The sequence below is a fragment of the Nylanderia fulva genome, unplaced genomic scaffold, assembly GCF_048542155.1.
Source record: "Nylanderia fulva isolate GAGA-0341 unplaced genomic scaffold, ASM4854215v1 Scaffold32, whole genome shotgun sequence".
Taxonomy (NCBI): Eukaryota; Metazoa; Arthropoda; class Insecta; order Hymenoptera; family Formicidae; genus Nylanderia; species Nylanderia fulva.
This window is the reverse complement of record NW_028190390.1, coordinates 1,366,216-1,582,500: the sequence shown is the minus strand read 5'-3', so window position 1 is coordinate 1,582,500 and position 216,285 is coordinate 1,366,216. Positions and strand designations below refer to the sequence as shown.

At 30.0% G+C, this 216,285-nt stretch overlaps 15 protein-coding genes, 1 long non-coding RNA gene and 1 pseudogene across 37 annotated transcripts; 6 read left to right on the top strand and 11 right to left on the bottom strand.

Annotated features, from left to right (window-relative positions):
* Positions 1 to 3,117: 3,117 nt before the first annotated feature.
* LOC114929637 (uncharacterized) lies at positions 3,118 to 9,554 on the top strand. Its single transcript, XR_003819299.2, has 3 exons — positions 3,118 to 3,384; positions 3,645 to 3,723; positions 9,302 to 9,554. It is a non-coding gene; the product is annotated as an uncharacterized LOC114929637 (long non-coding RNA).
* A 1,657-nt stretch (positions 9,555 to 11,211) lies between these two features.
* On the bottom strand, positions 11,212 to 14,750 carry LOC114929639 (uncharacterized). 6 transcript variants are annotated; one of them, XR_014925190.1, is made up of 13 exons: positions 14,564 to 14,750; positions 14,316 to 14,361; positions 14,025 to 14,075; positions 13,779 to 13,824; positions 13,430 to 13,480; positions 13,182 to 13,228; positions 12,929 to 12,977; positions 12,684 to 12,730; positions 12,430 to 12,478; positions 12,184 to 12,230; positions 11,932 to 11,980; positions 11,683 to 11,731; positions 11,463 to 11,476 (listed from the first exon to the last, which is right to left on the bottom strand). XR_014925190.1 is itself a non-coding variant. In XM_085484841.1 (12 exons), the coding sequence occupies exons 4-11, from the start codon at positions 13,809 to 13,811 to the stop codon at positions 11,695 to 11,697; spliced, it is 360 nt and encodes a 119-aa protein (XP_085340967.1). In that variant the 5' UTR covers positions 13,812 to 13,824; positions 14,025 to 14,075; positions 14,316 to 14,361; positions 14,564 to 14,750; the 3' UTR covers positions 11,413 to 11,476; positions 11,683 to 11,694. The 6 variants fall into 6 exon arrangements, 5 of the variants coding, with proteins under 5 accessions (XP_085340963.1, XP_085340966.1, XP_085340964.1 ...); XM_085484841.1 differs by lacking the exon at positions 11,932 to 11,980 and having other exon boundaries at positions 11,413 to 11,476; XM_085484837.1 differs by lacking the exons at positions 11,932 to 11,980; positions 12,184 to 12,230 and having other exon boundaries at positions 11,212 to 11,476.
* Positions 14,751 to 15,645: 895 nt separating this feature from the next.
* Samtor (S-adenosylmethionine sensor upstream of TORC1) lies at positions 15,646 to 17,748 on the bottom strand. 2 transcript variants are annotated; one of them, XM_085484807.1, is made up of 3 exons: positions 17,265 to 17,748; positions 16,968 to 17,178; positions 15,646 to 16,612 (listed from the first exon to the last, which is right to left on the bottom strand). In XM_085484807.1, exons 2-3 carry the CDS (start codon positions 17,097 to 17,099, stop codon positions 15,710 to 15,712), a joined length of 1,035 nt encoding a protein of 344 aa, XP_085340933.1. In that variant the 5' UTR covers positions 17,100 to 17,178; positions 17,265 to 17,748; the 3' UTR covers positions 15,646 to 15,709. The 2 variants fall into 2 exon arrangements, with proteins under 2 accessions (XP_085340933.1, XP_029169575.1); XM_029313742.2 differs by having other exon boundaries at positions 15,647 to 16,615; positions 17,265 to 17,745.
* LOC114939422 (uncharacterized) lies at positions 17,129 to 28,410 on the top strand. The gene is given in 10 exon segments (XM_029313735.2): positions 17,129 to 17,978; positions 18,382 to 18,524; positions 18,618 to 18,641; positions 19,098 to 21,893; positions 21,895 to 22,070; positions 22,863 to 23,439; positions 23,747 to 23,968; positions 24,952 to 25,078; positions 25,180 to 25,251; positions 26,029 to 28,410. Coding segments are annotated over 10 exon segments (4,734 nt in total). The 5' UTR covers positions 17,129 to 17,890; the 3' UTR covers positions 26,538 to 28,410.
* LOC114939423 (WD repeat-containing protein 13) lies at positions 27,395 to 32,224 on the bottom strand. 2 transcript variants are annotated; one of them, XM_029313739.2, is made up of 5 exons: positions 32,002 to 32,224; positions 31,675 to 31,917; positions 30,163 to 30,842; positions 29,152 to 29,444; positions 27,395 to 28,827 (listed from the first exon to the last, which is right to left on the bottom strand). In XM_029313739.2, exons 2-5 carry the CDS (start codon positions 31,805 to 31,807, stop codon positions 28,581 to 28,583), a joined length of 1,353 nt encoding a protein of 450 aa, XP_029169572.1. In that variant the 5' UTR covers positions 31,808 to 31,917; positions 32,002 to 32,224; the 3' UTR covers positions 27,395 to 28,580. The 2 variants fall into 2 exon arrangements, with proteins under 2 accessions (XP_029169572.1, XP_029169573.1); XM_029313740.2 differs by having other exon boundaries at positions 31,675 to 31,854.
* Positions 32,225 to 32,922: 698 nt separating this feature from the next.
* lig (ubiquitin-associated protein-like lingerer) lies at positions 32,923 to 50,461 on the bottom strand. 10 transcript variants are annotated; one of them, XM_085484869.1, is made up of 15 exons: positions 50,344 to 50,461; positions 48,782 to 48,966; positions 48,183 to 48,549; positions 47,017 to 47,271; positions 46,107 to 46,300; positions 44,971 to 45,219; positions 44,416 to 44,733; positions 43,906 to 44,334; positions 43,623 to 43,811; positions 42,890 to 43,100; positions 42,585 to 42,790; positions 41,306 to 41,515; positions 41,080 to 41,214; positions 37,811 to 38,086; positions 32,923 to 37,555 (listed from the first exon to the last, which is right to left on the bottom strand). In XM_085484869.1, exons 2-15 carry the CDS (start codon positions 48,905 to 48,907, stop codon positions 37,307 to 37,309), a joined length of 3,414 nt encoding a protein of 1,137 aa, XP_085340995.1. In that variant the 5' UTR covers positions 48,908 to 48,966; positions 50,344 to 50,461; the 3' UTR covers positions 32,923 to 37,306. The 10 variants fall into 10 exon arrangements, with proteins under 10 accessions (XP_085340995.1, XP_085341001.1, XP_085341004.1 ...); XM_085484875.1 differs by having other exon boundaries at positions 41,095 to 41,214; XM_085484878.1 differs by having other exon boundaries at positions 41,306 to 41,476.
* Positions 50,462 to 51,287: 826 nt separating this feature from the next.
* On the top strand, positions 51,288 to 58,448 carry MED23 (mediator complex subunit 23). The gene is given in 13 exon segments (XM_029313690.2): positions 51,288 to 51,430; positions 51,581 to 51,640; positions 51,863 to 52,107; positions 52,199 to 52,331; positions 52,449 to 52,631; positions 53,005 to 53,292; positions 53,418 to 53,867; positions 53,869 to 55,564; positions 55,731 to 55,970; positions 56,569 to 56,728; positions 56,828 to 57,115; positions 57,382 to 57,588; positions 58,103 to 58,448. Coding segments are annotated over 12 exon segments (4,074 nt in total). The 5' UTR covers positions 51,288 to 51,430; positions 51,581 to 51,595; the 3' UTR covers positions 58,242 to 58,448.
* Positions 58,449 to 58,731: 283 nt separating this feature from the next.
* On the top strand, positions 58,732 to 62,417 carry LOC114939392 (pyrimidodiazepine synthase). Its single transcript, XM_029313686.2, has 6 exons — positions 58,732 to 58,862; positions 60,745 to 60,902; positions 60,984 to 61,148; positions 61,223 to 61,355; positions 61,509 to 61,624; positions 62,213 to 62,417. The coding sequence occupies exons 1-6, from the start codon at positions 58,829 to 58,831 to the stop codon at positions 62,333 to 62,335; spliced, it is 729 nt and encodes a 242-aa protein (XP_029169519.1). The 5' UTR covers positions 58,732 to 58,828; the 3' UTR covers positions 62,336 to 62,417.
* Positions 62,418 to 64,068: 1,651 nt separating this feature from the next.
* LOC146722401 (protein GVQW3 pseudogene) lies at positions 64,069 to 65,544 on the bottom strand (annotated as a pseudogene).
* A 1,339-nt stretch (positions 65,545 to 66,883) lies between these two features.
* On the bottom strand, positions 66,884 to 83,907 carry LOC114939397 (neprilysin-1). Its single transcript, XM_029313691.2, has 15 exons — positions 83,583 to 83,907; positions 80,125 to 80,344; positions 76,430 to 76,537; positions 75,734 to 75,948; positions 75,410 to 75,541; positions 75,230 to 75,328; positions 74,457 to 74,629; positions 73,728 to 73,914; positions 72,474 to 72,650; positions 72,237 to 72,337; positions 72,079 to 72,134; positions 71,133 to 71,419; positions 70,501 to 70,659; positions 68,917 to 68,990; positions 66,884 to 68,398 (listed from the first exon to the last, which is right to left on the bottom strand). Exons 1-15 carry the CDS (start codon positions 83,787 to 83,789, stop codon positions 68,299 to 68,301), a joined length of 2,295 nt encoding a protein of 764 aa, XP_029169524.2. The 5' UTR covers positions 83,790 to 83,907; the 3' UTR covers positions 66,884 to 68,298.
* Positions 83,908 to 88,918: 5,011 nt separating this feature from the next.
* On the bottom strand, positions 88,919 to 109,683 carry amon (prohormone processing protease amontillado). Its single transcript, XM_029313660.2, has 12 exons — positions 108,869 to 109,683; positions 100,636 to 100,740; positions 98,698 to 98,965; positions 98,182 to 98,219; positions 97,221 to 97,297; positions 95,941 to 96,205; positions 95,208 to 95,420; positions 94,124 to 94,224; positions 93,727 to 93,960; positions 92,787 to 92,951; positions 92,556 to 92,673; positions 88,919 to 91,895 (listed from the first exon to the last, which is right to left on the bottom strand). The coding sequence occupies exons 1-12, from the start codon at positions 109,022 to 109,024 to the stop codon at positions 91,731 to 91,733; spliced, it is 1,905 nt and encodes a 634-aa protein (XP_029169493.1). The 5' UTR covers positions 109,025 to 109,683; the 3' UTR covers positions 88,919 to 91,730.
* Positions 109,684 to 112,014: 2,331 nt separating this feature from the next.
* On the bottom strand, positions 112,015 to 114,513 carry LOC114939382 (uncharacterized). Of its 5 annotated transcripts, XM_085484820.1 has the most exons (3): positions 114,171 to 114,513; positions 112,623 to 114,031; positions 112,412 to 112,503 (listed from the first exon to the last, which is right to left on the bottom strand). In XM_085484820.1, exons 1-3 carry the CDS (start codon positions 114,223 to 114,225, stop codon positions 112,477 to 112,479), a joined length of 1,491 nt encoding a protein of 496 aa, XP_085340946.1. In that variant the 5' UTR covers positions 114,226 to 114,513; the 3' UTR covers positions 112,412 to 112,476. The 5 variants fall into 5 exon arrangements, with proteins under 5 accessions (XP_085340942.1, XP_029169506.2, XP_085340945.1 ...); XM_085484816.1 differs by having other exon boundaries at positions 112,015 to 114,031; XM_029313673.2 differs by having other exon boundaries at positions 112,015 to 114,022.
* Positions 114,514 to 114,623: 110 nt separating this feature from the next.
* LOC114939383 (poly(A)-specific ribonuclease PARN) lies at positions 114,624 to 120,877 on the top strand. The gene is made up of 12 exons (XM_029313674.2): positions 114,624 to 114,814; positions 114,921 to 115,134; positions 115,260 to 115,538; positions 115,610 to 115,892; positions 116,290 to 116,411; positions 116,556 to 116,782; positions 117,054 to 117,123; positions 117,282 to 117,337; positions 117,518 to 117,604; positions 117,687 to 117,879; positions 120,438 to 120,520; positions 120,603 to 120,877. The coding sequence occupies exons 1-12, from the start codon at positions 114,796 to 114,798 to the stop codon at positions 120,689 to 120,691; spliced, it is 1,722 nt and encodes a 573-aa protein (XP_029169507.1). The 5' UTR covers positions 114,624 to 114,795; the 3' UTR covers positions 120,692 to 120,877.
* Positions 120,878 to 120,946: 69 nt separating this feature from the next.
* LOC114939384 (uncharacterized) lies at positions 120,947 to 176,612 on the top strand. Of its 2 annotated transcripts, none has more exons than XM_029313675.2 (10): positions 120,947 to 121,359; positions 121,850 to 121,964; positions 168,580 to 168,837; positions 168,917 to 168,989; positions 170,004 to 170,192; positions 170,803 to 170,955; positions 171,585 to 171,756; positions 172,466 to 172,676; positions 174,240 to 174,552; positions 175,372 to 176,612. In XM_029313675.2, the coding sequence occupies exons 2-10, from the start codon at positions 121,854 to 121,856 to the stop codon at positions 175,512 to 175,514; spliced, it is 1,623 nt and encodes a 540-aa protein (XP_029169508.1). In that variant the 5' UTR covers positions 120,947 to 121,359; positions 121,850 to 121,853; the 3' UTR covers positions 175,515 to 176,612. The 2 variants fall into 2 exon arrangements, with proteins under 2 accessions (XP_029169508.1, XP_029169509.1); XM_029313676.2 differs by lacking the exon at positions 120,947 to 121,359 and adding an exon at positions 121,640 to 121,756.
* A 1,863-nt stretch (positions 176,613 to 178,475) lies between these two features.
* LOC114939410 (uncharacterized) lies at positions 178,476 to 182,260 on the bottom strand. The gene is made up of 6 exons (XM_029313706.2): positions 181,910 to 182,260; positions 180,939 to 181,451; positions 180,031 to 180,153; positions 179,354 to 179,449; positions 179,150 to 179,263; positions 178,476 to 178,706 (listed from the first exon to the last, which is right to left on the bottom strand). The coding sequence occupies exons 1-6, from the start codon at positions 182,239 to 182,241 to the stop codon at positions 178,580 to 178,582; spliced, it is 1,305 nt and encodes a 434-aa protein (XP_029169539.2). The 5' UTR covers positions 182,242 to 182,260; the 3' UTR covers positions 178,476 to 178,579.
* Positions 182,261 to 184,001: 1,741 nt separating this feature from the next.
* LOC114939411 (uncharacterized) lies at positions 184,002 to 187,419 on the bottom strand. The gene is made up of 6 exons (XM_029313708.2): positions 187,311 to 187,419; positions 186,337 to 186,849; positions 185,385 to 185,507; positions 184,952 to 185,047; positions 184,742 to 184,855; positions 184,002 to 184,296 (listed from the first exon to the last, which is right to left on the bottom strand). The coding sequence occupies exons 1-6, from the start codon at positions 187,367 to 187,369 to the stop codon at positions 184,203 to 184,205; spliced, it is 999 nt and encodes a 332-aa protein (XP_029169541.2). The 5' UTR covers positions 187,370 to 187,419; the 3' UTR covers positions 184,002 to 184,202.
* A 3,180-nt stretch (positions 187,420 to 190,599) lies between these two features.
* Positions 190,600 to 193,690, bottom strand: LOC114939412 (uncharacterized). Its single transcript, XM_029313709.2, has 4 exons — positions 193,305 to 193,690; positions 192,322 to 192,822; positions 191,457 to 191,579; positions 190,600 to 190,772 (listed from the first exon to the last, which is right to left on the bottom strand). Exons 1-4 carry the CDS (start codon positions 193,631 to 193,633, stop codon positions 190,679 to 190,681), a joined length of 1,047 nt encoding a protein of 348 aa, XP_029169542.2. The 5' UTR covers positions 193,634 to 193,690; the 3' UTR covers positions 190,600 to 190,678.
* Between the last annotated feature and the right edge of the window lie 22,595 nt (positions 193,691 to 216,285).

The window sequence follows — 216,285 nt, the reverse complement described above, 5'->3', positions numbered from 1 at the left end:
GTAGCAATTACAATCAACACTTTTTATCAATTTTGATACGATCCTAATACAGGGAACTCAAATATTAAATTGATTGCTCAGAAATCAGACGAATAAATGTCTGAATAAATGAAGAAAATAAAAAAAATAAATATTCTGCAATATTTTATAAATATTATATTCACCTTTGTAGAAATAAATCAGTATCATTGCAGAAATGTTGCACAATATAGTTTGAGGGCGGACATATCTATATATTGGCAAGCTTTCAGGAATATTGCATGCAATATTTCAATCTTGCAAAACAATATTTTTGCAATATTCCGTCAATATTTTGTGCTGTAGGGGAATCCATATAGCACAGATCATTGCAATTACATTGCAGCAATATGTTCCAATCTTGCAAGTTACAACATTATAGTTGTAACATTGTAGAGATATTACAGAAACATCCAAGTGTAATATTTTATGAGAATGTTGCAGCAACATTCCAAAAGGATAAAAAATATTATTTAATAATCGCTAGTTTCTTTATCTACCGCTATGCGGCGCGCGAGCTTCTATCTATCCCGTACTTAAATTTCAGTTAGAATTACATAAAGGTTGGTGAAATTAACTAGCTCTAAGACTAAAAGTATCATGCCTACATTTTTACATCAGTTTAATTATTTGGACTTGATCCCAACACAAGGGAATTCAGATATAATGTACATATAATTGATTCCTCAGAAATCAGACACACAGATAAATATATTATTGCATACTTATTTTAAAAATAAAATTTTTAATTTTTATGAGGTAAATTATTAAGTCTGCAACTTTTTACTATTTATTATTAATTACATTACAATATTACTGTAATGTTTTATTGCAATATTACAAAAAGCGGCCATCTAGTCGTTGCAGCAATCTTGCAATGATGCAATATTTCGCAACCAGTATGCAATATTGCAATGTTTCTGCAATCTTTCGGTGCTGTATGGAAAGGAATCTATTTGGTTATAACATTTTGGGTTCTATTAAAAAAATCGAGTTAATCTTAAAATAATCTTACAAAACATCACCCAAAATTAAATTGTTAAGGCTAATAAATAAATTTTTTAAAACCCTACAATTTTTATTTAAAACATTTTTTATAAAATTTATATTTATCGAAATATTTCGTCGTCCCGACCTTTTTGAGACATCTTGTATATAATATATTAATAATATTATAGGAGATTATTTATATATGTATATTATATATTAATTTTTAAAATATCTATAAAGTCTAGCTATTATATGATCTTATTTTATCACATATAATAATTTATATACATATTATTTATATATAAATATATATATATATATAAATGTGTTGTGCTTAAACAATTTCAAAATTAGCTTAAGATAAATATAAGATAAAAATATTTAAATTTTAGATAAGATAAAGATAATTTTGTTTTAAATATATGTATATCTAGATAAAAGATAAATTTATATGATAATTCATCGCTAGATAATATTTTTAAGACCACTTATATAAAAAAAAATGTAAATTTTATAAAAGAGATAAAAATCATATTCATATATTTTTATTTATAATTTTGTCGCTTAATGCTCAAATTCTACTAATACTTAAGTATTTCTATGTGCTATGACTCTAAATCAAATTATCTGAATATTATTTTAGATAATTTAGTACAGATATAACACTTTTTTCATTTAAGATGCAGATATAGATAATACACATTTTTATTATCTATATAAAGACGAAATGACGCCAAAATTTCATCTAGATTATCATCTATATAATTTTATTTAGATAACAGCAAACATTTATTATTAATGTATTATTAAAATTGTAGCAGTATTGTGTATCAGTAAAAGATTGCATCAGAATTAATATTGCAAAAAAATTATATTTTTTTTTATTCTTTACATTCTTTCAATGAAAATCAAACAATTAAAATTATAAATTGCAATCAAAAATTTGATTGATCGAAATTCTGATAAGAGAAAACTCGAAACTCCAATTTCCTTGAAATTTGCATTATTAATGTATTATAAAAATTGGATCATTAAAATTATATTATTAATATTATAAAATAATTAAGTAATTATTTTTTTATTGCTTTCCATGAAAATCAAACAACTAAGATTGTTAATAAAGATTTAAAAGATTAATGTTCGAAATTCTAACAAAAGGAAGCTTCGAACACATCAATTTCTATTGAACTTACATTTAATATTAATGTATTATATTAAAATTGCAGTCAGTAAGATTATTAATATTATTTTTAAAAATTAATTATTTAATTTATTTATTCTTTTACACTTTTCTTCCATGAAAATCAAAGAATTGAAATTATAAATATCAAAATTAAAAATTTGACTAGTGTTCAAAATTCTGATAAGAGAAAGCTCGAAATTTATCAAATTTCTTAAAATTTGCATTATTAATGTATTATAAAAATTATAAAATCATTAATATTAATATATTATATAATGTAAAATCAGTAAGATTGTTATTTAATAAAAGAATTATAATTATTTATTTCTTTATGATTTTCTTCTTTACACTTTCCATGAAAATCAAACAAAATTAAAATTGTAAATTTAGATTAAAAATTTGATTGGGTACAAAATTTTACCTTGTCAATTATTATTGATGATTAACAATCAACAATTATTATTGATGATGAACAATCAAAATTTCCAAAGCAATAAAATAATCATCCTCGAAACTTTCAGAAATTCTACTAACTACTCTACTGTAGTTTAAATGTTATATGATAATGATTTAAAAAGCATGATTCTATACTTGATTTAAAATTCATAATAAGATATGTGACGCGCGATTTATGTTATTGGCCTTCAATCGTAAGCAAACTCGATCTGTAACGTGATAATCGCGAGATCATTATTTTTTTCACGACAAACAATCAAGCTTCTTCTCCGTAAATGCGCTTAATAATAAAAAAACTAAGAAAAACCCAACCGAGATGATAAACAAAATGTAAATCGACAATGAAACAATCGTGATGTTAGTGCCGCTTCGTTGCTCGTATTAAATATGTGCATATAAAGTAATTGGTAAGAACAAAGTTCCATCTAGCCCAAAGACATTATTTATAATAATAGCTGGTTGTGAGTCATTATGATATTGTCATACCTATTATTTTTTTATAACATTCATGGAATAAATACGTAAAGGTACCGATTATGAGATAGGTTCTAAATATGAGATAGCGTCTTACTGACGACACCGTACATCTGAAATGTGTGACGTTTGCGTCATTTACTTCGTCGGATAAACAGATCCAATTGTGTACCAATGTGTGCCGGTCAGCGACAGCGAACAGACGAGAACACGCTGATTTGTCGCGGAAGCAAAAACACGAATTTTTTCACACTAGATGCAAGGTACGTGAAATTTTATAAAATTTGTTTTGAATGTTGTAAAATATTAATAAATTCGTCGCTAATATAGTCTATTTTATGATACTAGTGCACATTATAGTGTTTTATAAGTGAAAAAAAATGTATTTTGTTAAATTTTGGTCAAATGGTAAATTCTTAATAAGAAATAGCGAAAGTCTCGTAATATGAGATATCTCATATTGGGAACCATTTTTGTTGTAACGTAGATAATTGATTATTTTAAGAATAATTTATGTCTTTAGACTGCCATCAAAAAGTAAAAAGCTGGAATCTTAGCGCCATGATTAAGGCTATTGATGCTGTCAGATCCAAGCAGATGAGGTATTTTAAAGCGTCGAAAAATTTTAAAAATTAAAAAATTAAAAAAATTTTTTTTTAATTTTAAAATTAATTATAATTAATTATTAATTAATTAATTAATTAAAATTTTTAAATTAATTTTAAAAATTATTTAAAATTTTTTAAAAATTTAAAAATTAAAATTTTTTTTGGTTTTGTTTTTTATTTTATTTTTCTATTCTAAAGATAGTTTTTCGTTTAATTTAAAGTATAAGTGCCTACCTTCATATTTTTGACATTTTGATATAAGAGTTTAGGAAATAAGTCTAATAAATAATATAATTAAAGCTATATTTTTAAATTTTATTGTTGATTCTGAAGATATAATACTGTAAAAGGTTTAAAATTAAGACAGGTAATAATAAAACCATTTACTTTTATCTATATGTCTTTTATTTTTAGTGTTAATAAAAATAAAATTAAGTTTATCTAATAAAAGGCGGTATCTCATTAAGATCAGCTAGTATCTCATATTAGGAGATCTTTTGGTTTTGATACAAAAACTGACTTACTTTAATCAAACCTATGTATATTAAAACTCGAACGAGATATAACTTATTGAGGTAGGGTTTCTAAAACTACATGAAATGACGATTAAAAACAGTATATAGATACTTTCCTAATTGCATATATTTTGGAAATAATTAACAAAATGTAAATAGTATCTCATAATCGGTACCTTTACCTATTAAAAAGCTGATATTATTTAATAAAATAATTTAAAATAATATAATTAATTGCATGAAAAGAATTTCATATGTACGTATCTATGTAATTATATACATATAATTCTTTATAATTTCAATCAATTTTATTGTAAATGCATATACAGAAGGTGTGCGAAAAGTCCCGGAATGGTCTAATATTACGGAAAAAAAGCATTTTATAAAAAAATTGTAGTGTTTCAAAAAACCCATTTAATGATCTGAATAGTTTGATTTTAGATGGCATTGTTAAGTTTATCTTGAATTTTTTAAATCGAATTATTATATATTTTTTATATATAAATTGTTTTCTCATATTTTTGTAAGATATTTTATACTTTAATTTACAATAATATAATCTTACATAAATTATGAAATATATATATATCTCGTAAAATATTCATTTTCTGGTGGTCTTATCTTAATACTTTTATATACATAATAATAATGATACTAATAATATGATAATAATAATAATGACAAATTGATTGATATAAGGAAAAGATTGATATTAAAAAAAAAAATGTAATTTGCAATTAGCAGTTATATAAACATACTTTTTTTAAACAACTGTATTTTCTTTGCACCAATTTTAATTCCTCATCTTATTATTTTGCGCATAAAATATTTAAAATAAGATTATCGGAAAATGAGCACGCAAATTATTCACTTCCTTAACCTTATAACTTTTTATAAGAATATTATGAGGAATTAATTTATTTTAAAAAATATAGTAATCCCATTAAAAAAATTCAAGATAATATATATATAGTGCATCTATAAAAAATTTATTAAAATTATAAAAAAAGAATTTATATTAATAAATATACTTAAATAGTAATAAATAATAATAATAAATAATTATTACTTATATAATAAATTTATATATATAATAAAAAATTATGTTTGAAAGGTCACTCTTTTTTCTCCTTAAACTTAAATTCGAGTAGAAAAGTTGAGACACAGAACTACTAATATCGTAGCTTTTGACAAAATAGTATAATAAATTATTGCTTAAGTATAGCTACAGAGTCGCGTGGTCAATTTTGACCCCAATCCAAAAGCTGACCGTCTATATCCCAAACCGGATATCGATATGTTCTGAGAAGAGCGAATTCATCGAAAAATTGCGGATTATATTTCTGAGTCTTTCTTTATAAGATCGAATTGAAAAAAATATATATATATATCCATACAGCACCAAAAGATTGCAAACTTACATTGCAATATTGCATATTGGTTGCAAAATATTTCTGTATCATTGCTGCAAGATTGCTGCAACGACTAGATGGCCGCTTTTTGTAATGTTGCAATAAAATATTACACTAACATTGTAATGTAATTTTTATAATAATATGAATAGTAAAAAAGTGCAGACTATAAATAATTTACTTCAAATAAAAATTTTGTTTTTAAAATAAGTATGTAAAGTACAATGCATAGATTTTTATTCATTCGAATTCATCGAATATTTATCTATCTGATTTCTGAGGAATCAGTTCCCACATAGCACAAAATATTTCAGAGACCTTCGCAAAATTTATTCAAAACAGTTTCATATACGTCTTAAATACGTGAAAGTGTCCGCTACTTTGTCACAAATAAGTTTATAAAAGATTGCATAAACGTTTCAAATGTTACGTTTTTTAAATGTTCTAATGACGTTTTAGTGTTTTAGTTAGAAACTGTTTTGAAACTTTGAAACGTTTCTGCAACATTTCTGTTAATTTTTGTGTTGTGTGGGTTCAGTATATATATGTATTTAAATATCTGAATTCCCTCTGTTAGGATCAAGTCCAAAAAATTAAACTAATGTAAAGATGTAAACATGATACTTTTAATCTAATTCTAAACTAAACTGTAAGTATACGGGATAGATAGAGATTCGCGCGCCGCATAGCGGTAGATAAAGGTAAATAAACTAGCGATTATTAAATAATATTTTTTATAATCTTTCTAAAATGTTGCTGCAACATTGTCATGAAATATTAAATTTGCATGTTTCTGTAATGTCTCTACAATGTTACATTGTAACTTGCAAGATTGGAACATTGTTACAATATGTAATTGCAATAATCTGTACTGTATATATGGGTATATTAAAATAACGCAATCCTTAATTTCGTACGTTTTTCACCTTATTCCGCGATATATGTGTGTATGTATATAATTTCAATTCCTCGGGAGCATATTTTCTCCTGAACGCGACAGCGAGACACCGTGTAAGGACGTTTAATAACCGGGTCAACATTATCCTAGAAATTGCCCGGCAGCTTTGTTCAACGCGCGAGTCAGCCGGCCTCGCAATTTTCTTCGTCGGCAAGAACGAGCCACTAAATCCTGAAGGAAAAGTGTCCTCCTCTGGTATCGCCGTCAGTCAAATCACATAATCGGCGATTTCTTTCTCGGGACGAGCGAACGTAACTTGAGAAAAGGACCGCGTTAAGAAGGGACAGGAAGACGAGTGGCCGTAGATGGGACCGAAATGTACGCGGTGTCTCCTTCTTGCATTTTACGTCGATTAAAAATGTAAAAAAAATTTCAAAATGCGAATATAATAAATTTGACACATATATAATTTAAAGAATAAAAAGTACAAAGAAAAATCGCGAAGAGAGGAATTTGAAAAAAAATTGCTTCAGCTATTAAAAGGAAAATAATTTGTCGAATTAATTTTTAAAGGACGACGTATAAAAAAATTTTACGCAATTCATTTAATTAACACCCCGCTAATTATTCGTACTCGACACTTATAATTATATATAGCAAGCATTAAAAAATTACGAAACAAGAGGGAAAGAAGAAATTCCATGGAAAATCTGCGGCCGGCACCTCGGGGGCACCCGGTATAACGTTTTAATTTCGCGGAAAATCTGACGATGTAATTTCTGGAGTAGAGCGACGCCCGGCAATTGTTTCAGCCGGCTTTCACCTCCCCGCATTATTCATGAGTCGACCTCCCTTTTTTCGCGAGACGAGAGGAACGAGGGAGGAATATCTTCCTTTTCTCTTCTCCTCGTCTCTGGTTCTCCTGCCTCCGCAGATGATCATTTTATAGCGGAATCTTCGGGTCCAGTGTTGCGCTTAAATGATTTTAAAATTAGCTAAAGATGAGATAAAAATATGTAAATTCATCTTAGAAAAAATGATTATTTTGTTTTAAATATATCCAAATAAAAGATAAAAGTATATGGCAATTCATCTAGGTAATAATTTTTAAGACCGCTTATGTAAACGCAGTTATAAAAAAATTTTAATTATAAAAGGGATATAAAAGTATATATGTATTCATATTTTTATTTATAAATTTTTATCGCTTAAATTCTACTATTAAGTTTTTTTATGTGCAGTGTTGTGTTTAGATAATTTTCAAATTAGCTAAAGATGAGAAAATTATATAAATTTATCTTAGATAACTGCTTACGTAAACGCAGTTATAAAAAAATTTTTAATTATAAAAGGGATATAAAAGTATATATGTATTCATATTTTTATTTATAAATTTTTATTGCTTAAATTCTACTTTATTAAGTACTTTTATGTGCAGTGTTGTGCTTAGATGATTTTCAAATTAAACTAAAGATGAGATAAAAATATGTAAATTCATCTTAGATAATATAAAGATGACTTTGTTTTAAATATATTTAGATAAAAGATAAAATTATATCGCAAGTCATCTAGATAATAATTTTTAAGATTGCTTGCGTATAAACTCAGTTATAAAAAATTTAAATTACAAAAGGGATATAAAAGTATATATATATTCATATTTTTATTTATAAATTTTTATCATATTTTTTATGTGCTAAAGATTCTAAATCAAAATTATCTGTGAAAATTATTCTAGAATAATATTTAATAAAGATAATACTTTTTTTCATTTAAGATGTATGCAGATATAGATAATACATATTTTTATTATCTATATAAAGATAAGAGGACGCCAAAACTTCATCTATATAATTTTATTTAGATAACAGCAAACACTGTTCATCTAGTATATATTTGAACGTTGTTAATCTTCATATTTGCCTCGAGGGGAGAGATATCGATTTCCTCCCCTGGAGAAATCCCCTTTATACCGCGTGAAAAATGTTCTGTTCTTTCGCAATTTTTATTTTTATCAAGAACAAACATATCGATTTGGCATCATCAATGCAAAAGGTTTCCGGATGGATGCCGCGTGGTTTAACAGCGTAATGCCAATTTTGCACGTTACTCGCTTGTAAACGACACACCTCATCGTGTACATATATATGCGACATGACGACATAATGACGATGATTTGTAAATTCAAATTAGTCGCGGACGAATTTTAATCGCGCTAATTGTCATAATTTCAATGGGGTCCGCGAATTCCCGGATAGCCATCGCCGGAAATCGCCGTAATTTGAAACACCAGTACGCGAAAATAGCGTTTTCCATCCCCCCGTGAAATTCCATAATGGTATATATCACCTCCCATAATTCCCTAGGTGACTTTATGGCCCCTTTCCCACGAAACACAATATAAAATATAAAAATGTATGGAGCGACTCATAAATGTGTACAATAAAGAGAGAGAGAGAGAGAGAGAGNGAAATATGTATATGATAATACAGTAGAATTTATCACAAAACTTATCAGGAAATATGGCACATCCGGATAATAAATTATTTTTTTTGAAAATTTTACTATAAATGATGTTTATCTTTTTGCAGTGTTTATATATTAATTATTTTCACAATAAATAAAATAGTAACTTAAAATTTATACATCTTCCATTAAGCTCTCTGCGATTTAAATCCGTCATTACTTTTTGATATGTCCAATATAATTTTATCGTATACATTGCTAATATATTTTATTTTTTATAGGTGTCATCGAATTTCTTTAGAGAAATCTCTCCTAAAGAAGCTGCAGAAGATATCGCCTCGATTTTTTTTTTATATATTTCCATGAATTAAGTTGAATAAAAATCTCGAATGTTTCCCCTAAATGATGTTCTAAAATCCTAAACAATTACCGATTTATTGATTATTTAATTGTATTGTGTCATCGCCTCAATTAGAGCTTTTATTTCGAAGCTTTTAATCGTGTTTTTCTTGCATCGAAGAAAAAATTTGTAAAGCGTCTCTTTATAAAGTTATTAGTTAATTATTTATAAAGTAATTTACTATAGTTTATTAAGTATATTTTATTAATTATTTTATAAAGTTATTTAATTTATTGAATTTATTGCATAGAAGAAATACCTCTCGGATTATATAAAGTTTAAATACCGATTTCCTCTCTTATAAACGCAAATGAATAATGAATAATATATATACATATACACATATATATATATATATATATATATATATATATATATATATATGCGTGTTCATGTTAACTTATTTTATTATGTAATTAATTAAATTTATAAAGTGATTTATTAGTTTATTAAGTTTATTACAGTTTATATTTATTAAGTGATTATTTATATATTTTAGTGGATTTATTATTATAGAAGAAATGTCTCGGATTATAAATATGAATCAAACACCGATATTTCCTCTCAACAATAAATGATGAATAATTGAATAATAAATTTTATATACACATATATATATATATATATACACCTATATACAATAAATATCGATGTACCTCTGTTAAACTTTAAACATTCCCAAACTCGGTCAGCAGTTGCTATTCACGAATAGCGTTTACATGCTAATATGCGCTTCCGAGCGATCGATCGACGCATAGCTTCCTCAGCAGTTGCGGCGTCGCCGAGGCACTCGCAACGACAAGTTAAATTAATAAGCCTCGCGACACAGTCGGAGAGAGAAAGCTCGGGCATTATTCAGTCGAACGGCAAGGAGACGTCATAGCACGATCGCTACACCTTCTCCTAGGCACTTCGTCTCTCCTCTCTCTCTTTCTCGTTAGCGGTGCAGTTAACAGCGCGCAAACGAGGCGAGCCACAATTTCGAAGCATTACGATTTCCCTCTTCGAATCGAGCGGGCAAAAGGGCTGACGAGGAAATAGCTTGCACATAGCTTGCGAATGCGAGTCCTTTTAGAAACCCGTCGCCGCAGGATAATCAGTCTAGAGCGCTCGCTCGCCCATTCATTACTCGTGCAAACACATTTATTGGCACACGCATCTTTTCCGCAACAATGGATTTTCTGCGACATCATAAAAACAACGTTTAATTTAATGAGTCAAAAAATATATGCATATGTATAACAGAAAAGAGAGAGGAAATTTTATAATCGAGCTTAATTAATTTTATTTTACATAGAAAGCTATTAAATCTAAAAAAAAAAAAGACAAATGGTATTGACAAGTTTGCAGGATTCTGATTAAGAATCTTTTCATTGCAAAATTAAATTTAGATTCAAGTGACTGTTCATATTGTATTGTCATTTATGTTGAATATTTTATTATTGTATTATACGTATAAATCATCCTCTTCTCTCTGAATATTACAACTGTAAAATTTCATGAATTTTATGAAGGACGCTGGAAAACTTTTTGATAAAAAAACGTATATCGAAAATAATTAAAATTTTATTCTCTAATAGCAAATATTAAATATACATACAAATATATATATATATATATGTATAATAATAGCATTCAGAAATCTTGATATTTGTAACATTATTTCAATATCGCTTATATATAAGATTATATAGAAGAATAAGAATTATAAAGCAATATTTTCATACATTTTTAAAGTACTATATTATTTAAAGGAATCGCAGACAATCTAAATAATAAAATACATATTAGTTAAAATTGCTACTTTTCTATTTAAAATTTCAAATTGATTTAAACCAATAATAATTAATTAGCAAATACTATATTATTCACATAGCACTCATCTTGATGATACTTATAGCATCACCTTATAATTTTGATTTTTTTAATTTTAATTTTAATATATAAAAACCGTCATAAATAAAAAAAATAAAAAAAATTAAAATAATTAAAATACCTTTATACAATTTTAAAACGTTCACTTCACTTGGGAACTGTGTATATGTGTACAGGCAACCTAAATAATTAAAATAAATATATTAGTTAAAATTACTATTTTTTCTACTTATCTTACATTTCAAACTAATGTCAATAATCAGCTAGCAAATACTATTCAAATCATGGCACTCATAGATCTTGGTGGTTAAAATAAATCATCATTTTCAATTTATTACTGAAGTTGAAAAAAAAATTACATTTGAATATGTATTAAATGAAAATTACCTGCATTCTTTGCTAGTGCTTGATCACAAATTCCATTATTTCTAGATATCTGAAACATAAATAAAAAATTCTATTTATTAATCAAGAATATTATTTATAAATGTTATGTTGAATTTTTTATAAAGTCAGAAGTAGCAAATTGAAAAATCATGGCAATCATAGATCTTGGTGATAATTGTAACATCATTTTCTTTTAATTTTGATATGTAAAAGATATACAACATTAAAAAATAAAAATGATTAAATTACCTTTATAGTTTTTAAATACCATTTCACTTAGGAACTGTGTATGGGCAATCTAAATGATAAAATAAATATATTAGTCTCAAGATTAACTTTTCTACTTAAATTTCAAATCAATGTCAAAAATAATCAGCTAGCAAATACTATTCAAATCATGGCACTCATATATCTTGGTGGTTAAAATAAATCATCATTTTCAATCTATTATTACAGTTGATAAAAAATGATATTTTTAAATATATAATAAATAAAAATTACCTGCATTCTTTGCTAACTTGATCACAAATTCCATCATTTCTAAATATCTAAAACATAAATTAAAAAAAAGTTTATTAACAAAGAATATTATTTATAAATGTTGGATTGAATTTTTTATAAAGTCAGAAGTAGCAAATTGAAAAATCATGGCAATCAGAGATCTTGGTGATAGTTATAACATCATTTTCTTTTAATTTTAACATGTAAAAGATACACAGCATTAAAAAATAAAAATGATTAAATTACCTTTATAGTTTTTAAATACCATTTCACTTGGGAACTGCGTATGGACAATCTAAATGATAAAATAAATATATTAGTCTCAAAATTGTAACTTTTCTACTTAAATTTCAGACCAATGTCAAAAATAATCAGCTAGCAAATACTATTCAAATCATGGCACTCATAGATCTTGGTGGTTAAAATAAATCATCATTTTCAATCTATTATTACAGTTGATAAAAAATTATATTTTTAAATATATAATAAATGAAAATTACCTGCATTCTTTGCTAACTTGATCACAAATTCCATCATTTCTAAATATCTAAAACATAAAATCAAAAAAGTTTATTAACAAAGAATATTATTTATAAATGTTATGTTGAATTTTTTATAACGTCAGAAGTAGCAAATTGAAAAATCATGGCAATCAGAGATCTTGGTGATAGTTATGACATCATTTTCTTTTAATTTTAACATGTAAAAGATATACAACATTAAAAAATAAAAATGATTAAATTACCTTTATAGTTTTTAAATACCATTTCACTTGGGAACTGTGTATGGACAATCTAAATGATAAAATAAATATATTAGTCTCAAGATTGTAACTTTTCTACTTAAATTTCAGACTAATATAAAAAATAATCAGCTAGCAAATACTATTCAAATCATGGCACTCATAGATCTTGGTGGTTAAAATAAATCATCATTTTCAATCTATTACTATAGTTGATAAAAAATAATATTTATAATATATAATAAATGAAATTTACCTGCATTCTTTGCTAACTTGATCACAAATTCCATCATTTCTAAATATCTGAAACATAAATTTAAAAAAAATGTTTATTAACAAAGAATATTATTTATAAATGTTAAGTTAAATTTTTTTTTAAGTCAAAAGTAGCAAATTAAAAAATCATGGCAATCATAGATCTTGGTGATAATTATGACATCATTTTATTTTAATTTTAATTTGTAAAAGATATATAACATAGAAAAATAAAAATAATTAAATTACCTTTATACAGTTTTCAAATGCCATTTCACTTGGGAACTGTGTATGGGCAATCTAAATGATAAAATAAATATATTAGTCTCAAGATTGTAACTTTTCTACTTAAATTTCAGACCAATGTCAAAAATAATCAGCTAGCAAATACTATTCAAATCATGGCACTCATAGATCTTGGTGGTTAAAATAAATCATCATTTTCAATTTATTACTGAAGTTGAAAAAAAAATTACATTTAAATATGTTGTTATATATTACATTAAATATGTATAGTTAATAAAAAATAATATTTGATTTAATCTATTATTATAGTTGATAAAAAATTACATTTAAATATGTATTAAATGAAAATTACCTGTATTTTTTGCAACTTGATCACAAATTCCATGATTTCTAGATATCTGAAACATAAATAAAAAATTCTATTTATTAATGAAGAATATTATTTATAAATGTTATGTTGAATTTTTTATAAAGTCAGAAGTAGCAAATTGAAAAATCATGGCAATCATAGATTTTGGTGATAATTGTAACATCATTTTCTTTTAATTTTGATATGTAAAAGATATACAACATTAAAAAATAAAAATGATTAAATTACCTTTATAGTTTTTAAATACCATTTCACTTAGGAACTGTGTGTATGGGCAATCTAAATGATAAAATAAATATATTAGTCTCAAGATTAACTTTTCTACTTAAATTTCAAACCAATGTCAAAAATAATCAGCTAGCAAATACTATTCAAATCATGGCACTCATAGATCTTGGTGGTTAAAATAAATCATCATTTTCAATCTATTACTATAGTTAATAAAAAATAATATTTGATTTAATCTATTATTATAGTTGATAAAAAATTACATTTAAATATGTATTAAATGAAAATTACCTGCATTCTTTGCTATTTGATCACAAATTCCATTATTTCTAGATATCTGAAACATAAATAAAAAATTCTATTTATTAATCAAGAATATTATTTATAAATGTTATGTTAAATTTTTTATAAAGTCAGAAGTAGCAAATTGAAAAATCATGGCAATCATAGATCTTGGTGATAATTATAACATCATTTTTTTTTAATTTTAACATGTAAAAGATATATACAACATTAAAAAATAAAAATGATTAAATTACCTTTATAGTTTTTAAATACCATTTCACTTGGGAGCTGCGTATGGACAATCTAAATGATAAAATAAATATATTAGTCTCAAGATTGTAACTTTTCTACTTAAATTTCAGACTAATATAAAAAATAATCAGCTAGCAAATACTATTCAAATCATGGCACTCATAGATCTTGGTGGTTAAAATAACTCATCATTTTAAATCTATTATTACAGTTGATAAAAAAACGCATTTTTAATAAAATTGTTTAATTTTAATTTATTTATAATTAGATCAGTGTATACCCTTATTTTTTAAATATATATATTGAATTTACTATATTTAAGCTACATACAGTTTGCTGATGGATTACGATTACAGATATGAACTAACCGCAAAAGAATAATTTTCTACAAATAAATAGCTATATTGCAAAAACATCTGATAATTTAGAATACATCAACGATTATAAAATTAGATTCTAATGCAGCGAATTGTTTAAAAAAATTGGATAATAAAAGAGAAATTATACATACCACGTGCATCAACAAGGAGAACCGATCAGAAAGAACTTTCAATATGGCGACAACGGAATTCATCAATTATCTCGTATATAGAAGGACTTGTTCAAAATATCTTCGATTTTAGCGCCACCTAATGCTCGTGATATAAAACTTATTGCTCTAAGAGCGTAAATTTTAAATACATTTTACTTTTGATATCTTACAATTCCTATGGAATTATAAATAATAATTTCGTTTATAAAATATATTTTTTGTAAATTATATTGTCAAGATATAATATATAGAATATTTACACTATATGTTTTCTTTAATTATAATTCTTAAATATTCTTTTCTCTTAAAATACTGCTTACACACGCAATAAAAAAACATTTTCTAAATAAAAATTTTAATATTTTCATATGATACATACATAAAATTTATATTTGTTTTGATTATTATACAATTTTATAAAATATTAAAGCTCTAATTATATATATAATTTGTTATAAAATATAATTATATATTATATATATACATATAATTAATATATTTATATTTATAATATATTGTATATATTATATATCAATTTCTATAATTATATATAAAAATGATAAGTTTTATCAAACATTTTTCAGATGGCTCGTGAATAATCCATCGAAGACTTAAACTACATTTCATTATCAAATGGTAATTCAGAAAAGGTACTCGCTAGATCAGTTTCATTGTATTCAACTGACTTTTCTCCTCTTTCCTCTTCGAAACAAATGGTCTGAAAGTCCTGTGGGATAAAAATCTCTGTCTCGGATATGTATTTCCTATCATCCTGGGAAAAACGCTGCAGCTCGCACCATCGCGTGGCGACGTCTTTGCAGGCGCATTTCCTAAACGCCAGACAGTGAATGTGACGTAGCTTCTCGTATTTGATCCTCATGAATCCCAATCTGCTCAGCGTGTACCTCCAAGACTTCATCAACCTTGCGTTTGCTCCGACGTGCTTCGAATCCGGACTCACAATGAGTAGCAGGCCGCCTATCTTCAGCACGTCGTACGCATTCCTACAGCAATTGTATCTCTGTTCCGGACATGGCAGATACTCTAGTAATAAGGAAAACACCACGGCGTCGAATGACCTTGCGGCTAGCTGATAAATCTCTCGCGCGTCTCGCGAGAGAATTCGCTCCTCTCCGATCGCGACGTTTAAAAAATCGCAGCGAAAAATTCCTCCTGTTGAATCCGGAATTAAATCTATCGCGGTGACGTCGAATGCCTCGTCGACGCTTAAAGGATTGTAACAACTTCCTACATCCAGTACTGATATTTTTGGTTCATTTTTTAAATGATCTTCCATACAGATGTCTTCATCACTGTTGTTTGTACAGCTTTCATCCAACTTTTTTCCAGTCATTTTAGCATATATATCCCGTTCTCTCTTATCGTACTTCTCTTTACCACCATTGAGAAAGTACTCCTTGCACTGGGTTCTTATCCACAACATTCTACAGTATGTTCCATTCTTCGAATCATTCTCCTTCCAGTATTTAGTGGCCAATTTTTGCATAGATGTAGCATACTTCTGAAATTTGTCTCATATCAATCTACAATATATGTATTATTAATATATAATTATTAATGTAGATAAAAATGTATTAAATATAATAAATAAAAATATGTTAAATATAATATATGTAGACATAAATATCAATATATAATATATATTATATTAAACATATAAAATTATAATATTTATGAAATACATTAAATCTGTTATATCATATATGCAATATAATATATTATATTAAACATAAAATTTAATATATATATATTATATTAAACCTATAAAATTATAATATCTATGAAATACATTAAATCTGTTATATTATATATGCAATATAATATATTAAATTTTGTACACAGCAGACGCGAACCTGTAAAACGTCATTTCGCGCCATATGACGCTCCCACGCGACTTCGGCGCCATATTGATGATATTCCGTCCGCAACAGGGCATGAGTTTCCTTCACTACATCAGCTAAGCGTTTATGCTCCTCCGTCGCCATTGCTGCATTCACTCGGCAGACGTAACCTTTTTTTCTAATATCCTCCACGTCCACGTTTTTTAAGCCAGATGGCTACGTACTTTAAACGCAATATTTCACAGTTATTTCGTGCAATTAATTACGTTTATATTAATTATTAGATGCATTGTCTGGCAACAAACTCACGTGTCATCCTTCATTCATTCCAAAACCTGGCTGTGAATATATAAATCATTGAATATCACGTCCCATCAATTCAAGAATCGAGTCCCTGCTTCTATTGGCTAAGAACGTTTCTATTCTCCAGTCCTATTGGTGGACACTTTCTATTTCCCGTTCCTATTGGCGGATATTTTCTATATCGCGTGCTTTCACATTACAATTCTCAATCCGATAGTTTCCAATATATTTTCTAATCCGTGGCACAACAACTAAACTTTCGACGAGATCTCTCGATTATTCGTCCATACGTAATCCCCGAAGAAAAAAAATCAAAAAACATCCCCATTGACGCTTTTTTCCCTCACGAGAGCGAAATGACGTGAGAAAGATCTTCTCGTACGTGCACCTTATTTCGAGAAAGCCTTATTAGAGAGAGAGAGAGAGAGCTCCCGCCGAGTGACAGGCGCATCATGCACGCTCCGGACGAAGCGTGTTCGCGTCGCCACCTTCCGTCAGAACTGCCGTCACCCGGGGAGAAACGCGCGCCCAGGCGAGGATTATGAGCCGGACGACCGTCCCCGATGACCTCGCTCGAGGATGACTTAGGAGGTCAGCTCGTCGAAAGGATAACCGGATTCCCTGGTTGAAATATGCGGAACTTACACTGGGCATGCTGCTTCCTTTGGGTGGGTCTGCCGATGTTCGCGGCCTACCCCGTACCCACGTCACCTGTCGCAGGTACATCGTCCTCGAGGAAGTTTATTGTTGGACGCGTGAAAAAAAATTACTGTCATATTTGAAACTTAAAATGTTAGAGCAATGATGCAAAAATAATTTTCTGACAATTGTCTGTGAGTGACAGCTGTCAAACTTTCAGGCAGGATGAAAGATCCACTTGAAAAATCAGTTTTGAATATATGTTTGTAATATAAATATTTTGCTTCATTTGATAAAATACATATACTGAAATCCCACATTTTTTTGTTACACTCTGTATATGCTGTTTTGTAAACAATAGAAAGCGTATTTTTTCCTAAGAAAAGATGAAAAATGATTCTATTTTTAATATGGAAATGATATAAGCTAACATTCATAAATATTACTGAAAAGACAATTGAATGACATATTTTTATTGTGCTAGGTTCACCACACACACGTGCTTCCTGGCAATGGGAACACTACTGGATGCGTTATGCGATTGCTCTGTCAAGTGTCACCGCCACAGCGTTAACTTTAGCTGGTTGCCTCTGTTGTCAGAGGCACAGAAGACCAAGAGGATTTAAGGTAGTTTAAAGAGAGATCCTAAGTAATCTTAGAAGAAATGACGTTGTTACTTTACAGCTCTAACGTAAGTCTCTGCATTTCTTTTAATTATAGGACAAAGCAGAGAATATCAAACAGGTAACATTGATATATACATATCGCGGGCTCTTTATTTCTTACTGTATAAACTGTTAAAATGGGAATGTAAAGTTAATGTTTAGTTGTCTCCTAATGAAGATTCTGTCTATATAAACTATAATTTATATCAGTATTTATATAATTATATGTATATATTATTACATAATTACATATACACGTATATTTGTCTAATAAGTTTTTATAGATGGAGTCTACGCAATTAGATAGTGCATTACGTACAACATTATAGGACTAATTTTTTACGTAGAAGATAATTCTTAAAATTTTTTGAAGCTGATTTAATTATTACAATTTGTAGTTTGTAATTAAGTAAAATAAATCTTAAGTTTTCTAATATTTTTTTAATATCTTAATTAATAACTAGCATGCGTAGTATACAGATGTTGTATGCAATGAATTTTGGAGCATAAAATAATAATATTATTATTATTATAGGAATTCAAGGATGGAAGCGTTATAGAGGAAAGCGCATTCGGTCGGTCTATTGAAGGATTGGAGTTGGATGCCTCCAGGACACTAGCTGCTTCCGAAAGAGTCCAGTTCGAGCCTTTACCAGTGGACTCCATTGTATCCGGAGCAAGGAGTACACCAAAGGCTAAAGCTAAACCTCTGTCAGCGCCACGTAACGAGGATCAAGACATCCAGGATCATTCCGTTCTGCAGGAGCCGTGCAGCGAATGGTTCAGTTCCAACGAGCTCTACGTCCCGAGAGAGAAGCTCAAGTATCTCCGAGAAATCGGTCACGGCTGGTTCGGTAAGGTCGTTGAAGGTCGCGCGGACCTGGAACAGCCGAAAGGTATATCGAAATCTGGCGGTGTGGTCGTGAGAATCCTCACCGAAGAAGCCACCACGAGGGAGAAAGCCTGGTTCCTCGGCGAGGCTACGCCGTACTTGAAACTACGTCATCAGAACGTTCTGGCTCTGCTTGGCTTCTGCCTGGAGACCGATCCGTACCTCCTGCTGTTCGAGTCCTGCCCGGCTGGTGATTTGAAAGGCTTCCTGTTATCAAATCGCGACGCCAGGTCGAGGGACGCCCTCGCCAAGGAGAATATTCCCATAAGAATCGCGATGGAGATCGCATCCGGTTTGAAGCACATGCACAGTCACGGCTTCGCCCACACGGACCTCTCCGCGAGGAACTGCCTGATCGCCCCGGACCTGTCGGCCAAGCTCGGCGACTACGGCACCGGCGTCGAGAAATATCCCGCGGACTATTACATCGTGGGAGATCGAGCCTTGCCGATCAGATGGTCCGCGCCGGAGAGTCTGAACTGCACGGACACGACGATCGAGACGCAGGAGATCACGTTGAAGGCGAACATGTGGAGTTACGCGGTTCTCCTGTGGGAGATCGTCAGCTGGGGCGAGAGGCCGTACAACGACATGAACGACGAGCAGATCATTCAGATGATCCTCGCCCTGAAGAGGCAAGTCACCCCGAACGGTACCCGGCTGCTGCAGAGCTACCTCGTCAATTGCCCGTCAAATATATGCCAGGTGACACGTCTATGTCTGAACGTCAACGCGAAGAGCAGACCGTCGTTGGACGACGTGAGACAGATTCTTCTGAATGAGCCCTCCGTTCACCAGGACTTCGAGCAACGCTGGGAGAGTCTGCGCGCAAACTCCTGCAGCAAGCAGCACGCGCGAAGCGCCAGCTTGCAGGATCTACGCGGAAGCATCGACTCCGACTACTGGACCCACATCGTGGACGACGTCCAGACCGCGGACAACGCGCTGCAGCAGTCCTCGTTTCGTCTCGGACCTGACGAACAAGTGAGGAACATCCCCGGGATGAAGAACGCCGTCCCTATATTTCAGGAATCCGGCTCGGAGACCGAGGAAGAGAGCTGGAAGGGTCGAGTCGAGAAGGGGGTCTACACTGAAAAGGTGAAGCAGAAGTCCAAGTCCGTGACGGACCTCATGGTGCTCGTGCACATCGATCCGGACTCCGACGCCGAGTGGTCGATGGGCGCGCAGACCTCGTCCTCGGAAAGGAACGCGAAGAAGAAGCTACCCGGCAGCGACAGCGACCTGAGACGCAGCGTTCCCGAGTTCGACGAGGCGTTGAAGAAACTGCGGGACCCGTTGCCGGCTAACAACGGCACCACCAAGCTCGCCAGATCGCTGGAGAACCTGGAGCGACCGAAACTCCTGACTCTGACCATGGATCAGGGTCAGACGCCGATCCTGCGATTGTCCTTGGACGACGCGGCGATGACTCCTGAGGGCAATGGCGACGCACAACGTAGTGAGAAGCACGTATTGAGACTCCTGTCAAAGGGAGACGACCCGGATCTTCCCCTCCTGCGCTATGTACCTGACCAAACCACATTCTCCGTCGAGGAGGAAGCGAGAAGGAGAGAGGAGACCGAGAATAACGTCGAGGACGTTTTGCTCTGGAATCACGCGTTGGACTCCGCTCTGGAGCACAAGGTGCCCGGTTTCTCGGACGAAACCGAGTTCAATGAGTATGTAGAATCCTCGGGATCGACTGGACAAAATGGCAACGCGCCGGAACTGGTCGTCACCTCCACGCCAGACGCAACGCACTTTCGCAACAACGTCTACGCCACCATTTACAGCGCCGACGAGAGCTTCCCCACGGCGGAGAACATGGAGCAAGTGGAAGGGAAGCTGCTGTCGAACGACGACGAGGAAGAGAGGAAGCAGCTGTCCACCCCGGACGACGAGCAGAGCTCCGACTCGGGTTTCCGGGACAAGGAGTCCTGCGAGGAAGAGGAAGGAGGTTGTCTGCCGACGTCCGGCAATCTCTTGGCCTCCGCCAACACTTCCGGATCGTCCTATGCTGAAGAGGAGCCTCTTCAGATCCTGTTCGAGCTGGACACCATCCTCGACGCGGAATATTACGCCACTGCCGGGCCTGAAAGTATAACGGAAGCTGACATTTCCACATCCGGCGTCGAGGAAACCGTCTCGCCCTCGAGACGGAACGTTCAGTCGAATCATGTATCTGCGAACGTGGAAGAGGATAGGAAGGATGGTCCAAAGGGTGAGAGAACAAACTCTGAATACGAGACTCGAGGGTTTCAAGCTGAAGACGACGTTCGATCGCGCGAAGCGGAAGCGGAAGTCGCTATTGTTAGTGCTCAGCGGGACGAGCAGTGCTCGCAAGCGGACTACGAGAACGAGGACGAGGACAGCTCGACGGTGAGCCTGCGCAGCGACAATTCCTACGTGTCGTTCAACATGGAGGAGGAATTCGTCACAGGCGATTCGGAACGAACTCAGGGAAAAGTTGCCCCAGGCGCAGATGCAGATCGTAGAGTCCTTGGAGGTTCACGACGACGACAGCGCGGCCGGCGACGTCTACGGCAAACGGTGGGACGACGAGGACGGCGAAGATTCAGCCGATCAAACTGGCGGAGGTGTAGACATTTCGATCAGGTGCGGGTTTTTTTTTTTTTTTTTTTTTTTTTCTCTCTCTCTCTCTCTCTCTCTCTCTCTATTGAAGACACGAGGTCTGAAGAAAAGTTGTTTGATTTGAAGAAAGACCAAAGATAGCGTAATTGACTTTTTTCTAAAGGTCGCTTTTCAAGGTCATTTGAAAGTTTTTTAAATAAAATCACCATATTTTTTTTTAGTAAACTAATTCCTCGTTATTTTCGATTTAAAAAGTTATAAAGGTAACATTGCCAAAAAAATAAATAGTTTAGGAAATATTTGATTGAAGTTTGACATAATTTTACTTAAACTGTGAAATATCTCGTGAAATATTCATTTTTGGCCATCGTATCCTTATAATTCTTTATGCCGAAAATTGCAAGGAATCTATTTATATTTAAAAAAATATAGTTTAATTTAAAAAACATGAATGACCTTCAAGTGACCTTCAGACCTTCAAGGTCATTTAATGAACCTTTTTGGCCATTATATTCTTATAATTCTTTATGTCGAAAATTGCAAGGAATCTATTTACATTTAAAAAATATGATAATTTAATTTAAAAAACATGAATGACCTTTAAATGACCTTAAGACTTTCAAGGTCATTTAATTAACCTTCAAGTGCCCTTTAGGAAAATGTCAGTAGCGCTATTTTCTATCCTTCTTCAAGCAACTTTTGTTCAAAACATTTTGTTGTACAATAAAAAATGAAAGAGCTTCCCTTCGGAGAAATGATCTGAATTTTAAATAGTTACAGCTTTGTCAATTGTAACAATCAATTTTCTTTTTTCAGGTACAACGTGTACGGAACGCCGCTGAGTCCCATCTTGGAGGAGCGAGAGAGCACGGTGACTTCCGAGTCGTTGATCTCGAACTCGAGGGAGACGTCGCTCATCTCTAGGGATTCGATGCCGTCCGAGGACGTGCTGCTGGTCGACACGCGTACAAACGAGATGATATTGCTGGAAGGGCTGGGGGACCGATTGCAGGACGAGGATCGGGACACCACGAACGGCGATCTGTCGGACGAGGAGAACTTTGATTACACCTCGTCTATGATGCGTCCCTTGGAGGATAAATCGCGCGGGATCATGAAGACGGGCGGAGGCAACGCGCCATTACCGAGTCCCGAGGAAGAGTCCAAGTGGCAGCAGCTGTCTTCGTCCTTTCCCTTACCTCTGCCCTTGCCCTTACAGGACGATCTGATGTCGACGAGTTTCGCCAGCGAGAACGAATGCTATAGTCAGGAAGATGAAGACGAAGAGGAAGAAGAAGAGGGCGATGAGGAAGATGAAGATGAAGAGGGAGAGGGTGAAGGAGAGGAGGAGGATGAGGACAACAGTTCCAGTTCCGGTGAATTTGTATGGAAGGTAAATTTTTGTATCAAAAATTTATACATTAATTTATATATTAATTTATAAATTATATTAATTTATAATTATATTAAATTATATTAATTTATAATTTTATATATTAAATTTATATATTAATTTATAAATTTATATATTAAATTCATATATTAATTTATAATATTAATATATAAATTAAAATATATATTATTAATTTATATATTATATATATATTATTTATATATTAAATTTATTTATATATTATTTATATATTAAGGACCTTTGTGAAGTCTTTTAGGTTCTTCTAAATCAAAATTTGCGTTTACAGAGATACAACGAGCCGCACGTCGAGCAGATACGGATCAAAAGTACCGCGAACGAGGATGACGAAGCGACAAGTACGCCAACGGCGAATACCGAATTGGAAGAGGAAGAGTTGGGTGTCGAGGAGGACGAGGAAGAGGAGGAATTCACGCCTTCGGCCTGGAACGCCACTTTAGCGCCTCATCGTTCAGCGTTGAGGTCTCCGGACAAAACGTTAAAGTCTGGGGTAAGTCCAGGATTAAGGATAAAGCTTCTGGTATAGATCAATAATATACGCAAATATAGGCTGATTCATTTTAATCGCCCCAGGCAAATATTTTCGAAAACTATGAGAGATATGAAAAAATGTTTCAAACAAAAGTTTTTTTTTTTTTTTTTTTTTTTTTTTTTTTTTTTTTTTTTTTTTTTTTTTTTTTTTTTTACTTGGAGGGGTACATAAGATGGTATTATTAGTTTGATCTTGTATAATCGTTTGAAGGTCACGTGAAGATCAATTTCTTAAATAAAATTTACTATTTTTCATTCTTGTAACTTATATCGAGAGCTTTCCAAAACACTAATAAAATATTTTTCTTTTAAGTACTTTTTGAATTATTAAGGTTTGAAATTTTATGTCAAAAAATTGTTGACTTCAAACCTTAATAACTCAAAAAGTACTTAAGAGAAAAATACTTTATTATAGTGTTTTGAAAAGCTCTCGAGATAAGTTACAAGAATGTTGGATAAAAAATATCTTCCATTTAAGAAATTGAAAGTAACCTTCAAATGATTATACAAGGTCGAATCAATGACACCATTTTATGTCTCTCTCAAAGTCGAAAAACTTTTGTTGAAAAATGTTTTCGTATCCCTCATAATTTTCGAAATATTTGCCTGAGGCGATTAAAATAAATCATCCTGTATATGCAAAATTGCTCATGACGCACGAATGGATATTAACAGCGTTCTTCTTTCGTTCCTCTTGCGATTGCTGCTTAGGATGAGTTGGTAGGTGTGTCGATTACTTAAGTACACAGAGCAATGCATGTAATTTTAACATCCTTTCCTCTCGCGTGACTCTTTCCCTTGCAGAGATTTAAATTCGAGGTATTTAGCGCAAGTATCTTTTTTTTTATAAACATTACGCTAGAGGCTGCGAATAGTAGTTGCGAATAGAATGTAGGTTTTGGTGTATTTCCCTATAATCGGACCAAATCGTCATTTGTCCAGGATCAGAAGAAGAGCGTATGGTTCAAGAAGCAACGCTACCACTGCGTATATGAGTACCCGAAGGAAACACCACCTGTGGACAGTCAGGATGACGTCACCACCAATTCGGAACCGACGTCGTACTCTGGTACAAATTTTAAACTTATAAAGCAAAACTTCTTGGATATTTTCTACATCGAATATCTAGATTCTAGAATAAAAGTGACGTTTCCTTCTTCTGGATTTTAGATTGGGAAGAAATGATCAATGAGCCACGATTAGACATGTACCCTTTAAATTACGATGACGCCAATCATACTGGTACGTGTGAGTTTAGTTACGAGATTAAAGGATTCCGCGCCACAAATACATAGGATTTTCAGTGGACTTGGCTGTTTTTCATATGTTGTAGCTTATGTCCTACTGAACAAAAAACAGCCTCAAAGATAAATAAATGGTTACTGATTTACAGCCAGTCAAACTATCTATCTAATATTTAACTTTGGAAGCTATTAGGTACATCTTTTGTTTAGCAAGTCATAAGCTACAACAATGTACGAAAAAACAACCAATTCCATCAAAAACCAAAATCCTACGTATTTAATCCTTTTTACGAGTGTTAAAAAAAGGATCATCTATTTAATACTTACAAGGGAACATTTTCAAATGTAAATAATCGATCTTGATGAAACTTGACAGGTATGTAGAGGGGTCAAAACTAAGTATTTTTTTGTCCAAACTGTTTTTCTTGGCCGCTAGAGGGCGCTGAACTTGTAATGAGTATTAACTCATTACATGAGTATTAACTCATTACAAGTTCAGCGCCCTCTAGCGGTCAAGAAAGATAGTTTGGGCAAAAAAAAATACGTCAAACTTAGTTTTGACCCCTCTGCACACGTGCCAAGTTTTATCAAGATTATTTACACTTGAAAATATTTTCTTGTTAGTCTTTGAAGATATTAATGGTAGGATCCATGATAATTAGACTTTTTTCTTGTTTTGATCAATATTACCTACTCTCAAAATATGTGACCCTTTTTAAACACCCTATCTTTTCGAAATTGTTATACATGTATTTATTATACCGTTTGTTTTTAGGAAACGATCAGGAATTCTTCGTCACCAGTTCGAATCGGCCCTTCCAGTTCCAAACCGGCGAGAGTAGATGCGTCAGCCAATTCTTTCCCGGCGCGAACGCAATCCTGTTGCCCGACGAGCGGGATGAAACGGATGGCTGCCGGCAAGAGGAGCCGCACCAGAATAACATCGACTTCGCCAACGAATACATCGAGGGCCAGCCGGGCCAGCAGCACCAATTGGGGGAGCTGAGACACACCAGGGATCGTTTGAAATTAAATCTAGTATCATCGAATAGTATACCGTCCGTCCCTTTCGTTCCTGCGAAACAGCCGCACTCGGGGGAGCAATTAATAGAGAACCACGAATCGGAAGAACCTGAGAACGTCATCGCGCAAGACCAATGTATCGTATCGAGCGACGATGACGCGTTGCCAAAGGTGCCTCACGAAGATGTCCAGGCTGATTTAGCTTCTACGAGGAACCTCCAGCGCGACAGCCGGGAAACGCTGGAGTCTACCGAGAAGTGAAGTGTTTTAGCAATGAAAAAAACTAAAGTCTGATAATGGTGTACTGAAGGAGAAACACAGTTCAGTCCGTCCGAAACAATCTCGTCGTGGAAAATAGCCGTCGATTTTCCTCGTTCAACGCATTCAATGAAGTTATCACCGATGAGATTTACTATCATGCGTGACACACGAATCTCGAACAAATGTATATAATAGATCTGAGGATGTAGCGAATATCGCGTGCTCGAGGTGACTTACGCCAAGGTCAATCGGTTGTCTAGCGGATTTTGTTAGCGCGGAGTTGTTATGTAGTTGTTCTCTGTAAAATAAGTACGAAAAAATGCGTGTCACTATATAGATAATTGCGGCTTTATTGTCATGGATAAAGCTTCCTATTTCGCATGTGATGGTTCAATAATCGTGATAGAACAAACGAGGGACAGAGGGGAACTCTATATATATATATATAAAATGGACACAAGTATTAATTCTAGACAATCGATTCGTAGAGAAGCTACATCGAAAAAAAAAATTCGTTGCACGTGTAAATAGTTATTTATAGCGTAATCGTTAAAAACAAACAGTAGTGCCTATGTAGAACGACACAATTATTTTTGCGATTGTCTATAAGAGACATATAACTGTCTTTCATTATTTTTTTCCTTTTTGCTCTTTACCGATACTCATTATCGCACGATATTTCTCGATATTAACTAAACATTATTAACAATCCGCTCTCTATTATCAAAGTATTGTATAGCAGAATATATGGGATACTTTCCATCCCGCTTATTAAAGACTCTTGTGGCGAAGGAAAAATCATGGAAAAAATATACTTGCACGTCTAATTTTCTACACGATTATATGTATCGTATATATTGATAGATTTTTACTTTTATTAGATCTGTGATGAGAAAATACGATGCGTAGATCGGTCCAATTTTATATTGAATTTAAGAAAAAAAAAATACATTTGAATTGGAAAATCGCGTATTAATCGTATTTAACACGAGAATCTCTGCCAATCTTCGAGCTTGTTTTTCTTTTCGAATATACGTGATACGCGATTATGTTACATTTGCCTCTCTTTTCTATAGTGGCATATGACAAAACTATTTCGAATATTATTTACTTTTATACTAAAATAGAAACAATTTTGTGACCGATTTTTTTCGCTTAAATATATTAATATACACTATGTGCGAAAGTATACAAACATTGATAAATCCACAATACGTGGTACGTCGTAAAAGATATTTCTATAGATCTCAAAAATATATTTGCGGACGCGCGATAAACATAATTATGAACTTAAATACCATTTTAGAGAGATTTTTACAAGTATTTATTTGCGATATAATGTGTATATATATATATATATATATATATATATATATATATATATATATATCGTACAATTATTCATACTGGACAACACTGGATAGAAATCATTGAAACCAGAACGAATCGATGAAACAGAATAATATTGAAAGTTATACGAACAAATTCACTCTCGTCACGTCTCTCGCTCTATCATCACACTACTATTATTACTATTAATACTGCTTTTGTGCTCACTATAATATAAAATGAAATAGAGAACAATTAATATATTGTTATACAGAAAGAAGAAGCGCTGTGTTTATTAAATCGACCCAAAAATTTTTATTTTCTCCAAATTTTATATTAATTATTCATTTTTATTTACACAAGCATAAGACATAGATCCGCGATATGTACAAACTTCTATATTTTAGACAAATCTATACATTCCTACATGACGCTTTACATAAGGTTTGTTCTTTTCAGCTGAACTAGTCCAGAGTTTATTTCTTTCCTTCCAAAGAAACTCTAAACTAGAAAGTACAAGTGAAAAGAACAGACCTATAATTAAGGTTGTGGTCAAAAACATCATTCTATCTTTGTTTTCTACATTTCATGAGAATAAAAATAGAATAATGTTTCGAAACACTTATTAAAATCTTATATTATAATTTGTGCCTTAGAACTCGATCAAATTGTTCTTCCTTTTTTCTCCTCCAATGAAATCCCGAAGAGAATGCTTTACAAATGACGCTGATGATTGCGCCACAAGATAATCTGTCCGTCGTGATCCGCGGATGCCAATAGGGATTCGTCGTAATTAAAGGCTAAGGCTAACGCGGGTGTCGCGTGACCGAGCAGTCGATTGATCCTGGCGGCCTTTCCCTCCCTCGCTGAATCCAGCAAGTGAACGGCCCCGTCTTCTGATCCAGTGGCTATTAAACACGCACCCATTTGCGGACAGAAAGTGGACCTCAACGAATAATGCCTGTGAAATCACATACTTCATTAAAATGTACTAGATCCTAGAAGAATGCAAGACTATACTTGCTGGAAAGCTGCGATCAAAATAAAGAAATTTAAAAGTAGGCTAATTGATTAATGGAAAACACGGAAAGTATATTTTGTAGGCTAAAATATAGAGATAATAGCATAATGTGTCCAAAAATGTTTAATATAATATTAAGTGTTTAATTTAATATAATATTAAGTGTTTATATATATAACTATTAAAATTAATACTTAAAAACAATTTTTGATACTATTCTATTATGTTCAAAGCATAAAGTGCCTATCCCTAATAAAACATTACCTATGCTTGATAGGATACTTTCTCCAGAGATACAGAGAACCGTGATGGTCCACGACGCGATACAACAGAACAGCGTTGCAGGCGCTGCTGACTAACAAAGCTGCCCAAGGAGCGTCCTTGGACAGCCAGGAGCGCCAGGAAAGGCTGGTTATCATCCCGCCGGTCTCCTGTACCCGCTGCAACTTGGTCAACCGTCCTACACCGGGTTCCAATCGAAAGGACACTATGACACCCCTGTCGTTTCCGGCCCAAATCACCGAACCGCCGCTGCCCTCGCAAGCAAGGGAGAGAATCTGCAAGGTACATTCCACAAAATTGATATACAAACTCCCTCTTCCATAACAATACTGAAGAATAGGAATAGGCACTTCATGCTTTGAGCATAATAGCATAATATGTCAAACATTGTTATTAAATATTGTGTCATAAAATATTAAGCGTTTAATTCAAAATAATATTAAGTATGTACTATGCACTATGCATAACTATTAAAATTAATGCTAAAAACAATTTTTGTCATATTATGCTATTATGCTCAAAGCATAAAGTGTCTATCCCTACTGAAGAATAACCAGAGTTGCGACCGTTACTCTATAAAAGTAACGCGTTACCGTTACTCGTTACTGATTTTAAAAAATAACGTGTTACCGTTACTCAATAAGTAACGATTCGTTACTTTTCGTTACATTTTCGGTTTTTGTAATGCTAGAGCCTATTATTATTAAAATGTATAATTATATATAGGAAGCTTTATATATATATATATATATATATAATATTAAATCAACGTCATCTTTAATATTAAAGCACGCCATCTATTGAATAGATATAAAGATAACAGAGGACTGAGAGAACTAAAAAGTAACGATAAGAGTAACGGTTAATTCGTGACCGTTACTGTAAAAATGTAACGACGTTGCCGTTACCGTTACAGATAGAAAAAAGTAACGGTAACGACGCGTTACAAGTAATGCGTTACTTCTCAATTCTGAGAATAACGAAGAGACCGACCTTTCCACCGATTTTGCAGGATCCACCGCGCATATATATACCGGTGGACACGTTCAAGATCTGGATCAGTCCCTGGGAGTTCCCGGCCACGACGAGATTATTATTGGCGGGTATGAAGCTGCAGCAGAGGACCTCTGCGCGCTGCTGATCGTTCACCACTCGCAGGCAAACGGATTCAGCGTCGGGGCACACTCTCCAGAGACGTATCGTCGCGTCCAAGGAGGAGGAGACTATCAGGTCGTTGCTGATGCTCCAATCGAGGGCGGTCACGCCGCCAGAATGACCTTCCAGCAGCGCAATGACCTTCGGGAGCGTGCCGATGACCTCGCATATAGACAGGCTGCCGTCCAACGAGGCGCAGCACAGCTTGGATCTGTCGTTGTTGGCGAATTTGAGCATCGTCACAGCCGTTTTGTGCTGATCGAAGACGTGATGGACCCCGGCGAACGCAAAATTCTCCGCCGTTGATCTCCGCTGCGCGAGCTGATGCTTCTTCAGCTTGCCCTCCGATGGATCCTCGCTGATCGAGTGATTTCCCAAGCTACTTTGCTCCTGTTGCCTCTCCCCGTAACGTCGTCGCAATAATTCCGACCGCAGTTTCAAGTATCTCGCGCTGATCTCGGGATCTCTGGAAGGTTTCTCCCGAAGCAGCTGATTTCTTCGACGAATATATAACATACCTGTATCGAGAAGATATATAAATATATTGATATATTATTATATCAGACAAATATTATAATAATTACATATAAGTTTATTCATAAGTGGATTTTAGCTTTTGATGGAACTGGCTTTTTTCCATATGTTGTAACTTATGACTTACTGAACAAAAGATGTAATAGCCTCAAAGCTAAATATTCGTAGTTACTGAATTACAGTCAGTCAAGCAAAATCCTAATTTTGCGTGTTTGACTGGCTGGAAAGCAGTAACCATCTATTATTTAGTTTTGAGCCTATTACATTATTTGCTCAGCAACTCATAAATTGCAATATGTGAGAAATCAGCTGATTTTACTGGGATTCAATTTCTTCTAGGATTTTATATGGGTTCAACGAGACTATTATAAAACAGCCAATTCCATCAAAAGCTGAAATCCTATATATTTGGTGCAGGATCCTTAAATCAATTATATAGGGTGTCCCATTTTAATCGATCATCTCTTGCAACTTTGCAGGGAACAGTCGTAGAGAAAAATGTTTCAGGCAAAAGTTGTATAGCTCCAAGGGAGACATAAGATGGTGATCTTGGCCTTGACCTTGCAATCAAACAGGCCTGAGACATTTTTCTCTACAATTGCTCCCTGCAAAGTTACAAGGAGTGATTGATTAAAATGGAACACCCTATATACATTATATATACATATATGTATACATATAATATATTATACATAATTATATATAATATATATAATATAAAATAATTTTTGTAATTATATATATAATATAAAATAATTATTGCAATCATTTTTTAACACAACACATCCTGATAGATATAAATGAGACGTTGCGTACCTAGACTAGGGAGCTTGTTAGCTCGCGACGTATTATACTTTGCATCCAGCGCAAAGACTTGTTGATGCCACATAGTGGTCATTTTTCCTGGCGTGCTAGCTTCGATGATACTGACTCTTCGTGATTCTGTCATCGATGTATGTTACGTTTCATGATTTATACTTGATTGCACATCCCTCTCTTTTTGGAGATACAAATATTTTCATCAATTATTCATTTTATAAAATTTATATGCGCAAGCAGCTGTCAAAAATCAGCAGAACAACGTTAAAAATATATATTTTCGTCCTTATTTTTATCCAATTAATAATAAATATTGATTCGTACCCTTTTTTTCTCCGAAACAGACTTTATTTTTACGTAAAACTTTTATTTCCTTTTCGTTTTAATATTCAGCATCGTTAGAGAAAGTCGTTGTAATTCTTTTAGACGTCATTTTATTCGATTAATCATCGCTTCTAAATTTCTTTTAATTTTTGCATTTCCAGGTTATATTGTCTTCATCGCTTCATACACATACACACATCTATATCACACTCACACATATGCATGAAAATGTATGCGGATGGAGGAAAAAATCTCGCGCATGCGCAATAGCAGAAGCGCTAGCAGACGCTTTTTTCTGTCAAACATCTCTTGTAATAAACAAATATTATTAAAATTCCTCATATAAATAAATTTTTTATATATGTATATAATTTATATTAATATATACATATGTATTAAATTATATATAAAAAATATTTAAAAAATTTAATATTTTTTTAATCATGTTTAATGAGCACAATTTTAATATTATATAAATACTAAATATATTTATATATTTTATTAAATATTAATATTATTTATGCACTTATTAATATATATATAAATTAATATTGCTACTATAAATTATAATAAAAAATATAGATTATATAAACTCCAATACATTATACAAAACATATTTGTCAAAGTCGATGTGTTTACATATGTACGAAAAAAAGATCTGTCTTATTTTGTTTATGATTAGATCAATTATCGCACAAACAATTCAGACAAAATATCAATTTCAAAATAAACAGCTATATTTTGTACGATTGTGACTTTAACAAATTTAAATAAAAAGGATCGTGTACTAAGAATTAAAAGAATAAAAATCTTTGGAAAAATCTTGGGAACAGTCATTTGAACGCAGGTTCGAAAAATACAAATTTACATCTCACGGGTATGTATATATATAATATGTATACATATATATAAATCACCAGACTTCTTTAATACATTTATTCTTATATATCCATATTTATACACAGTAGTAGCTATTATTATTATTAATTATATAATAGCGATAGTGGCGTAATGCATTTTTGCGCATTCGCATTTAATCGGTTAATATTTGACAAAAATACAAAAATTATTAATGTATAATAATTATATATCAGAACAAACGTGCTTACTCTGAATCTCATCTTTCTTTTTTTTCTTAGCTTCTCTCCGCGACTTCTTATCTTCATTATATTTTGCATATCCCGTCTCTTTAATTTTCTTCTTTCACCCTTTTACTTTCCATTATACATTACACTTAGTATACTGTATTTTTTTTTCTTTTTTTTCTATTACCCTAGATTGATTCGAGTATACACGAAAAGTGCGATTGGACTAAAACATACACTAAGACAAAAACGAAAACGTTAGTGATTCTCTCTCTCTCTCGACTTGGTCTCCCATCAAGTCGTTTTTTTCATCATAACGTCCGATTATATGTATATATATTCGAACGTATATTATTAAAATCAGCTGATAGTCCACATATTCGCGAGGACTATACGAAGACATTTAATGTAGTCCGATATTTTGTATTCTTTTTTTCCCGAGAGTCGAGTATATAATTAGATATACTTTTATCCTTCTCCGAAAAAAAACCAAGGAAGCTAAACTACATTTTGGTCTTCAAAGTTTCTTCAAAACGCATTCCTACTCATACCGCATTTATATACCGAGTTTATGTATATGTATGTTGTGTGTTTGTGTGTATTTATATATTTATATATTTATATATATGCAGTCGCTATAACGAGAGTTTATTACTTACAACTATTTACTTCTCTTTCTCTCTCTCTCTCTCTTACATTAGCGCGGTATCTCGTAAAGCTTATGACGACTGTCTCACAGTCTCTCAGCCGATCCATTCGTGCTAGAAGAAACATCTTTTATTATTCCTCACGTTTCTAATATTGTACACGCGCAAACAATCTCTCTAGTTCTCTTTCTCTCAGAGCACCTTCGTGAAAAAACACTTCACATTACACATTTTCTTTCTCTCTTCTTGCATTACAACGTAAACTGCTCTTTTCTCTTCACTTCTGGATTTTTTTCTTTTTCTTTTACCGGAGGAATATCTGCGATTATTCATTATTCACAATGCAAAAATGTAAAGTATGCTTTGAAAATATGTGTGTGAGTGTGTTTATGTGTCTATGCGTGTTCCGTTGGTCAATTTATTATATTTCATTCCGATTATTAGGTGTACAAGGTATCTCCGCAAAAGCTGTATAAGTAATTTACAATAGCGTAATAAAATAGAGTCGAAAATGTCGAGAGTTACAATAGTTTTTGAGTTTATAAGCGATAAACAAAATTAGGCGTACAAACAATTATATTTATCATAATTTATTATCAATCAGTCTGAGCTGATTTTACACTCGAGTTTCGTCGCTTCTCATGTTATGGCAAATAGTTGACATATTGATGAATAGATTACTAACAAAAATTTTAACATTAGAGTTTTAAATCCTGTTTAAATAGAATTTTTAATTAAAAATTAAAAATTACTACTTCAAAAAAGATTGAATTATTTATATATAATGCGTGCAACAAAGTTAAAATTTTAGTAAAATTTATCTATCAAAATCAGCTGATTGTCATAATATATATTATTTACAAAATATGTAAAAATCAATATCGTGTAACAAAGTTAAAACTTAGTGAAATTCATCTGTCAAAATTAGCTGATTGTCAGAATTTATGCATTATTTACGCATAGAATGAAAAAAATGACAAAACGAAATAAAATGTAAAAATCAATATCACACACAATAAATATCGCTAACAAAAGATATAGATTGTGATAACCCAGATCTGTCGAAACGTTAAATTGACAATAGAAAATACACAGATGTGCCAAAAGTAGTGCAAAAGATTATATACGTTTGTTTTGACTAACAAAAATATACATTTCTACGATATTATACGATCCCTCAACTTTAACCAGCTTACAATTCAAAAACTATCGCAATCTGGACGCGTTTTCGTAGAAAAATTCTTCGATTCTATCTTTCAAAATACGCTTATTGAAGTATAATAACATATCAGTGAAATTGTGAGATACCTTGTATAGTTATTAGTTACACAATTTGCGCCTCTAATCAACACGAATGCAATATTAACGAATGTGTACACCAGACGGAATCGATTTCTCTCTCTCTCTCTCTATCTCTCTCGCTCTTTTATTATTATTATTATTACTATAATCTCAATGAAAAAGATACAAATATTCGCTATTATTCATTTTTTACTGCACAAACGTCATTACTTTTTTATGCTTATTCATCTCACAATTAATTCTCGCATCAGTTCGTCTTTGTCTTGATCTTATCATTCTTGTCTTCTCCAGCAAAGATTTGTATAGTTTGTATTTATATATCGTGTATTAGAGTTATACGAGTCTGATGCAATAGAAATCATTACATCATTTCTCTGCACACACCGTATGTTTTGAGCGAATGTCTATTTTTTAATGTAAAAAGCCGCAACTAACGCTTTTGATTTAATAACATTAATTAAGCTTTACCAAAAGCTTTTTGCAATATAAGATTAATTCGTTAATCTAATAAAGCCTTAATGTTTTTTTTAAACAAATTAACCATTTTCTTTTCAATATATTTAAAAATGCACTAATATGCCAAATAATGATCCGTAACGTTTTTTTTAATAGTCTAAAGTATTTTTTAACAAAATTTCGAAATAATAATCCTATAGAAAAAAAACTAAAATTAAAGAAATATAATTTTTATAACTTAAATTATTTAACTAAATTATTTAATCACTAATTATGGCATTTAATCGCCGATATAAATTAGTGAACGAATGAAAAACAAAAAATATAATACACTAATTTGAGAAACATCGTGTATTCTCTTAAATAATTCAAGATATTCTGACAATAAATCTCGATTGTTGTCAATTTTACAAAAAATAAGTGGTCTGTATCACTTTTATGAGAATCTGGTCAAATGTGCGAACACAGAAAGAGAAATAAAAGTACAGGTACAAAAATAATAAAAGAGCAGAAATAAATTTAGCATTACTTGTGGCATATTCGATTTTTTTTGCAACAATAGAAAAATCTGAATTACCATACATGGTGTTCTCTATTGGCTGAAAATTATGTAATTTCAACATAATAAGTAAAATACGTATATATGTTTTTGTTTTCTTTGAAATCAGAGGAATAATAGAAATCAATTCCAGTCATTAAGCTGTGTGTTTAAATTAAATGTATGCAAGTGCAATGATTGCAATTCTTACCCCAAGATCGTTGTGAAATATACCGAAAATAAGAACGCTATAAATTTATTATATATAAAAAGTTTACGTTTTCACACGTATATCTTTATTCTCGCACTTATTTTTTTAAGCGACACGCACAAAGATGCGTTTTACTTCTTCCATATTTATTAAATCAAGATGCTTATACATTATACACGAGAAAAAGAAAAGAGAAATATAAAGATACACTATGTATCACCCCTTTTAGCAGTCGATACAATATATTCGAAATTGCACTGTAATATACAGACGGGAGATCTAAGTGCAAACTCTACGGATGTTACCGCTTTTTTTTCTCTTCCGGTAGCGTCGTACAACAAAATCACGATACCTAGCTTTTTGTCGTATTGCGCGACGTGTCCGAAATTATCATAAATTTTGACACGATTATGTCATAGGATTTATTATCATGATCGATATAAACATAAACGATTAGTCTCCCGCAGATCATCGCGTTATAAACGCTACAATTTCATTTGGCACGAGTGCAATTCGCAATTGAAAAGAATATGCAAATTATTATTATGGAATTTGCACGTATCATTGCGTAAAATTATTTCGACGCAATATCGCGCATTTTCTACTCTGATATTAAACAAGTAGTTTGCGAAAATGTGCTAAAATGAAAATACAATATAATAAAGATCACAATTGAGTTAGTTCATTATTCGCTACAAACCATTGAAGAGGAAGCATCCGGTTTAATAATTGCATATACTTTTCAATTTTCCAAAATATTCACTCTTTATTCCATTCTCATTGACGTCGCCAATTATTGAAAGTAACAAAGAAAAAAAAGAACTATAAGAGTTATATCATCTTGTCAGAGTCAAAATATCTTTCCTTCCGATATATAAACACACGAGTCAATGCGGAATGAAGAGTAAAAGTCTCGTACCACCTCTCGTATTTCTCACACAACTGTGGCAAACAACTTAATTTCTCTACTAGTAAAGTTGTATTGATTCGCCGTGTTGCGTGTTGTTCATCTTGTGTATATGTGTATGTGTTTGTCAAGTCCGAAGCGCTTCGTTTCTTTTCCTTTTTAATTGCTGCCGGTCCAATAACTCGGACTGTATCCAGGCTTTGCTTGAGCTTTATTCTGCGAACTCGTGTTGGACCTCTGGCCCGTGCTGTTGCCGCCGTCCTGGTGAAGTGGCTGATGCAGCTGATGCGGTATAGTCGGGATGAACAAGTGCGGCGTGCCGTAACCACCTGGCAGACCTGCGTTTTGGCTACCCGTAAGACCGAACGGCGGCGGAGTGGCCGAATGGAAAGCCTGCTTTTCATAAGACTAGAAAAAGGAGAGTCATCAATATAACGCGTGATAGGCGTGAGAAGAGACATAAGACTTCCATTGACTCTTAGACCCTCGCCGACTATGTTGGAATTGTGACGTTAAAGGCAAGATTTTAGATAAAAAGATATTTCGATGAAACATTACTTAACACACTTACAGATTCTGACGTCACAATCTACCATGCTCGAGGCGAGTATCCAGGAGCCTTATTGATGGCTCATTGTTATTCTCATAAGGATTACTACTCACATTGACCTTTCCCAGAGCCACGTGACTCTTGGCGTACATCGTGGCGCTGATATCCGTAGCGGAAGAACCAGCGGTATTAGTATTCCCCGTGGAAGTGCCGGTCTTGCCGGTCTGAGTGCCAGTATAACTGCTGCCGGTGCCTTTGTACTCTCCGGATGGGCCGGCGGAGGCTAGCGCATCGTAGCTCGCGCCTGCACCGTAACCGGATCCATAGCTACCCGGCTTGGCACTGTACGCGCCGCTGTTTGTACCAGCGTTTCCGGCCGTCGCTATTTGCTATACGTAGGAAATCGACTTGATATTAATATTAGTTATATTAAATTAATTTTTGGATATTAATACTATTATATTACATTTTCGCACCAGTATAGTGTATTATTGATATTATTAATAATACTATTTTAATATTATTAATAATAGAGAGAATACTATTAATATACCATTGAATATTATTAATATTGACTATTAATGTTTAATGTTACTAGTATTATTTTTATCAACTCTTAATATATTTATTAGTAATACGTAGAAAATCGACCCGATATTAATATTAGTTCATATTGGATTAATTATTGGATATTAATGTTATTATATATTAAATTTTAGCACCAGTATAGTATTATTATTAATAATAGTACTATTAATATACTATTAAATACTATTGATATAGTATTAATATTTGATGTTACTAGTACTATTTTTATCAACTCTTAATATATTTTTAGTAATCAGTGCTATTCAATAATACTAGTACTAATTTAATTATTAGCAGTATTATAATATTATTATATTAGTAATTAAGTGATAAATATAAGGCCAACTTATCGAGCTGAATATTCGAGATGTTCAGTCAACTACCATTTATTACATGTATAAATTATAAAACTACAGTCATTATATTATATTAAAACTAACGCAAATTAACGCAAATTACAATCATTCTATAAACGTTTCGGCCGCACGCGGTCTTCTTCAGTATAATTATTGAAAAATAAATTCTTACAATTCACATGATATCGAAATTTAATTATAGTTATTCAGAATCGAGAGTTTTTGAGCAATTAACGCGTGTTTCAATCCGTCCTGTCCAACAATGTTCGCCTCGATATGATCTCTGATTTTGTTCAGATCTCGGATGATTTCATCGTTAATATGCGAGAAATTAACCCGTACCGTAGGCGCTGCGATTAATAAGAAATTACCGATCAACGTATGTCCAAATTATAATATATATCCCCTACAATTGGTAGTATGCTTACCTATCATCGTTCTTCTTGACAATTTTGCTACTTTAACAGTTATTAAGGATGACACTTAACAAACAACAATACAGAAAGACAGCTCATTTTAAACTCTACTTGATCGGAGAGCGTGCGTGTTTATATATGATCTAATATCTATGTTTTACTCGTTAATGTCCTATTTGTCCTATTATTATTTATTGTTCGCCAATATATCCAAAATATCAAAATACGACTCGCTAAGTAACTCAGTATCTTTGTTTAAATTTAGTCCATTTTTTTGTTCCTTGATATGTAGCATCTCAGAAATGAGTCTTTTATAATAATTATTTTCGTTGTCCATGATCTTAACATTGTCCCAATTAAAAGTATGATGTTCATTTATTATGTGTTCAGAAATTACTGAATGTTTCGTTGAGTCCAACCTAATATTATTTTTATGTTCTTTTATTCGCGTCTGCAATTGCCTCTTTGTTTGGCCTACATAAGATGCATTACAATTATAATTATTACAATTATATATACAATTACAATTAAATTATTAATAATTGTAATGCATCTTATGTAGGCCAAACAAAGAGGCAATTGCAGACGCGAATAAAAGAACATAAAAATAATATTAGGTTGGACTCAACGAAACATTCAGTAATTTCTGAACACATAATAAATGAACATCATACTTTTAATTGGGACAATGTTAAGATCATGGACAACGAAAATAATTATTATAAAAGACTCATTTCTGAGATGCTACATATCAAGGAACAAAAAAATGGACTAAATTTAAACAAAGATACTGAGTTACTTAGCGAGTCGTATTTTGATATTTTGGATATATTGGCGAACAATAAATAATAATAGGACAAATAGGACATTAACGAGTAAAACATAGATATTAGATCATATATAAACACGCACGCTCTCCGATCAAGTAGAGTTTAAAATGAGCTGTCTTTCTGTATTGTTGTTTGTTAAGTGTCATCCTTAATAACTGTTAATAAGTAGCAAAATTGTCAAGAAGAACGATGATAGGTAAGCATACTACCAATTGTAGGGGATATATATTATAATTTGGACATACGTTGATCGGTAATTTCTTATTAATCGCAGCGCCTACGGTACGGGTTAATTTCTCGCATATTAACGATGAAATCATCCGAGATCTGAACAAAATCAGAGATCATATCGAGGCGAACATTGTTGGACAGGACGGATTGAAACACGCGTTAATTGCTCAAAAACTCTCGATTCTTAATAACTATAATTAAATTTCGATATCAGGTGAATTGTAAGAATTTATTTTTCAATAATTATACTGAAGAAGACCGCGTGCGGCCGAAACGTTTATAGAATGATTGTAATTTGCGTTAATTTGCGTTAGTTTTAATATAATATAATGACTGTAGTTTTATAATTTATACATGTAATAAATGGTAGTTGACTGAACATCTCGAATATTCAGCTCGATAAGTTGGCCTTATATTTATCACTTTGTTTTCAATACACGAGCGACAATTTATATTAATTTATATTAGTAATTATTAGATACTAAATACACTCTCCTAACAAAATTGAAGCATCGGTTTGAATCAGTGGTAAAATTAAAATTCAAATGTATGCAACTTCGTGAATAACAATAAAATGTCTTCCTGGAAGCATTTTAGAGCTTGGAATTTCAGTTTTATCGACAATAATTTTTACATAAATTATACTAAAAATCGTAAAAAATTGAAGAAAAATCTCAACTTTAAAATTATGCACACCAAATAATTTTTTTTACAATTTTATAATAATTTGAAAACTTAAAAAAAGTTAAAATATTTCTTTTTTAAATGCGAGAATTTCTTATATAAAGCAATGCTTTAATTTTTTTTGAGAAAAATGTAAAATATTATATTAATAGTATATTAATAGTAAATCAATAGTATATTAATAGTAATAGTAAATAGTATATTAATAGTATATTCATAATATATTAATAGTATTGATACTTAATATTAAATATTTAACTTAAAGAGTATATCTTACTGATATTTTATTTACCGGATAAATGGCGGGAGTTCCATATTGAAAACCTCCCGGCATAATTCCGCTGCTGTACGTAAACGCGTACGCATATCCCGGGGGAAGAGTGGGATTCATCATCGGTTGTTGCGTGGCAGTCTGCAAGTGTTTACAGAATTTCCATAATATATATATAATATATCGCGACGAGAGAGTCCATTCAAAGAGAAAGATAGAGAGAGAGACTCACCTGCTGCGACATAGTGGAAGGTACCGGGGATGCGTTACTGTCGTTTCTGGCGAACCTGGCGTCGCTAATACTGGTATAGGCTCCTTGCACTCCTTGCACACCTTGAACACCCTGCACGCCGGAGAGCGCGTCGCCTCTAGCACCACCGAGACTCGTAGCCGGACCGGTTGTCTGATAGCCCAGGGCCGCGTCATAGTAACCAGTAGTTGGCTGCACGTTAGTCAGGGAAACCAAACACAAAACTACATGCATACACTGTGTACTCCAAATACAAGAAGGCTAACTAACGTCTAGAGTCTCTACGCGTACTCAGGGACAAGTAACATGCGGTTTGGTTGGATCCATATAGATAGACAGAGTGAAGAGATGTCTAGAAGTTGCATTTATTCAATTTATATCAGTTCAGCCAAGATGCTGAAGCTACTGCTTGCGATAAATTGAACTATAAATATATTATACTCTTGCTACCATCGCATCTCATACTTTTCATATTTATATAGTTTTAAAAATATCCAAATAAAATGATAAAGGAAAGGGAAGAGAAAAAGAGGGAGAGAGAGCTACAAAGTGTAATACTTTCATCGACCACTTTTACACATCACCACGCGTACTTTTCTATAAATAATGTCCAGACACATGACATTACTTGTATACATCAGCCTACGGTAAACTCAAGACAAGAAAGGAAGAGAAATAAGCCAAGATAGATCGGAGGTCGAAACAATCATCTCAATAGATCTAAATGTCAGATGCACAAGCTCCCTCAAGTTCCAAGAATACTTGCTCCACTCCCTTTTACCATCGATAAAATCTATGGCATCAAAAACCCGATCTGTCTTTACTCTATATAATCGTTCATTTCATAAGACGTCTACAAATAACTTGCTACAAATAAGAAACAGATTTACGTTGTCGTCGTGAAGGCATTCGTACGAGATTGAAAAAAATACTGAAATTACGAGCAGCTACCAAGCAATAAAGAACCAATTACCTTGAAAGAATTTTTATACTAGATAATAACATTTAAAAAAAAACCAAGATCGAGTTGGCGCGTTTCTCGGAACAGTACGTACTCGTATAAATGTTTTCTCTCTAAATGTAATGTTTACACAAGCAATCAAAGTCAATCAACGACCAATTGGCCAATAAATCTCATTTCTGTTTCAGTATGCACGTTACTCCGGAGAAGTGCCAACTCGACGAACGAGGCATTCATTTGCACTAGAATGAATCATAGAAGGTAATAAGTGGACCAATAGTTCCAGAGAAGTCAACTGACCATGTGTGGTATCCGTTGCTGCACCAACTGCAGGTCCTCATAGCTGTACACCGGTTGCTGGAAAGCCGCGTACGCAGGTACACCCGCCGCCTGACCCATGATGTACTGATGACTCAGCATCGGGGTCATACTTCCGGCCGCGCCGCCGCCCGTCATGTTACCGCTGTTACCCGTCACTACTCCGCTCGACGTGCTTTTCGGTACAGCTGATGGAGAAATATTTTCAGAATTGCTGAAGAGCTCTCTCTCTCTCTCTTGCGCTTGCGATTTTATTTATTTATTTATTTATTTATTTCTATACTAACCGTTGGAGTTCGTGACTTTGGTCTGCGAACTGTTGACGGAGGCCGAGGTGAGACCCAACGTCGGCGCGCTGGTCGTCGCAAGAGAACTGTTCGACGTCGTCGCGCTGCTATCGTATTGCGAGTCCTTCGTCGCGGTGCTGTTCAGTTTGTGATTCGCGTGAGACGTCGCTTGCGGTTGACTAGCGTAGCTGCCGTAGGGACTCGCGTAGACCTATCGAGAATGAAAGTTCAACATTTGTGTACATCAAGAATTTTCACACCAAATATTAGGTTGTTTGGTAATGACTTGCCGCTTTTCCACTAGATGGAGTTTGAAGGACAAGAGATTCTATGAAAGGGAATAATGAAATTACCTTCAAAATGGCAACAAATTATTGAACAAAACGACGCATATTTGTTTAACCCTACAATATTAAAAAAACGTTGAAAATCATGTAAAAAGCGGCTAGTCATTACCAAACAACCTAACCTACATAAGATTTTGGTGAAATTGGCTGTTTCTTCCAAATGTTGTAGCTTAGGACTCGCTGAACAAAAGATGTAACAGCCTCGAAGCTAAATATTGGATAGTTACCGATTTACAGCCAGTCAAATATTAAAAACATTTGCTATTACATCTTTTGTTCAACAGTACATATTAAAAAAAAAATAAATAAATAAATAAATTCCACCGAAAGCCAAAATCCTATGATTGTAACTTGAAAAAAAGTGAAGACTCAAGTTGCAGACTTACAGACTGCGCGGCGCTCTGGTAAGCACCGGAACTCTGAGTTATCGGCGACGTGAACGTCGTGACGGAAGATTGATAAGCAGGCTGATAAGCCTGATATCCGGCATTGCTGTTCGACACCGTATTGGTGGCTACGGATTGCGCGTACTGCGATGTCGTTGCCGCTACGTATCCACTCGTGGGTTGATAGACCTGGAATCGAGAAAAGAGAAAATGCTTTTAAAAAATGATCTTCGCAGATCTTCCCCAAAATTGTCCTATCTAGCGTCTTCGAGGTGATCGCTACCTGGCTACTGGTGGTGGGTTGATTGTAACCGGAAGTCACGGACGCCGAGGCGGAGGGCGACGCTTGATTGAAGGTCGACGCGTTAGACTGCGGGAACGATGTCGAGTTGTAGCTCGCCTGCGAGACCGTTGCCGTCGCGGAATAACTATTTGTACTGGCGGCCGACGCGTTCTGGAAGCTGGACTGCGAGGACTGGTTATTCGAGTACGCGTTGTAAGTGCTCGGCGTGCCGCTCGACGGCTGGAACGACTTCTGCGACGACTGGTAGGTCGTCGCGCTGCCGTACGTCGGTGCGTTCCCGGGCGAGACTTGCGACGTGAAATCTTGCTTAGTTATGTCCAAGCTCTGGCCGGTGCTACTGCCGCGAGTGAAGTTCTGGGAGCTGATCGAATGCTCGCTCGAGACTGGCAGATTGTCGGCACTCGATAACTGAAAGGAATTCCATAATAATTGCAAATCGTGCGGATATCGTTAGAAGATAGACGAGAAGAATGAAATGACGATTCGTACCATCTGAGAGCTGGCGTTGAACGGTGCGGTGGAAGTCTGCGTCGTTTCAATGTCGAGCGAATTACTCGTATTGGCAGTGTTTACGGTGCTCGCACCGGAAGTCATGTCCACGCCAGGAATTGTACTATTTGTGGAGTTATACTTCTCGTTCGCTGAGCCGTCTAGGGAGCTCGAATCGCTACCGAATTCAAGCGCGCCGAACTGCACGTCGAGAAATCCGATTCCACTATTTACAGCGTCGCCCGGCATCTCTACAGCGCTCGATGGGATCTTTGACGGTGGAGGAACTCTTGGACGTTGCTTCGTTTGTCTTTGGGGCTACACATATAAATACATATAAGCTATCTGAGCTTCTAAATGTTGGCGCGATAAAATTATATTATAATAAGTCTCGATAACTCCCCAAATAGCAAACTGACGTCATTCGAAGTAAGCTTGTGCTACCTGGGTTTATTTATTGATTATACGTGACGAAAGAAATGAAAGTTAGCTACTCTTTTCATTTTCAGAAATGTAGAAATTATCGAGGTTTTATTGTCATCAATATTACAATACCTGACTAGACATGGATGACGAAAACGACGTTTGTCCAGCCGCTTTTAAGTTCTCACTCGTCTGTTGAGTGAGTTGCGTCAAATATTGTGTTTGCGCTGCTGTTAGTACACCACTGCTAATAGCGCTGGGTTGCTGCGACAATTGCATTGTCGGTAAGCCTAATACAGCTTGCTGCTGCTGCTGCGGTTGTTGAGGCTGTATTAAGCTCTGCTGCTGCAACGCGGATATTTCGGACAATTTTGGTAATTCCTATAAATTATGTTAAAAAGTATTATTACAATTGTTATTAAGTAAACAGACATATGTAGTGTTTCGCACATTCTCTGTATAATATTCTCTAATATCTCCTTTTAAAAGTGAAATACGATTTAAACGAAATAACCGAAAAACTTGATATTACAATCAATTTTGTTTTGTTGTGTAGATACTATGTAAACTATGTCAAATAATAAAAATGTAATATATTACATATATATATTATATATTATACAATATATATTAAACATAATATGTATATCATAAAATATATATATTATATTTATTATAATTATATTATTTATAATATGTATAATATATGTATTATAATAATACATATTAATAATATATATGTACTAATATATACATTTAAAAAATTAATACATTGATAAATTGACTACTATAATTTTAACATTAGATTTAATAATCCTGCTTAAATAAAATTTCTTAATTTAAAAAAAAAAATTTATTTTAAAAAAGAATAATTTGTACAATAATGTGTAATAGCTAAAATTTAGTCAAATTTTAATCAATTGTCAATATCAACCATCATATATATATTATATCTATGCATGCACTACACATAAAAAAACCGACAAAACAAAATAAAAATTAATATCAGATGATTATAGTACTTATTAAAATTAATAATAGATCGTAATAAAATACATGTATATTATGAATCTAAGCACGCGAGTTTTATGCAAACTTTGATGATTTCTTCAAAATTTTCTATCTTTATATTTTCGATACTTTCAGTTTTATTTTATCTTTACAGTATGCTATTAAACACTTGTATGATTGTGAGAAATAAAATATTGTACGATTTATATTGTTACAAAACACTATGCTGTATTTGTAAATATTTTGTAAAATCTTACCTCTTGCTGGAGTAACGACAGATTGACCCCTTGGCCCGATTGCGTCTGCGATATTTCCTGAGGCTTTGGTTCTTCTAAAGCAGGTGGAGCTTCCAGGATGTTCGCACTCGGTGTAAAGACCTTGGTGTCCGCCAAGGATCCTGTATATTCCTCGTTGTCCCAGTCTTCTGTAGAATCCAAGTTATTCCAAGCATCTATATACAGATCATTCATGTTAATATATATATATGTATCCAATTATGCATTTTATACATATATATATATACACATAATAAACTATATATAATTTATATATCGCCATGATCTCTTAAAGATCCATTTGGATATTGTATATTTACAATATGCTTAACAATTTTGTAATGATCTTGCTAATGATGTTTCTGTTAACAAATTATTATATTTCTGATTTTTTATTTTTTTTTTTTTATACATTAACTTTTTTTAACTTGAAACCTGTAGGAAGATCGCTAGCAAGATCAATTCCAAAATTTTTCACATTGATGCATAATGTACAAATACTGTATTGTTTATATATCATACAAGTATATATTAGTTATTTTTTTACTAAAGAGAAAAATTCTAAATCCAGAACTTGTATGATAATTTTGTTATATAATAATTATGTATGCTAAAACTGTTTGCTGTTTTAATTCCAATACTACCAATTATAAAAATAATAAGTAAATAAATGTTTTTGATTTTACATATATATATAATGCTATATATAATAAATTATATATTATATATTCATAAATAATATGCAATTTACATATAATTTAAAATATATCATATATATATATATATTATATATAATTATATTGTATATATTTTTTTATCTTATAAGCTCAACTTTAATATTGTAGTTAATTTGAAAGAGAGATCATTTTGATCAACATAGATTAACACTTACCCATTTTTGGTTCCTGAATACTCTGCTGCTGCTCTTCACCTGTCCAGGTGTCAATCGGCCGATTGAAGCTATGAGCGGTAGAGCCAGACACTGAATCGTTGCGGTTTGCGAATGTCCTTGGACCAAGACTTCTGCCGCCGCCGCGACCTCCACGACCTGATCTTCCGGGTCCACCTCTGCCTCTTCTGCTGTAGCTGCCGTCGCGAACGCCGTCCTCCATGTTCCTCTCATTCTCCTTGTTTTCTCGTCCACGCCCTGTTCGCAAATACAATTTTTTTCAAATTAAAAATGATTGTTTACAAAATAAACGTAAAACAATATTCTTCTATACCTTACTTAATTTCAAATCGCATTGTAAACATATTAAAAAAAAAAAAAAAAAAAAAAAAAAGAGATAGCTACAATATGTCTTCCTAAATAATTAAAATGCATGTGTGTCTATTTTTAAATAATTAAAATAATGCATGTGCATCTATTTCTACACAATTAAAATAATAATGTATGCGCATCTATTACTAAATAATGAAAAACCAATAATGCATGTGTATCTATTCTGAAATAAAAATAATTTTTAACAAAATAACAGTCTAAAATAACTATTCTGTACTTTACAGAATTTCAAATTTCACTATAAACATATTAATAAAAAATAATAAAATGAACTACTACATATGCATGTGTGCCTATTTCTAAATAATATAATTAAAACAATAAATGCTTGTGTATCTATTCTTAAGGCTCCTCGCCGACCATGTTGGAATTATGACGTCAGAGGCGAGAAAATACGCTGAGATGCCATTTCGAAATAAAAAGATATTTCGATGAACCAGCACTTGAGATGGCTTTACTACACTTTTAAAATATCTCGAAAACTATCCCTTTCCTTTTATAATCAATCAACGATTGTAATGAGGCCCAGACCTGGTCTTTGCACATGCGCGATCATTCCGTGCGACAAAGTCATCGTATCGCAATTATTTTACAGTTGTTGATTAACTGACAAGGGAAAAGAATAGATTTCGAGGTACTTTAAGAGTGCGCTAAATATCTTTTCATTGAAAAAAATGGCATCTAAGAATTTTCTCTGACGTCACAATCTAATATGGTGAGGATCCAGGAGCCTTAAATAATTAAAACAATAGTGAGATAAAAAAAATTCAACCAACATCCACGATTGTCGTGATTGACGCGGCCTCGCATACGTGGGGCACCGCCACCACTCCGCTGATTGCGTCGTTCCTCCCAATCGCCGCTGTCATCCTGGCCGCCCGACTGATCCGCATTCTGTTTTGAGCCGCTAGGTTGGCGCGGCTTCTTCTTTTTCACTTCCCATTCTGTTTTCACGCCCTCCAGAAGATCGTTGACAGCGCGATCGAGATCCCCGTCGCTATCGTGCAGAGCCATGATCACCTCGTCTTCCGAGCGTCGAGTCATGTCCATGACCTGCTTGATGCGCTCCTTCAGAATGGGATCCTCACCTCCCGCCATTCTGGTGTCGATGATTTGTGCGTGCCGGATCTGATTAGTATTTTGCTATATAACAATCAATTTTTATTTAGCCCAACAATTTTGTCAACAACATAATACATATTAACTTTTCTTAACTTAGTATTGTGCAAGTAAACTTTGTGTTACAAAAGAGGAAGTAATCTTTCCTATCATATACTATCTCAGTTTATCTGCAGCGGGAAAGATATTTCTTATCAAGAACTATTATTATAGAAATTCCAAAATTCCATCTCTTAGATGGGAAAAAATGACCAACCTGAGCCTTGTCATGTTTTGTCGAATCTGATTTAGCTTGATGATGATCTGATTTGCCATGTTGTGATTTGTTTTTATTGGTGCCTCTTCCACCAGAGGACACCAAGGATTTGTTGCTTGAACTCATTGCCAACTAAAACCTCACGCACTCACGGTATCACACTATGTACACTCTCTATTTACAGTCTGAAACAGAATAAGTTCGATATTACATTTATATACAATTTGTGTCGTTGGGAAAATTAACTATTTGATTTGATCCGATAAGTATCATAACATAGAACGTAAATTTATAACAAGCGATTTGTACAAAAACAAACTATAATGTTCAGAATACAAGAGATGTCGCACAGCAAAGTTACAAATATTCCAAAAATATCCTAAAATTCCTAACAATATTATTTACTCTTAGCGCAGTTCTAAAATTTGAGACAAAGAATTTTGTTGCAAGACATGTGCTCTCATTGATATTAGAAGCGAAGCAAAGTAACAATTGAAAAATGCAAATCTGAACATCTGTAAATTGAATAAAAAAAAAAAATTAATACAACATTACGTTATAATAAAATCCAACACTAAAATATCGCTAAGAAAATTCCAGATTAATAATAACGTGCGTGGGAAGGAAACCCAGATCCTAATCCAAGGTTAGGATCAATTATCACGCTAAACGGAAGATAAAGAAAAATCCGTTTTACAGGAAGAACGATGACGAACGTTGAACGGAATTTACCGCAATAGACCGAGATAGAAAGAAAGAGAGAACGAATCTCTCCCGAAAAGATATTTTATACGAAAGAGGATAAATTTTTCGAGACAATTTTCCCAGAAGACGAGACTCTCCACATCGGGATCCTTCCGAAAAGAGAGGCGGGAAACTCCGCGTCGACTTTTCCGCGTGGGAGGACGATTTCCAGGACGAAGGAAATTTTTTCACCCCTCCCCCACGCAACGAAGGAAAAAAAAGGGAACACACACACACTTTGTGTCGGGCACGCCGTTGTTGTTGCAATGCTAAGATGAGGAGAGACAGAGAGAGAAGGAGGCCGAATGGGAGAGACGGATAGCTTCGCTGACGCGCTCGCTCGCGCGCGCGCGATTTCCTCGAGCGAGGATAGCTTTTTTTCACAGAGCCATGTGCACGAGAGGCGACGCCATTTCTGCCTCGTCGCGGGGGAAGGAGGGGGGAGGAAAAAAGGCTTGTCAAAACCTCGTCGGCGGAGTCCTCCGTTCACGAGAGAGTATATATAAAATATATATATATAATATATATATGTGTATGCGTTTCGCTTTTTCTCTCTCTCTCGTTCGCTCTCGCGAACGGAGCCAGGAGAGACGACCTCGGCTTCCCGGGGTGGCGTTTTTGTTTGCTATACTCTCTCGTGTGCGCGGAGACGGTGTCGGCGAGGTTTCCCAGGTAGGCGCGAAGCGCGGGAGGAGCCTTGTCCCCGGGGACGACGACTTACTCTACTACTTCCACGACGGCACACCTCGGCGCGCCTCGGGGCCGCTGGCGCGCGCGTAAAACTACGGGAAAAAACAATGAATCTCGCCTCTCCGTACCTGCGTTAATGCGCTCAAACGCAGCTCGGTCACGTGACCCAGGGGCTCCCCCTTCCCTGACGCACCGGAGGCACCTAAACTCTGGCTCTTCCTTCTCGGCTCTTTTATCTTTCGCGATGGTGGGAGAAGAAGAGGGGGTTCCTCAACATGTATATGCGCAGCTTGATCTCGCCAGGTCTGGCAACCTCCGAATTGCCACGTTTTTCTCGACGCCGGAAGTGCCCGCTTATCCGGAAGTTGGACTGGTGGAAATGTGACGTGCGTGTTTCGGAAAATGACGTGAAAAAAAAACAAGTGCCACGCGATTGGCTGGCGACTAGGGAATTTCTGACGTTTCTGACAGTTTTCCATTTGACAACCAATCACCTGACATTTGACGTTTCGGTTTCTTGTTGAAAGTTCCTGCTGTATTCACATTCGCGTTGTTAAAAAAATATATATGTATATATTTATATTTGTAAAGTAATACTTATAATAATATTTGTTATAATAATAAGTTATATATTATTTTTAAATATTTATATAGTTTTTAAAAAATATATATATATATATATTTATATTAAATAAACAATTATTATAATAATTTATATATAATTATAATTAAAATTTATATAATATTATAATAAATATAATTTATCACATATCATAAATATCATGGACATCAATTTCACTACTCCATCACCAAATTATAAATTTTATATATTCTTTTAAACACATATATCTATTTTTTTTAAATCCCTCATCATTATAATAATTTATATATTGTTATGTAAATTATTACATTTATTTATTTAATTTAAGACCATATTATACGTGAATATTTTAATTATAAAAGGTCGCAAACAAATCGACCAATCACAGTCGAATATTCTCAGTTCCTTGTGAGAATGCTCGATTGTGATTGGTCGATTAATATTACACAATTTTGTAGTGTAATGCAGCCTTAACGATTACGACTAACCTTTTCGATGCAATGGTGTATGTTTTGTAGGAAACTATGGTGAAAATATGAAAAGTTTAGTTTAAAAAACGATTAAAATAGTTTGCATAGTTGGAGTAGTTTTGGGTCTAGCTTATGGTGTGATTGGTAAATATATTTTAATTTTTTTAATGATGTATTAATTTTATTCTTAGTACAATATATTTAGAAGAAAAAAGAATTCATGATTTTTACTTGATATATTTATTTGATTTTTTAATATGTTACACTTACTTATTAAATTTTCTGTGATTACAGACATGTTTAGTTAAGATGAGCACTGAAACTCAGATCGCAAGCATAGTGAATGATATTTTGGTAAGTGTTGAAAAATATTTTGCTTTTACATATGTTTATTTTCTTTCTATAATATTGCTATAAAATCTTAGTTCTTGAGATCAAGAGATAATAAAAAGAAATTAATTACAATACATGATAATTTTTTATATTATATATATATATATATATATATATATATTTCTATTTATATATATTTTCTCTATTTATATATTTCTATTTATATATACTCTTATGTTTTAGAAAGTGGAGGCAATAGAGGAAGCATTTAGTTGCGTCCTCGTTCATCATCCTAACAATGAAAGCGAGAAAATAACAACATGGCAGAACGAATTAAAAGGAGTCATGACTGGATTAACAAAGGAACAACAGGAAGCTGCTGTTCGTCAGTTTCTTTCAATGGCAGCAGCTATGACTAACCATAGACGATTACAATTATTGTTATCTTTGTTACAAAATCTAGTGCAATCAAATTTTTTGCCTGCAAGGTATATTTTTAGATAAATGAAATTTTTGTCTTTGTGTTTATTTGTCTTTTTTTTTCAACACTCTTAAATCGTCTTTTGTGAATTTTTTCAGATTAGTGTGCGAGTGTATTTTGAGTTGTGATAAACTGCAATATCAGTTGGAAAATTTCTGGGTTGAATGCTTCGTTCTCATTCGACATATCATTGGTGGTGTTGACTATAAAGGAGTCAGAGAAATCATGAAAGTAGGTTTATTAATTGTTTAATTAATTATTTAATAATGCGCATGCGCAACATTTCTTGATATTCTTATAAACTGAATAAAATACTGAATACATTTTTTCTACATCTTGTTTTTACAGGGATGCAAAGAAAAAGCACAAACTATACCAGCTCGATTAGATGCATCAGTACAACCGCAGTTAAAAGCTTTAGAGAATGTTATTGAATATATTTTCGATAGAAATGCATGCTTACTGCCGAGTTATTTTATTGTCAACGAGATACAGAAAGCTTATCCTGATAGCAAAAACTGGCCTCATTGGGTAAGTAACAAAAAATAAATTTAATAATACACATTAAAATAATAAATATTGCATTTTTAAATTATATAACAATTTATGTTAAAGATTACTCGTACATTAAAGTATTCCTTGAAATATATACTCCAACAAGATAGCATAAAATGAGAATAAACTGAAATTTGAAATTATATATACATTATTAAATATTTATATTTAATTATTAAATAATTGCTTTGTAATAAGATAATAAACAGATTTATTCTTTTTATAAATAATAATAATTAGAATAAAGAGATAGAAAAAAGTTATATGAGAAACTAAATACTTCATAAAGCAAAGAAAATGGTCTTTTTCACAGCTTAGTTCTACTTATATATGTACATGTCTGTTTTAGAAGCTGGCAAAATTGCTCTCCAATTTTGTTGAAAGCTTTCGAAATACTGCACAGATGGTATCTATAGTAGGACACTCAAAGATGTTACCAGTAGTTGAACATACAGGATACGCAGATCATTTGATTAATCCATGGTTGTTGGATCCTACTACGTTGAAATTTTCTTTGAAGGGAAACCTACCTTATGATCCAGATCTACTTAAACCGCAAACAGAATTGCTTCGATACGTTCTAGAGCAACCATATAGCAGAGATATGGTTTGTTCGATGCTTGGTTTGCAAAAACAGGTAAGATTGTCGGAATGATAATATGCAAAAATAATCAAAAGACGAAAAAATTCATACTAAATTTTTCAAGTTACATGCTTAAAATTATATCTAATGGCCTTAATATATTTTTATTCGTGTGACAGCATAAGCAACGATGCATTGTCCTGGAGGAACAACTGGTAGAGCTAGTCATTTGCGCGATGGAACGAGCCGAAAATGAAACTTTGCCGGCTGAAGGAACGGACGGGACAGTCGCTAATCACTGGGTGTGGTTACACTTATCTTCTCAGCTCATCTACTTCATCCTCTTTCAATTCGCGTGCTTCCCGAGCATTGTCATGGCGATACATGATAAATTGGCAGGCCGAGACTTGAGAAAGGGCAGGGATCATCTTATGTGGGTCCTCCTGCAATTCATTTCCGGCAGCATCCAACGTAATCCATTGTCGAACTTCTTGCCTGTACTGAAATTGTACGATCTTCTGTATCCGGAGAAGGAATCCTTACCCGTCCCGGATTATACCCAGGCACTGTGCACCCACCAGATGGCCATCACGTGCATATGGATACACCTGCTGAAGAAGGCTCAGTCCTGAACCGGTCTCCAACATTCACAGACCTATACCGCACACGTTGAAGGTCCATCACGAGTTCTTGCAGCATCTAGTTATGCCGAACACGTCTCTTTGCATGGGCTCGGACTATCGCATTGCGCTCTTGTGCAACGCTTATTCGACGAATCAAGAATACTTCAGCAGACCGATGGCGGCGCTGGTGGATACCATTCTCGGTACGCAGAAGAATCAGCAGCAGCAGCCTATGCAGACCTTGCAGAACAACGCGGCGCTGGCAAATGGACCTACAACGCCGCTCTCGATGTCTATCCTGGACTCGCTGACGGTGCACTCCAAGATGAGTCTGATTCACAGTATCGTCACCCACGTGATCAAGCTGGCACAATCCAAGAGCAACATGGCGTTGGCCCCGGCCCTGGTCGAGACCTACAGCAGACTACTGGTTTACACAGAGATCGAAAGTCTCGGTATCAAGGGATTCATCAGTCAGTTACTGCCCACGGTCTTCAAATCGCAATCCTGGGGTACGCTGTACACCTTGCTGGAGATGTTCAGCTACAGAATGCATCACATCCAGCCGCATTACAGGGTCCAATTGTTGTCGCACCTTCACAGTCTGGCGGCGGTACCGCAGACCAACCAAACGCAACTTCATTTGTGTGTCGAAAGCACGGCTTTGCGACTCATAACCGGTCTAGGTTCGGCGGAAGTTCAGCCGCAACTATCTAGATTTTTGTCGGAGCCGAAGACGCTCGTGTCCGCGGAATCGGAGGAACTCAATCGGGCGTTGGTGTTGACCCTGGCGCGTTCCATGCACGTGACCGGCACAGGCGTGGACAGTCTCAGCGGCACCTGGTGCAAGGAGCTGTTGAACACCATCATGCAAAACACGCCGCATTCCTGGGCGAATCACACCCTGCAGTGCTTCCCGCCTGTGCTGAGCGAGTTCTTCCAGCAGAACAGCATAGCGAAGGAGAACAAGCAGCAGATCAACAAGGCGGTCGAGGAAGAGTACAGAAACTGGTCGTCCATGAGCAACGAGAACGACATCATCGCGCACTTTTCCGTGCCCGGGACGCCGCCGTTGTTTCTCTGCGTCCTGTGGAAGATGATCCTAAAGACCGACTGCATCAGTCCCATCGCATACAAGATCCTCGAGCGAATTGGCGCCAGAGCTCTGTCGGCCCACCTCAGAAAGTTTTGTGATTACTTGGTGTTTGAGTTCGCGAACAGCGTCGCAGGTCAGCACGTCAACAAGTGCGTCGACAGCATCAACGACATGATCTGGAAATACAACATAGTCACCATCGACAGGCTGATACTCTGTCTGGCGCTACGAACCCAGGAAGGCAATGAGGCGCAAGTGTGTTTCTTCATCATACAATTGTTGCTATTGAAGGCGGCCGAGTTTAGAAACCGACTGCAGGAGTTCGTCAAGGAGAATTCGCCGGAGCATTGGAAACAATCCAATTGGCACGAGAAGCATCTCGCCTTTCACAAAAAATTCCCGGAGAAGTTCGCGCCTGAAGGTATCATGGAGCAAACCAGTGGCGGGCCTAATCAATACCAAAGTCTACCCGTGTACTTTGGAAATGTGTGTCTCCGTTTCTTACCAGTTTTCGATATAGTAGTGCATCGTTATCTAGAGATACCACCTGTTATCAAGAGTTTGGAGATTCTGCTGGAACATTTGGGCTGTCTGTACAAATTTCATGGTGCGTCATTTAAGCTAAAACGTCATCTTTGAACAAATGTTCTTTTTCTTGCTTCTACTACTCTAATTGTAAATTATATTATATATTATATATTAAAAATATATATTACTAAATTATATTATATATTAACAATTAATTTATTTTAATTTTTATTAATAATTTTCAGATCGGCCGGTAACGTATCTTTACAACACATTGCATTATTACGAGAGAAAATTGCGGGATCGACCGTTGCTGAAACGTCGATTGGTGTCCGCCGTTTTAGGATCGTTGCGCGAGATCAGAGCACCCGGATGGGCCCTTTCCGAGGCTTATCAGAAATATATGACGCGCGCATACGACGACGCGGTGCAATGGATACCAGAATTAGATTATTACATTCGCCTTGTACAAAGGATTGTGGAAAGTAAAGCAGATAAAACAAATAATTTAATTTTTATTTTATTTTATTTTATTATTGATTATTAAACTAGAAAGTAAGAAGCTCCTTGTATTTACAGTTTTGAAATTTGTATTTTTTTTTTTTTAAGATTAAAATGAATCAAAAGTATTAATAACATGAATTTTCTTTATGAAAGGACTTCACACCAAATACATAGGATTTTAATTTTTGGCTGCTTTTTTATTCATATGCTGTAGCTGATGACTTGCTGAATAAAAGATGTAGTAGCTTCAAAGCTAAATATTGGATAGTTATTGAGTTACAGCCAGGCAACTCACAGAGCCCGAGTTTTTTATGTTTAACTGGCTAAACCAGTAACTTAGTCTATTATTTAGCTTTGAATCTATTACATTTTTTTGTTCGGCAGATTATAAGCTACAATATATGGGATAAACCAGCTGATCTTACCAAGATTCAATTTTATATGATTAGTACAAAATTTTTGATCCTATATAAAATCCTGAAATTTGGTGTGGAGTTCTTTTTTCTTTAATACAGATGAAATTAAATGGATAGATATAAAAAAAAAACTTATTTTAATGGAGGATTATATATGTTGTAGCAATGTCTGGCACGGCTCATTTTCCTGCTACTGATTGGAGATTCAACGAATTTCCAAATCCAGCTGCACACGCATTATATGTGACCTGTGTAGAATTGATGGCTCTTCCGGTTGCTGCAAATTTAGTAGCTAATTCTTTACTGGACGTTGTCGCTAAAGGGTACTATTTCTTACAATAATATTACTGTATCTCAATGAAATTACAAATTACAGAATATATTTCATAATTTTATCTATTATATTTTTATTCTATACATAGATATACCGTTGTGCCATCAGATGAGATACATTTGTGGATAAATTGCATCGGTTTGCTGTTAGCAGCACTGCCAGAATGTTATTGGTCAGCATTGCATGATCGTTTAGTGGAGACTATCAGCAGTCCCGGTTTGGTTAATTGGCAATACAACAACCTGACGCCATTTCAAATGTTCAATTTCAACACTACACATAACAGCTTACTAGAAAATAAATACAGTTACATGCTCGCATTGGCACATTCAGTATGGCATCATGCAGGCGTAGGACAGATCACCACGATGCCTCAGTAAGTACTAATTTCATATACATAATGAACAAGTTTCATACTTTTATTGTTTTATATATATATTTCAATTATTTTTAATATTATTTATATTTTAATTATTTTTATTTCATTATTAATTTAATTATTTTTATTGACTTTTATATAATTTTTCATTTATTATTTAATTTTTAGAAATGGAAATTCTATTACAGCATTATTTACATTCATTATATTCGCGTATGCTTATTATATTATGCCTAAATAAAAAAATATTTTCTTTTTTACAGATTTATCAAAGAGAAACTGCAGCCAGTTGTGACTAGCGAAGAACAATTAATTTATGCTTGCCATTTGATTGGACCTACATTAGCAAGATTTAATGCCGAACGGCCACATTGTGTAGTTGAACTCACCGTTTCTCTGTACGAGATGTTGGAACGAGTCGACCATACTCAAAAACATTTGAATTATATGGATCCAATTTGTGATTTATTGTATCCTTTACATATATATACATGTATATAAACATTAGGAAATATTAGGATACTATATATATATTTTTTTTTTTAATTTTAAATTCAACTTTGTGTTTAATATATATTAGGAAACTACATCAGCATATCTTCCAATTGAAATTTTTTAGATTATTTTTAATTTTTTAAATTAAAATTTACTATATATGGCGTATTGTATCATTCTAACTCTTTTTAGTCCGAAATATTAATTTTGAAATTTAAACATTTAACAAGTTTGGTCAAATATCTTTATTATTTATTTTTCATCTGATTTAATTAAAAGATTCTAAAAGATACCTGTAAAATAGTGTGTGCTTAACAGCATTGTATATAAAATTAAAGTTAAATTAAATTAAAAATAATTATAAAATTACACTTGGAAGATATCAAACCTTGTTTTCTAATATTTTTATTATCAGTTCAAATATTTTTTTAAAGATCAAATTAATATATATCTTTTTCATTCATGTATCTTCCTTAATGATTACTATAGATATCACATCAAGTACATGTTTGTTGGTGATATGATGAAGAACGAAGTGGAATGTATAATACGAAGACTTAGGCCTGCATTGCAGATGAGGCTGCGTTTCATTACTCACATAAATATAGAGAAAATTCATACATCTTGAGACACAATTGTTCCCACAACAACGGGAATAACGTCGTGACGTGTTTAATTGATTTTCCAGATTGAATATATCAATCCGGTCATTCCAAAGTAGAATTATATTAATGCGAAATATAAAATAAGTATAAGAAATGTATATTATTTTATGAAATCTTGATATATAATCGATTGTGTACGCAAAAAAATAAAATGTGTGCTTGACTATTAACTATTTTTCTATTTTTTCTTTTCTTTCAACAATGTAATTTTCATTTATTTATAGATTCTTTTTAGCTAAACTTCGTTTTTCCTATCATTTATTTTTCAGAGTTTATCTCTTTAAATATATATCAATTATTTATATATATATATATATATATATATATATATATATAGAGAGAGAGAGAGAGAGAGAGAGAGAGCTGTATGATTATAAAAAAATAATCATTTATTTTAAAATTAAAAAAAAAGCTTTGCATGTGTCATATGTGCCTATATAGAGAGATGGCGCCCAAATCGTAAGTGAAAATTTTCGTCGAATTCCAAAATTCGGCGAGCTCAATATATTACGAGAGAGACCTAAAATCAATCAATCAAAAAATTATTTAAATGAGTTCTTCCAATTCCTCGCATTTGGCAAATGGTAAGTCTATCTTTTTGACAATCGAGATAGAATATCTCCTTTAACGTAGAATATGTTATTTACAAAATTGACAGCACCTGTCAAATATGTGTCACATTTTTGATAGGGCTTTCCAGCTTTCAACACTCATCCAGGTCTGCAACAACCCTCTTTATTATAGATTTAGCATTTATATCTTTGTCATGGTTGTGATTGAAGTGTGTTTTATCAGATTCGCTTCACAGCAATCACTTTTCAATGTCAATTGTTTAATCCAAAGATTTGACAATTCTTTTCTCATGGAATGAAAACTTAAGAATTAAACATGCAAAACAGTTTATATTGACATTACACTCAAATTTGTCAATCATCTCAATTCTTGTTGAGAAAAGACACGAGTGTGATGTTGAGAGATATGTTTACATTAAAAAGTTGCATTAGTTACATTAAGGAAAATAATTCTTTGAATTCGTATTCAATGCACTGAGAAAAATTAATAAGATATCCTCACACTTTTTTTTAGCTTCTTGGTGGAATGAGGAGTGTGAGGAGGTAGCAGATGAGAAAAGAAAAGCACAACGTAACTTTAAAAAAAAAATTAACTTATGACAATTACTTGGAATTGAAGAGCGCAGAAGCTGCTGCAAAGCGTACTTTTAGAAAGGCCAAAAAGAAACAACAAGGTTTGAAATTTTTCTGCAGTTCTCTCATACTTAGAGTAACCCTGTTTCATATATTTGGAAAACAGATACTGCAGATATTTGATCCGTCTTTGATCAAATCATGAAATTTCAGCAAATATCAAAAATATGGACTCTATACCCTTTCCAATATTATATAAATTTTTCAAAGCATATATATATGTGAAAACTTTAAAAATTATTTTATTTGGAAAGAAATGAAATCTGTTATTAGGTCAGCCAAGAGCAAGTCTTCTCCTAGGATTGTGATTAGATAGATTGCGAGATTATCTCTTTGCTGCCAGATTCATCTTATCACTATTTAACATTTTTATTATATAATATATTAGGATCAGGATGAATTTCTTGAACCTTGGTATTCTTTTCTGATATTTGATCACAAAATATCTCAGAAAAATTCCAATCGATATTTCTCATTTCTTGTTCTTTAAATCATCATGATATCTCAGATATTCTTATTAGAGATGTATAATAAATTCAGTAATCAATATTATATGTATTTATCTGTGGATCTTGATCTGTGGATAATTCTCAATATTTTTATGAATTCAAATAGGCTCTCTCTCTCTTTTCTCCTAAAATATATATTTATCTCATCTTCTAAATATACAAAATAAAAAAGGATTGTGATATTTAAAGCTCTTCCTTTATTTTATTTCGATCAAAATACATTCATATTTCTTGATACAAAGTTTACATCTGCAGTGGTGGATGAAACAAAAAAATCTCCAGTTCTTCAGCTGACTTTTCTCTTATTTAAATATCTTATGGAGGATCATAAAATATCTTACATAATTTTTTTTTTTAAATAGGAAACAGGACACTTTATGAGATTTGCAGTCTATTCTCTCTCTCTCTCTCTCTTTCTCTCTCTCTCTCTTTCTCTCTCTCTCTCTGCAAATTTTATTAAGGACTTCTTCATATGCTTCTATATCCATTGCAATTTAGCTTCCACAAATTTCGTTAGAAAACAAAATTATATCTTGCACGAGGACAAACTCGCTATCTCTGAGGAATAAAAAGAGATTAAAATTGTATGGATTTGGTGGAATAGTTTTCTTGTCCATATAGTCACTAACAAGTTATAAAACTTCGAGTTATTTATTAATGAAGAAAGGAAAAGAGAAGAAGAAGAAGAAGAAGAGAAATCATATAACAAAGAATATTACGTATATTGAATTCTCTCCTAATTTTTGTTTCAGGCTCCAAAAAGCCAGAGGAAGTAAAGGATCAAGCACGTTTGTACAGTATGAAATATTGTCCTTTTGCTCACAGAATACGACTCATACTTACTCTAAAACAGATTCCTCATGACATTGTCAATATCAACTTGCAGAATAAGCCGGACTGGTACTTCCAGGTATGAATCAAGTCATTTTTAACTGGTAAATGTAGTTTGTCTTTTTTTTATTATGTGTACAAAGATAATTTCGTTTTATAGATTCACCCAGAGGGCAAAGTACCGGCTTTTATAGATGCAGATAGAACAGTAGTAACAGACTCTGTTGAAATAGCAAACTACTTGAATCAAAAATATCCTGTGCCTCCTTTATACAACGATGAATCAAAAAGTCATGATTTAGAGTTATTAGATAATTTTTCTAAGGTATTTTAATAACGACATTAATTTTTTTTTAAGAATAAGTAAAACCTTTTTATAATTAGTGTTGTTTTACCTAGATTATAGATATTTTTTCGAATTGCATACACGACAAGGATAAGAGACCATTTGAAGTGATTCTAATTGAGACGATGGACAATTTACAAGAATTTGAAGAAGAGCTTGGTATACGTAAAACACCATTTTTTGGAGGTTTGTCTTTTTATTTTTTTTTTTTTGATCATCTCTTTTATTTAATCATATTTTCTTTATTACTTGTTTAACTCTAAGCAACCAGTAAATTTATGTCTTATAAATTATTTATTTTTACATTTTTAATTTTTTTATTTTATAAAATACTTTTAGGAAATAATCCTGGTATGTTGGATATTTTAATGTGGCCCTGGTTTGAACGTGCAAAGGCTCTGACTATACTTTACAAACAGCGTGCAAGTCTTGACAAGGAGAGATTTCCTAATCTTGTAAGTATACAATATTTAATAATTATTTATATTTATTAGTTTGATTAACATTTACTACAGTTTGATTTTGAAGACTTACTCATAGCACAGGCAACAATTTTCTCAAGATTTATTTTTTTCACGTCATCTAATATTATATGTAATTTTTATATTTTTATGAAAATTTTATATCAAAATATATCAATTTTTTCAAAAATATTTTTACATATAATATATTTATATTATATATTATTCATATGTTCTTTTTTAAATATATTAATTTATTTAAAAAATTTATATAGATTATTTTATATGAAAATTAATTGTTATAATGTTATTAAATAATTTTTATGAAACTACTAATAATTTGTATAATTTAATAAGTAATTGTCTAAATAATAAATTTATTAATTAAAAATTCGTTTTTTTTACATTAAATCTTAAACACTAGTATATATACATATATATATATAGTGTTATATATATATATATCTATGTATCTATATTATATATATATATATGAATTACAATTTAACATATACCTCTAACACAAAATTACATTAATGAACTTTTTATTTAAGAAAATTAATTATCTATCACTGATTTCAGATGGATTGGTTAGATGAAATGAAAAATCAGTGGTTTGTCGAGGAACACAAATGCTCGTATGAAAAGTTTGCCAAATTTATAGAAGCTTCAAAAGCAGGAAACGCTGATTACGACAATATTTAAACATATTTACGTAATATATCGTAAAATGCCGCAGGAATAAACAGAATTGCTTAATTGACATAATAACATGACAGTATTAACATTCCAATACTATTAACATTGATATAAAAATAGTATTAACATAGAATACTCTTCCTTATCACATTTGGTGTGTTCAATTTTATATATTTACTACTTAATAATTAATACTTAATATTTTTATACTCTCTCTTATTTTTTTAAATATATTACACTGTGCATGTGTAGCAACCGCTTCTTATAATTTATTTATAACTATTATAATACAAAATAGCTTATACAATGCGCTCTAATTTAAATAAAGTAATTTAATATTAAATGTAATTAAATATGATACTAATTAATTAATTAAATATCATACACTATTTAATATCATACGCATTTTAACAAGGTACTAATATTATAATTATTACATTACTGTATTATTATAATTATTGCAAACGTTATTAATGTAAAGTGCGCGAATTATAGCATTTATAAGACGCATTGATCCCTCACTATTAATTTTTTTTCAATAATAAAGTTTAACAGTAATGAATTTTTGATGTATATAAATTTGTCCTTGATGTATATAAATATACATTTTTTTTCCTACAATACAGCGCTGTTTTAAATAATAATATATATAGGTTTTTTGAAGAGTTAAAATTCATAAATAATAATATAAATTAAATAATAAAATTAATTGAATTTTATTTTCTACTGCGCGTAGAATTTGATGCATGTATTTCAAAATTATTCTATGTTAAACAATTTATTAATTATGAAAAATTCATTGCTTCGATTATTTTGGCTTTTTTACTAAAGGGAATAAATGAAAATGATTTGCAATTTTCTCTCTCTTAGAGACAAATATATCCATATATAACCAATAATATTTTGTCTTTAAATAAAGCGGATTTGAGATTAATTCGATCCGAAATCGATCAATGACGTCACTGACCAATCACAACCGCTTCTCTAAGAATAAACGGCTGTGATTGGTCAAACACGTCATTCATCGATCTCGAATCGATCCAACTGCTTTATTCGATAACGCTACAAGTCTTTATTACATATTGTGTATCTTTCACGTATTATTGCAGTGTCAAAAAGTGAATCTCAAACAAAAACTTATCACGAGTGTTTTTCATACAGTATATATCAGTTCGTCTGTGATTAAAACGTGTACAATTAAATCTGCTTTTCGTGTGTTTAGAATCGAAAAATCCTCTCTGACATTTCAATAGATATATCTTCCTAATCAAAAAGTATCGGAAAAAGGTTGTTGCACAATCATTGCCAGGTATGTTGCATATATATTGTTTGTTTATAATATAGTATCATCGATATCATATATATATATATATTATATATATATATATATATATATATATATATATATATATACGAGGTGTGTTCAAAAAGTATCGCGAATTTTGTGTTTTTTCAAAAATTATTTATTTATTCATGAATATCTATTTTGTCCCCTTCAAAGTAATCCCCACCAGATATTATACACTTGTGCCAACGTTTTTTCCAATCCTCGAAGCACTTCAAAAAATCATTTTTTGTGATCTTGTTCAGCTCCTCCTTCGATGCCGTCTTTATCTCCTCAATCGTAGCGTAGCGTCGTCCTTTCATGGGCCTCTTCAGTTTCGGGAACAAGAAAAAGTCACAGGGGGCCAGATCTGGGGAATACGCGGCATTATTAGTGTGTTGTTTTTGGCCAAAAATTCGCGCACAAGCAACGATGTGTGAGCAGGGGCGTTATCATGGTGCAAAAGCCAATTTTTGTTCTTCCACAAATCCGGGCGTTTCTGGCGGATTGCTTCGCGCAATTTGCACATAACTTGCAGGTAATATTCCTTATTGACCGTTCTACCCTGTGGCAAGAACTCATGATGCACCACGCCCCTGCAATCGAAAAAAACTGTAAGCAAAACCTTCACATTTGACCGAACTTGGCGCGCTTTTTTCGGTCTTGGCTCGTGCGGCAGCTTCTATTGGGATGATTGAGCTTTGGTTTCCACGTCATAACCATAAACCCATAATTCGTCACCAGTTATGACCCTCTGGAGCAAATTTGGGTAGTCGCGGACAGAGTCCAACATCTCCTGAGCAATGTTAATGCGATGCTGTTTTTGGTCGAAATTGAGCAATTTTGGTACGAATTTCGCGGCGACCCGTGTCATGCCCAAATCATAGGTAAAAATCGAATGGCACGAGCCAATCGATATGTTTAGGTCCTCAGCAACTTCTCTAACGGTGATTCGACGATTGACCAATACTATTTTTTTCACTTCATCAATGTTTTCGTCTGTTGTTGACGTGCTCGGACGTCCGGCACGCTCTTCGTCGTTCACATCTTCTCGGCCCTCGGAAAACATTTTGTACCACCGATAAACGTTGCTTCGGTCCAAGGTAGCTTCACCATATGCCACAGTCAACATTCGGAATGCGTCCGCGCACTTAATTTTGTTTTTCACACAAAATTTGATACAGATTCTTTGATCCATTTTTTGGAATAGGCAAAAATCTAAGACGAGCTAAAACACGTGCAAGCAAAGCAGCTGTCAAAAATTAACTGAACATTCAAAATGGCCGTACTTGTCGGCATAAATGAAAAACATGAGTACCAACATAACGCCACAAAAAAATCGAAAATCGAATATACGTGACCCGCGGAAATTTAAAATTCGCGATACTTTTTGAACACACCTCGTATATATCTCCAAGTAGCAAATAACTGACGTCATTAAACGTCAGAATGACGTGATTTTGACGTTTAATAACGTCATTCGACATATGCTTGCTACTTATTGGGTATTTTTTGCATATCGTAATAAAAATAAAATAATATATTATATTAAAAATAATACTGTCGTTGGTATAATTTTCTATGCATATATTTGATTTGATTAATTATTAAGTATACTCGTCGCGATCATGCGTTAATGACGTCAGAGGCGAGAAAATGCACGCAAGAATTTTTCATATATGTTTTCTCGCCTCTGACGTCACAATTTCAACATGATTAGTGATTCGAGGATCTAGGAGCCTTATAATATTAAAAAAAATTTTTTTTTGACATTTTGACGTTTGAAAATGACATCTTATAGAAATGATTCATATATATTTTTTTTCCATTGTGTCTACCTATTTATATATATATATATATATATATATATATATATCAAATATTTTAATATGTTAAATCTACAATTAAATTTTTACCAAAAAAAGCATATTAATTTTATATTGTGATATTATTATTATATTAAAATTCTCCAATCATCTCCCAGCAATTCATAATGCGAGCTTATATTATTTTTTATTTTATATATTATCAATATAACACTGTTAATAATACGTCTAGAACAAATTATACAAACATTTAATAGAATATTTAGAAATTATAATATATTAAATATTTTTTGAATAAAATCAAAATGGCTGTTATTGCTATATAAATATTTTGTTGTATTTAAAGTTATAATTTCTTATACATGCAGTTTTTCATTCCATGTAACACACATTTGTTATTAGTCTACAAATTTTATAATGAATTATTATAATAACTATAAAAATTAAAACAAAATACAAGAATATTAAGACGAGAATTAGTTTTTTTAATATCTCTTTTAGCGACAAAAAACTTATCGTATTATATTTGTAGCACCGCATATATCTAAAAACCATATATATCCACGCTTCTATTTTTTGCATCTTCTATTTCTTTTCTTCTACAAGAAAAAAAATATATATTATCATATTTTTACTGAAAAAAATTTATTGAATTAGAATAAATATTTTTATTTCAATACTGTCTTATATAAATCATTTATTTGAAATGATTAATAATATTTATTTGATATGAAAAGATGTTTATTTGATATAAAAAAATATTTTTCAAAACAGATAAATATTTTTATTTGTTTCAAATTATAAGGATTTATAAGGCAGTATTAAAATTAAAATATTTATTAATTTAATAATTTTTTTTCGAGTCAAAAGCTTTACAAATCGTATATGTATACTAGAATTATCTAGTTATATTAATAAGCAATATTCAATTGTGATGGGAAATATAATCCTTAAAACAGTGTAATCTGTAATAGTTATTACAACATACATCACACAATTTTTAAAATATTTTTCAAACAGACTAAATGTCTGGAAAGATTATATATATTATATCTTATGCTATCGCAAAGAAATTATTTAAGACGTTTAAGGCAAGATTTTAATTCGTTGGCGTCATTTTAGAAAATTAATAATAATTTAATTATACCTTCAAAGTATTGCGATCTAAAATATTTACATTCTCGTATACTGTTGTGTAAAATTATAGTTATTAAAATAAAATTAAATTTCTGAGTTATCAATTAGGAACAAAAATCTGAATTTTATTTAATTTTTTGAAGTAAACTAAAAAAAATAACAGAATTTTAATTTATAACTCGATCAATTATTAAAACATCTAATATCTCAAAAATTAAAAAAATGAATTATATACAAAAAAAGAAATACATCAAACGAATAATTTAATAAAGAAAAATCGATATATATTTTTAATCAAAGAAATTATTATGGTTAAAGCACATTCGGTTTAATGTATATATAGTTTACATAAGGCAAATTTATATATACGAACATTTCAATCAAATATGTAACTTATTTTTTCTCTGTAGCTAAAGCAGAGAAAATGCTTAATAGTATATTGAATGTGTGGCAAACTTACTATTTTTCTTATATCGGTATAGTATCTGGCGTTATCAACAAAAAATGAATTTGCCAAAAATTTAAGAAAATATTCGAGATGTATCACAGATTTCTATTATATTACATATTATATTTCTATTTATATTTTTTAGAGCACCGCGTAATATAACAATATTATTTTATCAATATTTTAATATCAGCATTAACTATACGCGTAATAATAAATAATTTATTGCATTATATAATTGCTTATCATATACATTTATGCTAGAAATTCAATTTTTGTTGATTACGCGTTTATGTCATCAGACATTGCCGATTTATATTTGCTATATGTTTATATATCTTATATAAATTATTACAATTTATTGTATAAGTCGATGTAAATTTTTACAATTTGTTACAGCTTTACAATTTTTCGCATTTCATTGCTTTCAATGTGATGTACAATCGATTTGAATTTATTCTCGTTGATTGTTTCACGGGCGAACAATAATTTTTTATTTATATCTGATAAAATTCTTACATAAGAATTTTATAAAAATTTAACTTTAAAAAAGCAATAATTCTCGGAACAACTTTATTCTGCGAGATTCTTTAACAATTGAAAATTTCATTCAATCAACAATTGAAAAGTTTATTAACAACCCTTTTATCTCACATAAATAAATATAATAACGTATTGTTTTTATCTTGAAAACAAATGTTTTGCTTGAAATACTTTTTCAAAAATCCATTACTTATTTGTTTTTATTATTGTATAAATTAAATTAATAATGATATTTTTAATTCTCAATTTTTATTAAAATGCATATATGTGTCCATATATGTTTTTATACTTTTCAAGATCAAGAAAAAAATAAAAATAATTTCTATTCTTTTTTAAATTAAGTAATTTATTAATTTGTAATAAAATGTAGTAAGAATAGACCACGATTTTTTTAGGTAGGTAAGACAAGAGCTCTCCATTTAATAGCTTTAATCTTAATTTGAGACCTTTTTAAAAGAAAAACAATTATGACTCATAATTAACATTTTTTTATATTATAATTGCAACCTTTAATGAGTTAGAGAGAGAGAAAGACAAATATTTATTCTTATACAGTATTAATTTTCGCTGTGAATTGTGATTCTGAAACGATCTACGCGATTCCTTCTAATTACGGAACGAGAAGCAAAGCGTTTATTGCAAAATCGACGCGACATATACTCACATACCGACGAATATATGTGTATAATTATCACCAGACAGTGCACTTATTAGGGGGATTCATTTTTGCTCCGAGTGGACAGCGAAATGCTTCCGCAAATGCTTGAGAATTCATCATTATACCGTTGATCCTGAAAAAAATGCAAATTAATTATTTATATTTTCGATTTTAATGAAAAAATTATATAAATAAAAAAAAAATATATATATATATATATATATATCCATACAGCACACAAAAGATTGCAGCAGTATTGTGGCAATATTTCATTGCAATATTACATTATTGCATAAACGTTGTGAAATGTTGCAGCAATCTTTCTGCAAGGTTGCAGCAATGGTAAAATGTCCACTTTCAGAAATATTGTTCTATAACATATTGCAGCAATAATGAAATAAAATATATATGTAATATTACTATTGGAAATGTGCCAAATACATGATCGGACTGAATGTTCTGCACCTAATATTTTTTGCGTGAATTTTATTTTTATAATATTTCTGAAATGTTGCTGCAACGTTGTTTAAACTATATTGCAAATTCATGCCTATATAATATTTCTACAATATTGCTATACAATATACAATATTGCAATGTTGTTGCAATATTGCTGCAAACTTGTGTGCTATATGGGATATATATATGTACCTTTCTGGAGGTAGACGATAATCGGACTCAACGGAGGAGACATAGGCCTCGGCAGTCATGTTAACACAGTACGCCTAAAAACATTTTTTTCATATATTTATAATGTTTGATATATAAATTTAGAAAAAAAGATAACTGAAATAGTACACTGCAAAAAATTATTAAATTAATAAATATTGATTTCAATGTTCTGTCTAATAAATCATTTATTTGAAACAAATAAATATTTAATAATACTAATAAATAAATAATATTAAAATAAATATTTATCTGTTTTTTGAAAAGAATTTTCTTATATCAAATAAATATTTTTTACATTGAATCAATATATATTGTTAGTTTCAAATAAATGATTTATTAGGCAGTATTGAAATAAATATTCATTCAAATTCAATTTTTTTTCAGTGTAGAATCTCGATATCATGTACAGGATGATCCTCGTAATAGTCGCCACGATTTTTGAGACATTTCCAATTTAAAAAAAATTATATAGTAAAAATTTATCTGTTTTACGCAAGTTATGTAATAAAATATACAATAAAAAATTTTAAAAATTTTATAAAAAACCGCATTGTCACATTGAATTTTTTAACTGGAATTATCCTATTTTTTATACAAATTAATTTTTCATAATATTCGGCATAAAAATTATAAAGATTGCCAAAAAAAGTTTAGAGAAATATTTTATACTTATTTAATTTAACATTAATTTTAACATTTATATAAATTGTGAAATATCTCGTAAAATATTCATTTTATGATTATCTTACTTTTAATACTTTTTTATGCAAAATAATAATGAGAGGAATCAATTGATAAAGAAAACAAATATTTAAAAAAAAAAATATTTAATTTGCAACTAGCAGCTACATACTTTTTACAAACAACTATGTGTTTTCTTTACACCAATTGATTCCTTTTATTATTTTATGCAAAAGTATTGAGGTAAGATTATCGGGAAAGAAATACTTTACGAGGTATTTCATAGTTTATGTAAGATTTTATCAAATTAAAGTACAATAAAATATTTTGTAAACTATTCATTTATTAACCATCCAATCCCCTTATAACTTTTTTAAGCAGAATATTGTGAGAGATTTATTTATATAAAGAAAATGTGGTGGTTTTAAAAAATTAAAGATGTTGATTTTATTTAATAAAAGAAATGTTTACGTAAAGTGGATTAATTTTCATTATATAAACTTTTTTTGAACTGTTGGAAACGTCTTAAAAATCGGTGATTATTACGAAAACCATCTTGTATAATAAATAAATTGCGAGAAATTGTAAAGTTGTAGCAAATTGTAAAGATTTACATCAACTTATAATAATATAATAAATTGCATAATAATTTAAATAAGTTATAAAAGAATATTCTAAGAAAAGACATCTTTTTTATTCATAGAAAAGATAGAAATAAAAAAAAGAAAAAAATATTTTAAAAAATAAATTATTATTATTATTACAAATTCAATTATATTATTATTAAAAAAATAAATAATAACTTAGAAAGATAAGATTCGCTTAATAAATAATTAATTAAAATAAATAATTATTATTATTATTAAAAAAATAAATGTTTACCTGAGCGGCACTTATAAAGAAAAGTTGGTTTGGACGGAGCCCTTCTAGTCTAGGAAGACTTCGATCCTTCCCATTTGTCAAAGTGTGCCAAGTTTTGTGAGAAATTTGTAGAGCTCCGATATCCGCAACAATCTCATTTCTCGTCATATTCCAATCGAACTGCGTCAAATCGTAAATTCAAACATTACACGTTTCTACTTCATTTATTATTTTATCGTCACGAGCAGCATCTTTGCGCTTTCTTTTTTTTTTTAATTTACGTAATAAACCGGGAAAAAATCTTTTATATATAATTATATATAAATAATTGCATAATTATACATATAATCGTAAAATTATATGTGAAATATATGTCAATTTTTATACATAATTATATAAGGTTACATATAAATTATAAGGATTCATATACGAGTATAATCATGTCAAATTTTATATATGAAACATATATATTTATATATATGAAGAAATACTTATTTATTATATTTATATATAAATTTATATAATTATATATAAAAAGCACTTTTATTTAATTATGTATGGTCATATTTTATATATAATTTTGCGATTATATGTATAATTTTATATATTTCTATATAATTTTATATAAAAAATTTGTTCCCGGGAACACGCACCTGTACAGCAACGTCACTTCCGTAAGACTGGACCTTACGCCAGAAACTTCGGGCGTAAAATCTCGCGACGCACTCTATCCTAGTCTCTAATCGCTTCCAAGAGTCCGGCATGATCCAAAGCCACTCGTCAATATTTGGATCCGGATCCATGGACGGTTTACGACGGTGAAAATCAAAGGCGTGAAGAATCTCGTGAGCGATGACCGATCCTAGAGTAGCGTGAACCGCGTAAGCCGGTCCACCGTCCCATGACCATGTCCAGGATACCATCATAACCAATGGAATTCCTTTAACAAGGAATTTTATTAAAATTGCTCGACGCCGACGGTGTACGCGGAACAAATTTTTCGTTAAAATTTTACGTACATTTTATTATTAATTCTTTCGCGGTTTTAGTAACCTTGGGACTCTTGGCATATAGAACACGATAAAATTTCTACGCACTTTATAAATATAAACTGTATTTTTTTATACAATATTATTAATAAGAAAATTTCGTACATATATGATATTTGTAAAATTTATATATATATTCTCGAATAGCAAACTGACATTAAATGTCAAAATAACGTCAGTTTGTCACCTGGGTTTTATATTTCTATTATTACATTTCGCATTTTTTCTCTTTAAAAATAAAACTTTATTAATTTTTTAATGCTTTTAAAAATTAATAATAAAAATTGTTAATTATTAATTATAAATTTATTATTACTTATTACTAATTATTAATTAATTAAAATTTTGCAAAGTACTTTAATAAAATTTAATCCAATGCATTGAATATTTTTTTTATTATAGAACATATTAATAAATTTAAAAAATTATATAAAATACTTTGAAATACCATATTTTTGTCCCATGCTTATTACGATTTTAAGATAAATTTTAAAAGAAAATTCTTTCCGTGTACGTATACATGTGTATTTATTTTAATAATGACACTTACTGATCGTGTTTGTTGAAGATTCGTAATAGGCGTGCATAGAATAAGGATAGTGGCGTCTGAAAAAATTTAAATCCATCGTTTATACAGACAAACCTCTAACAAATTTAATTTTGTAATTCAGGGGAAAAAATTAGATGGAAAATTAGCCGTTTGTTCACCTTTCTATCGCATTTCTTCGTAAGGAACTTTGCTCCTCTGGTCTCCGAATTTGACGAAACCTTCTCAGGACGGTGGCAATAAAATCATCCTCAATCACGACCTGCAATAAGATTAATATCCGCTTATAATAGGGAAAGTTTATATCGTAAGCAATCGATCATACAATCGAAGATGATTGATCCTTCTTTCAACTCAAACGACCATTTCTAAAAAAAAAAAAAGAAAAAATCACTCACCTCGGCCATTTCGTGATTCAGTAAGGTATCATTGTAGAAAGCAGGTGATACTTGAAATCGACCCCGTAAGGAGTTCAATTTTAGTAAAGCCTGCGCTCTGGTCTCATCATCGAGCCACGATTTCACTAATATACGTTCGGCTATCGTTTCTTTCACACGTTCGAATAATACAGTCACCTGCAGATAATTTCGTTAAGTCAACAGTTGTATAATAAAAAAAGAAGACAATTATTAACTCTTTAAATATCATATATATTTTAAGCACGGTTACACAGTAGGAAAATTTGTGTTAAAAACGGTCTCCATTAAAATTTTTGTGTTAAATATTTAACACAATCATATGTTAATTTAACATATTGCTGTTGTGTTAATTGAACCTAAGGGGATGCTGACCATGTCTGTTTTACCGATTTTGAGTTCAAGGGCTTTTCTTTTTATTGACTATATACAATTTGAAAAATCCTTCTCCACAATTAAAGTATTGATAATAATAAACGGGGAGCGCTGTAATTTCGTATAAAAAAACAATAAAAGTTAAAAAATTACAGTTTTTTTATCGGCCTCTTGCATCAACTCATAACAATAGTTATTTAATGCAAAAGTTCTGCAGTTTATTTGTGCACAAAATATAGCGCTCTCAATAGAGATGACATGAAAGAATAATACAGAATTAATAAAAATAAGATTAAAAGCCTGTATCAAAAGATTCTTCAATCTGTATATTCAATAAAAAATGAGCCTAACCTAACTTAAAGTCGGTAAAACAGAATTACGGCAGCATCTCCTTAAATGTGAAATTATTAAATCAACTGAAAAAAGATGTAAAAATAACATACAATGTGCATCTATTTTTAATTTTACACAATAAATATATTCTGCTTTATTAGTGACAAGATTTATCTGTTCAAATTTATAGGAAAAAAATGTTGATTTTTTATTTTATAATATAAGATTTTATAGTATAAATGGGATGATAAAATCTAAAATCAACATATTTTTAGTTAATTGTTACATTAAAACTATGTTAATTTCACACAAAATTTATTTTAAATTACTTGAAGTTTTGCATATTTTGTGTTAAAATATTAACACAATATGTGTGTCTCCATTTAACATATCTATATTATGTTAAATTGACACAAATTTGTCAACTGTGTAAATACTACAAAGAATATAGATGTACGAGTGTTCGTTGTGAATTCATTAAAAAATTTAAGCAATTAAAAATAAATTAAATCGAGATAAAAAAATTACCCTGTTAACCAAAGTCTCCAAATATCTTGGCGTATACTGTCGCACGTAAAGCGCACTTATCGCTTCGCTAAAAACACTTTTGGTCAATCTGTAGCAGGAAGTCTCCCAATCTTTGACAACGGTAACGTTCATGATATCGTGCAACGTGTCCACGGCGTAGAGCAACAGCAATCCATTATGAATAAGCCTTCGCAATTTATAATCAAATTAATCAAAATAAATATATATATATATATATATATTTTTTTTTACAAGATATATTTATTATATTAAAAGTAACGCACATGTTATTATATATCGATTTTCTGGTCAATATACTATATAATTGATAGCCAAGCCTATACTATGAGAGAGTTTTTATTTAATTTTATTTCAATTAAATATATATACATATATATATATATATATATATATAAGTTTATAATTAATTAATTTAAGTTTAATTTTATTATGCTTATAATTAATTTTTAATTATGTTTATAATTAAACATAAATATTTATTTATGTTTATAATATTAATTTAAATTTAATTTCATTATGCACATAATTAATTGCATTTTTAAATTATGTTTATAATTTAATATAAATGTTTATTTAATTAGGTTTATAATTAATTAATTTGAGTTTAATTTTAAAATATATATATGTTTAATTGATTTAATTAATAATTAATTCTTAGGACGTTTGGTATATTATGTGCGTATTTTCCGGTGAGAAAATATATCGTACCGTTTGGAGGAGTGATTTAATAATTTGCCAAGATTACGCAAGTAACGTGGAACCGTGACGTAGACATAGATCTGCTGATCCTCGGATGTCGGTCCTTGATTCGTGTCGTTATTATCACCGTGCGGATCGATACGTCGGCGTAACGTTGTATTCAGCAACGATTTCCATCTTATCTATATTCGAGGGTAGAATAAATCAAATAATCGTTTCCCTTCGAGAAAAGATTATTCTAACTGAGCCAAATATAGGCAAATGTTATGCCTCGATAAGTGTGTTTTATTACGGTTTTTAATGAATAATTTATCGTATACACGGTGTTGGAAAAAAGGTAAAATATTTTAAGAGGATTTAGTATGTCTCAAAATAAGTTAAAGTCTTAATAGGACAACCTACGGTTGGCAGCAGTCGGGAGAATGATCCGTAAATGAGCCATTTTTAAGGTATTTGCAATATTTTATACGACTTAATTTACTTATACACATAAATAAAATAATAAAAAATAGTAAAAAAAAAAAAAAATAATAATTATAAAAATAGAAAAATACATAAAAAATAAAAATATTTCAAAAATAATTTATTTACGGATCCAATTATTTATTATTAAGTCTTTAATTAAGTCTTTTCAACTCGTTTTGGGGCATATTAAATGCTCTTAAAATATTTTACTTTTTTTTTCAACTCTGTAAGTGTGATAAAATTGCTTTCGTTTTTCAGTCATTATTAACGCAAATAAAAAATTAAAATACTTATTAAGAGTCAATATCTGTACATACGTAACTAAAGTTTTCTTGAAGATAAGACACGTTATAAGCAACGTACACCCTTTGATCAACGTCCACCCAGTTGTACAAGTCTTTGTGCTTCGGATAAATCTGGAACCACAAATTTGCATACATGATATTTAATTTATTCATACGCAGGCTCTATAAAGCTGTCTTTTATTTTCTCCTCACCTTTTCTAGCGATAAGTAAAACTGCAAAAGCAGATTCGTCTCCGCCGATTGATCTATGAGACTTATATTTTTCGGCAAGAATTCTCGAATTATCTCTTGAATTCTACTCGATTTTTGTACGTCTTCGTTTCTCTAAAAAAACAAGAATAATATATATAATAATACAATTAAAATATAAAAAATAAAAATAATAAAAAAATAATTGTATATACGCGTTTTCGAGAAAATAAACAATTTAAAAAATAATAAAAAAATTGAAAGCTTTTAATTCTTTTTTTTTTTTAGTAATAAACTATAAATTTGCTAGCGTCAAATAATGTTCACCTGATCCTCTGTGAGAAACTCGTGACTTTGATGCTTGGTAGGGAGATCAAGGTATACGGATGACTTTGTGCGATCGTAAAGATCTACGTCGACGTATAAGTTGAAGAGGGGCGCGCCGTTTACTTTTAGCAACACGGAGATCAGAGGAGTGATATCGTTCGGTATCGCGCTTTTTGGCGATAAGTAACCACCTAGTTCGTCTAAGAGCTTATAAACTGAAACAGCATTAAGAGATTTTTTCTTATTTTTTCCATATAAATTAAATTTGAATAATTTCGGAAATTTCCCATTTAAAAGTTTTTTTATTAACAAATTTGTTAAGCCTCTTCCATATAGCACAAAATATTTTTAAAATCTTTTACAAATATTTCTTAAAACGATAAAATAATTCTCGAAAATATTTTTGAATATAGATTTAAACTAATATTTCAAAAATATGTATCAAATATTTAAGAAAATATTGTCTGAGCGATAAAGAAGAACATTTTAAAAAATATTTTTAAGTTTTTTAAAATATTCTAAAAAATGTTATCACAAGAATTTTTAAATCATTTAAAAATATTTTTAAAACCATTTAAAAATATATTTTTATGCAATATTTTATAGAAATATTTTTTGCAAACATTCATATTATAATATTTGGTGTTGTATGAGCTCTCGTTCGATTATCTCAAAATATCGATAATAACGACTCACCGAGTGTAAAATTTACGGATTTCTTCCTGAACCCTCGACAAGCGTCATAAAATTGTCCGAGCTTCTCGAAGGAGGCTACCATCTGTCCTGTCTCGTTCGCCAACGTTTCTAAAACACAACAATATTACACAGTTGAAAGGGAGAAAAATAACATTGCTATTTTTTTCCCGGCGAAGAAAGCTACACGTTAAACCGTAAAGCAAAGTGGGTAAAGATCGCACTCCTAAATCTGATCTGATTAGTAAGCAAGCATAATTGCCGACCTTGAATCACGCGAATAGTATTTCGAAGGTTGCGTAAAACGCTAAAGAGTTAGGAGTAGGTGTTCTATAGCGAGTAATAGAGGCAACTATCGCATAACACACACACACACACACATAGTATATTGATTAACGTTGCATTATTTATAGTAACGGCCAAGTCGGCCGTTCGATTTCTCCTTCGGCATCAAAGAGCGATAACTTTCCATCGAAAGTCGAAAAAAATTACTTTCGTCCCGTCCAGGCACCCGGATGACATTTGAGCGAACACGTGGCGCGGACCACATATGGCTCTCCCTTTATTTGATCGTTTTATTTGATCGATTACCAGACAACACATGGATGTCCTTTTGAAATCCAATATGGAGATCTTGGGATTAAAATAGAATATCCTGAGGATATTTGTTATGTCCTTTGGAAATCCAATATGTAAAAAAATGAGCGATTATTTGCTCTTCCTCAGAATGTCCGAAGGAGATCTTGGGATTAAAATAGGATATCCTCAAGATTATCCTGAGGAGATCTTGGGATTAAAATAGAATATTCTCAGAACTATTCTAAGGATGTTCTTTTATCTTGGGATTAAAATTGGATATCCTCAGGATATATATAATCCTAAGGATATCCTATTTTAATCCTAAGATCTCCTCCTGATGTCCTAAGGAAGAGCAAATGATCGTTCATTTTATATCCCTGAATCATCCTCAGGATATTTCAAGGATTTTTGTAGAATATGAAAAGTATGCCTATTTTTATTGATTTTTATAGCGGAAAAAAGTTTACCTGTACAAAAAAAGTATAATAAGCAGTGTTGTGCTTGAATGATTTAAAAATTAGTTAGATAAAGATGAAATAAAAATATGTAAATTTATCTCAGATGAGATGAAGATGATTTTGTTTTAAATATATCTAGATAAAAGATTAAATTATATGGCAATTTATCTAGATAATTTTCTAGATAATAATTTTTAAGATTACTTATATAAACACAGTTACAAAAAAATTTAAATTATAAAACAAGTATAAAAATATATGTATTTATATTTTTATTTATAAATTTATATCTCTTACTGCTTAAGTTCTACTATTTAAATATTTTTATGTGCTATTGATTCTAAACCAAAATTATCTGAAAATTATTTTAGATAATGTAGTAAAGATAATACTTTTTTTATCTAACAATAAGGCAGATATAGATAATACATATTTCTATTATCTATATATAAGCATAAGATGACGCAAAAGTTTCATCTAGATGATCATATCTATATAATTTTATTTAGATAACAGCAAACACTGAATATAAAAATATGAAAAATTACTATATAACAATAATTCTTCAATAATATAAATTATTAAAAAACTATTATTATTATAGTAGTTTTTTCCAAAAATACATATGCTCGAGATAGTTATCAAAATAAAAAAATTTGAAACTAAAAATTTTAGATTGCGTAGCATATACAACTTGTTTTGCATAACAAAAATAATCATATATGGATATTAAATATTTTTATAAAATATATTGATAACAAAACATCCTCTACAAATGTCCCTGGACATTTTCAGGATAATCCTGAGGATGTCTTGTGCTGTCTGGGTTAGTCGATCGATTTGATTCTCCGGGATCGCGATCGGGACCAGCCTTGCCGATGTTTATTCAGCTCCCCTTTAAGAGTTTCGATCCCCCAAACTCATAGTTATATTATTTCCGGCGGCGATCTATACACGCGAGTATAGTTGGTGCCAGTCGCTCGGCGCCAGCCACGCTGGCGACACCCCCATCCCTCATCCCTCCCGATGTGTCCATGATAGATTCTTTGGCCAAATTGAGGTCGTGTTCTCTGTCTGTTCCTCTTTGTATTTCTCTGTCGTTTGAAGGTTAATAATATATTGCATAGTTCATATCTCATGCGCAAATTATTCGGTTCGGTTCTCTTTTTTCCCTCTTTTCCTCCCGTGGTCGATAAAAGAGAGAACGTAAAAGGAACGATGTAATATATGTCATCGATATTCGATTTTTTCTTTTTTTTTTTTTTTAGAACGATTTTTAGAATGATGCATCGTATGGAGGTTATAGGAAAATGTCATTTTGACGTTTAATGACGTCAGTTTGTTATTTTGGATATGTTTTCATGTTTGTAATATATATATATATACATAATCTTCATATTGTATTGTCTCGTTTTTAAGAATAAACTTTTTACAAACGATACGTAAATATTTAAAGTTACATTGATTTAGTTACATTAAATGTACAAATTTTTATCACATTACACGGTTACTTCAACCCCTATTTAAATTCGAATTTTTTTAGACGTTAATTCCTTAAATTAATTTACATTCCCAAATAGCAAACTGACGTCATTAAACGTCAAAATGACGTCATTTTATTTTTCATTAATAATCATAATTTATAGAGCAGATATCTATTTATAAAAATAATATAAGAAATGCACTTTAAGACTATTTATAGGTATCATTATTCTTTATCGCAGATCTGCTATAAAGCTATAAGTACCATTTCGCGTTTTAATCCTTCTGTCAATGCATAATTTTTCACCTTTTCAGTTCATGGACATCTGGGTACCAACTGCGTAATTTTGATACATGGCATTGCGACAATTTTATAGCAGCTGAAAGTGGGCATTGAAGATTCTTTCTCGTTATACAGAGTGTAACAAAAATGTGGACCGCTATTTTAAAAGCATATTCTACTCATTGAAACCTGCAAAAAAATTCATATAAATATATATATTCAAAAATGATTTTTTAATTGGTCTCCTTTGTTTTGATTTTTGAAAAATAATTTACTTATTTTATTTAGAAATGAATTACTTTAAGAGACAAGAATTATTTTTCACTGTTCTTTATTGTTGCAAATAAAATAATAAGCTCTGTAATTATTTTAAATTTCCACACAAACATGATTGTAAGGTGAAAACGACGCTTTTTTGACATTTGTTTTATATACATTTTTTCTGTTCATTTGGATGAATATAGATCAAGTTCCTGAAATAGCAGTCCACATTTTTGTTACCTTTTATTTTAGCACAATACAACAGCTTTTTATGTATCTCGTTTCGGGCAGAGAAAAGTTTCGACACATTTTTAACATTTAAAGTTATTTTGGATACTGGGATATCCGTTCATTGACAGAAAAGTTGGTGAGAGCTGGGTTGGGAAAGATTGAAAAAAAAAAAAAAATATATATATATATATATATATAAAATATATATAAAATGTATATAAAAAAATATATATATAATATATACATAAAAATATATATATAAAATAAAAAATATTAATATATAAATATATAAAAAATATATGAATATATATAATGCCGTGGAAAATGAAATACGTATTTTATGTTCATTTAAGTGAAACGATCAAGATTTTCCGTAATAAGAATTGCAAACATAAAACACTTACTGTGTATATATTCATCGGTCTGCGCTTGAAGTAGGTGGAAACTTGCGCTAGATTGATAGGGTCGTCGATCGCGAAAACCGCCGCAGGCAAATTTATAAAAATCCTTGCAAGGATCGACGCCTCGTTTCATGGATGCCAAGATTCTCTTCGAAGCTTCCACGCAGGTATCACTATTGCAGACACCATCAGGCCCATCTCGCTCTCTGACACAAGCTTCATCCTGAAATTTAGCCTTGCTTCAGATATCTTTTTTCGAGTCTCAATTTATTGCGCGAGTATTTGAAAGAAGAATGCAAGATATATTTGCGCAAATAATTTTTTAATTTTATATTATGTCTTGCATTTTAAATTTGAATTTTTTATTTTATATTATATATATATTTTTAATTTAAATTGATATCGATATATATATAAAAATTAATTTTAATAATTTAATTATATATAGTTCTGTTTATAGTAGTTCTTAATTTTATATAAAATTAATATATACGTATATATATTTATATTTATTGTTAAATATATAATACATATATTTATATATTGTTAAATATATAAAATTAAAGTGTACCATATTTTTAATTACATTAAAAAATTCATTTTCAGCATTTTTATGATAAAAATATATAATTTGCCTATTAATAACAATAAGATGTATAGATTCGATTTCATAAAAAAAATTATATATTTCTTTTTTGAAAGTTCTTTCAATTATGGCTCTTTTCTATCTTCCATGCTAGATTAATATATTCCTCTACTTTATATATCTGCCTACTTTGTATATTAATATATTATTCTTATATATGTATATATATTTAAAATTATTAAAATTTATTATCAAGTGTTTAAACACACGAATAGGAGAATTACACAATCTAAAGGTCAGGATAATGTGTGAGGCCCTGACCTCAACCGAGGATGAGCTTTGTATACTCGTCTCGAAACCTTACCTACTAATACGGCTTCGCTTTGCGTTGGCATATATTATTACGACGTATATCGCGAGTAATCGCGACCAGCTATTTTCGGGCGTGATCATCTGATTTTTCGCGCGCGAGTCAAATAAAAAATTCAAATTTGCTATTATAAATTAAAAAAAAATTTTTTTCCCTTTTCTTTTTAACTCGATATATATATATATATATATATATCTTTCTTGGTTACTGTATATAATAAAGTTTAACTAAATTCGTATTGCTTGATTAAACGTCAATCAGGAATTCAGCTCTCGCTTGAAGTCTCGTTAAACATTCGACTTCTTTACCTTTTTCACCTCGGACTAACTAACTAAGCCTAACGATCGATATAAATTACTCATGACTTCTAAGCAACTTAATGTTTCCAAGCTGTTTAATGTTTCATATCGTATAAGTAAGATTATTTATTCGCGTCACGTCATACGCTCTGCACATTTGCAAGCTATCCGTGTATTATATTCAATGTCACAAAGATTATATATATATATATATATATATATATATATATATATATATAAAGAGCGATATGTAATATTCTGTCTTTGACGGAACATTTGCCATAATTAATTTTCCCCGAATTAATTATCTTCACATTTAAAAAATTGCCTCTGTATAAAAATTATTGGAAACTATATATTATAATCGATACATATTTCTAATTTATTAATTATAATAAGATAAAAAATTGTTTCTTTCATTTCTTTTAATTTTTAATTCTTTACAAATTAATTAATTACTTCTAATTACTTTCTGATACTTGTTTCTCATCTCATATAGAAGGTTAATTATATTCTATATTTAATTTTTAACTATTAACTATTTTACTTAATTACTACGTTAATTATTTTTAATTCTTGATTCTTGTTTCTCATTTCATATGCAAGATATTCATCTTACTTTCTACTTTATTATTAATAAACTTGAAATATATTATATTAATCTTGCATATCCAATGTTGTGTTTAGATGATTTTAAAATTAGCTAGATAAAGCTGAAATAAAAAATTTATTTAGATTGGTCAAAGATGATTTTGTTTTAAATATATCTAGATAAAAGATAAAATTATATGACGATTAATCTAGATAATTTTTAGATAATATTTTTAAGACCGTTTATGTAAAAACACAATTATAAAAAATTATAAAAGAGATATAAAAATATATTCATATACTTTTATTTATAAATTTTTATTGTTTGCTGCTTAAATTCTTGCAATTAAATATTTTTATGTTCTATGACAGTAAACCAAATTATCTGAACATTATTCTAGATAATTTCGTGAAGATAATCTTCTTTCATCTGAGATGCAGATATAGATAATACATATTTTTATTATTTATATAAAGATAAGATGCCAAAATTTCTTAATCATTTATATAATTAATCATCTTAATCATCTATAATCTGTATACTTAATCATATAGTTAATCATCTATATAAGTTTATTTAGATTGCAGCAAACACTGCATATGACACGGAAAACAAGAATCAGAAATTAGAAGTAATTAATTAAAATATATAAAGAATTAAAAATAAATAAATATAAATAAATAAAGATATAAATTAATAAATATATATAATTAATAAATTAGAAAAATATTAATTTTACATATATATGTATATTTATTATTATTATATATATGTGTATTAGGGCTCGTGATATTAATCGATTAATCGATTATTTCATAATTGATTAATCGATTGTAACCAAAAAAAACTATTTATACTCGATTAAACGATTAATCGATTAATTGTCAAAACTGATTAATTGTTAATCAATTAAACATTTATTTTAATTACTTGTTTTTTTATTAAAATTTTATATGTAACTTGTAGTGTCTACAAAGAAAAGGAAGTGTCAAATTAAAACTTATATAATATATTTAAATGAACGCGTTCATTGTTTTGTATGTATACATATAATAGAGTATAAAAACATTAGTTTAATTAGGTTAAAACATATAATAAAAAATGATAATTAATTATTTTAGAAATCTTAAAAATCTTTAAAAACAAATATATGTATAAGTTAATTAGAAAAATCGATCAAATAATTACACGATTTAAAGATTAATCAATTAATCTTACTCACTATAATTGATTAATCAATTAATCGATTTTAATTAGTACATTCGATTCTAATCGATTAATCAAATCACTCGAGTATTCAAATTGTATAATCGATTAATCGATTATTCAAACTAATCGATTAGTCGAATTACTCGATTATTCAAACTAATCGATTAATCGAATTATTCGATTACTCAAATTAATCGATTAATCGAACTACTCGATTATTCAAGATAATCGATTAATTAAATTACTCGATTACTCAAATTAATCGATTAATCAAATTAATCGATTACTCAAATTAATCGATTAATCGAATTAATCGATTATTGCGAGCCCTAATGTATATAATAATTAACTTTACATTTAAGTCAAGAAAGAGAGAGAGAGAGGGAGAAGAAATAAAATACCCACCAACGACGCGCAGCTCCGGGGTTGCTCACCCTCCGGGAGGGTCGTGATGAGGAAGAGCACCGGGCTGGTGACCAGGAGACTGGTGACCAGCAGCATGGCGAAGGTCAGGAGCGCCTTGTGCACGGCCTTGCTCCTCCTGAGCCAGTAACAGGGCGCGCAGCATATCCATGTGCCCTGGTGGTGCGTCGATCTCTCCACGTGGATCATCGGCTCGTCCGGCTGCCCGGTACCGGCGTCCTCCGCGATTCCGCCGGCCCCGCTGGCGGCCAGGGTCGCCCCGGGGCCGCGTGAACCGGCGGCCCCGGAAGCGCATAAATTCCGGGGGCTCAAGGGCAGCCGCGCGCCCGCCTCACCCCGGCCCCCCAACCTGCCGCCGACTCCGCCACCCCCGACACCAGCACCACCACCGGCACGACGGGCCCCGTAACCCCGGCTCACCGTGCACAGAGCCACATTTGCCGAATCCCCACGTACGTCCTGTCTCGAAACTCCCTCGCGATCCCCACTATCAACCCTCCTCGATGACACGAAGATGCGGCACCAGTTTTTCTCACCGAGTAAGCCTCGGCTCGGACTGAAAAATCAGACCCTAATTTATGCGAGAGATCACGCCTTCGAAAAAATTTGGAAGATTGGGGAGCGATTTTTTTTTTTTTTTTCAAATTTTATATCGCTCGATTTGGAATTTATATATAGATTTTGCTGTGGAATTATTATTTCTTTGGATACTTTACTTGATAATTTTCGAATTTTTGATCAATATCCTTCTGTCAATATTTAATTTTTTACTTCTTTTTTTCACTCGGGTTGAAAAATCAGACGCTAGTTTACGCGAGAGATTACGTCTTTGAAAAAATTTGGAACGCGATTTTTTTTCAAACTTTATATCGCTCGATTCGGAATTTATTACATAGATTTTGCTGCGAAATTATTTGTAAAAATATTTATTTTTACGAGATAAATATATATTTTTTATTTAAGTAACGTCAAAGATTGAAAGGGCAAATTAAGATCTTTGTCGATATTTGTATTGAAGAAAAATTTGTCTCCTAAGTGATCAAAAAAATTGTCTGCTTAAAATAAAGACATTTAATGATTTTGAAACAATTATTATTTCTTTGGTCCATCTAGAATGGGTACTTTTTTAACGATAATTTTCGAATTTTGATTAATTCTTCTGTCAATACCTAATTTTTCAATGAATATCAACTGCGTTTTGACACATTTTGACACTGCGACAATTTTTTTTGCATCTAAGATGTATTGTAAAATGTATTTTTTTACACCTAGGATGCTAGGCATCAAACATTCTTTCTCATTATATTTTAGAAGGTTTCCGAAAGACTTTTATATTTGATTTCAAACAGAAAAAAGTTCCGACACATTTTTAATATTTAAAGTTGCTTTGGGTACCCAGATTCTCGTTCATTCGTCGAAGGATTAATAATTAATAATAATGGGCCTCGAGAGGGAGTAATAAATAATAAGTAAGTCTTGGAAGAGAGAAAAGTTGATTCGAATCTCATAAAAATATATATTTTTATGAAAAATAAAAAAATTTATAAAAATATATATTTTTATATAAAAAATAAAATTTATAAAAATATTTATTTTTACGAGATAAATATATATATTTTTTTAATTTAAGCAATGTCAAAGATTGAAAGAGCAAATTAAGATTTTTCTCGATATTTGTATCGAAGAAAAATTAATCTCCTAACTGATCAAAAGAACTGTCTCTCTGTTTAAAAAGAAACTTAATGATTTTGAAACAATCTTTATTTGGGTGAACTTTTGCTTGCATATTCTTTTATGCAAAATAAATATAAGCACTTCTGATTCGATGAAAAAAATATTTTGCCATGTAAAATGTCATCAAGATTATGTCAGAATTATGCATAATAAAGTAACGAATAATAAACTTGTAGACAAATTGATTTGTATATTAACCAGTAGAGAAAAAAATTTGTTTCGCGTAAGAAATTTCGCAAAGGAGATCTAAAAATGCGAAAGGGTTAAAACTCAAGTCGCCCAAGTGTAGTTGCATGCAGTTGCATGCATGCAGTTTATTGACAGAATCGATCAGTCGAAATGTCTACAATACAAAGTGATTTTTTATTTATTAAGTTTTGTTCCAAGGAATTTTTCCTTTCTGCGAGTAAATTCAACTTCAAACAAAATTATTAATTAAAATTTTTTTTTTAATTTGAAGATATTACTTTGACATATAATTAAATTCTCTTCCAGTTTTGTAATTCTTCTGATTTTTTAAGTACATCAAAAATTTCGCATGCATGCAGTTTATTGACAGAATCGATCAAGTCGAAACGTCTACGATACAAAGTGATTTTTTATTTATTAAGTTTTGTTCGAAGGAATTTTTTTCTCCTGCGAGTAAATTCAACTTCAAACAAAATTATTAATTGAATTTTTTTTTAATTTGAAGATATTACTTTGACATATAATTAAATTCTCTTCCTGTTTTGTAATTCTTTTGATTTTTTAAGTACGTAAAAAATTTCGCATCAATTTTTCAATATTTTCTACAAAGCAAATACATAGCTTTTAAGCAAACTCACGTGAATTTTTAAGGCCCGGACGTTCCGAGAATCTAGATTCGCACTTTCGCAGACTATATTTCTTCGCACTTCACTTATTAAAATCGTGCACGAGGACTCGTAAGAACGGGACATGCACATGACGTGCTCGAAGACGAGTCGTTCGAAGGAATAATAATAATAATAATCGACGCGAGTAATATTAAATTCTCTCTCCCGCGGAATATATATACTATACGGCCCTGATCGGAGAACGCGAGGCTCCTTCTTTCCCGAGGAAGAGTGAGCCGACAAGTAACACGCGGCCTGTCGGACTGAACTCGGACACAGCCGCTCCCGCTCTAAAACCACCCCCGTTTCTCTCTCTCTTTCAACCCCTTCCTCGCCGTCTCGCGCGATTCCCTCCTCGTCGGTTTTTTTCTTCCGCGTTCATCCTCTTCCGCGCGCGTCTGACGTTTAATTTCGCGCGTTTAACACGCATGCACCCTGCGATTTTCGGACACAGTAGAAAAATTTGTTTTCTTGTCAAAAATGGTCCCCGTTAAAATTTTTGTGTTAAATATTTAACACATTCATGTGTTAATTTAACATATATTACTGTTCTGTTAATTGAACTTAAGGGGATGCTGTCGTTGTTCTGTTTTACCGACTTTAAGTTAGGTTAGGTTCACTTTTTATTGACTATACAGATTGAAAAATCCTCCATATACATACATAATTAATTCAAGCACGAATCTTTTGATACAGGCTTTTAATCTCGTTTTTATTACTTCTGTATTATTCTTTCATGTCATCTCTATTAGGAGCGCCATATTTTGTGCACAAATAAATTGCAGAACTTTTGTATTAAATAACTATTGTTATGAGGTGATGCAAAAAGCCGATAAAAAACTGTAATTTTTTAACTTTTATTGTTTTTTATACGAAATTATAGCGCTCCCCGTTCATTATTATCAGTACTTTAATTGTGGAGAAGAATTTTTCAATCTGTATAGCCAATAAAAAGAAAAACCCTTGAACTCAAAGTCGGTAAAACAGTCATGGTTAGTATCCCCTTAAATGTTAAATTATTAACAATTAAAAAAAGTGTAAAAATAACACAATGTGGATTTATTTTTAATTTTACACAATAAAAAGATTTCAAATTTACAAAAAAAATGTTGATTTTTTATTTTATAATATAAGTGGGGATAATAAAATTTAAAATTAACATATTTTTTGTTAATTTTTACATTAGAACTATGTTAATTTTGCACAAAATTTATTTTAAATTATTTGAAGTTTTGTATTTATTTTATGTTAAAATATTAACACAATATTTGTGTCTCCATTTAACACATCCATATTATGTGAAATTAACACAACAATTTCTGTGGACCGTTTAGGACACATGATATCTGTTAAATTTAACAGAAATTTTTCAATTGTGGACGAAATCTGCGAATGTCTTCACTTTTTGTCGTATCTAGAGATTTTGCTTCCTTATAGAAGTTTTGTTTTTGTAAAATTTTTTTCAGATTTTTATACCAAGCCATACAGCACAAAATATTATGAATGTTTTCAAAAAATATTTCTAAATATATAAAATATTGCATAAAAACATTTTAAAATAATTTTAGGAATATTTTAAAATAATTTAAAAATTTTTTGTGATAACATTTTTTAGAATAATTTAAAAAATTTTTTAAAATATTTTTTAAAATGTTCTTTATCGCTCAGATAATATTTTCGTAAATATTTGATACATATTTTTGAAATATTAGTTTAAGTCCAAAAATACTTCTGAAAATATTTTTTAAACATGAAAAAGCGGACATAGAAACATTTTAAAAATATTTTTGAGAAGTATTTTATCTTTTAAGACATATTTTTAAAAGATTTTAGGATTTTAAGATTTTGTGCTGTATGGGAAATATCTGTGTGTCCAGAATGTTTTAAAACATATTTTTTTTTAATTTCGGAAAATTATATTTAAAAAAATATGTTCATATACGGGATGTTAAAAAATTAGATCAGTAAATTTTGGAAGGCAATAGAAGATTTAAAAACAAACATTTTTTGTTAATTTTATTTTTCTCTACGTTTTGTTTGAATTTTATATGTATGAAAAACAGAAGTTTGTGACTTAAACAATACTGATATATAATTAATCTTGAACAAAACACGGAACAAATACGTAAAAATTATTCATCCTTTTTTACAGTAAATGCTCAAGAATTACTTCATTAACTTCAATATAAAGATGACAAAATCAAAAGTTACAATCTCATATATGTAACATTAAAATTAAATGTGGAAAAAATTAGTATTAATAAAGAGTAATTTTGAAGTCTTATTTTACTTTTTCAAAGTTTGGTCTAATTTTTTAACATTCTGTATATGTATGTTTTCCGAAAATTTAAACATCTATACTCGAACTGTTTGAGCTACAGTGTTTCAATTTAATATACAAGTAGTATAACACTTTAATTTACTGTCATTTAAAAAAAATTGTACAATATTTTAGTGCAATTTTATTTTTTCAAAAAATATCTGTGATTACTTCAATACTTGTTATTGACAAGAATAATATTTGACAAGAATCGAATGAAGGGGTTGATTTTTTTTATATAATTTGACATTTTTTGAAAGTTTTGCAAATGAAAGTATACAAATTAGAAATTTGATTAATAACTTAAAATTTGAGTTATAAACGTTTTTGAATGTTCGGAAAGCACACGTATGGGACATAAAAAATATTTTATATTAAAAAAATGTGTAAGTTGGAAATATAATATAAACATTGAATCCTCACTATTTTATTTCGCTACAAGTTTTCAATTTTTTAATATATCTTTGTTACACATTATGCGATAAAAAACGTATCACTACAAAGAATTATTTTTTTTAATGGTGGCTTTCACAGTTCCATGTTCTGGCGATAAAAATAATGAAGAAAAGGAAAAAAGAGGATTATCGTGACATTTTCAGTAGTACATATAAATGATGACCAAAGGGGTTTTTATACTAGATAAAAACGATGCCAGCCAAAAAATACAGATTTTATTCATCCACCTATAACGCATACACAATAAAGTCGATTAAATTTTCCATTTTTTCAACTGTAAGATATATATGTATATATATGTAATGAGATATACATATATAAAATATACAGAGCGTAGGATGTTTTGACTTTATGACGCGGATTATTTTTACTGTGCACGTATAATTATCAAGAAAAATGTCCCGAACGAGAGAAATAATCTGCGTCATAAGATTAAAAAGGGATTCCGCTCTGTATATAACATATACGTATAAGATGTATGTATATATATTTATAGTTTGTCGCTTCTCGCATCAATTCTCGACGGATTCCTCGGACAATTTGGAGAAACGAAGATAATATACGAAAAAAAATGTTGGAGCTACAATACCTTCTCGAATGAGAGGAGATCGAAATTAACTCTATAATCTATAATCTTTAGCTGATAATCACCTAACTCTAAAATCAGTTTGTAGTCGGAAAAAATGCCAGACTCTTTTTTTCGCATCAGGATCTTCGTTCGAAAAAAAAATTGCTCGAGAAATCCGTCGCTGAATAATTTCTATACACACATATACATATACATATACGCATATTTAATTTATATATATATATGCATTTATATTTATATAATTTTTGTCTTTAATGTAATGCTCAAACTCTCTGTCCGCTACGGCTTCTAAGGTACATCATCTACACATGCGGATTCTGTAGCATCCGTATTTCGTGTTCTCGTGTTCGTTTCACGGACGTCCTCGCGCGTTTCTTTCCATTCATTTTGAATTAAAATCAACGCACAAATAAGGATATTAAGACTTTTAATCCTTCTGTCAATGAAATGTCAAAAATTTATCTTGAAACTTTTCTCCGCTCGAAAGAAAAAAAAATACAAAGAGCCTCCATTTTGTATTTTAGGAAATAAAATATGACAAAAGAAAAATTGTTCGATGCCCGGAAATTGCTATAAAAAAATTGTATATAATGTGTCAAAAAAATGTGGTTGATATCATACATTGATAAAAAGCATATAAATTATGCAGACAAAAGGGTTACGCATCAGCAGTGAGATATTCTTCATCATCCAGGTGATGTTGAGAGGGTAAAATCCGCGAGATGACATTTCTATTCTAATATGTATCATTCGAAGTGATACGAGAAAAATAAGGGAGAAAAAGAAGAATATTGTCATTCGTAGATTTTATACGATATTACGATGCTGTTGAAAAAGTGTTACATCTTAAAATTCCAAAGTCCGGATTCGCAAGGACGACGATGATCGACACGAAATTCTTGTTCCCAGAAATACTCTTTTTCAGACCGTTATCGATTCGATAACGTCCCGTAAACGTTAATACCTCTCTGCGAGTTTTTTTTTTCACCGCCCCATCATGTAAGTAATTTTTATTCCGCTATTGAGTAATACATAGTAAAGTTCCTTCTCCTTGTTGTTCCCCCAAATCGTCTAGTTTCCGATCGTCGGTTTGAGAACTCTTCGGAAAGCTGTCAACGCGGACACAATTTTGACGAAATGATACTTCATAATAATACGTTCATAATAATAATAATAAATAAAAATTAATAATTAAAATTATGTGTAAAATAAAAGCGAAATTGAAGCATCTTATTATAAGGATTACAAGGATTTTTTTCAAGTCATTACAAGTGTACGCAAATTAATTTCTCTTTCTAATTATTTCTGCTCAGTATTTAATTAGATTAAGCGAAGACAAATTTTGAAAAATTATAAAAAAGGTGCATCCAGATTAAAATGCGTAACTTACAATTAATCTAATTTTGCAAGGGGATCATTGACACATCTGGCATTTTTAACTAGAATTTTTTAAAAGGGTGTAAACAAAACTGAATCGCTGCTAAATAGTTGAATTTTTTCTCGGTAGCGGAACATTAAAAAAAAAACACGATTACATAGAGAAATCTACATTCTTAATGATGTAAGTTATACTAGAAACAACATGATATGTAATTATAGTTGACATCGTAATTAGACAAACGCGATTCCAGGAGAAAACAGAGAGAGTAAAATCTATTTATCTTCAATGATCTCGTAATTCAACCCTTCTGTCAATGAACAGGTACCCAAAAGCAACTGCAAATATGAAAAATGTAGCTTTAAATATTTCTTCGTCCAAAACAAAACACAAAGGGTTTTTGTTTCTAGGAAACCTAAAATATAAAAAAAATGTTTAGTGCCCAACAGCTGCTACAAAAATTTATTACGGTGCAAAACACAATTGGTACCCGGATAGCTAAAACATACATTGAAATATTATGCATTGATAGAAGGGTGGGAAAATAATAAAACGACGACAGAAGGGTTAAACTAACGAAGGACGACCGGAATTGGCACGGGACAATGCGATCGTCGCGCGACTGCGGATATATCAGGATACATATTATTTTCTCTTCAGCCGCGCGGCGCGAAATCAGAAAAAAGCGGAAAGAGGGGAAGCGCACGCGTAAACATCTTTCGATCGGAATATTCCCAATTTATTTTCCTCGCCTGGATATGCCGGCGATAATCGCGTTGGACCGTCGTGAGTGCCGTTAGATCGCGCTCAGTCGCTCCTCGTGGGCCTTTTTGACAATCGCTAATTTCGAATGAGGATCCGCCGCCGATAAACCCGTGTATGGTGGTTCCCTGGTGCCGTGGAGCATCAACGTCCACTCTTTCAGCCATCCGTGTTGGGGCGTCTGCGTGTTGAAGCTTACCTGAAAGAGAGATCCCCAGGTTATTCCAGTTCAGATCAAGCAATTGCTTAGGTTAATCCCATAGAACTTATAAATTTGGAAGGGGAATAGGAGCGCAAAACTGTGTCCAAGTTGGGTGCGAGAGAGAACTACGTTTTAAAGAAAGAGCAAAGGATAGATTGTTACCTCCGTCCGCAATGCGCAAGTGCGAATTAGCGAAAGCAATGCTTGTAAGAGGTTAGGGTTAGGAGATATCGGTGACATCAATATGCAAAATTATTTTTCACTGTATATACACTGCTCGACATTAATTGTCACCTATTCTATCATCGTCAATTGTATCGCAATTAACAATTACAATTTCATTTTCAAACGGCGCGGTGAGCGTTCGCGGTGACGTCATCCGAGTTTGCGCATTCCCTAGCTTATAGAAATTTATCACTAGTAACGCCAATTTATCACTTATTTCGAGTGCTTAAATTACTGTATATCAGTATTTTAAATACTCGAAATAAGTGATTAATTGGCGATACTAGTAATATATTCTATAAGGGTTGCGAGCAAAGGTTACAAGCTATCTTTCTCTCTCGCACCCAACTTGGACACATTTTTTCCACGGAAGACAAAGCAATTCCTCTTCCAGATATATATGTTCTAACGTTAACCTAAAGTTTTTTTTACCTCTAGCAGCCAGGTTCCCTGAGGATACTCGCCCCACGTGTGCGTCGTCATGAACGGCCACTTTGTAAACCCGTCCCTATGATCGTCATCGTTTACTCTGCGACTCAGAATCATGGATCTGAAAAAAATTATGAATGTGTTTTTTTTATAATCCAAATGGATGGTTCAGTTGAATTGAGAAACAGGGAAATTTGTTGAGAAAAATAAATGACTACTTATTTATTTACGTACCTCGTACCCATCGGAGACGTGAGAAACAGCTCGAGATCACCTCGCCGAGTCGCGTTGACAGTAATGACGGCTTGTACATGTTCCAAATAATTAACGGCGTATTCTGTCCCGGCACACGCATCGGTCTTAATCTTCACAAGGATGGATCGATCGCTCGTGACTTCCCTAGAAAATCAAACAGCTCGAGGAAATGACAAGGACCGACAATTCAGGGTTCAGATTTTTCTCCAAAAAAGGATCGACTTTCTAAATTTTTAGAGAATATACGTCATATGCAGATATATAGGGTCTAGAAATATTAAAATTAACCCTTAATTCTATCAATGCATATATTTTTATCAATAGGGAGGTTCCGCGAAGTATCCGTTTATTGATGGGATTAATGGACAAAAGAATTATTGTCGACAGATTCTCAATCTCATCGTTATAAGAGCAGTGTTGTACTTAGATGATTTTAAAATGATCTGGATAAAGATGAGATGAAAATATGCAAATTTATCTTAAGATGAAGATGATTTTGAATTTAAATATCTAGATAAAAGATAAAATTATATGTATCACAATTTATCTAGGTCGCTTCCAGATAATATTATTTTTAAAATCGCTTATGTAAATACAGTTATTTCAAAAAATGTAAATTATAAGAGAGATATAAAAATATATTCATATTTTTATTTATAAATTTTTATCGCTTATTGTTTAAGTTCTACTACTTAAATATTTTTATGTGCTATGACTCTAAAGCAAATTATCTGAATATCATTCTAGATAATTTAGCAAAGATAATACTTTTTTCATCTAAGATACACAGATATATAGATAATATGTATTTTTATTATCTATATATAAAAATAAGATGACGTCAAAATTTTATCTAGATGATCATCTATATAATTTTATTTAAATAACAACAAACACTCATTAAGAGACAATTACTTACTGTGTTTCAGTCGTAGCTCCAGCTTCACAGTGATATCTCGGTGGTACAGTCTTCCACTTTTTAGCCAAAGCTACCATCGCGCCCGCATCCAAGACCCCATATCCGAAAAGATGATTGAACTCGAGCCCGACACCATTCATGGTCCAATGAAATCTGTCCTTCGCGTCAAACAGAGAATTCCTTTTCGAAGTTAGGACGGTCAGGTGCTGAATATCTCTCCAGGTTAGTTGCGAGCTAGAAATAAAAGTTCTTATATATAACTGACATATATGGAATTATTAATGAAAGAATATTTTTATTCATCCTCTCTAGAGATTGAATCTCTAGAAGTATCTATTGATAACTTTAAGCTTGAAATTTTCATGTATGTTGAAACGAAATACTGAAATGTACTTACTTGGCTTCGAGAGCGAGCGCGAACACCCCCGCGGCTTCCGGTGCCGCGGCGGAAGTTCCACTATGAGTAGTCGTGCATTTCCCATACAGATCCGTAGTAGCCTATATAAGAAAAGAATGTGTAGTAAATAAAAAACATAATCACTCGTTTTGTTCTTTTTTTTTAAACGTTCCAGATCATTTTGACGTCAAATGACGTCAGTAGATGTCAAAATGACGTATTTGCTACTTGGGATAATTCTAGAAGGGAAAAACACTAAATAAAGCTTTTTTTCTAAGAATATTCTTTTTCTTTTAATTTACATTAATTTATAATATATAAATTTTCTTAATGAATTAATCATGCAATATTTTATAGCAACGCGTGTCTCTTCTTGAATAAAATTACTCCAAGAAAGATGTAGCTAATTCTTCTTCTAACTCAAATAAATGACCACTTACTACTCCTATGATAGAATTTTTGGCATCCTTGCTAAACAAAGCGCCTTTCTCTGTCTGAAAATAATTGTTTCTTTTAATTTACTTAATATTTTATAATTTATTTACCAAATGTTACAGCAACGTGTGTGTATTTTCACGAATAAAATGAGTGGAATCGGCGTTAATGATTTAGTAATTGCTTATTTAGAGACAGTGAAATTGTGTGGTCTCATCTCACTTGAAATAGGAATCAAACCGAGTAGCAAACTGACGTCATTAAACGTCAAAATGACGTATGCTTGCTACCTAGCATTGGAGTGATTTTGGCACAAGTAGGTTCCAAAGTAGTGCCAAGTAAATGCATTTTAGAATCTACTTGTTCCAAAATCACCCCAATATTAGATAGCAAGCATACGTCATCTTGACGTTTAATGACGTCAGTTTGCTACTCGGGTTGATTCCTATTTCAAGTGAGATGAGATCACAAAGTAGTGCCAAGTAAGTGCATTTTGGAACCTACTTGTTCCAAAATCACTCCAAGAAAACGGTTTAGCTAATTATCTCTCTCTCTCTCTCTCTCTCTCTCTCTCTCTCTCTCTCTCTCTCTCTCTCTCTCTCTCTCTCTCTCTCTCTCTCTCTCTCTTTCATCCAAAGTGGCTACTTACTACTCCTGTGTTAGGATCTTTGGCACCGTTACTAAAGGTGGAGGCTAAGGTGCTGGAACAACTCTCGTCGTAATGGGCATTTTGGCCGTCGTTGATGGCACTGTTGATGCTGATGGTCCACATACTTGCGGCATATCCGTCACAATTGCAATCATCCTCCTCTCCGCCGTCCCCGGATGCCCAGACGTAAATGTTACCCAGACCTTTCCTACCCTGGTAAGTATATTTTTTCATCTTTTTACTATCGATATATTAAATTGCGACATTTTCAATTCTTTGAATTTTTTCCAATAACGAATCGCAATACTGAATCGGCAAATAGAGTTAAAAATATCTTTTGTTCTTCCCACATTTTATTACCCTTCATTGTTTCAATATACCTATATTTTTCTCTTTGTTTTATGAAACTCTATCTAACTCTCTTTAATGAAAAGATATATTTTTATAAATAGAATAAAAAATATTTCGAGGAATAAGAAATATTTTTATCCCGCGCGTGTCATCGTTTCAATAATATATTTTTCCCTCTATTTATTCATCTTTCCGCTTCATAAAAAAATCTCAAAACAACCCCTTTCTATTTAATAACACAGAAAAAAAAAACCATAAAAACTCTCGCTGATTCAATAACGATCCATTATTTGTCGTTAAAAAGAAACCTACTACACGGTTAATAATTCCAATCAATTTTGCCATGCATTCTTCATGCATATAACAATTAAACAAAGCGCACCTCATTAACGCCGCGGACAATGGCTCTCATGGTCGCGTTTCGCGGCCCGTCCACCGTCTTCCCGTCGTCCGTGGGTCCCCAGGAGGCGCTGTAAATGTCGATGAGATCGGGCTCGTGGCCCATGCTGTTCGCCTCGATCAGATCGGTCATGTAGGGCTGATCCAGCATCCGGATCCCGGCGATCATCGAGTCGTAAGCCACCCCGACGCCGCAGACCCCGTTGTCTCGTGCAGCCGCGACCTCCCCAGCGCACCTCGTGCCGTGGCTTTGTTTTTTTATTATGAAAAACATTATTTTTAACCCATAATTTCCACGATCAGATTGCCAGGGTTCGCGCGCGAAATGTAGGACGCGCCTTTTGTCTCAACTTTTCAACTAAACGCCTTTGTCTCTATATCTATACCCTGTGTTAAGAGCGATATTGTTTTACTTTCACTCATTGTTTATCCCCCATCCCGCATTTTTATTTAATTAACTTTTTTCCATTTTTTTTGTACCCGCTACTTTTAAAAAAAAAAATCTCATTCAGGTTTTGATATTGAATTTTTTTTTCTTTATTATTTCATTCTCGGGCAAATAATGTTCGAATTTTGTTAATTCAATTTTTCCCTGTACTTAATTTTTCATCTATTTTTGAACAAACGCTTTTTTTTTGCTTTGAGTTAAATACAGTGTTGTACTTGGATGATTTTAAAATTATCTAGATAAAGATAAGATGAAAATACGAAAATTTATCTTAAATAAGATGACTTTTAATTTAAATTTATCTAGATAAAGATAAAATTATATAGTGATTCATCTAGATAACTTCCAAATAATTATATTTTTAAAATTGCTTATGTAAATACACAGTTATAGAAAAATATAAATTATAAAAGCAATATAAAAATATATTCACATACTTTTATTTGTAAGTTTGTATCGCTAATTACTGCTTAAGTATTTTTATGTACTATGACTAAACCAAATAATCTGAATATTTTTCTAGATAATTTAGTAAAGATAACACTTTTTTTCATTTAAGATGCAGATATAGATAATATATATTTTTATTATCTATATGAAGATAAGATAACGTCAAAATTTCATCTAGATGATCATCTATATAATTTTATCTATATAATTCTACCTATATAATTTTATTTAAATAACAGAAAACACTGTAATAAAGCAGAGCAGTTTTATATATAAATGACTCAATTAATATCCATCTCGTTTAATTAATTTTTCTGAGATTCAATTTTATTTTATATCACATTTATTTTATATATCGCTTTTACCTGTTAAACCAATCGTCGGTGTATCTCGGATACGGATAAGGATCATTGCTGCTGAAGTCGTAAGAAGCTTTAGCATTCTGAAACCGAGTAGAGAACATCGACATTAATGATTCACGATCACTAATCAAGTCGGTACCTAATTACTTATTTAGGGTTCGCGAAATTGTGTGGTCTCGTCGTCGTAAAATAGAAATCGATTTAATCACAGAATTCATTTTATCAGTTTAAATGAGAAAAACTGTAACAAAGAAAAATATTTTAATATAAGTTTATCGTAGAAAAAATTTGTTACTGCAAAGAACTGGAGATTTTTTTCTCTCTCTCTCTCTCTTCCCCGAATAACATAAAATAATTTCTGTCCGCTAGTTTTGCAGTTTATACTCTGGTTTTGAATTCCTGACATACTTGCATGTGAGCCGCGCCGAGAATGGCATCTATGCGAAAAGGAATATTTGAAATTCTCTCTCGTTTTACAGTTATGACGTAAATGCTATTAATAATGAATTGATAATGAACATTTACAGATTTATACTGAAAAAATATTATTATGCTACTACTGACATATTATTTTAGATTCGCATTTATTTTAATATCGCCATTATTTGAATAAATATTTAAATTAATGCGCTTGCAATCGGGGTAAAAAATTTGACATTTTTATGTCAAATGAAATTTTAAAACGAAAATTACAATATTGTAATCAGCTATTTATTTATTTTTTTTTTTATTTTATCAAATCTTGATCTTTTGATTTTATTTAAAATACAAAAATGACAAATACAAAAATAACAAATACAAAAAATACAAAAGTAATAAAAATACAAAAATAACAAATGCAAGAATACAAAAATAACAAATACAAAAAATACAAAAATAAATAAATTACAAAAATAATATAAATATTTTTGCACCTTAATACTATTTAATAACATTGTGCAATTTAATAATAAAAAACACTTACATAATTATACTTGAGATCCGGATGCATATAATCGACACCTGCAATATAAAACGTTATATATAATTAATACGTGCATATGTTACGAATGAATTTACGTCAACTGCGACCTTATTGCGTGCATCGACAGTGTGTATAACACAAAAATTCCTCGGAAAAAAAAGAAGGACATAGTGCAAATTGGCAATTTTGCTTCCTTCTCGTTAAGAAGTCGAATCATTAAAGGAGAGCCCGGTTACAAAGATCTTATTGCGCTTTTCTCTCTCTCTCTCGTCGAGGAAGTGCAAATGCAGTTTCTGCGGACGAGTCCGGGTGAAAATACATCTCGTTTCTCACTCGGTGAAACGAGAGAGCGTTGCGTAACTAGTCCTCCCTCAGCGATATCGATTTAAACCGCCGCTGGTTCGCAAACTCTTGCATTCAAGCGTGTGTAATTTAACACTGTTTTGACTTCGTAATAACCCTCCTCCCGGTCTCGTTTATTCGAAAAAAAAAAAATTCTCTCCTTTTTTTACGCACCGTCATCCATGATGGCCGTCGTCACGTTTTTCCCCGTGACACCCTGAGCCCACGCAGCCTCCACGTTCAGATCCAATTTCGGTTTACCGCCATTCTGCCCGACATTCTTCAAATACCACTGATACTTGAAGAAGGGATCCGTCGGGTCTTTGCTGCCGGGATTCGTCGGATTCTTCATCTCGTACAGAGGTACCAAGTTGTCCACGCTCAGGGGTTTGTAGCCCCTCTTCACCCTCTTAAAACCGGCCTGCTGTATCGCCGTGGCCACCTGATTTTTTTTATTATTTATTATTTTTTTAGTATTTACGGGGATGCTGACCATGTCTGTTTTACCGACTTTGAGTTCAAGGGCTTTTCTTTTTATTGGCTATACAGATTGAAAAATCCTTCTCCACAATTAAAGTACTGATAATAATGAACAGGCGCTGTAATTTTGTATAAAAAAACAATAAAAGTTAAAAAATTACAGGTTTTTATCGGCCTCTTGCATCAGCTCATAACAATAGTTATTTAATGCAAAAGTTCTGCAGTTTATTTGTGCACAAAATATGGCGCTCTCAATAGAGATGAGATGAAAGAATAATACAGAAGTAATAAAAATGTGATTAAAAGCCTGCGTATCAAAATATTCGTACTTGAATTAATTATGTACGTATATTTGCGCGCAGAATCGATGACGCGGCAGCAAAAATTTGTTGCAGGACAGCGCTTCCCATTCATTATTATCAGTTCTTTCATTGTGGAGGATTTTTCAATCTGTATATATTCAATAAAAAGTAAACCTAAGCTAACTTAAAGTCGATAAAACAGAACTACAGCAGCATCTCCTTAATTATGAATTCTAAGCATTCATAATTCTGTAATCAAAATATATGAGACTATATACAGATTGATAAATCTTTTTTCTGTAGAAATTAAAGTATTAATATTAACAAAGGGTGAAGCGCTTTAATTTTAGGTAAAAAACAATCCGTATAGCCAATAAATAGATTTATAGTTTATCTAACCTCACATTTTGTCGATAAAACAGGAAAAAACAACAGACTTCTCAAGAACGTTTAGGATCCCCTTAATTATTCCGAGTTATTTATCATTGGATATTTTTATAACGACTTCTGTGTATCTCTCCCTTTTTTTAAAGGTCATCGAAAATCTATTATTTGTCATAAATAATTCTATTTATAATTTTATTATAATATGTGCATGTGTTCTGACACAGAAAAAAAGAAGTGTCAAATCAACATTTATACGCAATAATTAATATATGTATAATCTTTTTATAAGAATTTGCTGAGGCTTAAATTTCAACAATATTCTTATTTTAATATTATACATTGTTATCTGAAGAATATAATAAAATATTATTTTATATGAAGATAAGTTATTTTCTATCCAACATTTTTTTCCATTCAAGAAAAATTATTTTTAAATAATAAATATGCATATAAAATTTTTTTTTTATTCAAGCCAATTTTTGTGCATATATATAAGTATATAAGGTGTTAATTTGACAATTCTTTTTTTTGTGCATATTTTGTGTTTATATATTTTTCAAATATTTCTTCTATTATACATTATAAAAAATTAGGAATAAAATTTTGTTTCGAATTCTGTCGCAAATTCTAAATTATTTAAAGATACCGCTATTTTTATAATCGCGTTTTTATAAAATATTTTGAATATTACGACGAAAAAGACAAAGTTTAAATATATTCTTTAGATTAATATTAAATATTATTTTTAATTTTATATATAATCCCATTAAAATTTTCCAATTCTTTTTCTCTCAAATAAATAAATAAATAAATATTTTCTTTTTCATCTACATAAATTGAAATGACGCGGCACTGAATCAACACATTTTGATAAATGACTTTCCTCTTTCCTGTAAGTAATGACGATCATCGGATAGATCTCACGAGGAAGATATCAACTTACCAGAGGGTCGACCTTTAATCTTCGCGTGTGTGGCACGGATCGTTTGCTTCGTACATGAGGTAAAGCTCTATGTACGAAATGATACTCCGTCTGGCTGCCCAAAACCTTGAAACAAAGGGAGCAGAGTTTGTTTTAATAAGGGTATAATCTAGTTTTCCTTTTTGCGTTTCTCTTCGTTCTCGCGATGTTCAAATGTTATCTCGACCCTCGAGAAAGAGAATACTAAAGTATCGTATTTTATGCAAATGTAATAATATCCATATTAATCCTCAAGACAGAATAATAGAAGGATGAAATAGAAGAACGAAGTAGAGAGGAATAGAGTAATTTAATGTTTCTCTTTCTCGAGGGTAGAGGGTAGAGGTGGAAAAGCAGAAAAGCAAACGCGAGACAGAAAAGTAATCTCTGAAAGAGCGCGGAATTTCTATCAATATATAGATTAAAAACCCGATGAGCGATGTATCTTCAACGACGCTGGGTCATCACACATGACCCATATCTAAAAAATTGTTTTATAAAGCTCACGCGATCGCAGAGAATTAAAATAAACATATAACATTTACTCCGTTTTATTTTAAAAATATATAGATTCCCTTCGATCATCAAATATAAGCATTTTTTCAAACATGCACTTCAAAAAAATAAAATAAGATATATATTTCGAAATAACGCCAGTAAATATAATCACAAGGATAAAAATGTTGAAATTGTAGACGACCGAACTGGACAAAAATATTAATTTATTAAATCTTCTTCATAACGTTTCGATCTTTGGTTTAGGTCATTATCAAATAAACGCTGGATTAATAATTACAAACTTTAAATGATACAATAAAAATTAATAATGCAAATAAAATACCACAAAAATAATGATAAAATTATAAAAATAAAAACTGTAATACTAAACATAAAATAAAATAAAAATAAATTTACAAAAAATAATAAATTAGAGAACCATTAACTCAATAATAAGAACACAGAAGATGTGAAAAAGATTTAATAAATTAATATTTTTGCCTAGTTTGGTCGTTTACAATTTCAAAATTTTTATTTAAAAAAAAAATTTATATAACATATTTTACGCATAATAAAAATAAAATCGAATAATGTGCGAGAACCCTTTATTCGGCGAAAAGAGATTATCAAAGGATAAAATTGACCCAGACAATCATGTATATAGCTGTCGCTATTTCGAGGGTTAATCTCGATTTTCCCTTTATACGCCTACACTTAATAAATACAGAATATTATACGAGATAAAATAATTAATTTTCCAGGCTGTCACACGAACGATGAGGATTGTCGGTGGAAGAGTCATTTGCGCAAATCCTCATTTGCGGTTTATCTTCCTTTATTATAAACTACAATTGTGTGTTCCGTGACGTAAAAAAAGGGAAAAAGTCAAAGTGCGTCGTTTCTCATCTCGAATAACTTTTCTCCAGTTTTCTTTTTCTTCTCCGCAAATATTTGTACATATACAGAATTATTTAGCAGATTCCTGGAATTATTTGGAGACGATTTTTCCTCAGCGAAAATGTCGAGGAAGACCATTATTTTTTTTGTGTACTCTTAATGTATCTTTAATTATTTAATTAATGGGATTCACTGAGTAATTAAGGGAATGATAACTCTGTCTGTTTTGTCGGCAAATGTTATTTTTATTTAACTGTTTATTGATATACTACTATACAAAATAAAAAATACAGAACGAAAAATACACACTATACAGAATGAAAAATCCTTTTCTAGAATTAAAGTATTCATATTAACAAATTTAGACTTTATATATGTATATAAAAAAACCGAGAAAGTTAAACAGTTTTCTTGTCTTCTGCAAAAAAAATTTCTACTTTTCTTTTCTAAAAAATTGTAATTATTTAACTTTTTTGGTTTTTTTTATAGAAATTTCGCACATTCGATTTTATAAAAAAAATCAATAAATATAAATAATTACAATTTTTTAGAAAAGAAAATTAGAAATTTTTTTTATAAAATCAATGTGCGAAATTTTTATAAAAAAATCAAGAAAGTTAAATAATTACAATTTTTTAGAAAAGAAAATTAGAAAAATTTGTTGCCAAAGACAAGAACACTGTCTATTTAACTTTCTCGGTTTTTTTCTCCCGACTGCTGCCAACCGTAGGTTGGCGAAAAGAGAGGAAATATGCGTTTCATTATACATATATATATAAGAATCTACATTTGTTATTATGAGTACTTTAATTCTAGAAAAGAATTTTTCATTTTGTATATCCAATAAATAGTTAAATGAAAATAATATTTGTCGAATAAAAACGGACAGAGTTAGCATCCCCTTAAGCCTTAAATTAAAATTTTATTAAAATAAATTCTATTTGAAATTAATTGAATTGTGATTTTGTTAATATTTTATTTCCACAAGGCTTAGTTTGCGAGAAATCCTTTATTTTCAATCGCTTATAACTTGAAATTATTGATGCTTCAACATTTTCGTTGAGAAAAAATAATCGTCTCCGGGAATCTGCTATTAACGCACAGAAAAAAAGAAATGTCAAATCAACTCGTACATATAGGCAACAAAAAACTATACTTGTATATAAAGATAAAAATATTTTATATACATAGTTCAATCAAGGAAAATATTAATTTTATTATTTAAGAATAATTTTTCTTAGATGGAAAAGAAAAATGTTGAACAGAAAATAATTAATCTTCATATAAAATAACAAATAACATATCTATACTAATATATAAAATTCTTACGGGTGGTGTATGTTTGAACATTATTCATTTAAAAACTACTGGACCGATGTTGATAAAATTTTAAAACCAAATACATGTATTCCTTGAAATCTCAAGAGTGATATAAGGTGACATTCTTCTTTTTTTTTTTTGCACTACTGGATCGATGTTCATTAAATTTGCACCAACATATTCCTTGAAATCTCAGGAGTGATATAGAGTACATATGTCTTTTTTCTTTTTTATTAAATCTATTTTGCAGAAAGGATAGTGATGATTTTATTATATTTTTCAAATAACAATATATTAAAATAAGACTAATATTGTTGAAATTTAAGACTTAGCAAATTTTTATTAGAAGATTACTTATATTGTTGCACAGTTGAAAAATTGGTGTTAATTTAACATAATATGGATATGTTAAATGGAGACACAAGTACTGTGTTAATATTTTAATACCAAATAAATGGAAAACTTTAAGTAATTTAAAATAAGATTTGTGTAAAATTAACATAGTTTTAATAATGTGAAAATTAACTAAAAATAATATATATGTTAACTTTAAAATTTGAACAGATAAATCTTATCACTAATAAAATAGAACATATTTATTGTGCAAAATTAAAAATAGATGCACATTGTGTTATTTTTACATTTTTTTCAGTTGTTTTAATAATTTTAACATTTAAATTCAATTAATAAAACAGTAATATGTTAAATTAACACATTCATGTGTTTATTTAACTATTTAATAATTTAAATTAACTATTTTAATAATTTAAATATTTAAGTTTAATTAACACAACACATAACAGCAATATGTTAATTGAACTTAAATATTTAATTTTAAGAATATATAATTCGGCTCTCCAAATAAATATTAAAATATTTAAATTATTATATGTACATATAAAAATATAAAATATATAAATAAATTACACGATATAAATATAAAATATATAAATTATATATTTTAATTTTACACAATAAATATGTTCTGCTTTATATTAGTGACAATATTTATCTGTTAAAATTTACAGAAAAAAATGTTGATTTTATAATATAAGTGGGGATGATAAAATCTAAAATTAACATATTTTTTTGTTAATTTTTACATTAAAAGTATGTTCATTTTACACAAAATTAATTTTAAATTATGTGAAGTGTTGCATTTATATTGTGTTAAAATATTAACACAATACTTGTCTCCATTTAGCATATCCATATTATGTTAAATTATAACAAAAATTTCTGTGGACCGTTTGGAACATGTGCTATCTGTCAAATTCAACAGAATTTTTTCAACTGTGGACGAAATCTGCGAAATGTCTTTACTTTTTATCGTATCTAGAGATTTTGTTTCCTCATAGAAGCTTTGTTTTTGTAAAAATGTTTTTCAGATTTTTATACCAACCCATACAGCACAAACTATTATGAATGTTTTCAAAAAATATTTCTAAATATTTCTATAAGATATTGCATAAAAGCATATTTTAAAATGGTATTAGGAATATTTTAAAATGATATAATTTTTTGTGGTAACATTTTTTAGAATATTTTAAAAAACTTTTAAAAATATTTTTTTTAATGTTTTTCTTTTATCGTTTAGATAATATTTTCTTAAATATTTGATACATATTTTTGAAATATTATTATAGTTCAAATCTATATCCAAAAATAATTTTTACATTAAAAGTATGTTAATTTTGCACAAAATTAATTTTAAATTATTTGAAGTGTCGCATTAATTTTGTGTTAAAATATTAACACAATATTTGTGTCTCCACTTAACATATCCATATTATGTTAAATTAATACAAAAATTTCTGTAGATCGTTTGGGACATGTGCTGTCAAATTATCTGTCATTTTGACATATCTGTCAAATTTAACAGAATTGTTTCAACTGTGTTCTTTTTTTTTCTGAAACGCCCTGTATACGAAATTAACTGTCATAATTCGCGAAAGGAGAGAAAGAAAGAGAGAGAGATCCGATAATTCCTGTTAAATGACAGGAAGATCTCTTAATCTATCGCATCAGCTGTTACCGCCTTAGCCAAGATAAAATCAGTCACTGCCGATGTATGGCAGAATTAATCGCGTCGCAGGCGAAGGCGATCGATCGATCGCCGATAATTTAGCCTCACGTTCCAGGGTGGTTAATCGTACGAGACGACTGGGCAGGAAACAGTTTTAATCGGAAGGAACTACGTCACACGATATACGATAAATAGCGTTTACGGGATATCAATTGCTTCCATACGGTGGAGAAATTACATCTCCCCCTTTCAATTTATCCAATTTTGTTTCGCGATTAAACTACATCAATCTTCGGTGACGCTCTAAAAAAAAATTAAATTGAAAAGATAAAATCTGTTTAAGCGAAATTGCTTTTTTTTTTTTTTATTCGGGAAATTGTCAATTGGAAAATTAGCAATCGATAAATTTATATTGGACAATGACTTTCTATATAGATAAAGTGATTGTGAGAATAAAAATGTCTTTTAGGAAATAAAAGAGGGATTTTGTTCCGCTCACATTAATTATCTTTCATTGTTTTTTTTTAAAATTAGAACATGAATGAATTAATGATATAAAAATCTCGATTTTCAAAATTAATTGAAGAAGAAATGAATAAAAAAATTCCATTTAAAAAATTGTATTTCATATTTTTCGCGATGCTCCTTCGTCTAAAATTATCACTGTCTTGATTATACCGTGGATAACATTTTTACCTCGTATATATTTGTATCGAGTTTCTTGCGTGCCGCGATTTTTAAGACCAATCTCATCATTTTCCCGAGTATTGATCTTACATAGTAGCCTTACGCCTCGTGTCTCTGCGGAACTAAGCAGGCTATCTTAGTTCAAATAAACGTGGCAGTTCGCGTTAGTCTCTGATTTATGATTAACTTTTAGATTGACGCACTTAAAAACCCCTCGATTAATTTTTTAAATTCCTTTAATTATATTATAACAAATTTTGTCATTTTTTTATTTTACGTATCGACGTCGCATTTTTGCGCGATATACGATAATAGAAAATTAAAAAATTAAAGACAATAGTCGATTAAAAAAAATTTTTTTAATAAAAAATTCAAGGTAACTTTTTATAAATTTTAGTAATTTTTTTTATTTTACGTACCGATATCATTTTTGCGTGATATGCGGTAATAGAAAATTAAAAAATTAAAGACATAATAATCGATTTAAAAAAATGTTTTTAAAAAAAATTCAGGGGAATTTTTTATCAATTTTAATAATTTTTTTTTTTTACCTACCAATATCATTTTTGCACGATATGCGGTTATAGAAAATTAAAAAATTAAAGAGATAATAGTGGATTAAAAAAAATTTTTTAAATAAAAAATTCAGGGGAACTTTTTATAAATGTATTTTTATTGTTTTTATAAATGATAAATCAGTCGCATAAATAACGTATTTTAACGCGTGTACTCGTTATTCGATAATCGACAAAATTTTCGCGCAATTTAATTTCTCTCTTGTTTCTGCGTCCTTTATTCATAAACAAAAGAGAGAGTGTAACAAACAAAAACCTTTAAAAAAAAAAGAAAAAAATTGTACGCTTCTCTCATTTTCCCTTCTAGCTCAATCGCGATGTTGTTCCGCGTTCAGTGAAATACGTCAACGCATAGGCAGACGTGGCGCTGAGAATCTGACGCGTGGCGCATCTCGTTAGAGAGAGAGAGAGATTATAATTCTCGATACATTTAACTCTTCGAAAGCGCGAACACGCGAAATGCGATTTTACGGGTGAAATATTCCGAGAGATGCGATTTGTGTTTTTTTGGCTGGATTTTGATTTATCGACGAAAAACAACTGAGCGCAAAAACATATTGCACTTAAAAACCCTCTAATTTGCCCCCATTTTGCGAATATTTTTTATTTTAGATTTTTTAATTTTAGATATTTTTTATTTTAGATTTTTAGAATTTTCATCGAACATGGATATATTTATAATTAAATTTTTTTAATTAATAATTAAAGGAATCAAAAATAAAAAACGTGTGTATATTACTTTTACACAGATTGTACATATATTATTTTTATATAATAAATAACATTAATAATTACTGATATATAATTTCTTGCGAATAATTATAGACATTTAAATCAGAGAAAATTTATTTAATTTGATATAATCATTTCTCTTAATCTATTAATTAAAATATCATAAATATATATATCAAATTAAAAATAGCTTTTCAGATTTAAATTTTATAATTTTTATAATTAATTCACAACAAATAATATATTTAGTTTTGATTTATTTAACTTGCAATTAATTTATTAATCCGAAATTTCTAGAGAAAAAAAACTAGCAAAGCTAATATTGTATAAATTAGTCAATAAACGTTCTATCAAAAGCGACATGTTGGAAAATAAATTGAAAATTCAATGCAAATCTGTTACAGATTAAATTAATTGGAATGAAATCAACGATCTTACAATTTGCAAACTAAAAAAATGTTCGTCTTAATAACGTTTTCGCCTACGTCGACAATTAATCAGATCTAATGAAACGATATCATTAACATTATTATATTACCAAAGTCGATAATATTATAATATTCGGATTTATCTGTAAATCGAGCGTGTAAATGGGGATATCTATCGAAGAACCTAGTTCGCACAATTATCTTTGTAATGGATATCTATTATTATCCGACATCACACGGCAAAGTTCAGAGATACAATCGAAGTAGAATACATATATTCATCTCTCTACATAAACACAACACTATACATCCTGGAATTGAAAATGTTCACGTGTCAAACTCTAGCCCATATTAACTAATAATTATTTTAATTAAATTATAAAATAATTATTTTAATTAAATTATAGAAAACAATTATAAAAAAATTTCAACAATTTTCTTTTCACCTTTTTCTTTATTTTACCGAGACGTAAAATTTTGCGCGACATAAGAACTTGAAGAATTAAAAGAAAAAAGAAGTCTTAATCGCGTAGACACGACAGTAAATCGAGCAAAAAAACTTTCTACTTAAATGATTTATGAGCGCGTTGAATAAATAACTCGGCGATAAAAAATGTTGCTGGTCTCCGCGATTCGATCGTTAAATACGCATTCTTATATATTCACCTGAATTTCTGTGTTCGCGAATATATTTCAATAATTCAGCAAAATAAAAATAATATATATTATTCAATTATTTTATATTATTTAATTAATTATATATTTATTTATTATATACATTTTTTATTATATATATATATATATATAATTTATTATTGAATTATAAAATATTATTCGTCATATAATTATTATAAAATATGATTTAATATATATTCCAATATCCCCTTAAAAAATTATATAAACAAATTAAAAATTATATATATAATATAACTATATATAGGCGTTTTTTAGCGAGAAAAAGCCAGAAAATCGTATGACAGTGCAGCTGGAAGAAGCGTGTCTGGGATTGGAATTCGGGGTGCCTCTTGGACATGGGATCTGCTTCGACTCACCGGTCCGAGATTGACGAAGCCATTTCTCTGGGCTACATGATCGGCCAGGTGCCTCTCCGCAGGCTGGCGCATCCTCACCAGGAAGGTGTTGGTAAAGACCTCGGCGGTGGCGGTGCCGGCGAGGAGGAAGAGCGCGATCACCGCGAGCGGGAGCATCGTGACAAGGGGATGATGATGACGATGCGGCCGGCGAGACACGTAGTCCAGGTAGCGGTGCTTCGCATTCGCGGATCTACTGCTGGACCACGTACGGTACTCGGCTCGAGGAGAGGTGACTTGGTTACTCGAGGGTGTACTATGATATCCTCCTCGCGGCGGCGGTGGCGTCGGCGTCGGCGTCGACGGCGGCGGCGGAGGTGGCAGTCGGCTCACGGATGAGGCGCAGAGCCCTCCTTCTCGACTGATGATGATGATGATGAGGAAGTCGGTGGTCTCTCTCTCGACGCTACAACGCGGCGGACCCGTTTGACAGCTGGGGGACCACGTGACACCGTTGACGTTTGACAGGAGCCACTGAATCCATGTCGCCGGAGAATAATTAATCACGCGAAAAATAGAGCAAAAATAGAGAGGCAAGAAAAATTCACGAGAGGGAGAATTTTCCCTCTACTCTTTTTCGTGGATAAATTGTTTTTTTTTTTTTTTTTTGCGCGCGGATAAGAATCTTATTGTCACACGTGAGTTATTCGAGAGAGAAACGAAAGTTGTAACTGTGTCGAGGAAAAAAAGTAGCCAGAGAAGAGAGAAGTGCGTATATAGCCGTGTCACGTAGAACAACGCGAAGCGGGTAGGTGAAAACCCTTTACGTGACGTCATCCGATATATTGATTAGAGTGACGTAGCGGGCAACAAAGTTGAGACGAGTCGCGCGTGCGCGAGTCTCAAGGATAATCGCCTAAGTATGCGATATATCGGCCTGACAATTCGGTATTTTACGACAAAAACTGGACACTGCGGCTATTTGAGCGAGATAAATAATAAATACGCGATTATAGATTTTTTCCTCTGTTGATATTTTATCTCTATAACTTTATATAGTGAAAAAAATTTAGTATACATAGTGTTACGCTTTTAAAAAAATTTAATTTATGTATATTATATATTTATGTGTTGCAAAATTTATCTTTTATTCTAAAGATTGGAGAAAATTATATGACAAAAAAGCTTCTATACACTGAAAAAAAGAATTTAACTTGCCTAAATCATCCAATTAAATATTATTTTTTTAATTGAACATAAAAAAGTATTTAAATTAAATATAATATATTAAATCTAACAAAAAACATATATTTGACTTAAAAACTGATATATGTTGAATTAACAAACTAGTAATTTAGTTGAACGGTTCAAGTTAATCTTTTTTTTTCAGTGTACACATGTTTTTTTCACAAGTTTCTTAAATAAATATTTTTCTCTCATGTATATAAATATTAACATTCTTTCTTTTTCATTTTAAATATATTTGAAAAAGTTTTAATAAAACTGACAATTTCAGCTGTAAGAGATCATAATATCGCAACATATGTATATCCACATCTGGATAGAAGTCAATGTTAAAATTAATAATGCAAAACATATGTGAAGATGTGGTCAGAAACTTTCACACAAAGAAAGAGATAAAATGGATAAGAGAAAAAAGAGAGAATTTAAACTTTAATATATATTTATATATATTTAGACACGTTATAAAAAGTCCTTATAAAATAAATCTAACAATCGCGAGCTCCTCGTAAACATAAAAGATAATGGTTAAGCATAAAAAAAGCTAATATGCTGTATAATAATGCTATAACGCTATTACCGACAAAATGACATACATTTTTACACATAATCTTTATGTAGAGTGTATAATATACATATAAATGCATATAAGGTCAATTACACAATTTAAAAAAAAACAAAAAAGAGAATAATTATTTCTCGTAGTACTTTTACTTCAATAATGCTCAATATAATATTTCAGCTTTTATTACACTATATTACTTTTATTACACTAAATATGTTAGAACTTTCAATACTCAATAAGAATATCTTATGTCAATTATGATTAATAGATATTTATTGTTAAATAAATTTCGGAAAAATCGCAAACTTTTTCGATTATTGAGAATTTATAAATATTAATAAATGTTTGTAAAAATTTTTATACATGAAAACATTTATGCACATATTTAAAATTTATCAATTTTAATCAGATTCGTATTTAACAATTTTAAAATATTTTTAAGTTTAAATGTATACAAAAATTATTTGCTAAATCTCAAGGAAATTTAATTCGAAATGTTTCTCACAATAAACTCTATATTTATGAACTTTATAAATCATATTAATCAACGTAATAAATTCTTTTATGTAATAAAGTCCTTTCCCTGAAAGTCCTAACGATATTAATTTCGCGTATATTGCAACAAAATTTCTTCAATCATATATATATATATATACTATGTTGCGACATAAAGTATATTTCGAAATAACTCTTTTTTAAATTTTAATTGTAAAACTATTAAAATTGTGACGTGATGAATTTGGAGTCGTATTCAACATTTTAAAAAACTGTGGGAAATAATTACTGACTTTCTTGTGTTCGATAAAAAATTAATTTTTCGTAAACTATATATGTTATATATATATATATATATATATATATATATATATATATTTTACTTTTACTTCGTAATATAAATATATAGAAATTTCATTTGATTATATATACATCTATCACATCGCATGACAGTAAAATCTAATTACAAATTTTCGTAAAATTCTAAAATAATTCGTTTATATCTCGCAATTTTGATATATCAGTTTATAAGTGAAGAAGACTAATCCATTATTAGTTGGCAAAATCACATATACAGTTAAAATTAAGAAAATCAATATTCTAAAAAAATAATAGAAAATAAAAAATTGAAGTCATAAAAAAATTATACTTTTTTCTATTTTTGGAAACAAAATGCTTTGTTCTTATTCCTCTGTTATTTACAATCGTATAATACAAATATAATTTTCAATTTGATTAATTATTAAAAGCTACCGCGGTCGCGAAAATTGAGGAATAAAATTTGGACGTTTTTAAGAAACATGTATCCCTGAAATTCTATATATTTAAATATATAGTAAAGATATATAGTTAAATATATAGTATATACGTATATAGAGCTGAAATGTATTTTTTTTTACAAATTATAAATTATGTCGTTATAATTATAAATATATTTGTGCAACTCTTTTTTTTAAAATATTTTTGTACAATGTAACAATGATGATTACGATGAATAATGATAACAATATAACGATCACAGAACGGGAATATAGTTTCGTCGACGAAACGCTGTACAGTATTATATACTTAGTTAAGAGAATCGGTATAATATTACTTTTTCGGCACAATGAGTATACAGAGAATCAAGGCACTTCTTCACCTATTAACGTTATTCGTAATCTTCATTCCGGCGTACAGCTTCCTCTTCGCTTCGAGCTTCATCAGAGCCTGCTGCCTCTTCCTTTCGATCTCTTCCGGGGTGCATCGAGTCGGCTGCGAACCAGTCTTCGACACCTGTTTCGCGTCGTTATTCATATTACCGGTGGAATGGTGCCTAACAAAACGATCACCATCTCCTCCTTTTATTGTGCACCTGTTAACATCATCGGAGCCATTCGGACGCGTTTGATCCGCGCCGCGCATTAACGAAATTGTATGATTTTCCGCGACCTTACGGTCACCTGTTGCTGTAACAATCGGATTTGTACTTACGGAGCCACGCGTCACATTTCTACACGTTATCGTCGAGCTTTTGGCCGTCGAATTCAGGGCCAACGTGGATCTCGTCGCGTTCGATTTGTTCTGATTAAGGTAGTGATCGGAAAGACTCTTGGTCTTAAAGAACTTTTTATCAGTCGAGCTGGCGTTGGACACTTCGCCCTTCGTGGAGGGAAACTGAGGGTTTCCCTTCAGGGAATGGGCTTCCATTTTCAAGGGCGCGCGAGCCAGACGTTCGAAACTAGCTTCGAACTTCGTACTTTGGTTTCTACAAACTAAAGAATCGAACCTCCAGGATTTATCGTCGTCGATGCAGGCCGCTAAACAATCGTCGAAAGAATCGTCGGGAAAGTCGAATGATTTTGTAGCTTTAGTCTTCGACAACAACTTTTTATTGTCGCACGTGCTTCTGATGCTGGAATGTATCATGTTGCTGTTACTCTCACACAGTTTATACAGATTATTTTTATCCGTCCATTCTGTGATGTGTATACTAGAGTTTGAATTCCTGTTTGCTAACTTTGAGTATGTCTTCAATGTGTTATTCTTATATGTGTCGTTGTGGAAGAGATTTTCAGCTGATAATTCTTTAAAATTGTCATTGGAAGTAGATTGTACGGCATACTTATCGAATGCATTTTTAGTTGCATCAGGTTTCTCATACAATTCATCCTTCTTGATACTTGACTCTGAATGCGTAGAATTTCCTTTGTCCGCCACCGATTTCAGTTTCTCCTCTATCTCTTGAGTGCATCTAATCATATCATCGTCTATCGAATCATCGAATAAATCATCATATTTCGCTTCTTTCTTAATAATAGTATCGTTCTCTTCATGATCATTGATCTCTCCAATGCAATTCTGCTTATCTTCAATCGCTGGCACTTCTTCTTCGAAGTTTGTGTCTGCTAAGATCGGCACTTCTTCTTTTTCGACTTGATTATCTAAATGATTCTGATCATTGTGCTTTATAACACTCATTTTTTCCGTTAATGCTTGCAACTCAGCTGCAAATTGTCCAAAGTGTTCCCTGTTTTCCATATTAATGGTCTTTCTTTTGATCGGCTTGTACAATAAAGGCGAATCCGAGTTCCTTTTCTTCTGCAACAGCTTGGTCCCCTTAGGTGTCTCGCAGTGGAGATTTCGCTTTTTGTTTCTGCTCTCCGGAGTCTTGCTCAGGGAGTTCTGCCAATCCCACGCAACCTCATTACCACCCTCCTGCGTACATGGAGGCAAGACTGGACTCGAGTAAAGATCAGGCTCCAGCGACTCTTCAGCATTGTTTGTGCCTTGTCTGTTTGAAACTGGCGTGGCATGATTGGAGACTGCGGATTCGCCATACTTTTCAGAAGAGATGTCATTATTCTTATTGTTCTCATTTGCTGTCATATTTTCTGCAATTACTTATATACACTTCAATATATATAATATTATATATAATATATAAATATATATGAATTATATAGATGAATATATGATATATAAATTATATATATGAATATATATAATATATAGGAGATTAATATAATAAAAAAAAATTACCTTCTCTCGCATTCCAATGTTTCTTATCCCTCTGAAATCTTACACATCTCATCATCGGTCTTCCTTTCGAAATTTTTGTACAATTTTTAAATTTCACATCGAAAATGAAATCCCTGGAACTCGATATTACATCATCAATCCTAACCTGCGCCGTATGCAAAAAGACTGACAGGAAGTATTCTTAAACGAAATTTCTCGTAACAAATTTCAACGAACGTAGCTCGACGACAGTTCAATTCATTAATCGCATAAGCGTCTAATTAATTTCTCCTGTACATATTTAAGGAGCGGAAATGAGCTTCTTGCATTCGGCAGTAACTTGACATTTTACATAATAAAATAATGTTGCGATGGGGAGGGGATTTTGCGCATGCGCGAGAACCGCGCGCGCTGATTGATCACGGCAGAAATCTCCCAGATGCGACAGCCAATCGGAAAGCTCGCAAGCGGTAAATTCAGTAAAATCGCGGTTCGCACGTTTGTCTGTTTACATTTTACATTTTACATACGTCCGCGTGTGGGTTATATACGCGCGTGAGAATTTATATTTGACAAATCAAGTTCCAAGCACTAACTCTCGCGCGTGTGTGCATTAAATGTGCGCATAAATAAACGTCGAGAAATAATGGAAGTGACTTGCTTGAGTAAGTCGCAATTTTATTTGTTACAATTAAGCCTCGTCTCTTCGAATGAGTAAAATTTTCTTGTTTTTTTTTCTTAATTTTTCAATTTGCAACATTCCCTTTTCAGACTTTCTGGACGTGCTATCGGAGTTAGAGAGCGTTATCGAGAACGCTACTTTTCTCAGCATCGATGGCGAATTCACCGGTCTTAATTCGGGCCCGGATGCTGGTCCCTTCGACACGCCGGCTCAGTATTACTCTAAACTTCGAGCAGGATCGATGGATTTCCTGCTGGTACAGTTTGGGTTGTCTGTCTTCACATATGACTCGCAAACTGACAAGTGGGATATGATTTATTGATTATTTTAGATTTATTTATTTTGAATTGAAGGAATGCATAGTCTAAGAGAAAAAATTATAGATAGGAGTGGATTGAATTGATGAACGAATGTCTTTCTCTTTTCAGATATTCTCAGCGTTCTTATAATTTTTATGTGTTTCCCAAACCGATGAATCGTCAAGCACCAGATTGCAGATTTATGTGTCAGACATCCTCGATAGCCTTTCTGGCGAATCAAGACTTTGACTTCAACAAACTCTTTAAGTATGGCATACCGTATCTCAGTGCGAATGAGGAAGAGAAACTTATGAAACGTCTGGAGGAGAAACAAAAAGTCAAAGAAGAGAACAATCAAGACTTGATTCCTATATCGGACACTGATAAACCTCAGATAGAGGAAATATGGTAATTTGTCTTTTTCAATGTAACTAAAAAGATATATGACACTACAATTATAATCGTAATGTACATTTCAGTTCTAGAATAGAGGATTTTCTTGCTTCGGATGCAGAAGAAATAACGATAGACAAATGTAATGCTTTTATGAGAAGACTCGTATATCAAGAAGCTAGAGTTAGGTGGCCCAACAAAGTGAGAGTTGAAGGCAAAGTTGAAAATACTTGGCACTGTCTTTCTATACAGAAAACAGGCACTAAAGAGGAAGAGGAGGAAAAAGATAATCAAAAACGCGAGAAGGAGAAGTTGGAAGTAAAACAGGCTGTAGGACTCAGTTATCTTTTGAAGAAGATTGTAGAATCTGTAAGTATATGCATACACGTACACAGTATTATATCTGATTTAAGTAGATATGTGGAATTATTTTATAATTAATGAAAAAATTGTTCACATATAAAAGTTGTTTTACTTAGAAAGTGATGTTATATATGATTAATTTTTTACTTTTTTTACTAATAATTTTTCATATTTTTAATTGTTTATGAAATAATTCTACATCTTAAATCAGACATATTACATATCTATTTACAAAAAATTATTAGTATTGCACAATTTTTTTGGGAGGGAGGGAAAAATACAACTTTTTATATCTGCAACATTTTACATATTTCTTAAAAAGACAAAGATGCTTAAAAGAGATGTAAATTATGTATATAATATTTCTTTTGTAATTTTATTTAAACATATTTCTTTATTTCAGGAAAAGACGATAGTAGGTCACAACATGTTACTAGATCTGTGTCACATTGTACATCAATTTTTTACACAATTGCCGAATGATTATCTAGAATTCAAGACTTTGATTCATGGTTTATTTCCACGGTAAGATGCAAACATTTATATTCATCTATTACATCACAGAAAAAATGTTCTTTAAATATTATTTGATAGTTCTTAATAGTAAGAAATGGTATATGTGTGTGTGAAATTTAAATCGCAGGAACTTATCTTTTCTTCTTCTTTCAGTTTACTGGATACAAAAGTTATCTGCCAATCGCAGCAATTTAAAGAGCACGTAACATCGTCGAATTTGAGCGTATTATTAGACATTGTGAACAAATCTCCATTCTCTATTCCTGATGTAGAACCCGTGGAAGGACGTAGTTATTCAGTATTAACGGAAAAGTCACATGAAGCAGGATACGATGCGTACATTACTGGATTATGCTTTATTGCATTATCCAATTATCTTGGTCAGTAATTACGTCAGGTACAAATAACACGATTACGATGAGTAATATTTTCTTCGTCGATATTGTTGCTTATTTGCGAAAATAATCATCGTAAAAATAATCGTAATCAAGAAAGTAACATATTTTTTAGAGTAGAAAATATATGTTTCTTATACCACATGAGTAAATAAATGTATTACTCATAATATTTATGAATAATTGCTTTGTGTGCTTTTTTGACTTTTGTCAATAAATATATATTTTCTATAATATCTATTATATCTTTTTACAGGTACATTGCAGAAATCTGAAAATGCCACGGTACTAGCAAATTCTCCTTTGCTTAATCCTTTTCTCAATAAGTGAGTATTACATATATCTGGAAATTCTAATAATAATATATATGAAGTAAAAAAAATTCTTAATGTCTAATAATAATGTTTCATATTTTATTCTTAAAAATTTCATATTGCTTGTATTGATTATATACTTGAATTATCTTCTTTATTTTTTTCTGTAGACTTCCAATTGCAAGATTGAAAGACTTTCCATATGTGAATTTAGTAGGAAAAGATCGTAAGTATATCTCATTAAAAAAATTATATTAGAATATTTAATTGTGTATGTTTTCATTATTATTCAAATCAGAATTAATTATTTAAGTCAATAAAATCAAGAAGAGAGGAGTGAATATCTTTATAGTCTATCTGAATGAATAGTAATAATTAATAAATAATTTTCTTTCTTTTTTTTCAGCAAATCCTAGCAGAGAACACGTATTTCACATAACATTCCCTAAGGAGTGGAAACACACGGATATAAGTCAACTTTTCAGTCCATTTGGTGAGTTACGCTGATAATAAAATTGACGCGAAATACTCGCATCACAAACGATGTGTGTTTCTATAAAGACTTCTGTTTACAGGCGGTGGTTACGTTTCATGGTTATCGGATACGTCCGCATATATAGGTTTATATCGTCGCGATCAGGCCAGCGCGGTGATGCAGGGTTTAGCCAAGGAGAAAGTCTGCAAAGTACAAAAATATTCGACCCATCAGGCCTCTTTGCAAACCGACGTGTCTCTCGAGGACCGGAAACGCAAGTTGTCATCGCCTGAGTAAGTTACAAGATACAATTACATTTATACAGATTTTAAGTCTCCTGGATCCTCGCCGCGGCTATGTTAGATTGTGACGTCAGATGCGAGAAAGCTGAAAATTCTTAGATGGCATTGTTAAGTGAAAAGATATTTCGAAATGGCATCTGAGAATTTGTAGAGTGCGTTTTCTTGCAGCTGACGTCACAATTCCAACACAGGTGAGGAGCCAGGAGCCTCAATACAAAATGTTTGACACACGATGAATTATCGGGGCAGTTTAATTGAACAAACTTAAACATTTTTAAATTTGACTCTGCTTCTAAATTACTTTATCACTCGGTTGCAGTTAAGTTAACGCCCTCTAATGTTTAAAAAATATTAATTTATGCGGTAAATAAATGTGTGCATTTACGAAATGTACAGGTGTCTCGAAAATCGCACGTATTGGAACAAAAATGGATACAGTCTCTCGGTCGTAATTTATTTTCTGCCGCGAGCTATCACGCTCGGTGCGAGATATATTAAACGCACGGATGAATAATGCGTTATATAGCTCCAGTATGATCTTCTCAGGACGAAAAAGAGAGAGAAAGGGATAAGACCCTAGGCGGCCTCTCCTAGGATTTCCTGTACACGAGAAATTTGCATAGGGCTGTAAGACCTTGTTCTGAATTAATGCACGCGACGCTCGCTACAGGCCTATCTCGTCTCTTCTTGCTCTCCTCCTCCTTTTCCCTCTCTCCCCTTTCTGCTTCCCTTCCTACCTCTTCCTTTCTGGTCCGGTTTGTACCGCCGTCCTGCGAGTAACTGATATCTTTTTATGGAAATTGCATTAAACGATGCGAGTCCGAGTCGTTTAATACTTTTTTTTATTTATATTTCTGTTCCATTTAATTATTTCACTTTGATTCCATTTAATTTACTCATTGATTTTATATATAAGAAATTACATATAATTATATACAGTTATTATTAAAAGTATTATTAATATTTAAAATATTTTATCTAATATATTATCATTAATATATTACTAATTATTATTAATATAAAAAAACTTTAGTTGAGTCGCAAAGTTATTTCTATTTTTTTTTAAATTTCTGATCAACACAAAAATCATTAAACAATATTTATTTAATATTTAATATTTGAAAATTAATAAAAAGTTTGAAAGGATATCAGTTACTAAAATTGTAGGATTTTCTGAAAAAATAGCGTTATAGCTTTTAAATAGCAGTAAGTAGTTAATCGTGTGTTTAAAGCGGCGCTTATGAGAGAAAATCTTGAACGAGATAACTATGTGGCCGAAGTGATCAATATACCCAGGCACATGTTCCAATCAGTTGTCGTTAGTCTCTTCGTCCACTGAACACGGTACATATTTTTTTATTTTTTATTTTTCTAACCGACTTACATCGCGACCGCATTATATGTTACAACGTTGCTCGGTCACGTCGGATAACACGATATTAATGAATCACCCGTGTGTGCTCGTGTAATTACCGAGCTCGTAAATTCTCCCTGCTATGTGTCGCATGCGTTTTCATGTGATACGAATGTCGGATGATAAGGAACTGTGTATATGATCACTTGAGACAAATGATATTTCTAGAAATAACAGAACCTCATTTTAATCTCAAAATTTATATTACACTGATTTAAATTGATAACGTTAAATTTATTATTTTAATAATTCATAAATTTATCTTATATTTACGTGTGTTAAAATCTTATTAAATAACATATAAGTAAATTATATTATTTTTTATATTATAATAAACTCTGCAGTTTTTTATCATTTTTAATAATACAATTTTTATAAAATTAAAGAATTAATAAAAATTATTTTCAAAATATATATTTAAAAAAAATTTTTTATATATGTATATATAAAAATGTTATTAAATAACAAATTATAATAAACTATTATTTGTAATATTACAATAAACTATAATTTTTAATATTAAAATTTATTTAGAAAAATTGAATATTAAATAAATTATTTAAATCAAACTAAAAAAATAAAAATATAAAACTTTGTTAAAACAGATATATTAGACTCCCTTTTTAAATCACTTCCAAAAAGGAAAGCTGTTTAAAGTATACATTATTCTTTAGTTCCCCAATTGAGGAATAAAATACGTTTAAACTCGAGAGAAGCGAAATAAATGAAAATTTAATGAGGAATGGAAATCTTTGGTATCTCGACGAGAGCGTAATCGGGAAATGGAGAGCCTTCGATCGGTTTTGCATTATTGACACCGTCATACGTTATTCTCCAAAGGAAATTTACTCGCGCGTGTCCGAGTTTACGGAACTGTCTCGCGACTTATGAATATGCAGCATCTCGTCTGTGCACACGTGTATACACGTGTGTAAACTCGTTAAATATAGAAGCAATCGCATTGAAAAAAGCTCCCAGGATAGTCCCCGTGAATATATTAGAGCTAAGTTTGTCGCGCGCGTCGACAGATGGCATCTACAAATTAATTCATCGTGTGCGAAACGAGTTTTATTACATATTTACATTTCATGAAATTTATTTCCTGTGATATAAACAAATTATTTCTTTTTTCTAGAAACGTGGCCGTGAAAGATAATGAAAAATCGACCACTAACGGAGCGAATACGCCCGAAGATGAAGGATGGAAGGTTGCCACTGGTTGGTGTTCATTCTTTATTTTTTTATTTTTATATTCATTAAATATTCCTGACTCTCGTTTTAATATAATGTCGCATAAAAGGTAAAAGACGCAAGAAACGCAAGGATCAAGCGGTGGCAGGCGGCACAACCGACAAAAAGGCTTTCACAGAGGATAATTCTTGGAATTAGTTGCAGGAGCATTTTCGATATACACAAAAATTTTTAAAACCGACGAGATGTGTAGAATAAAAAAAAACATTTTTTTTTTCACTCTAAAGATCTTGGCGTTGATAAACCCAAAACTACCCGTGTGTGTATCATGGAATTATTTATAAATAAAAAAAGATACTAATAAATCATTTATTTCTCTGATAACGTATTGAGCACATGTACACTTTTGTCTATATTGATATATCTACTACACATTTCTTGTTACATTCATAGTCGAATGAGCAAATTTGGTCTATAAAACGTATACCTAGTTCACAATTGTTTGTGGATTCCGCTAAATTTCTTTTCATCTCATTCCATTCCTTATTTTTCCCATTACAAAATCTAACAATTACAAAAACTGTGTTATACTTATGGTATAAATTTTCACAGATATATATGTACAGTAATTATTCCTTGAATTTGTATTTTTCTTCAGTTTACAAAACGATCTCATTGGTTTCGTAGTTCAACCTTGCGATATTATATGTTGTAACATTTTAACTGGTGATTTTAAATAATGTATTGACAGTTTTTCAACTAGCGTTTGGCCCAGTTAGTATTCAACAATACATACGTTTTTGTTAAGACGCTTCAGTACATAAACAGAATCAATGTGGTGTGCGTCGTTCGATCAAAGTCATAAGGTATGTGATATCTTGAAAAATAGAATATAGTGTGACGCCGTGTATGCAAAAATAAAATATTGTAAAGCGAGTTGTGTTAGACATTTTTAGTCTAGAATTTTATTTTCCGCGCGTAAGAAAATCTGTTGGTTAAATGTAAAATATCGTTTCTTAAAAACCTGAGTTCTTCAATTATAATAAAAAAATGTCTGAAATTAACTTAAGTTTTAGAGATGTAATTTTGTAAGAATTTATTAATTAATAGCTTTGTGCGAATTATATTAAATTCATTAAACTATTTTGTACTAAACTATTAACTTACAAATAATTATATCAGTAGATAATAAATGAGTGTTGTATAAAAAAAGATTAATACACATGAGTCGACACATATTTTTCCGGGAATTCAGTATCCATTGTAATATTATTTTTTTATATTTTATTTGAACTAAAAGTTGAACAATGCAATTGGTAACATAGATTCGTTTTATTTTTATAATTATATTTCTAGAAAGATGAGTAGAGTGCTGGATTTCGAAGAGCAGAATCATGACGCACCCAGCGATACCCCTTTGCGTGGATATCAGCCGAGATTTCGCAGAACTGAACTGAATAATGCAAAACCGGTGAGTCCAATAATACCATCCTTCCTCGAAAATCCTCCCTCCAGACTGATGCGATGCGTTGGACTCCTTTGGGATTTCCAAGGGCATTGCGTTCATTCTTTATCGAGGCACATGCCGCATAGAAACCCCAAAGCTGCCTCAACAAATTAGTCTGCGTTTCATATTTTGCTATCAAAAAATATTTGTATCAGTATTTTAAATGTATTTAATTTTCCAATAATTTTCTAACAAATTATTATGATTAAAGCAAAGTATAAAAATTAAAGTACAATTTTAAATTACATTTAAAAAGCGATGTACAATTTTAATCATCTCTAATTGGTATAACGATGATAATAATAATTGGATTTATCTCGAGCTTCCTCATTTTTTCAAAGTGTGCAATTACGATTTCGCCAGTTTTAATAATCCGTCACTGTTAATAAATTCGCAATCTGTTGATTCAAAGTGATTTAAATCTGATTTTTATTTCGGAAAAGTAACTTCGATTTTATTTTGGAGAAATAGAGTTTGAAAAAATCGACAAACCCGAGCAGGACGATTAGGAAACGCGGGGATTAACGGTTAATAATTGCTGCGTGGATTATTAATTATGATCAAATTTTATTGTATAGGTCAGTATTTTACCTTTGATCTGTAATCGCTGTAAGTGATCGATTATATATACATATAATGATTAAACGTACATATAATAGGAAAGGGATGATTGAATCAAAAAATACTAGATTTTTAATTAATTATTTCATTATTTAAAAATCATATGATTTTTTCTTCTCTGATATATTTATGTGTACTTTAAAATAAATATTTAGAATATAAAAGTCAAGAAGACTCTTAATGCCATTATTTTTACTTTTTTGAAAATTTTATAATAAATAATATTTATGTAATTTTAATAATATTTATATAATTAATCAATAATATTTATATAATTTCTATATTATATATATAAATAATATTTATATAATAATATAAATTTATATAAAAACCTTTAATTATATTACTTACCTTAAGGATTATTATTTGTTTGATAAATTTATATATTATATATATTATGTATTTATATATTATATATAAATAATATTTATATAATATTTATATAAATTGTATATATAAAATTTTCGAAAAAAGTAAAAATAATGGCATTATAAGAGCCTCCTTAACTTTTATATTCTACATTTCGTTACATCATTTATTCAGAGTTTTATTAAATTAATGTTTTCTAAATGAAGATAGATACAGAGTGCGCGGCACTCTTCAAAGACAAATGATTCGTATGACTGCAAAAATTCAAAATGGATATCTCTTTCTCAATTATGACACTCTCATTCCCAAGACGCGACACGTGACACGAGGGAGAGCGACTTTAATAGCCTATAGAGGCGAACGTATATTTATTACATAATTAAAAGGCTTATAAGTTACCGTTGTTCATCTCTTTCTTCCTCTCGGAGAGAGATGGATGCCTCGCTTTAAAAGTAAATCGAATATCCCCGTCAACGTTTCCTCTCGTTACATTGTCCCCGCTTAAGCCGGGAATAACTTGGGACTTAGCAGGCCAGTAGGATTTAAATGCAGCCACCACAGGACCACTAAGGCCCAAATCATCCCCAACATTTCCCGTTCTTATACGTTCTCCCCATGCGAAACGTGGTATCTGAAAAAATATTCCAAAAGCGATTATTTTGGGCTACTCGCAAAATATTTTTAGGCTTTTATTACATTTTTTCATATCATTTTAATTAATCAAAATTATACACATATTTATATATATAATTTATAATTATATTTTATAATTATACAATTAATAGAAATTATAATTATGGAAATTAATTATATATATATATATATATATATATATATATATAATATAAAATAAAAATATATAATATATAAAAAATATATTTAATTTGATTTTTTAAATTCTACTTATTTAATCTTAAATAATAAGTCGAACAATTTCAATACTTCTCAATTGTCACATTCTGTAAGTACATACATATACATGATAAAATGACAATTAAGAAATATTGAAACTATTTGACTGATATTTAAGATCAAATGGATAGAATGAAAAAATCAAATTGTTTTAAATATAAGAAATCTATCGATTTTATTAACGTACAGTACAAAAATTATATGAAATAATTTGATATAACTATAACTAAATTTTGTATTTAAAAAAAAAAGTTGAAAAAGTAGTAGAAAGCAAAATTTAATTATTAAATTGTTTTATATAATTTCGGTACCGCGTGCTAATAAAATTGGCAGGTTGTTTATAAACCGGTTCTTTCAAAACCATTTAATTATTTTCGATTTCGGCCATTTACTTTCAAATAATAGCCGAATAATTTCAGCAACTTTATAATTATCACCCATCATTTTATACGCACACATATACATACTATATACATCTACATGCACACAATATGTCTTTATTTTATATACCAGATGTCCGAAAACAACCAGATGTTTTTTTTAATAACAGATTCTTTGGATTTTTAGATGATTTTTTACAAAAACGTCGTTTTTATTTTTTCTTTCTTATATTTTGTTAATTTTAAATTGAAATTTTATTAAAGTCTACTTGAAATTAACTGAAAAATATAGTTTTGTTAATATTGTAATAACTAAAATTTTTTAACAAAATTTTATTTGCAGGAGAGAAGAGCTTTTCTTTTTCTCTGACTTTTTAAAAACTCGAAAATTCTTGATACCTCGATATTTTCGTTGAGAAAAAAATCATCTCGAAATTGACCAGGGAATCTGTTATTAAAAGAACATCAAGAACAGGCAGTTTTGAGACTCTGTATATACACAATATAATTATATAATTATGTAGAATTATTATTTCAAATTTTATAACATTTATTTGAAAATTATTTAATACCATATTTATATTATATTATTAATTTTTTTATATAAATATGTATACACAGTGGAAAAAATTTGTTAACTCGACTAAACCTCTCAACTAAATTCTTATTTTCTTTTAATTGAACATGTAGTAAAATATTTAAGTAAAAATATATGTTTTGTTAGATTTAATGTTATATTTAATTTAAATATTTTTATATATTTAATTAACAAAATAATATTTATTTGAAAGGTTTGGTCAAGTTAACAAATTTTTTAAATGCATATATATATACTTAATTACATTTTTTATTAATTAATTAATTAATATTTAATATACAGTATTGCAGAACATTTAATACACATATATGTTAGGTATATAATTTTTCTAAGCACCTATAAAATTATCTTGAGAAATCTTCAGAGTGAAAAATCGAACCGTTCTTTTTTTTTAACGCGATCTTTTTTTTCACTTCCACGAAGCGCGACGTTTTTGCTGATTTACTAGTATTCAAATATGTCGGAAGCGTTTAATAACCGTCTGTCGACCCCGAGATTCTGTTCGCCTCATTCATTACGTTAAGTACCAGAAGTGCACCTAGTCATCCTCAGTGATTTTATGCACGCCACAAAATAACGGGTGTGCCGGAAGCCGCGTTGTCGAGAAAACGAGATAAAAAGTGTCTGTGTAAAGATGCACGCGAGATATTCGCGATCGTTTGTGTATAAGTTTATATAATAAAATGAAACAAAGTACCTATTTCTAAAAAATATCCACGAACTTTTATACATTTCTGCGTGTCAATTAAAAAAATTATTTTACATGCATTTTCTGAAATTTTTGTTCTACTTATAATTTAATATACTTATACTTATAATTTAATATTATATACTTTATTATACTTGAATTATTTGTACTTATTATTTATACTTTATTATTATACTTTATAATTTAATATTATATCCTTCATTATTATATATATACTTTATTATTATATACTTATATATATAATTTAATATAGTTTAATTTTATTAAATATTTTAATTATATATTTATTTAGAAATTTATGGTTCATTATTTTTATATTATAAATTCATTTATTATGATATATTAAATAATTGTCATCTATTCAGCTGTATTTCTATATTTCACTTGAATTATATTTATATAAATTGAAATCGCTCGATACACAAGAAAGAGATAAAAGAAACAAAAGCCAGACACCTCTTGTTATTGAGTAAATCATATATTGTGTTTAAAGTCCCTGTATGTAAAAGTTTTAATTAAAATTTTAAATTGAAACATGTTAGTCCACATAAAATTATTATACTATAATTAAGAGAAGGGATCTAAAAATGTTTAAGCATTCACAAAAATCTACAAAAATTTTGATCTTAAATTGGATATTCGAAATATTGACAGATTGATTAATGCTTTTATGCACTTCCGATTTATATTAATAAATTCACACAATTTATTTAAAAAAAATTTATTCTGAAAAATACTTGAGACGCTGTAATTAAGTAAATTATTTCAATATTCTAATGAGCACAATTAAAGCAAGCTTGATGCTTTCTGCCATTCTGTGGCCTAAATTTGTGGCACAGTTTATTCTCAACCTTTCTGTCAACGCATAATTTTTCCTTCATCAATGTATGAGTACTGAGTTTTCATATTGTAATTATGACAATTTTTTTATTTATAACAATTGTTGAACATCTTTCCCATTATACTTTACAAGGTTTCCTAATTAATATAAAGATCCTTTGTATTTCGTTTCTGGCGGGAAAAATTCCAATACACATTTCTGACATTTTGACGTTTGGAGTTCATTGACAGGAGGATTAAAAATGAATCAAGCTTCTTTTTTAGAATTAGAAAATGTATTCGAGATAAAAAAACACTCGAGTTAAAAAATTATACTTTACGAGGTTTCCTAATTAATATAAAGATCCTTTGTATTTCGTTTCCGGCGGGAAAAATTCCAATACACATTTTTGACATTTTGACGTTTGGAGTTCATTGACAGGAGGATTAAAAATGAATCAAGCTTCTTTTTTAGAATTAGAAAATATATTCGAGATAAAAAAACACTCGAGTTAAAAAAAGTGCGATTAAAAGCCATGAATGAATGTCAAACGGTCAATTTCTGTCTATCACTTATCCCGCGCATCTGCCGCGATCGAATTCCGAAGTCAGTGTGTAAATGGGACGAGCAGATCGATGTCAGTTCGCATTCCCTGACGGATAATAATCGGCGCGTGGGTGTCGCGGCCAAATAAAAAGGGTCGCGCGCGCATAATAATATATGTCCGACTATGCTAGTCCTAGGCTCACTCTCGCGCATTTACAATTCAATTTACACGCGTTCTACAGGATGAGCGGCTTCAGAAACCGGAATTGGTATCCGGCGGAATCGCCATTCTCGAGGGAATACAAGCTGACGTTGTTGCAATTGATTATATTATCTGTGGTAATAGAGGTTTCGATTTAATAAGCGACAACCCTAAGCGCGAAGTGGTGTTCAATAAGCCACGAGTCCATTGGGACGTTCTTTGACGTTTGATAAGGGAAAGAAAATTGTGAATTACACAGGTCTGAATAATGGAGGATTTTAAGACATGTTTGTGAGCAGACCAAGTAGTTTTGTAGGTAATTTTGTGCATTGAATCTGACTTCGGAATTTATCATCATGTTTAAGTTTAAGTGTCAAAAATTGTTTTGGCCACTTATTTTAGAGACGCCAAATTATTTTTGAATATTTCTGATAATGTCATCGCATATAATAGTTGTCTTTCCCTTTAAAATCCATTTTTAATCGACCTCGTAAGCCGTTTTGATCTCGAGATATATTTTAAAGATATTAAAATTACAAATGCATATTATTTATTGTTTTTTGGGGTTTGGACATTATCAAAAATATTCAAAAAATTTGATGTCTAGAATAAACGCATATGTAAAATTGATCAAAATCGTCATTTTTAATTTCACACATTTAATTCCATTTATTTTAGAAATCTGACGCGATGGACAAATTGAGGCCGGATTCAGCGCACAAAATTATATAAAAAAATCACTGTCAAATTTCAAACGTCAAAACCATGTAGGCCTATGCTATATATATATAGGCATCATTTATGATGATGATGAATCATCATCGTTATAGGTCTAAGTGAGAATATCACGGATCAATGTTCTCTTAACCCTTCTATCCATGAAAGAAGGGGTATCCAGGTACTTAGAGCAACTTTAAATATTAAAAATACGTGCTGGAATTTTTTTTTACCCGAAACAAAATACAAAGAAACTTTGTGTTAATTCGGAAATTTCCTAAAATACAACAAAAAAGAATTGTAAAATTGTTGCAATTACAATGTTCGAAGATGCATAGTTGAATATCCAGGTACTCATACATTGATGGAATGGTGAAAAAATTATTGCATTGAAGGGTTAAGAATATAAGTCGTACCACAAACAATCCCGCACAATCTTTATAGAAATTGAATTTCGATGAAATTGATTAATTTTGTCATATGTTGTAATTTATGTGTATTTACTAAACAAAAGATATAATAGCCTCAAAGTCTAAATAATAAAGTTACCGAGCTAGTTTTCATGTTTGACTAGCTGTAAATCAGTAACTGTTATTATTTAGCTTCAAGCCTATTACATTTTTGTTCAGCAGATGAACTACAACATGTGAGAAAACCAGTTAATTCAGTTTCATCTAGGATTTTATATAGATTCAAAAACTATATCAAATTGAAAGTTCCTATATAAAATTGAATCTTAGTAAGCTAATTTTCTCGTATGTTGCTTATAATCTACTGAACAAAAAATGTAATAGATTTAAAACTAATAGATAGTAATAGGATAATTATTGATTTACAGCTAATCAAACGCGAAAACTTTGGGCTTTGCGATTTGTAATTTAGTAACTGTCCATTATATTTAGCTTTGAAGCTATTACACCTTTTATTCGGAAAATCACATTTATGAAGGAACTAGAACAAATTTCACCGAAATCCAATTTCCGTAAGGATTGTGGGATCCTTTAGATCACAAAATGTAATAGATTTAAAACTAGTAAAATAATTACTGATTTATAGCTAATCAAACACGAAAAATTTGGGTTTTGCGAGTTGTTTCACTGGCTGCAACTTAGTAATCGTCCATTATCTAGCTCTAAAGCTATTACACCTTTTATTCAGCAAGTCACAAGCTACAATATATGAAAGAACTAGAACCAATTTCACCGAAATCCAATTTCTATAAGGATTTTAGGGTCCTTTAGATCACAAAATGTAAGAGGTTTAAAACTAGTAGGATAATTATTGATTTACAGTTATTCAAACACGAAAAATTTGGGTTTTGCGAGTTATTTCACCGGCTGCAACTCAGTAATCGTCCATTATCTAGCTCTAAAGCTATTACACCTTTTATTCAGCAAGTCACAAGCTACAATATATGAAAGAACTAGAACCAATTTCACCGAAATCCAATTTCTATAAGTATTTTAGGATCCTTTAGATCACAAAACGTAATAGGTTTAAAACTAGTAGGATAATTACTGATTTACAGCTAGTCAAACACGAAAAATTTGGGTTTTGCGAGTTATTTCACCGGCTGCAACTCAGTAATCGTCCATTATCTAGTTCTAAAGCTATTACACCTTTTATTCAGCAAGTCACAAGCTACAATATATGAAAGAACTAGAACCAATTTCACCGAAATCCAATTTCTATAAGGATTTTAGGGTCCTTTAGATCACAAAACGTAATAGGTTTAAAACTATTAGGATAATTACTGATTTACAGCTAGGCAAACACGAAAAATTTGGGTTTTGCGAGTTGTTTCACCGGCTGCAACTCAGTAATCGTCCATTATCTAGTTCTAAAGCTATTACACCTTTTATTCAGCAAGTCACAGGTTGCAACATACGAAAGAACTAGAACCAATTCCACCGAAATCCAATTTCCATAAGAACTATGGGATCCTTTAGGCCACAAAATGGCGGAAAGCAGCAAGCTCGCTTTTTAATTGCGTCCATCATACGAAACGATTCACTTTTAAGCATCTTAAGGACTATCTTTCAGGACAAATGACCTTCGACCAGTTTCCGATGCGTTCGTCGCGTCTCTGTACTCACTCTCTCCTCTCCTCTCCACTTCCGGCTGCGCCGTGGCGCGTGCACGTGCGATGCATCGACGTGCTCCTGCGTCTTGTACGCAGGTGCGAGGCGCGCATCGGCGAGCTTTCATTTCGTCGTCGTTGCTCGACACGCTCGACGTTCCCGCGACGTCGCGCGAGATGAAGGAAGAAGAACCCGCCGCGGAAGTGAGGTGGGGGGAAGAAACTTGCGAATACATACATATATATATATATATATATATATACACACATATATGTAAAATCCTGAACCGCGAGCGAGAGGACACGGTTTCTTCGCGCGGAGAGACACGCATACCACTGATTCGGGACCGGGGACTTTTTCGACGCCGCGTCGCGTCACGCAATATATTTTTGCGTCACACGCACCGCCGCGTGCGTGCGTGCGTGCGTGCGTACTGTTCGTCTCTCTTTTTTCGACCTCTCTCCCCTGATGATGAGAGAGAGAGGGAGAGAGCGGAAAATCGATCGAGCTACGACCCTTCTTCTTTTACCTCGTGCCTCGATAGCAGAAAAGCCGGCGTGGACCACACCCTACGACCTATCGTGACGCTTTTGCCGATCGACCGACCAGTCAGGCTCCGTCTTTCCGTACCTAAGGGTGGACCCTTCGCCCTTTTGTTTGTGAATCCACGCCGCGCGGACTCTCGCGGATCAACGGGGGTTGAAGAACCGGAGGAGGCATGGTTACGGCGCGGATAAAAGGGGAAGAAAGACGGTGGGGCCGGAGATTAACCCCCTTTTTTTCTCCCCCCTCCTTTTCTCGCCCCGCGTAATCTTCCGCTTCGATCGAAAGTATATCGTTGTTTGCCGAAAAGGAGGGATTTCGAAAGAAAGGAGCACTTTTTTTTATTTTATTTCGTACGGGAGAACGCAACCGAGTGGAAAAACACTAGCCCGAGGGATCGAATTCTGAAAGTGGTCTTCTTAATAAATGTGCGTTCGCGGCGATGCTTTTTTATTTTTTTTAATTTTATTTATTTGTTTCTTTTTTAAGAATTATTGTGTTGAAAAAATAAGTGCACTTCCCATTTCTCATGCAACATAAGCGATTGAATTTGTTATCTCTTTTTCTCTTCTGCAAATGCAATTTCAGTCAATAAATACACGTATTTGAAAATTTTAACGCGAGAAGCGTTGAATTTTAATTTGTTCGAGAAGTGTTGAATATTAATTCAATTAAATAATACTTTTTTACAGCAAGTATTCTCTGATATGTTTCGCGAAATATTTTTTTATAAGAGTTGCATTTTTTCGTCAAACTAGTTTTCCTTTCCGATATGAAAAGAGCTAAAATTGTATTTAATTTTCTCTTTAATTATTTTAAATTAGAATTATATAATTGTATGTTATAATTATATTTGTCAAAATAATTAAACACGTTAAAAAAATGTTTTGCGTTTAATATCTGGCTTTTTATTGCTCTTTTTCATATCTGAAAGAAAAAGTAGCTTGACGAAAAAATTCAACCCTTAGAGAAAAAACATTTTACGAAATCTATTTCAGAAAATGCCAATCTACGCCTGACTCTTAATAGACCTTTTTCATACCTGATTTTGTATTTATATATCTCAGAGCGTTTTCAATTTATTATTTTACTTTTCCTTTGTTTGATTGAAACACATTCCGAACAAGGCAGTAATTACGGTACAGAGAGATCTAAATTACTCACATTTTTCGCAAGAAAGATATTTCGATAAATATTTCAAACATGTAATCGTTAATTCACTGATTGACTGAGCGATGATACTCATGATTAAATCAATCGATCCTTTTCCAGATAATAATATAAAATAAACCAACTAATTAACGTAATGTGTAATAAAATTTAATTTGTATTTCTATTCAAAGACATCAAAATTGCTGCCATTTATTCCTCTACAATAATGTGGCTTTTAAAATTTAATATTTGAGAAAATATTTAATTATAAGTTAATTATAAAATATTTGAGAATTCCACACATATTTAATATTTTCACTAATTTTATTTTCGTTAAATAAAAAAATCATAATGCGATTCTTGTAAGTTTTTTCTCATGCAATCGCATAAAATTTATAATTTTGCTTATCATAAAATTATAAAGTCACAAGCCCGCTTTAGATGTGTCTTTTATAACCTCGAGATAAAATTTATAAAAGAAATAAATCTATAATTTTAGATGTGTATTTTAAGTGTAGAGAGAGAGAGAAAGAGTGTTGTAAAATTATATAAAAATATATCCATTTTTATATTCCTCTTTTTCTCATCACTAGGTTTACATATCCGAATAATTCTTTCTTTTTTCTCATGTGTTCAGCAGCATATTGATTGATGCTTTTGCTGAGTAAGCTTTTTCCCCGTTTGAATTATGGTTTGAATAAAATCAACTTTTTTTTTAGTCATTTTGATTGTGATTTTTAATAATTAACAATTTAAATTATGGTTTACGATTTTTTTAAAATTAAACGATTAAGTTATAATTCTTATAATAATACTTTAAGTATTGAATAGATTTTTAATACTTTAAGTATTGAATAGATTTTTAAAAAATTATATATAATATTTTTAATTATAACATATTTTTAATCGGATTAATTTTCAGGAAAAATACATAAAAATTAAAAAATATCTTCCAAAAATATAATTTTACAGGAGAGCGTTTTAAAGATTTTAATGTCATTCTGATTATGTTCAAAATTTTTTATTATTATATAATAATATAAAGTTATGTAAATAGTCATGAATTACAGAAATCAATAAAATATTTTTATTTTATATGAAGCATACTTTTAAAAACAAATGCAAGAGTGTAATAAAACTGTGTAATATATATTGCACTTATTATCTATCTATTTTAAGAAAAAATTTTGATATATTTTCAAGAATATTCACCATAAAATTATATAAATAATTCTAAATATAAAGTTATAAAATTGTGTGTTTTAAATAAAAATTTATCACAAATTTTAGAGATCAATAGAGGATTTTTAAAATACTAACTTTCGATATTTAAAATACTTTTCAAAAACATAAATACAAGTGCAACGTTATCTATTTTCATTAAATTATTGTCTAGCTTTTTAAATAAAAGTTTTGATATATATTTTTTCAAATGTAAATTCACTCTTATAAAATTATATATTATATACATTATAAATATAAAATATATACAGAGTGTCTTCGGTAAAGATCGAATCAACGCTTTAGGTATAGATTTGTGGGATTATTTGGAGATTTTTCCTCAGTAAAAATTTCGAGGCATTTTTTTCAATTAATTTCAAGTAGAGTTTACTTTAATAATTTAAGACTTAGTTACAAAAAGATACATGATGACAAAAATTGGAAACAACAAAAAATGATGGCCTCCCTCGACATTTTGGCTGAGGAAAAATCGTCTCTAAATGATCCCAGGAATCCACCCTTAAGCGTCTTTACGGGACACAACCTTCTATATAAAATTATACATTTAAACATAAACAATATAAATTGTTGTGTCACGAATTATATAGATTAATAAAAGACTCGCTATATAATTTTCAACAAATGCGACCTCACCAACACATTAACGTTATATAAGCGATTCAGGAACGTTCGAATCTTAACGTTCACAAAACATGTGAATGTCTGTCTAGTCAAACATTATAAAACTTAATGCATTCATTATTGAGGCTTATTCAATAGTTTTAAAAGATTGCAAATTTAATTGGGCACATCAACATTTTTTGTGCACTAAAAAATATACTCACAATTCTTCGAATGATACAACCCAAACAACATTACGTCTAAAAACGGGACATGAGACGTCTTAAAGATATCTTAAAGACATATTTTATTATGTTTAAAATATATCTTAATCACTCCTTTAAGACTCCTTATGTCCCGATTTTAGACGTTTTGTTGTCTGGCAAGTCTTTGGCTTTTTACTGTTCTACACGGATGTTCTCATCGTTAAAGGAATAAACCATTTGGCAGGTTAACAAACGAAAAAAGTTTATTAAACGTTTATATAACGTTGATGAGTGTCTACTGAAAGATACAAAAAGACTTTGCGATATTTGACCTACCTATCGAGGTAGTACGATCACACAAATCGCGATTTGCAAGTCTACGTTCTGGAACTGGTTCGTCGTACTGAAAACGGGGGTTAAAAACCGTCCATCAGGATCTCGCGTGCAAAAACGTCTGGACAGATTCCAATTCCGTTTGCCTCGCGCATTCACCTGGCACTTTTTATTTATTTTTTTTTCATCGCATTCGCGGCGATGCCGCGAGATCGCCGGTGGTTAGAGACAATAGTTATGCTGATGATACCAGTTGCAGTTGCGATCGTTGAGCGTCAAGCCGCGCCATGTATCGCGTATTATCTCCGGCGTGCCAGAGGGGGCAGAGCGAGTCGGACGAATTATCATGGTAATCACAGAACGGTAGCCGCCGGTTACCGAGAGGTCAGACCGATGCCACACGAGATTGCGACCGTGCAAGAGGAAAGGTACCTCATATCTCCAAGTGGACACTAGCCGCGATTAGGGGTGGACTTAAATTTGATTTGTAATATGGAATTTTTATTTTATTTATTTATCTTGTAAGGGTGGTGCACTCTTGAAAAAATATATTGAAGTATTATACTAATTTGTATCTACTGCTTTTATTTAAAAAGCAGATAATAATTTAGTAGTAGATAACTAAGCGTATCACACCATTTGTATTTTTGAAAGCAGATTTTATATGATGATAATTATATAAATATATTATTTTAATAAGAGTGATACATTGTCGTGAAAATATATGTATCATAATTTTTATTTTAAAAAAATAATATAATTTTTATTTAAGAAAAGTAATAATATTGATCTATATGAAATTATTTTTAGATATATTTCAGAAAATCTTTTGAGTCCCTAAAAAAATCTGAACATACAAGAATGGCGTCAAAATTCTTAAAGCGCTCTCCTGTAAACTCATATTTTTCGATCAGTATTATATTTTTCAAACTACTAGTTCAATAATAAAATTTCAATTTTTGGGTTTCAAATAATACTCATAAGAATAATATTTTATTTAAATTCTTGGGAAGTAATTTATATATAAAGTACTTTCTATCGTAAAGAATTGAATTTTTTACAAGTAGTACTTTACACTACAAGTCGAATTTTAAGATAAAAAAGTATTTATGATACACACTTTTAATCTAACTCCATAAGTACTTATGTAAAAGATTCGAACATACTTGATCTAGGCTCGAATGCACTTGGAAGTACTGCTCTTGTTTTAATTTATACATTATAGAGAATTTAAATCTATCTCGTCCACACATATTTGAATCTACTTGTAAATACTATTTGTTTTTTTCAAGCTCTTCTCTTTATATTTAATTTTTAATATTTATGTTTATATTTTATATATTATTTTTAACTTATATTTTATTTGTAATTTTAAATTTTAATTGCATACTTTCATGACACATATTTTATTATATGTGTATATGTATTTTATTTCAAGTGTTTCCTGTATTACATGTCACAATGAGATTGAAATTTTAAATAGAAATTATCATTATAATTATAGATAATTTAAAGGACGAGTTTTAGCCGCACTATCGCTTTTTTGTCGCGCAAAAGTAGGATCGAGCGAGTCGAGAACCACTGCGCGTCTCTCGAGATAAGAGAGTCGTGATCCCGAGAGTAACGCGGAGTACGAGAGAGAGAGATACGCATCTAGTATGCTCTGAATTAATAAATAATAATGCAATATTTTGCTGTGTGCTCGTGCACGAACAGGTTCGACCTACCGGTCAACTGCTTACCGGATCGGTCGCGCTTAGACGATACGATGCCTCTTATGAGCTCATGTAAGATCATATCGGTTGAATATCAGCACGAGAAAAATGCAAAGTCTTATGAATTTGGCATTATACAATTTTTTGAATTTTTTTCGACCAAACAAAATTTTCTTCGAATCGAAATTTTTTTTTATTTTAATATCTCTTAATTAAACTATTATTTTTTAAATTATATTTAATTTTTTTTTAGTTTTTTCGGAAAAGCTTTCCTTTTAAACTCCCGAATAGGAAATTATTCGTTTATCGTCTATATATTTGAGATACAGAAAACAGAAACTCAAAATTTATAACATATAATAAATTAATATTCTTTATCAAGATTCCTCTATCATAAATAATAAACATGAAAAAATTAAAGCTGAAAATAGATACTAAATATTTTGTTAACTGAAAATATAGAAATATTTGAATATAACATATTAAATGTAACAAAACGTATATTTGACTTGAATAATACTAATATATATGTTCAATTAACAAAATAATAATTTAGTTGCACAATTTAGTCAAGTTAACAATTTTTTCAGTGCAAATTTTCGATTCGGGTAGTGTTTCCTATTTCGAAAAATGCAGATTGTTGTGCAACATTATTGTTTCTTCGGAAATGAATTAAAAATCGTTTTGATATAAAATTGCAGGACGTTCTAATAAGATCGTACATAAATTCTCTTTCTCTCTCGATGATTGTAATGAGTTACGGATGAAATCTTCTCGAGGCGATAAAACGTGTATCCATTCAACATCCAACATCCGAATGCAATATCCCGGAGTACATAGTATCGTGACGGCTATTCCGATCAAGTTCCCTCGAGGATTCTTACTAGAATCCTGCGCGCACCTGCGACGATCGGAACGTTGCACATTCCAGGATTCGCCGACTGCATCGAGAGATCGTTCTCTCTTAAATGGATACATCAGTACATATATTATATCACTGCGAAGCGGTGAATAGTCACTTGATCTCACAGAATTATTTAGTGATATATTATATTTAGTTATTGCTATAGTTTTTTACAGATATAATTTGTTTATAATTATCAGATATAGTTTTAATCCATGGTATATTTTAAAATGCGTGTTTATAATATTTTATGTGAGATAAATTTATTATTATGAGATAAAATATTGTAACGATATATTTTATTCAATTAAAGAAATATTTCTAAATTTTGGACCAAGACTGTTCTTGATTTTTTTAATGAATTTATGACATCTCGCACGGAGGAAATTTTTTTTTTTTTAATTTAGCATGAAAATGATGGTAATACTAAATTTTACTATGTTACTAGTAAAATTTACTATTACTATAATTTTCTATGTATAGTAAAATTAATGAAATCAATTTTGTATCTTATTGTGACAGATATTAATATTTTTTATTGTGGTAAATATTAATCAGGAGAAAATTCTTGCAATACCATATTTTCTCACAATTACCATGATTTTTAGGATAAATTCTAAGAGAGAATTCTGTCTCTGTGAGAATAAAAAAGTGTAATATGTATACATATATTATAATGATTTTTTAATTACTAATTATAATAAATTTTTAATTACTATTACATATATGTACAACTAGTAATTAAATAAATTTCTTTTGAAAACGAAGACGCACGTGTAAGTATTTTCACTGAAGATCAGTGAAATATTTAATGGTCTCCGATGAAATCAATGACATTTTCACTAATCCAATTTAAGAGAGAGTATTGTTTATAGTTATAGAGTTATCCGGATATCTCCGATATCGCGATATCTTTCGCGCTCTTTATATTCTGTTGTAATAACTGCTTCACTCTTCGACCGGTTTCTCTCTTTATATTATCGATTTTTTTTATAAATCTTGGTTCGGTCGAATCGATGCTAGTCGAGAGAACGACTGATAAAATTAATTCGCTGCTTTACGACATCCGCTCGCTTCTCCTTATTCTGATATTCTTTCTATATTTTTCACTTTAATTGATATTGTGGATATAATGTTTAATCTATATTTTATATTTCCGCTGTCTTTATTTTGTATTTATTATTAGAATTAGCACACTATCTTTTTGTGTTTTATTTTCACATTTATATGTTGAATACTTATATTTATACTATTATTCAGAACATTCAATCTTTATATATAAGTTTTTTATTTATATTTAATTTATATTTAAATAAAATTTTATTTTAATTTATATTTATATTTATTTAACAAATTAGCAAATTAACTGTATTACGACATTTAACAAATTAAATATAATAGATTTAAAAACAAAAACAATATAAATATAAATTTAAAGTGTAAGACAGGCAATAAGAACCAAATCACGGACGCCAGTGCGTTATTCCAACGAAACTAAAATTTTTTCGTTAGAATTAATTCGTTAAAATTAATTTTGTTAAAATTTTCTTAGGGGGGACGAGGGTATTTATGGAATTAAATCTCTTGTAGAGATTTTAAATCTTGGCCGTGACCAAGTAAAATTTGGTGCCTTGTGTACAGGTATTTAATTTTAACGAAAAAATTTTAGTTTCGTTGGGATAACGCACTGCCATCCGCGATTTGGCTCTTATTGCCTGTCTTACACTTTAAATTTATATTTATATTACAGAGCCTTGTTAAACTCTTAAAAACAATATACTATTGCTGATATTTCACGTTTATTGATGTGCCTTTATATTTATATTTTTATTATATGCTATGCTCTCTCTTTTCGTATATTCAATAAAATTATTATTATTATTATTATTATTATTATGCAAGAGCAACCGCGTTTCATAGCGCTCGCATGTAAGGAATATTGAAGCTCTCTAATGGATCTTAAACTTGACAAGGGCGACATGCAGCTTCTGGATGCGTTACAAGCGCAGAAGAGCGCTACATAAGTGTACATAAACATCCGCGACTAGAAAGGAGAAAAACGCGCTCTTCTCTTCTCTCTCTAACCAACCGCGAGAATATCGTTATCTAGCAACTATCATCTTATCTTGATCATCCATCATAAGTATATTTGTGCGTCTTCTCTTTCTCTCTCGCGCGATACATTTCTAAGGGTAACACTTAAACCAACATCGCAAGAGAGAACGTACATTATACCGTACGAATATGAATGAAATGTGCACGTACAAACAAACAATTGTGAATCGAAATAAATTGTTCCTGAAAACATCCCTTTGTATTCTTCCATTCAAAGCTATGTCCTCATTGGAGCAACAACAAGCAACTTTTTGTTGATGTTCCATGTTTCTTAAAAAAGTTGCTAGTTGTTGCCGAAAGTTTCTTAAAGTTTTTTACTGTTTTTGTTGCCAGCAACAACGAGCATCTTCTTTAAGAAACATGGAACATCAACAAAAAGTTGCTCATTGTTGCTCCAGTGAAGATGCAGCTTGAAACTTTCAGCAACAACTAGCAACTTTTTTAAGAAACATAGAATATCAACAAAAAGTTGCTCCAGTAAAGACGCAACTTAAAACTTTCCGCGATAACTAGCAACTTTTTAAAAAAACATGGAACATTAAGAAAAAGTTGCTCGTTGTTGCTTATTGTTGCTAGATGTTTCAAAATAATTTGATATATTAACTTGCGACATTTTCATATTAAAGCAACATAATTATAGGAACATTTGGATTTTGTTCCTATTCCCATTTTCTTAAAAAAGTTGCTAGTTGTTGCTGAACATTTCTTAACAGTTCCTTATTTAGCAATAAAAAGTTGCTTGTTATTGATCCAGTGAGAACATGAAATTTTCAGCAACAATTAGCAACTTTTTTAAAGAAACATAAAACATTAAAAAAGAATTGCTCGTTGTTGCTTATTGTTGCTAAATGTTTCAAAATAATTTGACATATATCAACTTGCGACATTTCCATATTGAAACAACATAATTACAGCAACATTTGGGTTTTGTTCCCATTGTCGCTTTTTTAAAAAAGTTGCTAGTTGTTGCTGAATGTTTCTTATTTAGCAACAATAAGCAACAAAAAATTGCTCGTTGTTGCTCCAGTGAAGACACAGTTTAATAGGACCCGAAAGCAAAGATAAACGCGAACAATAATTAAGTTAAAGGAAACGCGCAGCGCTGTATTCGCGAATATTCGTCGGGTTCAGGTGCATCGAGGGGCGATAAATGCGCAAGAGGACTCCGCCCATGTTTCTTGAGTGCATCTACCGTGTGGAAGCCGCGTCCGTGAATTATGACTGCTCCAGGTGAATTATAACGCGTATAAGCGCATACCAGAATCCACACGTGCGCCATTAAGGCGCGCTCGCGGGTTCTTAAGTGACACACAGTGCAGTTCCTAGAGAGGATCCTTTCAATTTAACGCCGAAGCATTTTATCGCGACTTAATCTCTCGGAGTCGCGTTGAATCGTTCTTAATCTTCCGTTCTTAGTCGAAATTTTTCTTCCACTTATTTCAATCACAATTTTCAATCTAACATCTCTACTTTGACACTTTAATCCTTCTATGAATGCATTTCTCATCTTTTCATTAATGTACCTGGTTATCAATTGTGTTGACAATTTCTTTATAGCAGCTGTTGGGCATCGAACATTTTTTTTCTATTATATGTATTTTAGGAGGTTTCCGTATTAATAAAAGTCCTTTGTATTTTGTTTCAGGTGAAGAAAGAGTCCGAGATACATTTTTGACATTTTACGTTGTTTCAGGTGTCCCTTTACTGACAGAAGAGTCAAGCAATCAGCTGACTCTTTTGAAAGCTATTTAATCAGCAATTTTTTTTAAACTTCCAAGTACGTTAAAATCTTCTACAATCTATAAATATAAAACAATTAAGGTTATGAAAAGGAACAAAATTTTGACGCGGAAAGATTTTTCTTCAATACATTTATTTGGAAAAAAGATTAAAATATTGTAAAATTTTCACAAGTCTCTTTTTAGCGAAAATCTTACAATTAGTTGCGAATTTCAGATATTCGTAGAAGGTTATTAACTTGAGGAGAGGCTGTAGGTTGCCATAAACATAAGTACACGGCAGCCATATATCAAAATCAGCGACACAACGCAATGCAACGCGAAAGGTCACAAGAGAGGTCAGCCAGGCGAGTCGTCTTGGCGTACCTTAATCCGGTTAACCGTGGAGGACCTATATACGGGCTGTGACAGACAAGCGGGACGGAGTTTGTCATAATTATTATAGATCGTGATCTCCTCTCAGCATACCGCGGCGTATTAAGAATTATAATAATAAAATTGTGACGAACATTCTTTTATATAGCAATTTTAAAAAGCGAAGAAACTCGTATATTTTTTATTTACAAATAATCTTCTTTCTTCTATTTTAATCGCCTCTGGTCGACAGAAATTTTATTCTACTTTCATAACTCAATTTTATGCCACTGAAAAAAATTTAATTCGAATAAATATTTATTTCAATACTGTCTTATAAATCGCTTATTGAAAACTAATAATGTTTATTCGATGCAAAAAAAATAATTATTTGATATAAGAAAATCCTTTTCAAAGCAGATAAATATTTATTTATATTAAATAAACAATTTATAAGGCAATATATTGAAATAAAATATTTACGAATTTAACAATTTATTTTTAGTGAAATTTTTTCTAGAATCCATGAATGTTAGAGATACTTGAAATTTAAGAAAAACTATTAATTAAGTTTCGGAAGAGAATCAGCTGACTCCTGTCATTATGTTCCTGTAATTATGTTGCTTTAATATGAAAATGTCGCAAGTTGATATATGTCGAATTATTTTGAAACATCTAGCAACAACGAGCAACTTTTTCTTAATGTTCCATGTTTCTTAAAAAAGTTGCTATAGTTATTGCTGAAAGTTTTAAGCTATGTCTTCACTGGAAGAACTTTTTGTTAATATTCCATGTTTCTTAAAAAAGTTGCTAGTTGTTGCTGAAAGTTTCAAGCTGCATCTTTACTGAAGCAACAATGAGCAACTTTTTATTGATGTTCCATGTTTCTTAAAGAAGTTGCTCGTTGTTGCTGGCAACAAAAACAGTAAAAAACTTAAGGAACTTTCGGCAACAACTAGCAACTTTTTTAAGAAACATGGAACATGAACAAAAAGTTGCTCCAGTGAACAGGTATCTGGTACTTAAAGCAATTTCGCATTTTAAATGTGTTTTGGAACTTTTTTCCACCTAAAACAAAGCCTTTGTATTAAATTGGGAACGTCAAATATAACGAGAAAGAATTTTCGACGCTGCTACAAAGAAATTATCACACTGCCATGTGTCAAAAGCACGCTGCCAGTACTCATACACCGATGAAAAGGTGAAAAATTGCGCATTGGCCGAAGGGTTAAAGCAATATAATAGGTGTTAAATTGAAAATTGAGAGATCAGACGTACACGAGAAGTGGGAGAGAAACGATCGGAGATCGAATATAGACGGAATATCTCGCAGCCGTGAAACGCTCGTTGCCCTATGACACTCGGATATGGCAGTGCCTATCGCATAATCAGAGGGAATAGTTATAGGATCCGAGGATGATTGTAGGGCAGCCCTGGGGTGCCTTTCGCGCAGGCACGCCTGACAAGATGGAGTTTCGTTGTTCAACAACTTCCCCTTTTTCCTCAAGTAGAGACGCGAGACGTATAATCTGGCGAGATCACGTTAGATTGATTCCTGACATTGACCGTTCGTCGATTCAACCTCGAGAGAGCCTTCCTTCCTCCTCTCGCTTAATAGAAAGAGCCCCCTGGAAGAGTCTGACGTAGATAATCGGACCGTTCAATGCAGCATCGATCGAATGAAAGACCAACGGGATTTCACGTAAATGTTTCTCTCTCTCTCTCTCTCTCTCTCTCTCTCTCTTCTCTCTCTTTCTCTCTTTCTTTCTCTTTTTTAACAAGCACATATAAATAATTTTTATAATTGAATACTTAAAAAAGGAATACTTATTTCAGCATTACATTTGATAAGGACCACAACTATATGGTCGAAACGTTGTGTTTTTAAATAAATAAAATTTCCTTGCACTATAGTTGAGTCAATTTTTAATACTTTGTTCTTGTATAAATAATTTTTTTAAATAAATTATATATAAATTAAATTTGAAAATATAATAAATATCTCAAAATTGTATAGTAAGAAGAATTAGCAAATGCATTGTCAATAAAGTAAAAAATGAGATATCTCGATAACGACTTATAAAAATTTTAATTATAACAAAATTATTAAAATTTTTATATTTTCTAATTTTTAGAAAATGTAAAAATTAATGGAAATTCCCCTGAAAGAGCTAAAAAAAATTATTCTTCAAAAATATTGCAAAGAAAATTATATCTTGTTTTATGTGAAAAATGTATTTGTAATAATTATCATAAGATACTTAAATGCACCGAGCTCTTTTATGTACACGCATGATGTTGGAAATCGAGACGATATACAGTAAACGAATATCACAGCCAAGTGCACTGCGTCATTAATTATGCAATTAATTACCACCTAATTAGCAGAGTGTCCTCTGTGTGTATGTTTTGTATCTGGTTGGTTACACTGTTATAAAGCATCCTGTTGCCAGAAAATAAATAGCTCTGTGTAAAATGCACCATTTTATATAGGGTGTCCCATATAAACTAGTTTTGTCAAAAAATAAGTTTTTTCTTTATGCATTCGAAAATGCATCATTTTCAAGATATATCGTATAATACAGTGTAATTGTTAATTTTTTCATGTACAAATTTTGACAATTTTATTATAATCAAGTCTAATTTATATTTTTTGTCATTAAAAAATAATAGAAATTATAAAATATAAAAATTTTGATTATAACGAAATTATCAAAATTTTTATAAATCGTTATCAAGATATCTCATTTTTCATATTATCGATACAATGCATTTGCTGATTCTTTTTATAAAAATCTCGAGAATTTTATTATAATTAAAAAAATTCATATTTAATTTATTTTAAGAAATTTATTTAAAAAATCTAAATTAGACTTTGTAACAAAATTATCAAAATTTTCATACAAAAAATCAACAAATGCATTGCACTGATAAAGTAAAAAAAAATTAGATATCTCGAAAATAATGAATTTATCAAAATTTTGAGAATTTCATAATGATCAAGATTTTAATTTATATACATATACATATTTATATACACACATATATATATATATATTTTAATGATAAAAAAATAAGATATCTAAAAAAAGATGCATTTGCAAAAATTCCCCCTTCCCTCAAAAATTTAGTTTATTTTTGACAATTTTTATATAAGAAATAATTTTTTTGGAGAATAATTCCTTTTTGATTCTTTTTTTCGGAAAAGCATCGATCTTTCCGTATCTCTCCGATAAATCGAGATTAAAATCGTGACAGGCAGTCTAGAAGCATCCTAGATAGCGTGTCAAGATTTCGAGTTTCAAACTCGTTGCAATTTCATGCACGTTGAGAAGCCTTTCGCGAATAATGTTAGCGCGACCGCTTGGAAACTTATCTGGCCATCACCCGATATAAAGTGCCGCGTTGGCGCGAGTAATGCGAACCTATTTACTCGTCATGCAGATGACCGGTAGCCGCCTCATCTCTCTTTCTGTTTTTCTTTTTTTTTCAAGCCGAGTTTCATTATGGCGATAAATTACGGTGAGACGAGAGCCAAGAATTCTTCCGAATGGAGGAGACGAAGCAAGTCGTTGTTTGTCTTATATACAGGGTGTAAACTAAACAAAGGTATACGAAGCACATCATCGGATGCAGGACGACAAATTAAATCGAAAAGTCCTGAGCCACTTTTTAATCCGAGCTTTATTTTTGACGCTATAATAAATTTTTAAAGTGTGCCAATTAGCGCGCGGCTACAACAGAAAACAGCGTAGGCTCCGCCTACTAGGGTGGGGCCTACCTACGCTGTTTAACAATTTATAGCGTCAAAGATAAAGCTCAGATTAAAAAATGGCTCAGGACTTTTCAATTTAGTTTGTCGTCCTGCATCCGATGATGTGCTTCGTATACCTTTGTTTAGTTTACACCCTGTTACTGTAAAAGCGCTATTAAAATCACGATCTTTTCAATTTTTAGCCATTCCCGACTTGTCACGCAAAAAATCCACCCTATAAAGATATATAAAATCGTACTTCGACACTCTTGAATGCGCGCAAATGCACGTGAGAAATTTCACAGTGTCGTATATAAACTAAAATTTATCTCTTTATCACATTGTATGTGTATATTGAATTATTTAATAATTATTTAATAAATATATTTAATAATTCTATTTTATTTAATAATTTAATTTATTCATAATTAATACATTGAAAAAAATGTGTTAACTTGATTGAACTTTTCAACTAAATTATTTCGTTAATTGAACATATATTAGTATTTAAATCAAATATACGTTTTGTTAGATTTAATATATTATTTAGTTTAAATACTATATGTTCAATTAACAATTTTTTTAATGTAAATATTTAGTAAATACTTAACAATTATTTAGTAATTATACATATTTAATAATTTTATATCTTTAAACATATATAGGTATATTAATTAATTATTTAAATTCCGCAATAAAATAAGGGTTTTTTAGCACAATATTACAACAGAATTTTTTGGAATGTTTATTTTAAAAGAGCCAAAAAATTAAGATTTTGCGTTGATTCCGTACAAGTATATATTTACTTATTGAAGCCGAGAAACGGTATCGCGTTCCTTAGATCTCTCGTCATTCGAGCGGAACGAGAGTACGTGTGTATTCGGGTGCGAGAGCAATTAGCAATTAAGAATCGCGGTGACACGATCGTATGTCTATTCGTTACGGCGAACACTTAATGAGTGCATCGACAACGATTTGTTATCGCGAACGGTTAACTGTGCATTCAATCAAACTTGTTGCGCGAAATATATTGATAGGTTTTCCCGCGTGTGTTTCTCTCCTTCATTAAACAATTCTCTCGAAGAGAAAGGTTGCGTGTATAACAAATACACTTTCCAAGAGATTTTATCGTGAAATCGCAAACCGTTCGCGTGAAATAAAAATCCCAAAAAATCACAAGGGTTTAATAAAAATCTATCAAATTTTTCCAGATGGTTAAAAATAGGAAAATGGTATTATTACTGAACAAAATTGTTAACTTGACTAAACCTTTTGATTAAATATTGTTTTATTAATTGTGAACATATGTAAAAATATTTAAATTAAATATATTAAATCTAACAAAACGTATATTATATACGAAGTATATAAAAATAACAAAATAATAAAATATTAAAATAATAAAATATAAATATAAAAAATAATAAAATAAAAAATAATAAAATATTATATACGCATATACGAAACAGCTGACAACTGTCATTGTGAGCAATTGTAATAATTTGAGCACTTAGGGTCTAATTGGTTTTTTCTCGACCCTGCTGATTTTAATATCAGAAAATCTCTTTCTCGTTTTCTACGATAATGAAAATCGCTGAAGCAAAGCGGTTCGAGATTGATTTAATGACGCCGGTTATCAAATGAGATCGCGTCGTAGAGATCGCGCGTAAAATGTCACATTATTTAAATAATCTGCACCTATAATTATTTACGTTTATTCTCGTTAAACGCCGGATAGCTACATTATGAGAAAATACGTATATAAAATATGTAGAATTATTTACATGGATTTATACGCTATTACACTTATAAATATAAAATCGATATTATTATTGTTCATGTAATTCTATTTTTTTATAATATTGTAATTTGTATTATTTTCTACAATTTTTATACGATTCGAAATTAATTTAATAACGATTTACTTAATTCTGTAATATTTTTTTCCACGATTTAATATTAAAAATATTTAATTTAATATTAAATAGTTAAAAAACAATTTTTTTTTACAATTTTCGTGTAATTTTTAACGATTTTAACCATTTTTATTATTTTCTACAATTTTCATACAAAGCAATTCGAAATTAATTTAATGATGGTTCACTTAATTCTGTAATACTTTTTTCCACGATTTAATTTAAAAAATATTTAATTTAATATTAAATAATTAAAAAAATCCTTTTTTTAATTTTGAACAATTTTCTAAAACCGGAGACTTGGAACCCAAGCGACTCTGAACTTCTGGCTGCGCGCTTCGCCGCGCACAGAGTTCCTTCGTGATTAACCTCGGCTTTTAACCGAGACCCGGACTACGCCCGGCAACTTCCTACACATATCGCAAAGGGCAATCGGAATCCCGTGACGCGAATATTCCCTCAATAGTCGACGATATTAACTAGGAACAAATGATATATATTATTTCGTACTCACGTATAGGAGGCTGCTCTCGCAGCGCGAATGCAAAATATATCACGTATAGATGAGCTTGCGAGCATTTTTGCCTAATTCTTCTTCCCCGAGATGACGAGGGCGGGGAGAAAAGAATCGGGAAACCCGCTCGTAGTATTGATCCGAAATGCGTGTAGTATACACGCTCTCTGAATCTTTCATGGCGTTTGCCACATGTACCTATACCCAGGAAATTCGAAATTCAATTGCATATGGATAAATATGATGGTGAGAATTTTTTGAGAGAGTAAAAGGGAATATCTTCGTCGAAAACTTGCATTCTTGATGACACCGATATTAATTCAGGACCACTAACAGCGATTGATTAAATGTCAAAATGTCGAAATGTCAAAATGTCGGTATTTAACTCATCGTGATATCGCGGAATGCAAACCACGTCATTTTGATTATTCAGAGCCCGATACACATCGTGGATTATAAAACGAACAATTAAATATAAAAAATTACTGTATCTATTTTTGAGCTAACAAAAATATATTAATTTGCAAGAATTATTTGTTAACTCGCGTTACTTAAAACTTAAACCATCCTTTTTCCAAAGGATCATTTTTTTTTAAAGATTAAGTAATACGATTTTATTTTGCTCATACAGTCCCTCATCAATTTATAATAACCACCTTAATAATGATTTTTTTGTATTTATTAAATGTTGAATTTTTATAAAACAATTAATTGGAAAGTTCTTTCTTTCACCATTTCACAAAATAATTGTTTTTTATATTTGCTAATTTCTGAAAATTATTTTAAGAAATATTAACAAGAATATCATTATTTTAATTTTTAATATTTAAAATCGCACCTTAGTAATATCAATATTTTTTTTATATTTATTAAATGTTGAATTTTTATAAAACAATTAAGTTTCCACTTTTGCAATTGTTTTGAAAGGTCCTTTTTTCACTATTTCACAAAATAATTGTTTTTTATATTTGCTAATTTTTGAAAATTAAGAAATATTAATGAGAATATCATTATTTTAATTTTTAATATTTAAAATCGCAATAAAAAAGTAAAAATACAAATAATTAATCACATAAAATTAATACTATCGACAATTTTGTCAAAAAAGTATATTTAAGTATTTTTATAATATTACATATCTTTGCAAATTTATTACACATAATTCAAAAATATATTTTTAATTACATTAACATACCATAATATTATTATGATTTATGAAAGCGAGGAAATAAAAAGATGACGATAAAAAATTGCCGAGGAATTATAATTTAAAAATGATTATATACATTTGGAGTAAAAATATTTAATTTTATATAAATATTTTTTCAATATTTTTATATAAATATAATTTTATATAAATATAATGTTTTCAAAATATATTATTATTTAAATAAATTAAATATATTTAAAAATTAATATTTTCGACAATTTTGTAAAATTAATATTTTCGACAATTTTGTCAAAAAAGTATATTAAAGTTTTTTTATAATATTACATATCTTTGTAAATTTATTAGGTACACATAATTCAAGAATTTTTAATTACATTATTTTTAATTACATTAACATATACCGTAATATTGTTATAATTTATGAAAGCGAGGAAATAAAAAAATGATAAAAAATTGCCGAGAAATTATAATTTAAAAATGATTCATATATACAATTGGAGTAAAAATATTTAATTTTATATAAATATAATTTTTTTAAAATACATTATTATTTATATAAAATTAAATATATTTAAAACGTAAAGTTTTAATCCCTTCAACATACAGTACTAATGTAAAGGAAACGAGAAGCCTCTGATGAAGCTATAAGACATAAAACGAGAGGCCGTTCTGACTTTTACGAGTGGCTCGATGTTTGTCCGAGAAATTATCAGGCACATGCGCTTTGATCGCTTATCCTGTACGATCGTCTCGATAATTCAATTACGATCGCTCGTCAGAGAGGAACGTCGATTAACTGTTGGACGTAAGTACGCGAACAATAAGATTAAAGTGAGTCAAAGCGATCGAGAAACAGTCGAGAAAATAGCTTTAATTAATTTGAAAATTCTGTTAAAATGTAATAAATCAGTAGGTATAAGCCAACTTATTAAGTGATTTGATATGACAGAAATGATGTAAATTAGTCACCTATCATTACATGATTTAACACCTGTTCAAAAAATTATAGCAAAAAAGATACATTTCTTATATGTATAATTGTCGATTAAGAAATTAATCAAAGTTTAAATGTAGAATTAGGGAAAGAATCCGATGCAAATAGTTCGTAAAATTTATTAAAAATAACTTATTTAATTACTTATTGTTAGTATCACATCAAAGAACAAATATATTTAGTCTGTACACAATAATTCAGTTTCGAAGAAAATTAATTTTTCTTTTACTACATTAATTGTAATTAAATAAAATCTCAATTCGGGATTTTTATTTGTAATACATTTTACAAACTATCTACATCGGACTCTTGCTAGCTCTAAATTTAACTCTAAATTTAAATATTTTATATGAGCACCTTATTAATTTTTTAATTGACAATTATACAAGAAATGTGTCTTTCTTTGCTACAATTTTTATGAAAAACTCGGATCTTTTTAAAAATATTCCTATAATTATGTTTTAAGAATTTTATTCATTTGTAGTAGAAATTTATTAATATTTATTATTAATTTATATAATTTATAAATTTTTTTCATATTTTCTATTGATTATAAACATGTATAATACATGGCATAATTTTAATACATTAATAGCACTTAGAAATTATTTCATTGATTTAATAATTTATATAATATATATTATATAAATTATGATATTTATAAATTTTTTTAAAATTTATATATATATATATATATATATATATATATATATAATCAAATATATTTTCTAAATTATAAACAATTTTTACGAATTATTTTACTTTTTAAATTAACATAAATAATTGAACAAGAAACTCCAAGAGTGACATTTAATTGTTATTAAATATTTATATGTGTTGCAATTTTTTATTATTCCTTATTATTATTATCCTTAATAATAAGGAATACCTAATAAAAAATTGCAACACATAAATATTTAATGACATTTAAATGACATTTTTTATTATTCTTTATTATTAAGGAATAATAAAAAATGACAACACATAAATATTGAATGACAATGAAATGTCACTCTTGGAGTTTCTTATCGCAGTATATGAATTATGTTCGGCCCAAAAGTCAGAGAGCTTCGCCTCGTTCGCGATCGTTGTTAATATAATAACGCAACTTTGGTCGGAGAGGCGGAAGATATCGCGTGACTGCCGGAGAGAGAGTCGGTTGCATCGCTTGCATTTTTATCAGTCGCGCTACTGCAACTTAACTTTGTGAGCGAGTAACTTGCCGGCCGTAATTCTGCGTGTTGCGGGGTCTGCGTTATTAGCGTCCATCGACTGGTTTTCTTCTTCGTGGTCGACGCGCGGACCGGTTCGTTATTTAAAAAAGCAGATAACTCGTTATCAGTCGAGAGAGTTTCGTGATCGGCGCGCGACTTTTTCCAACGCGGCGCGCATCTCTTGTAGTAACTGCATAACGCAGCTTCCCCCGTGATATCGGACGGAAGAATAATGCATTAATCCCGCTTCGAGCTCGGAGTACGAGTGATTTGCACGCTGATCAACCCTTTCTATTATTTTACGACGTATATGCTACACTTATTTTTAAAAATAAGGGATTTTTATACGAAATTAATCTTTTTTCAATTCTTCGATAGCGACAATTTTTATTGCACGGTCGTATTACTATTTCTATAAAATAGCAAAACATTGTCATTAAATTCTTTTCAAAATCCTACGAATTTCAAGAATTTTTTCGAACTAAATTATTTAATATAAATAAAAAATGAAGGATTTTTATATAAATTAATATTTTTTCACTTTGATAGCGACAATTTTTATTGCACGCTCGTATTACTATTTCTATAAAATAGCAAAACATTGCCATTAAATTCTTTTCAAAATCCTACAAATTTCAAGAATTTTTTTAGAACTGAATTATTTAATATAAATAAAAAATGAAGGATTTTTATATAAAATTAATATTTTTTCACTTTGATAGCGACAACTTTTATTGCGCGCTCGTTAATAGAGCGTTCACAGAACTCGAGCAAGCTAAGAATAAACACGGAATTTTCTCTTAGAATTTACACTGAAAAAAATCATGGTAATCGTGGGACAATATGGTAAAAATATTAATATGTACATAGTAAAATTAATCGAACATATTTTATATCTTAATGTAATAAATATTCATATTTTTTATTATGGTAAATATTTAATCAGAGAAACTCTTGTCAAATTCTTTCAATACCATACAATTTTCCCACATTACCATAATTTTCAGGATAATTTCTAACAATAAGAGAAAATTCCCTCTCTGAATATGTATATACATATATTATTAATATGTATTTATAATTATATAGTTTGCTATTTTTAATTATACGATTAATAAAATATATTTAATAATATAATTAATAATATAATTAAAAAAATTAATATACAAAATATTAATTATTTTAAAAAGTTAATAACAATATATATTATTAAAATTTACATATTAATATTATTTCTAATATTAATAAATAAATTTATATAAAATAAAAATGATATATGTTAATATCGAGGAAAATCTGTGTTTGCAAGGGATGAACTCGCGATAAGGAAGCACGAGGTAATCGATAGACAACCCTTTCGATCTGTGACGTCGCTCGGGCCACTAATATCTCGCGGGTCCATTTTTATAACGGATTCGAGCCGGTCAGTCGATATTCGGCCAAGGCTGGTCCGAATCCTTTGGGCCGGTGCTCAGCTGTTCGTTGCGCCGGTGGGGCAACACAAAACCGGTGGATGTGCGGTGAAAAAAAAGGGCGCAACGAAGAGAAAAAGATCGGAGCTTGCACCTGTCGTGACGTGGTGGTCGTACAAGGCCGATCCCCCGAAGAAATACGAGGCGAGGAGGCGATAAACAGGATTCGAGGTCTCGCCTTAAGCGGCGTCGAAAAATCGCGAGCCATCGATCCCTTCGATCGTGACGAGACTTTCGTTGTCATATCGTGTTAATTGACTTGAGAGAACGCGATCGTGGAGAAATCCTCGATCGTTTTTCTTAGCTTGCTCGAGTTCCGTGAACGCTCTATTAACGAGCGGGCAATAAAAATTGTCGCTATCCAAGTGAAAAAATATTAATTTGATATAAAAATCCCTTATTTTTTATTTGTATTAAATAATTTAGTTCTATAAAAATTCTTGAAATTTGTAAGATTTTGAAAAGAATTTAATGGCAATGTTTTGCTATTTATTTATAGAAATGATAATACGAGCGGGCAATAAAAATTGTCGCTATCCAAGTGAAAAAATATTAATTTCATATAAAAATCCCTTATTTTTCATTTATATTAAATAGTATAGTTCTAAAAAAATTCTTGAAATTTTTGGAGGTTTTTGAAAAGAATTTAATGGTAATGTTTTGCTATTTTATAGAAATAGTAATACAAGCGTGCAATAAAAATTGTCGCTACCAAAGTGAAAAAATATTAATTTAATATAACATCCCTTATTTTTCATTTATATTAAATAATTTAGTTCTAAAAAAGTTCTTGAAATTTGTAGGATTTTGAAAAGAGTTTAATGGCAATGTTTTGCTATTTATTTATAGAAATAGTAATACGAGCGTGCAAGTCTTTGGTATTTCCGTATTTATAATTGACCACAAATGATGAGCGTCCGCAGATTTTTTCCAAGAAGAGGCATAATTAATTTTTTTTTATTCTTTCTTAATTTTTTTAAATTTTAATTTTTGATTTTTTTTTTAGATTAAATATGCAATTAAATTTTAGTGTTTCCAAAAGGAGAGCAAATGCTTAATTTTTTATTAATTCCAAAAGGGGGGAGGTCAAATACCCCCTTTTGTCCCCCTCTACTCATGCTAATGATTATTCATCATTTATCGGTGATAATACACCGATTCAATTGAAAAGAATTTTTATTTAGCATATCTTCTGAAGTTCTTTCTTCAAATCGACGACAAAGACTTTGTAAGAGAGAGTACGAGGTACGCAAATATACAAATACCCAAACATGGCAGCGAGTACCTGGCGCAGTTTATTAGCAACCGGTATCCGGCGCGCGATAAAAGCGTAATCGCTGTAATTTATATTAACAGTAGTAAAGCAAGCTGCGAGAGTGAGGTGAAAATGAAAATATATTGCCGTGTTTTTCGTCGGTCGGCCGGTTCTGCAAAATTTATTGAACCTTTCGCGACCGGCATATTTCCGCGACGGAGTACCGGTTCAATAACAATATTATAACGCCGCTCCACAGATCTTATACGCGGGAACACGCGGCGTAATGTCACCTCGCTAATGTCACACGCTCGCCGATCCCGAGGCGGACTTGGAATGCGTGTAAAGGCGTTTAAAATTCATTCCGATGGACTTTCGTGCAGTGATTTTCGACATAATTTGTACGATAAGAATTTTCAAAAAATCTGCTCTATTAACGGGCGTGCAATAAAAGTTGTCGCTATTGAAATGAAAAAATATTAATTCCATATAAAAATCCCTTTTTTAATTTTATATTAAATATAATTTAGTTCTAAAAAAATTCTTGAAATTTGTAGGTTTTTGAAAAGAATTTAATGGCAATGTTTTGCTATTTTATAGAAATAGTAATACGAGCGTGCAATAAAAATTGTCGCTATCAAAGTGAAAAAATATTAATTTTATATAAAAATCCTTCATTTTTCATTTATATTAAATAATTCAGTTCTAAAAAAATTCTTGAAATTGTAGGATTTTGAAAAGAATTTAATGACAATGTTTTGCTATTTTATAGAAATAGTAATACGAGCGTGCAATAAAAATTGTCGCTATTAAAGTGAAAAAAATATTAATTTTATATAAAAATCCTTCATTTTTCATTTAAATTAAATAATTCAGTTCTAAAAAAATTCTTGAAATTTGTAGGATTTTGAAAAGAATTGAATGGCAATGTTTTGCTATTTTATAGAAATAGTAATACGAGCGTGCAATAAAAGTTGTCGCTATCAAAGTTAAAAAATATTAATTTTATATAAAAATCCTTCATTTTTTATTTATATTAAATAATTCAGTTCTAAAAAAATTCTTGACATTTGTAGGATTTTGAAAAGAATTTAATGACAATGTTTTGCTATTTTATAGAAATAGTCATGAATATACATATTTTTAAATAGCTGTATCGAAGAGTTGGCATTGCATTCGTGAATAAAATTTATCGAAACATTTATTCTAAAAAGCTCGTACGTATAACAATAAAAAAGTTCCACAGTCTTTTAAATTGAATCAGTGAAAATGTCATTGATCAATTCGTTCTAGAATTCGTCTAAACCGACTTTTTTAAGGGTCTGGTTCACCCCCTAAATGTCGAGATACGCAGCTAAAAAAAAATAATCAGGTCTATAATATTTTTTAATGCTCTAAAACATATTCCAAGTTCATTAAAATCGGTGAGGGTCACTTCCTGCCGTTCCCTTAAATAAATTAAAAACAAAAGCTATATATTTTGTGAATATGTACAATTATTATTATTACATTTTTCAGTAAAATCATATTGTCAAATAATCAATAAAAAGAGCAAGTGTCTAAATATTTTCACTAAGGATTAATGAAATAATCACTGAGATTAATGAAATAATTTTTTTCAATAAAATCTTGTATTATATATTATTTAAATGAATAATAATTCTAATTCAGATTTAACAGAGCATCAAATATTTATGCCCTCTGAAAAATATTTTTATAATATGCTTGCAGTTTGTAACTTAGAAAAATATCGTGATGGGGAAAAAAATTGTTGTATTGCACAAAAACAAGATATCTGGAACCTTTGCTGCTGGAGAAAAATCAAAATTAATTTTGTTAACAAAAAAAGACAGTAGTACCGATTCAATATTTATGCCCTCTGAAAAATATTTTTATAATATGCTTGCAGTTTGTAACTTAGAAAAATATCGTGATGGGGAAAAAAATTGCTGTATTGCACAAAAACAAGATATCTGGAACCTTTGCTGCTGGAGAAAAATCAAAATTAATTTTTTTAACAAAAAAAGACAGTAGTACCGATTCAATATTTATGCCCTCTGAAAAATATTTTTATAATATGCTTGCAGTTTGTAACTTAGAAAAATGTCGTGATGGGGAAAAAAATTGCTGTATTGCACAAAAACAAGATATCTGGAACCTTTGCTGCTGGAGAAAAATCAAAATTAATTTTTTTAACAAAAAAAGACAGTAGTACCGATTCAATATTTATGCCCTCTGAAAAATATTTTTATAATATGCTTGCAGTTTGTAACTTAGAAAAATATCGTGATGGTGAAAAAAATTGCTGTATTGCACAAAAACAAGATATCTGGAACCTTTGCTGCTGGAGAAAAACAAAAATTAATTTTTTTAACAAAAAAAAGACAGTAGTACCGATCCGTACGGGACACCCTGTATATGCGGGGCGATATATTCTCCGAGAATCATGTACACATCGCGACACGGTATTTGCGACTGTGTCCTACGCCAACTATCGCTTCTTGGGTGGCTCCTCGAGCTCTCCAGGGGGTGCCTGCCTCAACCCCTTTATCTCTCTCTCTCTCTGTTTCTCCCTCTCGAGAAAACACTGCAACATGACGTATTCTAATGATAGTACCGCGCCTGGACGTGTTCCTCATCCTTCCTGGCCGCCGCCGAGATTCAGGCCGCTCGATGGAGGAACGAAATTATTTTTAGATCCGCGATGAAACGCGCCTTTTGTGCCTCGCGACGTCTCAAACTGCCGGCGTCATCGCGTCACGGGTTAAGAAGCCCGTATATAATTAACTCTCATCTCTCGATTACGTCGCAGATTACGAAGATGGAGAGAGAGAAGCACCGTTTTATTTCGCTAATCCTCGCCACGCATCATACTCTCCCAGGATGTACCTCCTCTGGAGAAGAGGGCATTCGATTTAATCTATATATCGACGAGGAAGGAAAAAAGAAAAGACTCTGATAAATCCAATCAGATCGGCTGTCGACGTGCGAGGAGGGAGCCTTTTTTCCCCGCGCGTCTTCCAGTTCCAGTCTCGGTGTAAACTAGTTTTGTGAGACGAGTAAAGAGAGGAGGAGAAGTGTGCATCCTCCAGTGATCACATAATCGTACGTTCACCTCCCGAGGGCCTTCCACCTTCTCCTTCCTTCTCTGCGCTTCTTCTTCTTAGTCTTCTTCTTCTTCTCAGTCTTCTTCTTCTTCTTCTTCTTAGTCTTCTTCCTCCTTTTCCATTTTCTCTCCCTTTTCTTCGACCTTCGTCGAGTTTCTATCTCACCATGCCAATCTACTATCGAGCATTCTTCTAAGGTCGATCGAATCGTCTTCTCTCGCGCTTCTTTGCTACCTTACACGATATAACGCTGCCTCCTTCGGAGAGCGAACTCGCGTTCGCACAATGTTGCGGTCGTCGGATCATCTATTATACAGCCATCATCTCCCTATATCTACTTATCCATCTTCGCGTATAAAGAGAAATGTATATTTCTGAGAGAGAATGAATTTTTGTGTAAAATAAGATTTTCCTCTTAAGGGGGGAGAATTCTTTTTCCTCTGTACACGGCGAATTTATCTGGAATAATTGCATCTTATCGCTTATATTCCGGGCGTGTCCCGGACACAGTTTTCCCCGTTATGCGCACCTAAACGCGCATAACGGACCGTAATTGCATAAGGCTCGTTTATCGATGGAATTTCGAGAAACGGTCACGATCCTTTCCATACCATGCTTAACGAACGATGTCGACATGTTCGAATTGGCAACGGATACAGGCTTCAGAGAGCGCGATGTATCGCGTTTAACATCGCGACAAGAGATTCGGGGTCAGTTTGAATTTTATATATCTTCCTCGGAATTTCTCCGATAGATTTCACAATCTTTTTCATCCTTCCTGGGCGTCCGGAGAAAAGGGGGCAAAAGGGGGGCATTTGCCGTTCTTTGAAATCAATTAAAAAATTAAACATTTGCTCTCCTCTTTAAATTCAGAGTCAATGTGAATTATATATCTTCCCCGGAAGATGATATGGGCGTCCAGAGAAAGGGGGGCAAGAGGGGGCATTTGTCCCCCTTTGAAATTAGTTAAAAAATTAAACATTTGCTCTCCTCTTTAAATTCAGAGTCAATGTGAATTATATATCTTCCCCAGAAGATGACATGAGCGTCCAGAGGAAGGGGGGCAAGGGGGGGGCATTTGTCCCCCTTTGAAATTAGTTAAAAAATTAAACATTTGCTCTCGTCTTTAAATTTAGAGTCAATGTGAATTATATATCTTCCACAGAAGATGACATAAGCGTCCAGAGGAAGGGGGGAAAGGGGGGGCATTTGTCCCCCTTTGAAATTAGTTAAAAAATTAAACATTTGCTCTCGTCTTTAAATTTAGAGTCAATGTGAATTATATATCTTCCCCAGAAGATGATATGAGCGTCCAGAGAAAGGGGGGCAAGAGGGGGCATTTGTCCCCCTTTGAAATTAGTTAAAAAATTAAACATTTGCTCTCTTTTTAAAATTCGGGGTCAATGTGAATTATATATCTTCTCCGGAAGATGATATAGGCGTCCAGAGGGAGGGGGGCAAGAGGGGGCACTTGCCCTCCTTGGAATTAATAAAAAAATTAAACATTTGCTCTCCTTTTGAGAGATTCAAAGTCAATGTGAATTATATATCTTCCCCAGTAGATGACATGGGCGTCCAGAAAGAGGGGAGGGGGGAGGGGAAAGAGGGAACACTTGTCCCTCTTGGAATCAGAGTAAAAAAATTAAGCATGTGCTTTTTTTTAAAGAAATTCAGAGTCAATATGAATTATATATCTTTTTCAAAAAGTGACATGGGTGTCTGCAAGAAGGGGAGCAAGAGGGGGCATTTGTCCCCTTGGAATCAGTAAAAAAATTAAGCATTTGCTCTGCTTTTGAATGAACACCGAAATTTATTTGCATATTTAATATAATAGTATATTGTGTATCAAGTGCGGAAAGTTGACAATTGGGCACGAGCCGAAGGCGAGTGCGACCATCCCACACGAGTGAACAATTGTCAATCCGCACGTGATACACATACTATTTTGTATTACAAGTGCAGGCAAAGTGGCTTTGTGCGCGTTTTCTGTGCGCGAGGTGGCCGATCGTACGCCATTTTGCGGTAGCACGGTGCGGGAATAGCCGTGTTCAAAGTCATTGTCCACGGCTGAAGTCGTGGGCAATGACTTTGAACGCGGCTTAGCCGTAGGCAATGGCTTTGAATGCGGCTTATTCACTCACCGCGTCGCCGCTAGATGGCGGCGTGGGAAATCGGCCGCTTTCCACACAGAAAACACGCACACAAAGTGCCACTTTGCCTGCACGTGTAATACAAAAAAATAAAAACAAAATTTTTAATCGTCGCTCTCCTAGAAAAAATCCTGCGGACCCCTATGCATCCTTCTCATCCTTCTCGTACGCTTTATAACGTGTGTCATATGTCATATGTAGCGATGTGTTCGGGCATTTCATTCGATTGCCTCGGCTATTATTATTTCGCGATCGGTTCCGTGAATGGAGGCGCAACATGGTGGTATCTCGTTCACGCGAGGTCGATATATATACACACAGGGGTCCGACAGGTGCTTATATTGATGGAGATAGAAGGCGAAGTCGGTGAAACTGCGAACCGGCCCGGTTACTTCATATCGCGAACGATCCGCGATTGAGCAACAGCAATTATCGATGGTTGTCGCTTAATGCGATTAATCGAATTGATTTAGGAAGGCAAAAAGGGGGGCAATCGTGACGGCCGCAATGGTATTTCGCTGAAATCTCGACACGTTTTCCACTTCGCTTCTTCTGAAGAATCTCCCTTTTTCTCTGTTCTTTTTTCGTCTTCGATGCAATTATTAATAGTAAATGCTGTCTCTACACGCCCTTTTTCTTACTCGGAAGCGAAATACGAGATATTGCGCACTCATAATATTCAATATTACGTATAAAGAGAGAAGAGAGAAATGGTAATATTGCGAGTTGTTTTATTTTCACGGGGGAAATATAGCGGGACAAATGGCGAAAGACTCGAACGAATGGGACCGTAAAGCTTACTCGATCGCGTGCATATCGAGCCACTGGAATGCATAGCGCGTATATACCTGCGCCTTAATGCACGATTTCACGCGTAATGGCGCAATGAACTTGTATCAATCCCGTGCTCACGCGAGCTCTTGGCCATTATTTCAGGATGACGACGCATAGAAATGATGCGATCCGCGACAGGGAGAATAATATATCTCCTTTTGACGGCGGAGAAAAATCTTGGCGCGAATGTTTAATTATTGCATGCAGAAAAAAAAAACAACCTTTCTTTCGAAGAGAATTATATTTATACATGTACAAAAAAGTCATAAATGTTTTAGGGAGGAGTTAGCAAATTCTTTTCGCGAATCGATAAATTCATTTTAATCAAGCAGTCATCAGAAAAAAATATGTTAATGAATTAGATAAAATTAATGAATGATTATGTTAAATAATAAACAAAATTAAATTGATATCATAAATGTGTCATGTGGAGCTGTCAAATTTTCCACGTTTCACAAATTGATGAATTCATTTCAATTAAGTGGCTGTTAGAAAAAAATATGTTAAAAAAATATTCAATATAATTAATGATAAAGAATAATTATATGTTGAAACATAATATTTAATTAATAATTTTAATTAAATACATGATGTATTTCAAAAAATAATAGGACACTTGATAGTATAATAAGAAAAAAATAATACACATAACTTCTGCAATCTATTACTTATTGAAGAATAAAACATCACGCGCATTTACATATTTCCAATTAATAGTTAATTAATTTGAGTCCATGAAGAATTACATGAGCGTGGAGATTGCGCAATATAAATAGGAAGTTTCTGATGAGAGAAAAAGGAATAAATGTGTAATATGTACTTGACAAAGACACGACAGGAATGTTATCCCGTATAACTGTGCAACTTATGTAAGTACAGCAGATCGATCATCGTGATATATCGTCGGGTCAGGCTGTCGCTCTTTGGGAATTTTCGGGGACCTCTTACAACGAAGAAATGCATCTCACCGATGATATGTCGCAGCGTGAAATTTTTCAAGAGAATCAATCTCGAACCCGCTCTTGAGACGCACGATTCATAATTTGTGACAAAATTTGGGACGAGATATTGAGCTTATAAAATATAAATTCTGATTGTGCGCGCTAAAAAAAATTGTTAACTTGACTAAACCTTTCAACTAAATATTATTTTGTTAATTGATCATATATAAAAATATTTAAATTAAATATAACATTAAATCTAACAAAACGTATATTTGACTTAAATACTAATATATGTTCAATTAACAAAATAGTAATTTAGTTAAAAGATTTAATCAAGTTAGTAACACATTTTTTTCAGTGCGCGTGTCTAAATGTAATCACATATTGTTTATATTTTCACATATTATTTATCTATTATTTTCTTTATAAAAGATTTGCATATTATTTTAGCTATATATAAATTTATCTACATTTACATACCATATATACAGAGAGAATTTTCTCTTAGAATTTACTCTGAAAATCATGGTAGGACAATATATGGTATTAGAAGGATTTTATAAAAATGTATCTGATTATTTACCACAATAAAAAATAATAATATATATGTACATATAATAAATTTTACTATAAAATTAATTTAACATATTTTATATCTTATTATAATAGATATTAATATTTTTTATTAAATATTAATATTGTCCCACGATTATCATGATTTTCAGGGTAAATTCAAAGAGAAAATTCTTTCTGCGTATAAAATATATTTATATATCTTTTTTATTTATATATAAATTTATCTATAAAAAAAATTTTTTTCTATAAAAATTGACACATATATAATTTTTTATTAAATATTAATATTGCCTCGATTACCACGATTTTCAGGGTAAATTCTAAGAGAAAATTCTCTGTGTATAAAATATCTATATTTATATATCTCTTTTATTTATATAAATATATTTATCTATAAAAATTTTTTTATATAAAAATTGACACATACCTATATAATTTATATATTAACATAAAAATTCGGGCAATATCTCTGATTCGCTCGAGTCGAAGCGTTAAACGGGTTAACGCTCTCGCAATAAGATAGCGACGCGGGGATATACATACATTCGTTATCAGCGCGTAGAAAGCGCGCCAAGTTACTGCGCAGTTAAACGTTCGATGCTCTAAATCGCGGTATTTGAGGCTAGTTGGGTCCATCGAAGCGGCTCGGACCCTTGCGGGTCGCCCGTCGCAGAGAAGGGAACAGAGAAAAGAGGGAAAGGCAGGGTTTGGGTAGCTATATTATACAATTTTGACGTGACGTATTATACTATATGTATTATACGTGGTAAGTTTTAGACATGTAATTTTTTATGTATAAAACTTACAGATGACGCTACATGAGCCAATAATTATTGCAGCCGATGCAGGTGCATCTTTAATTATTAGTTATTTTATGTGTAGTAATTTATAAATTATAGTTGATTTTGACATTATTAAAATTGTATGAAAAAATAATAAATTATGAATGATGGTGGGCGACCGCAATATTGTTATTGGATGTAGGAAATTTGTAAAAAATTAAAAAGGATGATGAAACTTTTGCTTTATGTTTATATTGTAACAGAATACTCGCGAATCCATCAAAAACTAGATTAATAAATCACGGGTTAGATAATTATTTTCTAACTAAAAATAAATTAGATTATTTTTTACAACGAAAACATTGTTTTATATAGGGCTTATGTCGTGAAATACTATAAGTGATAAGATGAGCTCGTTCGGAAAAACGCTGATAAATACGCTCAAAGCGCTAACAGAATGATTCTTGAACGTACCTCATGTATAATACTCTTTTTACGTATATATAATACGTGTATTATACATGTCATGTAGAAAATTGCTCTAACAGCCGAATTAGCCAACCCTGGGGAAAGGAGAATCCGCGAGGCCCTCACTGTACCTTCAATCGTCGAGGAGGAGGAGCAAGTAGGTGGAGAAAGAGTGCTGTGAAATCTCGGAGTGTGTTAGACCTTTTGCGTAGGTTGTTGCCTGCGACGATGACGACTCGTTAGGGCCGTCGTCGGCGGAGAGAAGCGACGACGAAGTCGCTTCGGAGTAAGTTATTGCCGCAGTTAAACTCCATAAGCGAGCGCGAGTTTGGCGTTTGCCGTTTTTCGTGCTGTAACTCGCGATAACGAGCTCGCACGTGGCGAGAAAATTCCTCCCGAGAGAATTCTCGATGCGATATTCCCGATTCGTTTAAAATCCCGAAGGCGCCATTTTTTTCCTCACTTTGCTCCCAGCACGATGTCGTTGATATCGACATCCAAAGCTATTGAATTATAGGCAAGTGAGCTTGATATAATTCAGGGGACAAGATTATATTGTAATTTTACTATAATAATAATTATTTGAGAATTATATTATACTTATAATATATATATAATTAATATTTTATTATCATATTATTCTGTAATTATTAATTTATGATCATATAATTTTAGATTTTAATTTATAACTTTTTGTGTCATGTAATACACAATAGAGAAAGAGAGAAAGAGACTAATAAAATCAAAGGTGTCCGAAATCTGTCCTATATGTATATGTATTTCAATCAGAGTTTTTGTTACAAAAAAATTATAGAACCCCTAAATTTGTCAAATAATTTAAATTCTGTATATTTATTTCTTGTTTCTTTTCTTCGTGTTTTCTTTCAGTTTTTTGTTTTGTACTTTTAATACAATTAATATTTTTATCAAATTCTATATTGAACTGCTATGAATAAACATTAAAAAATGTTTGTTTGAAAAATATCTCTATTTTTTTTATTTATTTATTGTAAGAAAATTAATAACGTAATAATGATATTTCAGTTTTTGCCAGAAAATAATACGATAAAATCATGTTGATCCGCTGTCGCGGTTGATTAGAAACAATGGTTTGAGAATTTCTTATTAGATGGAAATTATTCAGCAATAATATGGCTTAGAAAAAGAGAGAGAGAGAAAATTATTACATCACACTTAATCGAGTTTTAAATTGAAATGTCGAAAACGTATTTAATTAAAAGAGTTTTTAAAAGACTTTTTTATATTTTAATGTCTACTATTATCATGTTTACTTATACTGGAAAAATGTATATGTATATCTATATATACGAAAAATATTTTTCATCATCGCTCCAATAATTGTGATCTAATAATTTGTGAAGAATCGAGGCCAAAAAGGAGTTATTATATAATTATTATTATATTATTATATAATTATTAAGTGAAAAAATTTTTTACAAGACTCCTTTACTTTAACTTACACAGAAAGAATTTTTTCTTAGAATTTGCCCTGAAAACTGTAATAATTGTGCGACAAGATGATATTGGAAGAATTTTAGAAGTGTCTCTGATTAATATTTATCACAATAAAAAAATTATCTATCACAATAAGATATAAAATATGTTTGAACTATGTATGTACATATATTAATATTTTTTATTGTGGTAAATATCAATCAAAAAAACTCTTATAAAAATTCTTCCAATACCATATTATCTCACAATTTTCACCATGATTTTCAGGGTAAATTCTAAGAGAAAATTTTCTCCGTGTATTATTATCATCTTTACACGACTTATTTTCTAAAAAAATTCATATTAATATTTACGTACAAAAAATATTTTTCCGATCCAATAATTGTGATCTAATGGTGTCTCGAGAATTGATTGAGGGTGAAATTTTTATATCATTATTATTATATACCTATAATTATTAATTTACTGTGTACTATTCCATAAAATTATTAATTATTAATTATTATATAGTAATTAATTGCATCTTGGTGCAAGTCGCGATGCAGTGACTTACCCGCGATGTTCCTGTGCACGCGTCGATGTCTCTCGATAGGTTTCCTTCTTCTCGGCAAAGACATCGTATACTTTATTATTCTATCACTCGTGCCGGCTCGTAGACTTCCCGCGGTTCGGTTTATTCTACTTATATGTTCATCTGAATCTTTATCTCTTCTGAATTCTCTCTGAAATAAGCACTTTAAATCCCCCTTTAAGACGTGCGTGTTAAATTTATGTGAATAAACTATTCCTCTTAACACAATGATTCTTCCATTTGTCTGATAATGGATGATGGATCGGACGTTTTCGATGTCTTTTATTTTTTTGGAGTTGTGACAGATGATTAACAAGGAACTTCTAGACGCGTCCAAAATTCGATGATCCAAAATTCGATCTTATGCTCGTTTGTAATCAAGAAAAGTCTCTATTTGTTTATCAATCCAAGTATTATTAAATAAAGAAACTTTTTTCTCACGTGCTAAACTTGCAAAAAATTAATAAATTCTTTTTTATCAGTCTTTCCCTTTCCTAGAGTCGCACTTTTGCTCATCCCATTATACATAATTCTATTCCTTAATCAATCTTGGTTCACAGCACACTCAGTTAGCAGTCAATTTTGCGCGATATCTATACTATAAGATAGAAAGAGAGAGAGAAAAGAAGAGCGATGGCAAATGTTAAAAGACCTAACTGTATCTCCCGCAAGAATTCGAAAAATCATCGCACGGAGAGATCATTGATCCTTGATCCTTATAACGACGCCGAGGAGGCCTCCGGGAGATCCTCGTTTGCCGGAATGATTTTTTGCCTTTCCGCTCGATCGATTCCGCCGGCGATCACAACTCGACTCTGACTCCCACTTCCTTCGTAGAGCAAAACCCCCGCGGCGTATAATCCAACTCTTGGCACGCACGTCGGAATCCTCGAACGCACTAAGTACGAGCACAATTGCTGGCCAACTTCGTACCTTCTTTCGTCTCTGGAGGAGAAAGAGGAATCATCCCTTATCATCATACATTGATCAATTCAGGATGACAGTAGTTAAAATTCAGGTTGCACTGGTTAATCAACACTTTTAGACAACAAATACCCGTATAAGATTCTCAACGTTAGACTTGAATCAGCTGATTGTTCAAAACGGACTGAATAATGGTCGAAACGCAAGAATCAGGAGATTGGCAAAGATTGAATGGCGATTATTATCACATCAATCCCCTGTGGTCTTAATAAGTGTGAAGAGGGAAAAACTCATCCTAGATTTGTTCATCACCACAAGTGACAGTTCGAGTATTCTCGATGATCTCATTCATGATGACTGACAACTATATCTCTAACAGCACACATATCCCGAAGACGTTCAGAGAATATCCTGAGGATGTTCGAATGTCCTCTGGATATTTTCTGAATATCTTTCCTTTGGCTATGTTGTGTGATTAGGGATCCCAACTATCCTGATCACTGGAACGAGAATACACAAATGCATTGTCTCCCTCTCTTGAGTAAATGAAAGAAAAAGGACGAAAAGCGCGGCGAACCCTGTCCTAGGCTAACACTCGACACTCCTACTCGTCCAAGCATCAGCGAGCGACTGAGGGCTGCAGACAGCGGGCCCAGAAACGGGGCCCGCCACGCCACGGGCCCCGGGGCCCTCTCGGGCTCCCCCGTGCCGTGTCTCAGGACCAGTTCGGTCACTTCGCCGCTGCTGCTGCTGCTGCGAAGGAAGGATATAGGTACGACGCTTTGCTCTCCGCGAGGACTCACCCTCCGTCCCCTTCCACCCCCTGCAGCGACCTATGTCCTACGTCGCGCATTCTGCGTCCTGCTCCCTCCCAAGATCTTCTCCACCTGATCTCGAGCGCGTTTCGCGCCCTCAAGATCAACACGTCCGGGAAAATTGCGTGACGTAACCAAGCGCGAGATTTGTCAATTTGGGAGATAAAGAGTATTTTTTTTATCCATGGCTGTATATAATGCACTTTTTTATCATGAATTTAATTGAAATTAGTCCTTCACATAAGTTGTGTTGATTGCTTAATAGAATTTAAAATAAATCTCGAATCTCAATATGATCTTCTATTAAGAATACTATATGTGTAAAATAATTCACAGTCTGGAATAATTGAGAGATTTCTCTTTTTTTCATGTAACTAGTAAAATAATTAAATAAAATTGACAAGAGCCTATTTAGAAAAATCCTAAACCTGGTGAACCTATTTAAAGCCTATTTGGAAAAACTCCTAAATCCCCTTCTACTAATATGGATTATCACTAATTGATTTAGGGTGAATTTTTCGTCGGCGATTCTGACGGAAGAATAAAAACAATGTTTTTTTTTCTTCTCGACAAAAATCGTAGCCTGATGACATTTGAACCGATTTGGCGATGATCCTGTTAATTTATCTCACGAATCAGCTCGAGACGGGAGTTAATTAATGAATTAACAGTTTTCCGAGTGAAACAAGTCTGCATAATTAAGGGAACCGATGAAATAGGCGTAATAATTCGTTTATAGTGAAGCTGTGGATTCGCTAACCCGTTTGTCCCCTTCTTCTGTAGCTATTTCTGCTGCCAATCGCATCATGTGCCCCCTGATGGTCCATCTGGCCCAACCTCTTCGCATCCGACGGGAGCCAATCGCGTGTCTAACATAGGATCTAATACCTTCGCTCGTAACGGGTGTCGAAAGTGGAAGGGAGCTCGTCGCAGCTTCCGAAGTCGCTTGGGTCCAGAGCGATATTCAGATTATTGCCGCATCGCATCTCGCGCGCTTGCGTCTTCCATGGAGCTCTCAAATATCAATCGATATCAAATCGCAAATCCGGGTAATCCCAGCTCTTCCAGAGAACTACCTCTCTATTCTCAAAACATTCAGGAAAAAACAACACACTTGGATTTTAATTTCTCGCATTTCTTCGTTGAACAAATCGAGAGATCAAATATTTAGATTGCATTTTTTATTTTACTTTTAATTTTATTTCATTTATTCTATCATTATTTAAATTTTTTAATCAAATATCAAGTATATATATATATATATATATATATTTCTTTATATTTGTACTGACGTATATTATATTGTACTTAAAATTTTTGATCTCCTTTCAAGAGATTCTCGCAAACATGTATATAATATTATAAATCAAGAAGGGAATAAAACCTGTTAAACCATAATATATAACATCGCGACAGTAAAAACTGTATAGAAATAAAATATTATTTCTTCGCGAGAGAGCAGATATAGAATAATTCTTTTTTATTTCTCTAGACTGGGTAAATTTCACGCTGCGCGACAGCGCAGGTGTGCGATATCTCATAAGCTCGTTTAATCTTATAAATTAAAATTTTATAAGACACGCAAGCATATATAAACGCACGCGCGAGCGCACAGGAGCATTTTTCGAGTGCTCGCATATACGTGAGATTGGTCCAGCTACGGGAATCAGGTTCGGTAACTTGTCCCATCCATCACTAACCCGGACAGCCAGATGTTCGCAGGGGGTACAATGGTCGGTATAAGGTATTACCCCTTCGTGCATAATGCCGCTAGCAGAAATTATCCAGCAGCACCCTCCGCACAGACGTAGAAAATTTTGGGATTTTATGTCTGGGGTGCTCCGGCCGAATCCTTTCTCCTTCCTGTTAAAAAGCAGCGCAGCCCAGCCGTCTGCGTCGCAGGAGATTGCGGAAACTGCATTTGCGACTCGCGAACCGAAGATGGGAAACTTGATCGGATCCGGTGACGATGCTTTCGAGCATTTTTTCTCTCTCATTGATCTCATTCGAGAATATGTATGTACACATTCAATATATTATATATATATATATACAATATATATATATATATATATATATATGTATATATAATATAATAGAATTATAGAATTATTAATTAATTAAATATGAATATTTTATATATTATTATATGATTAAATTATTGGATTATTAATTAATTAAATATGAATATTTTATATATTATTATATAATTAAATTATTAGATCATTAATTAATTAAATATGAATATTAGCGCTCAGAGCTGATTCACCGTATGGAAATAAATTTTTCACCGTAAAAATCACGTCAGAGTTGAAATGTTTAAACAATCATTATACAATCGATCAAAGCATACAGATATTAAATTCGAAAAATTCGTTATCTTTTCCTAGATGATGAAAAATCTAGACAACAACTGATTCTTTCACTCTGCATTGAAAAAAAAATTGTTAACTAAATCTTTCAACTAAATATTATTTTGTTAATTAAACATAAAAATATTTAAATTAAATGTAATATATTAATTAAATCTAACAGAACATATATTTGACTTAAACACTATATGTTCAATTAATAAAATAGTAATTTAGTTGAAAAACAAAATTCTTTTTTTTCAATTTTTAGTATCGACCTACAAGATCCCTATTTAATTTTTCCTTCCAAATCTCTTCGTTTTTGATCGATAAATGAACAAAAATGATATTCACGCTGTATCTCGCACTTTTCGCGTCCCGTCGGATTAAAAGAGAATTATATGTCTAACGTTTGCGTAAATTTCCATCGCAGGATTCTCAACGGAAGTGGTATCTGGCGCCTATCTTTCATGCAGCTCTTACGGAGAATTCCGAGGAACGTAAGACGCAAAACTTTTCGAATTCGTTAAACGATGGGAAAATCAGAGCGTGTAACTTCAAGCCGAGACAAATCTATTCGGGGGACAGATTCATACCATGTCGTCGTGGCTACAATTTCGAAGCGGCTCACTACTTGTTAAGCAGAAACTTCAACAAGATGGAGCAAAGCACATTAGAGGTTCACAAACAGGTACACAAGAAATATTTCTCATCTCCAAAAATATGTCAGCTCCAATTGTGTAATCACACTTCTTTTCCACTCTCTTCAGCTCGATTGGCTGCCGGTTAGGCATGAACGCAAAGCCTTCCACGCAATAATGCTAAAACAGGGTGTCACACCGGGTAATTTTTCAATTATAACAAATAAATAATAATTAATAATTTTATAATCGCTAGTAAATTAATAAATCAAGGTACTCTCTAAATTTCTTGGAGTGAAAACTGAACAATCTCATTCCAAAAGTGGAATTTTACTCCAAAAGAGTGAAATCTCACTCTTTTGAAGTAAAATTCCACTCTTTTGGAATGAGATTGTTCAGTTTTCACTACAAGAAATTTAGAGAGTATATTTGTAATTCGACAAATACTAGCTATTTTGTTTATTTCTTACAACGTTTCGCCCATCAGGTTTTGGTCCTTTTCAAGTAAAACTATAACGATACCTTGTAATGTACGCCTTACTTATTGTTGTATTATTCCAAACCGTAATTGTAAATCATTATTCTATATTTAAACATTGTATTATTACAGCTTTACTTGAAAAGGACCAAAACCTGATAGTCGAAACGTTGGAAGAAATAAACAAATTTATAGCTAGTATTGATCAAATTACAAATATACTTTGATTTATAATAAATAAATATATAATGCGGATTTCTCAGATTATTTGGAGACGATTTTTTCTCAGCAAAAATGACGCCAATAATTTTCCAGTTATAAGCGATTGAAAATAAAGTTTTTTAGCAAGCTAAGCCTTGTAAAAATAAAATCATATAAACCAAATTTTTCAGTTAATTTCAAGTAGAATTTACTTTAGTGTAATATTAAGGCTTAGTTACAAAAACACACAATAGCAAAAAATAATGACCATCCTCAACATTTTTGCTGAGGAAAAATCGTCTCCAAATAACCTTAGAAATCTCCCCATTAATAGACTGTCCGATAATTTTGCCCTGTATACATATAAAGCTAAATAAATGTTTTCCATTTTATTTTCTAAATGAAAAAGGTGTAGTTGTAAAAAAAAAGTATTCTTCTGAAATTCTTCAAAGTTCTAAAGAAATTTCCCCCATTCTAAGCGTGAATTGAAGTATTTATGTATGTTTATACAAATGGATATGTCTATCCGCGACTTAGGTCTGAATCAAAACAGGATTCTGCACTATAGTAATTCGACGATACAGCAATCGCAAAAGCCGCAGTATGCAGGATGGATACAAGGTGCGGGATACAAAGAGGAGGGAATCTGGAAGTGCAAGCCACGGAAGAAAACCATGATCAAAGACGCGAAACTGTTGAGCATACCCGATTCCGTCGCTCCGGAGGGTACGATTTATCGCGATATCAATTTGTTCTATATAGGTCGACCTGGCAAAGTAGTTTGCACAGTAGAAAAATGTCTTTTCTTGTTCAAAATGGTCCCCGTTACAATTTGTGCGTTAAATATTTAACATATTTATCTGTTAATTTAATATATTGCTGTTGTGTCAATTGAACTTATAAATGTTAAATTATTAGAACAACTGAAAAAAGACAAGATTTATCTGTTAAAATTTACAGAAAAAATGTTGATTTATTATTTTATGATTTAATGTAAGTAAGGATGATTAATATATGATTTAATAATCTAAAATTAATATATTTCTAGTTAATTTTTACATTAAAATTATGTTAATTTTACACAAAATTTATTTTAAATTACTTGAAGTTTTGTATTAATTTTGTGTTAAAATATTAACATAATATTTATAAAGAGCCGATCTAATATTCTTATCATTATAATATTTATGTCTTCATTTAACATATATCGATATGATGTTAAATTAACACAAAAATTTCTGTGGACCATTTGAGACATATAATACCTGTTAAATTTAACACAAATTTTTCAACTATGATACTATTAATTCCAATAGTATCTCTTGTATAATCGAAGGTAACAATGTCGCCAATCTGGTTGATTGGAGCTGCAACAACATAATCAGCATAGGCAATCGAAGTTCTGTGGCGGTATATGATGATAGTGGTTCTGTGTTGACGAGTTGGCGGGAAGAGATTCGTCCCAGAGAAGTGAAATGGAGCAACGACGGTAAAATATACCAGTAAAAAAAATTATCACACCTGTCTTGAATAATTCGGTACTGAAAAACGTGTTTTAGGAGAAAATGATCAATATAAAATATGATTGCACACATCATTTTAAAGGAAAAAATTTATACAAATATGTATCCTATTTTGCCCACGTTATATAAATACGGTCTGTTTAATCTTACAATTAAAAATGAATACATTTATTAACTTCACGGAGAGAATTTTCTCTTAGAATTTATCCTGAAAATCATGGTAATCGTAGGACAATATGGTATTGGAAAAAGTTTATAAAAGTTTCTCTAATTAAATATTTATCATAATAAGTTGTAAATTTAACTAAATTAATCAACTAATTATTATTTTGTTAATTAAATATAGAAATATTTAAATTAAATATATAACATATTGAATCTAATATAACTAGTTATATATATGTTCAATTAACAAATTAATAATAATTAGTTGACCGATTTAGTTTTTTAGTGTGTCAATAGTTAATTTTAATAATCCTGATTTATATAATAAATATATGTATTTACATTTTTATAACAATAAAATACTTGATGAAATTTTGTTGGAATCAACATAAGACATAAAATTTTCCTAAAGCGAATCGTGTCATTTTAGGTAGTAAATTGGCGGTCTGCACAAATTCGAAGATCATAATGTACAATTTAGAGACGAAAAAGTCTATGTGGGTGATTTCTTGTAAATGTATATTAACAAAGCACTTTAATACAACTAACGAATGCAGGATTCGTTGCATCTGCTGGTCTCTTGGCGATTCCCACATTGTTACGTAAGTATCGATTTTAATCTTTTAAACTGAATCAGTGAAACTATCACTGATAAAATACTTGATTATTGCAGTAAGATTTTTGAAAAATTAATAATAAATCGTACATATAATTGCAAAGTGTATATCTTAGAGCTTTCTCTATTTATTTTCATTGCTATATTTTGGAAGAGTACCATACATATGAAACACTATAATATTACTCTAATATTACAATTCAGAATTATATAAATATTATTTCTTTACTTTTAAGATGTGATAAAAACAAAAAAAACAAGATTTCTTCGTCAAGAATTTAAATATTTCTTTTATTTATATATTATTATATATATTATTATTAATATATAATATTATATTATATATTATTATATATAATATAATAATATTATATTTATATATAACATTACATTATATATTTATATATTATACATTATATTAATAGAAGATTAATACAAGTATCTTTTTTTAAATATTTCTTGTATAAGTTTTTTTAAACTGAATATTTCACTGATGTGCAATGCTATATTTTACATGATTAAATAATTAAAATAATAAATTTGATCGGATAAGATCAAGTCCTGAATACATATAATTAAAAAAGCTACATTAAAATAAATAACAACTCTAATTAAAGTATAAAAAATAATACAAAATAAAATAAAATATTAAAAAAATATAAATAAATAAAAAATAATCTTTCTCTTCCTTGTAGTGGATGTGGGGGCTCAATATCAATACATACATCTGATTCGGGCAAGTTGGTGACCACCACAGTCAAACACACGGATCGTATCTCGAACCTGAAATTTTCGCCAAATTTCAAGTATCTTGTATCAGCCGCACAGGACAAAACCGTCGAAGTGTTTATCTGGCCGGAATTAACCCCTTTTTTTCAAATCGAATTTAACACTACAAACGCACAGGTAGATAGATAGATCAATTGTTTTCGAGATCTTTTATTTTTTAATATGCTGATATAGTAAGCGTTTGCTAATTCTCGATTCTTCGTGTATAAAAATTTTAATAATTCTAATTTATATATAATTAATATATTTACATTTTTATAACAATACAATACTTGGTGAAATTTTGTTGGAATCGACATAAGACATCAAATTTTCGTTGACAGCAAAATATGCTTTTCGGCTCTGATATAAACAAAATACACGTTAATATCTATATGTAATATAAATATTATAGACTTAAATATAACAGAATTTTAACATTTTTATATGAAAAATCGAGAAATATAAAATGCACTATAAAAAATTATTTTTTACAAGAAATATATAATAGTGTATATACTTTAAATCAATCTTTCGCAACTCTTTCTTAATATATTGCAAGACTGTAGCATCGAATATCTCAGAATTCTTATCTTACAAACCTATCATTTTTCATAATAAACAAAGATTGAATAATTATAATTATTTATGGATTAATAAAAATAATTCTTCCAATAACGAATCGTACAATAGCGATTCATCGATTCAATCTATGCTTCAATTTTTCGTTTCATCAATCATACACGGAGAAAAAAATTAGCTATTATAACTAAATTTTAGCTGCGTCTCTATATTAAACATGAAATTTAGTTATCATGCCTAATTGTAGTCGATATTTGATAACTAATATTTTTTAGCTATAGCATTCTCCATCAAACTATATCTAAAAATATTATCATAGCTATAAAATTTAGGCATAATAACTAAAATTCAGGTTGTAATATAGAAAAGTTGCTAAAATTATTTAGCTACACAGGGAGAATTTTCTCTTAGAATTTACCCTGAAAATATTTATCTAATTCATTCATTTGTTGTTCATATTTATTTAATTTATTTATTTTTTGGTCGATTAAATTTTTACCATTTTTTTTCATTTATTTTTTAATCAATAATATGTTTCTTTAAATATTTATTAAATTTAATAAATAATTAAGTAATATATTGATTAAAAAATAAAGATGAAAATTTCTACCTCATTCACTAATTTATCATATTTATTTAATTCCTTTATTTTTTAATCAATAATATGTTTCTTTAAATATTTATTAAATTTAATAAATAATTAAGTAATATATTGATTAAAAAATAAATATGAAAATTTCTACCTCATTCACAAATTTATCATATTTAATTAATACATTTATTTCATGGTAATTATGGACAATATGGTATTGGAAGAATTTTAGAAGAACTCTGATTAATATATTTACCACAATAAAAAAGTACTATCTACCACAATAAAATATAAAATATATTCCATGAATTTTACTATGTACATATTTTTTATTGTAATAAATATTAATCAAAGAAATTCTTGTAAAATTCTTGCAATACCACATGATTTTCAGGGTAAATCCTAAGAGAAAATTCTCTTCGTGTATAATTTAGCTAAAGCAGTTGATTTTTGTTTCGTGTAGAGAGATTGATTATTTACAATTTTTAATTTTATAAAATATTTGTACTCTCTCCTCTTCTTGTCAGGCGATCGCCTGGCATCCGCAGGTGTCTGGTACACTTTGCATAGGTGACTGCCAGAACGAATTGTCGTTATGGGACATCAACAAGACGGCAATGGTAGCCAATGTGCACGTTAAAGACGAGGGATTTCGCTTGCACAATTTCGCATGGAACAAGTTAAGCGGCGAGTTGGTGGTGCATTGGAAATGGCAAAATCAAGACACGTCCTCGACAATCGCCGCGGTACTCGCCAGCTTCGATCGAATCGTCGATGAGCTGCCACTATTCGAGGAGCAGCTATACTTCTTGAAATTCAACGCTACGCACGAACAGCTGAGTACGTCAATTTTTTGTCTATATCTTTTGGAGAATGAATTTTGGAAAATATATTGCTAAATTTTTTTAAGTTTGTAAGACGTATGTGTGTACTGAAAAAAAATTGTTAACTTGACTAAACCTTTCAACTAAATTTTATTTTGTTAATTGAACAAATAAAAATATTTAAATTAAATATAATTCATATTAAATCTAACAAAACATATATTTGACTTAAATACTAATATACGTTCGATTAAGAAAATAGTAATTTAGTTGAAAGGTTTAGTCAAATTCACCAATTTTTTTTCTTTAGTATGTTTTAATATTTTGAAAAAATAAATACGTATATATATATATATATATATATATAAATAAAATTTATAAAAAAATTGTTTAATTATTTTCGATTTTTAATGAGTCCACATTTTATGTGGAAGCAACGTAATTTAATTTTAATCGAATAATGTTTTTAACTCGATAGTTTCTTTTAAAATATTGGTATGTGATTTTGTTATAATTAAATCTAATATTTCTATTACATTTAAACATCAATATGAAGATTTTATTTATAATAGCTGAAAAAACACTTATAATTATAAATAAAATTTTTCCAAATATCTTATTTTATAAAAAAAAAATAAATTAATTATATATAAATTAGAAGTGTCAAAATTTTTACACGAAAAGTCGAGAAATAACAAATGCAAAGTATAACAGCATATTAAAAATTTTAAATAAAAATATGAAACCCAGTCTGTTTAATATCAGTTGAAATCTTTTTCAAATCATGTTCGACGCATCCCTCTTCAACTATATTCAAGTTTGATATCTATTACAGTAGGATACGGTAAAGACGGCGATGATCATGTTTTCTGGATATGGCATTTCTTTGGTGACGAGAAATTCGAGTACGGGCGAAACGTACCTCTCTATAATTCGGCACGACGGAGGCAAGGAATTCTTTATCATTCGATTCGATAATTATATGTTTGTCTTATAACATGTACTAATAAGTTTAAAAATTTGTTTTTGAGATAGAGTAGCATTAAACCAGATATTTAATAATTTTTTAGCGCGTAAGTTATCCGTTTGTTTTTACATGTATATGAAGAAAATATATAATGTAATGTAAAAAATATATAAATACTTCGCAATTCCAAACATCATGTTGTAAAACTTATGGAAAAATGCGCTATTTTAGCCCATTAATTACTTATTTAATACGTTCAATTCTTATATTGCCAGAGAGTATAATTAGTATCGAAAAAAAAAAAAATATTACCTCTATGATTTATGGTAATATTACATAAATAATAGTTTATCAAATATCTTAAAATCATATATATATATATGTTCGCATAAAATTATAAACGGGTATCGTGTATAAAAAAAAAAAATGTTAGAATAACTGACCATTCCTATTCGATTCGAAGCAACGCTTGTAAATAATTAGCTTATTTTTCATCTAAATCCGGAAAACTAATGCGCCGAGAATTTAAGCTGTTATATAGAAAGAAATACCGGTCTGGTTTTTCTTGGCCAATATTTCCGGATTTTTCAAGTCGAGCAATGATACACTATATATGTATATATTATAGTTATACTAGAATATATTGTTTGTAATATATGAAATACATATATCAATTTTGCAGTTAAAATTGATAAGAATATAGTAAGATAAAAATATAAAATGTAAATGATATAACTAACAAAATATAATACCTTGTTAGTGTTATACTACTATAATTTAATACCATAATCTAATACTATTATAATGTAAAATAAATATATTTTCTGTCCGCGTATAAAAGCACAAACTGTATATTCTATTAAAATTAATATATATATTCACCTATAATTAATATTTGAATATTCTAATATAATTAATATTGATTTATACAATTTTAATTTATTATGTTATTTATATAGTAATGCAGTTATATCTGCTACAATCAATTATATAATGCAAAATATACAGCTTGCGATATATAATGATAATTATTACAGATATAAAAAGTAAGAAGAGAGTAAATTAAAATACGCAGCTTGTTTAATATCACTATAAGGCTTCATATTATTATTTGTGACTATCTTCTTTTAAATGTGTATATCTATTAATTAACATTAAATTGCAAGCTGATATATAATCTCTCATAATTGTACTATTATAATTTAAAATAAATATATTTTCTGTATTATTCAGAAGAAAGATGGCATAATGTTATATGTTCTTCATTCCTAATGTGTTTTATATAATTTAATTTTTATAAAAATATATATATATAATTTCTTTCATACTTTATTAGTTACACCTATAATATATACAATTACACAAGAAGAATTTTGTCTTAGAATTTATCCTAAACATCATGATAATCATGGAACAATATGGCATTGGTACAATTTTATAAAAGTTTTTCTGATTCAATATTTATCACAATAAAAAACATTAATATGTACATAATAAATTTTATTATGTACATAATAAATTTTATTATGTACATAATAAAATTTTATTATGTACTTAGTAAATTCAATCGAAAATATTATATATCTTATTATGTAGATATTGATATTTTTTCATTGTGGTAAATATTAATAAAAGCAACTTTTATAAAATTCTTCTAATACTATATTGTCCCAGATTTATCATGATTTTCTAAGTAAATTTTGAAAGAAAATTCTCTCTGTGTACATTCATTTACACAAGTTATCTCGTTTACTACTAAGGAGCAAATTTTCTTACGTCACTTAAGCACATTTTGCATTCTCGGTTTAACTTTTCACACTTTTTTTCCTCTATAATTTATACTTACTGAGAACACACTAAAAAAAATTTTTAACTTGACTAAAACTTTCGACTAAATTACTATTTTGCAAATTGAGCATATATTATTGGTATTTAAGTCAAATATACATATTTTCTTAGATTTAATATGTTAAATTAATTTTAAATATTGTTATATGTTCAATTACAAAAATAATATTTAGTTGAAAGATTTAATCAAGTTAACAAATTTCTTTTTCAGTGTACAATATATACAATAAAAATTCGGCAAATTAAAATTATGTACAGAATGGAAATTCGATAAATTTATATTATAATGGAAATTCGGTTAATTTTTACTATGTTTGTAATATGAATTCGGTGAATCAAAATTAAGTAAGTTCTACTATGAACATTATTTTAATTCGTCAAATTTCTATTCTGTACATAAATTTAATTCAATTCAATATTCAATATTTTTAATTCAATATTTTATACATAAATAAAATTATAATCATAGCATCAGGCAACTGTCATTACAAAGATTAACAATTTGACAGTTGTAAAATAAACAATAGAATTGATATCAGAGAAGAACGCAAAACGCGCGGCTTGTTGGCTAATATTGTTAAAATAAAGATTAAATTGACACGCAGAAACAGTTACATAACATAAATTTTTTTCTGCTGGTAAGTCAGATGGGAATACAGCAATTAACTAATCTCGAATTAATATACTTTACCTAAATATGTCTTGACAGTATACCAAACAAAATTCGTGCCCTGTGCCCGATTATCTAGTTGTAACGAAAAATTAATTTATTAACAAACGCACACATATACGCATTCGGCTCCTATATCTCGTTGATTCCAAATAAAAATATTTTAATTACATCTATTTCTAAAATATATATTAAATTTCATTTTAGTTGCTTATTGTAAGTATAAAAGTTATATATATATATATATATATATATATATATATATATATATATATAATATAACAGCAAATTAATCGATAACATATAGGCATAAAAATTAATTTTTCACCGATTCGTAAAATTTAATACTTAATATTATTTTATTAGTACTTAATGATATTTTATTAATACTTTATTTATGTAAAAAAATATTAAAAAGATTTTTTAAAAATGGAAGTTAGAACAAACACATATATTTCTCAGAAATTCAGAATTTTATTACAAATGAAATTTGTCACCGAACCTCGTCAAATGCATTACCAATTATTTTATATTAATACACATTCAATTTTTTCATTTTCATATTATATTAAGTATATCGTCATTATCGTAATAAGAATCAACATCTCCAAACTCATGAAGAAAAGTAATCTGGACATCACTGTTGGTGATTTGGTCATAATTCGAACAGTCATTTATACTTGATCTGCACAGAATAAAATATATAAATTGTGAAATTTGTCAACATTATAAATGTCCTGGTTGAGTAATGTGCACAATGTATAATTATACAAATATAAACTGTTATTTAATAATAAAACATTTTTATTAAAACATCTCTAAAAAAAACTTGAATTTTCAATATTCTCATAAATTCATATATATTTAATTCGTATAATTATTCACAAATGACACTTATCTAAATTTACAACTTATCGATTACAAGAATATTGAACACAGTAAAATTAAAAAATTTGTATTATCGTACTTTGATATATACCTAACAAAAGTTGTTTTATTATTATGAATATTCAAAATTTAAATTGAAAACACCTCCACGGAAAATAATAAAATTTTTTAAATTAATCTATATTATAAAGTTTTAAAGCTTATGCAAATATATAATTATTAAAATATCCAAACACTAACATTTCTTCCTGATTATATAATTCCTGGGTTGGCTGTTGATAGCTGCTTATTGTTGATGTACCAACACCTTCTATGTCATTATCAGAAGTTTTAATCTCTAAAATATCTGGTAACCTGCGTGGACAAAAATAAAAATTTCTGAATTAATTTATATTATAAAATTTTAAGACACATGCAAATATATTTAAATGTTTAAACACTAACATTATTTCCAGATTTAATATCTGTTGATAGCTGCTCATTGCTGATGTACCAACACTTTCTGTATCATTATTTATAACCTCCTTAATATCTGACAACCTGCACGGAAAATAATAGAAATTGTCTAATTAAACTATATTATAAAGTTTTGAAACATATGCAATTATATAATTATTAAAACGTCCAAACACAAACATTTCTACCAGATTATTTAATTCCTATATTTATTCACAATTCTTATACATATCTAAATTGTCACAAATTACAAGAGTATTAAATATAGTAAATAACAAATTTATATACGTATATACAATTCTACCCTTTGCAATTCTATTCGTTATATCTATTGTACTTATAATACATGTACATAAAAGTATATAGACAAATAAATGAAACAAAAAATATAGTAATTCTATAAATTTAACGTATAAGACGGGCAACAAGAGCCAAATCGCGGATGACAATTCATATTTAAAATCTTGGCCGTGTCCAAGTAAAAATTTGGTGCCTTGTGCACCGGTATTTATTTCTAACGAAAAATTATTTAGTTTCGTTAGGATAACGCATTGTCATCCGCGATTTGGCTCTTGTTGCCCGTCTTATACGATAAATTTATATTTATATTACAGAGCCTTGTTAAAACTCTTATATAGTAATTCTAATTCTATTGGTTCTTTTACCTTGGTGTGATTTTGGAAGAACTTTCGTTAATACTCTGATCTGGCTGCTGACTGCTGCTTCCTGGTAGAGCAACATCTTCGGTATCGTTATCAGAATTTAAAATCTCCAATTTACCTAATAATCTGTACAAAATAAAAAATAAAATTGATGATTTATAAATAATTATTATATATAAATTTATTATCATTATAAAGTCTTAAAAGTGAATCAATATTTATTTATTTTGAGAGCTGATAAAATATTCCTAATATTGTATTTATTTATATTAAAGACTAATCATTATTATTAATAAAACCCTTTTATTATTCTAACATATCTCAAAACTGATCGACATAATCGAATAGAATGCAAACACAACAAAATTTTTTCACAATTATTCAAATTTCATACTCACCACTATCATAAGTTATACTTATCCTAAATGTCACTAACACATTACCCATGTAGACACTAAGTATAACATATTTTATTGTATTCTGATATATTAAATGATATAATTTAATTAAACTGACTCGCATATTGATGATACTTATGACAAATACATGTTAAATATTTAAATTCTATACTTTTTTTAATTCATGCTTTTATACATTATTTTTATTGTAATATATATTTATAATTATATTCACAAAGATATATGCAAATACAAGATTAAATAGTAATATTTTGAATTTATCAGCGTTTTCTATTTGTATTACCATATTTTAATATAATATTAGTTAAGCTGACTCGAATATCTTCAATACTTGTGAAAAACACATGTTAAATATATTAATTTTTACGATTATAATTACATACAATTCTCGTACGTAAAAAATTATTTATAATTTTTAAAAGTAATATTATTTATAAATAATTTAAAAAAGATAAGACAATATTACATAAATATAATACATTTTTTTCTTACTTCTTCGATATTAGATGACACAGAAATTCGATTCGATGTTCTTTTAGAAAATGCATCATTGTCATTAAACTAGTCTTTTGTCGTGACATGTTCTTGCAAATTGTGCATTTTGATGTTTCAAAAGATAATACATAACGATACAACATTAACCAGTTGAAAAGATCATTGGTTTTAGCGTGATTAATTTCATGATTATTAAGTAAATGTTGTTGCAGTTCCACGTTCGAATGAATAGAAATATGACGACAAATAGGAGAAGAATAATTACATTTATAAATGCATTTCATTTGATTGTCTTCTATAGAAAAAAACCTTTTTTTCCGTACATCTTTCATCATAATAGGTGTTTGATGAAACTCTTTATGCTTGCAATTTATGTGGGCTGTCATATTTCTGATATTTATTTTAACAGGAAAACATGTACCACAAATATTACATTTTACACTTTCAATATTTGTAAAATAAAAATAATACCATATCCATTCTTCGTTATTTGCAGTACCACACCATAATCTGTATAATAAAGAGTAAAGAATAAAAATTGCTGAATTAATACTATAAAACTTTGTTTAAATCATATGTACAAATTGTAGTGTACAATTATTTAACACAAACTGTTATTATTGATAAAACACTTTTATTATTCAAACGTCTTGCAAATGTGAATTTGATATTTTCGTCATTTATCAACATAAAAAGAATTAAAATACAAAAATTCTATATTTCTTAGTTTTTACTTTTTATATTTTTTCAAAATTCATGCTTATATTTAAATTGTCACATATTACTGATTATAAGAGTTTTTAATTATACAGTACACGACAGTACTAGACTCGAATACTTATATTATTTATGATAAATATATTTCAAATATATTTTATGATTATATTAGTTATACACAATTCTACTTATTATACTCTAAAAATTATTTATTAATAATTCATTAGAAAAAAATAATATTAAATAATTACCCTGCTGGTTTGATATTCGAAGGTATTTCAATTTCATGCACTTGTTTTAAATGGATTATTAAATATACTGGTTTAGACGGAATGTCATTATGGCAATACTTGCAGCAACAATAGATCGCATTGATATAATTTTTGATAAAAAATTTATTCAGCCATTCGCAGATACTTTTTGCTTTATTTTCTTCAACTTCATGATAACTTGTTAGGTGTTTATCTAGATCCAATGTGTATTGCCAATTTTCACGAAAATCTGCGTAACAAATATCGCATTTTGCGACGTTTTTTTCTATTGTGTAATAATACGAAACCCAAGAATCTTCTAAGCTTGACATGATACCTGCTTTGTATCAGAAATCGTGCGCTACTAACAAAAGTATAAAACGGAAATATTATAACGAAATATATAGAAGATATTAGGCAGAAGAAAAAGGAAAGGTCGTGAAAAAACGCGTATATAATTTGTTGTATAAATGTGAATGTTTATATACAGAGACAAATTTGTATTTTAATAAGTTACGGTATTTGTAATCCAGTGCCGATAATTCTACATACATTAAAAAGCGAGAATAAAATTATACAATCGCAAATATTATTACAATAAATGCGAATGTTTCCAACTTCTACTTTTTAAGTTAGCAAAGATTAGTTCGGTAAACATATGATTAAAGTAAATTATCGAATTAATAAAAAATAAAAGAGGATAAAGTGCAGAGGATAAAATGATTAAAGTAAATTATCAAATTAATAAAAAATAAAAGAGGATAAAATGCGGAATTTATCAAATAATAATGTAATAAATTATAATAAATTTTCATGTATGTTGCATTAGTTAAAAAGATATACTATATATGGCAAATGAAAAATATTTATTATTCCATGTATATATTTATATATTATCGTATTTGCTTAATAAGTCTATATATTTTTTATTTAAAATAAATTGCATTAATTTTATATTACTTTTAAAATATAATATAATTATGTATCAATCATCAACAAATTAAAAACGTAAAAACTTAATATCGTTTAAATATGTTAATATTCTAATATATGTATGTTAATATTAATAGTTGACTAAAACTGTTGACATAGTTGTTACTTATATGATTTTGAAATTATATATAGCTAAATAAAAATATGAGATACTTATGTGATTTTGAAATTAGATATAGCTAAATAAAAATATGAAATGAAAATAAGATAATTTATCTTTGATAAAATAAAATTATATGTATATGTAGCGAAATACGTAGATAATATTATTTTTAAAACCACTAATATCAACAGTTATGAAAACGTAAATTGTAAAAGGTTTATCACTTACCGTTTAAAGTTTTATTGCTTAATTACTCTAAACCAAATTATCTGAATATTATTCTAGATAATTTAGTAAAAGATAAATAATACTTTTTTAATTAATCTAAAATGCAGTTATAGATAATACAATATATTTTAATTATTTATACATAAAAATCCCAGAAAGTACAAAATGTTTACATATTATATACAAAATATTTATAATTATTATTTTAATATTTAATAAATATTTATCATAAATATTTATCATAAATATTTATTAATATTTATATATACTTTTGAAGATAAATAATACTTTTTTAATTAATCTAAGATGCATGGCAGTTATAGATAAGATAATATATTTTTATTATTTATATATAAAAGTCCCAGAAAGCACAAAATACTTATATATAATATACAAAATATTTATAATTATTATTTTAATCTTTAGTTGTTTGTTTGTGAGTAGAAAAGTTATATATATATATATATATATATATATATATATATATATGCAATATATCTGCAAATTAATTAACAATATATGTGCGTAAAAATTATTTTTTTTCTACAAAAATAATAAAGGATATAGATAATAAGCGTAATGGCTACCGATATAGTTTGGTAAAATGTAAAATTTTTATTTTTGAAAAATTTTAAATATAAAAAAAATTAATTTTTCACCGATCCATAAAGTTTAATACTTAATATTATTTTACTAGTACTTAATTATATTTTAATAATACTTTATTTATGTAAAAAAATATTTAAAAAATTTTTCAAAAATAGAAGTTAGAACAACCACATATTTGTCAAAAAATTCAGAATTCTACTACAAATGAAACCTTTCATTAAACATCGTCAAATTCATTACCAATTGTTTTAATTTAATGCACATTCAATTATCTAAAAAATAAAATTTAATACACATTCAATTTTTTCATTTTCATATTTTATTACATCGTCAATATCGTAATCAGAGGCAACTTTAATTTTAATTGGCATCTTCAAACTCCTGAAGGAAAATAATTTGGACATCACTGTTGGTGATTTGGTCATAATACGAACAGTTATACAAACTTGATGATCTGTACAAAATAAAATATAAAATTTGTTAAATATGTCAACATTATAAATGTCCTGGTTGAGTAATGTGCACAATGTATAATTATATAAATATAAACTGTTATTTAATAATAAAACATTTTTATTAAAACATCTCTAAAAAAAACTTGAATTCCATATTCTCATAAATTCGATATATATTTAATTCGTATAATTATTTACAAGAGACACTTATCTAAATTTACAACTTATCGATTACAAGAATATTGAACACAGTAAAATTAAAAAATTTGTATTATCGTACTTTGATATATACCTAACAAAAATTATGTTTTATTGTCTGAAATATTCAAAATTTAAATTGAAAACACCTCCACGAAAAATAATAAAATTTTTTTAAATTAATCTATATTATAAAGTTTTGAAACATGTGCAATTATATTATTATTAAAATGTCCAAACACTAACATTTCTTTCTGATTATTTAATTCCTGAGTTGGCTGTTGATAGCTGCTTATTGTTGATGTACCAACACCTTCTGTGTCATTATCAGAATTTTTAATCTCTGAAATATCTGGTAACCTGCGTGGACAAAAATTAAAATTTCTGAATTAATCTTTATTATAAAGTTTTGAAGTATGTGCCATTATATAATTATATAAATGTCCAAACACTAACATTTTTTCCCGATTTAATATCTGTTGATAGCTGCTCATTACTGATGTACCAACACTTTCTGTATCATTATTTATAACCTCCTTAATATCTGACAACCTGCACGGAAAATAATAGAAATTGTCTAATTAAACTATATTATAAAGTTTTGAAACATATGCAATCATATAATTATTAAAATGTCCAAACACAAACATTTCTACCAGATTATTTAATTCCTATATTTATTCACAATTCACATATACATATCTAAATTGTCACAAATTACAAGAGTATTAAATATAGTAAATAACAAATTTATATACGTATATACAATTCTACTCTTTGCAATTATACTCGTTATATCTATTGTACTTATAATACATGTACATAAAAGTATATAGACAAACAAATGAAACAAGAAATATAGTCATTCTGATTCTATTGGTTCCTTTACCTTGATGTGATTTTGGAAGAACTTTGGTTAATACTCTGATCTGTCTGCTGACTGCTGCTTCCTGGTAGAGCAACATCTTTGGTATCGTTATCAGAATTTAAAATCTCCAATTCATCTAATAATCTGTACGGAATAAAAAATAAAATTGATAATTTTTAAATATTTATTATATATAAATTTATTATTATTATAAAGTCTTAAAAGTGAATCATGTGCACTCAATGCATATATTTATTAATTATGTATGTATATAATTTATTTATTTATTTCGAGAACTGATAAAATATTTCTAATATTGTATACATTTATATTAAAGACTAATCATTATAATTAATAAAACACTTTTATTATTCTAACATATCTCAAAACCGATCGACATAATCGAATAAAATGCAAACACAACAAAATTTTTTTACGATTATTTGAATTTCATACTCATCACTATCATAAGTTATACTTATCCTAATTGTCACTAACACATTACCCATGTGGATACTAAATATAACATATTTTATTGTATTCTGATATATTAAATGATATAATGTAATTAAATTGACTCGCATATTGATGATACTTATGACAAATACACGTTAAATATTTAAATTCTATACTTCTTTTAATTCATGCTTTTATACATTATATTTATTGTAATATATATTTATATCTATATTCACAAAGATATATGCAAATACAAGATTAAATAGTAATATTTTGAATTTATCAGCGTTTTCTATTTGTATTACCATATTTTAATATAATATTAGTTAAGCTGACTCGAATATCTTCAATACTTGTGAAAAACACATGTTAAATATATTAATTTTTACGATTATAATTACATACAATTCTCGTACGTAAAAAATTATTTATAATTTTTAAAAATAATATTATTTATAAATAATTTAAAAAAGATAAGATAATATTAAATAAATATAGTACATTTTTTTCTTACTTCTTCGATATTAGATAACACAGAAATTCGATTCGATGTTCTTTTAGAAAATGCCTCATGGTCATTAAAATAATCTTTTGTTGAAACATGTTCTCGCAAATTGTGCATTTTGATGTTTCGAAAGATAATACATAACGATACAACATTAACCAGTTGAAAAGATCATTGGTTTTAGCGTGATTGATTTCATGATTATTGAGTAAATGTTGTTGCAGTTCCACGTTCGAATGAATAGAAATATGACGACAAATAGGAGAAGAATATTTACATTTATAAATGCATTTTATTTGATTGTCTTCTATAGAAAAAAACCTTTTTTTCAGTACATCTTTCATCAAAATAGGTTTTGGATGAAACTCTTTATGCTTGCAATTTATGTGGGCTGTTATATTGTTGGTATTTATTTTAACAGGAAAACATGTACCACAAATATTACATTTTACACTTTCAACTTTTGTAAAATAAAAATAATACCATATCCATTCTTTGATATTTACAGTACCACACCATAATCTGTATAATAAAGAGTAAAGAATAAAAATTGCTGAATTAATACTATAAAATTTTGTTTAAATCATGTGTACAAATTGTGGTGTATAATTATTTAACACAAACTGTTATATTATTGATAAAACACTTTTATTATTCAAACGTCTCGCAAATGTGAATTTGATATTTTCGTCATTTATCAACATAAAAAGAATTAAAATACAAAAATTCTATATTTCTTAGTTTTTACTTTTTATATTTTTTCAAAATTCATGCTTATATTTAAATTGTCACATATTACTGATTATAAGAGTTCTTAAATATACAGTACTCGACAGTATTAGACTTGAATACTTATATTATTTATGATAAATATATTTCAAATATATTTTATGATTATATTAGTTATACACAATTCTACTTATTATACTCTAAAAATTATTTATTAATAATTAATGAGAAAAAATATAATATTAAATAATTACCCTGTTGGTTTGATATCCGAAGGTATTTCAATGTCATGAACTTGTTTTAAATGAATCATTAAATATACTGGTTTATTTGGAATGACATTCTTGCAATTATTGTAGCGGCAATACTTTCTAAATTAAAAATTTTAAATTTTTTTAAAAAAATAAAAAAAATTAAATTTTTTTTACAAAAAAAAAAATGTTTTAAAAATTAAATCAATTTTTTTTTTTTTTAAAAAAATTTTGAAATTATGAATTTAAAATTTTTATAAACCTATTTTTAAAAAACCCAAATTAATTTTTTTAAAATTTATTTTGAAAAAATTTTTTCTTCATAAACAAATTACTTTTCATGGGAAAATTTCTTAATTTTCTTTACTTTTCCCCAGTTAGCTTTATAAAAAATTTTTTTCCCTCTTTAATAAAAATTTTTTAAAAATTTAAACAATTTTGATAAAAAAAAATTTTTTACTTTTTCATTAAAATTTTTTAAATTTACTCATAAAATTTCTTATAAAATTCATTTTTTTTAAAAAATTTGAAAAATTTTTTAAAAAAAGAAAATTTTCCTTAAAATTTCCCCTAATTTTTTTTAAAATTTTTATTTGTTTTTTCCTTTTTTTTTAATTTTTTTTTTTTTTTTGGGGTTTTTAAATTTTTTTTTTTTTTTCTTTTTTTTTTACAAAATTTTTTTTTAAATTTTAATAAATAATTATTTAATATATTGTTAAAAAATAAAAAAAAAATTTTCCCCATTTAAAATTTTTCATTTTTTTAATTCCTTTTTTTTTTAATAAAAATAATTTTTTTTTAAAATTTTTTTAAAAAATTTAAAATAATTGTTAAAAAAAAATATAAAATTTAAAACCCCCAAACTTTTTTAAAATTTTTTTTTTTTAAAAATTATGAAAAAAAAAAAATTTTGAAGAAAAAATTTTCCCAAAAAAATTTCTAAAATAATAAAATTAAATTCCAAAATTTTTACTTCCAATTTTTTATTTGTAAAAAAAAAAAATTTGTTTCTTTTTAAAAAAAAAATTTTTTAAAACAAGAAAATTTCCTTTTTTATAATTTGAAAAATTTTATTTTTTTTTTAAAATTTATTTTTAAATTTTTTTTTTTAAAAAATTTTATCTTTTTTTTACATTTGGGTTTTCTTCTAATGAAACTTGCTTAGGGTTTTTAACAAAAAAGGTAAATTTCCGTTAAGAAAAATTTGCTTCAAATTTGAGGAAATTAAAGGGGATTTGGGGGGTTTAAAAATGAAAAATAAAACCCCCCCGGAAATTTTCCCCTTTTTTCCCACTTTTTCATCTTTTTGGAACCCCTTTTTTGGGGCATTTTTTTAAATTCCCCCCAACCTTTTTTAAATTTTTTTTCTTTTTTTTTGGGGTTTTTAAAAAATTTTCAATTTTTTTAAATTTGAAACAGGTTAAAAAAAATTTTAAAACTAACCCCAAAAAAAAATTTTTTAATGAAAAAAAAAAAATTAAAATTTTTATTTTAATTTCCCCCAAATTTTACTTAAAATAAAATATTTTTTTTTAAAAAAATTTAAATTTTTGGTAAACACAATTTTTTTTATTTTTAATTTTTTAAAAAAAAATTTTTTTAAAAAAATTTTTAAAAAAAAAATAAATTTAAAAAAATTTTTTATTATTTTTCGTTTTAATAGTCACAAGGGGAAAAAAAATTTTTTAAAATTTAAAAATTTTTTAAAAATAATTTTTTTTTTAAAATTGGTTTTTTTTTTTTTTTTAAAAATTTTTTTTTTTTTAAATTTTAAAAACTTTAAAAAATTAAATTTTTATTTATAATCTGAAAAAACCCTTATAATTAAAAAAAATTTCCAAATTTTTTTAAAAAAAATTTTTTAAATAGTGCAAATTTTAAAAAAAAGTCGGAAATAAATCCTTTAAACTTTTTAAAAAATAAAAACCCTTTTTAATATTTTTTTCTTTTTAAATTTTTTAAAACCCCCTTATTTAATTTTTTTTTATTCATGGATGGTAAAACTTTTTTTTTTTCCCCTTTTTTTTTGGAAAACATACCGAAATAACCCTTTTTTTTCCCCCGGGGGGGGAAAAAATTTTTATTTATTGTAAAATTTTTTTTAAACGTATAAAATTTTTTTGTTTAGGTAATAATTAAACCTTAAAAAATTTTTTTAAAAGGGGAAAGATGTTTTTTTTTTTTAAAGTTTAAAAAAATTTTTAAAAAAATTTTTAATTTTTCCTTCCCTCTTTTGAAAACTTTTGGTTCGTTTTTAGAAAAATTTTCTTATTAATAGAAATTTTAAATTTAAAGAAATTTTTAATATAAAAAAAAAAATTTATTTATTTAAATTTTTAAAAAAATTTTTGCCCAAAAACTTTTAATTATTTTCGATAAAAAAAAATATTTAAAAGAAAAAAATTTTAAAAAATGAATTTTATTATCAAAGTTTTAAATATTGCTTATTTTTAAAATTAAAAACAAAAAGGGGAAATTTTAACTTTTAAAAAGAAAACCCCTTTTTTTTCCCCAAATTTCCCATTTTTAAAAAAAACCTTTTTTTTATTTAAAATATTTTAATTAAAAATTAAACTTTTTTGTTAAACAAACTTTAAAAACCCAATTTTTTTGGGGGTTTTTTACTTTATTTAAATTTTTTAAATTATAAAACAAAATATTTAAAAAATAAAAGAAATTTTAAAATCCCTTTTTGTTTGAAAACCCCCCTTTTTTTTATTAAATAAAATTTTTTTTTTTTTTAAAAAAAAATTAAATTTTTTTTTCGAAAAATTTTTTTTTAAAAAAAAAGGGTTTTTTTTTTTCCAAATTTCCCCAAAAACCCCTTTTTTTTAATCTGGTATTTTTTAAATTTTTAAAAGCGAAAAAACCCCTTCCCCTGGGCCCTTTTTTCCTTTTAAAATTTTCTACTTTTTACAGTTTTTGGGTTTCAAAATCAAAAAAACTCATTTTTTAAATTACGTGGAGATCCTTTTTTAAATATTATTTAATATATTTTTTTTAAAAATGAAATTTTTTTTAAAAAAAAAAAAAAAAGATTAAGGCTCAAAAAATTTTTAATTAAAATTTTTTTTGAAAAAAAATTTTTAAAAAAAAAAATTTAAATTTTTTTAATCCTTTTTAATTTTTATTTTTTTAAAAAATAAAAAAATACTTTATATTTTTAAAAAAAATAAAAATTTTTTCAAAAAAAAAGTTTAAAAACCCATATTTTAAAAAATTAATTTTACAAGAAATTTTATTAAAAACTGTAAATTTTTAAAAGGGAATTTAACAATTTTTTACCAAAAATAAAATTTAATACACATTCAATTTTTTCATTTTCATATTTTATTACATCGTCAATATCGTAATCAGAGGCATCTTTAATTTTAATTGGCATCTTCAAACTCCTGAAGAAAAGTAATTTGGACATCACTGTTGGTGATTTGGTCATAATTCGAAGAGTTATACAAATTTGATGATCTGTACAAAATAAAATATAAAATTTGTTAAATATGTCAACATTATAAATGTCTTGGTTGAGTAATGTGCACAATGTATAATTATATAAATATAAACTGTTATTTAATAATAAAACATTTTTATTAAAACATCTCTAAAAAAAACTTGAATTCCATATTCTCATAAATTCGATATATATTTAATTCGTATAATTATTTACAAGAGACACTTATCTAAATTTACAACTCATTGATTACAAGAATATTGAACACAGTAAAATTAAAAAATTTGTATTATCGTACTTTGATATATACCTAACAAAAGTTATGTTTTATTGTCTGAAATATTCAAAATTTAAATTGAAAACACCTCCACGGAAAATAATAAAATTTTTTTAAATTAATCTATATTATAAAGTTTTGAAACATATGCAATCATATAATTATTAAAATGTCCAAACACAAACATTTCTACCAGATTATTTAATTTCTATATTTATTCACAATTCATATACATATCTAAATTGTCACAAATTACAAGAGTATTAAATATAGTAAATAACAAATTTATATACGTATATACAATTCTACTCTTTGCAATTCTATTCGGTATATCTATTGTACTTATAATACATGTACATAAAAGTATATAGACAAATAAATGAAACAAGAAATATAGTAATTCTGATTTTATTGGTTCTTTTACCTTGATGTGATTTTGGAAGAACTTTGGTTAATACTCTGATCTGTCTGCTGACTGCTGCTTCCTGGTAGAGCAACATCTTCGGTATCGTTATCAGAATTAAAAATCTTCAATTTATCTAATAATCTGTACAGAATAAAAAATAAAATCGATGATTTATAAATAATTATTATATATGTAGAAACTTATTATTATTGTATAATAAAGTCTTAAATATGAATCATGTGCATTCAATGTATATAATTATTAAAAATAAAATCATTATTAAGAAAAAAATCACTTTTATCGAAACATTTCATAATAAAAGATCGACATATGCAAATATTGTGCAAACACAAATAAATTATTTCACGATTATTTAAATTTTATACTTATATTCACCACCAGTATTATTTATTAGATAAAAATATTAAATATAACAAAAATTTATTACTGTATTTTGGTATAATATTAATTGATATGAGTTAAATTAAGTTAACTTAAATATGAATAATATTCATTATAAATACATATATATACCTGAACTCTATGCTTTTTAATGCATGCTTATATATTTTATACACCATTTAATGTAATATACATTTATAATTACGTCCACAAAAATATATGTAAGTAAAAGTTAAAATAGTAATATACTAAATTTATCAACGTTTACTCTTTTTTTATTATCATATTTTAATACTATAACATTAGTTTTTAATATATGTGATATACACATATGCGAAATGTTTTAGTTTTTATGATTTTACTTACATACAATTCTATTCATTATACATAAAAATTATTTAGAGTCATTAAATTTTAATATTTATAAATGCGATTTATAAAAGATAAAAAAATATTAAAAAATAAAGTATATTTTTCTTACTTTTCCGATATTAGATGTAATCCGATTGAATGTTCTTTAATCAAATGTCTTATTAAACTAAAATATTGTTGCGGAAATATGTTCTTGCAAGTCTTGCATTCTGATGTTTGAATATATGTATTTCGATACATTATTAGCCCGTTGACAAGATCATTTATTTGAGCGTAATTAAGTTTATGTTTATTCGATAAATGATCTTCCAATTCCTTGTTGGAATTAGAATAATGAAGAGGACTAAAAAAATTACAACTATTGCATTTTAGTTGATTGTTCTCTATAGAAAAAAGGTTCAATTCTCGTGGAACTTGGGAACGCATTTCTTCATCATAAACCTTTTTATGTTGTTTTTTTATGTGGTTTATTATATTGTTGACAGATATTCCAATCAATAAACGTTCACCACAAATTTTGCATTTTATACATATCTTATCTTCTGTTAATAAATCTGTTGTACAACATTCCCATGTCCATTCATCGATATGTGCAACTTGACTCCATAATCTGTACAATAAAGAATAAAAAATAAAAATTGCTCAATTAATCAATAATATAAAGTCTTGTTTCAATAATGTGTACAAATTGTACAATGTATAATTATTAGACACAAACTGTTCTCATTAATAAAACACTTTTAGGATTTAAACGTCTCTCAAAGTTTGAATTTGATACATTCATAAATTAAAAATATAAGAATACCATTCAAATACAAAAATTCTCTTTTTTTCTATTATTATTCCTTTTTATATTTAATATATTTAAAATTTATACTTATATTCAAATTGTCACATATCACTGATTTATAGGAGTTTTAAAATACAGTATTCGACAGTATAGTACTAGGCTCGAATAATTATATTACTTATGACAAATATATCTCGAATATTTATATTTTTTGATTTTATTAATTATACACAATTCTACTTATTGTACTCTAAAAATTACTTATTAATAATTCATTAAAAAAAATAATATTAAATAATTACCCTGCTGGTTTGATATCCGAAGGTATTTCAAATTCATGCACTTGCTTTAAATGGATTATTAAATATATTGATTTAGACAGAATGTCATTATTGCAATACTTGCAGCAACAATAATTCGTATCGATTTTATTTTTGATAAAAAATTTACTCAGCCAATCGCAGATACGTTTTGCTTTATTTTCTTCAACTTCATGATGACTTGTTAAGTGTCTACATAAATTAGCGATCTTGCTATTTCCACGATATTCCTCGTAACAAATATCGCATATTACCACTTCTTTTCCTGTTGTGTAATAATTCGAAACCCAAGAATCTTCTAAGCTTGACATGATACCTGCTTTATATCAGCAATCGTGCGCTACTAACAAAAGTATAAGAAGAAATATTTTAACGAAGAATATAGAAGATATTAGGCAGAAGAAAAAGGAAAGGTCGTGAAAAAACGCGTATATAATTTGTTGTATAAATGTAAATATTTATATACAGAGACAAATTTGTATTTTAATAAGTTTTATCAGTTACGGTTGTATAATCCAGTGCCGATAATTCTACATACATTAAAAAAACGAGAATAAAATTATACAATCGCAAATATTATTACAATAAATGCGAATGTTTCCAATTTCTACTTTTTAAGTTAACAAAGATTAGTTCGGTAAACATATGATTAAAGTAAATTATCAAATTAATAAAAAATAAAAGAGGATAAAATGATTAAAGTAAATTATCAAATTAATAAAAAATAAAAGAGGATAAAATGCGAAATCTATCAAATAATAATGTAATAAATTATAATAAATTTTCATGTATGTTGCATTAGTTAAAAAGATATACTATATATGGCAAATGAGAAATATTTATTATTGCATGTATATATTTATATATTATCGTATTTGCTTAATAATTCTATATATTTTTTATTTAAAGTAGATTGCATTAATTTTATATCACTTTTAACATATATTATATGTATCAATCATCCACAAATTAAAAACTCAAAAACTTAATATCGTTTAAAAATGTTAATATTCTATTAGATGTATGTTAATGTTAATAGTTGGCTAAACTGTTGACTAGTGATACTTATGTGATTTTGAAATAATATATAGCTTGATAAAGATATGAAATGAGAATAAGGAAATTTATCTTTGATAAGATAAAATTATATAATATGTATACGCAGCGAAATAGATAATATTATTTTTAAAACCACTAATATCAACAGTTATGAAAACACATAAATTGTAAAAGGTGAGATATAAAAAAATGTTTATATATTTACTTGTAAGTTTTATCGCTTACCGTTTAAAGTTCTATTGCTTAATTACTCTAAACCAAATTATCTGAATATTATTCTAGATAATTTAGTAAAAGATAAATAATACTTTTTTAATTAATCTAAAATGCAGTTATAGATAATACAATATTTTTTTATTATCTATACATAAAAATCCCAGAAAGTACAAAATATTTACATAATATATACAAAATATTCATTATTATTATTTTAATATTTAATAAATATTTATCATAAATATAATATTTTATAAATTTTTTTAGGATCTTAGATTCAAAAGATCATAAATATATTTACCATATAAATGTCAGAATATATTTATCGTAAATATAAAATATATTTAATAAATCAATTATGATACAGAAAATTTTAAACATATTTATATTTTCTTTACTAAGCACCCAGTGAGAAATCGCATTATTTAAAAAGACAAGCAATCAAATATAATCAATGATTTTTCAAGTGAACAAATCATATTCTAAAATTTGATGTATTAGACGTTTTTATGTTTTTATTTAAAGTGGACAATGAAAGAGTCAGTTGTTGAAGTCTAGATTTTTTGCCATAAATTTTTCGAGTTTAATGTTTAATTGCTTCCTTCTCTATTGTTTTGATCGATTGCACAATGTGTGTAAACATTGTTTAAACATTTCAACCCTTTTTGTTAGATTTAATAAATGTTATATTTAATTTAAATATTTTTTATATGCTTAATTATAACAAAATAATATTTAGTCAAAAATATTAGTTGAAAATAATATTTTTGAAAGATTAAGTCAAGTTAACAAATTTTTTCAATTCACACGTGACGTGACGCGCGAGAGCGCATCAATGACTATAGTGCGCGCAAACGTTGACAGCTCCAAACATTATTTTCGACTAATATTTTTGACTAAATATTATTTTGTTAAAAAATGGTAATAATTCAATCGATCAATTCTGGCAAATAATTAAATTTATTGAATTTTTACAACGTTTCGGCCGTGAGTTTTGGCCCTTATCAAGTGCTATGTTCTTAAATCAAAGTAAATCACAACTTTTTTTAAAAAACAAAAATTTGATCTTAAAATATGACATTATATAATAACATGATAGTATAAAACGAAATAACTAAGTTATAGTTATTTCGTTTTATACTATCATGTTATTATATAATGTCATATTTTATACTATAACTTAGTTATTTCGTTTTATACTATCATGTTATTATATAATGTCATATTTTAAGATCGAATTTTTGTTTTTTAAAAAAAGTTGTGATTTACTTTGATTTAAGAACATAGCACTTGATAAGGGCTGAAACCCACGGCCGAAACGTTGTGAAAATTCAATAAATTTAATTATTTGCCAGAATTGGTCGATTAAATTATTACCATTTTTTAATTATTATCTGGTGACTTCATAGTTTTATATCATTTATTATTTTGTTAATTAAGCATATAAAATATTTAAATTAAATATAACATTGAAATATAAAATATTTAAATTAAATATAACAGACTAGTGCGCGCACGTGTGGAGCTGTCAAACACGTTGACAGTTCCACACGTGCGCGCGCGCACACCTACACGTGGCCATGCGCGACGCGCGATTTCGCAATGCGCGAAGAATGCCGCGAGTGCAGCAGCTGCGGGTCACTCTCTGCTCGCACAGCATCCGGATTCCAACGGACGGAAACCCCGAGAGAGCGAATCGGATAAGCAGCCGGGGTCATCGAGCTACATAAAACACGCATACATATACATGGTGTTTCAGGAGGAATGGTCAGGATTCTAGGATATGTGAATAATTGTACGCGTCATGTTGAACAAAAAAGTTTATATAAACATGTGTTCTAGTCTGGATGGTTACGAAGATACAGCATCGTTTCGTGTCATCAGGATTATGAATGTAAACATTAGATCATGTTTGATAAATTGTGTGTTAATTTGAAATTTTTGACTTCCAGTGTAATTAAAATGAATCATATTCACTCGTGCAGAAATGGTTATTAATTAAGGGAATTTTCTCTTAGAATTTACCCTGAAAATCAGTCTTGGGAGGATTTTATAAGAATTTCTCTTATTAATATCTACCACAATAAGATATACAAAATACGTTCAATTAATTTTATTATGTACATAATAAAATTTACTATATGTATACATATTATTATTTTTATTATATTGTAGTAAATATTAATCACAGAAACTTTTATAAAATTTTTTCAGTACCATATTATCCCACAATTACAATAATTTTCAGGGTAAATTCTAAGAAAAAATTAGAGTAAAAATAGCCTTATATTTATGAATTTTTTTCTCCGAGAGTATTAGGATTATCAAAATGAGGTTCTTACCAATCTATTATATGTATATTTAGTAATATAAAGTGAAACTTTTATAGAAAAATGTGACAGATGATGCTGCTGATATCAGACGTAGTTACGGTACCCAACACAATTTTTATTTGTTAATAAAAATTTTACCTTAAATATTACTAAATACATATAGACTGATAAAAACCTGACATTGGTAATTCTAATACTTTCTGAGAAAAAAGTTCCTAAATATAGAGTTATTCTTTTTATGTCTCTGAATGTATGTCTCCCCTTAATTAAAATCATTTAATAATTATTCAAATTTATTGTAAACTCAAAAATTAATATAATTGCTCCATATTAATTTTATATAATTTTAATATAATTAAAATAATTAAAATAAAAACGTAGATATTTGAGAATCTCGCCAGACAGAATTTAAAAAAATAAAACTCTTCTCTCGACCGTACTGGCAAATATTATTTATTAAATCACAACGTTTCGACCCTTCTTTGAGTTCTAATCAAGTGATTTGTGAAAATAAAAATAAAATTATAATTTTAAGATGTCAAGAACGAATATAGTGTCGGTTTGACAACACGTCAAGACTCTTAGACGAGTTATGAGAGACTGATTTAATAAATAATATTTGCCAGTACGGTCGAGAGAAGAGTTTTACTTTTTTAAAATAATAAATTCATATAACTTCAATATAATTAATATAATAAATATAAACTCTAATATAATATATAATTAATATATATTAATATATAATAAGTGTATATTAATTTTGACAATGGAACACGCTGTATCTTTAGAACCGCCCAGAATAAGACACACGTTTACATAAACTTTTTTGTTCACAAGGATCAGTCCAATCATTCTAGAACACTGCTTGCCCATTTTTTCTGGAACACCCTGTATATATGACACACGCGAGAGCGAGACGCCGCGGAATTTTCGAATTCGATTCCGCGGAAAGAAAGGAGAGACCGGAATTCGATAATAACGGTACGCAGGACGCAGGAAGAGACCAGCGGTGTAGGCGGACGCGCGCGTCCTTGATCCGCGACGGAAGATAGCGATCGGGAGACTCCTTTCGTCCTCGCCCGATCAACGTTCGCTCACTCTCGTCCTCTCCGGTTGATCGGGCCGCGACGGAAACTGGATTGCAGGACCGGTCGCGCAGTCACGTGTCGATGACTTTAGCAGGAATCGATGACCGGATGGGAGTCAGTACCCTCCTCTCTCCCTTGCGCGGGCAGAAAAAATCTCGAAACTCGAATATATATTCGAGGATGTCCAGCAGACTCCATGAAAAAAATTCCCTGATTTTTTCAGGTTTTCCAAGACCAGAAATTAGGTCTTTTCCTGACTTTGTAGTATTATTTTTTCCAAATATATAATTTGCATATATCTATATGATAAATCAATTAAGGGATCTTAAACGACCTAGAGAATCTGTTTTTTTCTGTTTTATCGACAAAATGTGAGATTAGATAAACTGTATATAAATCTATTTATTGTCTAGACATTGCTTTTTACCTGAAATTAGAACGTTTCGCCATTTGTTGATGTTAATACTTTAATTTGTACAGAAAAAAGACTTATTTCGGGTAAAAAATAATCCGTATAGCTAATAAATAGATTTATAGTTTATTTAACCTCACATTTTGTCGATAAAACAGGACGGAAAATCACAGATTTCTCAAGGATGTTTAGGATCACCTTATATATAAATTATAAATCTATTTATTAGCTATATGGATTGTTTTTTACCTGAAATTAAACCAGGCGAATTTGGCACTGGATAAAGGAATATAAGTAAATGTTTAGATATCAATTTGGAAGCCTAATAAACGAGAATAACTCATCCTACATTTTCGTGTGTGCACTATTTTTATTTTTATGACTAGAAAAGACGCATGAAATATGCCCGTAGAGTACAAATATTCGTGATTAGTGAATTGTAAATGACATAAATTACAACTTAAGGGGATCCTAAACGTTCTTGAGAAATCTGTTGTTTTTTTCCTGTTTTATCGACAAAATGTGAGGTTAGATAGACTATAAATCTATTTATTAGCTATATAATTATGCATTTTTCGAATTCATAATTCTGTAAAAAAAATCAAGATATATGTGACAATATAGATTAATAAATCTATCTCCAATTTCAAGTAAAATACAATCTGTATAGTCCATAAATAGATTTATAGTTTATCTAACCTCACATTTTGTCGATAAAATAGAAAAAAACAACAGACTTCTCAAAGATGTTTAGGATCCCCTTATACATGTATGTTAAATTATGAAATTCTTGAGATATTTTTGTCAACAATGAAAAGATTCGGGAGTTAAAACAAAAATTTAAATCAATTATACAATCTGCATTATGTGTACGATAATCGAGACAAACATGTCACTATAAACTATTTAAATAATCACTTTTTTTATTTATATTATATCAAATTTTTTAGTTTTGTCTCTATCAAACACATTGAAATAAAATAACACGACGATGAAAATATAAATTAACAAACACGCTGTAGATGAATCGATTTTTAACACAGAAAATTAGCGTGCTGAGAGTCAAGAAAAAGTTTATATTTATTTAATAAAAATTTCAAGTTATTGAGACAAATGTAGAATAATGTGAAAAAATCCAAATAAATAGTAAAATTTCCTGATTTTTCTTTGACAATTTGAGATTTATAAAATTCCTTGACAATGCCCGGTTTTCCAGATTTCCTTGACCGCTAGACATATTTTTTTCTGTAAGTGCACATTTTTCAAATTTTATACGTGATATATTATATGTAAAAAAATTAGAAATAAAATCCTGAATTCGAATCTTGAAACGAGTGGTGGCTCCTGTCTTGCATATTTATCGGATCGCGATAAGAGACGCAAATGATAATTCAGGTCGTTAATAATCTTATCGACAAACTCTGACGCTGGTAATATAAAATACTTTTGGACGGATGCAAAACATCAATCAACCCCTATCACGAAGGATCGACAAATTATTCTGCATAACGTAATGTATTCCCGCTTAAATATTTATCATTTATTATATAATAATGCAATGCATCATTCGCAGGACTTTACAGAATTGAATTGATGCAAGAGAGAAATTATTCATATAAGCATTAAAAAGACACAAACCTTAAAAAAAATAAATTCCAAAATTAAAATTGCCTGGTTTCTTACGTGCACTGAAAAAAATTGTTAACTCAACTAAATTTTCAACTAAATAGTATTTTATTAATTGAACATATGAAAATATTAAAATTCAATACAACATATTAAATCTAATATAACTTAAATACTTATATATGTTCAATTAATAAAATCATTTAATTAAAAGTCAAGGTAACAAATTTTTCTTTCCAGTATGTCAATTTATAACGCGTGTGTATGTATATTTAAAATTCTTAAATGAATAAGAAATATGAATACATGTAATAATCGTAAAAAGTTAAATAAAAAATTATTCTACTTGTGCGTGTACAAATGCAAATGTAGAATAATTATTTTAATTTAATTTAATAAAAAATTAACAAATTTTCAAGTTAACAAATTTTTCTTTCCGGTGTGTAAATTTATAACGCATGTATATGTGTATTTAAAATTCTTAAATAAAAGAAAATGAATACATGTAATAATCGTAAAAAATTAAATTAAAAATTATTCTATTTATTGTATTTAATTTAATAAAATTTTTTTAATAGAATTTAATTAAATTAATTTAATTAATTAAATTAAAAATTATTTTATTTATTTAATTTAATTTAATAAAATTATATATATGTATACATATATGCTTAGATAAGATATATTCTTACCTTCTTACAGATACCGAGCAAATTTCACAGCCTCATGGCCTTCGTGTACCTTCGTTCGTGCAAGAAGCGTACGGATCGTGTCGCGATACTGTGAATTTACGACGGTCACCGAGTGAATCCATTTGTTTCATCTGCATCTGCTTAGCACGCTAATGCCTCTTTCTTCGTATTCCCTGTCTCGCACACCTTCCCTTCATTTCCGTCCCTTTCCTTCTCACCCTTCCGAACGGAAACCACGAATAAATTCTTTACGTTTATCGAACTAAGAACATTTGTATCGAGAAAGTTATTAAAAAAATTATATATCGAAATTATGCCTAAAATCTAGTACACATGTGACATGAAAAAGGGAATCCGATCAAATATGTAAATATGCATATCCGAAAATAGGTATTGTTAAAAAAAAGCGCGTTTTTCATTCGAATTATAGAGTCAATTATTTTATTCAATGTTTATTGAAGACATGAATAAAAAAAAAATAAATTTGTGGAATATAGAGATGTGTTTCTAAAACACTACAATTTTTTACCAATTTGTTTATCAATATCTGAAAATATATTCATGCGCGTTTTATTCTATGTAGACAATTTCACTGAAGCATGAAACATGCTTTATTTTATTTTTAATATACGTTTTGTTAGATTTTTATGTTATATTAAGTTAAATATTTTTATATGTTCAATTAACAAAATAATATTTAGTTGAGAAATTTAGTCAAGTTAACATTTTTTTTCAAGACACGTAAGAAATCAGGCAATTTTAATTTTGGAATTTTTTTGAAGTTTTGTGTCTGTTAATGCTTATGAACAGGGTTGGGCAAGTTAATGATTTTTTAAAACTAAGTTCAGTTAAATTTAGTTGCTTATAAAATTAATTTAGTTAAGTTAAAAGTTTTATGAACAAAAAATTAACTCAGTTAAAGTCGAGTTAAGATTAAATTAGTTGAAGTTAAATTACAAGTTAATTTTTGAAAATATTATTTATATTAAATTAGAATTGTGTTTATTAATTCTTTTAAAATATATAATAACAAATAACAAAGAAATTTTATTTTTATATAGAAATATATTTTTTGGTAATATGTACAATTGATGACAAATGAACATAAAAATTAATAATACTTTAATTTAAAAGTAATACGTTTATAACATATAAAAAAAACAATAATGGTATTCAGAAATAAAATAATTTAAGGTAAAAAAGGTTAATAAGTTTAAGGTAAAAAATAACTAGTTGAAATTAAAAATTCATACATTTTAGATAAAGAGTAGAAGACTTCGCTGCGGAATGGAAGTGCGCTTAGAATTTGGTTTTCGTTCACTGAAGTTTTGCGCAACTTCTTTTTTCTGGAGAAAGCCCCGCTAATCGGGATGAAATCTGACGTAGCGAGATCGAACACGCTAATGGCAGATACGATAGCAAACATTCCAGCCATGCTATCGTCTATCGATGTTCGTTAGAGTACGGAACATAGCTGGCGTTCCTCGGTTGATCTTTGTCTGGTCGTTTATAATTTAATGGAACGTCCGCACCGTTCACTTCCTGCTAAAGATTATTCATATATAAGAAATAACTTTGCACCATTTTACATTCTATAACTTATGCCGATTAGTTGATTAAATATAAATTATTGCTTTCTGATATTATATATCTGACATATATATCAAACGGAGTTTCCACAAGATTTCTCATTTTACATAGATAAAAGTTAGAGAGAAAAGTTTTTCAAAAAATTGGTAAAATAGATTCTGTCTATAATAGTCTGTCTATTTATTTAAATCGAAAACAGTTTCTTTATCTCGTATATCAAAATTATACAAGTATATACGTGAAAAATATTAAATTATAAATATTTTAAAATATAATATTAATTATTTATTAGATAATTAATAAGTACGTCACACAGTTTATTGTTTTACTAAATATTTGATTCTGCGATTTAATTGTTTTACTGCGCGTTTTCAAAATTACACATTTAAATTAGAAAATTACATTAAAATAGAAAGGCTAAAGCATTTTTTGACAATCTAAATATAACTCGTACTGAAATTATACTTAAATTATTCATCTAATAAAAAATTATAATACTAATAAGCTTCCATATTAAACAATTTTCAAAAATCGAATTCACGTAGTTTTAATACTATATATACATTAACATATTTAGATAATTTAAAATATTTTACATATATATGTGTACATAATTGATAATTTTTAATTACTCTTAAGGGGATGCTGCCGTTGTTCTGTTTTACCGGCTTTAAGTTAGATTCACTTTTTATTGAATATACAGATTGAAGAATCTTTTGATACAGGCTTTTGATCTCATTTTTATTACTTCTGTATTATTCTTTCATATCATCTCTATTGGGAACGCCGTATTTTGTGCACAAATAAACTGCAGAACTTTTGTATTAAATAAGTATTGTTATGAGCTGATGTAAGAGGCCGATAAAAAATTTTAATTTTTTAACTTTCATTATTCTTTTATACGAAATTACAGCGCTCCCCGTTCATTATTATCAGTACTTTAATTATGGAGAAGGATTTTTCGATCTGCAGAGCCAATAAAAAAAGCCCTAGAACTCAAAGTCGGTAAAACAATCATGGTCAACATTCCCTTAACTGAAAAACATATTTGAATGTAAATAATTTGTTAAAAAATTATTTTTACGTGTTCACATAGTTGATAACATAATTTTTAATTATTCTGAACTGAGAAATATATGTATATATTTGGATGCAATAAATAGTTTGTATGAGAAAATCGCTAAATTTTCGCATTCGGTTTTTCGATTAATATTGTAATTAACACGTTATTCAATAACGTCATATCAAGCACAGATACCATCGTTGCCGACTGCCTCGGATGCAAATAATTCGTCATCCCGACACCTGGCGCGAGTGAACGCTGCCTTTACGCATTCTGTCACACCGACCGAGTCTCTGTTACATTGACGTCATCTAGTAATAAACCGCTCGATTGAAAATCTAAGAAATTCGAGAAAGCATGGAAGAATTATCGAATCGACGATCTTAAAGAAAGCGTTCAAAATCTATCAAACAAAATAGAGCAAAAATAATGATTATTCAGCAGATCACTTTAAGAAAATATAATATACTTTTGCATTTAATGTTCTTTTTTTTCAAAGAAATCATCGATGTCATCGTAGATAACGTTATTCGCGACAGAAAGATCCACCTCGATGGCTCTCATAAAATATATGAAGTATTTCTCCTCGCGCGTTGGTTTCGTAGATATATAATATATATAAAATTCGTAAAGGAGCATTTAATGCAAAGGAGCCTCGTGCGTGAAAGGTGCAACGAGGGCGTGGTCGACCATTCACGGTTGACCTACTGGCCCAGTGTGTCCAGTTTACGGTCGAACGATTGCGACATCGTCGTATCGACAACGTCGACCAACTGGTTCGACCACTGACGATTATTCGATATCCGCCAGCCTCGTTCCCGTAATTTTCTGACTTTGTGCAACTCGCCCCGTATATAAATGCTCCCTCGTCCTTTGAATTGAAAACCGCTTAAACACACATCTCTGCCTTTTTTTATTTATTATTATACACTCTTCGCAGGCTTGGAAAAATTCGCGGGAATGAAATTTAGGTCATTTAAAATTTTGTATAAATTTAATTTTTTTATTATTTAATTTTGTATTATAAAAAATTGTTTGAGACAAACATAATTAAAATCGAGATTTTTTTAAGATAAATATAAACAAATTGAAATCCAATGAAATATTCGATAAAATTATATTTAATCCAATTAAATAACGTCATCAAAATCGAATTTTTTAAATAAATACGAACGAGGTTAAATCTCCAATTATAATTACAAAATTTTTATTTAATTAAATTGAATTACAAAACCTGTTTATTTAAATCCAATTAAATATCGGATAAAATCGTATTACAAAATTTTAATCCAATTAAAAATAACGTCATTGAAATCGGATTTTTTTAGATAAAAAAATAAACAAATTTATTCATATTTGTCGAAAAATTTAGTATCTCGCGAGTGACTTTCATCTTTGTAGATTTTTTGGACAGAACTATTTTCGGACTTTTATATCTCTCCGCGTGGCATTGCATTATATTATATCGCCGCAAACGTGTTTATGTATCTTTAAGGCTGCGCTTCGCGTAGTCTATCACGTAGATATGTGTATCGCTTATTTATAAGCCAGTAAAAAGATTACAAAATTAGAATCTGGAGTCGCGCATGTCATCGAACGCTACCGATACGAGAAATCCGTTTCGTAACCGATTAGCTTCAACACGGATTGCATTGCGCATCGTTTATCAACCGTGCGTTATAAACCGCAAACGCGAATTTAAATACGAATTGCGTCATGTCGTAAGAAGGAAAAAAAAACGTCAAAGAATCGTAAGGGAAAAAAAAGAGAGATCAAATACACCTTTGCTGTTTGTTTATTGAAGCAAATATATATTGCCGCACTCTCCTTTAAACGCATAGAAGAGAGAGTTAAATTTCGATTTGTCGCGATATCTAGAAAACGTAAAGCTAGAGTCGATTAACACGTTATATACAGGGTGTCCCAAAAATACCAGATGTTCTTTCAATAGAAAATTCTTGGGCTTTAAATCGATTTTTTTCTCAGAGAAAATGTTAATTTCTCGCAATTTTTTTCCCTTATATATCTTTATATAAACAGGTCTTAAATTAAAATTTTAAATTAAATTTAAATTACATTTTAAATTAAAATTTCAAAGTAAACTCTACCCGAAATTAAATAAAAAATATACAAAATGTTCCAAAAACACCGCATCTCTTTTTAATAGAAAAATGTTAGATTTTTTTCAGAGAAAATGTAATTTCTTAATTTTTTTCCATCATATATCTTCAAATAAATAGATCTCAAATTAAAATTCTATTAAAGTAAACTCCACCTAAAATTAACTAAAGAATATAGTTTTACTCAAGTTTTTAATTTGATCGGAAGAAAAAAAGTTCGCTTGCAATTCGCAAATGATAGATATATCTCGATATTCTTGCTGCGGAAGAATCGTCTTCCAATCAGCTGGGAACTCTGTTAAGGGGACATCCGGTGGGTTCGAGACACCCCGTATATACTTAATGTCGCTCGACTTCAATGACGCATTCCGGACTCTGAATGCCAGACAAATGTCAGTTGCCGTACTTGTTTCGGGGAGAAAAAACCGATAGCGAGAGATAACTATATGTAATTCGCATAACAGATTCCGCGAGAGCAACGATATGGTATATCTCGATATCTAGCGATCGATTTCGGAGCATCGACCGTCCCATCATTTATTCAATCCTTAGAACTCGACGCATGTGCTAACAAGTCACGAATTATTTCACCGGCTTGTTTATCATGATAAATATCGGTCAGCTGCGCTCTTATGGAAGTGTGCTCTCACTATCTGTATATAAGCTTATTCTGCACTCAAGTATAGTACAGTCAGAGTGTGGGCAAACTACCTTTTTTCTCTTTCGACAAGGAATTTCTAACAGATTTATTGATAAGATAAGACGCATTAAAAAATTAAATTTTTAGATTTCCTCGATATAATATTATTGCTTTTCATTTACAAAATTACTGACCCATACAGCACAAAATAGTTTTAGAATCTTTTAATAATATTTCTTAAAAGATTAAGTAATTTAAATTCAATAACATATAACATTTATTGATATAACATATTAAATCTAAGAAAACGTATATTTGACTTAAATATTAATATATGTTCAATTAACAAAATAGCAATTTAGTCAAGTTAACACATTTTTTCAGTCTATATATTTATACATTTATATTTCAAATTTTTCAAATTTTTTATAAGATGAAATAAAAATGTAAAAATAATTTTGGGAAGATACTCGAGGAAGGACTTGACCTAAATTTTTATAGATTTCCAAATCCGAAATCCATGCACCGAAAAAATGGTCAACCGTCAAATGTACGTTTTGTTAGATTTAAATATTTTACATGTTCAATTAACAAAATAATATTCAGTTGAAAGGTTTGAATCAAATTAACAAATTTTTTTTTTCAGTGTGCGATTCTTTTTTTGTGAAATCTGAATTGATTAAAGTGAATAAATCCCAGGAAGCTTTCTACACGCGCGGGATTTTACTTTTCGACTCTACGGCGAAGCAATAAAACGCGCAAAATTGCTTATCGCCGGAGAAATCATTTCCGGTTTTTTTTCTTTTCCTGCTCCTCGGACGTCGCCGCCGTCAATTCGCTGCTTCGATGCAGATATGACATTATTGAAGCGAGCTATCTTTTGTAAACGTGCTGCCAACACAACACTCAATATATGTACATACATATATATATATATATATATGTATACCCGGAAACACGCAAATATAACCGTTCCGAATACAGGACAGGTTGCATAACGAGAAGTATATAGCGGCTAATAATCGCGCGAAACGCCGCCGCGGCTCCAAGTTATTTCACGCTCCGTCGAATCGCGCGCTTTATTATGACGAAAAAAATACGCTTTTGCGCTTTACGGTTCATAATTTTTGCAAACGACCGGATTCTCTAGAATCTGAATGTGTACGTGTCGCCAATAAAATTCAGCCGAAATAATTCAGCCGCGTCATTTTTCGTCCCCCACTTGGAAAGTCCTTGACCTTGAAATGACAGACGTTCTCCAACGAGTCGGTGTTAAGGTGATCCTAAACGTCCTTGAGAAGTCTGTGATTTCCGTTCTGTTTTATCGACAAAATGTGAGGTTAGATAAACCATAAATCTATTTATTGGTTACGGATTGTTTTTTACCTGAAATTAGACCGCTTCGCAATTTGTTAATATTAATACTTTAATTTGGACAGGAAAAAGATTTATCAGTCTGTATAGTCTCATATATCTAGATTGCAGAATTCTTGAATTCTTCTAAATTCTGGTAAAAAACAATCCGTATAACCAATAAATAGATTTATAGCTAAAACTGACCTCCCATTTTGTCGATAAAACAGAATGTAAACGTAGGTTAGCTTAAGATTCCCTTAAGGGAATTCTAAACGCCCTTGAGTTTCAGTCCTGTTTTATCGACAAAATGTGAGGTTTGATTCAGCTATAAATCTATTTATTGGTTATACGAATTGTTTTTTTACCTGAAATTAAAACACTTCGCAATTTGTTAATATTAATACTTTAATTTGTGTACAGGATAAAGATTTATCAATTTGTATAGTCTCATATATCTAGATATAGAATTATAAATTGATGAAGAATTCATAATTCTATATCTAAATATATGAGACTATACAGATTGATAAATCATTTTTCTGTACAAATTAAAGTATATTAATAAAGTATTAATATTAATAAACGTGGAAACGCTCTAATTTCAGGTAAAAACAATCCGTATAAACAATAAATAGATTTAATTATGGTTTATCTAACCTCACATTTTGTCGATAAAACAGAACTGAAACTCAAGGCCGTTTAGGATCTCCTTAAAACGACGTTTGAACGAGCATCGCAAGATGACGAAAGGACCTTTCCATGAAATTTCGATCGACTGAAATTCGCGAAACTGCATCCGGTCCTTGACCAATATTTTCGCGAATTTTAAACGTGTGTAAATATATAATATATACGCTATATCGATATGAAAATGCCACCGTATCCGAATGTTTTATAATCTGTCTATCTCTCTCTCTCTCTCTCTCTCTCTCTCTCTTTTCTTCTTCCTCTTTCTGTTTACAAATCGCTTGATATGTCTCTCGCATAATCGAAGAGAAACTGGTTGCTTCTGACGAGTGAAACGCATGTATATATGTAAGTGAAGCCTATTAAAATTCGGTTCACCTCGCAAAAAGAAAGGACATAAGCGTCGACGCCAGCCAGATGTAATTATTCGTCGTCGTATTTTTTTTTTTTTGCGCGCGATAAAAATTCAATTTGCCACGATGAAGCGCAAATAAATGTTAAAATTATAATTCAAATAAAAAAATGATAAATGTTCGTAGAACAAACATTTATTTCGATAACAGACGTAGTAACGTTGTGACGTTAATGACGAAGAGCAAAAGTCTGTTTTACGAGAGACGAAGGCTCGTCTTTAATGAGAAGGCTAAACTATACAAGGTGGACCATTTTAATATTTTGTTTTAAATATTTTTTTCCCTACGTCTTTTACACAAAAAATATTTGAGGGGACACGATAAATTAACTACTTAATTACCTTTTTTTTAAATAAAAATACGAATTTTTGAAAAATATAATTTTTAAAAATTAATATTATAAGTATCTTCGAAACAAATCTAAATGTATTAATTTTCTTGGTTTTTCTATAAATTACATAATTTTTTAATATTATAATTTTAATATTATATTATAATTTTTTAATTTTTAAATTTCGCAAAACATGTCGAGAATAATTCGTAAATTTCCCGAAAGTGGCGCAATCTGCAAAATAAAAAAATACATATATAGAGTAAGGAATTAAAATGGTCCACCCTGTATAGAAGATTGTAAATGACAGAATAACGCATTTTCTTATCATTATACAGCAAAATTGGAATTAGTTTCGTCATATTGAATAAATAAACTTTGTTGCAAACCCCACTCTCCTTTTTCCTTTCCTCATTTAATTTTCATGACATTAAATACCGAACGCAACACCGATAACAATTACAAGCACGCGTGCTCTGTCAACATGTGAGACTCAAAAGACTTTACAGCGGCTAATCGGCGACGTTAATTAAGTAATGCGTATAATGTAATAAGAATTTTGCTTGTATACTTAGATTTGTATCGCGGAGAGTCGACGCGGCCAAATAATCGAGCGATTCTGCGGTAAAAATAACGGTATAATCACGCAAAATTATACGATTCTGGAATATAATTTCCGTTCTTACACAGTAGAAAAATTTGTTCTTTTGTTAAAAACGGTCCCCGTTAAAAATTTTGTGTTAAATATTTAACACATTCATGTGTTAATTTAACGTGTTATTGCTGTTGTGTTAATTGAACTTAAATGTTAAATTATTAACTCAACTGAAAAAAGATGTAATAATAACACACTGCATTTATTGTTCATTTTACATAATAAATATATTGTTTTATTAGTGACAAGATTTAGCTATTAAAATTTACAGACAAAAATGTTGATTTTTTATTTTATAATATATGTGGGGATAATAAAATATAAAATTAATTATTTTAATTAATTTTTACATGAAAACTATGTTAATTTTACATAAATTTATTATTTAAAATTACTAGAAGTTTTGTGTTAAAATATTAACACAGTATTTGTGTCTCCGTTTAACATAATATGTTAATATATTAAATATATTAAATTAACACACATTCATGTGTTAATTTAACATATTATTGCTGTTGTGTTAATTGAACTTAAATGTTAAATTATTAAAACAACTGAAAAAAGATGTAAAAATAACACACCGTGCATCTATTGTTAATTTTACACAATTTTACACTAATATATTCTGTTTTATTAGCGACAAGATTTATCTGTTAAAATTTACAGACAAAAATTGATTTTTTTATTTTATAATATAAGGGAATAATAAAATATAAAATTAACAATTTTAATTAATTTTTACATGAAAACTATGTTAATTTTATATAAATTTATTATTTTAAATTACTAGAAATTTTGTGTTAAAATATTAACACAGTATTTGTGTTTCCGTTTAACATAATATGTTAAATTAACACATTCATGTATTAATTTAACATATTATTGCTGTTGTGTTAATTGAACTTAAATGTTAAATTATTACAATAACTCAACTAAATAAAGATGTAATAATAACACACTGCATCTATTGTTAATTTTACACAATAAATATATTGTTTTATTAGTGACAAGATTTAGCTATCAAAATTTACAGACAAAAATGTTGATTTTTCTATTTTATAATATATGTGGGATAATAAAATATAAAATTAACAATTTTAGTTCATTTTTACATTTAAATAAAAATTTTACACAAAATTTATAATTTTAAATTACTAGAAGTTTTGTGTTAAAATATTAACACAGTATTTGTGTCTCCGTTTAACACATCTATATTAAATGTATTAAATTAACACTTTTTCAACTGTATATTTATGAGCACGGAATTTTTTTAAAATAAAAATGTATGCATTAACAAACAAACGACTGATGTTTGCACCTGTAAAAGATAACGATTGTCGTGAATAATTTACACGGAACAATGGACGCGTATGTGCAATTTGTTTGCTTTTAGTTTACATTTTTTATTTTACATTAAAATAATGAAGAAAAAAATGTCACACACGCATGTTTGTTAGCATCAATCTCTTCATCGATTATTTTCTTTTTCTTAACATAGACTGTCTCGTTAATTTGCGAATGCAGTTTTAATGACACGTAATATACAAAATTTGATGTTTATTTTTCTTCGAAGGAAGTTTGAGACTCATCGCTTTAAATAAAGATTCCAAGTTTATTTTGAAATAAAAATTCGGGGCAATAGAAGAAATAAATACATATATTACGTTTTAAAATGTTATAGTATTGTTAATATTAATGTAATATATTACTATTACATGTATTAATAGGAAATAATATAATAATAATAATAATATACTATACACACACATATATATATATATATATATATATATATATATATTATTTCTTAATATAGTAATAATATATTATGTTATACTATAAAAGAAGTATGATATAATTATTACTATATTATTTATATATATCGTATAATTATTTTACTCTATTATTACTATATTAAAAAAAAATTTTGACTAAACCTTTCAACTAAATATTATTTTGTTAATTAAACATGTAAAAATATTCAAATTAAAATAATTAAAATCTAACAAAACATATATTTGAATACTTAAATACTAATATATGTTTAATTAACAAAACAGTAATTTAGTTGAAAGATTTAGTCAAGTTAACAAATTTTTTGTGCATACTATATACATATATCATATATTGTATAATATAATATAATAAGGATGATATATTATAATAAATTATTACACAATAGATTCCAAATTTATTTTTAAATATTTCGACTCGAGACATCAGAAAAATAATTGTTACGTTTTATAATATTGTTAATATTAATATAATATAATATATGTATAATTATACTTTACTATACTATTACTATAATATATATTATAGTAATAATATATATGGTATTGTACATATATTATAATATATATTATATATTATATTACATATATATATATGTATATATATAATTACTATATTATTATTATAAAATATATTATAATAATAATATATATATTATACATATATTATATATTAAATATATATATATATATATATATATATATATATATTATTCTCATTATATTATATATATATTAATGCAATAAGAATAATATATTATTATACAACATATATTATTATTTCTTGTATAGGAAACTTAAACTGGTATTATGGGGGGATTATGCGGGCAAACATCGAAAGAAGAAGAGAAGAAACGTGTGTACCTCCTGTATAGCTATAGATACGGGCCAATTATTTTTGGAACGCACAACGACACGGACGCCCGTATATAGGTAAGCCGCGATCGAGAGCGAGGTCGAGATAAGCCTGGAACAAGTGTACATATGTGTGTCTGTGTGTGTGTGTGTGTGTGTGTGTGTGTGTGTGTGTGTGTGTGTACATATGTGTGCAACGAAAGAAAAGCGAAACATGCTTTTCCCACACGTGGCTTATTTTATTTATTATTCACGCAATTCCGAGTCAGAATTTTATCCGCCGCGTTTGCGATAATCGGCGAGAGACGTTTAGCAAAAACCTATATATAATATGTTTATCACGAGAAAAAGAGAAGAAAACATTCAGGGCCGATGAAGAGCCTCGATGATTGCGCTCGACTTTATCTTATCTCCAAAATTAAAGGAAAAATACATACCGGATTGATTTGATATCGATCGGTCGAATCGATTGTGCGTATAGAGTCGACATGGACGCCAAAACTATATAAATAAATTATTCAATTTTAAATATTAAAAATATTTTTCAATTTTTATTTAAATGTACTTCATTATTTTATATTTTAATAATCATTTACAGATAACCCCATACATTTTTTGTATATAAATTTATTAACTTAAATAATTTACTAATTCAATTAATAATACATACTATATATCTATATCTAAATTAAATTTATATAAAATTAAATTAAATTAAATATATATAAAATTAGATTAAATTTATATAAAAAAAACTAGATATACCAAAAATTGATTAAAATCTTTTTCCTCCATAAAATAATTTCTTAATATTAATTCCAATATTGATATTTAACTCTCTTTACTTCGAGAATATTGACTACTCTCTAGTTCGACGGGTTTATCGAAAGCGCAAGTTGTATAGGAAAAAATCACACAGGTGGGATATAATTTTTTAAATTCGATACGCTCGAGAGGAGATTTAATCGCGCGATATCAAGTGAAACGGGAAACAATAATAGTTTAAATCGGCTTTTGAAATAAGAACGCAGACATACTCTCTCGAGTATCGAGTTGCGAGTCGAATCGCGATTATATGTACGTATATACATACGCATGCCGTAATTAGCCCGCGAGATATCAATCTCTCACCTCTTTGAAACGGCAAAAAGACGCCGCGGCGAGATTATATTCGGCGCGATGAGATGCAATTATTAGAAATTTTCTCGCGCACGCAAATCATTTTCTACGCATGCACGAAAGCCTTTTCTCCGCGAATCGAGTCTGGCTTTTATCAGTGCATACGCACACACAGATTACCTCTGACCCCGATTGCTCCCTATCGTTCACCTTTCGGTTGTGTAAAAGTGGATGTTATGTCGCAAAATAATCGGTCGCTTCTCAAGAAAAAATATAAATATTGAATAAGAAATGTATCGCTCTTTGAACAAGAGTTTGCATTTTTTATTTTTATTATGTTATTTTATATTAATCTATTTAATATAAATACAAAAATATATTTAATATAAAAATGATTATATACTTAATAATATATTTAATATTATATATATTTTTATATATTAATATTATATTATATATTAATAATAAGATTATATATTTAATAATATAAAAAATATATTTAATATAAAAATGATTAAATATTCTTCTTTAAAAAATTATAAATCATTTATATGATTTTAAGAAATGTATCTCTCTTTGGACGAGAAGAAGAGTTTGCATTTTTTTTATTTATTATGTTATTATTTTAATTATTTTATTTAATATAATAAAAAAATATATTTAATATAAAAATAATTATATTAAATATTCTTCTTAAGAATTAATTATAAACCATTTGCATGATTTTAAATAATGTTCATGTTCACATTTAATATAGTACTAAAGTACTTCAAAAAGAAAAAACAATTTTTTTTAAGTATAATATGCATTTATACAGGGTGTAACTGAACAAACATATGGAGCACAAAGCAAATCTCATGAAATTCTCTGGCCAATTTGGAACCAATTTTTTCTCAGTGAAAATTTGAGGGACATCATTTTTTACATGTTTTCAATTTTTGTCATCATTTATCTTTGTAATTAACATATATTTTTTAATTGCACCCTGTATTTAAATTATTATATTTATATAATAAATTAATTATGTTTTATTAATGAAATAAGCAATAATTTTTCAATGCATTTTTATTCCCTTTATTCGTTCTATCTTCAATAAATAAATATTTCTTTGTGAAGGAAGAGGCATATTGAGATTATATAAAGAACAAAGGTGTGAAAGAGAGCAAACAAAATCTGTATCAAGAATCTTTTTCTTGGCCAAACAAAACGTCAAATAACTGAATCGTGAATGATACAAATTTCGACTTACTTTCATGAATTGAATTTCGAATTTACTCCCGTTTTACGACGGCTGATTTGATTAGGATTAACGATATATATTTCTCGGCGAATATTTTTTCCTTTTCTTTTTTTTTGCGTCGTAAGCGAACCGAGTCGAGTCTCGAGAGTTTCTAACGAGTTTCACCGATCGCAGCGCGCGAGAAAGATTTATATCTCGAGTATCTTTCTCGCGAAGAATTATGACGTGCGCGCGAGAAAAAGGGAGAGAAAGAATAAAACGGTAAAAAAAAGGACAATCGATGGGGTCCGATCGTTTCGCGTCTAGTTTCGCGAATGAACTTATCAAGAATCGTTGATGCGAGACGTTGAATTGTCGATTATTATCTGGTCCCCTTTTTTTCTGCCCTCCCGTAATCACCGATCAAGAGGTTAATGGAACGGGATTTAGCAACTTTGGGCAAGGAGTCAATGAGCCCTTTCGAGATCTGATCTCGATAATCGAGCTTTGAGAAACCATAAAGAGAAAGGAGAGAGAAAATTTTCATTTTTTTATTGATTTTTTAGGACATTATTGTACACATCATTTTAAGCAAAAAAATTCGTATAAACATGTATCCTATTCTGGATTACACTGTAAAAAATATGTAAAATTACATGAATAATATGTAAAATTACATAAATAAAAATTGTAAATTAATATGTAATTTTACATATTTTTTGTGTCCTACACTGTAAAAAAATATGTAATATATTACACAAAAATATGTAAAATTACATAAATAATAAATGTAAAATTACATGATAAATAATGAAAAGGTAAACATTTCTATTATTTATCGTTTAATTGTACACTTATTATTTATGTAATTTTACATATTTTTGTGTAATATATTACATATTTTTTTACAGTGTGGATGGTTATACTGTTAAAAAAATGTAAAATTATACATAAAAATTGTAAAATTAATATGTAATTTTACATATTTTGTGTCCTACACTGTAGAAAATATGTAATATATATTACACAAAAATATGTAAAATTACATAAATAATAAGTGTAAAATTACACGATAAATAATAGAAATGTATACCCTGTGTATTTTATATTTGATTTTATTTTGTTAAACCAACATTTCTCAGAATGAAGAAGGCCGGTTTTCGCGAACATCGATAATTAATCGAAATGTTTGCCGACTCGGCGAGTTTGCCGATGCAGCGCACTTGTGTGGATGCACATTAAATAAGACATCCCGTCCCGTATCTCTTACATCGCTTCCGCGCGGCGGCTTCGCCGCCAAATATTTGCGCCCGTCTTTCCTTCTTTTTCTCTCTCGAGACCTCGCGGTCGCGCACATGTGTAAATATGCATACAGATGCGCGGGCGTGTGTTAACAAGTGTGTGTCGTAATCGGCAAGGTCGCGCCGTGAAATGCTGACACGTTGACATCGCGAACGTCTACGTGCTGCTCCTTTTTGAACGTCGAGATGAGGAAGAAGGGGCGCGTGGTCCAGGAAGACCAATCAGCGTGTATTGTTTTGTGTTATATTATGTGTTGAATACATCAAGCGCTGCCTCTTTTACTCTTTCTCCTCTTGCGACACCGGCTGAGGTCTCGCGATCCCACTTATGCAATTTTCGCTTATATATATTTAGCGCTTAATATATTATATAGATTCCGGTTCTCTCAATTTGT

Coding starts and splice junctions, on each gene's coding strand:
- LOC114929639 (XM_085484837.1), bottom strand. CDS start 13,811: ATGGAATTTGTGATCAAGTTGCAAAAAATACAG. Junction 12,978..13,181: donor CAAGTTAGCAAAGAATGCAG/GTAAATTTCATT, acceptor TTTATCATTTAG/ATTGTCCATACACAGTTCCC. Junction 11,732..12,429: donor GGTATTTAAAAACTATAAAG/GTAATTTAATCA, acceptor TTTATGTTTCAG/ATATCTAGAAATAATGGAAT.
- Samtor (XM_029313742.2), bottom strand. CDS start 17,099: ATGGCGACGGAGGAGCATAAACGCTTAGCTGATGTAGTGAAGGAAACT. Junction 16,616..16,967: donor CGCGAAATGACGTTTTACAG/GTTCGCGTCTGC, acceptor GACAAATTTCAG/AAGTATGCTACATCTATGCA.
- LOC114939423 (XM_029313739.2), bottom strand. CDS start 31,807: ATGACAGAATCACGAAGAGTCAGTATCATCGAAGCTAGCACGCCAGGA. Junction 29,445..30,162: donor CCTGCAAAATCGGTGGAAAG/GTCGGTCTCTTC, acceptor TGTACCTTGCAG/ATTCTCTCCCTTGCTTGCGA. Junction 28,828..29,151: donor AAGTATCCTATCAAGCATAG/GTAATGTTTTAT, acceptor GTGATTTCACAG/GCATTATTCGTTGAGGTCCA.
- lig (XM_085484869.1), bottom strand. CDS start 48,907: ATGAGTTCAAGCAACAAATCCTTGGTGTCCTCTGGTGGAAGAGGCACC. Junction 46,301..47,016: donor TATTCAGGAACCAAAAATGG/GTAAGTGTTAAT, acceptor ATCTGTATATAG/ATGCTTGGAATAACTTGGAT. Junction 43,101..43,622: donor ACCAGAGCGCCGCGCAGTCT/GTAAGTCTGCAA, acceptor CATTCTCGATAG/GTCTACGCGAGTCCCTACGG.
- LOC114939392 (XM_029313686.2), top strand. CDS start 58,829: ATGAGTTCTTCCAATTCCTCGCATTTGGCAAATG. Junction 60,903..60,983: donor AGCCGGACTGGTACTTCCAG/GTATGAATCAAG, acceptor TTCGTTTTATAG/ATTCACCCAGAGGGCAAAGT. Junction 61,625..62,212: donor AGGAGAGATTTCCTAATCTT/GTAAGTATACAA, acceptor CACTGATTTCAG/ATGGATTGGTTAGATGAAAT.
- LOC114939397 (XM_029313691.2), bottom strand. CDS start 83,789: ATGATCCACGTGGAGAGATCGACGCACCACCAGGGCACATGGATATGC. Junction 70,660..71,132: donor GAAGTGACGTTGCTGTACAG/GTGCGTGTTCCC, acceptor GATTTGACGCAG/TTCGATTGGAATATGACGAG. Junction 68,399..68,916: donor TATCGTCTACCTCCAGAAAG/GTACATATATAT, acceptor CATTTTTTTCAG/GATCAACGGTATAATGATGA.
- amon (XM_029313660.2), bottom strand. CDS start 109,024: ATGCTCCCGCTCGCGGTGATCGCGCTCTTCCTCCTCGCCGGCACCGCC. Junction 100,741..108,868: donor GCTTCGTCAATCTCGGACCG/GTGAGTCGAAGC, acceptor CTTTGTTTCAAG/GTTTTGGGCAGCCAGACGGA. Junction 98,966..100,635: donor GATTAAAGGTCGACCCTCTG/GTAAGTTGATAT, acceptor AAAAAAAATCAG/GTGGCCACGGCGATACAGCA.
- LOC114939382 (XM_085484816.1), bottom strand. CDS start 114,225: ATGATGAGATGTGTAAGATTTCAGAGGGATAAGAAACATTGGAATGCG. Junction 114,032..114,170: donor ACATTGGAATGCGAGAGAAG/GTAATTTTTTTT, acceptor AGTGTATATAAG/TAATTGCAGAAAATATGACA.
- LOC114939383 (XM_029313674.2), top strand. Junction 117,605..117,686: donor TCAACTTTTCAGTCCATTTG/GTGAGTTACGCT, acceptor TTCTGTTTACAG/GCGGTGGTTACGTTTCATGG. Junction 120,521..120,602: donor AGGATGGAAGGTTGCCACTG/GTTGGTGTTCAT, acceptor GTCGCATAAAAG/GTAAAAGACGCAAGAAACGC.
- LOC114939384 (XM_029313675.2), top strand. CDS start 121,854: ATGAGTAGAGTGCTGGATTTCGAAGAGCAGAATCATGACGCACCCAGC. Junction 121,965..168,579: donor AACTGAATAATGCAAAACCG/GTGAGTCCAATA, acceptor TTTCCATCGCAG/GATTCTCAACGGAAGTGGTA. Junction 171,757..172,465: donor GGCGATTCCCACATTGTTAC/GTAAGTATCGAT, acceptor TCTTCCTTGTAG/TGGATGTGGGGGCTCAATAT.
- LOC114939410 (XM_029313706.2), bottom strand. CDS start 182,241: ATGTCAAGCTTAGAAGATTCTTGGGTTTCGTATTATTACACAATAGAA. Junction 180,154..180,938: donor TGTCATCTAATATCGAAGAA/GTAAGAAAAAAA, acceptor TATTTTGTACAG/ATTATTAGGTAAATTGGAGA. Junction 179,450..180,030: donor TCTTCCAAAATCACACCAAG/GTAAAAGAACCA, acceptor TTTTCCGTGCAG/GTTGTCAGATATTAAGGAGG.
- LOC114939411 (XM_029313708.2), bottom strand. CDS start 187,369: ATGATTCATTTAAAACAAGTTCATGACATTGAAATACCTTCGGATATC. Junction 184,856..184,951: donor ATATTAAATCGGGAAAAAAT/GTTAGTGTTTGG, acceptor TTGTCCACGCAG/GTTACCAGATATTTCAGAGA. Junction 184,297..184,741: donor TTAAATAATCAGAAAGAAAT/GTTAGTGTTTGG, acceptor TATTTTGTACAG/ATCATCAAGTTTGTATAACT.
- LOC114939412 (XM_029313709.2), bottom strand. CDS start 193,633: ATGTCAAGCTTAGAAGATTCTTGGGTTTCGAATTATTACACAACAGGA. Junction 192,823..193,304: donor TCGGATATCAAACCAGCAGG/GTAATTATTTAA, acceptor TTTATTGTACAG/ATTATGGAGTCAAGTTGCAC. Junction 191,580..192,321: donor TTACATCTAATATCGGAAAA/GTAAGAAAAATA, acceptor TATTCTGTACAG/ATTATTAGATAAATTGAAGA.